Here is a 288,358-nt window from a genome sequence, read left to right as displayed (position 1 = left end):
CACTGCTATTAGACAAGATATTAGCAGATTTGACTTTCCGTATTATCTATATGCAAATGACACTCAATTAAACATTATTCTCTTGACACTATCTTCAAACTGCTACAAAACACCAGTGATTATCTTTTGTCCCTAACATCATGCTTGTTCTCTCTCTGAAAATAAATCTTTCCAAAACTGAACTTTTTGCTTTTACTCCCTCTACTAAACTAACTAAAGTAGATATTTCAATTTCCGGGTGTAGTGTTTCCATAACCTCTGATCGGCATACCTGCTATATTAGGGTTATTTTTTACTCAGATTTCTCCATCACTCACTATATACAATCATTTGCTCATGTCACTTTAACTCAAAAATATATTCAAATCCAACCTTTTCCTACATTTGAAATCTTTTACATCTTTTCTGAATTCAGCAGCCAGGCTCATATTTCTGTCCAGCCACTACACAGATGCCTCCACTGTGTGCCTGTCTTTGCACTGGTTGTCTACCTTATTTATTAAAAGCATATGTTGGACCATACAATACTAGGTCATTTTGGGTATTTCCTACCTCCCTGTAGCATGTAAGCAGGACCCTGACTCCTGTTATTTGAATTGTTTAATTACTGTATATACTCGTGTATAAGTAGACCTGAGTATAAGCCGAGGCACCTGATTTTGCCTTGAAAAACTGGGAAAACATATTGACTTAAGTATAAGTTGGGTATGCATTGTCCCCTAATCCCTATTCTGGTATGTATGGTTCCTCATCCCCATCCATTTCAGCATGGCTCCTTATTCTCATCCTTGTCTGCATGGCTTCTTATGCCCATCTTTGTCTGAATAGCTTCTTATCCCCATACTTGCATGCATGCTCCTTATTCCCTCCTTGATTGCATGGCTCCTTATTCCCATCCTTGTCTGCATGGCTCCTTATCCCCATCCTTGTACGCATGGCTCCTTATTTCCATCTTTGTAATCATGGCTCCTTATTCCTATCCTTGTCTGCTTGGTTCTTCATCCCCATCCTTGTATGTATGACCCCCATGAGAAAAGCATAGAACAAAAAAATAAACATCCTACTTACCTTCCCTGTGCGCCCTCGCAGCATCTCGTTCAGGTGCCAGTAGCTCCTGCGGCCAGGCGATCATGTGTCCCCGCTCATTAAGTAATGAATATTCACCTCTCTCCATGCCTATGGGAGTGCAGAGAGGTGAGTCTTTATTACCTTAATGAGCGGGCACCTGTGAGAGCCCGGCAGCTGCGGCAGTAACTGTGCATGCCCTATAAAAGAAATGAATATTCATTGCCAGTGCAGTGAATATTCATTTATCTTTATCAGCAGCACAGGCTTTAGCCGCAGCCGCCAGCTCCTGCCTCCTGTGACCTGCTGCTCCGCCACTCCCCCTCCGCCGCTGGGACAATGACTCATGTATAAGCTGAGGGGGGCATTTTCAGAACAAAAAAAGTGCTGAAAAACTTGGCTTATATACGAGTAAATACAGTATGTGTTATTCTTTACAGTCTGATACTTTTTGTATATGTACCCTTTTTTAAATGTAAAGTGTTTCTGAATATGTTGACACTATATCAATAACATTATTATTATTATTATTAGGAGATCCAGCCAATATACATGTTAAACTTACTTACACAATGGCTGTAAATCAGCAAATCTTATTCTCTGAAAAATAGAGCAAATCAATGCCAAAAAGAGTTGTTAGTAGGCAAGCTTCAGTAAGAGTCAACTTCTAGACAGTGCTTGAACCATGATTTCCATGTTCTTATTGTACTGGAATATGCTGTACTTTACAACCATAACAGACTCATTTTTTTAAATAAATGGGATTTTGCATTACCACAAAAATGTGAAGCATGAAAGTTCAGAAAGTTCACAGAATCATGAACTCTTGCTACAAACAAAATGCCGTTTTTTCCTCTCATTTTTCCGCTTGCTACAATAAAGGGTTTTAGAAGGGCATGTGATGTCATGCTTTAAAGTCAAATGGCTGACTACTTTATTTTGCCTTAAACACATTTATTGTAAAGTTTTGTCCCATTACAAACATTAATGTCATTGCAATATGAAAAGTTGAAAGTAAATACAACTATGGATTCATGTGATATGTCAAATGTATCATATTATATTTATGCCATATAATTATACCAGACATATTTATCCTGTATAAATCTCGCCAATTGGGACTTTCAGCCGCTGTCCCCGAATCTCATAAGGCACTGTGGCAGTGTCACACAGTGACATACAGGGTGTCCAGCGGTTGCTGGCTGGTGCCGTGGGTGTCTCCAGTGCCCAGTGGTCTGCATGAGGGTCTGGTGCTGCCCGAGGCTCTGGCCTGTAGCAAAATGTCAGCAAAATAGGGCTGCCACCAGCGCATGCGCAGATGGTGATCTCAGTGCTGAAATCTCATCTCTTGAGATCTTGGTCCCGAGATCACCATCTGCGTATGGTATTCCCAGAGACCACGGCACATGGAACCGTGGAAGTACTGGGGCTCTGGCCTGTCGCAAAATGTCGGCAAAGCTCCGGGCAGGACCAGACACCCACGCAGCACACAGTCCAGTTGGGACATCCGGCCGCTGTCTCCGAATCCCATAAGGCATCACAGCAGTGTCACACAGTGACATATAGGATGTCTGGCGGTTGCTGGCTGGTGCTGCTGGTGTCTCTGGTGCCCAGCGGTACTGCGTGGGTGTCCGCCACTGCCTGGGGCTCTGGCCTGTAGCAAAAGGTCAGCAAAATAGGGCCCTTGCCGGCGCATGTGCAGATGGTGATCTCAGTGCTGAAATCTCATCTTTTGAGATCTTGGTCACGAGATCACCATCTGTGCATGCGCCGCACCTGGCGGTGGCCATATTCCTGGAGACCACCGCACATGGAACCGTGGAAGTACTGGGGCTCTGGCCTGTTGCAAAATGTTGGCAGAGCTCTGAGCAGCACCAGACACCCACGCAGCACGCAGTCCAGTTGGGACTTCCGGCTGCTGTCCCCGAATCACATAAGGCACCGCGGCAGTGTCACTTGCACAGGCGCAAGTCACATACACATCTCCGCTATTCCCACGCAGGCACAATAACAGCCACAACTGCGCACACTACGCACTCTACCCACGCATGCGCGGTAGCAATGCAGCTGTTACTGCGCCTGCATGGGGAATAGCGGTGACGTCTATGTTTTACTTGTGCAGCGGATGTTAATTTCACCGACTATTTCTAGTTAGTCTATAAATGTCTGTACTGGTATATCAACATAATCACTGTTTTTCTTCTTTTGGACACTTATTATGTGGGTAAAATAATGTTCCAGCTTGATACATCAGACTTTAACAAATGTGACAATAACAAATATGCTTATTTTTAATTTTATTTTATCTTCTCTATGAAAAACAGGAGTTATTATAAACTCAGATTTTTATTTTTGTGAATTTTTCATTATCTTTTATAATTGCTTTTCACTTATTTTTCAGTTTTTCAATTGATTGCTTGCTCTATATACCGCAATATGCTAGTATGCGAACATATCAATCTTTTTTAAAGTCTATGGCAATTCATGGGTATCCCGCAATTGCATTGTAAGGCTAGGTGCAGACTGAGGATTGATAAGAGTCTGATCGTAGTGTGATCCGATTTCCTTGGATGGAGAATTTTTTTCCCTTTTCTCCATTTTATCAGTCCTTGGAAATCAGGCTGCACTCGGATGTCATCCGAGGGCATTCCAACGGTTTCTACAGACTCATTCACTTGCATGACAGAGTGTGGCACAATATCGGATAAAACTCAGGCATGCAGCTATTTTGCTCATAGGAAAATATCTAGAGTGAACGGCCCTAATGACTAATATTGGTCCGAGTGTGATTTGATGCTTTGTTGGATCGCACTTGTTAAAAATAAATACAGTGGTCTGCACCTTACCTATGGGTGAGGATGGTTGTAAGAATGAGCAACTCTAATCGCAACAATTAAATTCTGTTGTTAAAAGTTCAACACAACCGACACCTACCATTTATGAATATTAAATATATTTTGCACATATCTTCTATATACAGTTGACCCTTCACTACTAGAGATGAGTGAACGTGCTCGGTAATACTTAGATATCACTCAAGTATCTGGGATGTGTTTGGCACTTGGCGAGAATTAGGCAATGCTCAAATTTCAAACTAAATTCCTGCCCCGCATGTTTGACACCTGTTACACAGCCAATAAGCATGCAGGATTACCTGCGAGTCACTGTACTGCTGTAGTCATTTTAATAGCTGCATTACTGTGATTGGCTGGCTGTATGTATGTATGGCTGTAGGGGTTATAAAAGGACAGGTGTTGTCAGGCTCGACACACTAACACCAGGGACAGTTCTTATTGAAGGGAGAGAGTGCTTGTTCAGGCCTGTGTGTGAACAATTTAGAAAATCAGAGTCCTCTAGTGTTGATACTGATGCTGATGCTGAACCATCACACTAACGATTCTTCTAAGGGCTAATCTTCTTTGATGTTTCTATCAGATACATTCTGCATTTATCCTAGGGAAGGACAGTTGCAGGAGCAGAGAGAGAGGCTGAATACAGTCTCTAGGCAGGGCTTAGGGCTTTGCAGTCCTTTGCCAAATGTATAGCTGCCGCAGTTGACCACATTCTTTTTTTTGGGGGGTGAAAAAATTGACTATATTGTCAGGCTGCGAGTATTATGTGCTTTATGGAACATTTTGTTGTTGTGTAACACTCCCAAAAAGCAATGACATTTTGTTTCTGGATTCAATTACTCTTCCAGAGAGTAGTATGTGCTTTGTGCTACATTTCTGTGGTAAAGTACACTCTAAAAAATATTGAAATATTTTTCTGGATTCATTCACTCATTCATAGAGTATTGCATGCTTTGTGCTACATTTCTGTGGTGTACAACACTCCAAAAAAGAGTTGAAATCATTTTCTATATTCAGTTACTCATCCACAAAGTATTACATGCTCTGTGTATATTTCTGTGATATATAACATTCTAAAAAAGCATTGAAAAATAAATGTTTCTGGATTCAATTACTCATCCATAGAGTATTACGTACTTAGTCCTACATTTTTGTGGTATATAACTAGTAATTGTCAAATTCATGGATGTTCTGGTCCGACTGAACATTTTAAATAGTTCGGTTCAGGTACCAGAATGGTACCCGAACTCGAACTTTAACCCGGACTACATTCAAATGAATGGATATTGGCCCTCCCAAGCTTTAAAATAGCAGCTCACAGCCACCCCAGAAAAGGTGCTTTGCCTGGCATTTCCCCACTTGCCCTGGTACTGTGGAAAGTGAAGTAATATTTGTGGGATTGATGTCAGTTTTGTAATGCAAGCTAACATTAAGCCCACAGGTTAGTAATGGAGAGGCATCTAAAAGATGCGACTATTACTAACCCCATAGTCATGTTGTAATGAAGAAAACACAGCTAGAATAAAGTCCTTAATTTTAAATAAAACTCCAAATCCTCTTTTACTCATTTATTTTCAACATTTTAAAAATCAAAAAAACACTGTATTCCTTACTTTTGCGATGATAATCCATATGTCCTACAGTGTGCTCCAACTCTGCTACATCTGGGTTTCATGACTGAGCAGTGGCATGATGCAAATGCTCAGTTGTGAATCTACTGAGCTGAGCCTAAGAACTTAGCTTCAACACTGAGCGTTGACATCAATAAGTTGAGCAGAGTTCATGGTCGACCAACTCTGGTGACCTCAATGACATCAGCGTTGGCCCATGTGCTCAACTTGGTAGTTCAGTGATTTTTGAAAACCTACCCAGATTTGCCAGAGCTTCTTGTCAAAGTATGCAGCATCTGAGGTCATTTCCTCAAGTCAACTACAGCTGTGGCTGTGCTGCAGCAGTGCATGCAAGTACCAGCTCAATGACTGATGTGTGATGTGACCTCGCACTGGAACTCTCCACTGCACATGCTTGCAAGGCTTGATGATCAGCAGAGTCCAGTTGTTTAATACCAGTTCCAACACGACCATCGGTATTCTGGTCAGCCAAGGCACATAACAACTGAACAGTGGGCATGGATGTCTGACATTTGTGCGATTCTCCAAGACTTTGAAGACTCCACAAAAAATAGTGAGTGGCAATGACGCCATCAATAGCGCAACATTCCCGCTTCTGTGCCTATTTAAACAGTTACAGCTGACAATTAAACATGAAACTATGCATGGAGACCAGGTAGATATGGAGAAAGACATAAGAGAGGGAGATACTACCCAGCCTCATCTCATCTGCTCAGTAGAGATTGGGTAACAATGAGAAGATGGAGACTGAGAAAGAGGAGGAGAAACAGGAGTGCAACAAAGGTTTGTGCGTACAAAAGGTTCATCTTATCACTCCTATGTGGTTGGGTTGAGGAGGGGAATGAGGAGGAGATATGGAGTAGTCATCATAGTGGAGCCAGGGAAGTGTTGGCTGTAGGGACCTTGGCACATATGATATACTTTATGTACCACATCTTTTCCCGTGACCCTCGCTATACATTCATCTTGACAAAAAAAAGAGTACTGGTTGTTCACCCTGCTAGACCCATACTACAAGAAGAACCTTGCATCTCTCCTTGCTGTGGTGGAAAGGTCTGTTAAAATGGACTTAAAACCAAATGGACAATGTGGAAAAAAATGTTGAAAAAACACTTATCAGATAATACTAGTAGCAGGGGTCAAGCTTCCTTGTTCAACCAAGGAGGAAAAGTGAGGGAGACACACATGGAGGTATAGCAGAGGCAGGGGTACACTATCAAAGGCCTTGTCCAATTTCATGACACCCTCCTAGTGTCCATGCTCTGATGACCAGGTATTTTTTACAAGGATGGAAATTATTTCAAAGATGGACAAGCAATACCTGGTGGCTAACAAAACCAACATCCTCCTTAATTCCTCTGTAAACTTCAGCTATTGGGTCTCAAAGCTCGACACCTGGCATGAGAGGTCCCTCTATGCCTTGGAAGTGTTGTGCTGCTCTGCCACTAATGTCTTGTCGGAGTGTGTTTTTAGTGCCATCGAGGGTGTTATAACAGATAGGCACTTAAGCCTGTCAATCAAAAGTGCTGACAAGATCACTGATAAAAATGAACAACGACTGGATTAGTTCTTACTTTTCCACACCACCATATGACAGCAGCACATAAGTTGTTTTTAATCTTCAATACTTGAATGAGATCTGCCAGCAGTTGCCTTCAAAAGTCTATGGATGACAAGATGACCCTCCTTATCATTTTACTGTCTTTTTACTTTGGGCAAAGCCTTTATGAGTGTAAGAGTACATCAACTAAACTTTCAAAATATTTTAATGATGCCCACTAGTTGTTGCCTTCAAGGGTCTATGCATGACTGGATGGCCCTCCTTGTAATTTTATCCTGGATTTGCATTATGTGCAAAGTCATTATGCATTTATAAGTACCACAAATACATTTTCTTAAATATTTATGAGGCACTCCAGTAGGTGCCTAGAAGGGCGTATGGGTGACACTGCCTGTAATTTTTGGTGGGCTTTTCACTGTGCACAAAGCCTTTATGAATGTAGAAGTACCACAACTACACTTTCTTAATATTTGAATGAGGTATTGCAGTTGATGCATTGAAGAGTGTATGGATGACCATGCATGTAATTTTTAGCAGGCTTTGCATTTAGGAGTACCACTACATAATAATTTGGACAAAATGTGCATGGGGTGCTTCTTTATGTCTAATATAGGGTGTATCTGAGTCTTTCTAAGTCCTTAATTTTAAGCATTTCTTGCGTCCGTCATAAATTACATTGACTTTTTAAAATAAAAAATTCAATTTCAGTTTACTTAAATTCTTACTTTTTTAAAATCCTTTTTAAATGTTGCCTACTGTACAATGAATTATACAGGAAAAAATGTTTAACATTTTTTTCCTGTAAGCGCCATATTCTGTTCAATTTTGAACGTTTTATTGTCAGTCATTAAAGTGAAGTAAAATATTTTAGGTGAAAATATGTGTAAGTGGGTTGAGAGCTGGCTCAGGGATAGGAAACAAAGTGTGTTTATTAATGGAGCACACTCGGACTGGGTCGCGGTTAGCAGTGGGGTACCACAGGGGTCAGTATTGGGCCCTCTTCTTTTTAACATATTTATTAATGACCTTGTAGGGGGCATTCAGAGTAGAATTTCAATATTTGCAGATGACACTAAACTCTGCAGGGTAATCAATACAGGGGAGGACAATTTTATATTACAGGATGATTTATGTAAACTAGAAGCTTGGGCTGATAAATGGCAAATGAGCTTTAATGGGGATAAATGTTAGGTCATGCACTTGGGTAGAAGTAATAAGATGTATCATCATCATCATCTCTCGCCTTGACTACTGCAACCTCCTGCTCTGTGGCCTCCCCTCAAACACTCTCGCACCCCTCCTATCTATTCTAAACTCTGCTGCCCGACTAATCCACCTGTCCCCCCGCTATTCTCCGGCCTCTCCCCTCTGTCAATCCCTTCACTGGCTCCCCATTGCCCAGAGACTCCAGTACAAAACCCTAACCATGACGTACAAAGCCATCCACAACCTGTCTCCTCCTTACATCTGTGACCTCATCTCCCGGTACTTTCCTACACGCAACCTCCCATCCTCACAAGATCTCCTTCTCTACTCCCCTCTTATCTCCTCTTCCCACAATCGTATACAAGATTTCTCTCGCGTATCACCCCTACTCTGGAACCCTCTACCACAACACATCAGACTCTCGCCCACCATCGAAACCTTCAAAAAGAATCTGAAGACCCACCTCTTCCGACAAGCCTACAACCTGCAGTAACCACCGATCAACCAACTGCTGCACGATCAGCTCTATCCTCACCTACTGTATTCTCACCCATCCCTTGTAGATTGTGAGCCTTCGCGGGCAGGGTCCTCTCTCCTACTGTACCAGTTATGACTTGTATTGTTCAAGATTATTGTACTTATTTTTATTATGTATACCCCTCCTCACTTGTAAAGCGCCATGGAATAAATGGCGCCATAACAATAAATAATAATAATAATGTATAACTATGTGCTTAATTCTAAAACTCTGGGCAATACCGTCAATGAAAAAGACCTGGGTGTATGGGTGGATGACAAACTCATATTCAGTGGCCAGTGTCAGGCAGCTGCTACAAAGGCAAATAAAATAATGGGATGTATTAAAAGAGGCATAGATGCTCATGAGGAGAACATAATTTTACCTCTATACAAGTCACTAGTTCGACCACACTTAGAATACTGTGCACAGTTCGGGTCTCCGGTGTATAAGAAAGACATAGCTGAACTAGAGTGGGTGCAGAGAAGAGTGACCAAGGTTATTAGAGGACTGGGGGGTCTGCAATACCAAGATAGGTTATTACACTTGGGGCTGTTTAGTTTGGAAAAACGAAGACTAAGGGGTGATCTTATTTTAATGTATAAATATATGAGACCTTTCTGATGATCTTTTTAATCATAGACCTGAGACGGGGACAAGGGGGCATCCTCTACGTCTGGAGGAAAGAAGGTTTAAGCATAATAATAGACGCGGATTCTTTACTGTAAGAGCAGTGAGACTATGGAACTCTCTGCCGGATGATGTTCTAATGAGTGATTCGTTACTTAAATTTAAGAGGGGACTGGATGCCTTTCTTGAAAAGTATAATGTTACAGGGTATATACACTAGATTCCTTGATAGGGTGTAGTGTTGAGCATTCCGATACCGCAAGTATCGGGTATCGGCCGATACTTGCGGTATCGGAATTCCGATACCGAGATCCGATACTTTTTTGGTATTGGGAATCGGAATCGGAAGTTCCCAGTGTATGGTTCCCAGGGTCTGAAGGAGAGGAAACTCTCCTTCAGGCCCTGGGATCCATATCCATGTAAAAAATAAAGAATTAAAATAAAAAATATTGATATACTCACCTCTCCGGAGGCCCCTGGACATCACCGCTGGTAACCAGCAGCCTGCTTTGCTTAAAATGAGCGCGTTCAGCACCTTCCATGACGTCACGGCTTCTGATTGGTCGCGTGCCGCTCATGTGACCGCCACCGACCAATCACAAGCCGTGACGTAATTTTCATGTCCTAAATTCCTAGAATTCGGAATTTAGGACCTGAGAATGACGTCACGGCTTGTGATTGGTCGCGTGGCGGTCACATGAGCGCACGCAACCAATCAGAAGCCGTGACGTCATGGAAGGCCCTAAACGCGCTCATTTTAAGCAAAGAAGGCTGCCGGTTACCAGCGGTGATGTCCAGGGGCCTCCAGAGAGGTGAGTATGGGAACCGTCAGGATACCTTCCGATACTTGGTGTCCCATTGACTTGTATTGGTATCGGGTATCGGTATCGGCGATATCCGATACTTTTCGGGTATCGGCCGATACTATCCGATACCGATACTTTCAAGTATAACACTAATAGGGTGTTGATCCAGGGAACTAGTCTGATTGCCGTAGGTGGAGTCGGGAAGGAATTTTTTTTCCCAATGTGGAGCTTACTCTTTGCCACATGGTTTTTTTTTGCCTTCCTCTGGATCAACATGTTAGGGCATGTTAGGTTAGGCTATGGGTTGAACTAGATGGACTTAAAGTCTTCCTTCAACCTTAAAAACTATGTAAAAAAAGTGTGACACCATTGCTCTCAGCAGTGATCCGGAAGTCAGAGATGCTTTCTGGGTTCTTCCCCATGCTGTTCTCCTTTCATCCAGCACTTTTTCCATCCATTTCAACATTTTCACTGATCCCAAGGACCTACTTGTAGGGTCTGCTGGAAAAATTCTTCGATTTCCCATTATACTCATTACTAGAAATGAGCATCCGAGCATTAGGAATTGCTTGCTTCGAGTAACAAGCCTTTTAGCGCTCGGTCATCTCTGTTCACTACAATGGTGACGCATTGATTCCCTGTGATCACATTGTCAGCAGTAGACATGGTTACTGGAATGAACTGCCCCAATCACAATGATTTAACACAACTATCAGAGACTGCAAGTGACATTTTAATGGTTAAATGGTGGTTAATACATTCGGCACTTGTCATGTGTAAATGGTATAATTATACAATCTGTATGTATCTTAAGAAACCAGGCAAGCTACTTTCCGTGCCCACAATTCATTTCATATTCTAGTGAACCATAGTTTTCTCTGTTATATGGTCACTGTAACTTACACTCCATGGAGTTAATTTGGTTGATGCTATGGTGCCAAGAGAGACGGTGGCACATTTTTTAAAATATACTTTATGGTCTTGCTATGATACTTTTGATGCTTTATAATAGGGGTGGGGAATCTTTTTTCTGCCAAGGGCCATTTAGATATTTATACCATCCTTCAGGGGCCATACAAACTCTTCCCAAAAAGTACATCTTGACTAGTTTCATGTGTGTGCTAGCAGAAAAAAAAAAAATTAATGAGCTGTGGCAATCAAAATACAGCTCCTTGCCCAAGAATGTGGTCCCTAAGAATTTGCTCGGGGTGCCTAATAAAAGGTCATTGAGGGCCATAAATGGCCCTGGAGCCTGATGTTCCATACCCCTGCTTTATAACATTAATAAATATATGATACCTTGCAACATGTTCTAAAGAAATATATAGTCCCACATACAGGACCAATTGAATAACCAATTAAATGCAGATATATTGAACTAAATTTATAATGTAAAAATATGTTATTTAATCCAAACATTATAAGGCAAAAAGCATATCAAAACATGAACAAATGTAAGCTCTTACAGACAAAAAAGTGTGAACATCACATGAGAATCACAGCACAGGCCTACGTATAACCTCATATGAATGAAAATATAATTAACACTAAGCAAAAGACACAGTTATTTATTTTACTCTCTCATATAGCTCCATTAGTTCTACACCACTTTACAGACATTATCATCACTTCCCCATTAGGGTTCATAATCTAATTTCCCTATTAGCAAATCTTTGAAGTGTGGGATGAAACTGAAAAACCTGGAGGAAATTCACACAAACATGTGGAGAACATACAACGTACTTACAGATGTTGTCCTTGATAGGATGTGAAAACAGGACCCCAGTGCTGCAAAGCAACAGTGCTAACTACTGATCCACCATGCTGCCCAATTAGAGATGGAACAGAAACACATGCAGCACAGTAGCGCTATCTAGAAAATCAAAGATACCGAGTAAGCAGAAAAAATAGGGAGAAATCATAACCTTTATTCCATCCTTAAAAATCACATAGTGAAATACAATTAAGGTAGACAAGTGAAGCAACATTTGGGCCAAAATGACTTTTAAGGAAGGAATAAAGGTTATGTTTCATTCCTATTTTCTCTAGTGCCTTGAAATCTTGGATTTTCTATGTCTTTGGATCTTGTGGGGGGGGGGGTCTAACCGAGTCAGCATGGAGCTATCATTGATGGAAGAGAAATACTCTTGGACTTAGGCCTCTTTCACACTTCCGTCTTTGTAGCCCCGTCGAGATATGTCATTTTTTGAGAAAACAGGATCCTGCAAAAAATTTGCAATATCCTGCATTTTCTCTTAGACTTGTATTAGTGACGTATCGCTACGGATGGCCACACATTTCGTCCGTTGTGCACTGGATCCTGCGGAATTTGACGGACCGTCTTTTCCAAAAAACATTCCATGAAACGTTTTTTGTCTGCAGTGGAAAAACGTTCCCCGATGCCTACTGAGGCATACGTCGTTGCACAGAATGGGAGTCTATGGACACTAGAGAGCAAAACAAGAAAAAAATCCAGCTTCCAAAAATATTCCAATTTATTAAGAGTAAAATGCAAAGTCCAAAAAATGTGGTGAACAAGAGAGTGAGTAGCAGCAGGCTACGCGTTTCGAACAGTGTGTTCTTTTTCAAAGCTTTGCCTGCTGCTACTCACTCTCTTGTTCACCACGTTTTTTGGACTTTGCATTTTACTCTTAATAAATTGGATTATGTTTGGAAGCTGGATTTTTTTCTTGTTTTGCTCTACTATTTACGTGATGACTGGTATCCGAGCTTCCCCACAGCACATGCCTAGCAGGTGAGCTGGTTTCATTTTTTTTTCCTCTAATTTTGCAACGTCCGTCGATATGTCGGTTCACTGCACTCTGACGCAGGACAACCGACAGAAGTGTGAAAGAAGCCTTAGGCCTCTTTCACACTTCCGTCTTTTTCCTTCCGTCGAAATTTGTCGACTTTTGAAAAAAACAGGATCCTGCAAATTTTTCTGCAGGATCCTGTTTTTCACAATAGACTTGTATTAGCAACAGATTGTGATGGATGGCCATCCTTTTCATCCGTTGTGCACTGGATCCGTCAGAAAATAGAGGTCCGTCGTGCGGAGAAAACGTTCCTCTGAACGTTTTTTCTGCATGTCGGAAAATCACTCAGCGATGGGTCCTGCGCTGTCCGTCGTTGGCTATAATGGAAGCCTATAGACGCAGGATCCGTCACTGACCGTTAAACACAGGAATCCAGCGACGTAGCCCTTATTTTCATTCTAAGCATGCCTGGAAGGATTTTCTAGTTAGGGAAGAATATCTCTCTCTCTCTCTAGAGGAATTTTTTGCATTGAAATTCAGGTACTACCAAATTCGAAGCATCCGTCAGGTTACTGGATGCGTTACATCCGCTTGCCAATCTTTTTACAATGTCCGTCGATACGTCACGCTGATGCATTATGATGGCCATCTCATGACGGAAGTGTGAAAGAAGCCTATGACTTCATTCAGAACTCAGTGTGTCAGTCACGTGTGGTGACAGTTTTCATATGTACCGGAAACATTTACACACGTAGACCCGTTCAAGTGAATAGGTCTGTGCACATGTCAGTGTGCTTCCACGGACCATGTGTCAGTGGGCAAAATACATTGTCATGTCCATTTTTTAATATCAGCATGGGCCGCAAAATGTAAAACAAACGTGCAGAATGATGATACATGGATGTCATCAGTGTGACATGCATGTTGTGAATTCTGCTCTTGGGCTCCCTCCGGTGGTTGTTGGTGGTAGTGCAGTTGTCTTGGGGTTGTAATCCCGGCAGGTGTTTCTGCTGATTGCAGCTCTATTAGGTATTTAGGGTTGCAGGATCCATGAGTCCATGCCAGTTGCCCATTGTACTTGGAGGGATTGCATCTCTCTCTGGCTCATCATGCCCTGCTGCCAATTCATTTAAGATAAGTGTCTGTTTTTTGTCTCTGTGCACACATTCAGTGTGCTTGGCAATTCAATGCAATTTATTGTGTTTATGTCCAGCTTAGACTTTGCTTGGATTTTTCAGTCATGCTGGATTCTCAGGAGATGCAGATATACTTTCTATGTCTTTAGTTAGATGTAGTTTATTTGTATTATCTGCTGTGGATATTTTTAGGATTTTAATACTGACCGCTTAGAATTCTGTCCTATCCTTTTCTGTTTAGCTAGAAGTGCCTCTTGTGCTAAATCCTGTTTTTCTGCCTGCGTGTGTTTTTCCTCTTATACTCACAGTCAATATTTGTGGGGGGCTGCCTATCCTCTGGGGTTTTGCTCTGAGGCAAGATAGAATTCCCATTTCTATCTATAGGGGTATTTAGTCCTCCGGCTATGTCGAGGGGTCTAGGACGTGTTAGGTACATCCCACGGCTACTTCTAGTTGCGGTGTTAGTTTAGGGTTGCGGTCAGTAGGTACCACCTACTCCTGAGAATGTCTCTCATGCTGCTCCAAGGTCACCGGATCATAACAGTACAACTGGCCAACAATGAGTTAAATGCATCTCAGAAGAAGGGAAGAAAGAGCCATTTTTTTTCTGTAGCCTGCTTTGTCTTTTCTTCCCTCTTTTCCTCTGGGTGACTGAGGAGTCTTGTGCTAGCATGGATGTTCAGGGATTAGTTTCTCGAATAGACCAGCTTGCGGCTAGGGTACAGGGTATTTTTGATCATATTGTTCAGACTCCGCTTTTAGAGCCTAGGATTCCTATTCCTGATTTGTTTTTTGGGGACAGGTCCAAATTTTTGAGTTTTAAAAACAACTGTAAACTGTTTTTTGCTCTAAAGCCTCATTCCTCTGGTGATCCCATTCAGCAGGTTAAAATTGTCATCTCCCTGCTGCGTGGCGACCCTCAGGATTGGGCATTTTCCCTGGAATCTGGGAATCCGGCCTTGCATAATGTAGATGTCTTTTTTCAGGCTCTAGGATTATTATATGATGAACCAAATTCTGTGGATCAAGCGGAGAAGACCTTGTTGGTCCTGTCTCAGGGTCAAGAAGCGGCAGAATTGTTTTGTCAGAAATTTAGAAGATGGTCTGTGCTGACTAAATGGAATGAGGATGCTTTGGCGGCAATTTTCAAAAAGGGTCTTTCTGAATCTGTTAAAGATGTTATGGTGGGGTTTCCCACGCCTGTTGGTCTAAGTGATTCTATGTCTCTGGCCATTCAGATTGATCGGCGCTTGCGGGAGCGCAGAACTGTGCGCGCTGTGGCGTTGTCCTCAGAGCAGATGCCTGAGCCTATGCAGTGTGATAGGATTCTGTCTAGAACGGAACAACAAGGATTCAGACGTCAGAATAGGTTGTATTTTTATTGTGGCGATGCTTCTCATGTCATTTCAGTCTGCCAAAAGCGTACAAAGAGAATCGCTAGTTCTGTTACCATCGGAACTGTACAACCTAAATTTCTGTTATCTGTGACCTTGATCTGCTCATTGTCGTCATTTTCTGTCATGGTGTTTGTGGACTCAGGCACCGCTTTGAACTTAATGGACTTTGAATTTGCCAGGCGTTGTGGTTTCCCCTTGCAGTCTTTGCAGAACCCTATTCCTTTAAGGGGCATTGATGCTACACCTTTGGCTAAAAATAAACCCCAGTTTTGGACAGAGGTGACCATGTGTATGGTGCCAGCCCATCAGGAAGATTGTCGTTTTCTGGTGTTGCATAATTTGCATGATGCTATTGTGCTGGGTTTTCCATGGTTGCAGATACATAATCCTGTGTTGGATTGGAAGTCTATGTCTGTGACTAGTTGGGGTTGTCAGGGGGTTCATAATGACGTTCCTGTGATGTCAATCTCCTCTTCCTCCTCTTCTGAAGTTCCAGAGATTTTGTCTGATTTTCAGGATGTATTCGATGAGCCCAAGTCCTGTTCTCTTCCACCGCACAGGGACTGTGATTGTGCTATTGACTTGATTCCAGGCTGTAAGTTTCCTAAGGGCCGACTTTTCAACCTGTCTGTGCCGGAACATACAGCCATGCGGAGTTATGTTAAGGAGTATTTGGAGAAAAGGCATATTCGGCCATCTTCTTCACCGTTGGGAGCGGGATTTTTTTTGTTGTTGCTAAGAAGGATGGCTCCTTGAGACCCTGTATTGATTATCGCCTCTTGAATAAGATCACGGTCAAGTTTCAATACCCTTTAGCTTTGCTTTCCGATTTGTTTGCCAGGATTAAGGGGGCTAGTTTGTTTACTAAAATTGACCTTCGGGGGGCATATAAGCTTGTTCGTATTAAGCAGGGTGACGAATGGAAAACTGCGTTTAATATGACCGAGGGCCATTTTGAATACCTTGTGATGCCATTCGGGCTCTCTAATGCTCCATCTGTTTTTCAGTCCTTCATGAATGATATCTTCCGGAATTATCTTGATAAATTCATGATTGTATATTTGGATGACATCTTAATTTTTTCCGATGATTGGGAGTCTCATGTGAAACAGGTCAAGATGGTATTTCAGATCCTTCATGATAATGCTTTGTTTGTGAAGGGGTCTAAGTGTCTCTTTGGAGTGCAGAAGGTTTCTTTTTTGGGCTTCATTTTTTCTCCCTCATCTATAGAGATGGATCCGGTTAAGGTTCAGGCCATTCATGATTGGATTCAGCCCACATCTGTGAAGAGCCTTCAGAAATTTTTGGGCTTTGCTAATTTTTATCGCCGTTTCATTGCTAACTTCTCCAGTGTGGTTAAACCCCTGACCGATTTGACGAAGAAAGGCGCTGATGTAACGAATTGGTCCCCTGTGGCTGTCTCTGCCTTTCAGGAGCTTAAACGCCAATTTACTTCTGCCCCGGTGTTGCGTCAGCCAGATGTTTCTCTTCCGTTTCAGGTTGAGGTTGACGCTTCTGAGATTGGGGCAGGGGCCGCTTTGTCTCAGAGGAATTCTGATGGTTCCTTCATGAAACCGTGTGCCTTCTTTTCCCGTAAGTTTTCGCCTGCTGAACGCAATTATGATGTCGGCAATCGGGAGTTGTTGGCTATGAAGTGGGCGTTTGAGGAATTTCGGCATTGGCTTGAGGGAGCCAAGCACCGTATTGTGGTCTTGACCGATCATAAAAATCTGATTTACCTCGAACCTGCCAAACGGCTGAATCCTACACAGGCTCGATGGTCCCTGTTTTTCTCCCGTTTTGATTTTGTGGTCTCGTATCTTCCGGGTTCTAAGAATGTTAAGGCTGATGCCCTCTCTAGGAGTTTTTTGCCTGATTCACCTGAGGTATTGGAGCCGGTTGGCATTCTGAAGGAAGGGGTGGTCCTTTCTGCCATTTCCCCTTATTTGCGATGGGTTCTGCAGGAATTTCAGGCAGACAATCCTGACCGCTGTCCAGTGGGGAAACTGTTTGTTCCTGATAGATGGACTAGTATAGTGATTTCTGAGGTTCATTGTTCTGTGTTGGCTGGCCATCCTGGGATTTTTGGTACCAGAGATTTGGTTGGTAGGTCCTTTTGGTGGTCTTCTTTGTCGCGTGATGTGCGTTCTTTTGTGCAGTCCTGTGGGACTTGTGCGCGGGCCAAGCCTTGTTGTTCCCGTGCTAGTGGGTTGCTTTTGCCTTTGCCGGTCCCTGAGAGGCCCTGGACGCATATTTCTATGGATTTTATTTCAGATCTTCCAGTTTCCCAGAGGATGTCGGTTATCTGAGTGGTTTGTGACTGGTTTTCTAAGATGGTTCATTTGGTGCCTTTGCCTAAATTGCCTTCCTCTTCTGATTTGGTTCCATTGTTTTTTCAGCATGTGGTTCGTTTGCATGGTATTCCGGAGAATATTGTGTCCGACAGAGGTTCCCAGCTTGTTTCTAGGTTTTGGCGGGCCTTTTGTGCTAGGCTGGGCATTGATTTGTCTTTTTCTTCCGCATTTCATCCTCAGACAAATGGCCAGACCGAGCGAACTAATCAGACTTTGGAAACTTATTTGAAATGCTTTGTGTCTGCTGATCAGGATGATTGGGTGGCTTTCTTGCCATTGGCCGAGTTTGCCCTTAATTATCGGGCTAGTTTGGCTACCTTGGTTTCGCCCTTCGTTTGTAATTTTGGTTTTCATCCTCATTTTTCTTCGGGGCAAGTTGAGCCTTCTGATTGTCCTGGTGTGGATTCTGTGGTTGACAGGTTGCAGCAGATTTGGGCTCATGTGGTGGACAATTTGGTGTTGTCTCAGGAAGAGGCTCAGCGTTTTGCTAACCGTCGTCGGTGTGTTGGTTCCCAGCTTCGGGTTGGGGATTTGGTCTGGTTGTCTTCCCATCATGTTCCTATGAAGGTTTCTTCCCCTAAGTTTAAGCCTTGGTTTATTGGTCCTTATAGGATTTCTGAGATTATCAATCTGGTGTCTTTTCGTTTGGCCCTTCCGGCCTCTTTTGCCATCCATAATGTTTTCCATAGATCTTTATTGCGGAAATATGTGGTGCCTGTTGTTCCCTCGGTTGATCCTCCTGCTCCTGTGTTGGTTGATGGGGAGTTGGAGTATGTGGTTGAGAAGATTTTGGATTCTCGCTTTTCGAGGCGGAGGCTTCAGTACCTTGTCAATTGGAAGGGTTATGGCCAGGAGGATAATTCTTGGGTTTTTGCCTCTGATGTCCATGCTGCTGATTTGGTCCGTGCCTTTCATCTGGCTCGTCCTGATCGGCCTGGGGGCTCTGGTGAGGGTTCGGTGACCCCTCTTCAAGGGGGGGTACTGTTGTGAATTCTGCTCTTGGGCTCCCTCCGGTGGTTGTTGGTGGTAGTGCAGTTGTCTTGGGGTTGTAATCCAGGCAGGTGTTTCTGCTGATTGCAGCTCTATTAGGTATTTAGGGTTGCAGGATCCATGAGTCCATGCCAGTTGCCCATTGTACTTGGAGGGATTGCATCTCTCTCTGGCTCCTCATGCCCTGCTGCCAATTCATTTAAGACAAATGTCTGGTTTTTTGTCTCTGTGCACACATTCAGTTTGCTTGGCAATTCAGTGCAATTTATTGTGGTTATGTCCAGCTTAGACTTTGCTTGAATTTTTCAGTCATGCTGGATTCTCAGGAGATGCAGATGTACTTTCTATGTCTTTAGTTAGATGTAGTTTATTTGTATTATCTGCTGTGGATATTTTTAGGATTTTAATACTGACCGCTTAGAATTCTGTCCTATCCTTTTCTGTTTAGCTAGAAGTGCCTCTTGTGCTAAATCCTGTTTTTCTGCCTGCGTGTGTTTTTCCTCTTATACTCACAGTCAATATTTGTGGGGGGCTGCCTATCCTCTTGGGTTCTGCTCTGAGGCAAAATAGAATTCCCATTTCTATCTATAGGGGTATTTAGTCCTCCGGCTGTGTCGAGGTGTCTAGGACGTGTTAGGTACATCCCACGGCTACTTCTAGTTGCGGTGTTAGTTTAGGGTTGCGGTCAGTACAGGTACCACCTACTCCTGAGAAAGTCTCTCATGCTGCTCCAAGGTCACCGGATCATAACACATGCACCAGCGGCTGAGAAGCCATAATGTAGTTAACGCAGTTCCCCGGCGCCAGGTGCTGAAGACCACTTGCAGCATTCTCCCCTGTTGCGCTGGTGATCAGCACAAACAGTTTACAATGATAACAGATATATTCCAATGATAACAGTGAAAGCAGGTTGCGGCTAATGGGACTAATACTCCCATCAGCCTACACCTGCTACGGCTAATTACAGTGAGAGCAAGCAGTGGATGATGGGAGTATTCATCAGCCACCACCTGCAGTAGAAATAAATAAAGTTAAAAAATGGGCTCCCCTGTATTTCTGATAACCAGCTAGGCAAAACTCACAGCTGAGGTCTGCAACCCTCAGCTGTGAGCTTCAGCAAAGCAGGTTATCAAGAATAGAGGGGTCCCCACATTTTTCTTAAATAATTTAAATAAATAATAATAAAAAAACTATTGACATTGCTCAACTTCTAAGACAAAATGAAGCAGTGCAAGACAAACCTTTTAAGATTCTACAGGTATAAAAAAAACAGATGTAGAAATTATTTTTATGTATTTAGCAATACATGAACTAATCTGCTAGGGGCTTAAAAACAGTAACTAAAAAGACAAAATAAGGGACATAAACTAAGCAGTATTATCAGATTTTTTCAAGACAACAATCTTGATATATTGTATTTCAAGATTATTATTTGAGATTAGTAATGGTATACATGCTCAGCTTGCTTTTATTCCATATCTCGTGGGAAAGGGCAAAATATAATTATAGCGATTGATTTGCTAAAGACACCTTTATCAGTTCCCAAAGAAAAGCATTGGGAAAAATAATTTTGCTTACAGGAGCTTTTGGAATTAATTCAGAAATGATAAAGATGTTGGATCTTACATCTGCTTTTATTGTTCAAGTTATTTGACCACTTGATGTCAGGAATGAACTAAAGGGAAGTATTTGGATTTAAAGGAAAATATATTCCTTAACCCCTTAACAACCGCCGATACACCTTTTACCGGCAGCAGATAAAGGGCCTTATTCCTCAGCGCCACTTCTTGAAAATAAGTGTATAGCACTCCCAGTGTCTGAAAATCTCCGGAGTCTCGGCTACAGGGGATATTTGAGACCCTGGATATATGATTCAGATCGGGTTTTACCATGCCCTGTCACATGATCATCGTTTTTCACTGAATAACAGCGATTACAGTGAAAAAAAGTCAGAATTTCCATGATGTAGCATACCAGAGGAAAGAGAAATCGGGCCCCGGGTAACTCTGCCATCCCTGGATCCTCCTGCTCTGTCATCCCCTGGCCCTCCACATCATCTTCCTGGAAGAAAATGGCGGGCGCATGCGCAGTGCACCGGCCAAGATCTGCAGGCAAGATAGACCATATCACAGTGATCAAAATGAAAAAAGAAAATAGTAAATCAGTGTGTTGGGGTTAGGGTTGAGTTTATGGCTGTGTTAGGGTTGGATTTAGATTTTTTTTAACTATTTAGGCACATCAGGGTGTCTCCAAATGCAATTTTGCTTTCTAACAATCAGTGCTCCCTCCCTTCTGAGCCCTGCCATGCACCTAAACAGTGGATTTCCCCCACATACTAGGTATCGGGGTACTCAAGAGAAATTGCACAACAAATTTTGTGGTCCATTTTCTCCTGGTACCATTGTGAAAATAAAGTTTGGGTCTAAAGTATTTTTTTTCTGAAAAAGTTAAATATTAATTTTTTCCTTCCATATTGCTTTAGTTCTCGTGAAGCACTTGAAAGGTGTTAGGGCTAGCGGAATGCACCGAGTAAATAGATGAGGTTATTGGTGTGTTCGCAGCCCGGGGTCCACCGTGCAGGAGGAACCTGCTGCTAGCAAAAGGCACTATATGAAGGCATAAGCAAACTCTGTTACTTCACAGAGTCGCCGACAAAAGAAAGCACTGTGCCCTGTTAGACTCACAGGAGTACACAGCTAACTGCTCAGCTGATAGCAGTCAGTGGTCTTGCACACACAGAAACTCCCCCCTGGAGGTGCCAGTATTCTAGGGCTTATTTCAGTCAGGACCCTGAATACATACACACAAGACCATACTGGTGCAAAGCACATAACATAGATTGATACTAGTGCATAGCCATGCAGTCATGTGAACCTTTTATAGCTGCAGCAACTACAGGACCATCCCAGAGGGACCAATGGGAGGCTGCCACAGAACTTGAGCAACTTCAGGACCTTCCTAGTGGACTAATGGGAGTTGCTGCAGTACCTGAGCATGTGACCCTTGATCACCAATGAGAGATCTTACCCTGGCCATGCTCAGAAGGGGAAAAGTAGGACTTAGTCCCAAAGATGTCTGTTCGCCACTGACCAGTACTGGCTACAATGGCAGAAGCTGGAGAGGCACAGTAACCCTTTGCACAGTGTCAGACTGAGCGAGATGCTGGGGCCAACGCCTCTGCTGAGCAGGCTTCACTGCGGCAGGAGAAGAATGAGAGACTACAGCGGAGATGGCTCGAGATTCGAAAAGGTTAATAACTTCTTGAATGTGGTTTTGAGCACCTTGAGGGGTTTAATTTTTATAATATTGTAATTTTTGAGTATTTTCTCTCATATTGATCCTTCAAAGTCACTTCAAATGTGATGTGGTCCAAAAAAAATGGTTTTGTAAATTTTGTTGGAAAAATGAGAAGTCACTGTTCAACTTTTAAACCTTATAACTTCCTAACAAAAAAATTATGTTTCAAAATTGTGCTGATGTAAAGTAGACACATGGGAAATGTTATTTATTAACTATTTTGTGTGACACGACTCTCTGATTTAACCCTAGAACGCATACCCATAGAAATCTACACAGTCACGCACCTGGGGCCTTTTAGGCCTGTTTACAATTATCATGGAATAACTCAAATAAAAATACTTTTCAAAGTTTATTGCAAAGTAAGGATGCATTCTCACTAGCACAGGGATATGCCAGGATGGGATTCCGTAATGGATCTGACCTCCTGGTGACCCCAGCTAAGGCTGGCGAACGCATACCTGGGGCCTCGCAGGCCTGCCAGGTTACTTGTTTTCTATTTTCTGTAAAATTACTTTAGTTAGAATTTTGAAACTCTAGGTATTCCTCAGGTATATAGTTGTTAGTAATTTCCAGTTGTTCATATATTTTTATGTTATAGGCATTTCGGTATAACAACCTTTTTTTGGGACTACCCCATATTCACGCACCTGGGGCCTTTTAGGCCTGTGTGCAAATAACACGGAATAACTCAAATAAAAATACTTTTCAAAATTTATTTTACAATTGCAAGGTAAGGATGCATTCCATCTAGCGCTGGGATCCGCCAGGAGGGGATCCATAATGGATCTGACCTCCTGGTGACCCTAGCTAAGGCTGGCAGAATCCCGCCATTCCGGCAGCCTTAGCTGAAGTTACCAGGAGGTCAGATCCATTATGGATCCCCTTCTGGCGAACCCCAGCGCTACTGGGAACACAGCCTAAGATGTGTATATTTCAAAACATAATTATGTGCATAAAACAACAAAAAGTAAGTAAACGGGCATGCCAAATATAGGCATTCTATGTGCAATTTTTTTATGAAAACATTTTTTGGTTGTAGCAAACTTGGTGCAGGAATATTTATTTGTAACTTTACATATTCCCCCGATGATTTTTTCGGCTGAATGTTCCTTGCATACATTTTGTCCACAAGTAGAACAGAAACGCTCCGATTTTCTTTCCTTCTTTGCTGGACAAATATAGCAGCGCTGTCATGCAGAATCCACACTCTTCCCAGCAATAGCAGAGTCATAAAAATTCTTCCCCAGCAACAATACAGACAAAAAGACTGAGTATCACATGTAAACCTAGTACAGACCTAAAAGGCCCCAGGTGCATGAATATGGGGTAGTCTGTTATGATCCTTAGTGGCTGAGGATCACGAATAGACCAGCAAGTGAATAAACTAAGGACAAGCTCTAGGGAGATGGTAACTGGACTGATCACAAATCTGAACCTATCCAACACAACTAGAGGTAGCCGGTGAACGTGCCTAAAAAATTCCTAGACGTTTCGAGCCAGCCTGAGGAACTAGCTACCCCTAAAGAGAAAGAAAGACCTCGCTTGCCTCCAGAGAAATAATCCCCAAAGATATAGAAGCCCCCAACAAATATTAACGGTGAAGTAAGAAGAAGGCACATACGTAGGGATGAAATCAGATTCAGCAAAAGAGGCCCACTAGTACTAGAAAGCAGAAAATAGAGCAGGGGTCTATGCGATCAATATAAAACCCTTACAAAATATCCATCCTGAGATTTCAAGAACCCACGCACCAACTAATGGTGTGTGGGGAGAAACTCAGTCCACTAGAGCATCCAGCAAGCGAGGGAATCACATTTTAGCAAGCTGGACAAGAAAACATGATAAACACTGCTGATCAAAAAATGAGCAAACAAAACTTAGCTTGTCCTGGATGGACTGGGAGCGAGGTAGTCAGAAGGAATCTGAGTAGCACTGATTACATCGACAGCCGGCAACAAGTGGAAGTAAAACAGAGCTATATAGGAACCTCCCAGAGGATAACGAACCAGCTGATAGCCAGAGACCAGCAGGATAACAAACAAAGCCACCAGGGGGAGCCCAAAGCAAAAGTCACACCATACCACCAGTGACCACAAGAAGGAGCCTGAAAACAGAGTTCACAACAGTAGTCCCAAAAAAAGGTTGTTATACCGAAATGTCTGTAACATAAGAATATATGAATAACTGTAAATTACTAACAACTATATACCTGAGGATTACCTAGATTTTCAAAATTCTAACTAAAGTACTTTTACAGAAAATAGAAAGCAAGTAACCTGGCAGGCCTGCGAGGCCCCAGGTATGCGCTCTAGGGTTAAGGACACAAAAATTAAAAGTTTGAAAATTGCCAAGTTTTAAAATTTTTTGCCATGCCAAATTTCATTTTTTTCATAAAAAAACTCAAGTCACATTGAAGAAATTTTATCACTACCATGAAGAACAATATTTTGCAAAAAAAAATTCTCAGAATCAGTTGGATACGTTGAAGCATTACAGAGCTATAACCTCATAAATTGACTGGTCAGAATTGTAAAAATTGACTTGGTCCATAAGTTCAAAATTGGCTTGGTCACTAAGGGGTTAATGCAGATCATATCTATAATTGTATTTTTAAATTATTTTGTAACCAATAGACTCTACTATCAGAGTAGGCAATCTTATCAAGGGCTCATGTAGAGTTCAAATCGACCCTAGTACAGACAACTAATGCATGTATTGGCCATGAGCCTGACAACCTCAGAGAAATATATGAAACTGTGCCACTTAGGTCAAAAGAGACTTGGCCAGACCTGGCATTGTGGTCAGAGATCGGACCAATTGGAAAAGACGTCTGCGTAAGCCCTTATATGAAAAATGTATTTAATCCAGCATCATAAATATTCAGCTGCTTTAGGGTAAATGCCCCTCATCAGTTAAATACTCCACACTCAAATGGTCACCATAATGAGACCCTCACCTCCTCCAAGCTGCAATAATGGCAGATTGTAGATTGAAACTCAGCTTTGTTTCTTTGAGGAAACCAAGAGGCAGCAGCAGACGTCACTAGGCCCAAACCAAGAACCAGGCCAAATGCAGTTTCATATTGTTGATAGAGGCCGAAAGCCTGTAGATTGAAACTCAGCTTTGTTTCTTTGAGGAAACCAAGAGGCAGCAGCAGACGTCACTAGGCCCAAACCAAGAACAAGGCCAAATGCAGTTTCATATTATTGATAGAGGCCAAAAGCCTGTATATTGAAACTCAGCTTTGTTTAGTAGAGGTAGAGTGGGCGCACCCACCTGTCCAGGCAAACGGCACTTGCACGGGTGCTTGCGCCAAGTGGTGACCACGGTCCTGTGGGGGGAGTCAGCCCATTTAGGGAGGTATAAAAATGGCCTATGGTGGACATTCAGCAGCTGCAAATGGAGGAATTGGCAATGTCAGTAAGAGGAGGGCAAAAGCGAGTCATTTATCACCCAAGCTACGTGTCAGCAGGGGAAGGTGGGGCAAAAGAATTGGCAATCCATGATTGGTTCATTTTAATGAAGGTTAGATCATCTACATTTTGGGCAGCTAGACGTGTCCTTTTTTCAGTCAGTATTGAACCAGCAGCACTGAAGACTCTTTCTGAAAGCACACTGGCAGCAGGGCAAGCGAGCTCCTGTAATGCATATTCTGCCAATTCGGGCCAGGTGTCTATTTTAGATGCCCAGTAATCAAAGGGGAATGATCTGTGAGGGAGAACATCGATAAGGGATGAAAAATAGTTTGTAACCATACTGGACAAATGCTGTATCCTGTCACTTTGAATAGATGCAGCAGTCCCTGTTATGTCAGCGGTCACTGAAAAATCACTCCACAACCTTGTCAGAAAACCCCTCTGTCCAATGCCACTTCGGATTTTGGCACCTCTAGCACCTCTGTCATGTAGCCCCCTACGGCAAGTGTGAGGACCATCACCGCCTCTGTGTGCTGGGAATGCCTGAACCAAACGGTCTACAAGAGTTGCTTGTTTGGTAGCCAATATTTGCTCAAGGTACTCATGTGGCATGATGTTTTGCATTTTCCCATTATAGCGTGGATCCAGGAGTCAGGCCAACCAGTAATCGTCATCGGTCATCATTTTAACAATGCGGGGGTCACTTTTTAGAATACGCAAGGCATACTCAGCCATGTGGGCCAATGTTCCTGGTGTCAATTTACTGGTCCTGCTGGGTTGAGGAGCACTTTCTTGGAAATCCACATCACAAGTGTCCCGCAAGAAACCTGTACCTGACCTTGCAACGCCACCAGTTTCAAGTGGCCCCTGAGAAGCATCCTCCTCCCATACATAGTCATCGCCATCATCCTCCTCCTCATCCTCTTCGACCGCCACCTCGTCCTGGACAGTTCCCTGACCAGACAATGGCTGACTGTCATCAAGGATTCCCTCCTCCTCGGCTGCAGACACCAGCTCCTTGATGTGCGTCAAACTTTGCATCAGCAGACGCATAAGTGGGATGCTCATGCTTATGATGGCGTCGTCTGCACTTGCCAGCCTTGTGCATTCCTCGAAACACTGAAGGACTTGACAGAGGTCTTGTAGCTTGGACCACTGCACACCAGACAACTCCATGTCTGCCATCCAACTGCCTGCCCGTGTATGCATATCCTCCCACAAATACATGACAGCACGCCTCTGTTCACACAGCCTCTGAACCATGTGCAGTGTGGAGTTCCACCTTGTTGCAACGTCGATAATTAGGCGGTGCTGTGGAAGATTGAGCGATCGCTGATGGTTCAGCATACGGCTGGAGTGTACGGGCGACCGGCGGATGTGCGAGCAAAGTCTTCGCACCTTCAGGAGCAGGGCTGGTAACTTTTAACAAAGCACTGCACCACCAGGTTCAAAGTGTGAGCCAGGCAAGGTATGTGTTTGAGTTGCAAAAGGGCTATGGCAGCCATAAAAGTCCTTCCATTATCACTGCCTACCTTGCCTGCCTCAAGATGTACACTGCCCAGCCATGACTGAGTTTCTTGCTGCAAGAACTCGGCCAGAACTTCCGCGGTGTGTCTGTTGTCACCCAAACACTTCATTTCAAACACGGCCTGCTGACGCTTCCCACTAGCTGTTCCGTAATGGGACACCTCGTGTTCAACACTGGCAGCTGCGGATGGAGTGGTCGTGCGACAGCGCTCTGTGGATGAGCTTTCGCTTCTGGAGGAGGAGGAGGTGGGGTGGCGAACGTCTACAGCCAACTGTTTCCTAGATCGTGGGCTAGGCAGAACTGTCCCACTATTGCTGTCCCCTGTGGACCCTGCATCCACGACATTAACCCAGTGCGCCGTGATGGACACGTAAAGTCCCTGGCCATGCCTACTGGTCCATACATCTGTTGTGAGGTGCACCTTCCCATTGACAGACTGCCTCAGTGCATGGACAATGCGGTCTTTGACATGCTGGTGGAGGGATGGGATGGCTTTTCTCGCAAAGAAGTGGCGAATGGGTAGGTCATAGCGTGATACTGCGTAGGCCATCAGGGCTTTGAAAGCTTCGCTTTCAACCAACCGGTAGGGCATCATCTCTAACGAGATAAGTCTGGCAATGTGGGCGTTCAAACCCTGTGTACGCGGATGACAGGATGAGTACTTTCGTTTCCTAACAAAAGTCTCTTCTAGGGTGAGCTGGACTGGAGAGATGCCTATGGTGGAACTAGCGGTGGTGGTGGTTGTGGACATGGCAGATTGAGAGTGAGTTGGTGATTTTGGCCTACATACAGTGCTTCCTACCAATAACCTTCTGACTCCCTGACTGCTTTGGCCTAGCAACGATCCCTCCACATTTGCTGCTGGTGTCCTAACCGGTGGGCTTACAGTGAGGGAATCAATGTTGCGGTGGTGACTACCTTCATTCAGACCTGGTGCACCAATGGTATGGGACGTTAGGTAGTTAGTCCAGGCTTGCAAGTGCATGCTGTTTAAATGTCTACGCATGCACGTTGTATTTAAATTGTTAAGAATCTTCCCTCTGCTAAAGGTCTTTGAGCATTTTTTACAGATCACATTTGACTGATCATTGGGATCTTGGTAAAAAAAATGCCACACTGCACTCTTCCTACTATGGAATTCCTTTTCAGGCATTGCATGCTGTGCAACTTTCACAGGATGGTCACGCTGTCCTAAAACTGGTTTTGTCAAACGTTTTTTGCCTGATACGGGCCTGCCAGATGACAGCTGTTGCGATGTAGATTGGTGCTGCTGTGGATAACTGTTGTGAATTCTGCTCTTGGGCTCCCTCTGGTGGTTTTAAGTGGTAGCGCTGCTGTCTCTGAATCGCAGCATTTATCAGGTGTGTTCACTTTTTGCAATTTTGACTGGGCTATTTAGTCTTGCTTCACCCTTTAGTCATTGCCAGTTGTCCATTGTTCCTGGAGGATTCACATCCCTGCCTGGTCTCTTCTGCTTTGCAGTTCATTTCAACAAAGATAAGTTCTGCCTTGATTTTTGCTGTCCACATGCTGTGGCCTTATTGTTCAGTTCTTTTCCATGTTTTTGTCTTGTCCAGCTTGGTCTGTATAAGGATTTGTTTAGCCAAGCTGGTATCTCTGGAGATGCAGATATACCCTCCATATCTTTAATTAGCTGTGGAGATTTTGTATTTTCTGTGGTGGATATTTTCTAGTGTTTTAATACTGACCGCATAGTACTCTGTCCTATCCTTTCTATTTAGCTAGAAGGGGCCTCCTTTGCTAAATTCTCATTTCAGTCTGTGTATGTTTTTTCCCTCTCCTCTCACAGTCAATATTTGTGGGGGGCTGTCTATCCATTGGGGATTTTCTCTGAGGCAAGATAGTTTTCCTTTTTCTATCTCTAGGGGTAATTAGTCCTCCGGCTGTGTCGAGATGTCTAGGGAGCGCTAGGTACATTCCACGGCTACTTCTAGTTGCGGTGTTAAGTTCAGGGTCTGCGGTCAGTACAGGTACCACCTTCTCCAGAGTACGTCTCATGCTGCTCTTAGGCCACCAGATCATAACAGTACAACTGGCCAACAATGAGTTAACCGCATCTCAGAAGCAGGGAAGGGAAGTGCTGAGCCATTTTTTTTTCTGTAGTCTGTTGTGTTTTTTTTTTTTTTGCCAAAAAAGATGGCTCCTTGAGACCCTCTATTGATTATTGCCTCTTGAATAAGATCACGGTCAAATTCCAATACCCTTTGCCTTTGCTTTCTGATCTGTTTGCTAGGATTAAGGGGGCTAGTTGGTTTACTAAGATTGACCTTCGAGGGTCATATAATCTTGTTCGTATTAAGCAGGGTGACGAATGGAAAATACACCCGAAGGCCATTTTGAATATCTTGTGATGCCATTCGGACTCTCTAATGCTCCATCTGTGTTTCAGTCCTTCATGCATGATATATTTCGGAATTATCTTGATAAATTCATGATTGTATATTTGGATGATATTTTGACTTTTTCAGATGATTGGGAGTCTCATGTGAAACAAGTCAGGATGGTATTTCAGATCCTTCGTGATAATGCCTTGTTTGTGAAGGGGTCTGTGCCTCTTTGGAGTACAGAAGATTTCTTTTTTGGGCTTCATTTTTTCTCCCTCATCTATAGAAATGGATCCGGTTAAGGTTCAGGCCATTCATGATTGGATCCAGCCCACATCCGTGAAGAGCCTTCAGAAATTTTTGGACTTTGCTAATTTTTATCGCCATTTCATTGCCAACTTCTCCAGTGTGGTTAAACCCCTGACCGATTTGACGAAGAAAGGCGCTGATGTGACGAATTGGTCCTCTGCGGCTGTTTCTGCCTTTCAGGAGCTTAAACGCCGATTTACTTCTGCCCCTGTGTTGCGTCAGCCGGATGTTTCTCTTCCTTTTCAGAATGAGGTTGACGCTTCTGAGATTGGGGCAGGGGCCTTTTTGTCTCAGAGGAATTCTGATGGTTCCTTGATGAAACCGTGTGCCTTCTTTTCTCAAAAGTTTTTGCCTGCTGAATGCAATTATGATGTCGGAAATCGTGAGTTGTTGGCTATGAAGTGGGCATTTGAGGAGTGGTGACATTGGCTTGAGGGGGCCAAGCACCGTATTGTGGTCTTGACCCATCATAAGAATCTGATTTATCTCGAGTCTGCCAAACGGCTGAATCCTAGACAGGCCCGATGGTCCCTGTTTTTCTCCCGTTTTGATTTTGTGGTCTCGTATCTTCCGATTTCTAAGAATGTTAAAGCTGATGCCCTCTCTAGGAGCTTTTTGCCTGATTTTCCTAGGGTTCTTGAGCCGGTCGGTATTCTGAAGGAAGGGGTGATTCTTTCTGTCATCTCCCCTGATTTACGACGGGTTCTTCAGTAATTTCAGGCTGATAAACCTGACCGCTGTCCAGCGGGGAAATTGTTTGTTCCTGACAGATGGACTAGTAAAGTGATTTCGGAGGTTCATTGTTCTGTGTTGGCTGGCCATCCTGGGATTTTTGGTACCAGAGATTTGGTTGGTAGGTCCTTTTGGTGGCCTTCTTTGTCACGGGATGTGCGTTCTTTTGTGCAGTCCTGTGGGACTTGTGCGCGGGCCAAGCCTTGCTGTTTCCATGCTAGTGGGTTGCTTTTGCCTTTGCCGGTCCCTGAGAGGCCTTGGACGCATATTTCTATGGATTTTATTTCGGATCTTCCGGTTTCCCAGAGGATGTCGGTTATCTGGGTGGTTTGTGACTGGTTTTCTAAGATGGTTCATTTGGTACCTTTGCCTAAGTTGCCTTCCTCTTCTGATTTGGTTCCATTGTTTCTTCAGCATGTGGTTCGTTTGCATGGCATTCCGGAGAATATTGTGTCCGATAGAGGTTCCCAGTTTGTTTCTAGGTTTTGGCGGGCCTTTTGTGCTAGGCTGGGCATTGATTTGTCTTTTTCTTCCGCATTTCTTCCTCAGACAAATGGCCAAACCGAGCGAACTAATCAGACTTTGTAAACTTATTTGAGATGCTTTGTGTCTGCTGATCAGGATGATTGGGTGGCTTTCTTGCCATTGGCCGAGTTTGCCCTTAATAATCGGGCTAGTTCTGCTACCTTGGTTTCACCCTTCTTTTGTAACTCTGGTTTTCATCCTTGTTTTTTTTCGGGGCAGGTTGAGCCTTCTGATTGTCCTGGGGTGGACTCTGTGGTTGACAGGTTGCAGTAAATTTGGGCTCATGTTGTTGACAATTTGGTGTTGTCTCAGGAGGAGGCTCAGCGTTTTGCTAACCGTCGTCGGTGTGTTGGTTCCTGGCTTCGGGTTGGGGATTTGGTCTGGTTGTCTTCCCGTCATGTCCCTATGAAGGTTTCTTCCCCTAAGTTTAAGCCTCGGTTTATAGGCCCTTATAGGATTTCTGAGATTATCAATCCAGCGTCTTTTTGTTTGGCCCTTCCAGCCTCTTTTTCCATCCATAATGTTTTTCATAGATCTTTGTTGCGGAAATATGTGGTGCCCGTTGTTCCCTCTGTTGATCCTCCTGCCCCGGTGTTGATTGAAGGGGAGTTGGAGTATGTGGTTGAGAAGATTTTGGATTCTCATTTTTCGAGGCGGAAGCTTCAGTATCTTGTCAAATGGAAGGGTTATGGCCAGGAGGATAATTCTTGGGTTGTTGCCTCCGATGTTCATGCTGATGATTTGGTTCGTGCCTTTCATTTGGCTCGTCCGGATCGGCCTGGGGGCTCTGGTGAGGGTTCAGTGACCCCTCCTCAAGGGGGGGGTACTGTTGTGAATTCTGCTCTTGGGCTCCCTCTGGTGGTTGTAAGTGGTAGCGCTGTTGTCTCTGAATCGCAGCATTTATCAGGTGTGTTCACTTTTTTCAATTTTGACTGGGCTATTTAGTCTTGCTTCACCCTTTAGTCATTGCCAGTTGTCCATTGTTCCTGGAGGATTCACATCCCTGCCTGGTCTCTTCTGCTTTGCAGTTCATTTCAACAAAGATAAGTTCTGCCTTGATTTTTGCTGTCCACATGCTGTGGCCTTATTGTTCAGTTCTTTTCCATGTTTTTGTCTTGTCCAGCTTGGTCGGTATAAGGATTTGTTTAGCCAAGGTGGTATCTCTGGAGATGCAGATATACCCTCCATATCTTTAGTTAGCTGTGGAGATTTTGTATTTTCTGTGGTGGATATTTTCTAGTGTTTTAATACTGACCGCATAGTACTCTGTCATATCCTTTCTATTTAGCTAGAAGTGGCCTCCTTTGTTAAATTCTCATTTCAGTCTGTGTATGTTTTTTCCCTCTCCTTTCACAGTCAATATTTGTGGGGGGCTGTCTATCCTTTGGGGATTTTCTCTGAGGCAAGATAGTTTTCCCTTTTCTATCTCTAGGGGTAATTAGTCCTCCGGCTGTGTCGAGATGTCTAGGGAGCGCTAGGTACATTCCACGGCTACTTCTAGTTGCGGTGTTAAGTTCAGGGTCTGCGGTCAGTACAGGTACCACCTTCTCCAGAGTACGTCTCATGCTGCTCTTAGGCCACCAGATCATAACAGATAACCCTCCTCCGCTTCTAAGCTACTGGCAGCGCCACCCTCTTCCCCCAATGGCTGCCAATCTGGGTCAACAACTGGGTTATCTATCACCTCCTCCTCCTCAATGTCATGTGTACCTTCCTCAGTGTCACCGTATAAGGTGCTATAGCGTTCGGGACAGGGCACTATAGTCTCATCAGGGTCAGATTCTGGCTCAGCAAACTGCGAGGGCAATGTAGTGATCTGACTCAATGGAACAGCATCATAATCTAGCTGTGGCTGTGCATCAGTGCACTCCATGTCCGATTCTTCTAGTAATGGGTAGGGTACAATTTCCCTTTCTAACCCAGGCACGGTATGTGTAAAGAGCTCCATGTAGTAACCTGTTGTGTCGCCTGACGCATCCTACACTTTTGGTTTGGGAGAAGGACACAAGGAAACGTCTTGTTCCTGACTGGGAGCATCCACTGACGACTGGCTGCTGTGATATTTTGAACTTTAGGAAGAGGAGGCCAAAGAGCTAGAGGCTGAGTCAGCAAGGAAAGCCAAAACTTTTTCCTGCTGCTCCGGCTTTAAAAGCTGTTTTCCTACTCCCAGGTAAGGGAGCCTTCGAGGCCTTGTGTAGCCAGACGATGACGCAGGCTCAACACCTCCAGCCTTAGGTGCTACTGTGCTTTTGCCACTACCACCAGATGCAGCACCACCATCAGTACCAGGTGACAACCCCCACCCACGGCCTCTTCCACCAGACTTCCTCATTTTAGGGGGAAGACACAGAACCACAACTCTGGCCCTGTGGTATAACGGTAAACTATGAGCGTGGCAGAAAGTGGCTGCCTGATATATACGACACACTAGCAGTACAGCAGAATATACACTGTGTGCAAATTTTAATCTCCCTTTTTTTTGGGTGGAGACACAGAACCACAACTCTGGCCCAGTGGTAAAACAGTAAACTATGAATGTGGCAGAAAGTGGCTGCCTGATATATACGACACACTAGCAGTACAGCAGAATATACACTGTGTGCGAATTTTAATCTCCCTTTTTTTTGGGTGGAGACACAGAACCACAACTCTGGCCCAGTGGTATAACAGTAAACTATGAATGTGGCAGAAAATGGCTGCCTGATATATACGACACACTAGCAGTACAGCAGAATATACACTGTGTGCAAATTTTATTCTCCCTTTTTTTTGGGGGGAGACACAGAACCACAACTCTGGCCCAGTGGTATAACACAACACCATGAACGTGCCAGAAAGTGGCTGGAATTATTATTTAAAAAATAAAAAAAAAAAAATAACAAGCTCCCTACAATGAGCTCAGGACAAGTATGGCAGCAATAAAAAAGGACTGCTGAACACAAAAATGTGGACAAATAAACAAGATAGGTAACTGTGCAGAAAGGAGCAACAGGAATTTTGCTTTTAAAAAAGCAGTTGGTTTGCACAGCACCGCGCACACAGCTATGCAGATCCTGCACTAAAATACGACCTCCACTGTCCCTGCACAAAAAGGTGGTGTGGGACAGTGAAAATCGCTCCAGCACAAGCGGTTTGGGGGTTTATATTTCCTCCCTAACTCTGTCCCTGCTTCTGACTAACTGCAGCAACACCTCTCCCTATGCTCAGATCGGCAGAAGTAAGATGGCGGTCGGCGTGCATGCCCCTTTATAGCCCCTGTGACGCAGCAGACAGCAAGCCAATCACTGCCATGCCCTTCTCTAAGATGGTGGGGACCGAGACCTATGTCATCACACTGCCCACACTCTGCGTCCTCCTTCATTGGACTTTGGCGCTCTGATCGTGTACCGCATGGCCGATCCCACACTAGGATCGGTTCGGGTTTCATGAAACCCGACTTTGCCTTAAAGTCACCGATTTATGAAAATGACCGATCCGTTTCGCTCAACCCTAATGGTACAGAAAGAACACATACAACCTGTTAACACTAAAGCAAGATACTAGACCAAAGGCTTTGTCAGTTCATTCTGAAAAGTTACTTGAAGCAAAGGGGACATTTTAGCAATTACTTACTGGAGCTTTAGTAGTCCACATCACATCTGTTCTCTGCAGCCAATCATTCACTAAAGCTTTAGCATGTATGTCACATGAATGCTGAGGCCAGTGATTGGCTGCAATAGTTAGGTGACTCAACACTGGGGTGTCTTCTTTGCAGGACAATTCGGGAATAGTGGACTAGTGTCATTGGAGCAGCAGAGGTGTGAAGTCATAATAATGGATTTTCTATGTTCTATACCTTTCAAATATACTCTGGAAATTACAGAAGGTATCATTAATGTGTCCTAGTGAATTGGACAGATGCATGGTATCTGCTGATCATTGTGACACAACGTTACCGCTCACCTCCTGAGGCAAAAGGGGGCAGTGCCGGACAACCCTTGAACGTTTTTACAGGTATAAAATAAAAAACATATGCAGAAAATATTTGTATGTGTTTAACAATACATGAACTGATCTGCTAGAGGCTTATAAAGCAGTAATTAAAAGAAAAAATTAGGGACTTAGACTAAGCAGCAAAAACAGATTTTTTTTCAAGACAATAATCTTGAGATATTTTATTTCAAGATTATTATTTGAGATTAGTAATACTAATAACATACCTGCTCAGCTTGCTTTTATTCTAAATCTCCTGGGAAAGGGCAAAATATAATTATAGCGATTGATCTGCTAAGCACATCTTTATTAGTTCTAAAAGAAAACCATTGAGAAAAATAATTGGGCTTACAAGAGTTTTAGTATTATATCAGAAATGATAAAGATGTGGAATCTTACATCTGCTTTTATTACCCGTGTTATTTGACCACTTGAAGTCAGGAATGAAATAAAGGGCAATATTTGGATTTAAAGAAAAATATATTCCTTAAAGCAGATCATATCTATAATTGTCTTTTTACATGATTTTTGATTCAAAGGACTTTACTACCACAATAGACAATTTCATAATAAAACAAAAACTATGTGATTAAAGCTCATGCAGACATCTGTGCAAACTTGTCTGAGTATGGACCGCTAATTCACGGACTGCTAATTCATGGTCTCTTGCTTCAGTGAAATCTATGAATCTGTGACGCACCGGTCTTGAGAGCCACAGCTAGTCCAGGTATTGTTGCCTGAGAGCAACCAATTTGGATATCTGCGTGCGCTCTTATATAAAATATTTCTTCACCCACCTTCACGACATATGACGTACATTTAGGGTATGTGTCCACGTTCAGAATTGAATCAGGATTTGGTCAGGATTTTTCATCAGTATTTGTAAGCCAAAACCAGGAGTGGGTGATAAATACAGAAGTGATGCATATGTTTCTATTATACTTTTCCTCTAATTGTTCCACTCCTGGTTTTGGCTTACAAATACTGATGAAAAGTCCTGACCAAATCCTGATGCAATCCTGAACGTGGACACATACCCTTACATCATAAGTTATGTTCCTGATTTTGATGCAGGCTCGCAATCATCTTTCCCAGTTGGTCATGGCTGATTTAATTAGCCTTCATCTGCTTCTGACAGCAGCGGGTGGATCGGAGCTGTGCCCGTGGCTGTTAACTTGTTAAATATCGCTGTCAATCTCTGACAGCAGCATTTAACACTCGCTGGCTAGTTGGCACATCATTCGTCTGCACCATCATGATCTAATCGCGGGACACAAATGGGTTGCCATGATAAATAGGGCTCCTTTTCATGATAGCCAGCTTCGAGTCGGTGTTCCTATTAGACTGTGATTTTCGCTATACATAGCAATGCTAAGTACAAGGGATCTGATGATTCCAACTTTAAGTCCTCTAATTGGACTAACAAATACAGTTAAAAGTGGCAAAATATGATTTTAAAAATGGGAACAACATAAAATAAATACTAAAGTTCAAATCACCCCATTTTGCTCTACTAAACATAAAGCAATTTTAAAAAAAAATACTCATTTGGTATTGTTGCATGAAAAAGTCTAATGTATCAATTTACAAAATAAATTATTCAGATCAGTATACAGCTTAAAGGGGAAAAAATTAAAATTACATAATTATGGTTTTTGGCTGCAGCAACATTGTAAGGGAATGCAATAAGAGGCAATCATACCATCGTATCTATCCAAAAAAGATATAGGTAAATACGCCCACCCAGGTTACAAAGAACAAGCCTTCGCACAGTCCCAGATCCAAAAAATTGAACATGTTGTGGGTCTTGAAAAATGGTGACCAAAGTAACAATTTTTGTTTACAAATATCCACATTTTTTTCACCACTTAAATGAAAAAAACTATACATGTTTGTTATCTGCGTAATCATACTGACCAGAAAAATCATATTTCCAAGTCAGTTTTACCATAAAGTGAACATGATAAATAAAAAAAAAAAATAAGAAAACTGTTGAGAAGTTGTACTTTTTTTTCAATTTCAACACACTTGGAATTTTTTCCCACTTTGCTGTGTATCAGATGATAAAATGAATGGTGTCATTCAAAAATACATTTCATACCACAAATAAGCAAGCCCTCATATAGTTACATAAATGGAACAATAAAAATGTAGTGGCTCTTAGAAGAAGGGAAGGATAAAATGAAAAAAATGGAAACTGGCATTGGGGTGAAGAGGTTAATCTAGCACTATTAAAATACAGCTGTTTTAGGGTAATTTTCTCTCATCAGTTCAATATTCCATGCTTAAATGGTCACCATAATGAGACTCTGATCTCCTCCAAGCCACAATAATATCAAGCCCTGCTCTGCACTGAAGATGAGTGAATTTGCCATAAGCATGGCATATTTGCTCAAATTCCACCAGGAAATTCTATTTACATAAAATGTATTAATTATTTGCAAATCGAATGAGCCCTGATTACCCTTAAAACGGTTACTTATTTTGCTCTTAGACCTTCTGACTCTAAAGCATAATCAATGGATGGACTAAAATGGGGTTAAAAACATTATTATATTATAATTATCATGTTGTGCCTCACCTATCTCTATAGCTTCTATCTGGTCCTTTTTTGGTTTCACAAGAGCCCCATTTTTCTCCTGCATCAGTCTACTTCTTTAATATTTTCATGTGCTTCATCACTAACTAGGATTATACAAATGTTCTGATGCTGCATTGAAATAAATTTTGAGACTGCAAATTGTTTTCAATTTAAATGCTATCAGCACTAAAAAATACTCGGAGGACTCTGGAGCGTGCTCGGGAAATCTCGAGTAACGAGTATATTCGCTCATCACTACAAAAGACCTAATGATCTTAAGATTGAATGAAGCAAGTCGAAGACCAAATAAGTTATATAAAATTTTAATATTATTTAACTCCTTGACTCTGATTACTATTCTTTGAGATTTGGAGACAACCCAGTGCATAATAAATGTTTTATGTTCTGGGCACTATCAAATCAAAAAGCATATTATTTTAATCAAAGAAAGTTGCCTGAAGTTTCAAATGACTATGATTAAAACAAATTTTTCAGAGATTAACTCATCCCTATTTATTAGATTGCTTTTTACAATTACTGAAGTTTTTTATATTAGATATATCAAAATGAATAAAAAGATTATTATTATTATTATTATTTATTTGCATAGCACCATTGTTTCCAAATACCAAATATTCTTTATCTTGAACAAGTCCTAAAAGTTATGTGTATCATGATAACTTTGCAGTTGTCAATTGAAAGTATCTAACGATATCTTGTCAGGTCAGCTTGTCAAAAAAGTTCCATTGACTAAATTTTTTTTTTTGTGTGTGAAATCAACAAATAACATTGTGTTCTATTTTGAAAAAATAAATCCAGCTCAATTTGTGCAGTCTTACAAACTGAAATGTCATTACCGTGACACTGCAAACAACTAGGATAGGAAACTAGTAAATTATGTAAGTGGCTTGCAACTTACAAATGAGAGTCTGCCTTTGTTCTATTAGCTGTAATGCTGGGCTTCTGCAAAGGGGTTAATGTAATGTCACTGCTAAAAACACTTAAATGGATTACTTTACTAACAAAAAAATTGAAAAAAACCAGTAAAACTCAATAATTGTTTCACGTCTGTTTATAGAATTTTATATATTCTGTTAAAAGGATGAGGAAATTGTTTTGGGGAAATATATCAGTATACTTTATAAACTCTGTTATGGCCATGTCTGAAACTTTTCCTATTAACTCTGCCTCTACAGAGGTAGATGTTGCCACTCTTTCAATGTTGACTGTTATGATCCAGTGACCTTGGAGCTGCATGAAACTATCTCTGGAGTAGGTGGAAACTATACTGACCGCAGATCCTGAACTAACACCGCAACTAGAAGTAGCCGTGGGGTGTGCCTAACAAACCCTAGACACCTCTACACAGCCGGAGGACTAAATACCCCTATAGATGGAAATAGGAATACTACCTTGCCTCAGAGCAGAACCTCAAAGGATAGGCAGCCCCCATGAATATTGACTGTGAGTAGGAGAAGAAAAGACACACGCAGGCAGAAAACAAGATTTAGCAAAAGAGGCCACTCTAGCTAAATAGGAAAGGATAGGACAGAATACTAGGCGGTCAGTATTAAAACCCTTCAAAAAATATCCACAGCAGATAATACAAAAAATTCCACAATCTAACTAAAGACGTGGAATGAATATCTGCAACCCCAGAGAATCCAACAAGACTGAGAAAATACTGACACAATCTAAGCTGGACAAGAAAACACAAAATAATAGCACTGAATCATGAAGCACACAGCATGTGTGCCACAGAAAAAAACAGACACTTATCTTTGCTGATTTGGTAGAAAGGCAGGAGGAACCAGGCAGAGGTCCAACACCTCCCAACAACAATTGACAACTGGCAAGGACTAATGAATCCTGCACACCTAAATACCCCAGTCAGAACTGCAATCAGCAGAAACACCTGACCAGGACTGCAACTCAGGGACAACTGCATTACCACCTACCACCACCGGAGGGAAACCAAAAGCAGAATTCACAACAGTACCCCCCTTTGAGGAGGGGTCACCGAACCCTCACCAGCACCCCCAGGCCGATAAGGACGAGCCAGATGAAAGGCACGGACCAAATCAGCAGCATGGACATCAGAAGCAAAAACCCAAGAATTATCCTCCTGGCCATAACCCTTCCATTTGACAAGGTACTGAAGCCTCCGCCTCGAAAAACGAGAATTCAAAATCTTCTCAACCACATACTCCAACTCCCCATCAACCAACACAGGGGTTGAGGATCAACAGAGGGAACAACGGGCACCACATATTTCCGCAATAAAGATCTATGGAAGACATTATGGATAGCAAAAGAGGACGGAAGCGCCAATCGAAAAGACACCGGATTAATAATCCCAGAAATCCTATAAGGACCAATAAACCGAGGCTTAAACTTAGGGGAAGAAACCTTCATAGGAACATGACGGGAAGACAACCAAACCAGATCCCCAACCCAAAGCCGGGAACCAACACACCGACGATGGTTAGCAAAACGTTGAGGCTCCTCCTGAGACAGCACCAAATTGTCCACCACATGAGCCCAAATCTGCTGCAACCTGACAACCACAGAATCCACACCAGGACAGTCAGAAGGCTCAACCTGCCCAGAAGAAAAACGAGGATGAAAACCAAAATTACAAAAGAAAGGCGAAACCAAGGTAGCAGAACTAGCCCGATTATTAAGGGCAAACTCGGCCAATGGCAAAAAGGCCACCCAATCATCCTGATCACCAGACACAAAGCATCTCAAATAGGTCTCCAAGGTCTGATTAGTTTGCTCGGTCTGGCCATTTGTCTGAGGATGAAATGCAGAAGAAAAAGACAAATCAATGCCCAGCCTAGCACAAAAGGCCCGCCAAAACCTAGAAACAAACTGGGAACCTCTGACGGACACAATATTCTCCGGAATACCATGCAAACAAACCACATGCTGAAAAAACAACGGAACCAAATCTGAAGAGGAAGGCAATTTAGGCAAAGGCACCAAATGAACCATCTTAGAAAACCGGTCACAAACAACCCAGATGACCGACATCCTCTGGAAAACCGGAAGATCAGAAATTAAATCCATAGAAATATGCGCCCAGGGCCTCTCAGGGACTGGCAATGGCAAAAGCAACCCACTAGCACGGGAACAACAAGGCTTGGCCCGTGCACAAGTCCCACAGGACTGCACAAAAGAACGCACATCACGCGACAAGGAAGGCCACCAAAAGGACCTACCAACCAAATCTCTGGTACCAAAATTACCAGGATGACCAGCCAACACGGAACAGTGAACCTCAGAAATCACTCTACTAGTCCATCTGTCAGGAACAAAAAATTTCCCCACAGGACAGCGGTCAGGTCTGTCAGCCTGAAATTCCTGAAGAACCCGCCGTAAATCAGGGGAAATGGAAGAAAGGACCACCCCTTCTTTCAGAATGCCGACTGGTTCAAGGACCTCAGGAGAATCAGGCAAAAAACTCCTAGAAAGGGCATCAGCCTTAATATTCCTAGAACCCGGAAGATACGAAACCACAAAATCAAAACGGGAAAAAAACAAGGACCATCGAGCCTGTCTAGGATTCAGCCGTTTGGCAGACTCGAGGTAAATCAAATTCTTATGATCAGTCAGGACCACAATACGATGCTTAGCTCCCTCAAGCCAATGTCGCCACTCCTCAAATGCCCACTTCACAGCCAACAACTCCCGATTGCCGACATCATAATTGCGTTCAGCAGGCGAAAACTTGCGGGAGAAGAAGGCACACGGTTTCATCAAGGAACCCACAGAATCCCTCTGAGACAAAACGGCCCCTGCCCCAATCTCAGAGGCGTCAATCTCAACCTGAAATGGAAGAGAAACATCCGGTTGGCGCAACACCGGAGCAGAAGTAAATCGGCGTTTAAGCTCCTGAAAGGCAGAGACAGCCGCAGAGGACCAATTCGCCACATGGGCGCCTTTCTTCTTCAAATCGGTCAAGGGTTTAACCACGCTGGAGAAATTAGCAATGAAACGATGATAAAAATTTGCAAAACCCAAAAATTTCAGAAGGCTCTTCACGGATGAGTGTTGAATCCAATCATAAATGGCCTGAACCTTAACCGGATCCATCTCCATAGATGAGGGAGAAAAAATTAAGCCCAAAAAAGAAACCTTCTGCACCCCAAAGAGGCACTTAGACCCCTTCACAAACAAAGCATTGTCACGAAGGATCTGAAATACCATCCTGACCTGTTCCACATGAGACTCCCAATCATCGGAAAAAATCAAAATATCGTCCAAATATACAATCAAGAATTTATCAATATAGGTCCGGAAGATATCATGCATGAAGGATTGAAAAACCGATGGAGCATTAGTGAGCCCGAATGGCATCACAAGGTATTCAAAATGGCCTTCGGGCATATTAAACGCAGTTTTCCATTCATCACCCTGTTTAATACGAACAAGATTATATGCCCCCCAAAGGTCAAACCAACTAGCCCCCTTAATCCTAGCAAACAAATCAGAAAGCAAAGGTAAAGGGTATTGAAACTTGACCGTGATCTTATTCAAGAGGCGATAATCAATACAAGGTCTCAAGGAGCCATCCTTCTTAGCAACAAAAAAAAATCCCGCTCCCAATGGTGAAGAAGATGGCCGAATATGCCCTTTCTCCAAAGACTCCTTAACATAACTCCGCATGGCGGTATGTTCAGGCACAGACAGGTTGAAAAGTCGGCCCTTAGGAAACTTACCGCCTGGAATCAAATCAATCGCACAATCACAGTCCCTGTGCGGTGGAAGGGAACTGGACTTGGGCTCATCGAATACATCCTGAAAATCAGACAAAAACTCTGGAATTTCAGAAGAGGAAGAAGAGGAGATTGACATCAAAGGAACATCATTATAAACCCCCTGACAACCCCAACTAGTCACAGACATAGACTTCCAATCCAACACAGGATTATGTACCTGCAACCACGGAAAACCCAGCACGATAACATCATGCAAATTATGCAACACCAGAAATTGACAATCTTCCTGATGGGCTGGCGCCATGTGCATGGTCACCTGTGTCCAAAACTGAGGCTTATTTTTAGCCAAAGGTGTAGCATCAATCCCCCTTAAAGGAATAGGGTTCTGCAAAGGCTGCAAGGGAAAACCACAATGCCTGGCAAACTCAAAATCCATTAAGTTCAAGGCGGCGCCTGAATCCACAGACGCCATGACAGAAAATGATGACAATGAGCAGATCAAGGACACCGATAACAGAAATTTAGGTTGTACAGTACTGATGGTAAATGAACTAGCGATCCTTTTTGTCCGCTTAGGGCAGACTGAAATGACATGAGAAGCGTCGCCACAATAATAACACAACCTATTCTGACGTCTGAGTCCTTGTCGTTCTCTCCTAGACAGAATCCTATCACACTGCATTGGCTCAGGAATTAGCTCTGAGGACGACGCCGCAGCGCGCACAGTTCTACGCTCCCGCAAGCGCCGATCAATCTGAATGGCCAGAGACATAGAATCACTCAGACCGGAAGGCGTGGGAAACACCACCCACCATAACATCTTTAACAGATTCAGAAAGACCCTTTCTGAAAATTGCCGCCAAAGCATCATCATTCCATTTAGTCAACACAGACCATTTTCTGAATTTCTGACAATACAATTCTGCCGCCTCTTGACCCTGAGACAGGGCCAACAAGGTCTTCTCCGCTTGATCCACAGAATTCGATTCATCATATAATAATCCTAAAGCCTGAAAAAAGGAGTCTACATTAAGCAAAACAGGATTCCCAGATTCCAGGGAAAATGCCCAATCCTGTGGATCACCACGCAGCAGGGAGATGACGATTTTAACCTGCTGAATGGAATCACCGGAGGATCGAGGTCTCAAAGCAAAAAACAGTTTACAATTGTTTTTAAAACTCAAAAATTTGGACCTGTCACCAAAAAACAAATCAGGAGTAGGAATCTTCGGTTCTAAAACAGGAGTCTGAACAATATAATCAGAAATACCCTGTACCCTAGCAGCAAGCTGGTCTACACGAGAAGCTAATTCCTGAACATCCATGCTAGCACAAGACTCCTCAGCCACCCATAGATAAAGAGGGAAAAAAAGACAAAACAGACTGCAGAAAAAAAATGGCTCAACACCTTTCTTCCCTTCTTCTGAGATGCATTTAACTCATTATGGGCCAGTTGTACTGTTATGATCCGGTGACCTTGGAGCCGCATGAAACTTTCTCTGGAGTAGGTGGAAACTATACTGACCGCAGATCCTGAACTAACACCGCAACTAGAAGTAGCCGTGGGGTGTTCCTAACAAACCCTAGACACCTCGACAAAGCCGGAGGACTAAATACTCCTATAGATGGAAATAGGAATACTACCTTGCCTCAGAGCAGAACCCCAAAGGATAGGCAGCCCCCACAAATATTGACTGTGAGTAGGAGAAGAAAAGATACACGCAGGCAGAAAACAAGATTTAGCAAAAGAGGCCACTCTAGCTAAATAGGAAAGGATAGGACAGAATACTAGGTGGTCAATATTAAAACCCTTAAAAAAATATCCAGAGCAGATAATACAAAAAATTCCACAATCTAACTAAAGACGTGGAATGAATATCTGCAACCCCAGAGAATCCAACAAGACTGAGAAAATACTGACACAATCTAAGCTGGACAAGAAAACACAAAAGAATAGCACTGAATCATGAAGCACACAGCATGTGTGCCACAGAAAAAAAACAGACACTTATCTTTGCTGATTTGGCAGAAAGGCAGGAGGAACCAGGCAGAGGTCCAACACCTCCCAACAACAATTGACAACTGGCAAGGACTAATGAATCCTGCACACCTAAATACCCCAGTCAGAACTGAAATCAGCAGAAACACCTGACCAGGACTGCAATTCAGGGACAACTGCATTACCACCTACCACCACCGGAGGGAACCCAAAAGCAGAATTCACAACAGTTGACACCATTGGATTATTCAGGCATAGTCCTGTTACATATTGTTCTTGCTGGGACTTATCGTCTTGCCAAGACAGGGTTACTATGTCTTGCTGCGCAGTTCTTATTACGAATTGTAATCAGTCCCAACTTCTTGCTGCAAGTTACTGTGTTTAACTACCTTGGTGTGTTGCTTGTTTACTCCTAGGATCCTATATTTTCTGGTGTTTCCTGATCTCAACTTGCATTTTGATTGTCAAACGGTTTCTTGGTAAAGTCATGGATATATTTATACATCCAGATCCATATAGGGGGTTAAAGGTGTAAAAGTGAATGAACCGGGTTCCCATGGGATATGCTAAATTGAGTGTCAAGCGAAAAGCCTTCCCATGAAAGATCTATTAAGAACTGCCATACTACCAAAATGATGCAGATTTATTAAGGCTCATACGCCAGTCTAAGAAAATAAAATTTCTAGAGTAAATAGTGCTTAATTTACTAAAACGGCAAAACCACTGAAGGAGCTGGGGTTTGTTTGGTGAAACATGTTTGGGGCACTTTGATCTTTTAACCCCTTCCCGACCCATGACGCCTATGTGGCGTCATGGAATGATCGCGTCGCTGCAGAGCGGGTGAAAGGGTTAACTCCGATTTCACCCGTTCTGCAGGGACAGGGGGAGTGGTACTTCAGCCCAGGGGGGGTGGCTTCACCCCCCCGTGGCTACGATCGCTCTGATTGGCTGTTGAAAGTGAAACTGCCAATCAGAGCGATATGTAATATTTCACCTAAAAAACTGGTGAAATATTACAATCCAGCCATGGCCGATGCTGCAATATCATCGGCCATGGCTGGAAAACCTGAAGTGACCCCCCCACCCCACCGATCGCCCCCCCAGTGCTCCGTTATGGGGTCCGGTCCCCTCCTTCCTGTGCTCCGCTCCCCCGTCCTCCTGCCCGCTCCCCCCCCTGCTCCTATGTCTCCCCCCCGTGCTCCGACGCCCCCCCCGTGCCCCGATCTCCCCCCCCTTATACTTACCAAGGCTCCCGGTCCCCGTCTGCCTCCATCATGGGCGTCGCCATCTTCCAAAATGGCGGGCGCATGCTCAGTGCGCCCACCGAATCTGCCGGCCGGCAGATTCATTACAAAGTACATTTTGATCGCTGTGGTAGGTTCTATCACAGCGATCAAAATAAAAAAAATAATAAATAAACCCCCCCCTTTATCACCCCCATAGGTAGGGACAATAATAAAATAAAGAAAATATTTTTTTTTCTTTTTCCACTAGGGTTAGGGTTAGAACGAGGGTTAGAACTAGGGGTAGGGTTAGGGTTAGGGGTAGGGTTAGGGTTACGGGTAGGGTTAGGGTTAGGGGTAGGGTTAGGGTTATGGCATGTGCACACAGTGTGGATTTGGCTGCGGATCCGCAGTGGATTGGCCGCGGATCCGCAGCGGATTGGCCGCGGATCTGCAGCGGATTGGCCGCGGATAGGATAGGATAGGGTTAGGGGTGCATTGGGGTTACAGTTGTGGTTAGGGTTGGGATTAGGGTTAGGGTTGGGATTAGGGTTAGGATTAGGGTTGGAATTAGGGTTACGGGTGTGTTGCGGATAGGGTTGTGGTTAGGGGTGTGTTGGGGTTAGGTTTGTGATTAGGGTTATGGCTACAGTTGGGATTAGGATTAGGGGTGTGTTGGGGTTAGTGTTGAAGTTAGAATTGAGGGGTTTCCACTGTTTAGGCACATCAGGGGTCTCCAAACGCAACATGGCGCCACCATTGATTCCAGCCAATCTTGCGTTCAAAAAGTCAAATGGTGCTCCCTCCCTTCCAAGCCCCGACATGCGCCCAAACAGTGGTTTACCCCCACATTTGGGGTACCAGCGTACTCAGGACAAACTGGGCAATAACTGTTGCGGTCCAATTTCTCCTGTTACCCTTGCAAAAATAAAAAATTACTTGCTAAAACATAATTTTTGAGGAAAGAACAATTATTTTTTATTTTCACGGCTCTGCGTTATAAACTTCTGTGAAGCACTTTGGGGTTGAAAGTGGTCACCACACATCTAGATAAGTTCCTTCGGGGGTCTAGTTTCCAAAATGGGGTCACTTGTGGGGTGTTTCTACTGTTTAGGCACATCAGGGGCTCTGCAAATGCAACGTGATGCCCGCAGACCATTCCATCAAAGTCTGCATTTCAAATGTCACTACTTCCCTTCCGAGCCCTGACGTGTGCCCAAACAGTGGTTTACCCCCACATATGGGGTACCAGCACACTCACAACAAACTGGGCAACAAATATTGGGGCCCAATTTCTCCTGTTACCCTTGTGAAAATAAAAAATTGCTTGCTAAAACATCTTTTTTGAGGAAAGAAAAATGATTTTTATTTTCACTGCTCTGCGTTGTAAACTTCTGTGAAGCACTTGTGGGTTGAACGTGCTCACCACACATCTAGATAAGTTCCTTGGGGGGTCTTGTTTCCAAAATGGGGTCACTTGTGGGGGGTTTCTACTGTTTAGGCATATCAGGGGCTCTGCAAACGTAACATGATGCCCGCAGACCATTCCATCAAAGTCTGCATTCCAAAACGTCACTACTTCCCTTCCGACCCCCGGCATGTGCCCAAACAGTGGTTTACCCCCATATATGGGGTATCAGCATACTCAGGAGAAACTGGACAACAACTTTTGAGTCCAATTTCTCCTGTTACTCTTGCAAAAATAAAAAATTCTGGGCTAAAAAAATATTTTTGAGGAAAGGAAACACATTTATTATTTTCACGGCTCTGAGTTATAAACTTCTGTGAAGCACTTGGGGGTTCAAAGTGCTCACCACACATCTAGATAAGTTCCCTTGGGGGTCTAGTTTCCAAAATGGAGTCACTTGTGGGGAGTTCCTACTGTTTAGGCACATCAGGGACTCTGCAAAAGCAACCTGATGCCCGCAGAGCATTCCATCAAAGTCTGCATTTCAAAACGTCACTACTTCCCTTCCGAACCCCGACGTGTGCCAAAACAGTGGTTTACCCCCACATATGGGGTATCAGCGTACTCAGGAGAAACTGGACAACAACTTTTGGGGTCCAATTTCTCCTGTTACCCTTGGGAAAATAACAAATTGTGGGCTAAAAAATCATTTTTGAGAAAAGAAAAATTATTTTTTATTTTCATGGCTCTGCGTTATAAACTTCTGTGAAGCACTTGGGGGTTCAAAGTGCTCACCACACATCTAGGTTAGTTCCTTGGGAGGTCTAGTTTCCAAAATGGGGTCACTTGTGCGGGAGCTCCAATGTTTAGGCACACAGGGGCTCTCCAAACGCGACATGGTGTCCGCTAACGATTGGAGCTAATTTTCCATTCAAAAAGTCAAATGGCACGCCTCCCCTTCCGAGCCTTGCCGTGCACCCAAACAGTGGTTTACCCCCACATATAAGGTATCAGCGTACTCAGGAGAAATTGCCCAACAAATTTTAGGATCCATTTTATCCTTTTGCCCATGTGAAAATGAAAGAATTGAGGCTAAAAGAAATTTTGTGTGAAAAAAAAGTACTTTTTCATTTTTGCGGATCAATTTGTGAAGCACCTGGGGGTTTAAAGTGCTCACTATGCCTCTAGATAAGTTCCTTGGGGGGTCTAGTTTCCAAAATGGGGTCACTTGTGGAGGAGCTCCAATGTTTAGGCACACAGGGGCATTCCAAAAGCGACATGGTGTCCGCTAACGATGGAGATAATTTTTCATTCAAAAAGTCAAATGGCGATCCTTCCCTTCCGAGCCTTACCATGTGCCCAAACAGTGGTTTACCCCCACATGTGAGGTATCGGTGTACTCAGGAGAAATTGCCCAACAAAATTTAGGATCCATTTTATCCTGTTGCCCATGTGAAAATGAAAAAATTGAGGCTAAAATAATTTTTTGGGGAAAAAAAAGTACTTTTTCATTTTTACGGATCAATTTGTGAAGCACCTGGGGGTTTAAAGTGCTCATTATGCTTCTAGATAAGTTCCTTGGGGGGTCTAGTTTCCAAAATGGGGTCACTTGTGGGGGAGCTCCAATGTTTAGGCACACGGGGGCTCTCCAAACGCGACATGGTGTGTTGTGAATTTGCTTTTTGCTCCCTCTAGTGGTTACTAGTTTTTTGACTCTGGTTTTTCTGTCATTCCTTTTATCCGCACCTGGGTCGTTAGTTAGGGGTGTCGCTATATAAGCTCCCTGGACCTTCAGTTCTATGCCTGGCAACGTAGTTATCAGAGCTAGTCTGCTGTGCTCTTGTCTACTGATCCTGGTTCCAGTTATATCAGCTAAGTCTGCCTTTTGCTTTTTGCTATTTGTTTTGGTTTTGTATTTTTGTCCAGCTTGTTCCAAAACTATATCCTGACCTTTGCTGGAAGCTCTAGGGGGGCTGGTGTTCTCCCCCCGGACCGTTAGACGGTTCGGGGGTTCTTGAATTTCCAGTGTGGATTTTGATAGGGTTTTTGTTGACCATATAAGTTACCTTTCTTTATTCTGCTATCAGTAAGCGGGCCTCTCTGTGCTAAACCTGGTTCATTTCTGTGTTTGTCATTTCCTCTTACCTCACCGTTATTATTTGTGGGGGGCTTCTATCCAGCTTTGGGGTCCCCTTCTCTGGAGGCAAGAAAGGTCTTTGTTTTCCTCTACTAGGGGTAGGTAGATTCTCCGGCTGGCGCGTGTCATCTAGAATCAACGTAGGTATGATCCCCGGCTACTGCTAGTGTTGGCGTTAGGAGTAGATATATGGTGAACCCAGTTACCACTGCCCTATGAGCTGGATTTTTGTATTCTGCAGACTTCCACGTTCCTCTGAGACCCTCGCCATTGGGGTCATAACAGTTTGCCAGGCCAGTATTAAATGTTTAATGCATTGCAGAAGAGGGATTATAAGAAAGAAGATTCTGAGTTTTTTTTTTCTTCTTCCCCTTTACCTCAGAGTGGCTATGCTTGCTGCAGACATGAATGTCCAGACCTTGATTACAAGTGTGGACCAGCTGGCTACTCGTGTGCAGGGCATACAAGACTATGTTATCAGATATCCTAGGTCAGAACCTAAAATACCGATTCCTGAACTGTTTTCCGGAGACAGGTTTAAGTTTAGGAATTTCATGAATAATTGTAAATTGTTTCTGTCCCTGAGACCCTGTTCATCTGGAGACTCTGTTCAGCAAGTAAAAATTGTTATTTCGTTCTTACGGGGCGACCCTCAGGATTGGGCTTTTTCGCTAGCGCCAGGAGATCCGGCATTGGCTGATATTGATGCGTTTTTTCTGGCGCTCGGTTTACTTTATGAGGAACCCAATCTTGAGATTCAGGCAGAAAAGGCCTTGCTGGCTATGTCTCAGGGGCAGGACGAGGCTGAAGTGTATTGCCAAAAATTTCGGAAATGGTCCGTGCTGACACATTGGAACGAGTGTGCACTGGCCGCTAATTTTAGAAATGGCCTTTCTGAAGCCATTAAGAATGTTATGGTGGGTTTTCCCATTCCCACAGGTCTGAATGATACTATGGCACTGGCTATTCAAATTGACCGGCGGTTGCGGGAGCGCAAAACCGCAAATTCCCTCATGGTGTTGTCTGAACAGACACCTAATTCGGTGCAATGTGATAGAAAAACCGCAAATTCCCTCATGGTGTTGTCTGAACAGACACCTGATTTAATGCAATGTGATAGAATCCTGACTAGAAATGAGCGGAAAATTCATAGACGCCGGAATGGCTTGTGCTACTACTGTGGTGATTCTACACATGTTATCTCAGCATGCTCTAAACGTATAGCTAAGGTTGTTAGTCCTGTCACCGTTGGTAATTTGCAACCTAAATTTATTCTGTCTGTAACTTTGATTTGCTCACTGTCGTCTTATCCTGTCATGGCGTTTGTAGACTCAGGTGCTGCCCTGAGTCTTATGGATCTGTCATTTGCTAAGCGCTGTGGTTTTACTCTTGAACCATTAGTAAATCCTATTCCTCATAGGGGTATTGATGCTACGCCATTGGCAGCAAATAAACCGCAGTATTGGACACAGGTTACCATGTGCATGACTCCTGAACACCGCGAGGTGATACGTTTCCTGGTTTTACATAAAATGCATGATTTGGTTGTTTTAGGGCTGCCATGGTTACAGACCCATAATCCAGTCCTGGACTGGAAGGCTATGTCAGTCTCAAGTTGGGGCTGTCGTGGTATTCATGGGGATTCCCTGCCTGTGTCTATTGCTTCTTCTACGCCTTCGGAAGTTCCTGAGTATTTGTCTGATTATCAGGATGTCTTCAGTGAGTCTGAGTCCAGTGCACTGCCTCCTCATAGGGACTGTGACTGTGCTATAGATTTGATCCCAGGCAGTAAATTTCCTAAGGGAAGACTGTTTAATCTGTCGGTACCTGAACATACCGCTATGCGTTCATATATCAAGGAGTCTCTGGAGAAAGGACATATTCGTCCGTCTTCTTCCCCTCTTGGTGCGGGATTCTTTTTTGTGGCAAAAAAGGACGGATCTTTGAGGCCTTGTATTGATTATCGGCTTTTAAATAAGATCACTGTCAAATTTCAGTATCCTTTACCGCTGTTGTCTGACTTGTTTGCCCGGATTAAAGGTGCCAAGTGGTTCACCAAGATAGACCTTCGTGGTGCGTACAACCTTGTGCGCATTAAGCAAGGTGATGAATGGAAAACTGCATTCAATACGCCCGAAGGTCATTTTGAGTACTTGGTGATGCCTTTTGGGCTCTCCAATGCGCCTTCAGTTTTTCAGTCCTTTATGCATGACATTTTCCGGAAGTATCTGGATAAATTTTTGATTGTTTATCTGGATGATATTTTGGTTTTTTCTGAGAATTGGGATTCGCATGTGGAGCAGGTCAGGTTGGTCTTTAAAATTTTGCGTGAAAATTCGTTATTTGTCAAGAGCTCAAAATGTCTCTTTGGTGTACAGAAGGTTCCCTTTTTGGGGTTCATTTTTTCCCCTTCTGCTGTGGAGATGGACCCAGTCAAGGTCCGAGCTATTCTTGATTGGACTCAGCCCTCGTCAGTTAAGAGTCTTCAGAAGTTCTTGGGTTTCGCTAACTTCTACCGTCGTTTTATCGCTAATTTTTCTAGCATTGTGAAACCTTTGACGGATATGACCAAGAAGGGCTCCGATGTAGCTAACTGGGCTCCTGCTGCCGTGGAGGCTTTCCAGGAGTTGAAACGCCGGTTTACTTCGGCGCCTGTTTTGTGCCAGCCCGATGTCTCACTTCCCTTTCAGGTTGAGGTGGATGCTTCAGAGATTGGAGCAGGGGCCGTTTTGTCGCAGAGAGGCCCTGGTTGCTCTGTTATGAAACCTTGTGCCTTTTTCTCTAGGAAGTTTTCGCCTGCCGAGCGAAATTATGATGTGGGCAATCGGGAGTTGTTGGCCATGAAATGGGCATTTGAGGAGTGGCGTCATTGGCTCGAGGGTGCTAAGCATCGTGTGGTGGTCTTGACTGATCACAAAAATCTGATGTATCTCGAGTCTGCTAAACGCCTTAATCCGAGACAGGCCCGCTGGTCATTGTTTTTCTCCCGCTTTGATTTTGTTGTCTCGTATTTACCAGGTTCAAAGAATGTGAAGGCCGATGCTCTTTCTAGGAGCTTTGTGCCTGATGCTCCTGAAGTCGCTGATCCTGTTGGTATTCTTAAAGATGGAGTTATCTTGTCAGCTATTTCTCCGGATCTGCGACGTGTGTTGCAGAGATTTCAGGCTGATAGGCCTGAGTCTTGTCCACCTGACAGACTGTTTGTCCCGGATAGGTGGACTAGCAGAGTCATTTCCGAGGTTCATTCCTCGGTGTTGGCAGGTCACCCGGGAATTTTTGGCACCAGAGATCTGGTGGCCAGGTCCTTTTGGTGGCCTTCCTTGTCAAGGGATGTGCGGTCATTTGTGCAGTCCTGTGGGACTTGTGCTCGAGCCAAGCCTTGCTGTTCTCGTGCCAGCGGTTTGCTCTTGCCCTTGCCTGTCCCGAAGAGACCTTGGACACATATCTCCATGGATTTCATTTCTGATCTTCCGCTATCTCAGGGCATGTCCGTTATCTGGGTGATATGTGATCGCTTCTCCAAGATGGTCCATTTGGTTCCTTTGCCTAAGCTGCCTTCCTCTTCCGATCTGGTTCCTGTGTTTTTCCAGAACGTGGTTCGTTTGCACGGCATCCCTGAGAATATTGTGTCAGACAGAGGATCCCAGTTCGTTTCCAGGTTCTGGCGATCCTTTTGTAGTAGGATGGGCATTGATTTGTCGTTTTCGTCTGCTTTCCATCCTCAGACTAATGGACAGACGGAGCGAACCAATCAGACTTTGGAGGCTTATTTGAGGTGTTTTGTCTCTGCTGATCAGGACGATTGGGTGACATTCTTGCCGTTGGCTGAGTTTGCCCTTAATAATCGGGCTAGTTCTGCCACCTTGGTTTCGCCTTTTTTCTGCAACTCTGGTTTCCATCCTCGCTTTTCTTCGGGTCATGTGGAGCCTTCTGACTGTCCTGGGGTGGATTCTGTGGTGGATAGGTTGCAGCGGATCTGGAATCATGTGGTGGACAACTTGAAGTTGTCACAGGAGAGGGCTCAGCGCTTTGCCAACCGCCGCCGCGGTGTGGGTCCCCGACTACGCGTTGGGGATTTGGTATGGCTTTCTTCCCGCTTTGTTCCTATGAAGGTCTCCTCTCCCAAATTTAAACCTCGTTTTATTGGGCCTTACAAGATATTGGAAATCCTTAATCCTGTATCTTTTCGTCTGGATCTTCCTGTGTCGTTTGCTATTCACAATGTATTTCATAGGTCCTTGTTGCGGCGGTACATTGTGCCTGTAGTTCCTTCTGCTGAGCCTCCTGCTCCGGTGTTGGTTGAGGGCGAGTTGGAGTACGTGGTGGAGAAGATCTTGGATTCTCGCCTCTCCAGGCGGAGGCTTCAGTACCTGGTCAAGTGGAAGGGCTATGGTCAGGAGGATAATTCCTGGGTGGTCGCCTCTGATGTTCATGCGACCGATTTAGTTCGTGCCTTTCATGCCGCTCATCCTGATCGCCCTGGTGGTCGTGGTGAGGGTTCGGTGACCCCTCACTAAGGGGGGGGTACTGTTGTGAATTTGCTTTTTGCTCCCTCTAGTGGTTACTAGTTTTTTGACTCTGGTTTTTCTGTCATTCCTTTTATCCGCACCTGGGTCGTTAGTTAGGGGTGTCGCTATATAAGCTCCCTGGACCTTCAGTTCTATGCCTGGCAACGTAGTTATCAGAGCTAGTCTGCTGTGCTCTTGTCTACTGATCCTGGTTCCAGTTATATCAGCTAAGTCTGCCTTTTGCTTTTTGCTATTTGTTTTGGTTTTGTATTTTTGTCCAGCTTGTTCCAAAACTATATCCTGACCTTTGCTGGAAGCTCTAGGGGGGCTGGTGTTCTCCCCCCGGACCGTTAGACGGTTCGGGGGTTCTTGAATTTCCAGTGTGGATTTTGATAGGGTTTTTGTTGACCATATAAGTTACCTTTCTTTATTCTGCTATCAGTAAGCGGGCCTCTCTGTGCTAAACCTGGTTCATTTCTGTGTTTGTCATTTCCTCTTACCTCACCGTTATTATTTGTGGGGGGCTTCTATCCAGCTTTGGGGTCCCCTTCTCTGGAGGCAAGAAAGGTCTTTGTTTTCCTCTACTAGGGGTAGCTAGATTCTCCGGCTGGCGCGTGTCATCTAGAATCAACGTAGGTATGATCCCCGGCTACTGCTAGTGTTGGCGTTAGGAGTAGATATATGGTGAACCCAGTTACCACTGCCCTATGAGTTGGATTTTTGTATTCTGCAGACTTCCACGTTCCTCTGAGACCCTCGCCATTGGGGTCATAACAATGGTGTCCGCTAAAGATTGGAGCCAATTTTTCATTGAAAAAGTCAAATGGCGCTCCTTCCCTTCCGAGCCCTCCCGTGCGCCCAAACAGTGGTTTACCCCCACATATGAGGTATCAGCGTACTCAGGACAAATTGGACAACAACGTCCGTGGTCCAGTTTCTCCTTTTACTCTTGGGAAAATAAAAAATTGTTGCTAAAAGTTCATTTTTGTGACTAAAAAGTTCAATGTTCATTTTTTACTTCCATGTTGCTTCTGCTGCTGTGAAACACCTGAAGGGTTAATAAACTTCTTGAATGTGGTTTTGAGCACCTTGAGGGGTGCAGTTTTTAGAATGGTGTCACTTTTGGGTATATAGAACGCTCAAAATGACTTCAAATGTGAGGTGGTCCCTAAAAAAAATGGTTTTGTAAATTTTGTTGTAACACTGAGAAATCACTGGTCAAATTTTAACCCTTATAACTTCCTAGCAAAAAAAAAAATTGTTTCCAAAATTGTGCTGATGTAAAGTAGACATGTGGGAAACGTTATTTATTAACTATTTTGTGCCACATAACTCTCTGGTTTAACAGAATAAAAATTTAAAATGTGAAAATTGCGAAATTTTCAAAATTTTCGCCAAATTTCCGTTTTTTTCACAAATAAACTCAGAAATTATCAACCTACAAGCCTAATATGTCATGAAAAAACAATCTCAGAACCGCTAGGATCCGTTGAAGCGTTCCTGAGTTATTATCTCATAAAGGGACACTGGTCAGAATTGCAAAAAACGGCAAGGTCATTAAGGCCAAAATAGGCTGGGTCATGAAGGGGTTAAACATATTGAGACATGGTATTTTTGTGTTTAACTGTTCAATAAGTGCACCGCAGGTGCTAACTGAAAACATAACAGGATACATATGGTAAATGGAAGCATTTCCCTCACAATACCAGATTAGATATATTTATTCTACGTATAGAATTTGACCTAAGGATCTCAATAAAGTAGAGTAAACATAATACAAATTATTTTGCCTTTTTGGCAAAATTGTACATAATAAAACACTATATGGTAAAATTAATGATGATATTCAAAATTACAACTCGGCGTGCAAAAAAAAGCACTCATAAAAAGCCATATTGATGGAAATATAAAAAAATTATGGTTCTTGGGAGAAGGGGAGGAAAAAACTAAGACGAAAAAATGGAAAATGGCCCAAGTGTGAGAGGGTTAATCTTTTTTGGACAAACCTTAAGTCAGAAAATGAAATTTAACCCAGCTATGTGCAGGTGCAGATTTGCTCTAGAATTCTCTCCATTTTTTTGGTTTTATTTTTAATAAATCTGTGTAAAGCATTCTATACATGTTCATTTTTTTATGCCCGTATGCAGTGAGTTTACTAAGGACCGCCAATACGGACACACACACACATTTTCTTTAATGGTAATGTGCACATGTCAGGTTTTTCACATGGACAGTGTGTCCATGAAAAACAGCAGACATATCCCTTGTCATGATCTGCATGCTTTGGTGAGCAGTCACATCAGTGATGCATCCGCTCACCACGCCAGGCAGAATTCACTGGGCTGATTGTGACATGTCCCTTGTCATGATCTGGATGGTTTGATGAGCAGTCACATCAGTGATGCAACCGCTCATCATTATAGATGGGCGAACAGTAAAATCTGGCATCCAAACCAAACACCTACTGTTTGGCACAGTCACTGAACATTGACTTTACCAGTAAGTCCATGTTACTCCTTAAGTTTGGCCCCCCGAGCACCGGGTGTTTGTTACCCTGTCATGTGCAAGACAGCGCGGCAAACACCACTTCTGGCAGGTGGTAAAATTATCACCGCTGGTCAGACAGCAGTGGTTCCCATGCTGTCAAATGGCAACATGAGCCTGCAGCTGTGATCGGAGGTATAAAGTTTACCTCCCATCACTGACGCAGGCTGATGGGACTATTGCTCCCATCAGCCGACGCCTGCTGCCGCTTATAACAGTGAGAGCAGGAGCTGCTAATGGAAGTATATTAATATATATTTTTTAATGGCGTGGATTAAATAGTATTTTTGATAACCAGCCAGGCAAAACTCACAGCTGGGGGCTGCAACCATCAGTTGTCAGCTCAGCTTCAGCAAGGCTAGTTATCAAGAATAGAGCGGTCCTCATGCTGAATCTTTTAATTATTTAAATAAATAATTTTAAAAATGATGCTGGGTCCACCCTATTTTTGACAACCAGCCTTGCTAAAGCAGACAACTGGGAGCTGGTATTCTCAGGCTGGTAAATGGCTATGGATATTGATCCCTGGTCTAGAAATAGCAGCCCTTAGCCACCCAGAAAAGGGCATCTATTGGATGTGCTAATTCTGGTGCTTTGCCTGACTCTTCCTACTTGCCCTGCAGTGGTGGCAAGTGGGGTTTATATTTGTGAGGTTGATGTCACCTTTGTATTGTCATGTTACTATGGCTTAGTAATGGAGAGGCATCTATAATCCTATAGTTATATGATAAATAAGACACAGCCAGAATAAAGTCTTTCATTTAAAATGAATCAAAACTTTTTTTTACTTTTTTATTTGAAAATAGCAAAAACAGTTATACCCACCTAATGTCTAATTCCACAGAATCACTCATCTTCTGTAATAAAACAAAAATAAAAAAACAATATCCCTCACCTGTCCATTGTTCTGTTCCACTACATAATAAATGTCTGGGGGAAAAACAGTTTTCAACCTGGATGATGCCAAGATGCGACTGTCCAGACTAAGAGCGACTGGTGAATGAGCTGCTGCAAGCATACCATCAGTGACTAGCGGTCACATTCATCAAAATTACTGCTGGTCACTAAAGCTGCGTTCCCAGCCAAGCTTAAGTGCAAAGACCTCGTGAGATCCCTGCTAGCACCATGAGAAAATCTCATGGTGCAGAGGCGAATTCACCACAGTTCAAATTCACTGCAAAGAACTTCTCCAGGTGATATGATTAGTAATGGATAGGGGTCATATAGATGTCTCTCCATTAGTAATCCGTGGACTTGATGTCACCTAACAATACAAAGGTGACATCAACCCCACAGCCATAAACCTCACTTGCCACTGCTACAGGGCAAGTGGAAAGAGTCTGGCAAAGCCTCTGAATTAGCGCATCTAATAATTGCGTGTTTTCTAGGTGGCTTCAGCCTGATATTTTTAGGTAGGGGGGGCAATATCCATAGCCAATAACCAGCCTGAGAATAACAGCCTCCAGCTGTGTGCTTTAGCTTGGCTGGTTGGCAAAAATGGTGGTGTCCCCACACTTTTTTAAAATTATTTATTTAAATAATTAAAAAATATGGCATGAGGACCCCTCTATTCTTGATAACCGGCCTTGCTGAAGCTGACAATTGAGAGTTGCAGCCCCCAGCTGTGAGTTTTGCCTGGACGGTTATGAAAAATACAAGGGAACCCACGTGATTTTTCTTTAAATTATTTATTTACAGCTCAGGCACCAGCTGATGAATGCTCCCATTGGCCACTCCTACTCTCACTGTTGTTAGCGGCAGCAGGTGTTGGCTGATGGGAGCAGTAGCCCCATCAGCTGACACCAGTGACCGAAGATAAACTTTATACCTCTGATCACAGCTGTGTGCTCATTTTTACAGCATAGGAACCGCAGCTCACTGACTGGCGGGGATGATTTCACGGTCTATCTGAAGCAGTGTTTGCCACATTGTCATGTGCATGTCAGCATAGCAAACATTGGATGTTTGGGCCCCCATTCAGGTCAATGGGGTCCCGTTTCAAGTCCGGGTACTGTTCTTGCATCTGAACCTGAACTTTTTGTAACTGTTCAGCCTAATCTGCCAGACTTGAACATCCAGGTGTCCGCTCATCTCTACTCACCACGCCAGCCGGAACTCATTGAACTGATGAGAACTGCTGCCTGTGACAGGTGGTAACAGTAATGATGTCACCACTGGTCACACGCAGCTCCGATCTCATTCTCAGCTCAGTGTGTATCAGCTGGCATGGTGAGCTGTCTCATCATTGTTGTGACCTCTCACCAAATCATCCAAGTCATCATGAGACATAAGTATTAATGGATAGGTAAAAGAGGGTCAAAGAGTACTTAGTTGATTTTTATTAACTTTACTCTGTGTCTTTATTAAATTTGACTATGGGGTTAGTAATGGGGGTGTCTTACAGAGACCTCTCTATTACAAACCTCTAGGCTTTATGTCAGTGGACATAAAACAGCTGACATTAGCCTCACAACTATTACCCCACTTGCCACCGAACTAAAGCAAGTGGGAAGAGTAGAGGCTAATGGATGCACCATTTGTGGGTCAGCTAAAGACTGAAGTTCTTAATCTGGGAGGGGGACCAATATCCATGGCCCACCACAGTCTATTAATATCAGGCCATAGCATTCTGTTTAGTCTTTTACTGGTTAGTATATATAGGGGACACCACATAATTTTTTCGGTCCCCCTTATAATAAACAGTAAGCAAATAAAGTGATCTGTTATTAGTACACTTTGAACCTTTGCGCTACTGGCCCCTTCCTAGAGTATTAATACCAGCCCCCAGCTGTCGGCTTTCCCTCAGTTGCTTATGAAAATTAGAGAGGACCCCATGTCATTTTATTTATTTAAACAATAAACACATGTACAGAAAAATAAGTATGCAAAGCACTGATTATAAATCACACTGACATATCTATCTATCTATCTATCTATCTATCTATCTATTTTTCATCATCTATCTTGTTCCTCATCGCTATCTACATCTATCTTTGAAAATCTTTACAACATAAAACTCATTAATTTTTATGCTGCATATCATTCCATATGTGTCATACTGACAGCACACGGACACAGACAGCACACATACACACATGGCACATTCACATAGACCTCAGAGCTCTCCAGTACTGTTTTTTCCAGTACCCGGAATCACCAGGACCTGTGAAGGAGGCTAAAGGTTGTTGTCAATGCCCTTTTCTGTTAATCAGTTATTATATATATACTATATATATATATATATATATATATATATATATATATATACACATCAATAGTTACTGTAGCTTTATAGGTTTTTAGCTTTATACTTTCTGAGTTTTACATGGATTAGATGGATGAATAAGTTTCTGTTATTTAATTTTTGTGGAATCAGAGGCATTGTGTATATAAAAATTTTCTGTTCTTCAGGCTAAAAGAATATGGTTTTATTTTGTAAATAGAAACAGAAATTAAACAGTTTTCTTGGCTGTTTCCATGTGGACTCTCTTATACTTAGTTCAACAACAAAATTATCCATTTTAGTTTAAAATGTTACTTCACTGTTTTGCTAGTACATTGAGGCCAAAGTTCACAAGATGCAGCATTTCAGACTAGACATACAAAGAAATGAACGTTGCTTGATAGTAATTTTTGAATGAGGCTTCCTTGTACTTGTTCAATAGAGAACTGCTCCACTACAATCTTTGTTGTGCACATCGATTTAAACCACTGAAATAAGTATTTTTCAAACACATTCTTTTTTCATATTTGACTATGAGCAGCTCTGTGTCTGCTCACTTAGTGCCGATCAAGTGACCCTCGGCTGTAGCAGCTGCTGATATCTGGTGATGCCATGTCAACTTCCGGACTCTGTAAGTTGAGGTTGCATCACTTGCGCCGACATATGCGATATGCATATTCCCAGCCAGAACCTGTCTAGTGGGCATGGTTTCACTCCACATACTTGTATAGAGAGAGGCTGCTCACACTAGATGAGTTCTGGCCTAAAGTATGCATATCGTATATGTACCTGCTGGTCCTGGCTCAGAAACTGGCAAATCTTTGCAGCGCACTCTGCGTGCATTGGAGGGATTCATGAGTCACACAGAGTGACAGCAAACTTAATATTTTAGACAGCACAACCCCTTTAAATCTGCCTTAGGTCTCATTCAGACATTCTTACTAGCAGGGCCAGACTGGCCATCGGGCATTTCTGGCAAATGCCAGAATGGCATGTGCCTGCAGTGGGCCGCTCGATCTGTCACCCCTTCACGCTGTCAGCCGGCGTTCTGTTTTCTGCAGCCAGCACACTAGGCTGCATCAGCTTGCCTTGTGCACAGGATCGTGCTGCACTTCCAAAATCACCGCGGCCACCACGCTAGATGGGATGAAGTTGATGGCCATGGTCTGATGTTCTGAACATCAGCTGTGATGCGGTAACATAGACACAGGGCAGGGGCAGGGGGAGGGGGAGAGGCAAGCTCTGCTCTTCTGTGCTGCTGGGACCCTGTCACTTACTGCAGCCTGGGGTCAGGAGTCAGGACATCAGACCACCCACTTCCTCCTGTCCAGTGAGGCGGCAGGGACAGAAAGGATTTACGAGCTGCTGATAACCACCCTGAGTGCATGGAGCAGATTAGAAGCACAGAAAGCCTGGAGTTGTACCTGGAACTAGCTAAGAGGCAAGCTCTAATAGAATTAAGAAAAAATTCCACTCTTCTTCCCTCAAAAAATCACCAATCCTGTGGTGAACTATACTCCCAGCATGCCATAGGAGCTGCTGTACATGCTGGGAGTTATAGTTCTCAAAAGCAGGGAAAAGGCTATGTGCACACGTAGTTTTGATGGCTGCGGATTTTTCTGCAGCGGATTTCAGAAATCCGCAGTTAAAAGGCACTATTGGGGTGTGTGGTGTACTTCTTACCAATGGCTATTTAAAGCACAGCAAGCAGTACTGTCTTCCTATTATGTGCTATACTATGGTTTTGTATTGACAGCCTGTCACATTATTGTTATATCTTGTTATCATACTATGTGGAATTATTGGCACACCCCTTTAGCTACACAAGTCACGGTTTTTACAAGCTACCACATTGTTAACTTTATAGGCATATTGATTGTTTTCATTTATATATTATACCTATTTAGTGGCCATGCTGTCTATATAGGCACCCTATTATAGGGTATTTGTCCATTGTACCTTTGAGTCGAGTGCAGGTTCTAGCCTTATGAAGGACTGTATGTATAGGGCATTAATATGTTCCCCTTTTTAATGTTTTTAAATGTTTGTGCTTTGCCTATTTTTCGGTACATTTTTCATATAAATAAAGCGGTTTCAGATTGTTTTGCTGTATCCAAATGTGTGGTGATCCCTGTTTCTATGACCTATACTGTTTCTCTGTGTTTTTTATTGGTTATGATTTATAGGTCTTGGTGTGTATCCCACTGACTGTGGTGTCCACTTACTCTTTATATATAACTTTTCATCTTATTTTTCATCCACCTCCTCTGTTGAGCTACTCAGGGGTGTGCCTCTGGATTCACATCAAATTGGATCTACAATCTCATCATTATCCTCTATGTTCTCCCACTCCTAGCCCTGAGAGTCACCCTTGCTCATCTCTAATAGGGATAAATTTTACATAGCAATGTATTTCTATGTGTCTGTATTTTACAGGTGAAGATAAAGCCAGTTTTTATGTTCCTATAAAACTACTAAAAATAATGAAAACCAATTACTAAAATGTCCTTTTCTTTTTTTGTGAGTTTTCCCGAACTCTAACTCACATCTTCTATCATTGCATGCAGGCGATAAAGCTATTGAGCCACCAGCTCCAGTAATGTCAGTGGGAGAATTTTGTACACTTGAGCTGTATTGCAGGCAGTAACCCACTGGCATATTATACTGATACACAGAGATACATTGTATGTAACTCATTTTACTAACTCTCTATATTCTACAGGGAAAATGAGATTTTTTTTCTTACTAAAAAATACTGAAAAATAGTAAAAAACAATAAAAATAATATAGCATTTAGTATGCTTTTTTTAAAAAAAGAATAAACATCATCATTCAGCAAATAACATGGACATATGTGTTGTCCTTGTAACAATAACAACCCACACGACACAGCAATCATAATTTTTACTGAGATCGGTAAATATCGTAAAAATTGGCATGAGGTTTTTTTTTCTGTATTGAACTCATAAAAATGTAATTAAAATGTAACAGTGAGGCCATGTTCACATATAGCATAAATGTTGCTTCTTTTCTGCATTGCGTGACTGCATATTGCAATAACAATGTTTTCTGATTATTGTGTGTTCCTTTTCTGTGTTTTCCCCCATATTTAATGTAGCTTTGGTGCTGATATGAATCCTCATTTTTAATGCTTTTTTATTAGTACAAGAAAACTTTGTTACTGCTCTTAAAAATTCAATGGCATTTTTGTTCCTTTGAATTTTTTTGAGGCTGCACATAGAAGCCTATTGAGGAAAAATGGCACCAAAACTGCAAAGTTCAGCTGCGTCTGTAGGAACACAGAGGGGTGAGTTTTCATAAACTCACATCCACTTTGCTTGAACATTTATCCATGTTTACATGTAGCGTTCGAGAAAAATGCTTGTAAATGCTGCTTTTTTCTGCTTTTTTGCACAGAAATTCTCCTGTGTTTAATTGTTCAAGCAAAGTGGATGTGATTTCAAGAGAACTGTGCTTTCAGTGCATCTAAAGATGCTGCTGAACTGTGCAATTTGGGTGCTTTTATGTGGAGCCTAAAAAATGCATGCAAAAAAACTAAAGTTACTTTTTTAAGTGCAGAATCAAAGCTTTTCTGTACTATAAAGAACACATTAAAATGTGGCTTCACATCTGCAACCAAAAATGCATCAATTAGGGGGAAAGGCATAAAAAATGCAGCCAAAATGCAGTCAAAGAAGATTGTTTTTGCCACATTCTATGTATTTCAAAGTGCTTTACTACTTCCTCGGGATATCGTTTTTGTCCTGAAGAAGAAAGGCACTTCGAAATGCGTAGATTTTAATATATCTGCACTTATACCGCAGATTCTTGGGTGTAAAAAAATAAAGACGAGGCAAACACCAATGTCCAAGTTATAAAAGGTATAATCGTTATTGAAAAAATATATGTTAAAGCATGTTTAAAATGAATAAAGGAAAGCACAAAAATGCATTTGCAAAAAAGATCACCACATGGATTAATGAGTTAATGACCTGTAGTGGTCAATCAGAATAAGGTAGGAAATATAATGCTAAAAGAGCTGAATAACACTAAGAACAAGTCTATTCGAGTGCCAGTGCAAAATAAAACTTGTTTGAGACACAAAAGATTATGCACATAATAAAGTTTCCACTGCATAAAAATAAAGTGCTGGTGCACTAGTGATATGACGCATATGTGAAAAAGTTATCATTGTCAAGCAAAGAAACTTGCCTCCAAAAAATAATATGGTATTCACAAGACTTAAACAGTAGCTGAATCAGCAACAGTGGTTACAGGACATAGAGAGTATTACCTTAGTGGGAAGAAGCTCTATAGCAAAACATATGTCGGGTTCCTGTGTTCTGTGTGCTTAATCCCACTAAGGTGATACTCTAAGTCCTGTCACCGCCATTGCTGATTCAACTACTTTTTAACCCCTTAACGATTGCCTATACGCCTTTTAACTGTGGCAGCTAAGGGTACTTATTCCCCAGCGCCGCTTTTTAACGACGCTGAGAAATAAGGGTATTGGGCCTCACAGTGTCAGAAATCTCTGGGGTATTGAGACCCCGGAAAACATGATTCGGGTAGGTTTTTACTGTTCTCGGTCTTGGGATAGCAATTATTCATCGAATACCGGCGATTAAAAAAAAGTCAGATTTCCCATTCATTTCTCTCTCCTCTGATAAGATCTAGCTTTCCAGAGGAGAGAGAAATGGAGCCCCCGTGGTACCTTTGCCTTCCCCGGACCCTCCGACTCCATATCCCGGCCCTCCATGTCCTCCATTTGTAAGAAAATGGTGGGAGCATGTGGAGTGCTCCTGCCGAGATCGGCCGGTACCCAGCAACAATGGGAAATTTTTCCTATTGGTTCATTTTAATCACCGTGATAGACCATATCACAGTGATAGAAATAAAAAAAAATAGTACATCAAACCGCCATTTATCACCTCCTTAGTTAAGTAAAAATAATAAGTTAAAAAATGTATTTTTTCCATTAGAGTTAGGGTTGGGGCTAGAGTTAGGGATAGATCTAGGGTTAGGGATGGGCTAGGGTTTTGTTAAGGTTAGAGTTACTATTGTGTTGTTCGGGGTATGGTTGTGATGTTGGGGTTATGGTTGTGGTGCTTGAGTTGCAGTTGTGGTGTTGAGGTTAGGGTTATTTTGGGGTTAGGGTTGTGTTGGGGTTATGGTTGAGGTGCTGGGGTTAGGGTCATGTTGGGGATGGGGTTACAGTTGTGATTAGGGTTGGAATTATGGTCAGGGGTAGGGCTGTGTTAGGGTTAGAATTTGAATTGGTGGGTTTCCACTGTGTAGGTACATAAGGGGTCTCCAAATGTGACATGGCGCCCGCCATTGATTCCAGCCAATTTTGCATTCTAAAAGTCAAATGGTGCTCCTTCCCATCTGATCCCTGCCATGCTGCAAAACAATGGCTTTCCCCACATATGTGGTATCAGCGTACTCTGGAGAAATTCACAACAAATGTTGTGGTCCATGTAATTTTGGTACCCTTGTAAAAATAAAAAAGTTTGGGTCTAAAGTACATTTTTTTGTGAAAAAAGTAAAATGTTCATTTTTTTCTTCCACACTGCTTTAGTTCTCGTGAAGTACCTGAAGGATTAATAAACTTCTTGAATGTGGTTTTGAGCATGTTGAGGAGTGCAGTTTTAGAATGGTGTCACTTTTGGGTATTTTCTGTCATATTGACCCCCCAAACTCACTTCAAATGTGAGGTGGTCCCTAAAAAAATGGTTTTGAAAATTTTGTTGGAAAATTGAGAAATTGCTGGTCAACTTTTAACCGTTATAAGTTCCTAACAAAAAAATATTTTTCAAAATTGTGCTGATGTAAAGTAAACATGTGGGAAATGTTATTTATTAACTATTTTGTGTGACATAACTCTCTGATTTAAGGGCACAAAAATGAAAAGTTTGAAAATTGCAACATTTTTGCATAATTTCCATTTTTTTCATAAACAAAAGTCATAACAAATAAATTTTACCACTAGCATAAAGAATAATATGTCAAGAAAAAAACATTATCAGAATCAGTAAGATACATTGAAGCGTTCCAGAGCTATAACCTTATAAAGTGACAGTGGTCAAAATTGTAAGAATTGGCTTAGTCATTAAGGACAAAATTGGCTATGTCACGAAGGGGGGTTAAGTCTTTTGAATACCGTATTATTTTCTTGAATGCACATGTCTCTGTTTGACAGTGATAATTTTTCCATGTATGCTTCATATCTCTAATGCATCAGCACTTTATATTTATATATATATGCAGTGAAAACTTTATGTGCATAATCTTTTTTGTCTCAAACAAATTCTCTGATTTTTTAGCATTAAAATAGCTTCCTCATTCTGTTTGACCACTAAAGGTTGGTAATCCATGTGGTGATCTTTGTTGCACAGACACTTCTGCACTTTCCTTCATCCATTTTAGCATGTTTTAATATATTTTTTTCAATGGAGATTATACCTTTTATTGGTGTTTCCCTCTTTTTTGTTTTTTTTTACGTATCAAAGAAACTGCCCACTATTCATTTTTATTTATGTATAGGTTGATACTTTCTTGTTTGTATCTGGAGTTACCTTCTTTCAGAAGTTGAGCAGATTCTATACAAAACTTTCTTTTATATGACTAGGAGAGCCCATGAGGTGCCAGAACAGCAAAACCACCAATAGGTGACCTTATTTTACAAACTATACCTCTCAGTCAATTCATCGTAGGGTGCAATAATCATATTGACACCAAGGGTGTGTCACACAATTTATACCATTAACAGTGAAGAAAAATAATTACTTTTTCACCACAAAAATTTGTTTTAGCCTCAGATTGCATATTTTCACATTCAGTAATGTGTAAATATGGATCCAAGATTTGTTACACTATTTCTTCTGCTTGTGGCAATACCCCAATACTGCTTAGCCACACGTCGAGACAAGGGAGCAAAGGAGCACTAATAAATTCTCAGAGAATAAATTTATTGTAAAAAACATTTTCGGACTCCATACACGAAACCCCTAAGTGCCAGAAGAGCAGAATCCCCCCTCAAGTGTTTCCATTTTTTTAAAGTACTCCTCCTTGGTCATTTACCCAGGTGTTTATCTACATGGATGTTTTCCAAAAATAAGCAGGAGTGAATGTTACTAATTGAAAATTGGAAATTGTTGTGCCTGTACATTGTAATGCTCATACACTTTAGTGCCCATTTTGTGCTTCTGCAGTCATGTACCCAGAAAATTAAGCAGGCTATCATAGCTCCAAAAATGACAAACATGTCGATGCTTAATGTGGTTTATGCACAATACGGGGCTCTGGTGTGAGGGGTCATTTATATTTGGGAGCACAGAATTTGCTGGATTTCTGTTGGGGGAATGAAGATCCGTAGTGCCTTTCCAGAGCTGTTATTACACGATAACATGGAAGCCCCTTATATTTCCATTGACAGATGTCAGACCTGAGTGGGGACATGCTTGTTTTGCTGATTGAGTTGAAGCTTTTATTGGGAACATTTTGTATAATATTTTGGATCACATTTATCCTATGCTTTACTCTGAGTGCTTACATGAAGGTTTCCATCTAAATCTCCTAATGATGTGATTTAGATGAAACCTCGATTAGTCCGTTATCTATAAGGAGACAGCAGAGTTAGGGTACCGTCACACTCAGCAACTTTCCAACGATCATGACCAGCGATACGACCTGGCCGTGATCATTGGAAAGTCCTTGTGTGGTCGCTGGAGAGCTGTCACACAGACAGCTCTCCAGCGACCAACGATGCTGAAGTCCCCGGGTAACCAGGGTAAACATCGGGTTACTAAGCGCAGGGCCGCGCTTAGTAACCCGATATTTACCCTGGTTACCATTGTAAATGTAAAAAAAAAAAACTACATACTCACATTCCGGTGCCTGTCATGTCCCCGGGCGTCCGCTTCCCTGCACTCCTCCTGCATCCTGTGTATGAGTGGCCGTAAAGCAGAGTGGTGACGTCACCACTGTGCTCTGATGTACGGCTGGCCGGCGCTGACACAGGATGCAGGAGGAGTGCAGGGAAGCGGACGCCCGGGGATGTGACAGGCACCGGAATGTAAGTATGTAGTGTTTTTTTTTTACATTTACAATGGTAACCAGGGTAAACATCGGGTTACTAAGCGCGGCCCTGCGCTTAGTAACCCAATATTTACCCTGGTTACCAGTGAAGACATTGCTGCATCGGTGTCACACACACCGATCCAGCGATGTCAGGGGGTGATCCAGCGACGAAATAAAGTTTCAAAAGATCTGCTACGACGTACAATTCTCAGCGGGGTCCCTGATCGCAGTAGCGTGTCAGACACAGCGAGATCGTAACTATATCGCTGGAACATCATGGATCGTGCCGTCATAGCGACCAAAGTGCCATTGTGAGACGGTACCCTTACTCTTTGCTTTATCAGGCCTCTGGTCAGTGGAGTCCTTCTTTTCAGAAGTGTAGAAAACTGTGGCTTAATGTGCTTTTATGAATGCATAAAAAGACAGACACTGCCAGATCATAGGCCAGTTGACATCCAGAATGCTTCCATCTGCCTCATTATGGGGATTCTTGTGCTATAGGTTCCATCTGAATTACATATTTCAGAGATTAAAACTGAAATCCTTTTATTAGCACCGAGTGCAGGGCACAGGATAAATGTGAGCCAAGCCTTACTGTGATCTTTGGGAGGCAGAATGAACAAATCAACAGCATGTCAATAATTGGTTTTATTTATTATTTATGCCATATTCTGTGCAGTATAAATGATTAGATTACTTTATCCTTTGGGTTGTTGTGATTACAGCGATACCGCGTTTATGTATTTTTTTATGATTGGGTGATATTATACACTAAAATGTTTTTCTTTTTTGCAAATGCTTGCTTTTGGATCACCAAAAGTTTTTGTTTTGAGAGCTATAATATTTCTATATTTCTGCCGACAGAGTCATGTGAGGGCTTGTTTTTTCAGGACGAGTTGATGCTTTTATTGGTATCATTTTTAAGCACATGACATTTTTTGATCACTTTGTTTTCTGATATTTGGGAGGCAGAATCAACAAAAAACATTCAGTGTGTGGTAAAAGTGATAAGTGTCATGTCGGACGCTGTTCAGACCAGGTCGTCCGACAGACTGCGGTAATTCCGCTTTTGACCACTATTTGCTCATTGGCGTCTGCTAGATTTTATCTAGCTGTTCCGGGGTTAATTTACCTAATCCTCGGATTGGAAGCTGGGCCATGCCCATTGCCTTTAAATAGTTCTCCTGATCATTGGGCGTCGCCGATTATAGCTTCTGTCTTGTGCGTTGTTATTTGTGAAGGAGGTGGTCAGACTTCATGGGGTTCCATCTGACATCGTGTCTGATAGGGGGTCTCAGTTTGTGGCAAAATTTTGGAGAGCATTTTGCTCACGGCTGGGGATCAAGTTATCTCATTCTTTTGGCGTTTCATCCTCAGTCAAATGGTCAGACTGAGCGTATGAACCAAAATTTGGAACAGTACTTACGCTGCTTTGTCTCTGATAACCAGGAGGAGAGGTCTACCTTTCTTCCTTTGGCTGAGTTTGCCATCAATAATCACCGTCAGGAGTCATCTGGGGAGTCTCCTTTTTTTTGTGTTTATGGGCTACATCCTCAATTTTGTACCTTGAGTCAGAGGGGATCTTCCGGCGTTCCGGAGGAGGACCAGTTGGGGACACAATTGTCATCAATCTGGAGGAGAGTTAAACAGTGCCTGTTGAGTGTGGGTGCTAGGTACAAGCGTGTGGCTGACAGTAGGCGTGTGCCAGGTCCGGACCTGAGTGTGGATGACTGGGAGTGGTTATCCACAAAAACATAAGACTCAAAATACCGTCCCTTAAATTGGGTCCACGGTTTATTGGTCCATTTAGGGTCACCGCTGTCATTAACCCAGTAGCATACCGATTGGAGCTCCCTACGGTGTATAATATACACAACGTGTTCCACAGGTCTCTTCTTAAGAAGGTGGTGGGTTCTGTGGACTCAGTGCCTATGCCACCTCCAGTCTTGGTGGATGGTAATTTGGAGTTTAAAGTCTCCAAGGTGGTTGACTCTCGTGTAGTGCATCACACTTTACAGTACTTGGTACACTGGCGTGGTTATGGGCCTGAGGAGAGGTCCTGGGTACCAGCCTCGGACATTCATGTGGATCGGCTGGTCAGGTTTTTTCATCGTCGCCATCCAGACAAGCCGGGTCCTATAAGCCGTGAGGGCCCTGGGGTCCCTTGTAGAAGGCGGGGTACTGTCATGTCGGACGCTGTTCAGACCAGGTCATCCGACAGACAGCGGTAATTCCGCTTTTGACCACTATTTGCTCATTGGCGTCTGCTAGATTTTATCTAGCTGTTCCGGGGTTAATTTACCTAATCCTCGGATTGGAAGCTGGGCCATGCCCATTGCCTTTAAATAGTTCTCCTGATCATTGGGCGTCGCCGATTATAGCTTCTGTCTTGTGCGTTGTTATTTGTGCAGGAGGTGGTCAGACTTCACGGGGTTCCGTCTGACATCGTGTCTGATAGGGGGTCTCAGTTTGTGGCAAAATTTTGGAGAGCATTTTGCTCACGGCTGGGGATCAAGTTATCTCATTCTTTTGGCATTTCATCCTCAGTTAAATGGTCAGACTGAGCATATGAACCAAAATTTGGAACAGTACTTACGCTGCTTTGTCTCTGATAACCAGGAGGAGTGGTCTACCTTTCTTCCTTTGGCTGAGTTTGCCATCAATAATCACCATCAGGAGTCATCTGGGGAGTCTCCTTTTTTTTATGTTTATGGGCTACATCCTCAATTTTGTACCTTGAGTCAGAGGGGCTCTTCCGGCGTTCCGGAGGAGGACGAGTTGGGGACACAATTGTCATCTGTCTGGAGGAGAGTTAAACAGCGCCTGTTGAGTGTGGGTGCTAGGTACAAGCGTGTGGCTGACAGTAGGCGTGTGCCAGGTCCGGACCTGAGTGTGGATGACTGGGTGTGGTTATCCACAAAAACATAAGACTCAAAATACCGTCCCTTAAATTGGGTCCACGGTTTATTGGTCCATTTAGGGTCACCGCTGTCATTAACCCAGTAGCATACCGATTGGAGCTCCCTACGGTGTATAATATACACAACGTGTTCCACAGGTCTCTTCTTAAGAAGGTGGTGGGTTCTGTGGACTCAGTGCCTATGCCACCTCCAGTCTTGGTGGATGGTAATTTGGAGTTTAAAGTCTCCAAGGTGGTTGACTCTCGTGTAGTGCATCACACTTTACAGTACTTGGTACACTGGCGTGGTTATGGGCCTGAGGAGAGGTCCTGGGTACCAGCCTCGGACATTCATGTGGATCGGCTGGTCAGGTTTTTTCATCGTCGCCATCCAGACAAGCCGGGTCCTATAAGCCGTGAGGGCCCTGGGGTCCCTTGTAGAAGGCGGGGTACTGTCATGTCGGACACTGTTCAGACCAGGTCATCCGACAGACAGCGGTAATTCCGCTTTTGACCACTATTTGCTCATTGGCGTCTGCTAGATTTTATCTAGCTGTTCCGGGGTTAATTTACCTAATCCTCGGATTGGAAGCTGGGCCATGCCCATTGCCTTTAAATAGTTCTCCTGATCATTGGGCGTCGCCGATTATAGCTTCTGTCTTGTGCGTTGTTATCTCGGTCTGGAGTGGAGAGCTGGTTGTTGGAGATTCGTTTCTGGTGGTGTATTTTCCTCTGTCTTAATTACTCCTTCCTATATTTGTATTTATTTTGCCCTGCGCATTTATAGTGTATTCCTGAGTGACTGCGGCGTGGTGTATATTTTCCTTTATCCTTGTCTGTGCTTACTGTGGGTATTGGAATATTACCTCTTCACTGGGTGGAGGGCGAATGTTTCAGCCTAGGGTTAAAACAGGAGTTAGGGTGAGGTTCGAGGCCTGGACATGCACACCATCAGTGTAAACTCCAGGTAGAGGGTCAGTCAGGATTTCCCTAGTCTGAGGGAAACTGCAGGGGCCCGTGTTTTTTAGCTCTCGCTCACCTAGTCTCCCCGTGACATAAGGCAGCTTTCTTCTTCGGGTCAGTACAATTACAGCGATACCCCATTTATATATTTTTTATGTTTTGCTGCTTTTACACAAGGAAAACTATTTTATAGAAAAAATAATTTTTTTGCATCTCCAAATTCTAAGAGCTATAGCTTTTTTAGTTTTCTGCTAATGGTGCTGTATGATGGCTTGTTTTTTTGCGAGACAATGTTCCATTTTCAGAGATGCTATTTTTACTTCCCTTCAAATTTTTTCACACGTTTTATTCCACTCATTGTTTTGCAGTATGATGAAAAAGTATCACTTTCGTCACATTTTTTATTTATTTTTATGATGTTCACTAAAGGGGTTAACTAGTGTGACAGTTTTATAAGTCGGGCCGATTTGGACAACGCATTACAAAACGTGTACTTTTTGTTTATTTTTGTTTACATAAATATACTTATTTATTGGTATGATTTTTATTCATTTTTTTCTTTTAGTTTGTGATTTTTTTTAATATTTTTACAAATTAGTTTTCTATTTTACTTAATCCCTCTATGAGACTTTGACTTTTAATACTCTGGTCGCTGGTATAATGCATTACAATGTACCAGCACTGCAATGCATTACAGCTGTAAGTATTACACTAATGGAAGCCTCTTAGACCATGCTCCTGTCTAGTCTAAGCAGGTCACGCTCGCTGTCAGATACGGATGTCATCATGACGACCTCGGGTTACTGTTGCAATGATCAGGCCCTTGCGATGACTTTGAGAGGGAGCTGATCAGAAGGAAGAGGGGGCCTCCTCCCTCTCCTAGCCCCCCAAATGCTGCCATAGATATTGATCTTGACAGTTAGGGGATTAAACAGCCAGGCGGTGTGGGCTGTTACAGCCGGTGCTCGGTTATCAAGTAAGTCAAGCTCCTGGTGGCGATTGTGAGAACCGAGCTCCTGTGCCATGCATGATCACCATACCTATTTCTCAAGGTTCGTGAACCCCTGCCCAACCATGACGTATAGGTAGGTCAGAGGTCGTGAAGAGGTTAAATAGGCACATGGGATGAACATATATTTCAAACCTTTTAAAATAACAATGTTTCACCATGGTGACAAAATAGGTAAAGTTCATTAACCCCTTCGTGCCATGCGCCGTACTAGTACGGCGCTGCCGGCACTGCATTAGTGCTAGCCGCAGTACTAGTACGGCTCCCCGATCACCGCGGTCTCACGCTGAGCGCCGCGGTGATCGGGTGCGGGTGTCAGCTGTATATGACAGCTGACACCCCGCAGCAATGCCCACGATCGGCGCTGTCGCCGATCGCGGGCATTTAACCCCTCTGATGCCGCTGTCAATAGTGACAGCAGCATAGAGGGGGATCGCGCAGGGACGGGGGCTCCCTGCGCTCTCCCACCGGAGCAGCGCGATGAGATCGCACTGCTCCAGTGACCTGGAAGGAGTCCCCGGATCCAAGATGGCCGCAGGACTCCTTCCGGGTCATAAGATGACCCTGCTTGCCGGCGTCTGCTGAGAATTCCTCATAGCAGGCGCCGGCAAGCCTCTGCAATGTGCCTGTCAGATCGGTGATCTGACAGAGTGCTGTGCACACTATCAGATCACCGATCTGTGATGTCCCCCCTGGGACAAAGTAAAAAAGTAAAAAAAAAATGTTTACACATGTGTAAAAAAAAAAAAAAAAAATTCCTAAATAAAGAAAAAAAATATATATATATTCCCATAAATACATTTCTTTATCTAAATAAAAAAAACACCACACGATAAAAGTACACATATTTAGTATCGCCGCGTCCGTAACGACCCCACCTATAAAACTATATCACTAGTTAACCCCTTCAGTGAACACCGTAAAAAAAATAAAAAAAAACGAGGCAAAAAACAACGCTTTATTCTCATACCGCCAAACAAAAAGTGGAATAACACGCGATCAAAAAGACGGATATAAATAAACATGGTACCGCTGAAAACATCATCTTGTCCCGCAAAAAAAAGCCACCATACAGCATCATCAGCAGAAAAATAAAAAAGTTATAGCTCTCAGAATAAAGCGATGCAAAAACAATTATTTTTTTATATAAAATAGTTTTTATTGTGTAAAAGCGCCAAAACATAAAAAAATTACATAAATGAGGTATCGCTGTAATTGTACTGACCCGAAGAATAAAACTGCTTTATCCTTTTTACCAAACGCGGAACGGTATAAACGCCCCCCTAAAAGAATTTCAGGAATTGCTGGTTTTTGTTCATTCCGCCTCCCAAAAATCGGAATAAAAAGCGATCAAAAAATGTCATGTACCCGAAAATTGTACCAGTAAAAACGGCAACTCGTCCTGCAAAAAACAAGATCTCACATGACTCTGTGGACCAAAATATGGAAAAATTATAGCTCTCAAAATGTGGTGATGCAAAAACAATTTTTTGCAATAAAAAGCGTCTTTTAGTGTGTGATGGCTGCCAACCATAAAAATCCGCCCAAAAAACGCTATATAAGTAAATCAAATCCCCCTTCATCACCCCCTTAGTTAGGAAAAATAATAAAATTTTAAAAAATATATTTATTTCCATTTTCCCGTTAGGCTACTTTCACACTAGCGTCGGTACGGGGCCGTCGCGCTGCGTCGGCCCGACGTACCGACGCATGCTGTGAAAGCGCCGCACAACGGGGGCAGTGGATGCTGTTTTTCCACGCATCCGCTGCCCCATTGTGAGGTGCGGGGAGGTGGGGGCGGAGTTCCAGCCGCGCATGCGCGGTCGGAAATGGTGGACCGTCGGCACAAAAAAAGTTACATGTAACGTTTTTTGCTGCCGGCGGTCCGCCACAACACGACGCAACCGTCGCACGACGCTTGCGACGTGTGTCAATACGTCGCTAATGTTAGTCTATGGGGAAAAAACGCATCCTGCAGATGACTTTGCAGGATGCGTTTTTTCGCCAAAACGACACATTGCGACGTATGCAAAAAAACGCTAGTGTGAAAGTAGCGCTAGGGTTAGGACTAGGATTAGGGTTGGGGTTAGGGTTTCAGTTAGAATTGGGGAGTTTTCACTGTTTAGGCACATCAGGGGCTCTCCAAACGCGACATGGCGTCCGATCTCAACGCGTTTGCGTTAAAAACGCATGCGTTTTTATAGAAAAAAACCAGAACACACACTGAAAAGTCACCCACCACCATCAAGGTGATAAAGGGATCCAAACCCTAACCCTACCCCTAAACTCATCCCTAACCGTTTAATGAACATTTTCTGAGTCATAGTGCCACGTATTTCAGTGCCACGTATTTCAGTGCCACGTATTTCAGTGCCACGTATTTCAGTGCCACGTATTTCAGTGCCACGTATTTCAGTGCCACGTCTTTCAGTGCCACGATATTTCAGTGCCACGTATTTAAGTGCCACGATATTTCAGTGAAATACGTGGCACTGAAATACGTGGCACTTATATACATGGCACTTATATACGTGGCACTTATATACGTGGCACTTATATACGTGGCACTTATATACGTGGCCACTGAAATATCGTGGCACTTATATACGTATATACGTATATACGTATATAAACGTATTTCAGTGCCACGTATTTCAGTGCCACGTATTTCAGGTTAGGGTTAGGGGTAGGGTTAGGGTTTTTTGTTTTTTTCTTGTTTTCTTGTGTTTTTCTATAAAAACGTATGCGTCTAAAAAACGCAAGCGTTTTACCGCGTTTACATGCGTTTTTTCACACATGCGTTTTTAAAAAAATCATGCAGATAAAAACGCAAGTGTGAAACCAGCCTTACCCTTGGGAAAATAAAAACATGGGGGCTAAAATATAATTTTCGTGGAAAAAAATATATTTTTTATTTTCGCGGCTCTGCGTTATAAACTGTAGTGAAGCACTTGGGGGTTCAAAGTTCTCACAACACATCTAGATAAGTTCCGTGGGGGGTCTAGTTTCCAATATGGGGTCACTTGTGGGGGGTTTCTACTGTTTAGGTACATCAGGGGCTCTGCAAATGCAACATGACACCTGCAGACCAATCCATCTAAGTCTGCATTTCAAACGGCGCTCCTTCCCTTCCGAGCTCTGCCGTGCGCCCAAACAGTGGTTCCCCCCCATATACAGTGCCTACAAGTAGTATTCAACCCCCTGCAGATTTAGCAGGTTTACACATTTGGAATTAACTTGGCATTGTGACATTTGGACTGTAGATCAGCCTGGAAGTGTGAAATGCACTGCAGCATTTCTTTGTTTATTTTTTTTTTAAATTGGGAAAAGTTTTTTCAGAGGGTCATTTATTATTCAACCCCTCAACCCACCAGAATTCTGTTTGGTTCCCCTAAAGTATTAAGAAGTAGTTCAGGCACAAAGAACAATGAGCTGCACATGTTTGGATTAATTATCTCTTTTTCCAGCCTTTTCTGACTATTTAAGACCCTCCCCCAAACTTGTGAACAGCACTCAAACATGGTCAACATGGGAAAGACAAAGGAGCATTCCAAGGCCATCAGAGACAAGATCGTGGAGGGTCACAAGGCTGGCAAGGGGTACAAAACCCTTTCCAAGGAGTTGGGCCTACCTGTCTCCACTGTTGGGAGCATCATCCGGAAGTGGAAGGCTTATGGAACTACTCTTAGCCGTCCACGGCCTGGACAGCCTTTGAAAGTTTCCTCCCGTGCCGAGGCCAGGCTTGTCCGAAGAGTCAAGGCTAACCCGAGGACAACAAGGAAGGAGCTCCGGGAAGATCTCATGGCAGTGGGGACATTGGTTTCAGTCAATACCATAAGTAACGTACTCCACCGCAATGGTTTCCGTTCCAGACGAGCCCGTAAGGTACCTTTACTTTCAAAGCGTCATGTCAAGGCTCGTCTACAGTTTGCTCATGATCACTTGGAGGACTCTGAGACTGACTGGTTCAAGGTTCTCTGGTCTGATGAGACCAAGATCGAGATCTTTGGTGCCAACCACACACGTGACGTTTGGAGACTGGATGGCACTGCATACGACCCCAAGAATACCATCCCTACAGTCAAGCATGGTGGTGGCAGCATCATGCTGTGGGGCTGTTTTTCAGCCAAGGGGCCTGGCCATCTGGTCCGCATCCATGGGAAGATGGATAGCACGGCCTACCTGGAGATTTTGGCCAAGAACCTCCGCTCCTCTATCAAGGATCTTAAGATGGGTCGTCATTTCATCTTCCAACAAGACAACGACCCAAAGCACACAGCCAAGAAAACCAAAGCCTGGTTCAGGAGGCAAAAAATCAAGGTGTTGCAGTGGCCTAGACAGTCTCCTGACCTTAACCCAATTGAAAACTTGTGGAAGGAGCTCAAGATTAAAGTCCACATGAGACACCCAAAGAACCTAGATAACTTGGAGAAGATCTGCATGGAGGAGTGGGCCAAGATAACTCCAGAGACCTGTGCCGGCCTGATCAGGTCTTATAAAAGACGATTATTAGCTGTAATTGCAAACAAAGGTTATTCCACAAAATATTAAACCTAGGGGTTGAATAATAATTGACCAACACTTTTATGTTTAAAATTTATAAAAATTTAACTGAGCAACAAAACTTTTTGGTTTGTAAGATTTATGCATCAGTTAATAAATCCTGCTCTTGTTTGAAGTTTGAAGACTCTAACTTATTTGCATCTTATTAAACCTGCTAAATCTGCAGGGGGTTGAATACTACTTGTAGGCACTGTATGGGGTATCAGCGTACTCAGGACAAATTGGACAACAACTTTTGTTGTCCAATTTCTCCTGTTACCCTTGGAAAAATAAAAATGTGGGAGCTAAAATATAATTTTCGTGGAAAAAAAAAAATTTTTTATTTTCACGGCTCTGCGTGATAAACTGTAGTGAAACACTTGTTGGTTCAAAGTTCTCACAACACATCTAGATAAGTTCCGTGGGGGGTCTAGTTTCCAATATGGGGTCACTTGTGGGGGGTTTCTACTGTTTAGGTACATCAGGGGCTCTGCAAATGCAACATGACACCTGCAGACCAATCCATCTAAGTCTGCATTTCAAACGGCGCTCCTTCCCTTCCGAGCTCTGCCGTGCGCCCAAACAGTGGTTCCCCCTAATGTATGTGGTATCAGCGTACTCAGGACAAATTGGACAATAACTTTTGTGGAAGCAAAAAAAGAGAGAAGCCAGCACTGCTGAAGGCCAAAACGCAATATCTAAAGTGCACATGCACATAATAAATTCTGACTGTATTTCAAATATGAGATATTTAGCAAATAATTGATCAATTCTTTGAGCTACCCCGCCACTTCACGGCAATCTCAAAATGGGGCAGTCCTAACTGCCTTAACTAGAGCCTGAGGCAGGGCAGGGCTGCCATTCTATCTGGGTTCACTATGATTGATAGGCTGCTGTGCACACACACACAGCAGCCCTGCTCTGCCTCAGGCTCTAGTTAATTAGGCAGCTGTGCCTCAGCCAGTTTCATCCTTTAACTTTGGTATTGGTTTGGCAGTGTGGAGGCCAGATCTGACATGTACGCACAGGACCTGATCGGCCTCTATCCGCGCTCGCCTTCCTGGCACTAAGGGAGTGATTCTGTCAATGCTCCAGGTACAGTTTGTCATGTAATGTTATATAATGTGGTCTGTCCTTTTTTTTTTTCTCACTCTCTATACATTTAGGAGGCCGTAATGGCACAATGTAAATAAAAAACGTAGAGTTAGGACTGCCCCATTATGAGATTGCCGTGAAGTGGCGGGGTAGCTCAAAGAATTGATCAATTATTTGCTAAATATCTCATATTTGAAATACAGTCAGAATTTATTATGTGCATGTGCACTTTAGATATTGCGTTTGGACCTTCAGCAGTGCTGGCTTCTCTTCTTTTTTTGCTTCAATAACTTTTGTGGTCCAATTTCTCCTGTTACCCTTGGGGGGAAAAAAATTGCGGGCTAAAACATCATTTTGTGGAAAGAAAAAATTATTTTTTAATTTTCACAGTGCTACATTCTAAACTTTAGTGAAACAACTGGGGGTTAAAAGTGCTCACCACACATCTAAATAAGTTCCTTAGGGGGTCTTCTTTCCAAAATGGTGTCACTTGTGGGGGTTTCCACTGTTTAGGCACGTCAGGGGCTCTCCAAACATGGGTTCCGATCTCAATTCCAGCCAATTTTGCATTGAAAAGTCAAATGGCGCTCCTTCCCTTCCGAGCTCTGCCATGCGCCCAAACAGTGGTTTATCCCCATATATGAAGTATCAGCGTACTCAGGACAAATTGCACAACAACTTTTGGGGTCCAATTTATCCTGCTACCCTTGGGAAAATAAAAAATTTGGGGAAAAAAGATCATTTTTTGTGAAAATTAATATTAATTTTTTTTACGGCTCTACATTATAAACTTCTGTGAAGCACTTGGAGGTTCAAAGTGCTCACCACACATCTAGATTAGTTCCTTAGAGGGTCTACTTTCCAAAATGGTGTCACTTGTAGGGGTTTCCACTGTTTAGGTACGTCAGGGGCTCTCCAAACACGACATGGGTTCCGATCTCAATTCCAGCCAATTTTGCATTGAAAAGTCAAATGGCGCTCCTTCCCTTCCGAGCTCTGCCATGCGCCCAAACAGTGGTTTATCCCCATATATGAAGTATCAGCATACTCAGGACAAATTGCACAACAACTTTTGGGGTCCAATTTATCCTGCTACCCTTGGGAAAATAAAAAATTTGGGGCAAAAAAATCATTTTTTGTGAAAGTTAATATTAATTTTTTTTTACGGCTCTACATTATAAACTTCTGTTAAGCACTTGGAGGTTCAAAGTGCTCACCACACATCTAGATTAGTTCCTTAGAGGGTCTACTTTCCAAAATGGTGTCACTTGTGGGGGTTTCCACTGTTTAGGCACGTCAGGGGCTCTCCAAACACGACATGGGTTCCGATCTCAATTCCAGCCAATTTTGCATTGAAAAGTCAAATGGCGCTCCTTCCCTTCCGAGCTCTGCCATGTGCCCAATCAATGGTTTACCCCAACATGTGGGGTATCGGCGTACTCAGGACAAATTGTACAACGACTTTTTTGGTCCAATTTCTCCTGTTACCCTTGGTAAAATAAAACAAATTGGATCTGAAGTAAAAATTTTGTGAAAAAAAAGTTAAATGTTCAATTTTTTTTAAACATTCCAAAAATTCCTGTGAAGCACCTGAAGGGTTAATAAACTTTTTGAATGTGGTTTAGAGTACCTTGAGGGGTGCAGTTTTTAGAATGGTGTCACTTTTGGACATTTTCTGTCATATAGACCCCTCAAAGTCACTTCAAGTGTGAGGTGGTCCGTAAAAAAAATGGTTTTGCAAATTTTGTTGCAAAAATGAGAAATCGCTGGTCAACTTTTAACCCTTATAACTCCCTAATAAAAAAAAATTATGTTTCCAAAATTGTGCTGATGTAAAGCAGACATGTGGGAAATGTTGTTTATTAACTATATTATGTGATATGACTCTCTAATTTAAGGGCATAAAAACGAAAAATTTGAAAATTGCTAAATTTTCATAATTTTCAACAAATTTCTGTTTTTTTCACAAATATATGCAAGTCATATCGAAGAAGTTTTACCACTATCATAAAGTACAATATGTCTCGAGAAAACCATCTCAGAATCACCAGGATCCGTTGAAGCATTTCAGAGTTATGACCTCATAAAGTGACAGTGGTCAGAATTGTAAAAATTGGCCGTGTCACTTAGGTGAAAACAGGCTTTGGGGTGAAGGGGTTAAAAGTATGATAAAGCTATGTAGAAGGCATAAGTTGCATTTTGTGTACATAGATGAAAATATTTAATGGAACTGTTTGAGGCAATAATTCGTGCAGTTTATAATAATCATTTTCTGATTGTCACATTATAAACAGTAAATATAGTAAACTGATATTCAGCAAAAGGCAAAGTGCAAACCAGCCAAGGCTCATCAGGTTACCAGCAGGGTAATAGCAATGTCTAATCAGTATGAAATAGAAAAGAGAGTTGCGCCACAAGGGAGGACATCTCTATTTTCATATGTTTGAGACATTAGTAAGGGAAAATGGCTAAAAAGGAAAGAAAGGCAAAATTCTCCTCTGCTTACACATTTTCTATATGTCTTTTTTTTTGCTCCAAAAATGAAAACATGTCTGATCTATTAATTTGGCTCGCATAAGGTAATTTGGCATCAATTAGGTTTCCATCATTTTAATGTAAACGTAGCACTGCATGCTACACTATTTTTATACTGCGAACATATACACAATCTAACTGGTCGGCCTCTTAGGAACAAAGAGGTTGAAGATACTTGTCTATAAGGAGACTGCATTAAACATGCAAATAGAAGAGCCTAACATTGGAGAGATTTAAAATCTCTGACATAATTTATAGAATTTTCTCTGGATATTCAATATAAAGAAGTGCACACGGTGAGAATTCATAAACACTTTCTTGTCTCTAAGCATAGTCAACATACACACATATATATATAAAGTGAGCACTGTTAGAGCCATAATCTGAGGGTGGAAAGAACATAATTTCACCATAAAACGGCCTCGACCAGATGCTCTCTGCACGGTTTCAGACAGGGCAGTGAAAATAATTATCGGAAGAGATGTCTAAAGGCCAAGAACCATCTGTGGAGAGCTACAGAAAGACCTGGATGTATATTTAATTTTTTCTTTCATTTGTGAAAGAGGGCTAAAAACATTTTAGGCTTTTGATAAGGCTATTCAATGACTTGCTTCTAGAGACTATTGAAATTAGAGATTTACAATTGTATTGAAATGTAATTGGATTCTACTCAAATTTAGCAAAAATCCATATCCTTCAGATTACATGTTTGTCTGTCTGTTCCTCGGGGCCTCTTCTTACTGCTACCACGCACTGACACTCCAGACCTCCGAATGCTAAGCTAGGACTTTAGTGCCTGACTAGGCGTAAGAAGTCACTGCATAATAACAGACTTTCAATTTGTAGAGAATAAATACACTGTAAATTGAATTTCCCGGTAAAATCACCGCAATTTGGTGAATTCAAAACATAGCCATTTTGATAATCTCTAATTGAAATGTTTCACACTTTCAATAATGTATTTGTAATAAAACAATTATGAACAGAAATGGTCACTTTACATTTTTCACTGAAGGACTGACATTGAGTATAGCTTTAATTGCCACAGTTTTCATTGCCACTCTTTTGTCCATTTTGGTAAATACAGGTTAAGTACAAGGTTTTTATGTGATTTGCTTGTAATTGCTACTTATTTGAAACCACGATTAAAATATAACCAGAAAACATGTTGCCAGCAGAAACGGCAAAAGAGGGGCAAATTAACACATAATAGTGTCAAGTAACCCCAGGCCTACAAAAAAGGCCACCCACTCCATATAAATATAGCCACAAAGAGAAAAAAGGGAGTATTTTAGGTATCAAAATTTATTATATATATACTGTGGAAGTACAAACATTAATCACATAGATACAATGCCTTAATTAGAAACGACGTATAAAGTGCATGCAGGATGTGGACAGAAAGTCCCACTGGTGAATGGGGCCCAAATAATCCGATACGCTGCACAGAGGTGCAGCGAAAGAGTAATTGCGGACACAGCTAAGCCGATCAGCTACATAAGTACAATACGGTGACCAAAGTCACCAACCATAAGTACCGCAGGCATGCTTACCGCTGGGTAGTATGGGCACAAGACACCAGAGTGGGACCTGGAAGGAGAGACGACCCCCGACGCGCGTTTCGCTTACGCGGTATACAGCTTTCTCAAGGGGATCCCCTTGAGAAAGCTGTATACCGCGTAAGCGAAACGCGCGTCGGGGGTCGTCTCTCCTTCCAGGTCCCACTCTGGTGTCTTGTGCCCATACTACCCAGCGGTAAGCATGCCTGCGGTACTTATGGTTGGTGACTTTGGTCACCGTATTGTACTTATGTAGCTGATCGGCTTAGCTGTGTCCGCAATTACTCTTTCGCTGCACCTCTGTGCAGCGTATCGGATTATTTGGGCCCCATTCACCAGTGGGACTTTCTGTCCACATCCTGCATGCACTTTATACGTCGTTTCTAATTAAGGCATTGTATCTATGTGATTAATGTTTGTACTTCCACAGTATATATATAATAAATTTTGATACCTAAAATACTCCCTTTTTTCTCTTTGTGGCTTTATTTGAAACCACATCTCAAAACTCCAGCGATTAGCTTTAAAAACAACTTTACCTTTTACCGCACAGTTTGTAATCGTGTGGTGCACATAAACTACACACAATGGATTTAAAAAGTCTACAAAATTTTTGAATTTGCATAAATATGCACACTCTTAGACTTATACTTTTGTTTCAATACATAAAAGTATTCAGATATTTTGGGTGGGAGTCTATAAGCATAGCACATTTAGAATTGGCAACTTTTGCCCCCTCTTCCTTGCAGCAGTGCTAGAAATCCTAGAAATCTGTCACATTGCAAGGGCATTTCATGTGCACAGTACTTTTAAGGGCATCCCACCGATTTTATTAAAATTTGGAACGTCATCCCAAAACTTTGAATGTCCTCCAGGGTAAGATATTGTTTTGCTCATTTAGAGGTATGCTTAGGCACGTTGTTGTGCTGAAAGGTGAAATTCCTCTTAGGCTGCGGTCACACTATCAGTATTTGGTCAGTATTTTACATCAGTATTTGTTAGCCAAATTCAGGAGTGGGTGATAATACAGAAGTTGTGCATATGTTTCTATTATATTTTTCCAATAATTGTTCCACTCCTGGTTTTAGCTTACAAATACTGATGTAAAATACTGACCAAATACTGAGAGTGTGACGGCAGCCTCAATCTTCTTTATAGCTGAGGTCTGAAGGTTTATTTTGTAAAATTGGCTCATATTTGGAATGTTAGATACTTCCCTCCACCTTGACTAAAGCCCCAGTTCAGGTCCCAGTTCAGGCCCCAAGAGCATAATACTGCCTCCAAAATACTTTACTGGAGAAAGGAAGTTTTTTAGTGATGAAAAACAGAAGTGTATCTAGATTTTCCGGCACCAGGGGCAAGAATTCAGTTTTGACACCCCCCCCCCCAAAGCACATAGGCAATTTGCACACTTGCAGTCACGTGCCACCCAGCTGCTCTTCCTAATTCTCTCAATGTTCAGTGAAAAACTGAGATTGTCAGAAGAAAAGCTAGTTGTCATGCGACAGTAAGTGAGAAAATTGTATGAGTGAGGTGGCTATGTGATCACTGATGGAACCCACAAGCAGTGCTGATTTCTGACAGTAAGTATATTGCACACTGATAGGGTTTGCATGCTACAGGGCTTCATTATTTTTATTATTATACATTTTTATAGTGCCATTCCATGGCGCTTTACATGTGAATACGGGGCAAATATAGACAAATACATTAAACATGAGCAAAAAACAAGTCACACAGGTACATAAGGAGGGAGGACCCTGTCCGCGAGGGCTCACAGTCTGCAGGGGATGGGTGAGGATACACTAGGAGAGGGTAGAGCTGGTTGTGCGGCGGTTCTGTATGTTGAGGATCACCGCAGGCTGTCGGCTTGTCGGAAGAGGTGAGTCTTCCGGTTCTTTTTGAAGGTTTCTATGGTAGGCGAGAGTCTGATGTGTTGGGGTAGAGAGTTCCAGAGTATGGGGGAAGCATGGGAGAAGTCTTGGATGCAAATGTGGGAAGAAGAGATGAGAGGGGAGTAGAGAAGGAGGTCTTGAGAGGATCGGAGGTTGCGTGTAGTTAGGTACCAGGAGACCATGTCACAGATGTATGGAGGAGATAGGTTGTGGATGGCTTTATATGTCATTGTGAGGGTTTTGAACTGGAGTTTCTGGGCGATAGGAAGCCAGTGAAGGGCTTGGCATAGGGGAGAGGCTGGGGAATATCGGGGAGACAGGTAGATTAGTCGGGCAGCAGAGTGTAGGATGGATTGGAATGGTGCCAGAGTCCAGAGAGTAGGAGGTTGCAGTAGTCAAGGCAGGAGATGATAAGGGCATGCACAAGTGTATTTGAGGTGTCACATCAAGGAATGCTTCATTTGATAATTAATGGGCTTGGAAGTCCATGAAAGTCTGCAGTCATGCTATGCGACTAGAGACTTCTGAATTCTCACAGCGCATTTACTGTACACTTTTAGAATTTTCCCTTGCACAAATATGGGATTTGTATACTTCTGGTCACATTCCAACTAGACATGTCCCTTCCTCACTCAATTCATTTTCATTGAGTGAGGCCATGCATGTCTAGTCGGCGTGTGACTGCTTGTTTTCAAATCGCTATCAAATCGCTATCACAAGAGAATCCTGACAGTGTGCAGTGCACACTGCGAGAATTCAGAAGTCTGCAGTCACATAGAAAGACCGCAAACTCGCCACAAAATTGGACAACCCGTTTAATGTTTCAAACATAAATAAAAATTACATCCAAGTAACTCAAACATGACGTTGTGTCTGATTGGAGTCATTTGTTTTTTTTTCTTCATTTTGTTCAGACTTCATGATGAGTTTTTTCATCCACAGCTTGTCACCGTAAGCTTCAATCTTCTTCCGTCACCTTCATCTTCCATACATCCTCACAAGATGTCCTTAAAAAATAGCAGTGTCGTTATAACGCTCCTGAATAAGTAATAATAATTGTATTTATAAGTAATTGCCTCTCATTATATTCCCTGCATAAATTACCACCCACACTGTCCCTCTTATAGTATATGCTCTCCACTCTGCTCTCTCCTTTCCATACTGGGCCCCCTTTTCACACTGTACTGTCCTGACACTATGTCTCTCCAATAGGGCCCAGACTCTATTCTGCGTCCCCTCATCATACTCACCCTCTTTGGTTTACTGTCCCTTCCTGGATGTGACCTTAAACTGTCACCGCATGCTACCTCCCCTAACTACTCAGTCGCTATTCTGTGGCCTCTCACGCTTTTCTCCAGTCATACTGTGTGCTCACAATGTACCCCTCTATAGTCTCCTCATGTATTTCCCCCTTCTTATACTGTCTCCTCTCACGTGCCACAACTAACAATACTGTCTGCTAATATATTTACTCCCTCACTCTCCGCATTATCTCCCGGATGCCTCTGGGAACAATTTTCTTCTTATCTTTGCATCAATATTTATGGGCTGACCAATTCTAGTTAATGTCACTGCCAAATTAAAGCCACTTCTTGATAATCCTTTAACAGGACTCCATGGTATATCTAAGGGTGCGTTCACATTGTTTATGCACAGATTCAATGGCCCGTTGGGGCTTATGTTCAAACCCCATTACAAACCAGGATTCGGAATTTTTCCAGAAAGGAGCCATAGACTGTAATGGAGCCGATAGAGCGAATGTGCGCTCTGATTGCCTCCAGAAGGGGTATATGCCAAAAATGAGGCACAACACCGACGCAGTCCTAATGCCTTGGATTGGTTTGTGTACCCTTCTCCTGATTGCTTTTTGCTGTTTATAGGCCACGGATTTTGCAGTAAAATGTCAAGAAATATCTACTAGAACAACTAACATATATATGGAGCTAATCATAATCACTTTAAATGATGGCAGCTACTGTATGTACTCACAACTATTTAACATTAGTTTAAATTTCTGACTCATTCTGAGCACAGCCACATAGCCAATTATTAGAATGTGTTCACATTTAAGCAACCACAATATTTTAGTTTGGTTATTTTTATTTTTCACCCCAAAATGATATCATTTTGTTTCTCAACCAATCTGTACAGAGTATAGGTCACATTAAAGGTGGGAAAAGTCCTGACATTATTCCTTTTGGTATGATTTTTTTTTCACACGACAAAAACCTTATAGGGGTGTGTATACTTTTCCTATCCATTGTTTACAGTCATGTTCCCTTAACCCCTTCATGATATCTGCCATACATGTAAAGCGCAAATTGGAAGCAAATGTATGGAGCAGGCATGCCCTACATCTGGCAGGTGATGGCTGTTTATTACAGCCAAGACCTGCCATTAGCAATCGCGAGTGGAGTGATGCTCTGCATGAGATTGTTAACTGTGCATCTCTGACAGCAGCATTTAAAACATGCTGAAATGTGTGTGTGTCATTCGCTCCACCCATCGCTGAACCTGTGATATGATCATGAGTTGCCAATGGGTTTGAAGGAGACTGTGATCTTTGTTATATGCAGCGATGTTGTGGCATTGCTGAGTATAGCACAAGCGATCTGATGATCATATCTTCAAGTCCCTTAAAGGGTCTAACAATAACAATGAAAAGTATAAAAAAGTTTTAAAAACATGAAAAATAATTTATAACTTTCTAATCACTCCCCTTTTCCCTGTTAAAAATAAAGATGTCAAAAAAATGAAAAAATACTCATGTGGTATTGCCACGTTAAGAAAAGTCCAATCTATCAATATACAGTATAAAAACAACTCAATCAGTAAACGCCGTAAAAGAACAAAATTCAAGAACGTCTTTTTGGTCACTGCGATTCCACAAAAAAATACTGTAACAAGCAATCAAAAAGTCGAATCTATCCCAAAATGATATTGATAAAAACATCTTGCCCCTCAAAAAGTAAGCTATCACACCACTCCATGGGCCAAAAAGTAAAAATGTTATGGGTTTTGGAAAATGGTGATACAACCCCAATACATTTTTTTGCAAACTTCTGCTTTTTATTGATATTAAAATAATAAAAAGGGCATATTGGATACTACCATAATTGTATTAATGAGGGTAATCATATTACAAGGTATTTTTTACGACAAAATGTACACAGTAAAAACAATTCCCAAAATACAATGTTAGAATTTCATTTTTTTTTCACAATTTGAAAACACTTGGAATTTTTTTCCCATCCCATTTTTAGAACACTATGTGGTAAAATGAATGATACCATTCAAAAGTACAACTTGTCCCATAAAAAACAAGCCCCCACATGTCAATATGGACAGAAAAATAAAAGAGTTATGGTTCTGGGAAGAAATGAAATGCAAAAATGGAAATTGGCCCTGTCATGAAGGGACTAAGAATGAGAAAAAATAGGATTCAATGGATAGTAAAAGTTTATAGTATGCAAACCATGGTGTATAACATACCAAAATAAGTGCAAAAGTGCATAGAGAGACAGTAAAAAGAATGTACAAAAAGTGGCTTATGTGGTAATTTATTCGTATACAAGCCATAATAAAATGTGGAGTATCTCGATATTAAGGTTAGTAACCCCAAAGATAACTCTGATCATAGTATTTAATAGAAAGTTATACTGAAGATCCAATTCTGTTCAAATTAGGCAATATGTGAAACAGTATATTCATAAGATGGGGGGTACCACTAGTGTTGCGGAACACAGTAAAAGTAATCAGATAACCAACCATAGGCAACTATATACTTTGCTGTGAGCAATGAAGCCCAATCGCTCTGACACATCAAAAAATGCTATGTCATAAAAACATACCAGTGACACATTCACACAAATCAAGGAAAGTGACAATGAGGTTTATCAGCAAGTTAACATTCTAGGGTGCATAAGTTGGCAGTACAGACTGTAGGAAATTAATCATACTCATCTTATAATGATATCATCTATATCCGTTGCCTTGTAAAGACAATCTATTGGCATTATAAAGAGTGATTAGAGGAATAAGGAACAATGTCACCCAATTTTTAGGAAAATGTCATCACCTTCCTCTGGGACTTCTCGCTTTTCTCATGGTGGATGATCCCCATTAAATAGACTACCGATGCATTTCCTCATTCGTGATTCATCAGGGAAATTTGCCATAAATGTCACTGCACCTTGCGATTAAGAAATATTGCTGCCATTAGGTACTTACTAATGTGTGTCCTTTTATGCATGTAGCACCTTTGCAGCGCCCCAGAGTCCTGGTCGTTGATGTTATTCTTCCACCATGGGGAGTGATATTATGTCTGATGGAAATAACGGAGATCTTCCTACCAGGTATCACAAACCATACACCACACTTCACACTCCAGCCCACCAGGGGGAGCCTTGCTCCTATCTACTAGGGCACTCCTCACAATTAGGTAAAACTGGTAGGCTGGATAGAAAGTTAGACAGAAGCTGACTGGGCTTCGCCCAGGTAACATCAAGTCAGAAGCTGACTGGGCTTCTCCCAGGCAGCATCCTGTCAGGCAGACAGAGGGGAAGGAGGAACATCAGAGCTGCAGACAGAGAGGTCCCTGACAGGGGTGGGATCCTGTCAGAGGCCTAGACAGAAGGCCATGGAGCTGCGCCTGCTCCACGTGTGGCAGCATCCTAAGAAAGGACACGAAGAGAATTGTATTGTAGCGGGTGAGAAACAAAGTCTTAGCACAAGGAGATAAAACCAGAAGGAGTTCTGCCCTGTAAAAGGCTGCCTCCTTCTGAGGTGCAGAAGCTGGTAGCCAGAATTCCGAGGGAGTAATAGTCTCTACGCTTTACTTCAGAGACTAGCAGGACAATTAATTCCACATTGGCTGCTCAACCATATACCCAGGAGGCACGGTGGCAACTTGTGGGGGCCGGGGCGTCTCAGGAGTCCCAGTAGAAAAGCCTCAGGCCACCAGTCATACGGGTTTTTCCTATCCATACCATCTGGGGGACAGAAAGGAAGACATAACATCTAGAACATCTACAACAGTTGTGAGGACCTTACCGAGAAGCTCAGCAGGGAGGTACTACAACACACAGGCGCTAGAGGAAGGCTACTGATTACCACCTGGATAAGGGGACTCTGGATTTGCCTTCAGACTGGCCAGACTCTGCTTGCCCTGTGATCCGTTGCTGTGGACTGTGGATGCTCAAGCCTTCAGTAAAAGGTAAAGAGACTGCAACCTTGTGTCCTTGTTATTCACTGCGCTTCACATCATCCACCATCACCATCTACACTTCTGGGAAGCCCTGGGGATACACTTCACCTGTGGGAAGGTATACCATCTTGCTGCCATAACATCACCCCAGCGGACACCTAAGCAGCGTCGGTCACCCTGACCAAATACCACTGGTGGCGTCACGAACTACCCCTTTAAAGACCTTTCCCAAAAACCATAAAAACTCTTTTCTTTATTGGACGTCTCTCAAAGGGCCACGGACCGGGTCAGGCCACCGTGACATCCCCCGAAACCGAAGGACCCGGTACCGAGTACCCCATTACCCTTACGTGGGGGCACTCCACCTTCACTCGGTCAGCAGAGCATGACATATTTCCAGTTGGTGGAACGCAAACCGAAAGACATGCCACCGGCTTTCAGTTAGTGGAACACAGAGTTGGTGGTGACATGCATATGTCACACCCGACATCCATGTCCCCAGCTACGGCTCAGCGGTGAGGCACAGATGTTGGTCCTCATATAAAAGTCCACAAGTTAAAGTGAGAATCACATCTCATAGGCACCCATCTCACTTAATAAAGAGGTAAGGAGGTGATTCTCTGTAGGACCAATAATGTGGATAATAGATTTCCAAATTATTGGTCCAATCCAAACAATATTTTTGACAAGGCTAATGCCAAGCGTATTTTTTCCATCCAAGGATGGAGAGGCAACCCATGGACTGAAAAATCTCACAGAAATGAACCACTTGAGTGACAAAAAAGGCTATTTTTTCAAATTTACAGAAAAGAGGAAGAAGGGGGAAAGAAGGGGGGAACGACCAATATCAAAATTTATAGGATTATACCGGGAGCGTGAAAAGGCAGACCCTGGAGAGAAAGTTGGGGGAGGTGGGGCTGGGATAGAGGAAGGAGGGGTGGGAAACTATTATATTTCTCATTTAGCTACTACACTAGTATATGCTTTACCTAACATGGAGGATTGCAACCTAGGGACCTGTGTAAATGGCGCCCCCACTCATCAACATCTTAACCTTATATAACTGACTCTTCATGTCTCCTGAATTAAATGAATATGGCAAAAGAAAGCTGCTTGTTCAGACCATTGGGATGATTCATTTTTAAATTGAAAATTTGTTTATTTGTGGAGTATCATACATCCCCGTCACCACGTCTCTCGTAAGGGGGTTAATCTTATCTATCCCCATAAATTTCAGCTTATTGATGATACCTTGGTGGCATTGGCTTAAATGTTTTGCAATAGGTGTATCCCTTTTGCTAATGTTATCGTGAATGTGTTCATACACTCTCCTTCGAAGTTCAGGCCTGTCTACCATATGTATTCAAGGTTGCATTCACATGTGGCTTTGTAAATTATGCCCGTGTGTGGCAAATGATGAAATGTCTGATAGAGTAAGTATTCCCTGTGCTGTTGCTTGAAAATTCCTTTCCGGGTGTAATTGCTCTGCACGCCTAACTATACTTAATAAAAGTTACATTTTAATTTTGCTATATGAAAAACTAAGTGAAAATAACCACATTCTTGTGCCAACATATACAGTAGTATACATATGCATTAGCAGTACATTGGGAATCTTTTGTCCAATTTGGGAAACTAAAGTTAAGTTTATACTAATGATAACTATGTCATTAGAGATGAGTGAGCCGTCTTCATTGAGTGTTGCCAAAAAATGATGCTTGCTTGCTATCTGATGCTTCAAGAAATGGTGAGAGGCAAGTTGTTTTCTTGTGAACCACAAATCGATTCTCAAAATGTTTGAATTTACATTAAGCTGCAAATTTCAGGAAATTCAACTCCGACTTAATCACACAAATCAATCTGCCCTTCTCTCTCTGTCACTAATTGAGATTTGGTACAGTCCTGCTCACCATTATAGGCACCCCTTCATTTTTTTCAGAGACTGTGCAAAATCTTCAGAAATAAATGGAAATGTACCAAAGTTATATCCTCAGGATATTTTAATTAGTGCTGCAAACTTATTTCAACATTCAAATATTGTTTTTCAACTTACATGTTGAATTTCAAATAAGAACCAGAATAAACAGCAAGTGCATCAAAAGGCACCACTAATTAATACTTGGTTGCACACCTTTTAGCATTTATGACAGCCTCCAAACATTTCTTGTAGTCATCTATAAGCTTATGGCACTTCTCAGCTGGTAATTTCTCCCACTCTTCCTTGGCAGTTTGTTCAAGCTCTTAAATGTTTGAAGGGTTTTTTCTCCCAATGACAGATTTCTGCTCACCCCAAAGATGTTCAATGTGACTGAGTTCATGACTCATCGCTGGCCATTTTAAAACAGTCCATTTCTTTTTCAACCATTCCTCTGTACTTTTGGATGTGTGCTTTGGGTCACTGTCTTGCTGGAGGACCCATAGTCTTCGGCTCAAACCAAATTTTCTTACACTGGGTAGGACATTTCACTCTAACATCTCTTGATAATTATCCAATTTCATGGTACCTGTGATACGGTCAAGGCCTTGAGTACCAGACACGCAAAACAACCAAACGGCATTATGGATCCTTCACCATCCTTAACTGTTGGTACAGTGTTTTCCTTATGAGCTGCATTGCACCATCCGTAAACAAACTGTTACATTGTTTTGTCAAAAAGCTATATTTTTGTTTCATCTGTCTACAGAACATTTTCATAGAAGGATTTTGCTTTATCAAGGTACTCTTTGGCAAACATCAGTTGTGCATTTTTACGTCTTTTCTTAAGCAATGGTTTCTTCTTTGGCCTTCGCCCATAAAACTCTACTTGGTTTAGTGTGCAGCATATGGTACTTTTTGAAACCATGACCCAAGACTGTTCCAGGTTGGCTTTCAGGTCTTTGGATGTTTGATATGGTGTTTTTTCCAACATTCGCACCAACATTTAAAGACATACAGGTGCATCTCACAAACTTAGAATATCATCAAAAAGTTAATTTCAGTTCTTCAATACAAAGTGAAATTCATATATTATATAGAATCATTACAAATAGAGTGATGTATTTCAAGTGTTTATTTCTATTAATGTTGATGATTATGGCTTACAGCCAGTGAAAGCCCCAAAATCATTATCTCAGTAAATTAGAATACTTTATAACACCGACTTGAAAAAATGATTTTAACATAAGAAATGTTGGCCTACTGAAATGTATGTTCAGTAAATGCACTCCGTACTTGGTTGGGGTTCCTTTTGCATCAATTACTGCATCAATGTGGTGTGGCATGGAGGTGATTGGCCTGTGGTACTGCTAAGGTGTTATGGAAGCCCAGGTTGCTTTGATAGCAGCCTTCAGCTCATCTGCATTGTTGGGTCTGGTGTCTCTCATTTTCCTCTTGACAATACCCCATCGATTCTGTATAGGGTTAAGGTCAGGCGAGTTTGCTGGTCAATCAAACACAGTGATACTGTTGTTTTCGAACCAGGTATCGGTACTTTTGTCAGTGTGGACAGGTGCCAAGTCCTACTGGAGAATTAAATTTCCACCTCCAAAAAGCTTGTTGGCATAGGGAAGCATGAAGTGCTCTAAAATTTCCTGGTAGATGGCTGTGCTGACTTTGATCTTGATAAAACATAGCGTACCTATACCAGTAGATGAGATGGCTCCCCAAACCATCACTGATTGTGGAAACTTCACACTAGACCTCAATCAGCTTGGATTGTTTGTCTCTCCACTCTTCCTCCAGACTCTGGGACCTTGATTTCCAAGGTCTAGTGTGTTAGGGCTGGTGGAGTACACAAGTAAATATAGAGATAGTATATGCGTTCGCAGCCCGGGGTCCATCGTGCAGGAGTGGAAGCTGCTGCTAGTAAATGGTGGCACTATATGGTGGTACTACGCCTGAATGGACACGGGTTCTGTCACCCAGTCTGTATAGGAGTGAACTCTGTTGCTTCACAGAGTATCCGGGATGAAAGGTAACGCTGTGGTCTGTTAACCTCACAGAGGATCAAAGCTCTCTAACGGAGCAGGTAGTAAACAGTGGTCATACAGTCAGCAACAGCACACAAAACAACTCCTCTCCGGAGGTGCTGGAATTCTAGGGGCTATACTCCAGCCCTAAATTCACACAAACAAACCTCTCTCCGGAGGTGCTGGAATTCTAGTGGCTATACATCAGCCCTTAATTCACACAAACAAACTCCCCTCCAGAGGTGCTGGAATTCTAGTGGCTTACAGCCGACCCTGAGCACATGCTGACACAGACCACAAAGTAGCTAAGCTCAAACACTCATGAACATAAGCTGATACTAGCACATGGCCATGCGGCCATGCAAACCTTTTATAGCGAAAGCTCTCCAGGACCTTCCTAGTGGTCCAATAGGAACTGCTTCAGGACCTGAGCATGTGAACCCGACCTCCAATGAGAGGTCATCCCTTGGGCATGCTCAGAAGAGGAAAAGCAGGACTTAGTCCCAGGAGCGTCTGCTCACTGCTGAACAGTGCTGGTTGCAATGGCTGAGCCTGGAAGATCAGCAGTAACCAAGCGCACAGTATCTAACTGAGCCAGATGCTGGGACTGACGTCTCAGCTGAGCAGGCTCCACTGCGGCTGAAGAAGAATGGGAGACCGCAGCGGAGGTGGCTCGAGATTCCCCCTGTTCAGCGGCAGGAACTCGACACCTAACATAGTGTGAAGTTTCCAGAATCAATGATGGTTTCAGGAGCCATGTCATCTGCTGGCGTAGGTCCACTGTGTTTTAGTAAGATCAAAGTCAGCGCAGCCATCTACCAGGAAATTTTAGAGCACTTCATGCTTCTTTTTGCCGACAAGCATTTTGGAGGTGGAAATTTAATTCTCCAGCAGGACTTGGCACCTGTCCAGACTGACAAAAGTACCAATACCTGGTTTAAAAACAATAATATCACTGTGCTTGATTGGCCAGTAAACTCATCTGACCTTAACCCCATACATACTCTATGGGGTATTGTCAAGAGGAAGATGAGAGACACCAGACCCAACAATGCAGAGGAGCTGAAGGCTGCTATCAAAGCAAACTGGGCTTCCATAACACGTCAGCAGTGCCACAGGCTGATCGCCTCCATGCCACACCACATTGATGCAGTAATTGATGCAAAATGAGTATTGAGTGTATTTACTGAACATACATTTGAGTAGGCCAACATTTTGGATGTTAAAATCATTTTTTCAAGCTGGTGTTATAAAATATTCTAATTTACTGAGATAACGACTTTTTGGTTTTCATTGTCTGTAAGCCATAATCATCAAAATTAACAGAATAAGCACTTGAAATAGATCACTCTGTTTGTAATTACTCTATATGAGTTTCACTTTTTGTATTGAAGAACTGAAATAAATTACCTTTTTGATGATATTCTAATTTTGTGAGATGCACCCGTATCTTGTCCAGTTTCCTTTTTTCCCCATGTCCAGGGAGGTTCCTCACAGTACCATATTTGTCAAACGTCTTATTAACATTGCACACTGTTGAACCTAAGATACCAAGGTCTTTGGAGATGGCCTTATGCCCTTTGGAAGTCTTGTGTCTGCTAATAAAAGAATTGCTGATTTCCTCAGACAGCTCCTTTGTTTTCACCATTGAGACAAAAGGAACAGGGCCTACCATGTCGCTTTTTAAAACATTGAAGTCATCATTTATTGGCTAAGTCAAGTCACATGGGTACTGACAATTAATCACAGTTAATTCTCATTTGTGATTTACTGCGGTCAAAATGTATTTCCATGCTAATTCAATGCAATGGGTATAGCATCACAGCAAGGTTTGGGTTTTTCTATTTTTCCCTTCCATTGTTTTTTGTTTTAAACTATTATCTATCATTTACTCTTTTGTATTTAACTTGAGAGCTCTATACAAAAAAACTGTTTAGTTGATTCTTTTTTTTAACATTATGTAGTTAAACTTCATGGGTGCCAATAACGATGAGCAAGACTGTATAATGAATATTCTGTAACAAAGATTAAAAATAATCAGCAATAGAAATAACATTGCCTTTCACTGGGAAGTAAATGTATTGTTTTATTTTATTTTGACCTAGATCTACAGAGCTTAAAGCCACATCATTTTGTGCATTTCAATAATTGCATTGTAAAGTTTAGGCTAAGAAGTAGTTCATTTTTAACGAATCATAGTAAGAAATATGAAAATCTTTATTTTTTTTAGTTGTGGTCAGAGAGCTAATACATTTCAGAATAATTGGGAGCACTAATTACATGAAATGCCAAAGTCTTTTGAAGCTTTCTGCCATGGGATGTAGCTCAGAGTAAAAAGGGCAATGACCTCTCAACCCATCACAATAAAACCACGTTTTGTGCTTTCTGGCAGAAATCTTGTGTAGCATGGGAAACTATTTTTTATTTTGTTTCTAATTAGACACATTTAGTCAATACAAATAAGGATTTTTCTTCTCTTGTCATCAATGTACATATCACGGTCTTTATAAGAGAGACATATAACCACAACAGATATGTATTGAGATTTAAATTGGTAAATGTAAATATGAGATTATTTTTAATGATATTCTCTTTTGCATAGTTGGAAAATGACTTAATGATACTTACGAAACTCTTGATCAAACATGGAGAGCTTAAAGGGTTTGTCCAGGACCTTAACATTGATGGCCTATCTCTAGGATAGGTCATCAATGTCTGATTGGTGATGGTACGACACCTGACACCCATGCTGATCAGCTGTTCCCTGTGCTGATGGTTGGAAATGCTCAGTTACTGAGCTGCACAGGTAATAAGAGAAATGTACATCCGCCAGCTACTCAAATCAACAAGGGTTGAATGTGCAGTACCTAGCAGTGGCCACTTTTTAGTTGACAAATCTGTGCAACTTCATAAGTGAGCAGTTCCAGCAGCCTCCAAAACTGGGAACAGTTGATCGGTGGAGTTGCAGGGTGTCGCACCGCTATGCAGGCTCAGACTGGCCCATAGGGTAACAGAGATTCCTCCAGTGGGCTCCTGTCAAGATCTGGGCTCCTAACCCCACTGTATGGGCAGTACTTGGCATAATTCACTATACAGAAAAAAGCAGCAACTCATCATTCATTAACCAAACTACCCAGTTTATTATTATATAGAGATATAGGTACATTTTTCTCTTCTCTTCTTCCCAGAGCCATAACTTTTTTAATTTTCCATCAATATAGCGATGTTAGGGCTTATTTTTTGTGGTACTTTTGAATGATACCATTGGTTTTACCATGTCATGAAACAGAAAGCGGGAAAAAAATTCCAAGTGCGGTGAAATTGCAAAAAAAGTGCAATACCTTACTTGTTTTTTGTTTGGCTTTTTGCTAGGTTCACTAAATGCTAAAGCTGTCCTGCCATTATGATTGTCCAGGTGATTGCGAGTTTATAGACACCAAATATGTCTAGGTTCTATTTTATCTAAGTGGTGAAAAAAAATTCCAAAGTTTGCTTAAAAAAAAAAAAAAATTGCGCCATTTTCCAAGACCCGTAGCCTCTACATTTTTCGTGATCTCGGGTTGGATGAGGGCTTATTTTTTGTGTGCTGAGCTGACATTTTTAATGATATCATTTTTGTGCAGATACAAACTTTTAGTCGCCCATTATTGCATTTTAATGCATTGTCGCGGCGACCAAACAAATGTACCGTATTTTTATGACCATAAGACGCACTTTTTTCCTCCAAATTTGGGAGGAAAGTGTGGGTGCGTCTTATGGTAGGGATGTAGCATGTGGGGAGGGGGGCAGCAGCGAGTGGGATCGCAATGATATCCCACTTCAGGAGGCAGAAGAATGTCCCCACTGCCGGGAATCAGCTGCTGGGGAAACCACGTGGTCCCGATGATTAAGTGCAGTGAATATTCATTAGCTACTCCCCGCCCACCTATCAGCTGAGCAGTGAGCGGGGAGCAGCAAATGAATACTGCACTTAAGCAGCGACACACATGGATTCCTCAGCGCTGATTCCTGCAGCAGCTGGGGAGATCTGTGTGTCCGGGGGAGGAGGCAGCAGCAGCAGGGGCCAGGGGAGAGGAGATCGCTGCCTACCTTCCTGGGCTGGAGCTGAGTGCTGTGCAGTGTGCAGGAGGACCTGTGATGATGTCAGAAGTGGGTGGGCTGGAGCATCACATGGCAGCACAGAGCCCTCCCTCTTCTTGACATCATCACAGGTCCTTCAGACTCCAACACTAGAATCTGCTGGCTTCCATTACCTGTGCTGTGGAAAGGCAACAAGAGGGAGGGCTCTGTGTGCAGTAATGGGATGCTTTTACCTCACCACAGTGTGGCTGGCTGCCACAATTAAGAGGTTAGTCTTTCCAAAACACAATAAAGCACTCTGCCACTCCTTTAGTGAACTATAACTACCATCATGTCATAGGATCTGCAGGACATGCTGGGAGTTATAGTTCTCCCATGGGATTTTAAATCAGCACTCCTGTGTTATTTTGCAGTGCTGGAGTGGTGCTTTCAATATAAGCCCTGTGCCCCCATCCTTATACTCACCCTCCAGCATCTTCATATAGTACTTCACAGACACCACACTGGTCCCGCAGCTTCCAACATAATAACATACTATTATATATAATAACACCACATATAATAGTATGTTATTAAATATTTTACCACATTTTTTTGCTTCTAATATATTTTTCCCTATTTTCCACCTCTAAAACCTGGGTGCGCCTTATAGTCCGGTGCATCTTATAGTCCGAAAAATACGGTAATTCTGGTGTTTTGATCTTTTTTCTCTCTACGCTGTTTAGTGATCAGGTTAATCCTTTTTTAATTGATAGATTGGGCGATTCTGAATGTGGCAATACCAAATATGTCTGGTTGATTTTATTTTTATTGTTTTATTTTGAATGGGGCGAAAGGGGGGTGATTTTAACTTTCATGTTTTTGGAGTTTTTTTTCATATTTTTAAACACTTTTTTTACTTTTGCCATGCTTCAATAGTCTCCATGAGAGGCTAGAAGCTTTACATATAAAAATTTAGGGGGCACCATGGAAAAGTTACTACTGGGATCCAACCTTGACCAATGAAAAAGGGAATATGCAACACAAGAGAAAAAGCAAAGGCCATACAAACGGGGATCACCAGACAGTAGGATGTTTATACAAAAAGGTCACACAACTTTATTAAGGTATAGCATAGATAACATTAAAAACATTTAAAAACAGTAAAAAAAGACTATTGCCCAGAATAAGGCACATACCTGGAAATAAATTTATAGGGGACAATGGAAAATGCAAAAATATATGCACATGTACCTGGTACCAAGAATCCTAAATGGACAGCATATTACACAAAAAAAATGGAGTATCAAAATTAAACCATAAAAGCCCTAATTAGTTTCAGTGTAAACAAATTACTGCAAAGACTGAGGATAGAACCATGATGAAATTAACAGTCACAGACAATATATACACTGCTACAAAAATTGAGAATAGATCTATAATAAGACCTTAGAATAAGCAGTCACAGTTTATATATGGTAATAGTTGAAAACACTCAGTAATATAAATATCCTCAACATATGAAAATGAGACAGATATAATTATCCCAAAATGTCCTGCAGAAACTCAAATAAGACCAAAGTGTAGCGTATTAAATAAGCTGATTATCCATAGAAAGAATAAGATAAAACCAGAGCAGGCACATGTAAAAATTTCCCCATAAGGCAAACAGAATAAATACCCCTCAAGTTACACCAGGCATGAAAAAAGAGCAAAAACCCGACGCGTGTCGCCACTAGAGTGGCTTCATCAGGGGTATATCCTGATGAAGCCACTCTAGTGGCGACACGCGTTTGCCTTATGGGGAAATTTTTACATGTGCCTGCTCTGGTTTTATCTTATTCTTTCTATGGATAATCAGCTTATTTAATACGCTACACTTTGGTCTTATTTGAGTTTCTGCAGGACATTTTGGGATAATTATATCTGTCTCATTTTCATATGTTGAGGATATTTATATTACTGAGTGTTTTCAACTATTACCATATATAAACTGTGACTGCTTATTCTAAGGTCTTATTATAGATCTATTCTCAATTTTTGTAGCAGTGTATATATTGTCTGTGACTGTTAATTTCATCATGGTTCTATCCTCAGTCTTTGCAGTAATTTGTTTACACTGAAACTAATTAGGGCTTTTATGGTTTAATTTTGATACTCCATTTTTTTTGTGTAATATGCTGTCCATTTAGGATTCTTGGTACCAGGTACATGTGCATATATTTTTGCATTTTCCATTGTCCCCTATAAATTTATTTCCAGGTATGTGCCTTATTCTGGGCAATAGTCTTTTTTGACCGTTTTTAAATGTTTTTAATGTTATCTATGCTATACCTTAATAAAGTTGTGTGACCTTTTTGTATAAACATCCTGCTGTCTGGTGATCCCCATTTGTATGGCCTTTGCTTTTTCTCTTGTGTTGCAGAGAGGCTAGAAGCTGCCACAACTTGATTGGCTCAGCTATATAGAGGTGATGTTCAGATCTCCTCTTTGTAGCAGAATTACTGCATTGCCATGAGCACTGACCACAGGGTGGCGCTCACAGCAATTCGGCATCAACAACCATAGAGGTCTCAAGGAGACCTCTGGTTGTCACGCAGATGCACCAATGACCCCCGATCAACTGACAGGGGTCTGTGGCGCGTGTATTTCCAGCCCGATGGCTGGAAGCGTGTGTTAAATGCTGCTGTCAGAATTTGACATCGGCATTTAACTAGTTAATAGCCTCGGGCGGATCGCGATTCCACCCTCGCCTATTGAGGGTACATGTCAGCTGTTCAAATCAGCTGACAAGTGTCGACTTTGAGGTGGGCTCACCGCTGGAGCTCACCTCAAAGCGGGTGATACTGACGTCAGACGTACTATCCCGTCCGACGTCAGAAAGGAGTCAAACACCTTCACTGGTGAAGGCATCTACAATGGGGAATTTTTTTAATTTCAATCCTTTCAGATCATTCTATTGCTAGATATAACTGTACCCATACCTTAAGCTAGCATTATTTAACCATGATTGAACAAACATACCAATTATCAACATGCACATATGCCCTGGCAATAAAGATATTAGATTGCATGCTCATCTTTTGAAGACATTTCTAGACACCATTATAATGAATATTTACAAATGCAGAACTTTCTTATGATTAATAAAATTGTGACCTATCTGTTCTATTACAGCTCATCTGAGTACATACAGATGATAGCTTTCTACTTCCTCCTTGTTCATGTTTTTATTGCTTTACACTGATTAGACATTTTTTTCTCTGTTGATTACACAGTAATTCAATTACACTTTTTCTACAATTATGTCAGAGGCCATAACCCGGCTTCTTCCTATGCCTTTTTCCCTGCTGGGGATGGCTAAGTGCTAATCACATTGCACAGCTCACATCACACTGTGTGAGGTTATTAGTACAATCTGTTCAAATCCTCCAATAAAGAAACCGAGAGCAAACAATTTCACATTTGCTTAAAACAAGTTAAATAATTGCCCATAAAGCATGATTTTGTTTCCAGAATACATTATGTTCAACATTCATTCAATTCTAAAGTCAGCTAGGAGACATGGTTTCCTGAGAAATCAGTATCCTGTTCTTATCGAATTAATTCATTGTAAATTTTGCCCACTTTTAATGAAGTAGTAGATGTTGTCTCATCCGATTGCCAAGTTGCTTTCAGGACTTGTTAATGAAAAATATTTGGGTGTCTACACATAACCTTAATCTTATTACATTTTTTGCAGACATTTTGAAAACTATTCTATTCATCTGAATGGTGATTGAAGTAAATGGATTTTCAATTGCCAAAATTTCTACAATTCACAGCTGTGTGTGACCTTAAAGAAGTGTGGGTAATAACAAATGAAATCCTGTCTAAAGAGGTGATTGCACACAATAATTCTACTTTAGAGCTAGGTGGATTTATATAAGGATTCCTGGAGAGGACTTAGAGATTTCCACACTCGTAAAAAAGTGTAACGACTGAATATTTCACCTTAGCTCTACCAGTAATGATGGAGATGGAGAACATCTTAAAAACTCTTAAGGTTTGTATTTGTTATTTTTTTGTTTCAAGGACCAAAGTTTTGTTTCCATATTTGCATCTTGAACTGTAGAACTTATTGACATTTCCAAGATTAACTTAGACTTTGTCTGTTTTATTTTAATTCACACCTTCTTAACCTTCTTAGGGTTTGCTGGTATATTGCATATTTGTTGTGTAGTTTTGCACTTGAAGAATACAGGGCAAGCTAAATACATTTTTAAATTCACATTATGATGATTCTTTGTTTAACATTGCATGTTCACAGCAAGATTCACAACAAAATGTTCATGTTACACTTTTAGAAGATTGTGCCATGGATTTTGTAGCAGGTACGCTATACATATGAAACAGTGTATAACAAAATTTAAGGTGCCTACCTGGCAATATAGTCCAGAATTCCACAGATGGTTCCCAATTTGTTGAAGTGCCAGGAATCTGCAAACTGGTAGGATGTCACAAAATGTATTTAAAAAATCTGCAGCACAATCCAGTGCTTTCTAAATAACACCACAAGTCTTTTTAGAAATAAAGATGTTCTTGGTTTTTAAGAAAGTACTGGATTGCATTATGTTACTTTTGAACTAATAGTTCTTACTCAAAAGTATGAATTGTCAGTTCGAAACAAGTAGGTGTTATCCCACCCTATCTTTGTGTCTGAATGACATTTTATTGGTTATGAAATGAAATACTGTGGAAAAATTCTAACCAAATTTTTTCATTGTTGACTTGGAATACACAATGAATATTTAAAATATAGTTTATTATTCTCCCTGGGATGAAAATATCTAAGAGTGTTTTATATATTTTTTATTTCATTAAATCATACATTTTATTAAGAACTATATTTTTCTACATTATTTTGTATTAAGATTTTATTTTTTTAAATTCTACATTACACATAGTAACTATATAATATGAAAGAATACACCTACTGGAATGGTTTGTTGGTGATGTATTAATGGTTACCAAGTTGCCAACAATGCAGATTTTGACTGCAAGGATCACTGTTTTCTACAATCCTAACATTCGTCATCACAGCAGGGATGTGCACTACCAAGGAACATTGTACATGGGCCGTTTACCGCCCTCAATTACTTTTTATCTGGCTCCCATGCAGATTCCTGGGACCACAGTATTTGGGCCGGCAGCTATATTTTGATATCCGCCGGCCCATTAATTTCAGACTCTTTTCTAATATTTCAACATTTTCATTTTAACATGATCATTAAATGTTGCCAGGACTTACTGAGAAAGTCAGTAAGTGTTAGGGTATGTGCACACGTCCGGATTTCTTGCAGAAATTTCCTGAAGAAAACCGGAAATTTTCTGCAAGAAATCCGCATTTTTTTTTTGCGTTTTTTTTTCCGTTTTTTCCGCGGTTTTTTTAGCATTCTGCAAGCGTAATTAGCTTGCAGAATGCTAAAGTTTTCCAAGCGATCTGTAGCATCGTTTGGAAAACTGACTGACAAGTTGGTCACACTTGTCAAACATACTGTTTGACAAGTGTGACCAACTTTTTACTATAGATGCTGCTTATGCAGCATCTATAGTAAAAGATAGAATTTTTAAAAATAATAAAAAAAATAAAAAAATGGTTATACTCACCCTCTGCAGAAAGCCAATCTCCTCAGCGGCGTCCGTTCCTATAGATGCCGGTGTGGTTCAGGACCTTCGATGACGTCGCGGCTTGTGATTGGTCGCGTGAGTCACATGAGCGGTCACGTGACCAATCACAAGACAGTGATGTCATCACAGGTCCTGAACCACACCATCTTTAGGAACGGAAGAGAGAGCATGCACCGGAGAGGCGGAAACACTTCGGAGGCCATCAGAGGGTGAGTATATCACTATTTTTTATTTTAATTCTTTTTTTTAGACCAATTATATGGTGCCCAGTCCGTGGAGGAGAGTCTCCTCTCCTCCACCCTGGGTACCAACCGCACATAATCTGCTTACTTCCCGCATGGTGGGCACAGCCCCGTGCGGGAAGTAAGCAGATCAATGCACTCCTAGGTGTGCGGAATCCCCGCAATTCCGCATTTTTAATGAACATGTTGCTTTTTTTTCAGCAATGCGATTTTTTAGCGGAAAAAAATGCAACATTTGCACAAAAAATGCGGAATACCCTGTAAATAATAGGAGGCATATGTAAGTGTTTTTTCGCGTTTTTATAGGGAAAAAACGCGAAAAAAACGCGAAAAATCTTGAACGTGTGCACATGGCCTTACTGTCCCTTCCCTTGGAGATGACTTCAAAGCTTTTCTCATATGAGTCTACATGCAAGAAAATTTGTCAATCACTTACTAGTTTGGATGGTGGACAAGGTAATTTGTGACTATTATCTAATGTAAATAGAAGATCCTGTATTATCTCTACATAAGTGATACCTCTCACTGTCAAGTTTGTGGGTAATGATAATGAAATAACCACAAAAAATGACCAGCACAAAACAGGGAGGGTCAGCTTATTATCAGGCTCAGCGATCATCCTGAAAACTGCAAGATTTCAGCAAATTCTAAATATAAATTCCCTTTAACAAATCTATTAGCTTCTTGGCTTATTTTGTGCAGGTCTAAAAAGTGGAAGTATCTAAGTGATGCTTTATCTAGAAAGTCAAGCAAAGTACTTGACTTTTTCCAACAGTCCCATAGAAAATGAATGCAGCACAAGTCAAGAAAGTACACCACTGCTCTATTCGAGATGGGGCTCCACAAAATCTGGTTCATGGGCCAAACGTCCTCATCCCAGGATCAATGGGGCTACTAGTAGTCAGACCTTCAGCTATCAGTAGGTTATCCTATAGATTGAGGATAGCCTAATATTTTGAGAATTACCATTTAAAACAAGGAGTACTTGTGATTGGTTTAGGTAAAAGTGGTTGGATCCTTTCCAATCCAGTAGTTATCAACTACATTGTGGAAAGGAATAAAAGAACAATTTACATTTTACGCAAAAATATACCTATAAAGAGAAAAATCAGACAAACTGAAAATTTTGAAGTGGTCTCTTAATTTTTGCCAGAGCTGTATACACTCACTGGCCACTTTATTAGGTACACCTGTCCAACTTCTTGTTAACACTTAATTTCTAATCAGCCAATCACATGGCGGCAACTCAGTGCATTTAGGCATGTAGACATGGTCAAGACAATCTCCTGCAGTTCAAACCGAGCATCAGTATGGGGAAGAAAGGTGATTTGAGTGCCTTTGAACGTGGCATGGTTGTTGGTGCCAGAAGGGCTGGTCTGAATATTTCAGAAACTGCTGATCTACTGGGATTTTCACGCACAACCATCTCTAGGGTTTACAGAGAATGGTCCGAAAAAGAAAAAAAATCCAGTGAGCGGCAGTTCTGTGGGCGGAAATGCCTTGTTGATGCCAGAGGTCAGAGGAGAATGGGCAGACTGGTTCGAGCTGATAGAAAGGCAACAGTGACTCAAATCGCCACCCGTTACAACCAAGGTAGGCCTAAGAGCATCTCTGAACGCACAGTGCGTCGAACTTTCAGGCAGATGGGCTACAGCAGCAGAAGACCACACCGGGTACCACTCCTTTCAGCTAAGAACAGGAAACTGAGGCTACAATTTGTACAAGCTCATCGAAATTGGACAGTAGAAGATTGGAAAAATGTTGCTTGGTCTGATGAGTCTCGATTTCTGCTGCGACATTCGGATGGTAGGGTCAGAATTTGGCGTAAACAACATGAAAGCATGGATCCATCCTGCCTTGTATGGAGCATCTTTGGGATGTGCAGCCGACAAATCTGCGGCAACTGTGTGATGCCATCATGTCAATATGGACCAAAATCTCTGAGGAATGCTTCCAGCACCTTGTTGAATCTATGCCACGAAGAATTGAGGCAGTTCTGAAGGCAAAAGGGGGTCCAACCCGTTACTAGCATGGTGTACCTAATAAAGTGGCCGGTGAGTGTATATGGGTGCATATTTATGATTTTGGTCTTTTATATATTCATCTACATATTTGTACTCTTATGTGCATATATACATTAGGGTCGACTACTAGTTTTGGTCTCCAGTAGCTAACCACCTATCAGTATCCATTACCTTCCATTTTACAAGGGGATGTTATGTATGTCACTTTTTTGAGTGATTTTTATGTGGTTTTAATAGTCTGTCTTTAGGTGTAATAAAGTTATATATCATTTAAACTTGAATATTCCAGGTGTGCGCGCCATATTGCATGGTCTCTTTTTTTCTTATCCTTAAACAATATGAGGGAGAAAACTACTGTTTGGATGCCCGTCAGGGCTCTGAAGGAAAGGAGCATCATTTGACTTTTTGAATGTAAAATTTCCTGGAATTATTAGCGGATGTCATGTCCCATTTGGAGAGCCTCTGATGTGCCTAAACAGTGGAAATCCCTAACAAGTCACATGGAATGTATTTCTATGTGTGGTGAGCACCTTGAACCCCCAGGTGCTTCACAGAAGTTGTAATGTTGAGCCTTGAAAATAAAAATATCACATTTGCCCCACAAAAATGTTATTTTGGCCCCAAATTTTGTATTTTCATAAGTGTAAGAGGAAACATTGCACCATACAATTTGTTGTGCAATTTCTCCTGAGTATGCTGATACCCCATATGAGAAAGAAAACTACTGTTTGTGTGCACGGCAGAGCTCAGAATGGTGCCATTTGAGTTATTGAATGTAAAATTTCCTGGAATCATTAGAGGTGGTCATGTCACATTTGGAAAACCCCTGATGTGCCTAAACAGTGGAAACCCCCCCACAAGTGACTCCATTATGGAAACTAGACCCCTCATGGAATGTATTTAAATGTGTGGTGAGCACCTTGACCCCCCAGGTGCTTCACAGAAGTTTGTAATATTGTGCCGCAAAAATAAAAAAAAATCACATTTTATCCACAAGAATGTTATTTTGGCCCAAAAGTTTGCATTTTCATAAAGGAAACAGGAAATATTGCACCATACAATTTGTTGTGCAATTTCTCCTGAGTACGCCGATACTCCATATGTGGGGGAATACTACACAGTGCAAAGCTCAGAAGGGAAAAGGTGCCATATTGTAGTTCAGATTTTACTGTAATGGTATGAGGGTGCCATGTCACATTGGCAGAGCCCCTGAGGTGCTAGAACAAGAGAAACCCCCTATATGTGAGCTCATTTTACAAACTACATCTCAATGAATTCATCTAGGGGTGCGGTGATCATATTGACGTCACATATGCATCACAGAATTTTATACCATTGAGCGGTGAAGAAAGAATAAATTACATTTTTTACCACTAAAATGTTGTTTTAGCCCCAAGTTGTTTTTTAATCAAATATTTTTTATTATTAAAATTCCTTTTTGCAACACAACAGTAAAGACACAACAACTCAACCATGAAAGGGACACAGTCCCTCTTCTGTCGCCCCCATAACATGTCACCCTTTTAAATATAACATCTTGAGATAGATGTTTCACAGTTGTCCACAGCAGATTAGAAACCTTACAATATGAATAATCACTATCATAACAGTATTAATGGGGAGTCTAAATCTTGATTTGGAACAGTTATATACGTATCAAAAGCTGCCCAATGTGGAATATAGCACCTATCATGACTTGAAATTGAGTCTACTGTACATATGACTACGGATTAGTGTTGAGCGATACCGTCCGATACTTGAAAGTATCGGTATCGGAAAGTATCGGCCGATACCGGCAAAGTATCGGATCTAATCCGATACCGATACCCGATACCAATACAAGTCAATGGGACTCAAGTATCGGACGGTATTCCTGATGGTTCCCAGGGTCTGAAGGAGAGGAAACTCTCCTTCAGGCCCTGGGATCCATATTAATGTGTAAAATAAAGAATTAAAATAAAAAATATTGCTATACTCACCTCTCTGACGCAGCCTGGACCTCACCGAGGGAACCGGCAGCGTTCTTTGCTTAAAATGCGCCCTTTTACTTCCTTCCGTGACGTCACGGCTTGTGATTGGTCGCGTGCCGCCCATGTGGCCGCGACGCGACCAATCACAGCAAGCTGTGACGTAATTTTCAGGTCCTCAATGCCTAATTCTAGGCATTCAGGAATTTAAAATTACGTTCCGGCTTGTGATTGGTCGCGTCGCGGTCACATGGGCGACGCGACCAATCACAAGCCGTGACGTCACGGGAGGCAGGAGACGCGCGCATTTTTAAAATTACGTCACGGCTTGTGATTGGTTGCGTGCCGCCCATGTGACCGCGACGCGACCAATCACAGCAAGCCGTGACGTAATTTCAGGTCCTGATGCCTATTTCTGCATTGAGCAGAAATAGTAGTAGTGATACTACTACTGATAAAACATGCCGTATCACTTGTTGGCAGGTTAGATCACTTCTCTATTGGTCGTCTCTGGTACTCTGGGACTTCTATCCTAGTCTTTGCTTTATTAAAGGCTTTACACAACTACCTAACAACTGCAACTAACCCACCACATCTGACTTTTACTGTGGGAGGCTGTTCAGCTTTCTCTCTCTGCCTATTGTCCTCAGCAGTTTTGCCCATTGCTTCCCTTTCTTTACTACTGGCATATATCTGTAGCATGGGTCTGACATGAACCTGCACTAACAATGCACATTGTATCTGAGGTTCTTTTGAATCTGCCTTGTGGCACACAGCCTAACCATCAATCCACCAAAACGCTGCACAGCCAGCTCTGCCCTCACTTACTGTATCCTCATCCATCCCTTGTAGATTGTGAGCCTTTGCATTCAGGATCCTTTCTCCTCCTGTGCCAATCGTGACTTTCATTGTGTAAGACTAGATGAAAGCCTGATGCTATCGCATCGGGAGGGCGGTAATGTCACGATGGGGGCAGGCATGCAGAGCTGTTGTTGCCTAATGGCATCTGTGATAATTTAATGACTTTTGCATCAGGGGACTCATGTGCTTGACACCTACACTAATATACATTGTTTTTGTCCCAGCGATGCTGTTGCTCTTCAAGAGTCTCATTTACCCTTTGTTGTCTACGACGTTGTGCCTTTGCTGCTTTCCTTTCATTGTCATTGGCGTAATTTTTATGAGGAGCCATGTTGGTGTTGATATTTGCTTTTTAAAGGGGTTTTCCCACGAGCAAAAGTTCATTTTAAAAATTGTCTGTGTCTGACCTTGTACCAAACATACCACAGCTCCAGGGCAGGGGAGGAAGCAAAATACAATACTGACATTACAGCAGGAGATTGCAGAGGATACATTTTGTGAGGTAAAATATTTTTTAAAAACAGTCAGTGAAATATTGTACCTCACAAAATGAATCTACTGTGATCCCCTGCTGTAATGTCAGTATTATCTTTTGCTTCCTCCCCAGCCCAGGAGATGTGGTGTGCTCCATACACGATCAGACACAGTCAATTTTTAAAATAAACTTTTGGTAGTAGGAAAACCCCTTTAATGTGACCAGCTTCCTCTGCCTGTAGACAAGTCGCCCATCTGCCTCTGAGATCAGCTGAATCATTCACTGCACCTGTGCGCAATTCACGCAGGCGCAGTAAATCAGACCGCCACCATCTTTGTGCAGACAGATAGTGGTGGTCACATTAACACTGCGAATGTGCTCCTCCGGTACAAGGATGATGGCAGTCAGTGAATCATTTGGCTGATCCCAGCGGCAGCGTGTTCGTGACGGTGTTCCGCTGGTGGTACAGTCCAAGAGGCTGCGTGAGTGTGTGAATGTGTGAGTGTGTGAGTATGAGTGTGAGAGTGTGAGTTTGTGAGTGTAATTGTGAGTTTGAGAGTGTGAGTGTGAATATGACTGAGAGTGTGCATGTGAGTGTGAGAGTGTGAGTGTGAATTTGAGTGTGAGAGTGTGTGAGTGGATGAATGTTACTGTGAGTGTGTGTGATTGTGTGTGAGTGTGTGAGTGTGTGTGTGTGTGAGAGTGTGTGTGAGTGTGTGAGTGTGAGAGTGTGGGAGTGTGTGTGAGTGAGTGTGTGTGTGGGAGTGTGTGAGTGTGTGTTGTGCGTACGGCGTATAGAGTGTGAATGTGTGTGTGTGGTGTGACGGTGTTCCACTGGTGGTACCACGCAAAAGGTTGGTGCCAGCAGCAGTTTCCATATTGAGACACCCATCACTTGGGTGTCCCAATATGGCGGTCGGTGAACTTCCTCAGCTTGGAATTGTGGGATACGGTGACATCTGGACAGAACAGGAAATAAAAACATTACAAGGCAATTATATAAATAGATTACTGTGCTCATTTTTATTATGTATACCCCTTTTCACATGTAAAGCACCATGGAATCATCTTTACAATGACAGCATCTAACTACAACTGGGCACAAAGCTCAAGACCATAAGACACAGAAATCCTAAGGCAGTTAAGTGCAATACAAGGATGGCATCATTACTGCTGGAGCACTAAGTATGCCACTTTTACCATCTGAGACGTGTATGTAGCACAGATACTGTATGATCAGTACATGGGTCACTCATTAGTCAATTGTACTGAAACTAGGATGGGACTTTTTTCTGCCTGACTGGATCATGATTTATATGATATACCATAGCTGTCAGAGTCACAATGTGGAGATTTATTAACTATAACTTTCTGAAGCACTATATGGGTCACTGTTATAATCTGATTAGAGATGAGTGGATTGATCTACAGAGACTCAAGTTGAATTTCCTAAAAAATCTCAGTTTTATGCAAATTCGAATAATTTGAGATTTGATTTGTAGTTTGCAAGAAAAAAACTTGCAAAGTACAATTTCCCACAATGATAAAGGTTCAGTGAGTCTGAGTCTCTTCATAATGCCTGCAGCTAGGACATCTAGTGAATTATCATACCTTGTACAGTGGTGGTCAGTACCTGTAGAACACAGTTTGTATACCAGAGTCTTTTTATATCTCCAAAGTCACTGTCAATCAGCAGGGTCCTTTCTCATTCTTTCTCCTGTAAAGTGTAAGCTCTATGATCTGCAGGGTCCTCTCTCTCCCTCCTGTAGAATATAAGCTCTTATGGCCAAAGGGGTCCTCTCTATCCTGTAGAGTGTAAGCTCTTAAGGTGAGCAGGGTTCTCTCTCTCCTGTAAAGTGTAAGCTGTTATTGTCAGCATGGTCCTCTCTCTCCTGTAGAGTATAAGCTCTTATGGTCAGCAGGGTCCTCTCTCACCTGTAGAGTGTAAGCTCTTATGGTCAGCAGGGTCCTCTCTCTCTCACCTGTAGAGTGTAAGCTGTTATGGTCAGCAGGGTTCTCTCTCTCTCTCCTGTAGAGTGTAATCTTTCATGGCCAAAGGTGTCCTCTCTCCCTCTCTCCTATAGACGGTAAACTCTCATGATCATCATGGCCCTCTCTCTCTCCTTTAAAGTGTAAGGTCTTATGGTCATCAGGGTCTATTCTCTTTCTCCTGTAGAGTGTAAGATTTTATAGTCAAAGGAGTCTTTCTCTCTCTACTAAGGAATGCAAGCTCTTATGGTCAGAAGAACTGTCTCTTCTCCTTCACATTTATAATTCAAACAATTACATGCTTTCCAATACTTTTCGCTTTATAAGACACATCTGATTATAAGACTCACCTAGATTTCAGAGAGGAAAATAAGAAAAAAAATATTTTGAGCCAAATGGTGTGCAAAAACCATTCATAAAATACAAAAACATCATCTGTGAATGACTCTCTGTTTCAGGGGATCTGTGAATTACAGTACAGTGCCTGCAGTACTCTATATTGGGACTACCACCCTCCTCATCCTCAGGAATACACCCACTTACTGTATTCATGGATGTATTCTGAAAGATGAGTGAGGTGGTAGTCACATTTGCCATAAACACTTTGGACACAACACTACAGTGTATATTTACATGAAATATGGCAAGAACCCCCATCATACTTCAGAATATACTCATTGATATGGTATATTCTGAAGGATGATGGGGGTTGTTTGCTCACCTTTCCTAAAAGGATCTCAGACTTGTGAGTACCATAGTTACAACATTAAACAGTGAAAAGGAACATACTGTATACTGTATGTGATTGGTGGAGGCAGCTCAGCAACAGTTCCCTCCTCCAATCACTATCCATTCCTGCAGAGGAGGAGTATTACTCTTCTCTGCCTCCTCAGCTTTAGGCCTCTTTCACCCATCCGTGTCTCCGGTATGTGTGGTGACAGTTTTCACACATACCAGAGACACTGATACATTTAGAACCAGTTAGGCTACTTTCACACTAGCGTTAACTGCATTACGTCTCAAAACGTCTTTTTTTCGAAAAAACGCATCCAGCAAAAGTTTATGCTGGATGCGTTTTTTCCCCATAGACTTGTATTGGCGACGTATTGCGACAGATTGACATACGTCGTGTACGTTTTACGACGTATGCGTCGAAATTTGGCAACACGTCGTCTCAAAAAAACGTTGATTGTAACGTTTTTTGTCTCCGCCTAAAAAACGTGTCGCGACGCATCCTGCGGCATACGTCGTTGGCTGCAATGGAAGCCTATGAGCGACGGATGCGTCGGGACACGTCGTACGACGCAATACAGTGCTGCAATACGTTTTTTTTACACTGAGCATGCTCAGAAGCAGGATTTTGTTGCCAATTGGCCAGACACCCCCAAATCCATATAAACCTGGCCTGGGCCTTCAACCCCACATATGCCAGCAAGACCCAGAGAGGAGAAGAGACTGCCACAAGACCCCAGCCAGCAACAGGACCCCAGCCATAAGACCCCAGCCACAAGACCCCAGCCTGCCACAGGAGCCAGCCACAGGAAGGAGCCAGCAACAGGACCCCAGCCATAAGACCCCAGCCTGACACAGGAGCCAACCACAGGAAGGAGCCAGCCACAAGAATCCAGCCACCATAGAGCCAGTGTGAGTATTGCAATTTTTGTGTGCATCTGTGTGCCTGTGCATTTCTGTGTGTATGAGGTACTACTGACTACAGCAAGAGCTTAAAACCTGAAGAGAACCTGAGGCCTGCCATCGTCCTGCACCAGCCAGTGCCATGCTAGAGTCCAGATGCACCCTGATGCTAGCCACTGTGAAGACCTGCAGCTCCAGCCAAAGGATTGTCAGCCTTTTGTATGTGTGTGTGTGTGTGTATGTGTCTTCTGATTGGGTTCACCTTTCTGCCTTTGTTGTACATATGTGTATTTGCATAAAGCTTATGTGCGTGCGTGCGTGTGCGTGTGTGTGTGTATTTTTGTATGGCTGTGTGCTTTTGTAAGTATGTCTTCATGTGCCTGCACCTTATTATGCCTTTGCCAATCTTATGGCTGTTCATGTGGGAGGGTATGTGTCCATGTTCAGGATTGCATCAGGATTTGGTCAGGATTTTCCATCAGTATTTGTAAGCCAAAACCAGGAGTGGGTGATAAAAGCAAAAGTGTGCCTGTTTTCCTATTAGGCCAGGGTCACACTAGACCGTAATACGGACGAGTGCTATGCGATAAAAAATCGCATAGCACTCGGCCCAATGTTAATCTATGGTGCAGCTCCCATCATCCGATATTTTCTCCACCGTATTTCGGATCCGAGGGAACTCACAGCAGGCTGCGATTGTCAGCGTATCTTGGCCGAGACTCGCCAATGCAAGTCTATGGGGGTGAGAAAAAATCGGATTACACACGGACCATGCGTGTGCATTGCGAGAAATACGCAGCGGTGTTCTATAGAAAAGCCGGTAATTCAATTGCCGGCTTTGCATTTCTCCTTCACAAACCCGACATGATATGAGACATGGTTTACATACAGTAAACCATCTCATATCCCCCTTTTTTTTTGCATATTCCACACTACTAATGTTAGTAGTGTGTATGTGCAAAATTTCAGCGCTGTAGCTGCTAAAATAAAGGGTTAAATGGCGGAAAAAATTGGCGTGGGCTCCCACGCAATTTTCTCCGCCAGAGTGGTAAAGCCAGTGACTGAGGGCAGATATTAATAGCCAGGAGAGGGTCCATGGTTATTGGCCCCCCCGTGGCTAAAAACATCTGCCCCCAGCCACCCCAGAAAAGGCACATCTGGAAGATGCGCCTATTCTGGCACTTGGCCACTCTCTTCCCACTCCCTGTAGCGGTGGGATATGGGGTAATGAAGGGTTAATGTCACCTTGCTATTGTAAGGTGACATTAAGCCAGATTAATAATGGAGAGGCGTCAATTATGACACCTATCCATTATTAATCCAATTGTATGAAAGGGTTAAAAAACACACACACACATGATTTAAAAGTATTTTAATGAAATAAACACAGCGGTTGTTTTAATAATTTATTGCTCTCTCAATCCATCAGCAACACCCTCGCTTGGAAAAATAATAAACGCACAAGATACATACCTTCTGATGTCCTATCACGTCCAACGAGGTAATCCATCTGAAGGGGTTAACTAATATTACAGGCACGAGCTGCGATAAACCACTCACTCGTGCCTGTAATCCCCGGGTGCTGAAAGGAAAGCAGTGATCTATACTTACATTGAGTCGCGGTGATGCGCCCCCTGCTGGATGTTCTCATGAACTTTTTCCCACGCTCCAGGTCATATGAGGACATCCACCAGGGGGCGCATCACCGCGACTGAAGGAAATGTAGGTCAATGACCTACATTTCATTCATTCGCCGGGGATTACAGGCACGGAGCACAGCTGCATTTGCAGGGCTCCTGCCTGTAAAATATTTTAACCCCTTCAGATCATGGATTACCTCGTGGGACGTGACGGTTCAGCTGAGGGTATGTATCTTGTGCGTTTATTATTTTTCCAAGCGAGGGTGTTGCTGATGGATTGAGAGAGCATTAAAATTCTGAAACAACCGCTGTGTTTATAATAATTTTTAATAATGTGTGTGTGTGTTTTTTAACCCTTTCATACAATTGGATTAATAATGGATAGGTGTCATAATTGACGCCTCTCCATTATTAATCTGGCTTAATGTCACCTTACAATAGCAAGGTGACATTAACCCTTCATTACCCCATATCCCACCGCTACAGGGAGTGGGAAGAGAGTGGCCAAGTGCCAGAATAGGCGCATCTTCCAGATGTGCCTTTTCTTGGGTGGCTGGGGGCAGATGTTTGTAGCCACGGGGGGGCCAATAACCATGGACCCTCTCCTGGCTATTAATATCTGCCCTCAGTCACTGGCTTTACCACTCTGGCGGAGAAAATTGCGCGGGAGCCCACGCCAATTTTTTCCGCCATTTAACCCTTTATTTTAGCAGCTACAGCGCTGAAATTTTGCACATACACACTACTAACATTAGTAGTGTGGAATATGCAAAAAAAAGGGGGATATGAGATGGTTTACTGTATGAAAACCATGTCTCATATCCTGTCGGGTTTAGGCAGGAGAAATGCAAAGCCGGCAATTGAATTACCGGCTGTTCACAGATATCGCGCTGAATGAAATCTAAATACAGAATATATATATATGTGTCTCAATGACATATCTCTCTATATTTATATATACTGTATATATGTTTTCCCGAACATTTGAGCACATAAATCCATTAGATGTCGGTTTTGCAAGCTTGCGAGAAAATCTCGGCATACGGATGCCATACGGATGTCACATGGATCATTTGATGCTAGGAAATCGCATCCTCGCACTGCACACGGATCACTGTTTTTGAAACATTTGTGCGATTCTCGGCCGTGAAAAACGGACCGTTTTTTTATACGTTAAGTGTGTCCCCGGCCTTATACTTTCCCTCCAATTGTTACACTCCTGGTTTTGGCTTACAAATACTGATGGAAAATCCTCATGCGATCCGGAATGTGAACACATACCATGCATGTTTGTGTGTGTCTTGTTGATTGCATGTGCATTTGTCCATGCTTTAATTGGTTAATTGCCTTTTTCTGATGTATTGACTGTATAGTGGTCTGTGCAGCATGTGGTTTAAATGTTTTTTTTTTTTTTTTTTTTTTTTTTTTTTTTAAATCTGATGTATTTTTTAAAAGTCTAGCGGTCTGCAGCTTGTGGTTTGAATGTGTGAGTGTGGGTTTTTTTTCTATTTAAAAGTGTTGATTTTATTTTACTGTTAAAACCATTTGCAGTTGATGTACTTGTATTTAAAATAAAGAGCATTTCAGCTCCTAATTGTGATTTAAAAAAAAAAGGAGTGAAAAAAAAAGAAAATAATAAAATGTTTGTTAAAAAAATGTCCGTAGTATCATTTCATAAAGGTAAATTTAAAACTGGTGTATGTACCAATGGTTATACTTGCAATACAGAGTTGGTTGAGGGCTTATTTTTTAATAAAGGTTATACTGTAAAATTTTTTTTTTGGGGGGAGGTGATTTTTTCAAATAAAATGTGGCAAATATATTTTTGCATGGTGGGTTCACATTTCAAAAAATTTTTTTTAGGGACATGGAAATTAATGGTATAACGTGCCTCTTTTTTGGGTTTTGGTGTTCACCTTTAATGAACATTTCTCACATCATTTTAGCAGGGTGTTTATCTTTAAACATTGCCTACTTCGGGGGGTGGTCTAACTATAAATCCATTATACTTATTACAGATACACCAGGGACCACATCCAGTGAGCAGCCCACCAGGACCACAGCCACAAATCTTTACAAGTAAGTTTTGAAGACCCCAAATCTGCTGCTTCAATGTGTAGAGCAGATTGCAAGTGTCTTTTAACTTACAGAGACACCAGGACCACAGCCGCTGCCGCCTGTCTTCCCCACCAGGACCAGCCCACCAGGACCACAGCCACACATCTTTAAAAGTAAGTTTTGAAGACCCCAAATCTGCTGCTTCAATGTGTAGAGCAGATTGCAAGTGTCTTTTAACTTACAGAGACACCAGGACCACAGCCGCTGCCGCCTGTCTTCCCCACCAGGACCAGCCCACCAGGACCAGCCCACCAGGACCACAGCCACACATCTTTAAAAGTAAGTTTTGAAGACCCCAAATCTGCTGCTTCAATGTGTAGAGCAGATTGCAAGTGTCTTTTAACTTACAGAGACACCAGGACCACAGCCGCTGCCGCCTGTCTTCCCCACCAGGACCAGCCCACCAGGACCAGCCCACCAGGACCACAGCCACACATCTTTAAAAGTAAGTTTTGAAGACCCCAAATCTGCTGCTTCAATGTGTAGAGCAGATTGCAAGTGTCTTTTAACTTACAGAGACAACAGGACCACAGCCGCCAGCCTTGCGACCGCAACAATGTCCTCTTCTGACAGCCCTCCTCCACAGCAACAGCGTGTATCGGTAAGTTAACACAAAAATTTTTTTTTTTTTAGTTTTTTTAAATTACATTTTTATGGATAACTACATGCATAAATTATGTTTCAACAGGAAGCTGAATCAGATGAGGAGCTGTCAGAAGGGGGCGAGACGGGTGGAGAGATGCAAGTGGAGGAGGAACCAAGTGTAAGTAGTGGTGAAACAGTTGCTTCGCACATCACACTGCACCATACACAAAACAGATTTTCATACATAACTAAACACAGAAAATATATGCCTACATTACTGAGAATTTGTTTCCTTTATTTCAGGCTGCTGCTGCTGCTGCTCCTGCTGCTGCCGCTGAAGGTTCTCCCAGACGCTCCCAGAGTCGGCGTCATCGTCGACGCGGTCGGCCATCAGTGAGTTTTTTTTGTTGGGAGGGGGATTCTATAGGTACTTTAGTGTTTCAGTGTACTAATTTTTTATTTTTGTTTCTTCTTTCTTTTTGGCACAGGTTTCACAGCGTGCTCCCGACGAAGACGACGACGATGATGAAATTGACATTGATTGTCTAATTGAGGAGGTTCGCGAGCGGGAGCCACTGTGGAACATGGCTGACCGCAAGCATTCCAATAGTAGTGTCACCCGCCGGCTCTGGGAAGATGTGTGTCACAACCTATTTCCAAGGTGGGAGAGCCTTCATCCTCAGCAGCTGAGCAAACTAGGTAAGTATTCACTTTCCAGTGATGTTTTGAGCTGGCTATAATGTATTGCATTTACCATTTTTTTTTTCTTTTGATTCTTGTCTTCACAGGTCAAAAGGTTAGGAAGCGGTGGCGGTCTCTGAGGGATCGCTTTAAGAGGGAATTCAACGCGGAGATGCAGGCCCCGAGTGGCACTGCAGGAAGGAAGAGGAGCAAATATAAACATGGCCAGGCCCTCTCCTTCCTGAGGCGAACAATGCTGAGCAGAGTGTAAGTGAGTGTTCTACAGCCCACTAATAACCATGTTAACCAGTCTACTTTGTTTGCTTTCAGTCAGGGCTTTTTCATATCAATGTATTAATTTCTTTTGTTTTTTCTTTCACAGCACCTTCTCCAGCCACCGTGCGCCTGCATCTTCCTCTGCGCCCTCTGGAGCGATCCCTCCTGAGTCTGCCACTGAGGGCCACGTCGGTAGGCCCCACACCACTGTCCCCTCCTCTGACCCCTCTGTCCCCTCCTCTGACCCCTCTGTCCCCTCCACTTCATCCGCCCCAAGCAGTGGAGCATTATTGCAGGCTTCATTGCTCGCATCTGATGCTGAACATTTAGCGTTCCCTTTACCCCACCCCTCTGATCCTGCCACCTCGAGACCACCATTAGGTTCGTGGCGTCAGCGACAGAGGGGTCAGGAAAGGAGCTATGCTCCTGAATTCTTACACCTGAATGCATCCTTCCAAGGCTCTTTCAAAATTTTGGGAGAGCAAGTGACTGCTGGTTTCAACATGGTGCAATCCCGCATCAGTGAAACAAGCCAGGAAACCAGCAGTCGCTTGGATAGGCTGCATTCAGCTGTAAGTCCCGATCCGGCCAATATTTTTTTTCAATCCATGCTCAGGAGCATGGAGAAGCTTTCTTTTGAGCAAAAGATGCGGGTAATGAATACCTGCCATAATGCTCTACTGCAGGCCATTAACGAGCCCCAATCGACCCACACACCTCCCCACACATCCACTACAATTCCACCCCAGGCCCCATTTCCACCCCAGGCCCCATTTCCACCCCAGGCCCCACCAAGGGCCCCATTTCCACACCATGCACAACCCCAGGCCCCATTTCCACACAATACCCCCCATTACCAAACCCAGCTCCAATACTCACACCAGCCCCAATACCAAACCCAGCCCCAATCCCCACACCAGCCCCATTACCCAACCCAGCCCCATTACCCAACCCAGTCCCAACACCCAACCCAGTCCCAATACCCAACCCAGTCCCAATACCCAACCCAGTCCCAATACCCAACCCAGTCCCCACACCCATCCCGGCCCCCAAACCAAATTCCTTCCCCAATGTTTTCTTCCTTACCCAGCTTTTCTTCCCCAGTAAGTCTTCCCCCTACCCCAACACCACCCCCCTCTGGTCAGCCTCTTGGTTTTACCCCCCCTTCCACTGCACCCCAAACAAGTAGGGTTTCCCCACCTATCGACGTGGTCCAACCTTCCAGCCCCTCCTCCCCTCGTATCTCCACCCCCCACTTTGAAGAGTTGTAAATTAATTTTAATGTACATGTTAAAAAATGTGCAAAGTTTAAAAAAAAAAAATTTGAAAATAAATTTTTTTTTTTTGGCAAAAAAAAATATAAAACAACAAAAAAAAAAGAGTTAAAATAAAATTCTGATTAAAATTCTACTCCTTGTGTGTGTGGATTTATTAATGTAATATGGCAACTAAATAAAAAAGGTAAAATAAAAACAAACACCAGACGTGTGAAAGGTATACCATATTGGTTTTACTCCCAAGAAAACCACTCTTTTGTTTTTGTTTGTTTTTTTCTGAAGAAACACATTTTTTACATAAACAAACACATGGAAAACAGGTTACACAATCATGTCTTGCCATGGGATCCGCCCGACAGGTGACACAAAATAATCGGCAAACTGGTCCCTCATCCTTGTAACAGAACCTGTAGAGCGAACTGAGCTGCTGCGGTAGTCCCACAAGGTGGTCTCCAACTCTTCATCATCCAAGGAAACGGGCTCCTTTGAAAGGACAAAGTTGTGGAGCACCACACAGGCTTTAACTACCTGATCTATAGTTGTTGTTTTCAGTTTGATAGCCGTCAGCAGAACTCGCCACTTCGCCGTCAATATGCCAAAGGAACACTCCACTACTCTTCGTGCTCTAGTAAGCCGGTAATTAAAGACCCACTTGGTATGGTTTAAGTTCCGGCTACTGTACGGTTTCAGTAGGTGCGGCGACAGTTGAAAGGCTTCATCACCTACAGAAACATATTCCATGGCTGGTTCACTTGTTCCTGGCAGTGGTCTGGCTGGCGGGAAATCGTAGGTCTCTCCATAAAGGCAACGACCCATTGGAGAGTTTTTAAGAACTTGCGAATCGTTGGACCGTCCATACGCTCCTATGTCCACGGCAAGGAACCTGCAGTTTGCATCTGCAATAGCCATAAGGACGATGGAGAAATACTTCTTATAATTATAATACTCCGATCCTGTTCCTGCCGGTTTCGCAATCCTTATATGTTTCCCGTCAACTGCACCCACACAATTAGGGAAATTGCAAATTTGCTGAAACTCTTCAGCACTTCGCAACCAGATTTCCATGGATGGTTGGGGGATATACTCTGGTTGCAAAGAGGTCCAAATAGCCCGACATGTGTCCTTCACTATTCCAGAGATAGTGGAAATGCCCAGCCTGAATTGGTAATGGAGCGAAGTCATAGATTCACCCGTAGCTAGGAAACTTTAAAAAAAAAAAAAAAAAAAAATGTTAGAAAAAATTGCACAGACCAACAAGTTTCAATATGGCACTGTTAATTTTTTTTTAAGGACGGGACACACAATAAAACCAGCATGAAACCGGTGTAAAAAAGCAGTGGAATGTTCGCCAAGAAAACCAAAATTACATGCTGCAGAAAATAGTGCGCAGTATGTCAGCGCAGTATTGTCTGCAGCATGTAATATAACATTAAAAATGACCAATGAAAGAAAAAAAAGCAGTTGCATGTCATCAAACCCAAAAAACTTTAAAAAAAAAACTGCAGAAAATGCAACGCAATATTTCAGCGCAGTATTTTCTGCAGTCTGTTATCTAACATTCAATATCAGCAATGACATTTAAATAAAGCAGTGGAATGGCCGCAAAGAAAACCAAAATTACATGCTGCAGAAAATAGTGCGCAGTATGCCAGCGCAGTATTGTCTGCAGCATGTAATATAACATTAAAAATGACCAATGAAAGAAAAAAAATGAGGCTTACCGCAGGGTCACCATCAGCCGCTCCGCCGGTGTAATGGCAAGCCTCATCCTTGTGTCCTGTCTTCGGATGACATCCTCCATTTTTGCAAGCAAAAAATCAAAATGTTCCATCCACATCCGCACGTAGTTGTTGAATTTGTGTGGATTGTGCCGCAACTCCAGGTACAGAGTGGACTGGACACCCCGGGTCATCCGTAGTTCATTAATCGGATGAATCCACTGTCGTCTCCGTCTCCATTGCTGCAGAAGCATCCTACGCCTTTCCGCTGCCGCCTCCTTCTCCCGCACTATGATATCCAGGCGATTCGTCTCAAAGATAACGTCGGTAACCAAACTAGCAATCCTCCCAAGAACACCTTCCATCGCTGCCACAAAACTAAAACCCTCAAAGATGGGCTGTAAAAACAGTAACTATATAGTTTTCCATATTTTCCAGTAACCAATCAAATTTGGGAGCCTCCCAGTTTAAAAACGGATCCGTCGGAAAAACGGATACAACGGATGGTAAAAACGGATGCAACGTATGCAACGCATCCAGTATTTTCGACGGAAACATTTAGCGGATTTGCGACGTATCCGTCAAAATGCTGGATGCGTGGCATACGTTTGTCACCGTTTTTCACTTTTTTGACGCATCCGTTTTTTCGGCAAAAAAGACGTTTTGAGACGTAATGCAGTTAACGCTAGTGTGAAAGTAGCCTTAAAGGAATGGGTCTGTGCACGTCAGTGTGTTTCCACAGACCCTGTGTCCATGTGCCCCACACATAGACATGTCCATTTTTTACAGTCAGCATGGGCGGCAAAACATCCCCCAAGTGTGCACATGGAGAACACACATGGATGTCATCCGTGTGACACGCATCGGCGCCGGGAAAGAAGCAGTACATTAAGTGCTGTTTCCCGGCGCTGGGTGCTGAAGTCGGCTCTCATCATTCACCACTGCTCTGCTGGCGACCGACACAAGCAGAGGAGAATGATGAGAGTTATATTCAAGTCAGAACAATGACAGCAGGTGGGGGCTTTTTGGACTATTACTACCACCAATCTGCACCTGCTGCTGATAATAACAGTGACAGCAGGAGCAGATGATGGAGGTATTCCTCACCCACCACCTGGGATATAACTAATTTAAGGATCACAAAAAGTGCATCTTATAATCACAAAAATATGGTATATTTGTGCAAAATTATTGGACACAAAAAAACACACCGGGAAAATTCGGCAAAGCCTGTGAATTCAAATTTCCAAAGTTCCACTCATCTCTATACCTGATGTACTGTTATCCTCTGTACTACAATGTGGACCACTGTTATTTTTTGAGGCACCAGATGAGTCACTATTTCTATCTTACAAGTGAGAGATATGGTGCAATGGATAAATAGACCATATAGGAGTTTTGCAAAGGAAAATATCAGATCAATTTCAAAATGCATTGCCTTCAATAAAGATATTTATTATTGGATTCCTCTCTCGTGTACATTTCTTCAGGCTCGGACTGGCCCATAGGGTAACAGGGGAATCCCCGGTGGGCCCCTGTGCAGATCTGGGCCAACAACCCCATTTTATGGGCAGTGCTTTGTATAATTCGCTTGATTCAGTCTGTACAGAAAAAAGCAGCATATCATTCATTAACCAAACTACCCAGTTTATTATTATATAGAGATATAGATCAATTTGTGAAAGAGGGTAGTGTAATATTTGTATGCAGGTGAAAAGTGGGCCCCCAAAGTCATTGTTACTGGTGGGCCCTTGGCACCCCAGTCCGACACTGCATTTCTTCATCAACATCTCAACTAACAGCACCCTAAACAAACCGTTTTTATTTACCCCTGTTTATGTGGCACTATATTATTTCTGATAGTGGCACTACAGTATATGTTTCATTATTACGAGTTGGAAATTTTACTGACTAAGGCATTCAATGATAGAGCACTAGTGTTGAGCATTCCGATACCGCAAGTATCGGGTATCGGCCGATACTTGCGGGTATCGGAATTCCGATACCGAGATCCGATACTTTTGTGGTATCGGGTATCGGTATCGAAACAACATTAATGTGTAAAATAAAGAATTAAAATAAAAAATATTGCTATACTCACCTCTCCGACGCAGCCTGGACCTCACCGAGGGAACCGGCAGTGTTCTTTGCTTAAAATGCGCGCGTTTACTTCCTTCCGTGACGTCACGGCTTGTGATTGGTCGCGTGCTGCCCATGTGGCCACGACGCGACCAATCACAGCAAGCCGTGACGTAATTTTCAGGTCCTCAATGCCTAATTCTAGGCATTAAGGATTTTAAAATTACTGTACGTTCTGGCTTGTGATTGGTCGCGTCGCGGTCACATGGGCGGCGCGACTAATCACAAGCCGTGACGTCACGGGAGGTAGGAAACGCGCGCATTTTAAAATTACGTCACGGCTTGTGTCATGATCTCTGCAGGCAGAGATCATAGCAAGCCTATAGAGGGACAAGCTCTCGGAAGATGGAACTATACTGACCATGAACTAAGCCTGCCGCGCAACTAGAAATAGCCAGGTAGCATTTCCTATTTACCGCTAGATGCCCAGCTCTGGCCTAAGACCTAAATAGCTAGCAGAGGGAAATATAAGACCTGGCTCACCTCTAGAGAAATATTCCAAAGAAGACAGTAGCCCCCCACATATAATGACGGTGAGTTCAGATGAAACTACAAACGCAGCAGGAAAATAGTCTTAGCAAATTTGAGGTCCGCTTACTAGATAGCAGAAGACAGATAGTATACTTTCATGGTCAGCAGAAAAACACTAACAAAACACCATCCAGAGATTACCTTAAACTCTGGCATTAACTCATAACGCCAGAGTAGCAATCCCTGATCAACGAGAGCTTTCCAGACACAGTAAAAAAACTTCAGCTGTGAACTGGAACAAATAGGCAAAACAAAACATGGACAAAAGTCCAACTTATCTAGTAGTTGTCTAGAAGCAGGAACAAGCACTGAGAGGCATCAGATAACATTGTTGACCGGCAAGAAACCACCAGAGAAATGAGCTTAAATAGCGACACCCACTACTGATGGAACCAGGTGAAACAGGAAAGAGGATGACAAGTCCAATTCCACAAGCGGCCACCGGGGGAGCCCAGAATCCAAATTCACAACAGTACCCCCCCCTCAAGGAGGGGGCACCGAACCCTCACCAGATCCACCAGGGCGACCAGGATGAGCCCTATGGAAGGCACGAACAAGATCAGAAGCATGAACATCAGATGCATTGACCCAAGAATTATCCTCCTGGCCGTAACCCTTCCAGTTGACCAGATACTGGAGTTTCCGTCTGGAAACACGAGAGTCCAAAATTTTCTCCACAACGTACTCCAACTCCCCCTCAACCAACACCGGAGCAGGAGGCTCAACTGAAGGTACAACAGGTACCTCATACCTGCGCAATAACGACCGATGAAAAACGTTATGAATGGAAAAGGACGCAGGGAGGTCCAAACGGAAAGAAACAGGATTAAGAATCTCCAATATTCTATAAGGGCCGATGAACCGAGGTTTAAACTTAGGAGAAGAGACCCTCATAGGGACAAAACGAGAAGACAACCACACTAAATCTCCAACACAAAGCCGAGAACCAACACGACGATGACGGTTGGCAAAACGCTGAGTCTTCTCCTGGGACAACTTCAAATTGTCCATAACCTGCCCCCAGATGTGATGCAATCTCTCCACCACCGCATCCACTCCAGGACAATCCGAGGATTCCACCTGACCGGAGGAAAATCGAGGGTGAAACCCCGAATTACAGAAAAACGGGGACACCAAGGTGGAAGAACTGGCCCGATTATTGAGGGCGAACTCTGCCAATGGCAAAAAAGCAACCCAATCATCCTGGTCAGCAGAGACAAAACACCTCAGATATGTCTCAAGGGTCTGATTAGTCCGCTCGGTCTGGCCATTAGTCTGAGGGTGAAAAGCAGATGAAAAAGACAAATCTATGCCCATCCTAGCACAGAATGCCCGCCAAAATCTAGACACAAATTGGGTACCTCTGTCAGAAACAATATTCTCAGGAATACCGTGCAATCGGACAACATTCTGAAAAAACAGAGGAACCAACTCAGAAGAAGAAGGCAACTTGGGCAGAGGAACCAAATGGACCATTTTAGAGAAACGGTCACAGACCACCCAGATGACAGACATCTTCTGGGAAACAGGCAGATCTGAAATAAAATCCATCGAGATGTGTGTCCAAGGCCTCTTAGGAATAGGCAAGGGCAACAGCAGTCCGCTAGCCCGAGAACTACAAGACTTGGCCCGAGCACAAACGTCACATGACTGCACAAAGACTCGCACATCTCGTGACAGGGAAGGCCACCAGAAGGATCTTGCCACCAAATCCCTGGTACCAAAAATTCCGGGATGACCTGCCAATGCAGAAGAATGTACCTCAGAGATGACTCTGCTGGTCCAATCATCCGGAACAAACAGTCTATCAGGCGGACAACGATCCGGTCTATCCGCCTGAAACTCTTGCAAGGACCGCCGCAGATCAGGAGAAACGGCCGACAAAATTACTCCCTCCCTAAGGATACCTGTGGGTTCAGAATTACCAGGAGAGTCCGGGTCAAAACTCCTAGAAAGGGCATCTGCCTTAACATTCTTAGAACCCGGTAGGTATGACACCACAAAATTAAAGCGAGAAAAAAATAAAGACCAGCGCGCCTGTCTAGGATTCAGGCGTCTGGCAGTCTCAAGATAAATCAAATTTTTGTGGTCAGTCAATACCACCACCTGATGCCTAGCCCCCTCGAGCCAATGGCGCCACTCCTCAAACGCCCACTTCATGGCCAAAAGCTCCCGATTCCCAACATCATAATTCCGCTCTGCGGGCGAAAATTTGCGAGAAAAGAAGGCACAAGGCCTAATGACGGAGCAGTCGGAACCTTTCTGCGACAACACTGCCCCAGCTCCGATCTCCGAAGCGTCAACCTCAACCTGAAAAGGCAGATTCACATCAGGCTGACGCAACACAGGGGCAGAGGCAAAACGGCGCTTAAGCTCCTGAAAGGCCTCTACAGCATGAGGGGACCAATTAGCAACATCAGCGCCTTGTCTGGTCAAATCAGTCAGTGGTTTAACGACATCCGAAAAACCAGCAATAAATCGGCGGTAAAAGTTGGCAAAGCCCAAAAATCTCTGAAGACCCTTAAGAGAGGAGGGCTGAGTCCAGTCACAAATAGCTTGCACCTTGACGGGATCCATCTCAATGGAAGAGGGAGAAAAAATATACCCCAAAAAGGAAATTTTCTGGACCCCAAAAACGCACTTAGACCCCTTCACACATAAAGAATTAGACCGCAGAACCTGAAAAACTCTCCTGACCTGCTGGACATGAGAGTCCCAGTCATCAGAAAAAATCAGAATATCATCCAGATATATTATCATAAATTTATCCAGAAAATCGCGGAAAATATCATGCATAAAAGACTGGAAAACTGAAGGGGCATTAGAAAGACCAAAAGGCATGACCAAATACTCAAAGTGGCCCTCGGGCGTATTAAATGCGGTCTTCCACTCATCCCCCTGCCTGATCCGCACCAAATTATACGCCCCACGAAGATCAATTTTAGAGAACCACTTAGCACCCTCTATACGAGCAAACAAATCAGTAAGCAATGGCAATGGGTATTGATACTTAACAGTGATCTTATTCAGAAGCCGATAATCAATACATGGTCTCAAAGAGCCGTCTTTTTTTTGAGACAAAGAAAAACCCAGCTCCCAAGGGAGAAGAAGATGGACGAATATGTCCCTTTTCCAAAGACTCCTTTATATATTCCCGCATAGCAGCATGTTCCGGCACAGACAAATTAAACAAACGACCCTTTGGATATTTACAACCCGGTATCAAATCTATGGCACAATCGCACTCACGGTGCGGAGGTAACGACCCAAGCTTGGGTTCGTCAAAGACGTCTTGATAATCAGAGAGGAACTCAGGGACTTCAGAGGGAATGGACGACGAAATAGAAACCAAAGGTACGTCCCCATGAATACCCTTACATCCCCAGCTCAACACAGACATTGCTCTCCAGTCCAAGACTGGGTTGTGAGACTGCAACCATGGCAATCCCAGTACCAAATCGTCATGTAAATTATACAGCACCAGGAAACGAATAATCTCCTGGTGATCCGGATTGATACGCATGGTTACTTGTGTCCAGTATTGTGGTTTATTATTAGCCAATGGGGTGGAGTCAATCCCCTTCAGAGGAATAAGAGTCTCCAAAGGCTCTAAATTAAAACCACAACGATTGGCAAAGGACCAATCCATAAGACTCAGAGCGGCGCCAGAGTCAACATAGGCGTCCGTGGCAATGGATGACAAAGAGCAAATCAGGGTTACAGACAAAATAAACTTAGACTGAATGGTGCCAATGGAAACAGACTTATCAAGCTTCTTTGTACGCCTAGAGCATGCTGATATAACATGAGTAGAATCCCCACAATAGAAACACAATCCATTCTTCCGTCTAAAATTCTGTCGCTCGCTCCTGGACAGAATTCTATCACACTGCATACCTTCTGGCGTCTTTTCCATAGACACCGCCAGATGGTGCACCGGTTTGCGCTCCCGCAGACGCCTATCAATCTGAATAGCCATTGTCATGGACTCATTCAGACCTGCAGGCAAAGGGAACCCCACCATAACATCCTTAACGGCATCAGAGAGACCTTCTCTGAAAGTTGCCGCCAAAGCGCACTCATTCCACTGAGTAAGCACAGACCATTTACGGAATTTTTGGCAGAAAACTTCAGCTTCGTCTTGCCCCTGAGATAGTGCCATCAAAGTTTTTTCTGCCTGAAGTTCCAAATGAGGTTCCTCATAAAGCAAGCCCAAGGCCAGAAAAAACGCATCCACATCGCGTAACGCAGGATCCCCTGCTGGCAATGAGAAGGCCCAATCTTGAGGGTCACCCCTGAGCAAGGAAATCACAATCCTAACCTGCTGAGCAGGGTCTCCAGCTGAACGAGACTTCAGGGACAAATAAAGCTTACAATTATTTCGGAAATTCTGGAAGCTAGCTCTATTCCCTGTGAAGAACTCCGGCAAAGGAATTCTCGGCTCAGATACCGGAGCATGTACCACAAAATCTTGTAAATTTTGTACTTTCGTGATGAGATTATTCAAACCCGCAGTTACACTCTGGAGATCCATTATTGTCAGGTGCACACAGAGCATACAGAGATTAGGAGGAGAGAGAGAAAAAAGACTGCAGCAAGGCAGACTGGAGGAAAAAAAAAAAAAAAAATTCCAGCAGACTTCTTATAACTCTCCTTTCTCAACCTGGGTCTTTAACACTTTATTGGCCGGTCAAACTGTCATGATCTCTGCAGGCAGAGATCATAGCAAGCCTATAGAGGGACAAGCTCTCGGAAGATGGAACTATACTGACCATGAACTAAGCCTGCCGCGCAACTAGAAATAGCCAGGTAGCATTTCCTATTTACCGCTAGATGCCCAGCTCTGGCCTAAGACCTAAATAGCTAGCAGAGGGAAATATAAGACCTGGCTCACCTCTAGAGAAATATTCCAAAGAAGACAGTAGCCCCCCACATATAATGACGGTGAGTTCAGATGAAACTACAAACGCAGCAGGAAAATAGTCTTAGCAAATTTGAGGTCCGCTTACTAGATAGCAGAAGACAGATAGTATACTTTCATGGTCAGCAGAAAAACACTAACAAAACACCATCCAGAGATTACCTTAAACTCTGGCATTAACTCATAACGCCAGAGTAGCAATCCCTGATCAACGAGAGCTTTCCAGACACAGTAAAAAAACTTCAGCTGTGAACTGGAACAAATAGGCAAAACAAAACATGGACAAAAGTCCAACTTATCTAGTAGTTGTCTAGAAGCAGGAACAAGCACTGAGAGGCATCAGATAACATTGTTGACCGGCAAGAAACCACCAGAGAAATGAGCTTAAATAGCGACACCCACTACTGATGGAACCAGGTGAAACAGGAAAGAGGATGACAAGTCCAATTCCACAAGCGGCCACCGGGGGAGCCCAGAATCCAAATTCACAACAGGCTTGTGATTGGTTGCGTGCCGCCCATGTGACCGCGATGCGACCAATCACAGCAAGCCGTGACGTAATTTCAGGTCCTGAATGCAGAATTAGGCATACAGGACCTGAAATTACGTCACGGCTTGCTGTGATTGGTCGCGTCGCGGTCACATGGGCGGCACGCAACCAATCACAAGCCGTGACGTAATTTTAAAATGCGCGCGTTTCCTGCCTCCCGTGACATCACGGCTTGTGATTGGTCGCGTCGCCCATGTGACCGCGACGCGACCAATCACAAGCCGGAACGTAATTTTAAAATCCTGAATGCCTAGAATTAGGCATTGAGGACCTGAAAATTACGTCACGGCTTGCTGTGATTGGTCGCGTCACGGCCACATGGGCGGCACGCGACCAATCACAAGCCGTGACATCACAGAAGGAATTTTTAAGAAAAGAATGCTGCCGGTTTCCTCGGTGAGGTCCAGGCTGCGTCAAAGAGGTGAGTATAGCAATATTTTTTATTTTAATTCTTTATTTTACACATTAATATGGATCCCAGGGCCTGAAGGAGAGTTTCCTCTCCTTCAGACCCTGGGAACCATCAGGGATACCGTCCGATACTTGAGTCCCATTGACTTGTATTGGTATTCAGTATCGGTATCGGATTAGATCCGATACTTTGCCGGTATCGGCCGATACTTTCCGATACCGATACTTTCAAGTATCGGACGGTATCGCTCAACACTATAGAGCACTCTTTAAAAGAAAAAAACAAACTGGCACGTACAAATTTAATTTACCGTATTTTTCGGACTATAGGACGCACCGGACTATAAGGCGCACCCAGGTTTTAGAGGTGGAAAATAGGGAAAAAAATATTTGAAGCAAAAAAAATGTGGTAAAATATTTAATAACATAAATAACATACTATTATATGTGGTGTTATTATATATAATAGTACGTTATTATGTTGAAAGCTGCAGGACCAGTGTGGTGTCTGTAAAGTACTATATGAAGATGCTGGAGGGTAAGTATAAGAATGGGGGCACAGGGCTTATAGTGAAAGCACCACTCCAGCACTGCAAAATAACACTGAAGTGCGGCTTTAAAATCCCATGGGAGAACTATAACTCCCAGCATGTCCTGCAGATCCTATGACATGCTGGGAGTTATAGTTCACCAAAGGAGTGGCAGAGTGCTTTATTGTGTTTTGTAAAGACTAACCTCTTAATTGTGGGAGCCAGCCTGTGGTGAGGTAAAAGCTGGAGCATCCCATGGCTGCACACACAGAGCCCTCTCACTTGTTGCCTTTCCACAGCGCATGCGCAGGACATAAGAGGAAGCCAGCAGATTCTAGGTGGGAGTCTGAAGGACCTATGATGATGTCAGAAGAGGGAGGGCTCTATGCTGCCATGTGATGCTCCAGCCCGCCCACTTCTGACATCACACAGGTCCTCCTTGTGCACCACAGACAGCTCAGCGTCCAGCACAGGCAGGTATGGAGCGATCTCCTGGCCCCTGCTGCTGCTGCCTCCTCCCCCGGACACACAGATTCTCCCCAGAATCAGTGCTGGGGAAACTGTGTGTCGCTGCTTAAGTGCAGTATTCATTTGCTGCTCCCCCCGCTCAGCTGATCGGTGGGCGGGGAGCCGCTAATGAATATTCACTGCACTTAATCAGCGGGGCCATGTGGTTTCCCCAGCAGCTGATTCAGGCAGCAGGGACATCCTGAAGTGGGATATCATTGCGATCCCACTCGCTGCTGCCCCCCTCCCCACATGCTATATCCGTACTATAAGACGCACCCACACTTTCCTCCCAAATTTGGAGGAAAAAAAGTGCGTCTTACAGTCGGAAAAATACGGTATCTTCTTTTACTCACAACAGTATCTTAACACGCATGCACTGAAATTCTAAGGCAATAGTGGTTTTACATACTCCTATACTTCTAAAGGCCGTCACAAGTCATCACAATGTCATCTGATCATCATCTACCAACACTACACAAGCAAAAATTATACCAAATAGTATAGCATTTATAAAAATATGCTAAATCTAATTAAGATCATTTAAACCTCTACCCCCACAAGGCATTTGTTCCAAATATCCATTTTGCTTCCTTTCCTAACAGTAATTCATGTCGATTTACACCTTTCTGGGGATTTTCTTTTACTCCATCAAAACAATACAATGAACATGACATTCACATCAACATTGAGTAGCATAAACATTGAAGTTCAATATGTAGTTAAAAAAATTGGATCAATAACATCAGGTTTTAGGAAATCCATCAGAACAAACGTGCTTTTTCATTATGAAGGCCATAATTCTCAGCTTATTAAGAAGGCAATACCTTATGTCAATTTACAAAGTTGAGAAATAATATTGATGAGTTCATATTTCAGGATCATTTTAAATCAGTGAATCGGGAGTGAGTTCACTACGCTTTATTGCACATTTCAGACAAGCATATAAGGGCAATCTCAATGTACTGAATTTTGTGGGAATAGAAGCCTAAAAAAGCTTTAAAATGGTGAAAATAGTCATGAACGTCTGTTAAGAATGGATGCAAAATGAATATTGGGGACAAATGGTTTGGGACCGTCAGTTTAAATTATTGTAATGATTAAAGCTTATTTCTTTAAATCCTTGCTTACAGTCTATTTTTATAGATATGTTTTAATTAACCAGATATCAAGTGGGAGTTAGGTATGTAATTAGATGTTATGCTAAGTTGTATCACATTTGTTTACTGGTGCTAGGTGACTATCAGGGATAGGTACAAAAAGAAACTAATGATGTCCAAAGAAGCGTAGGAGTAATCAAAACCCCATTCCAGTACTGTCTTCTGCTACATTCTTGTTAAGTTGGCATTATGAACAAGAGAAGAGTAATGAAACCAGTGAGTGTTAGGAGTCGAGTTCCCGCCGCTGCACAGGGGGAATCTTGAACCATGTCTGCTGCGGTCTCCCATTCTGCATCAACCGCAGTGGAGCCTGCTCAGTGGAGATGTCGGTCCCAGCGTCTCACTGAATCTGATACTGTGCAAAGGGTTACTGCTGCCTCTCTAGGCTCTGCTATTGTACCCTGCACTGGTCTGCAGGGAGCATGCCCAGGGAAAGATCTCTCAGTGGAGATCAAGGGTCACATGCTCAGGTACTGCAGCAACTTCCATTGGTCCTCCACGAAGGTCATGTACCTGATCAAGTTCTGTGGCAGCCTTCCATTGGTCCTTCTGGGAAGGTCCTGAAGTTGTTGCAGCTATAAAAGGTTCTCATGACCACACGGCCATGTGCTAGTATCAAATGTGTATGAGCTCAGCGCCAGTGTGGTCATGTGTGTGGTCAGGGACCCGGCTGAAATAAGCCCATAGAATGTTGGCACCTCCGGCGAGGAGTTTTGTGTGTATGCAGTCAGGGACCCGGCTGAAATAAGCCCCTAGAATGCTGGCACCTCCGGCGAGGAGTTTCTTTGAGTGAATTCAGGGCTGACTAATAGCCATTAGAATTCCGGCTCCACCGGAGAGGAGATGCGTGTTTGGTTCAGACTGCATAACCACTATCGGCTCTACTCAGTAGCTGTGTCCCCTCTGAGCTAAACAGGGCACAGCGTTCTCTTTTCTATGGGCTCTGTGAAGTAACAGAGTTTGTTTATATTAATTTACTTCACCGCCATACTTAGCAGCAGGTTCTTTCCTGCATGGTGGATCCCGGGTTGCGAATGCACCTATCTCACCTAATAAATATATTCGGTGCGTTCCGCTCACCCTAACAGTGAGTGCCACTATTTTTTGCTTTTGAAGAATGTGTCTATGCTACACTATGGAAGTTGCGTACCACAGTTTTGAAACCTTTGGAGGATTGTGTATTTGTGGTTGCACTTTCTCTTTTATTAAAAGTTCCTGTCATCTTTGTAGGGCACCATTACTCTCCGAGCAATATGTATGAACCTCTAGGTGGCACCTTGTGTGTTAAACTTATTTTGTGGGGCAATATATAGGCACATTTATTGCCTAGGGTGCCAAATGGGCCACTTCTATGAGGCAATATCTGTCTGGGACTATTATTTTTGAAACCTTCTCTGGTACTGTTGTTATATTATTAGTGTAGGGATGATTCTTGTTACTGTAGCAGTACACAGTGGCAAGAACATTGTGTGTAGGTTTGATCTTAGTGTCATTGGTGGTAGCTTGCCCAGTACCTTGCACTCCTATGATGTGATGACCACACAGTAATGAATGTGCTTGGGTGATGTTGGTAATTACAGTTCATTCATTGCTTGATGGTTAATGGCTCACCCAACAGTGGAAATATAGAGATGAACTGGAGAGGCAGCAATGGTGCAAGCAAACTGGCTTTACTTTCAGAACAGTAGATGGAGGTACATTTCTTAATAAATACGAGGCCCATTTAATAAGGCATGTTTCAATAACGGCTACAGAGGAAAGCATAACTGGGAATTAATAGGGAGTACTAAGCAGTGTGTTCCAGGATAGTCCTTTCTAAAATAGTAAACTACATACTTCTCCAAGTCTTCCACTCTAAGCAGAGTGGCCAGGATTAACTAGGGTTCTTCTGGGCCTCTACAGATGGATTCAGCTGAAAACAAGGGCTAGTATTTCTTCTTGGAGAATAGCCATCCAGGTCTACAGTTTGCATTCTACTACCTCGTCAGCAATATTATGAGTCTGTTCTGAGCAGCACTTACACTCTCATATACTGATCTCGGTGTTCTTACCAGTCCTACTGCTTTCTAGCTCAGAAGCCAGTGATTGGTGTTTTGCAACAATTTCTACTCCCACCACTCTGGAACTGAACTATTTAAGAACTTAGGGCTGTGAAATCTATAGTGTTTGAAAGTCTGGGACAATCATGATCCTACGTGCATTACAATGGCATATTGTGCAACATTTAATCTAATAACACATGAAAACTAATCACATTTAATGAACTTTGGAGTATTGCTTTTATTGTATCATGCTGGCAAAAACTCAAGAGGCAACATTTTAACGCTCAACCACTGGGTGTCCACACAAAAACAGAAAGTATACATGTATTGTTATAGCATGTCATGAAGTTATGGTGTTTTCCAAAGCTGATAATCTTACACCACGCATCTTGGAATATGTTGTGTAAAGATGAGCGAATTCTTCAGTAGAGGAAAAAGTTCAAGTTGAATTTTCTGATATTCGTGGTTCATGCAAATTAAAATATTTCAAAATTAGACTCTCTGTTGCCCAGCACCATTATCCACACTGCTGAAGCCACAGAGGACTGGCTAACTTCATTTTGTGCTGCTACCGATGCTTCTCCTTAATGCCCTGCAGCTATGACATCTTCCAATTATCATATTTTGTACAGTGGTGGTCAGTATTTGAGCTGACACAGATCAGTGGTTTCCAGTGGAGCACTGGGTAAGTTTCTCTCTCCTGTGGAGTGTTAGCTCTTAGGGTACCGTCACACAGTACCATTTTAATCGCTACGACGGCACGATCCATGACGTCGCAGTGATCGTATGATTATCGCTCCAGCGTCGTAGACTGCGGTCACACGTTGCAATCACGGCGCTGGAGCGATGCCGAAGTCCCCGGGTAACCAGGGTAAACATCGGGTTACTAAGCGCAGGGCCGCGCTTAGTAACCCGATGTTTACCGTGGTTACCAGCGTAAAAGTAAAAAAAAAAAAACGTACATGCTCACCATCTGATGTCCGTCCGGTCCCTTGCCGTCCGCTTCCTGCTCTGACAGATCCGGCCGTACAGTGAGAGCAGAGTGCAGCGGTGACGTCACCGCTGTGATCTGCTCTCACTTTCCGGCCGGCAGACAGTCAGAGCGGGAAGCGGACGGCAAGGGACCGGACGGACATCAGATGGTGAGCATGTACGGTTTGGTTTTTTTACTTTTACGCTGGTAACCACGGTAAACATCGGGTTACTAAGCGCGGCCCTGCGCTTAGTTACCCGATGTTTACCCTGGTTACCAGCGAACGCATCGCTGGATCGATGTCACACACAACGATCCAGCGATGTCAGCGGGTGATCAAGCGATGAAAGAAAGTTCCAAACGATCTGCTACGACGTACGATTCTCAGCAGGATCCCTGATCGCTGCTGCGTGTCAGACACTGCGATATCGTAACGATATCGCTAGAACGTCACGAATCGTACCGTCGTAGCGATCAAAATTGCACTGTGCGACGGTACCCTTATGATCAGTGGGATCCTTTCTTTCTCACTCTCCTATAGTGTTTAATCTTTTATGGTTAAAGGGGGTATCCTCTCCCCCCACCCTCACATGTATTTTTCAAGTAATTACACGTTTCTAGTATTGAAATTCGCCCAAATCACATTTTGGGGGAAAATTTTGGAGAAGTTGGCAAATTTGAATTTCAAAAGATCCACTCATCTCTAATGTTGAGAAAAGGTAAAGAAAGGACGCTTCACAAAAGCAAAGCTGAACTAGAAACAGACTACAGACTGCATTGAAAACACTTTCCTTGTATCTTTAATGGATTCTACAAGGCTGGCAGCAACAGGTACAAACATCAGAAAGCAATCCTTTCAGATAAGCTTTAGCTATTCATCTTGACTTTTCACATAAAGCATAATATGCATCTATGCTGTAGGTCCAGCAGTTTGTTAGACAGCAAGCACTATACAGATTTATATTAAGTGAAACAGTTGCCAGAGGACCATGCTTATGACTTTTAAGCCATTAAGAGTTGGGATGGTGGGACTTCATAGGGACACAGTTGTAGAATGCATTGCATGTGGTATTTGCATAAAATTATGTTCTTAGATAGAATGCAGAACGTTTTTATACTTTCCTAAATGCTAAATCTGCAATATGTGTAATATGAATAGTGGCACTAAAGAGTGTTATAACCTTGTCAGTACATTACGCTGCACTCATCCCTAGGGAACAGCATGGAGTACTCTTGGCACTATGCAGATGATTATACTGCTTGCTCATAAATTTAAAGATAAATATTTTATAACTCAGAGCTATAAATTTACATTACGACTACAGGTGAGAGGCAACAGAATATTCTACCACATGGCTTCAATTCAAGTATTCCCTCTTGAGAATGCAACTTTGAAAGATGATATAATACTCCAGATCTATATTACCATCGTAGTATTGAAGGTTATAGCTAGGAGACAGGTTGGCTCTAAAAGGTATTCTAACAAGCAGTACAGAGCCACAAAACTCCTTCTGATGTGAATTATAGATCAACAACTCCTGAGATTGGTATGTAGAGCCAATGGATCTTTGAAGGTGCTCATATGCATCGGAATCATGGTGGTTTGGTGGTTAACACTGCAGACTTGCAATGTAGAGGTCCTGGGTTTAAATCCCAACAATATCAACATCAGACAGGAGTTTGTATGTTCTCCTTATGTTTGCATAGGTTTACTTAGGTTTCCTCTCGCACTCCTAAGACATACTGATTGGTAATTTAGGTTGTGAGACCCAGTGGTGAAAGTTATGATGAATGTAAAGTTCTGTGGAAATTAATGGTGCTATATGTTAGGTGTCGAGTTCCTGCCTCTGCACAGGGGGAATCTCAAACCATCTCCACTGCGGTCTCCCAATCTTCTCCAGCTGCAGTGGAGCCTGCTCAGTGGGGACGTCGGTCCCAGCATCTGACTCAGGCTGACACTGGGTGACTGGTTACTACTGTTTTTCCAGGCTCTGCATTTGTTACCAGCGCAGATCAGTAGCGAACAGATCTTTCTGGGAGTAAGTCCTGCTTTTCCCATACTGGGCATGCCCACGGGACAACCTCCCATTGGAGGTCGGAGGTCACATGCGCAGGTCCTGAAGTGGTTCCTGTTGGACCACTAGGAAGGTCCTTGAGTGCTAAAACTATAAAAGTTTTGCATGGCCGCACTGCCATGTGCGAGTATCAAACCAATGTTAAAGAGCTCAGCGCCAGTGTGGTCATGCTTGCATTTGGTCTGGGTTTGGCTGAAATAAGCCCCTAGAATACCAGCACCTCTGGTGAGGAATTTGTATGTTTGGATTCAGGGCCTTGGCTAAAATAAGCCCCTAGAATACCGGCACCTCTGGTGAGGAGTTGTTTGTCTGCTATTCTAACTGCATGACCACAGTTTGCTCTGTTTGGTAGCTGTGTTCCTCTGTGTGGTTAACAGGGCAAAGCATCTTGTTATTCTAGCGAATCTGTGAAGTAACAGAGTTCGATAATACCGCCATATAGTACCGCCTATTAGGGTTGAGCGACCTTTACTTTTATAGGATCGGGTCGGGTTTCACGAAACCCGACTTTTTCAAAAGTCGGGTCGAGTGAAATCGGCCGATCCTATAAAAAAGTCGGGGTCGGGGTCGGCCGAAACTCGAAACCCAATGCAGTGCATTGGGTTTCCAATAGTTCCCAGGGTCTGAAGGAGCGGAAACTCTCCTTCAGGCCCTGGGATCCATATTTAAGTGTAAAATAAAGAATTAAAATAAAAAATATCGCTATACTTACACTCTGACGGGCCCTGGTACTAACCGGGAACCTTCCTTCCTTAGAATCAGCCTTCCAAGACCTTGCGGTGACGTCGCGGCTTGTGATTGGTCGCGCGGCCCCCATGTGACCGCTCGCGCGACCAATCACAAGCCGCGACGTCACCATGACGTCACCAAAGGCCCTGGAAGGGCTGATTCTTAGGAAGGAAGGCTGCCGGAACGAAGCTGAGGGTGAGTATATTCCTATTAGGTATATACTCACCCTCGGACACGCCCTGCTTCTTTCCGGCAGCCTTCCTTCCTAAGTATCAGCCCTTCCAGGACCTTCGGTGACGTCACCGAAGGTCCTGGAAGGGCTGATTCTTAGGAAGGAAGGCTGCCGGAACGAAGCCGAGGGTGAGTATATTCCTATTAGGTATATACTCACCCTCGGACACACCCTGCTTCTTTCTGACAGCCTTCCTTCCTAAGAATCAGCCCTTCCAGGGCCTTCGGTGACGTCACGGTGACGTCGCGGCTTGTAAATGGTCGCGCGAGCGGTCACATGGGGGCCGCGCGACCAATCACAAGCCGCGACGTCACCGCGACGTCACCGCAAGGTCCTGGAAGGCTGATTCTAAGGAAGGAAGGTTCCCGGTTAGTACCAGGGCCCGTCAGAGGGTAAGTATGGCGATATTTTTTATTTTAATTCTTTATTTTACACTTAAATCTGAATTCCGATACCAATTCCCGATATCTTAAACATATCGGGAATCGGTATCGGAATTCCGATTCCAGATTCAGAAGATCGCCGACCTCATGGCCGACCCCACACAGGGGTCGGGTCGGGTTTCATGAAACCCGACTTTGCCAAAAGTCGACGACTTCTGAAAATTGCCGACCCGTTTCGCTCAACCCTACCGCCTATTACTAGCAGCAGGTTTCTCTCCTGCACGGTGGACCCCAGGTTGCGAACGCACCAACTGTCTCACATATATATATTTGGTGCGTTCTGCCAACCCTAACAGAATACTTGCGCCAGGGTCTGGCTAGTAAATGGCAGACAAACAGCAATCCTTGCGGTACATCAAGCAGCTGGAGGGTAGGTTGGTGGCTCTCGAGCGCACAACCTCAGCTGTGGATGTTACCACATTTGCTGTTCAGGCTGCTTGCGTGGCTGCAGCAACCTTTTCCACTGCCATCCCTGTTCCAACTCTATCTCGCCTCCCGCTGCCAGAAAAATTTTTGGTGATAGTAAATCTTTTAGGGATTTTGTGAGCCAGTGCTTTATACACCTCGAGCTCCAGGCCCCACGTTTCCCCACAGAGAGGGCAAAGGTGGGATTTATTGTGTCTCCTGTTGGACAGGGCATTGGAATGGGCTACGCCACTGTGGGAGCATGGCGATCATGTGGTTCAAAGTGCTCTGCTGTTCCTGAGCACTCTGAATCAGGTCTTTTAAAGACCTCGAGTCATCCATGATACGGTGCTCCAACTGTTGGCATTGACTCAGGACTCGTCCTTGATCAGCCATTTTGCAGTCCACTTCCGCACCCTAGCATCTGAGCTAGAGTGGTCAGACAAAGCCCTTATCCCTATATTTTGGAGGGGGCTGGCTGACCATGTGAAGGACGCTCTGGCCTCTAGGGAGATTCCCGCCACACTGGAGGAGCTAATAGCTGTGTCTACTCGTATTGACCTCCGTTTTCACGAGTGGAGGTTAGAGCGGGTCCAGTGTAGGCAGAGATTTTGGCTGGCTCCCACCTTCGCCAAACCTTTGGAATCTCCGGTCCAGGTCCCTGAGTCACATGAGGCCATGGAAGTGTCACGAGCGGGATCTAAGTCCCGGACCGCTAGTACACTCAAGGTCTGTCATGTTTGCCAGCAGTCAGGACATCTTGCCACCAGATGTTTCCAGTGGATGAAGAAATGTCAGCGTCTAGTGGTAGTAGGTGGAGGTACACTAGACACGGCGACATTTGCCTCCAAATTGTCCTTTAAGGGGAGAATTACAATAGGCTCATTCACTCACTCGGTAGAGCTCTGTGTGGATTCTGGGGCGGAGGGCAATTTTATGTCTTCTGCCTTCGCCCAACGTCACGCAATACCCCTGGTAATGCTAGCTCAACCAGTAACCGTATGAGTGGGGAATGGGTCGACATTTTCTTTGTATAGAAGAACGGGGAACTACGTCCATGCATAGACTACAGGGGTCTTAACGCCATCACCGTTAAGAATAAGTATCCCCTGCCCATGATATCTGAGCTTTTTGATAGGCTTCGGGGAGCAAGGGTATTTACTAAACTAGATCTGCAGGGTGCTTACAACCTGATTCGCATCCATGAGGGGGACAAATGGAAGACGGCTTTTAACACCAGGGATGGGCACTATGAATATCTAGTGATGCCTTTTGGGCTCTGTAATGCCCCAGCGATTTTCCAAGACTTTGTAAACGATATCTTCTGGGATATGCTTTCCACCTCGGTCGTAGTCTATCTGGATGATATTCTCATCTACTCTCCAGATATTGAGTCCCACCGGAGAGAAGTTTGCAGAGTCTTCAACCTCTTACAAACTAACTCCCTCTGCTCCAAGTTGGAGAAACGTGTGTTTCAGCAGGAGTCCTTACCTTTCCTGGGCTATATCATCTCTGCCCAGGGATTGGCTATGGATCCTGCCAAACTACAGGCTGTGATGGACTGGCAAGAACCCCATTCTCTTAAGCGGTGCAGCGCTTTATGGGGTTCATTAATTATTATCGCCAGTTCATTCCTCATTTCTCAACTTTGGTAGCTCCCTTGGTAGCCCTCACCAAGAAGGGAACAAATCTCAAACTGTGGTCTGAGGAGGTCTCCAAGGCCTTCACTTTTATTAAATCTCATTTTGCTAGCACTCCCATCCTACATCGCCCCAATGTAGATAAGCCATTTATAATGGAGGTGGATGCCTCATCCATTGGTGCTGGAGCAGTCCTCTTCCAAAAGAATGCTCAAGGTCGGAAGCATCCATGCTTTTTTCCAAGACCTTCACACCAGCGGAGAGGAATTATTCCATCGGGGACAGGGAGTTGCTAGCAATGAAGTTGGCCTTCTCTGAGTGGAGACTTCTTTGGAGGGGGCTTGCTTTCCCTTCCAAGTATTCACAGACCACAAGAATTTGGTCTATTTACAGACAGCCCGGCGGTTAAATTCTCGCTAGGCCAGATTGTCCTTGTTCTTCTCCCAGTTCCATTTCACCCTCCTTTTTCTTTCCGGGGAGAAGAACATTCGTGCCGTGCTCTCTCTCACTCCATTGTATCATCTGAGGAGGAAAAAAGAGCCTCGGCTTATTGTTCCTTCCGAGAGCCTTAGAACTGTGGCCCCGGTTTTGTTAAAGTCTGTGCCTCCGGGCAAGATTTTTGTACCATCAAGTTTTCATCTGGAGGTTCTCTCTTGGGCTCACTCGTTCAGGGTGGGTGGACATTTTGGGACCAAAAGGACATCTGAGCTACTGGCGAGGACATACTAGTGGCTGCATATGGCCCGTGACGTCGCAGACTATGTTCAGGCGTGTGTCTTCTGCACCAAGAACAAGTCCCCTCGTCAACGGCCAGGTGGGTTGCTTCACCCCCTGCCGGTGGTGGACAGGCCCTGGGAGATGGTTGGGATGGATTTTGTGATGGGTTTATCCAAGTCTCGTAGCTGCACCATTATTTGGGTGATCAGCGACCATTTTTCCAAAATGGTGCACTTGGTGCCTCTTCCACGGTCACCTTCTGCACGGGCGGTGTTGTTTATCAAACATATCTTTCACCTACACGGTATGCCGGACAAAATTTTCAGTGACCGAGGTCCCCAGTTTGCATCTCGATTCTAGAGAGAGCTTTGTCGTCTACTCAGCATTGAGTTGAATCTCTCCTCAGCTTATCATCCCAAGACGAATGGGTTGGTAAAGAGGGCCAACCATACCCTGGTCACATATCTACGACATTTTGTTTCTGCCAGGCAGGATGACTGGGCATCCCTGCTACCATGGGCAGAGTTTGCACTTAACAACGCTGTAGCAGACTCCACCGGTCAAACTCCTTTCCTCCTTAATTACGGCCAGCATCCTCAGGTTCCTGTGCCTATGCCCGTGTCTCTCGCCAACTCCAGGGTGGCAGACTGGGCTGTGGAGGCACGGGACATTTGGGACCACACTCAGGATGCCATCCGGGCCTCCAAGGAGAGAATGAGGTCCTCCGCTGATGCACATCTGTGCCTTGCTCCGACCTTTGCTCCTGGTGACTTAGTGTGGCTCTTCGCCCTTAACATCAGGCTGCGAGTTGAGTCCACTAAGTTTGCACCTCGCTACTTGGATCCCTTCAAGGTCCTCGAACAGGTTAACCCTGTGGTCTACAGTCTGGCCCTTCCTCCACAACTAGGTATCACTGACACCTTTCATGTGTCCCTCTTAAAGCCCGTACACATGTCCCGGTTTTCCGCATCATCTGACAGGACATCGGGTTTGTCTACAGACGATTACGAGGTGAATGCTATTTTGGGGTGCAAGTTGTACATGGCAAAAAATTTTATTTGGTGGACTGGAAGGATTATGGCCCAGAGGACAGGTCCTGGGAGCCTGCTGAGCACATTTGAGCTCCGTAGCTCATTGCTGCCTTCGAGCAAAGCAAGGTCCAAGGAGGGGGGCCCTAGGGGGGTAATGTTAGGTGTCAAGTTCCCGACTCTGCACAGTTGGAATCTCAAACCATCTCCACTGCGGTCTCCCAATCTTCTCCAGCTGCAGTGGAGCCTGCTCAGCGGAGACGTCGGTCCCAACGTCTGACTCAGGCTGATACTGGGCCACTGGTTACTACTTTTCTTCCAGGCTCTGCCTTTGTAGCCAGCGCTGATCAGCAGCGAGCAGATCTTTCTGGGACTAAGTCCTTCTTTTCCCATACTGGGCATGCTCATGGGACGACCTCCCATTGGAGGTCGGGGGTCACATGTGCAGCTCCTGAAGTGGTTCCTGTTGGACCACTAGGAAGTTCCTTGAGTGCTAAAACTATAAGAGGTTTGCATGGCCGCACGGCCATGCGCTAGTATCAAACCAATGTTAAAGAGCTCAGCGCCAGTGTGGTCATGCTTGTATGTGGTCAGGGTTTGGCTGAAATAAGCCCCTAGAATACCGGCACCTCCGGTGAGGAGTTGTTTGTCTGCTATTCTAACTGCATGACCACAGTTTGGCTCTGTTTGGTAGCTGAATTCCTCTGTGAGGTTAACAGGGCAGAGCATCTTGTTATGCTAGTAACAGAGTTCACTAATACCACCATATAGTACCGCCTAATCGCTTATTACTAGCAGCAGGTTTCTCTCCTGCACGGTGGACCCCGTGTTGCGAATGCACCAACTGTCTCATATTTATATATTCGGTGTGTTCCGCCAACCCTAACACTATATAAGTGAATAAAATAAATATGTACAAAATTATTCTGCAAACTGTATCCAATAATGTAAACATGACACTGAGAGAGCGATTCTTTTACAGTTAAGACAGGACAGGAGAGTTTTAAGACTCTTTCCATCATCCATACCACAGATGCCTCTTCAGTCTAACCACCTCCTGCTATATACACCATGTTCCAAATTATTATGCAAATGATATTTTTCTCTGATTTACCTAAATGGTCGGTGAAAATGACAGTCAGTCTAATAAAAGGCATCACCCGTTAGAGTATACATCAAATTTTATTGAAGAAACCTCCCAATGATAACAGTATAATCTCCAAAATGAATAAAAACTCAAAATGCACTGTTCCAAATTATTAGGCGCAGTAGAATTTCTAAACATTTGATATGTTTTAAAGAACTAAAAATGCTCATTTGTGGATTTTGCAGCATTAGGAGGACACATTCACTGAACGAGGAAGCTATTTAACTCCAAAACATCCTAACAGGCCAAGTTACATGTTAACATAGGACCCCTTCTTTCACAATTCTCGCATCCATTGAACTTGTGAGTTTTTGGAGTTTTTCTGCTTGTATTTCTTTGCATTAAGTCAGAATAGTCTCCCAGAGCTGCTGTTTTGATTTGAACGGCCTCCCACCCTCATAGATCTTTTGCTTGATGATACTCCAAAGGTTCTCTATAGGGTTGAGGTCAGGTTGAGTTTATCTCATTTTATGCCCATGGCAGCCAATGAGGTATTCTGTGCAGCATGAGATGGTGCATTGTCATGCATGAAGATGATTTTGCTCCTGAAGGCACATTTCTGCTTTTTATACCATGGAAGAAAGTTGTCAGTCAGAAACTCGATATACTTTGCAGAGGTCATTTTCACACCTTCAGGAACCTTAAAGGACCCTACCAGCTGTTTCCCCATGATTCAGGCCCAAAACATGACTCCTCCACCTCATTGCTGACGTCACAGCCTTGTTAGGACATGGTGGCCATCCAACAACCATGCACTACTCCATCCACCTGGACCATCCAGGGTTGCTCGACACTCATCAGTAAACAAGACTGTTTGAAAATTAATCTTCTTGTATGTCTGGGCCCACTGCAATCATTTCTGCTTGTGAACACTGTATAGGGATGGCTGAATAGTAGGTTTATGCACCACAGCAAGCTTTTGAAGGATCCTACACCTTGAGGTTCGAGAGACTCCAGAGCCACCAGCAGCTTCAAATAACTGTTTGCTGCTTTGTAATGGTATTTTGGAAGCTTCTCTCTTAATCCGATGAACTTCCCTGGCAGAAACCTTCCTCATTATGCCTTTATAAGCACGAACACATCTGTGCTCAGATTCAGCCACAAATCTCTTAACAGTATGATGATCACGCTTAAGTTTTCGGGAAATATCTAATGTTTTCATCCTTTGACCAAGACATTGCACTATTTGATGTTTTCGGCAGCAGAGAGATCCTTTTTCTTTCCCTTGTTACTTGAAAACTGTGGCCTGCTTAATAATGTGGAACATCATTTTTAAGTAGTTTTCCTTTGATTAGAATCACCTGGAAAACTAATTATCACATGTGTTTAACATTGATTTCAGTGAACCATTGAGCTCTGAGACATAATACCATCCATGAGTTTATTTGAAAAACAAAACAAATAAATCTTTATGACACTTAAATCCAATTTGCATAATTATTTGGAACACAGTGTAAACACTGAAATAACAAATGATGCAAAATCTTGGTCGAAAAGGCCGCAGCTACCCTTTTCTATTACTACAACAAAACGCTCACTATCATTATTCCTAAATTGTACATAAAAAATGGCACATAACAGTTCACTGTCAATCAGAGTACTTGGAGGCATAATGCACATCTCCATCTTAGGCTTACATTTAGGTAGTAATAATAAAACTCATAATAGAAGAGACTAGTGCAAAAGGCTGTATTATCAGGCACTGCCGAGTTCGGGAAACAAGGTGACCAGGAGATTGAAAACGGGAGACTTTATTGACAACATGTTTTGGAGATGTTCTAACTCTAACTCCTTCATTAGGTACCTGATCTCCTGGTCACCTTGTTTAACAAACTTGGAAGGCCCCAACAATATCTTATTTTCCACTTGTCTTATCTATAAAGATTAATGCCTGAACTATGTCAGGTTCAGCGGCTGTAGCAGAAACTAATATCCTCATTTTCTTCTAAGCTTCATGCAGTGTTGTACTTGAAATGTATACAATTGCATCTTTATTCCACCGATTTTACACATGGAGCCCCAAGCTTGTTTTCTTTTCACAATAAAGCTCAAACCAGTCATATTGTGGACTTGACTGGCTCTATTTTCAGCTCGGTGTTCATGTCTGGATGCAGGAATTGCCTGCCTGCTATTAATATGCACTATTTTGGGCCATAAATTGAACCAGCATATACCATGCTACAATATTATTCACATAAACCCAAGTACTGAAACCATCTCCATAACCTCGAAACTCCAGCTGTACCAGAAACAATTTATATTACAATACTTACTAGTGGTGATGTGAGAGCACTAAAATGCACTGGAATTCATTACTCGAGCCCAGCAAATCGTAATGCTCAGGCGCTCGATCCAAGTAATGAGTATAATGGAAGTCAATGGGAAATTTAGCATTTTTTCGGCAGTCCCCCAAAGGTCTGCAAGTGGTCTAAAAATTGCTAAAAACAAAGTAAACTGCACACAAATGGCATGGGAACAGCATGGGGGAGACCCCTGGAAGCATCTCTGAATCCCAGGTCGGTCAGTGCTAAAAACAATGTTGTCAGAGTATTATGCCACTTTTACCGACTGACATTAAAACAAACAAAACATGACTTAAAATGAATTTGACTGGATAAAAATGTTAAGAAACATTCTGAATCCCAGTATCTAATACTATGCCGCTGCCCCAACCCCTCCTAAAAAAAATCCTTTTCTAAAAAGAATAAAAACAAGTGAAAATGGGCTTCACTATGGAGGTTAATGATTTTATTACCATAGAAAAATATATTGTAGCCTCAGGTTTTCTCCATTATAAATAAATTGTAATAGTCTTCACTTGGCATGCCCTTAGGCAAAAAGATGCTCAATCCAAGAACCACAAGTTTGTAGGAAAAATGAAGCAGTGGTAAAGAAAACTATGATTTAGGGATTTTTCAGAGTGTATAATAAGTCGCTGTGCTATCTGTGTGCACAATGGACCACACACAGAAAGCAAAAGGACCCATTATAGCAAGTGTGCCAGTTCACAAAACCACATAGTCTGATGACCTGCATGAAAAAAATGGCAGCATTCATTATTTGGGTCTGTTTTACAGTCCAAAATAATGCATCTGATGTACGTAACTCCAACACGCATCTGCAATACAGATGAACACAATGACCTGTACACAGAGCCAGTCACATTTGCATTTTGCGGACAGGACTTACCCGTTTTTTAATACATCAGTATTAACCAGCCCTCCCTCTATGGATATAGCTTTTTCTTCCTTATCATGGCCACTGACTGTTTTTTAGACACATTTTTCATTAATTTGAAAAACAAATCTTTGTGCCTCTTTAAAACATCTGAGGCATATATAATATGATATATAATTGTGTGAAAAAGGGTTTGTCCCCTTCCTGATTTCCCATTCTTTTCCATGTTTGAAAACAGCATCACGAGTTTGAAACACAGTCAAAAATTATTATTTCTTTGCATACTCCATCTCAAAATATCAGAATATCAAAACACATCCATAAAATAGTCAATTTTTAGGGAAAAGAGGATCGATTGCAACACTAGAAGGGGCCTTCTGAGAAAGCATTAGCGAAACAGTGTCGTGAGGGATGGTGGCTTGCTGCATGAGATCTCAAAGGCACTTGGCACTTTGCAAGTAAGTTTAATTTGGCTTGACTATACTTACCTATAATTAGGTATTTACTTTAAATACCTATAGCACTTTGCAGACTTGTTAGCCTTACATTAAATACCTATAGCACTTTGCGGATTTGATTAGCCTTTAGAATGAGCACTTGCACTTTATATTAGGCTTTGAAGGGGCCTTCTGAGAAAGCATTAGCGAAATGGCATCGTCAGGGGTGATGGCTTGCTGCACAAGATCCCAAATGCACTTGGCACTTTGTAAGTAACTTTGTTTTGGCTTGACTATACTTACCTATAATTAGGTATTTACTTTAAATACCTATAGCACTTTTTTGGATTTGATTAGCCTTTAGAACGAGTACTTGCATTTTATATTAGGCTTTGAAATACTTTTGGTGTTTATGGTTAAATAGTCTAACTGAAGAAATTATGTGTAGGCAGCTGAGTCTATGCAACATTTAAATTTTCTTGCCTTATTGTGAATACGCTATATGTGATGCATTTACCGTACTTAATTGAATTGCAAGCAAGCCACTATTGTTCTATCTGCTTGGATTTTTTGAACATTATTATTTTAATATGATTTAATAAAATTAAAATCTTTTCCCTAAAAAATAACTATTTTAGTGATGTCTTTTGATGATCTTTTACATGTTTGTCATACTTAAATATTTCATATCACCAAACAAATTTAAATATAGGACAAAGATAACACAAGTAAACACAAAATGCAGTTTTTATAATGGAGTCAGGAGCATTGATCTTAACTGAGGCAAGTGGGGCTTGCAGTTCTTTGGATGTTGTTGTGGGGTCTTTTGTGACCTCATGGATGAGTAATCTATGTGGTCTTGGGGTACTTTTGGTCGACCTGCCACTCCTGGGAAGCCTCACCACTGTTCGATGTTTTTGCCGTTTTTGGATAATGGCACTCACTGTGGTTTGCTGGATTCCCAAAGCTTGAGAAATGGCTTTATAACCTTTTCCAGACTGATAAATCTGAATTACTTTGTTTCTCATTTGTTTTAGAATGTCTTTGGATTGTGGCATGATGTATAGCTTTTGAGTAGCTTTTAGTCTACTTCACCTTGTCAGGCAGGTCCTATTTAAGGGATTTCTTCATTGAGAACAGGGGTGGCAGTATTCAGGCCTGAATGTGGCTAGGGAATTTGAACTCAGCTTCCCAAAGATGAGAAAAACCACAGTTATTTTATGTTTTAAGGGGGCAATCACTTTTTCATACAGGGCCCTGTAGATTTGGATTTTTGTTTCCCTTAATAATAAAGACCTTTATCTAGAAACCACACTGTGGGTTTACTTGTGTTATCTTTATCAAATATTTAAATTTGTTTGGTGATCTGAAAGAAACATGCAAAAGAATAGAAAATCAGGAAGGGACAAACACTTTTTCACACAACTGTAGATCAATAATAGAAAAAAAAGCGAAACAAAGCTCACCACTCTTGCATATTAAATGACAGGCTGAGAAACCAAGAACCAATGGATGATCCTGCTGTTGAAACAGCCACAATATAGAGTAAGGCCCACTTCGCATGTTCTGGTGATTCCTGTGCTACAAACATAGTACTGGTGAGATTTGTGTCCCGTGTCTGTGTGACATCCGTGTGTACCTATGTGACATACGTGTGTCCATGTGCTGTAAGTGTGCTGTCTGTGTGACACATATGGAATGAAGCATAGCATAGAAATTAAAGACTTTCATGTATTAACCCCTTCCCGACCTGTGACACAGCGTATGCGTCATGAAAGTCGGTGCCAATCCGACCTGTGACGCATATGCTGTGTCACAGAATGATCGCGTCCCTGCAGATCGGGTGAAAGGGTTAACTCCTATTTCACCCGATCTGCAGGGAGAGGGGGAGTTGTACTTCAGCCCGGGGGGGTGGCTTTGCCCCCACGTGGCTACGATCGCTCTGATTGGCTGTTGAAAGTGCAACAGCCAATCAGAGCAATTTGCAATATTTCACCTATGAAAATGGTGAAATATTGCAATCCAGCCATGGCCGATGCTGCAATAGCATCTGCTATGGCTGGAAATCATGTTCTGCAGCCCCCACCGCCCCCGATCTCCTCCCCAGTCCTCCGTTCTGTCCGGTACCCCCCTCCGTCCCCCTGTCCGCTCCCCCGTGCTCCTGTCCGCTCCCCCCGTCCTTCGATCCACGCCCCTGTGCTCCGATCCACCCCCCCACCACCCCCTCATACTTACCGAGCCTCCCGAAGTCGGTCCGTCTTCTCCCTGGGCGCCGCCATCTTCCAAAATGGCGGGCGCATGCTCAGTGCGCCCGCCGAATCTGCCGGCCGGCAGATGCGTTCCATGTACATTTTGATCACTGTGGTAAACTTATCACAGTGATCAAAATAAAAAAAATAGTAAATGACCCCCCCCTTTATCACCCCCATAGGTAGGGACAATAATAAAATAAAGAAAATATATTTTTTTTCCACTAGGGTTAGAACTAGGGTTAGAGTTAGAACTAGGGTTAGGGTTAGGGTTAGGGGTAGGGTTAGGGTTAGGGGTAGGGTTAGGGTTAGGGTTAGAACTAGGGTTAGCGTTAGAATTAGGCTATGTGCACACTGTGCGGATTTGGCTGCGGATCCGCAGCGGAATGGCCGCTGCGGATTCATAGCAGTGTTCCATCAGGTTTACAGTACCATGTAAACCTATGGAAAACCAAATCCGCTGTGTCCATGGTGCGGAAAATACCGCGCGGAAATGCTGCGCTGTATTTTCCGCAGTATGTCAATTCTTTGTGCGGATTTCGCAGCGTTTTACAGCTGTTCCTCAATAGGAATCCGCAGGTGAAATCCGCATAAAAAACACTGGAAATCCGCGGTAAATCCGCAGGTAAAACGCAGTGCCTTTTACCTGCGGATTTTTCAAAAATGGTGCGGAAAAATCTCACACGAATCCGCAACGTGGGCACATAGCCTTAGGGTTAGGGTTGGAATTAGAGTTAGGGTTGGAATTAGGGCTAGGGTTGGAAATAGGATTAAGAATAGGCTTGTGGTTAGGGTTATGGTTAGGGTTATGGGTGTGTTGGGGTTAAAGTTGTGGTTGGGGTTGGGATTAGGGTTAGGGTTGGGATTAGGGTTAGGGTTGTGGTTAGGGGTGTGTTGGGGTTGGGTTTTGATTAGGGTTATGGCTAGAGTTGGGATTAGGGTTAAGGGTGTGTTGGGGTTAGGGTTGGGATTTGGGTTAGGGGTGTGTTGGGGTTAGTGTTGGAGTTAGAATTGAGGGGTTTCCACTGTTTAGGCACATCAGGGGTCTCCAAACGCAACGTGGCGCCACCATTGATTCCAGCCAATCTTGCGTTCAAAAAGTCAAATGGTGCTCCCTCCCTTCCGAGCCCCGACGTGTGCCCAAACAGTGGTTTACCCCCACATATGGGGTACCAGCATACTCAGGACAAACTGGGCAACAATTATTGGGGTCCAATTTCTCCTGTTACCCTTGCGAAAATAAAACATTGCTTGCTAAAACATAATTTTAGAGGAATGAAAAATGATTTTTTATTTTCACGGCTCTGCGTTATAAACTTCTGTGAAGCACTTGGGGGTTCAAACTGCTCACTATACATCTAGATAAGTTCCTTGGGGGGTCTAGTTTCCAAAATGGGGTCACTTGTGGGGGTTTCTACTGTTTAGGCACATCAGGGGCTCTGGAAATGGAATGTGATGCACGCAGACCACTCCATCAAAGCCTGCATTTCAAAACGTCACTACCTCCCTTCCGAGCCCCGACTTGTGCCCAAACAGTGGTTTACCCCCACATATGGGGTATCAGTGTACTCAGGACAAACTGGGCAACAACTATTGGGGTCCAATTTCTCCTGTTACACTTGTGAAAATAAAAAATTGCTTGCTAAAACATCATTTTTAAGGAAAGAAAAATGATTTTATTATTTTCACGGCTCTGCGTTGTAAATAGTGTTGAGCGATACCGTCCGATACTTGAAAGTATCGGTATCGGAAAGTATCGGCCGATACCGGCAAAGTATCGGATCCAATCCGATACCGATACCCGATACCAATACAAGTCAATGGGACTCAAGTATCGGACGGTATCCCTGATGGTTCCCAGGGTCTGAAGGAGAGGAAACTCTCCTTCAGGCCCTGGGATCCATATTAATGTGTAAAAGAAAGAATTAAAATAAAAAATATTGCTATACTCACCTCTCTGAGGGAACCGGCAGCGTTGTTTGCTTAAAATTTGCGCGTTTCCTTCCTTACGTGAAGTCCCGGCTTGTGATTGGTCGCGTGCCGCCCATGTGGCCGCGACGCGACCAATCACAGCAAGCCGTGACGTAATTTCAGGTCCTTCAGGATTTTAAAATTACGTTCCGGCATTGTGATTGGTCGCGTCGCGGTCACATGGGCGACGCGACCAATCACAAGCCGTGACGTCACGGGAGGCTGGACACGCGCGCCCATGTGACCGCGACGCGACCAATCACAATGCCGGAACGTAATTTTAAAATCCTGAAGGACCTAAAATTACGTCACGGCTTGCTGTGATTGGTCGCGTCGCGGCCACATGGGCGACGCGACCAATCACAAGCCGTGACGTCACGGGAGGCAGGACAAGCGCGCATTTTAAAATGCGCGCGTGTCCAGCCTCCCGTGACGTCACGGCTTGTGATTGGTCGCGTCGCCCATGTGACCGCGACGCGACCAATCACAACGCCGGAACGTAATTTTAAAATCCTGAAGGACCTGAAATTACGTCACGGCTTGCTGTGATTGGTCGCGTCGCGGCCAAATGGGCGGCACGCAACCAATCACAAGCCGGGACTTCACGTAAGGAAGGAAACGCGCGAATTTTAAGCAAACAACGCTGCCGGTTCCCTCGGTAAGGTGCAGGCTGCGTCGGAGAGGTGAGTATAGCAATATTTTTTATTTTAATTCTTTATTTTACACATTAATGTTGTTTCGATACCGATACCCGATACCACAAATATATCGGATCTCGGTATCGGAATTCCGATACAGCAAATATCGGCCGATACCCGATACTTGCGGTATCGGAATGCTCAACACTAGTTGTAAACTTCTGTGAAGCACTTGGGGGTTCAAAGTGCTCACCACATATCTAGATAAGTTTCTTGGGGGGTCTAGTTTCCAAAATGGGGTCACTTGTGGGGGGTTTCTACTGTTTAGGCACATCAGGGGCTCTGAAAATGGAATGTGACGCACGCAGACCACTCCATCAAAGCCTGCATTTCAAAACGTCACTACCTCCCTTCCGAGCCCCGACTTGTGCCCAAACTGTGGTTTACCCCCACATATGGGGTAACAGCATACTCAGGAGAAACTGGACAACAACTTTTGGGGTCCAATGTCTCCTGTTACCCTTGGGAAAATAGAAAATTGTGGGCTAAAAAATCATTTTTGAGAAAAGAAAAATTATTTTTTATTTTTATGGCTCTGCGTTATAAACTTCTGTGAAGCACTTGGGAGTTCAAAGTGCTCACCACATATCTAGGTAAGTTTCTTGGGGGGTCTAGTTTCCAAAATGGGGTCATTTGTGGGGGGTTTCTACTGTTTAGGCACATCAGGGGCTCTGCAAATGGAATGTGACGCACGCAGACCACTCCATCAAAGCCTGCATTTCAAAACGTCACTACCTCCCTTCTGAGCCTCGACTTGTGCCCAAACAGTTGTTTACCCCCACATATGGGGTATCAGCGTACTCAGGAGAAACTGGACAACAACTTTTGGGGTCCAATTTCTCCTGTTACCCTTGGGAAAATAAAAAATTCTGGGCTAAAAATCATTTTTGAGGAAAGAAAAATTATTTTTTATTTTCACGGCTCTGCGGTATAAACTTCTGTGAAGCACTTGGGGGTTCAAAGTGCTCACCACACATCTAGATTAGTTCCTTGGGAGGTCTAGTTTCCAAAATGGGGTCACTTGTGGGGAAGCTCCAATGTTTAGGCACACAGGGGCTCTCCAAACGCGACATGGTGTCCGCTAACGATTGGAGCTAATTTTCCATTCAAAAAGTCAAATGGCGCTCCTTCCATTCCGAGCCTTGCCGTACACCCAAACAGTGGTTTACCCCCACATATGAGGCATTGGCGTACTCAGGAGAAATTGCCCAACAAATTTTAGGATCCATTTTTATCCTGTTTCCCATGTGAAAATGAAAGAATTGAGGCTAAAAGAAATTTTGTGTGAAAAAAAAGTACTTTTTCATTTTTGCGGATCAATTTGTGAAGCACCTGAGGGTTTAAAGTGCTCACTATGCCTCTAGATAAATTCCTTGGGGGTCTAGTTTCCAAAATGGGGTCACTTGTGGAGGAGCTCTGTTGTGAACTCTGTTTTTAGGCTCCCTCTTGTGGTTACAAGTGGTACTGTGTGAGTGCTGTCTTTGGGCTCCCTCTGGTGGCTCTTTGTGTCATTCTGCAGGTCTGAGGCTGGTTCAGCTGTCTCGTTATCTGTTAGCTGGTTTCCTATTTAGCCCACCTGGACTTTCAGTGGTTGCCTGCTGTCGATGTATTCAGTGCTATTTTGATCTCTCCTGAATCCCTTCGTTATCAGTCTCGCCAAGAGAAGCTAAGTTTCTGTTTGTTTATTTTTTGCTCATCAGTGTTCAATATGCTTCTTGGTTATTTATTTGTTCTTGTCCAGCTTGCTAATATGTGATTTCCTTGCTTGCTGGTAGCTCTAGGGGGCTGAGTTTCTCCCCTCACACCGTTAGTTGGTGTGGGGGTTCTTGTATTCTTAGCGTGGATATTTTGTATAGGGTTTTTTACTGACCGCACAGTTCTCTGCCTGTCTTCTGCTATCTAGTATTAGTGGGCCTCATTTGCTGAATCTGTTTTCATTTCTACGTTTTGTATTTTCCCCTTACCTCACCGTTATTATTTGTTGGGGGCTTCCTATATCTTTGGGGTCATTTCTCTGAGGCAAGTGAGGTCTTACTTTCTCTATAGGGGTAGCAAGTTTCTCAGGCTGCGTCGAGACGTCCAGGAATTTAGGCACGTTCACCGGCTACCTTTAGTGTGTTTGTTAGTATCAGGTTTTGCGGTCAGTCCAGTTACCACCTCCCTAGAGCTCGTTCTATGTTCAGTAACTTAGTTAGTTCATTCTGTGATCCTCAGCCACTAAGGATCATAACAGTACAGCAGGCCAAAAGGGTGTTTAATGCATCGCAGAAGTGGGATAAGAGAAGTCCTGAGTACAATTTTTTTTTTCCTCTCCCTTTGCTGCAGTCTGTCCAGCTTCTCTCATCCCCTTAGTCTCTGGGTGGCTTTGAGTTCAGCTGCAGACATGGATATTCAGAGTCTGATTTCTAGTGTGGATCATCTTGCTGCAAGGGTGCAAAGCATTCAGGATTTTGTTGTTCACAGTCCTATGTCTGAGCCAAAACTACCTATTCCTGAGTTGTTTTCTGGAGATAGATCTCGGTTTCTGAATTTTAAGAATAATTGTAAATTATTTCTTTATTTGAGACCTCGTTCCTCTGGTGATTCCGCTCAGCAAGTTAGAATTGTTATCTCCCTGTTACGTGGCGACCCTCAAGATTGGGCTTTCTCCCTGGCGCCAGGAGATCCTGCATTGCTGAATGTGGATGCGTTTTTTCTGGCGCTTGGATTGCTTTATGAGGAACCTAATCTTGAGAACCAGGCAGAAAAGGCCTTGCTGGCTCTCTCTCAGGGCCAGGATGAAGCTGAGGTGTATTGTCAAAAATTTCGGAAATGGTCGGTGCTTACTCAATGGAATGAGTGTGCCCTGGCTGCAAATTTCAGAGAAGGTCTTTCTGAAGCCATTAAGAATGTTATGGTGGGGTTCCCCACGCCTGCAAGTCTGAATGACTCAATGGCTTTGGCCATTCAGATTGATCGGCGTTTGCGGGAGCGCAAATCTGCGCACCATCTGGCGGTGTTTTCTGAACAGAGACCTGAGTCTATGCAATGTGACCGAATTCTGACCAGAATTGAGCGGCAAGATCATAGACGTCAAAATGGGTTGTGCTTTTACTGTGGTGATTCAACTCATGTTATCTCAGCATGCTCTAAGCGCGTAAAAAAAATTGCTAAATCTGTCACCATTGGTACTATACAGCCTAAATTCAGTTTGTCTGTTACTTTAATTTGTTCTTTGTCTTCCTATTCGGTTATGGCTTTTGTGGATTCAGGTGCTGCCCTGAACCTGATGGATTTGTCATTTGCCAGGCGCTGTGGTTTGGTCCTGGAGCCTTTGAAATTCCCTATTCCACTGAGGGGAATTGATGCTACACCATTGGCTGAGAATAAGCCTCAGTATTGGACTCAAGTGACCATGTGCATGACTCCTGTACATCAGGAGGTGATTTGCTTTCTTGTGCTGCATAATTTGCATGATGTTGTCGTTTTGGCTGCAGGCTCATAATCCAGTTTTCGATTGGAAAGCTATGTCTGTTTCAAGTTGGGGTTGCCAGGGGATTCATGGTGATGCTCCTTTGGTGTCAATTGCTTTTTCCACTCCTTCTGAGGTCCCCGAGTTTTTGTCGGACTACCAGGATGTATTTGATGAGCCCAGATCCGGTGCCCTGCCTCTTCACAGGGATTGTGATTGTGCTATAAATTTAATTTCTGGTAGTAAGTTCCCTAAGGGACGACTTTTTAATTTGTCTGTACCAGAATATGCCGCGATGCGGAGTTATATAAAGGAGTCTTTAGAGAAGGGACATATTCGCCCGTCCTCCTCCCCTTTTGGTGCAGGATTCTTTTTGTGACCAAGAAGGATGGTTCTCTGAGACCTTGTATAGATTATCGTCTTCTAAATAAAATCACGGTTAAATTTCAGTATCCTTTGCCATTATTATCTGATCTGTTTGCTCGGATTAAGGGGTCCAGTTGGTTCACCAAGATAGATCTTCGTGGTGCGTATAACCTTGTGCGTATTAAGCAGGGGGATGAATGGAAAACAGCATTTAATACGCCCGAAGGCCATTTTGAGTACTTGGTGATGCCTTTTGGACTCTCTAATGCTCCTTCTGTGTTCCAGTCCTTCATGCATGACATCTTCCGAGAATATCTGGATAAATTTATGATTGTGTATCTGGATGACATTTTGGTCTTTTCTGAGGACTGGGAGTCCCATGTGAAGCAGGTCAGGATGGTATTTCAGGTCCTGCGTGCTAATGCCTTGTTTGTGAAGGGCTCAAAATGTCTCTTCGGAGTACAGAAGGTTTCCTTTTTGGGTTTTATTTTTTCTCCTTCTACTATTGAGATGGACCCAGTCAAGGTCCAGGCTATTCATGACTGGACTCAGCCTACATCTGTTAAGAGTCTTCAGAAGTTCTTGGGTTTTGCTAATTTTTACCGTCGCTTCATTGCTAATTTTTCTGGCGTGGTTAAACCTTTGACGGATTTGACCAAGAAGGGTTCTGATTAGTGTTGAGCGATACCGTCCGATACTTGAAAGTATCGGTATCGGAAAGTATCGGCCGATACCGGCAAAGTATCGGATCCAATCCGATACCGATACCCGATACCCGATACCAATACATGTCAATGGGACTCAAGTATCGGACGGTATCCCTGATGGTTCCCAGGGTCTGAAGGAGAGGAAACTGTCCTTCAGGCCCTGGGAACCATATTAATGTGTAAAAGAAAGAATTAAAATAAAAAATATTGCTATACTCACCTCTCCGACGCAGCCTGCACCTTACCTAGGGAAGCGGCAGCGTTCTTTGTTTAAAATTCGCGCATTTACTTGGTTACGTGAAGTCCCGGCTTGTGATTGGTCGCGGCGGCCATGTTGCCGGGACGCGGACCAATCACAGCAAGCCGTGACGTAATTTCAGGTCCTGCAGGATTTTAAAATTACGTCCCGGCGTTGTGATTGGTTGCGCCGCAGTCACATGGGCGACGCAACCAATCACAAGCCGTGACATCACGGGAGGCTGGACACGCGCGTATTTTAAAATGCGCGCTTGTCCAGCCTCCCGTGACGTCACGGCTTGTGATTGGTTGCATCGCAGTCAACCAATCACAAGCCGGGAGGCTGGACGCGCGCATTTTAAAATGTGCGCTTGTCCAGCCTCCCGTGACGTCCCGGCTTGTGATTGGTTGCATCGTGGTCAACCAATCACAAGCCGGGAGGCTGGACGCGCGCATTTTAAAATGTGCGCGTGTCCAGCCTCCCGTGACGTCACGGCTTGTGATTGGTCGCGGCGGCCATGTTGCCGGGACGCGGACCAATCACAGCAAGCCGTGACGTAATTTCAGGTCCTGCAGGATTTTAAAATTACGTTCCGGCGTTGTGATTGGTCCGCGTCCCGGCAACATGGCCGCCGCGACCAATCACAAGCCGGGATGTCACGGGAGGCTGGACACGCGCGCATTTTAAAATGTGCGCATGTCCAGCCTCCCGTGACGTCCCGGCTTGTGATTGGTTACGTCGCCCATGTGACCACGACGCGCCCAATCACAACGCCGGAACGTAATTTTAAAATCCTGCAAGGACCTGAAATTACGTCACGGCTTGCTGTGATTGGTCCGCGTCCCGGCAACATGGCCGCCGCGACCAATCACAAGCCGGGACTTCACGTAACCAAGTAAACGCGCAAATTTTAAACAAACAACGCTGCCGGTTCCCTCGCTGAGGTCCGGGCTGCGTCGGAGAGGTGAGTATAGCAATATTTTTTATTTTAATTCTCTCTTTTACACATTATTACATTAATGTTGTTTCGATACCCGATACCCGATACCACAAAAGTATCGGATCTCGGTATCGGAATTCCGATACAGCAAGTATCGGCCGATACCCGATACTTGCAGTATCGGAATGCTCAACACTAGTTCTGATGTGACTAATTTGTCTCCTGCGGCCGTGGAAGCTTTTCGGGAGCTGAAGCGCCGGTTTTCTTCGGCTCCAGTTTTGTGTCAGCCTGATGTCTCTCTTCCTTTTCAGGTCGAGGTTGATGCTTCTGAGATTGGAGCAGGGGCTGTTTTGTCGCAGAGAAGCTCTGATTGCTCTGTGATGAAACCTTGTGCTTTCTTTTCAAGAAAGTTTTCGCCTGCCGAGCGGAATTATGATGTTGGTAATTGGGAGTTGTTGGCTATGAAGTGGGCATTTGAGGAGTGGCGACATTGGCTCGAGGGAGCTAAGCATCGTGTGGTGGTCTTGACTGATCACAAAAATCTGATTTATCTTGAGTCTGCCAAGCGGCTGAATCCTAGACAGGCTCGTTGGTCGTTGTTTTTCTCCCGTTTCGATTTCATGGTCTCGTACCTGCCTGGTTTGAAGAACGTGAAGGCTGATGCTCTTTCTAGGAGTTTTGTGCCTGACTCTCCGGGAGTTTCAGAGCCGGCTGGTATCCTCAGAGAGGGAGTGATTTTGTCTGCCATTTCCCCAGATTTGCGACGAGTGCTGCAGAAATTTCAGGCGGATAGCCCTGACCGTTGCCCACCAGAGAGACTGTTTGTCCCAGATAGATGGACCAGCAGAGTTATTTCCGAGGTTCATTCTTCGGTGTTGGCAGGCCATCCTGGGATTTTTGGTACCAGAGATTTGGTGGCTAGGTCCTTTTGGTGGCCTTCCTTGTCACGGGATGTGCGTTCCTTTGTGCAGTCCTGTGGGATTTGTGCTCTGGCTAAGCCTTGCTGTTCTCGTGCCAGCGGTTTGCTTTTGCCTTTGCCTGTCCCGAAGAGGCCTTGGATGCACATTTCCATGGATTTTATTTCGGATCTTCCAGTCTCTCAGAGAATGTCTGTCATCTGGGTGGTGTGTGATCGTTTTTCCAAAATGGTCCATTTGGTGCCCTTGCCTAAGTTGCCTTCCTCCTCCGATTTGGTTCCTCTATTTTTTCAGAATGTGGTTCACTTGCATGGCATCCCTGAAAATATTGTGTCTGACAGAGGATCCCAGTTTGTGTCCAGATTTTGGCGGATTTTTTGTGCTAAGATGGGCATTGATTTGTCTTTTTCGTCGGCCTTCCATCCTCAGATGAATGGCCAAACTGAGCGAACTAATCAGACCTTGGAAACTTATTTAAGATGTTTTGTTTCTGCTGATCAGGATGATTGGGTGACTTTTTTGCCATTGGCCGAGTTTGCCCTTAATAATCGGGCTAGTTCTGCTACTTTGGTTTCGCCTTTTTTCTGCAATTCTGGTTTTCATCCTCGTTTCTCCTCGGGTCAGGTCGAGCCTTCTGACTGTCCTGGGGTGTATTCCGTGGTGGATAGGTTGCAGCAGATTTGGAACCATGTGGTGGACAATTTGAAGTTGTCACAGGAGAAGGCTCAGCGCTTTGCCAACCGCCGTCGCGGTGTGGGTCCCCGACTTCGTGTTGGGGATTTGGTATGGCTGTCTTCTCGGTATGTTCCTATGAAGGTCTCCTCTCCTAAATTCAAGCCTCGGTTTATCGGTCCTTATAAGATTTTGGAAATCCTTAACCCGGTGTCATTTCGTTTGGACCTCCCAGCGTCGTTTGCCATTCATAACGTGTTCCATAGGTTTTTGTTGCGGAGGTATGTGGTGCCTGTGGTTCCTTCTGTTGAGCCCCCTGCCCCGGTGCTGGTTGAGGGTGAATTGGAGTACGTGGTGGAGAAGATCTTGGATTCTCGTGTTTCTAGACGGAGGCTTCAGTATTTGGTTAAGTGGAAGGGCTATGGTCAGGAGGATAATTCCTGGGTTGTCGCCTCTGATGTTCATGCGGCCGATTTGGTTCGTGCCTTCCATGTGGCTCATCCTGATCACCCTGGGGGTTTTGATGAGGGTTCGGTGACCCCTCCTCAAGGGGGAGGTACTGTTGTGAACTCTGTTTTTGGGCTCCCTCTTGTGGTTACAAGTGGTACTGTGTGAGTGCTGTCTTTGGGCTCCCTCTGGTGGCTCTTTGTGTCATTCTGCAGGTCTGAGGCTGGTTCAGCTGTCTCGTTATCTGTTAGCTGGTTTCCTATTTAGCCCACCTGGACTTTCAGTGGTTGCCTGCTGTCGATGTATTCAGTGCTATTTTGATCTCTCCTGAATCCCTTCGTTATCAGTCTCGCCAAGAGAAGCTAAGTTTCTGTTTGTTTATTTTTTGCTCATCAGTGTTCAATATGCTTCTTGGTTATTTATTTGTTCTTGTCCAGCTTGCTAATATGTGATTTCCTTGCTTGCTGGTAGCTCTAGGGGGCTGAGTTTCTCCCCTCACACCGTTAGTTGGTGTGGGGGTTCTTGTATTCTTAGCGTGGATATTTTGTATAGGGTTTTTTACTGACCGCACAGTTCTCTGCCTGTCTTCTGCTATCTAGTATTAGTGGGCCTCATTTGCTGAATCTGTTTTCATTTCTACGTTTTGTATTTTCCCCTTACCTCACCGTTATTATTTGTTGGGGGCTTCCTATATCTTTGGGGTCATTTCTCTGAGGCAAGTGAGGTCTTACTTTCTCTATAGGGGTAGCAAGTTTCTCAGGGTGCGTCGAGACGTCCAGGAATTTAGGCACGTTCACCGGCTACCTTTAGTGTGTTTGTTAGGATCAGGTTTTGCGGTCAGTCCAGTTACCACCTCCCTAGAGCTCGTTCTATGTTCAGTAACTTAGCTAGTTCATTCTGTGATCCTCAGCCACTAAGGATCATAACAGAGCTCCAATGTTTAGGCACACAGGGGCTTTCCAAACGCGACATGGTGTCCACTAACAATGGAGATAATTTTTCATTCAAAAAGTCAAATAACGCTCCTTCCTTTCCGAGCCTTACCATGTGCCTAAACAGTGGTTTACCCCCACATGTGAGGTATCGGTGTACTCAGGAGAAATTGCGCAACAAATTTTAGGATCCATTTTATCCTGTTGCCCATGTGAAAATGAAAAAATTGAGGCTAAAATAATTTTTTTTTGAAAAAAAAAGTACTTTTTCATTTTTATGGATCAATTTGTGAAGCACCTGGGGGTTTAAAGTGCTCACTATGCTTCTAGATAAGTTCCTTGGGGGGTCTAGTTTCCAAAATGGGGTCACTTGTGGGGAAGCTCCAATGTTTAGGCACACGGGGGCTCTCCAAACACGACATGGTGTCCGCTAAAGATTGGAGCCAATTTTTCATTCAAAAAGTCAAATGGCGCTCCTTCCCTTCCGAGCCCTACCGTGCGCCCAAACAGTGGTTTACCCCCACATATGAGGTATCAGCGTACTCAGGACAAATTGGACAACAACGTCCATGGTCCAGTTTCTCCTTTTACCCTTGGGAAAATAAAGAAATTGTTGCTAAAAGATCATTTTTGTGACTAAAAAGTTAAAAGTTCATTTTTTACTTCCATGTTGCTTCTGCTGCTGTGAAACACCTGAAGGGTTAATAAACTTCTTGAATGTGGTTTTGAGCACCTTGAGGGGTGCAGTTTTTAGAATGGTGTCACTTTTGGGTATTTTCAGCCATATAGAACCCTCAAAATGACTTCAAATGTGAGGTGGTCCCTAAAAAAATGGTTTTGTAAATTTTGTTGTAAAAATGAGAAATCACTGGTCAAATTTGAACCCTTATAACTTCCTAGCAAAAAAAAAATTTGTTTCCAAAATTGTGCTGATGTAAAGTAGACATGTGGGAAACGTTATTTATTAACTACTTTGTGTCACATAACTCTCTGGTTTAACAGAATAAAAATTCAAAATGTGAAAATTGCGAAATTTTCAAAATTTTTGCCAAATTTCCGTTTTTTTCACAAATAAACTCAGAAATTATCAACCTAAATTTACCACTAACATGAAGCCCAATATGTCACGAAAAAACAATCTCAGAATCGCTAGGATCCGTTGAAGCGTTCCTGAGTTATTACCTCATAAAGTGACACTGGTCAGAATTGCAAAAAACTGCAAGGTCATTAAGGCCAAAATAGGCTGGATCATGAAGGGGTTAAAGATGTTCAAAGATAGAGATAGAGATGAGGAACATGATAGATAGATTGAAATAAGTCTGTGTGATTTGTAATTAGCACTTTTCAAGTTTTTATTTCTGTACTTGTATCTATTGTTTAAAAAAATAGCATGGGGTCCCCCTTAATTTTCATAACCAGCTGAGGGAAAGCTGATAGCTGTGGGTTAATGATATTATTCTGGGAAGTCGCCGATAGCCATAAAGGTTCCCAGGCTTTTATTATCAGCTCACAGCTGCTTGCTAAGCCTTTACTGGTTATTATACGGGAGGCTCCCAAAAAATGACTTGCGGTCCCCCCTATATTTACTAGCCAGGAAAGGCAAAACAGACAGCTGCAGGCTGATAATAATAGCTTATGAAGTGGCAATGGATATTGGCCCCCTCCCAGACTAAGAGCATCACACCTCTCCCACCCCCAGAAAAGGCGCATATCTTGCTCTTAGCCTCCGCTCTTTCCACTTGCCCTGATGTGGTGGCATATATGATAATAGTTGTGGGGTTGATGTCAGCTGTTTTATGTCCACTGACATCAAGTCCAGGGGTTAACAATGAAGAGGCATCTATAAGACAGCCCCATTGCTAACCCTATAGTCATATTTAATAAAGACACAAAGTAAAGTCCCTTAAGTAAAATAAACAAACAGTGTAAAGTCCCTTACTTGAAATAATCACTCCCCACCCTCTTTTACCCATTTATTTAACGTAAATAAAAATAAAAAAGCTAAGTTATACTCACCATTCCTTCAATAATTTGTTAATGACCATATCGCATGATGAACCGGATGGTTTGGTGAACATTGACATAATTGATGCAACTACTCGCCATGCCAGCTGGAACACACTGAGCTCAGCGTGATACTATGGGTGTGTTTGACCGGCAGTGATGTCATTAAGGTTACCATCAGTCACAGGCAGCGGTTCTCATGCTCAGCTAAGTATGTTCCAGTTGGGATGGTGAGCAGTTGCTCACCAAACCATCTGGATCATTGTTTGACATAGGCATTAATGGATTTTTGGCAGATACGTGAGTATAACTTTCCTTTTTTATTTTTATTTTTTGGTGAATAAGTGGGTAAAAGAGAGTTGGGGAGTGATTTTAATTAAAGGTCTTTTCTATTTGTGTTTATTTCAATTAAAAGACTTTACTCTGTGTCTTTATTAAATATGACTATGGGGTTAGTAATGGGGGTGTCATATAGGCGCCTCTCTATTACTAACCCCATGGCTTGATGTCAGCAGACATAAAACAGCTGACATCAACTCCACAACTATTACCCCACTTGCCAACCTGCCAGGGCAAGTAGGAAGAGCAGAGGCTAAGAGCCAGATTTGGCACATCTATTGGATGCTCTGTTTCTGGGGTGGCTGAGGGCTGATGCTCTTCATCTGGAAGAGGGCCAATATTCATCGCCCCTTCCTAAGCCATTAATTTTAGCCTGCAGCTGTTTGTTTTGCATTTGCTGGTTAGAAAATACAGGGGGACCTCATGTCATTTTTTTCGGGTCCCCAAAAATAACCAGTAAAGGTGGAGCAAACAGCTGTGAGTTGATATTAATAGCCTGGGAAACTTTATGGCTATTGGTCCCTTCCCAGAATATTAACATCAGCCCCCACCTGTCAGCTTTGCCTCAGCTGGTTAGAAAATAAAGGTGTGACCCCAAGCCATTTTTTATCTATTTAATTTAATATGCGCTACACAGTGGGTGCTGACTTCAAGTCTCATCAGCATCGCCAGGTGACAATGATGAGTTTAATATAGCACCCAGCACCTGGAAACAGCAATAACTGCACTGCTTTTCCCAGATCCCGAAGCGTGCCACCAGAGCTTTTCATTCTGGTACATGTCATCCGTGTGTCATCAGTGTGCACATGTGTGGCATGCATTTCGACCAAGGTGCATTAAAAAAAGGGGTAAAGTCTTCAGGTTTTTCACATGAGCATATTGCCCATGTGAAAAACCTGTAATGTGCACACAACCATTGAATACAATGGTTGTGCATGTGTTCCATATTTGCAGTCCTTAAAAATTGGACTGCATAGGGACATAAAAAATGGACGTGTGAAGAAGGACTAGGACTATATTCCCATGTTGCATTTTTGCAGTGTTTTTATTTTGCAGAATTTTTTTAATGCAAATTTTCAGCTGCATTTTACAGTACCAGCAGTCTATAAGATTTCAGACATTTTATGGACACACCTTTTTTCTGACTATTTTGTCAAAGAGCTGTGTTTTTGCAATTACAGCATGTCACTTCTTTCAGTGTTTTTTCAGCGTTTTTCACCCATTGAAAGCAACGGATAGTGCAAAAAATGCTGCAAAAAAACTGCAAAAAATTCAGGTATAAGGTTTTGCTGCATTTTTGGTGCCAAAACTTGAGGAAGTTGAATCAGGTTATACTTCTATGCACTGAACTATATCAGCATGTACAAGAAACAAATATACCCTGACAAAAATGCAGCAATAAACACACAGCAAAAACTAAGAAAAAATGCAGCAAAAACTCAAAAACTAACAAAATTTGCTTTTCGTAAGCACCTTAAACACAGCTTAAACTTTGCGAAAAAAAAAAAAAGCAGCACAAACGCAACGTGTGAACATAGCCTAAAAGAGGAAGTGTTCAGCACGGCCATCTGGTAAAGTGAAGAATCCTTTCTTCAAAATCCATTAAATCCAAGTGGATCCATTTAGGAAATGTTAAAAACGGAAGCATTTGTGGAGCAACACACAGCCTTAATTATAGTATTCCGAAAATAATCATGAGAGTCTTATTTTAAACACTCGGGAGCTAATCACATGAATGAATGAATGAATGAATGAATAATTGACCAATAAAAAAGGCAACATGAGTGTATTGATTAAAGAAAATTGATTGATTGTCTTTAATCAATACACATATGTAGCTTTTTTTATTGGTCCTTTATTCATTCATTCATGTAATCATCTCCAACATGTTTAAAAGGAGACTCCAATCATTATTTTTTTGTCCCTACTATGATCAAGGGCATTTGCTGCTACAGAAATGTGTCAGTTTTTTAACATTTCATTAAGGATCCACTTGCTTTTAATGGATTTTTGATGGTCTATGTGCCGAATCACACAAATCTGCAATTAGAGGTGAGAAAATCAATTTGAGATTTGATTTGCATGAATCTAGTAAAATTGAAGCCATTCAGATGTAGGAAAGGGTTAAAATAAAGATAAACTAATGTTCATACTCATCTTTCCTCATCTGTTCTCATTCATCCTCCACTACCTAACTCCGCTGCCGCTGCCACTTTTTGTCCTCTTTGACACTCTTTGTTTTCTACCATCTCTCCATTCTGATCTGAGGCCTGTGATTGACCTTAGCACCAAAATGGAACAGCTGAAAAATTGAACACGTGTATGCAAGATTGGCACTGGGGACTAGAACTTGGGTGAAAGTGGCAACACAGGAAAGGAAAAGTGACAACACTGGAGATAAAAAGTGATCAGAAAGATTTATTTTTTGAACCCCTTTCTCTACAATTATTGTCTTGAAATGAAATTTTGGGGATCAAATCCAATTTGCTGTTTGCATTCGAACTAACCTACCAGAATCAAATTTTGATAGACTTGTCCATTTACTTCCAGAGTATTGAAATGTGTGTGAGCTCCAAAGAACATTTGACCCTCATCCATGCCATAGAGAAGCAAGGGGTCAAGAAAAAAATAGCACACTTCCAAGGGAAAGGGGATAGCAAAAGAAAAACAAGATAATTGACTTTAGTAAAGCCCATATTCTATACTATTTACACATGTCAGAGTCTGGGTATTCCCACATATAGCAGTCTGAGGTCACATTCACACGTTCAGTATGTGGTCAGTATTTTACATCAGATTTGTAAGAGGAGTTGAGTGAGTTTGTTCGGATTTGATTGCCGAAACTGAATTTGCCATATTCGTGCTATATTGGTACCCTATTCGTGCCGAATTTGTTTCATGATCGGTTCTGAACATATTCTGTAATTTCTACTCCCATAGAGTTTAATGATATTCTGCAGTATTTGCCGAATATTGCAAAAACAATATTTGCTGCCGATTGTATTCAGACCCGAGTCCGAACAAATTCGCTCAACTCTATTTGTAAGTCAAAACCAGGAGTTGATGAAAAATGCAGAAGAAGTGACATATTTCTATTATACTTTTCCTCAGATTGTCCCAGTTTTTGGCTTACAAATACTGATGTAAAATACTTATCAAATACTGAACGTGTGAACGTGGCATAACAGGTAATAGGAAGTATGCTCTTTGTAGTGATTGTCAGAATATGGATTACTGCCCATCCTCCATTATCCTCGCCTGTGCAATTTTATGAGCTAGTTCCCTTTGGGACGAGGATATAGGAATGCAATGTTCCCAGCACCAGTGTACAGTAATGTGCTCAGAGGGAAAGCTGCATTCTCATCAGAAGAAGTAACATAATACAAAGGCTTTGATCTTTTCGTGGTCCCATTTGTTTGAAACCATACATACTTATTTCATAAACTATAATAGATATAAATGTTGGCAACTCAACTAAAGCTTAAAGGCAAATGTTTGGATGGCCAGGCTTGTGGTAGAATTTGTTTGGTTTGTTATGTGCATTTGCTTGCACAGTTTTAAAGTGCAATAGAAAAAAATACCCATCTCCAGCCATCTGTCTATTACGCCACCATCATTATAATCTTTTCTATATTACTTCAATATTGCATTATAAAGATTCTTATGTCCCCATAACAATAAGATTGGATGATATGAGTTATATTTTAAAATTCCAGCTGTCAATCATAGATACATACAGCCAAAAGAAATTCTGGTCCTGTGCCTACAGTCAATAACAAAGTAAAATAACCGTTTCTGGTTGAGTGGGCTGGTATACACTAGCCTCATAGCTTCTGGTAATAATGGAAGCAATTTTATTGTAAGAAATCCATTTTCAAAGGATCCAACTGGAAATTGAATGGTTTTATTGAATTTTATGGGGTCAAACAGGGCTACAGATATAGTGGGTGTAGATGTAGGAGCAACATCTAGCTCTGGTGCTTGAGGGATTCAAAGGTTTCTCTGCCAAATTAGATAAAACTAGGCACTTAAATGGCACATATTAGGGGGTTTCTACAGATTTTATATTTGGACATGAAGCTTAAAGTTATGTCTCTTCATCAGAGCGCTTGTATTTCTGCTTGCAAAAGTACTGTAGTCTGTTCTAGGCTTGCTGAAAAAATACTGAAAAGGGTGACAATTCCAAGGTATGCCATTATCTAACTAGTTTTAACTGCAAGGCACCTGTATAGCATTCATGGAATAGCTGCTGGCTGGTAGAGCAAGTTGGAAGTAGAATTTTCAACAAGCTGGGTCAGTCCAAGTTAGGCAAGGACAATGGCAAAATTATAGCAATGATCAATTTTATTTAAGTGGAATTAAATTGTTTTCTAATTTTTAAAAATGTTATATTATCCAACATAAGGTTGTTTTTTATACTTCGTTACTCACGAATTCAGCAAAATGGCAGCCAAGCCAGGCAAAAGGTTAAAATAAATAAATAATGCTCACCTTTCTGCTCATCTGTCTAACCATCAGGTGCTAAAAGCCTGTTCATTTTCCCTTTACCCAACAAACACATCCTTCTTGGACTCTTCACTCAAGGCTCTGGCTTCCAGCTCAACAATTCCCTAACATCACATTGTTACAGTGCACATCACCCAAGTTATGACATGGAGTTCAGTAAAATCTGAGGCCTACTCAAGCTTAAAGCCAGAATCTGGAGTAAAGAGGCTGAAAAGGATGAGCTTAATTGGAAAAGGGGAAAAGAAGATGTATGGAAGACCAGACGGCAGACAACGGGGATGGTGGTACAGATGAGCAATGAAGTGAGTATTTTTTATTATTTTTAGCTAACGTCCTTTGTTTATTATGCTATGGGGACTTTAAAGGCCCAGAGCAGAACACATTTTTCATCAGTTTCCCTGTTTTACTGCAAAATCTGCACAATTTAGCAAATTTGAATATTGTCAAATAGTTCAGGGTAAAATCCAACAAAGTGTCCAAGGGTTGGTTCGAAACAAGTAGTTGGATTAAAAGCTGTGTCAGAATTCAGAAGATCAGGTATAAAAGGAAAGATTAGATTGATTTTTAGCCATATTAGCTGCTAATCTTGTCCTGACATTGATTTCCTAACGAGAGATTAGCGAACATTTCAAGGTTTAGTTCGGATCGTCGAACGTCCTGATGTTTGCCGAACGGATCGATGAACATACCCGAACCCCAATGACTTCAATGGGTGGCAAAACCAACGCATAGACAACACCTTCAGGGGGGGCAAAAAATTGCCAAAACCTCTAAAATTTGTGTCAGACACAAGGAAAATTGGCATAAATTGACTCATCAATTGCTCTATAAATAAATAATTTAAATAATCGAGAAGGATTCCCTTGTATTTTTGATAACCAGTCAGGCAAAACTGACACCTGCAGGCTGCAACGCTCATCAGTCAGTTTCAGCAAGGCTGGTTATCAAGAATAGAGGGGTCCCCATGCAGTATTTTTAATTATTTGGATAAATAACTTAAAAAAATGGCATGGGGTCCACCCCATTTTTGACAACCAGTCAAGCTAAAGCTGACAGCTGGGGGATGCTATTCTCAGGCAAGTAAGGGGCCATTGATATTTCTCCCTCCAGCCTACAAAATAGCAGCCGGCAGCTGCAACAGAAAAGGCGCATCTATTAGAGGCACCAATTATGGCCCTTTACCTGGCTCTTCCCACTTGCCCTGTGGTGATTGCTTGTGGGCTTGATGTCATATTTGTATTGTCAGGTGACATCAAGCCCACGGCTTAGCAACGGGGAAGCATCTATAAGATGCCTATCCAATACTAATCCTATAGTTATATTGTAATTGTAAATAAACACACAGCCAGAATAAAGTCCTTAAATTGAAAGAATGGCATAGACTTCTTTATTAAATCTAAATTAAATCATACTGACATCATCACCCACTCCACTGAAGCCATGGTCTCCTGTAATAAAACAAAAATAAAAAAATAACCATATCCCTCACCTGTCCGTCGTTCTGCCCCACACAGTAATCCATGTCTGGGGATAAACAATTCAACCTGGATGATGCCAAGGTGCGACTGTCAAGCCTGAGGACCAGTAAGGAATGAGCTGCTGCGAGCGCAGCATCAGTGATTAGCGGTGACAACATCAAGGTTTCTGGCGGTAACTGAGGCTGCATTCCCATCTGCACCGCTTAACTGCAGTGATCTCAGTGAGAACACCACTAGCACAGGCAGAAAAATACAATAAAATATAAAAGTTGCCTCAACCCTACAAATATGAACCCCACTTGCCACCGCCACAAGATAAGTGGGAAGAGACGGGCAAAGCACTATAACTGGTGCATCTATTATATGCGCTTTCTCTGGGACAGCTGCAGGCTGCTATTTTTAGGCTGGGGAGGGCCAATATCTATGGCCCCATACCAGCCTGAGAATACCAGTCCCCAGCTGACTGTTTTAGCTTGGCTGTTTGTCAAATATGGGGGAATCCCACACCGTTTTTTAAAATAATTTATTTAAATAATTAACAAATATGGTGTGGGGACCGCTTTTTTCTTGATAACCAGCCTTGTTAACACTGACAGATGAGGATTGTAGCCCGCAGCTATCAGCTTTGCCTGGTTGGTTATCAAAAAAAAATACAGGGGAACCCCATGCCATTTTTTTTTACATTTATTTATTTATAGCATAGGTGGCGGTTGATGTATACTCACATCAGTCACCACCTGCTCTCACTGATAGCAGTTCACTGCAACTTTCAACATTGTCTCTTGCTAGCGCTGATAGCAGCTTGAGCAGGGGACATTAATGTGAGCTGTCTTCTTCTGCATCCTGCACTGAGGAACAGCATGAACAGCACTGCTGATTTCCAGGCACCGGTATATCACACTAATAACACAGGGATGTGATTCGTGTGTTATCAGTGTGCACTTTTGTATCCCGTGCTGCTGCCGGAAACACTGACGTCTGAAAGAGCCTATAAAGAACTTGGTCATTTATCGAACTTTGGCCGACTTTTGCTAATTTTGGGGAAAAAAGCTCAGGAATCCAAACACAAATCCGAATGTTCAACATCTGTTCCGAATTTGAGATTGGCAAACATTTTCTAAACAAGTTCGCTCACCACTACTCCTGACTGCCTACAGATATTTGTAAGTCTGCAAGACATATTTTACATGTCGAAAACATGTAACTAATTGACTGGGGCACGATCACACTACTAAGTAGGAGGAAACTCTACAAGGTGCTTTAACTGGTAGCATATGTGGATCTAAGATCACTCTCAAATAAGCACTAATGAGATGGGCTGTGAGGGTGCTAGGCAGCACAGATTTTACCTCTACTTCCCCCACTGTCAGTTACTGCACTCATGGTCAGAGTGGACCATCTGAGAGTGGAGGCAGACAGGTCTAGAACAGGGTCAGTTACATTACAATTAATATATTGATTGTTTCCTACAATGCAGCAATAAGATGAGGGTTCTCTGATACAATATAAAGCACTATTATACATTAGAGATGAGCAATTTCTTTAAAATCCAAATTCACCAGCTTTATTTTTTGTTTAAATCTGATATGTGTCAAATTGCTTTGTGCAAAATTGCAAGTACTTCAATTATGCTGAAAACACGTGTCTTACACTCTGAGGTCTCACAGGACTGTAGCCAACTCAATTTTAAGCTCTTCAAATCAACACAGCTTTAGTAATTTCAAAATGTATCTCAATATATATGGCTATGGGTTAATGGATGGCAACTGCTCTTCACTGCTGTACTGCTACACATCATCTGTAATATCTCTTCATTATTTTATGACTTTCTCTTCCTACTTCTATTGCGAAGTTGTGAACTGTGACATCCTCTCACAATTGACAATTCATATTCAACACTAAATAGCTGCTGCATTTCATGCCTCTGCTTTTAATCGGCCTTTAAAAGCTCCTCTTGATTGGCTATGCAATACAATGTGATAGAATAGCTGTAAGTTATAGGAAAGTTTGACCTGTCAAACCCAAGGTCAATTGAGCCTTCTCTAGAGAAATCAAGCTTCTGCAATGTGTAGAATGAATGTTGCATGTCTATATAAAAAAGTGGAATGACAAAAAGCATAATAGGGTCTTATCCGAAATACTAAGAAAAGAGTAAAATGGGATTTGTTCATCTGGTGAGGTTGTGAAAGTCACAACTCCATTGCTTGCTTTTAAGCAAAGATGGCTGCTACAGATCGACCAAAACAGATAGTATTCAAACTTGGAACTGGAAGTGGATAAGCAATCCGCACTGCTGAGGATCCAAAATACAATAGTAGACAAGATGCAATATGGATGCAGTTTTATTTGTCAACTTATTTTGAGGTGATCATACCTCATCAGCACAAACGAGAGGTGGGATCACTTCGAAATGCGCTGACAAATAAAACTGCATCAATACCACATCTGGTCTACTATTGTATTTTGGATCCTCAGCAACACAGGTTTTACATCCACTTCCATCTCCATGTTTAAAATGAATGCTATTTTCATGTCCTCCCTCTATCTGAAACTGAACCTGTGAAGAATTGAACTCCTCTTGTTCTCTCCCTGTACTAACATACCTTTGCCTGACATTGCCATCTCCATGTGTGGTTCCACCATTACTCCCAAACAACATGCCCGCTGCCTTGGGGTCATCCTTGATTCCGAGCTTTCATTCACCCCCCACATCCGATCATTGGCTCGCTCTTCATATCTGCATCACAAAAACATTTCTAGAATTCACCCTTTTCTTACTTTCGACACTGCAAAAACTACTGTTTCACTCATTCATTCTCGTCTTGACTATTATAACTCTCTCTTAATCGGCCTCCCTCTTACCAAACTCTCCCCGCTCCCATCTGTCCTGAATGCTGCTGCCAGGATTATATTCCTCACCAACCATTACACTGATGCCTCTACCTTGTGCCAGTCATTACACTGGTTACCCATCCACTCCAGAATCCAGTACAAAATTATTACCCTCATCCACAAAGCACTCCATGGCTCAGCACCACCCTACATCTCCTCTCTGGTCTCAGTCTACCACCCTACCCATGCCCTCCGCTCCACTAATGACCTCAGGTTAGCATCCTCAATAATCAGAACCTCCCACTCCCATCTCCAAGACTTTACACGTGCTGTGCCGACTCTTTGGAATGCACTACCTAGGTTAATATGATTAATCCCCACAGTTTTAAGCGTGGCCTAAAAACGCATTTGTTCAGACTGGCCTACCGCCTCAATGCATTAACCTAACTATCCCTGTGTGGCCCATTCAAAAAAAACAAAACAAAAAAAAAAAAAAACATAATCAGGTTCCTCACATCATGTTCTCATATACTTCATGCAGTTAATAGCCCTCTGTGTCTGTACTGTTACATACTTAGGCTGTTAGCCGGTTCATGCAGCTTTACATGAACACCCGATTCTTACACTATGGCTGGTCCGAACAACGAAAGCAATTGTTACCATCCACCTCTCATGTCTCCCTTTTTCCTATATGTATTATTGAAATCCACCGCACTCCCTGTGTGGAATATCTTAGAAACAAAAGGATTTTTTGAAACTTGCTAATTTATTCAAGTGAAAAACAGAAAATCAAATGTGACAGATCAAATAGTAGGCAGTACAAGCGACTCAGTGATCAAGGGGCAGGTACAGTCTTTTTGATACCAAGTATGACCTAATAGTTGATTTTTCTCTGAGTATGACCTTGCTGAGGAATAGCAGCCGTGTATCAGCGTCTTGCTGTTGTTTGCATATGCGATTCAAATAGAAAGTTGGTATGTCACTGGAGACAACCTTTTTTGCAGGTGCCAATGTATCAGCCTGAAATTGCTGGTAAGTTGTATGTGGTTTAATGGATTTGCCAGTTCTGGATAAAGCCTTGTAGAGGGGTAACAGCGGCGCCTCTGCGTCTTGCTGGTGGACATGTAGGCTTAATACCCTTAGTGGATGGGGGATAGCGCTCCTGCGTCCTGTGTGAAGGCATGCCTGTACCTGCCCCTTGACACTACAGGGACAACATCCTCGTTACCATAAGAGCCACTCATAAATCCTGGATTAAGTGCGACTTTAGAGTAAGACCCGGGAGGGTCGAAACATCAAATCACTGAGTCGCTTGTACTGCCTACTATTTGATCTGTCACATTTGATTTTCTGTTTTTCACTTGAATAAATTAGCAAGTTTCAAAAAATCCTTTTGTTTCTAAGATATTCCGCACAGGGAGTGCGGTGGATTTCAATAATACTGATACTAGACCTTACGGTCTGTCTCACCAGCACCCCGATCTAAATTTAGAGTGCAGGCCAAATTATATTTATATTTATCCCTTTTTCCTATAGATTGTAAGCTTGCGAGCAGGGATTGTTACGCTGTAATGTCTATTGTCTGTACAAATCCCCTCTATAATTTGTAAAGCACTGCGGAATATGTTGGTGCTATATAAATTAAAATGATTATTATTATTAAATTCTAAATATATGAAATTAATTTAGCAGAAAATCAATTCACTCTATTATCCATGCATTTTAAATAACAGTAGATACTCTTTCACTAGATTATGGGTGGTCAATCTCATTTTGCTATGAGACCTTGTGAATTCTAGTTTTGCCCCTGAATGAATGCTTCAGGACAGGTTTAAGCAAAACTTTACTAGAAGCCATTATGAAACTCAGGCATTTTGTGAACACTGTATTGACATTGACCTGAAGAAACTGAAATGTGTGGGAGTCCTGGTACAGAAAGCATAGATGAACATATCTGGGACAGTTGTGACTGACAGTTTTGGCAGATTCTGAGTTCTTAAAACCATACTCTAATAAAAAGTGGATAATTTTAATATGACAATACTATTGATAAAAATTACACTGTGCTAAATTCACATAAGACCAAACTTTTTTTTACGCAGTATCGAGAGGTTGTTTAATTATTTTAAAATAGATGCATAAATGTGTAACTTTTGATATTAACCTCTTTCCGACATTGGGTGTAAGAGTATGCCGATGTCGGATTCCCCCTTTTTGGTGCAAGGTCCGGCGCTGAGCTGCACCTTACAGAGCACATGTCAGCTGATATATACAGCTGACATGTGCCCACAAAAGCCGTGGGTGGAATCGCGATCCACCCGCAGCTGTTAACTAGTTAAATGCCTCTGTCAATCTCTGACAGCGTCATTCAGCTCGCGTTTCTGGGAGGTACATCGGAAATCCTGCCCAATGGTGACCCGGTCAAGTGATCGCGGGTCACCAATGGGTTGGAATGACAACCAGAGGTCTCCAGCAGACCTCTATAGTTGTCATACCCAGATTGCTATGAGCTCCGCCCAGTGGATGGTGCTCATAGCAAGTGAGAATTTCTGCTACATACAAGCGATCTAATCATCGCCTATATGTAGCAGAGCTGATTAAAGTACTGCAGCTTCTCGTCTCCTATGAAGACTATTGAAGCATGCAAAAGAAGTTTGTAAAAATATTATAAAAAATTAAAAAAATAAGTTTAAATCACCCCATTCAAAATAAAATGAGAAAAAAAAATATACACATATTTGATAACGCTGCATTCAGAATCATCTGAGCTATCAATTTAAAAAAAGAATTAACTTGATCGTTAAACGGCATAACGAGAAAAAAAGTCAAAACGCCAGAATTATATTTTTTTGGTCGCCACAACATTGCATTAAAATGCAGTAATGGGCGATCAAAAGATCGTATCTGCACCAATATATTATAATTAAAAATGTTAGCTCGGCGCGCAAAGAATAAGCCCTCACTTAACCCCATATCACGAAAAATGGAGACGCTACGGGTATCGGAAAATGGAGCAATTTTTTTTTTTTATAACAAACTTTATAAAAAAAATTCACCACTTAGATAAAAAATAACATAGGCATATTTGGTGTCTATGGACTTGTAATGACCTGGAGAATCATAATGGCAGGTCAATTTTGGAATTTAATGAACATGGGAAAAAAAAAACTGTGGGATTTCACTATTTTTGCAATTTCACCGGATTTGGAATTTTTTTTCTCTTTTTTCAGTACACAATATGTTAAAACCAATGGTGTAGTTCAAAAGTACAACTCGTCCCGCAAAAAGCAAGCCCTCACATGGCTATTTTGACCAAAAAATAATAAAAAAAAGTTATGGCTCTAGGAAAAAGGGGAGCAAAAAATAAAACTGCAAAAACAAATATACATCTGGCCATTAAGGGGTTAATTAGAATAGAGGTATAGGTTTTTATACTTAAGAGGCTGGACAAGTGATTGTCATCAATGTATAAAAAAAATATATAGCAGTCTTATATGAGGGACCTTCGGTAAAGGAAACACAGACATTAAGGTTTGCCTTCTTACAAGCAGCTGAAGCTTAGTGCCTGAGTGCAGCTTCCTGTGATTCAATAGCAACATTCTCTGACAGGGACTCACATTATCAATGAGTGGGCTGTGGGCTGGAGCACACAATTCTGCCTCAATCCTGCAGCAAGCTCCATTAAAAATAAACCTATGGCATGCAAAGGTATATTGCTGGCAAATAAATACATCCTAGTGGCTTGCACACCCAATTAGAAATAGCAGGTGGGTGGCCGAATCAGGTCTAATTCTGGTAGGGATAACATTTGCAACTCGCTCCCCCCTCCTGTCCTATCTGCCTTCACTGAAAGCCTGGTGCAGAATGTGCTTCAGTTATAAGCTGGGGAAAAAGGCGAGTTGTACAAATCTGCAACATCTAAAAAAAAACGCTTTGCAATGAGATCTTCATTTAAATGTCTGATCCGAAAGTTAGAACTATAAATAAATGAAAGTGATATTTGCATTCCTGGTAATTGCATTGAGCAGGATACAGTCGTGTTTGTCCTTCTATGGCTGATAAATGAATGTCACCCAGAGATATAGAGAGAGTAAATTTTTACATTCTTTATCTCGGATGCCAAACACCCCTGCAAATGTCATCCTGTATTTCTCTCCACCACCCACAGTCCATCCGGCCAGGAAACAATCAGTTCACTGATCACCACTTTGTGTGAAAGCGGTTGAGAGAGTTAAGCCAGGCAAGGCTACATTAATGCAGCAAGGGTTTGTGCATTGGCGCCAACATCAAGAAAACCTGCATTCTTCGCCTCGCTTTATAAATAATGCTTTCTTTCATACCCGCTAAGACAACCTTTGCGATATCCACTTATCGATGTTTGGAGTTTCCTTTCCCTTTGTTTCATTATGCAGACCACTGTTTATCAATATAGGTTTCTTCCTATATTACATAGTCAACCTTTGGAAATCTATTTCCCTCACTGTTTCGCCAATCTTGTAGTCTAAATATGTTATGTATGTAGATTTAGCAGCTTCCACATTCTCGTAAGATCATTGAATCTCCTGCTGGTAAACTAGCTTTCTGCAACTAATGGCTAGGGGATAAAGGGTTACTGAGGTTTGTGCACTGAGTGATAGGTTTCAAAGGGTTACTGGGGGTTAAAGCACGGTAGGCTTCCAACAAGGGAAGGTTTTATGAGTCTTTAGTAACTGGAGTTAATGAGCTTCTAGCCACAGATCGGTTAATAGAAGCATCACTGACACCACAGAGAGTAATTGCTGTAATAATGATCCAAATACTCTACAGTCCAAGACACAGATGATGATATTGTGCGGTCTACAAATAATTACATATAGACTATGGGACCTAACTCACAATTCCTCCCTGTGGTCCCATTAGAGGATAAAATCATGTTTGAGGATGAAAAGCTGTCCATCAATTGTTCTCTCCCTCTCTGCCCATTCTCATTACTAGTTGCCGAAGGTCACTAGGGCACCCAGATGAAAGCACATGGGTCGGCGAGAGCGGAGATACCTTAACTCGTTTGTCACTGTAGATAAATAGACACCACGTACACTAACAAAAAATCATACTGATGGGTCAATTTGGAATGTAGATTGTGAGTCTCAATGGGGAAAGGGAATGATGTGAGCAATGACAATATCTTTACATTAATTGGGAATGAGATTGTAAGTCTCAATGGGGAGAAGGAATGGTATGAGTGATGACAATATATTTACATCAATTGGGAATTGAGATTATGAGTCACAATGGGAAGGAGGAATGGTGTGAGTGATGACAATATCTTTACATTAATTGGAAATGGAGATTGTGAGTCACAATGGGGAGAGGGAATGGTGTGAGTGATGACAATATCTTTACATCAATTGGGAATGGAGATTGTGAGTCTCAATGGGGAGAAGGAATGGTGTGAGTGATGGCAATATATTTACATTAATTCAGAGTGGAAATTGTGAGTCTCAATGAGGAGGAGGAATGGTGTGAGTGATGACAATATCTTTACATTAATTGGAAATGGAGATTGTGAGTCACAATGGGGAGAGGGAATGGTGTGAGTGATGACAATATCTTTACATCAATTGGGAATGGAGATTGTGAGTCTCAATGGGGAGAAGGAATGGTGTGAGTGATGGCAATATATTTACATTAATTCAGAGTGGAAATTGTGAGTCTCAATGAGGAGGAGGAATGGTGTGAGTGATGACAATATCTTTACATTAATTGGAAATGGAGATTGTGAGTCACAATGGGGAGAGGGAATGGTGTGAGTGATGACAATATCTTTACATTAATTGGAAATGGAGATTGTGAGTCACAATGGGGAGAGGGAATGGTGTGAGTGATGACAATGTCTTTACATCAATTTGGAATGGAGATTGTGAGTCACAATGGGGAGAGGGAATGGTGTGAGTGATGACAATATCTTTACATCAATTTGGAATGGAGATTGTGAGTCACAATGGGGAGAGGGAATGGTGTGAGTGATGACAATGTCTTTACATCAATTTGGAATGGAGATTGTGAGTCACAATGGGGAGAGGGAATGGTGTGAGTGATGACAATATCTTTACATCAATTTGGAATGGAGATTGTGAGTCACAATGGGGAGAGGGAATGGTGTGAGTGATGACAATGTCTTTACATCAATTTGGAATGGAGATTGTGAGTCTCAATGGGGAAAGGGATTGATGTGAGTGATGACAATATGTTTACATCAATTGAGAATGGATATTGTGAATCTCAATGGGGAGAGGGAATGGTGTGAGTGATGACAATATTGTTACATCAATTGGGAATGGAGATTGTGAGTCATATTGGGGAAAGGGATTGATGTAAGTGATGACAATATCTTTACATCAATTGGGAATGGAGATTATGAGTCTCAACGAGGAGGAGGAATGGTGTGAGTGATGACAATATCTTTACATCAATTTGAAAAGGAAGTTGTGAGTCACAATGGGGAGAGGGAATGGTGTTATTAATGACAATATGTTTACATCAATTTGGAATGGAGATTGTGAGTCATATTGGGGAAAGGGATTGATGTAAGTGATGACAATATCTTTACATCAATTGGGAATGGAGATTGTGAGTCACATTGGGGAGAAGGAATGGTGTGAGCCATGTCAATATCTTTACATCAATTGGGAATGGAAATTGTGAGTCACAATGGGGAGGAGGAATGGTGTGAGTGATGACAATATCTTTACATCAATTTGGAATGGAGATTGTGAGTCTCAATGGGGAAAGGGATTGATGTGAGTGATGACAATATGTTTACATCAATTGAGAATGGATATTGTGAATCTCAATGGGGAGAGGGAATGGTGTGAGTGATGACAATATTGTTACATCAATTGGGAATGGAGATTGTGAGTCATATTGGGGAAAGGGATTGATGTAAGTGATGACAATATCTTTACATCAATTGGGAATGGAGATTATGAGTCTCAACGAGGAGGAGGAATGGTGTGAGTGATGACAATATCTTTACATCAATTTGAAAAGGAAGTTGTGAGTCACAATGGGGAGAGGGAATGGTGTTATTAATGACAATATGTTTACATCAATTTGGAATGGAGATTGTGAGTCATATTGGGGAAAGGGATTGATGTAAGTGATGACAATATCTTTACATCAATTGGGAATGGAGATTGTGAGTCACATTGGGGAGAAGGAATGGTGTGAGCCATGTCAATATCTTTACATCAATTGGGAATGGAAATTGTGAGTCACAATGGGGAGGAGGAATGGTGTGAGTGATGACAATATCTTTACATCAATTGGGAATAGAGATAGTGAGTCTCAATGGGGAGAGGGCATGGTGTGAATGATGACAATATCTTTACATCAATTGAGAATGAAGATTGTGAGTCTCAATGGGGAGAGGGCATGGTGTGAGTGATGACAATATCTTTACAGTGCTGCAGAACATTCTGACAATATAGAAAAGAATAAAATAAAAACAAATAAATAAATACATAAACACGTGAAAAATAAATGCATAAACAAATAAACAAATACAAGAAAAGCATCAATTTTTTTAACATAAAAACGAGTCAATATCCAAAACATATAGCAGTCAACAATGGTACGCAAGCAGTAAAATGTAATCATCTCCTATGAACATTAGTTTCAGCAGGTCAGACATGCACGGTAATTAATACAGACAGGCGTATCACTCCTAATTACAAAGATTTTGAATGCATATGCTGCACAGATGTATATACCAGACAGGCGCAAGCAGATGACAAGCTTATACAGTAATCTTTTATAGACATCTATAGATAAACAGATAAATAGGGGAAAAAAAGAAACTTACAGCATTGTCCTCCAATATAGTGCAGCCTAAACTGATGATCAGTAGTATTTAAGAAGAAGGGAGGGGGCTGAGAGGATGCTGTCCTCATACAGACAGGCAGCATCCAAGGATCACAATGAGTTTCACACTGCCTTTTCCTATAATGAAAGGGACGGATCACATTTGAGCTTTACAAGAGAACACAATAGATAGGCACAATGTGTTTGCAGTGCTCCCCCAGCAACAAATTTTCGGAGCGTGACGTCACCCTCTCTCGGTCCTGCAGTGCAGAAGCCCAATCATAGGAAGCAGAGAAGGGAAGGCGTCCACGGCAGCAACTACTCCCAGTCACGGCAGTCTCCCACTCAGATAACTTCTACCCACATTTCCCCAGAGATCATGGATAGGGACAAATGAGCCGAGCTTGGAACCACATGCTTTGATATGCAAACCTGCATAGGACTTGCAAGGAAGAAAAGCCTCACGCTTTCCTGATGTGTGAGTACACAGTTAATATTTCTGCACGTTTTCAAAGAATATGCTGGGAATCACTGGGAAGCTGTGTGATCGGTCTGGGAAGAGAGAAAGTGGGGGCTTCCAATTCATTAGGCAGCTCTAGAAACCGAGATTTGGATAGTCTTTCTGCACTTTGACATTTGTTCGCTGCTTTTCATTGTGTGATACAAATCTTTTTTTTTTGTTTGTTTTTTTCTGTTTTCTCGTTTTCCTTAAAGGTTTTACAATAGGCACCAGATCTTGGATCTGTGGATTATAAAGATGCTGAACAGCATTTTGCTGCTGAGTATTATGTCAGTGACTGCAATCTTAAAGACAGAGAGTCGTAAAACTGCCAAAGATATATGCAAGATCCGCTGTCTGTGTGAAGAAAAGGAGAATGTACTAAATATTAATTGTGAAAATAAAGGATTCACCAGCGTCAGTTTGCTGCTGCCTCCCCAGTCCAGAATATATCAGCTTTTCCTTAATGGCAACTTACTGAGCAGGCTGTATCCCAATGAGTTTGTCAATTACTCGAATGCAGTCACTCTACATTTGGGGAACAATGAGCTTCAAGAAATCAGAACTGGTGCTTTCAATGGGCTTAAGACACTGAAAAGATTACATATGAATAATAACAAATTAGAAGTGCTGAGAGAGGAAACTTTCCAGGGCCTTGAGAGTCTGGAATATCTGCAAGCAGATTACAATTTCATCAGTGTTATTGAAGCTGGTGCTTTCAGCAAACTGAATAAATTAAAAGTCTTGATTCTTAATGACAATCTCCTGCTCTCTCTCCCGAACAACGTCTTTCGCTTTGTACTTTTAACTCATTTGGATCTGAGGGGCAATAGGCTGAAAATGTTGCCTTTTGCCGGTGTCCTTGAGCACATTGGAGGCATTATGGAGATTCAACTCGAGGAGAACCCTTGGAATTGTACCTGTGATTTAATTCCCCTCAAAGCATGGTTAGATACCATCACTGTGTTTGTTGGCGAGATTGTGTGTGAGACTCCTTTTAGACTGCATGGAAAAGATGTTACACAGCTCACTAGGCAAGATCTGTGTCCCAGGAAAAGTGCAAGTGATACAAGTCAGAGATCTGTACATCCAGCATTTCCAGATACTCGCATACAACGGATACCTCCAACCTTTAACCCTGCATTGAGCCCAACCAGAGCTCCAAAGGCTAGCCGGCCACCCAAAACCCGGAACCGACCCACGCCTAGAGTCACAGTTTCTAAAGATCGGCAGATTTTTGGGCCTATCATGGTGTATCAGACTAAATCTCCAGTTCCTCTAAGCTGCCCAGAAAGTTGTGTTTGCACATCTCAGACCTCTGACAGTGGCTTAACTGTCAATTGTCAAGAGAGAAAAATTAGCAACATTTCTGATCTTCAACCCAAGCCCAGCAATCCAAGAAAGATGTATCTGACGGGTAACTATCTTCAAATTGTTTATAAGACTGATCTTCTAGAATTTTATTCTTTGGATTTGTTACATTTAGGAAATAATCGAATAGCAGTCATACAAGAAGGTGCCTTTTCAAACCTGACAAGCTTACGGAGACTTTATCTTAATGGTAACTATCTTGAAATACTACATCCAGCCATGTTTGAAGGCTTGCACAGTTTGCAATATCTTTATTTAGAATACAATGTTATAAAGGACATTTTTCCACGTACATTCGATGCTCTGAGCAACCTACAGCTCTTATTCCTGAACAACAATTTACTGAGATCACTGCCTGATAACGTGTTTGGTGGTACTGCCCTTACAAGACTAAATTTAAGGAACAACCATTTCTCATATCTGCCTGTAAAGGGAGTTCTTGATCAGCTCACTGCCTTCATACAGATAGATCTCCAGGAAAACCCTTGGGATTGCACGTGTGATATTTTAGGTCTGAAAAACTGGATTGAGCAATCAAGCTCCACTGTGGTCGTTCAGGAAGTAACATGTGAGTCACCACTTAAACATGTCGGAGAGCATCTAAGGATTGTGTCTAAAGAAGCAATCTGTCCAGAGAACCCCCATTTGGCTGATGCAACTGTGTTATCTTTCAATCATAAAACCTACACGCAACATCCATTGGGTTTATCACCCAGTCCTTATCCAGAAATTCACACTGAGGTTCCTCTGTCAGTCCTCATTTTGGGATTACTAGTGGTTTTCATTCTTTCAGTATGTTTTGGGGCAGGCCTGTTTGTCTTTGTGTTGAAAAGGCGAAAGGGGGTACAGAGTGTTCCAAACAGCAGTGCCAACAATCTAGATATCAATTCTTTCCAGCTGCAGTATGGGTCATACAACACCAACTCCAGCGATAAAACTGAGGCCCATGTGTACAATTACATCCCGCCACCTGTTGGGCAAATGTGCCAAAACCCAATCTACATGCAAAAAGAAGGAGACCCTGTTGCCTATTATAGAAACCTTCAAGAGTTTAGTTACAGCAAACTGGACCACAAAAAAGAGGACCCATCTGCATACACAATAAGCACAACTGACCTGCTGGAAAAGTCCTCTGCTACAGCAGAGCCAGAACTTTTGTACCAGAATATTACAGAAAGGGTGAAGGAATTGCCCAGTGGAGGGGTAGTTCATTATAACTTTTGCACCTTACCTAAAAGGCAGCTCATGCCTGCATATGAATCGAGGCGCCAGAACCAGGACAGGATAAATAAAACTGTTTTATATGGCACCCCCAGAAAATACTTTGCAGAACAGTCTAAACAGGAGCATCTTCTCCTTCAAGGAAAAATGCAATCAGAGCCAGATTACCTTGAGGTTTTGGAAAAGCAAACTGCAATAAGTCAGCTGTAGGCAACATTTCTAGAAAAAAAATACATTGCTTCACGCTTGTTGTTTATATGGAATGTCAGAAGCAATTGTGCATACACGGTATGCCTTTTATTAAGCTACACAGGTACAGATACATTGTAAAACCATTGGCATTGGGGACAATGTATCCTTATTTCCTTTTCTTTAAATTATTTCTACATTATAGTTATAAAAACAGTTTTCTTTAAATGAATGTTTTTTTTATTACTACGTTTTTTTTTTCTTTTTGGGTTTGTTTTTGTTGTTTTTTTCTGAGAGTGAATCTTCAATCTAATTTTCTAAACAGTAACTAGAAGATCTCCGGAGGTCTCAGTGAAATGAACTTTTTTTTTTCTTTCTTTCTTATGTAAATAACATGTTACTGTTACAAATCAATTACCTACTGCAGCCACTGGGCGTCACTTTTTTTTGTGTTAAAGTGCCTTTGCACTTTAAATAACCTAAATGTTGCTTTTAGCTTTTATACCATGAATATATTTTAATGTGCAGTATTTCAGAAGAAAATATATATTGTATATCCCATAAAGATAAAGAACGATCTTTTTTGTATTTTACAAAAAAAGAAAAATAATAATAATAATGTCCAAATTTGTCGGACGCTGAAATAATTTAAAAAGGGATTGTTTAGATTGTACATCTCTCCTTAAGATTTCCTTAAAGATGTAAATTTTCAAGTATAGAGTTCTAGAAATTTAGAAATGCTTATTTGAAAAAGGGATGTACATGTGTGTATGTATGTCTATCTGTCTATCTATCTATTTATCTGTAGGTATATGTACATATATATATATATATATATATATATATATATATATATATGTGTGTATCTATATATATATAGACATATATGTACATATATATATATATATATATATATATATATATATATATATATATATATATATATATATATATGTAGTAGGTATATAATGTATATATATATATATATGTATATGTATATATAGATGGATATGTATAGGTATATGTACATAGATAGATATATCATATATAGGTATCTAGATGTATATATACACACAAATACATCGTATATAGTTCTTGCTTACTTTTTTCAGCACTACTGATAATGCTAATTCATTGTTTTAAGACTATTTTCCTAATTAAACGAGAGTTAAATGATATGAAATATTTGCTTTGCTGTTTTTTTTTTTTAACAATGTATGGCTTTTGTAACATTTGTTTGACAGATAGTGGCAGTTTGGAGGGATTTGCTAGACTTTTTATTGCACTATGAATGCTCAAGATGGCAATTTAGAGAAGCTATAGCATTAATTGCAGTTCATGTATATTTTAAGCAAATGATTGCACAATTAAAATGATCAAAGTGCAATATCTACATCCTAAATAGTCAGCAAACATTTCCTATGCAGGCATAATTGTGGGAATTAAACAAACACCCATTATTTAAAACAAAAACAGTTTTGTTTTTGTCTATTGTAAATCCTTATGCAACTGGGATGGTGATCTGCATATAAAGTAGGCCAAGCTTTTCAAATCTTTACTAAAGCAATTGATGGAGTCTGAAAGAAGCACACTGTTTCCTTTTTCATAAATAGGTTACTGCACATAATAATCCGTTATTATCATGCAGAGATTGAAGTGGTCACTGATGACTTTTATTTTTTTTATTTTTTTTTTAGAATTTCTATAAATTAGAAGATATTCAAAGTCATTCTGGAAAAAAAATGTATGTTTAACATTGTTTAATTGCTGTCTCATTCTAATTATAGGAATCCCAGTGTAAGATAGGTTTGTGCCTTCCTTAACATTCATATCAATCACTAAGTCTGCAGTGAGCTGCTATAGCAAAATGGAAATGCAAGCATATTAGAAAATCTTCAAGGATTATATGAGAAAGCAGTTTCCAGACACCATTGCATGGAACACATATCTTTTTATATATCTCTTTTCTGAAGATTTCTACTAGATGCAATAATATTTCCAAGTTATCACATAAGAAAATGGTAGTGAGATATTTACATGTACATGTTGTTAGCCGCTAATTTTTGCTGAAGTAGATAGTAGTTTTATAACTATTTTTTTTTTCTGGGCTCTACAGTATGTACATCTATAACACCTATAATAAGCTTTATATTGAGGGGGGCTGACAAATATTATGACATGCATTTGCCCTGATAGAAACTTATAGTTGGTGCCATTTGGCCACATGGTCATGGTGAAGAAGATTAAAATTAAATTTGCAATTTTGATTTTGATATGTATTCTTCCCCTCAAGTTACTGGTTGGGGGAGGGAAGAGTAAAGTAATATTACAATATAAAGCATTGAGCATGCCCTACCATGGGAAATTTAGAATTCTGGGTGGTAATATAAGATGCACCTTGTGGGGATCTGCCACTAAATGGCCACACATACTTATTCTAGTCTCAGGTTGGACATCACTGCATTAAGCTTACAAGACCTGGCTAATTGATTTTTTCTTACCCACTTTAGCAGCTATTGGGGATCATTTTTATGTATTTGAAGGCTTTTTCAATAATTACCAGAGGACTTAAATTTATTATTTACCTATCACTTTGAAATTCTATATTGTATTTTTTTTTCTTAAAAATGTGGCACGTAGAAACATGTTTGGCTTCCCTAGAAAACAGAGAGATCCAAATGATGGGTCTGTTAAGGCAAAGGTGCCAAACCGTCTTCGATAGCTGAAGACCAAGTGGTCTTTCATCCAACAACTAAAAGTAAATGTTGAAGCCTAGCTTATTCTTATGTAAATGTGTTTTCAATGGGGATAAGAGAAGACATTACTTTTTGTCCTATGAGAATAAAAGTATTGGATATTTTGATTTCCAACATGCCAAATTTTTATTTCCCCAATATCTGCCATAAGGGAAAAATCAGGACATTAATATACAAGTTAGAGTTCCGTGGCTAGCCACTTCTGCCAAATTCAGCAGATCTGCCCAAAGTTGTCAAATTTGTAGGAGAACCTCAACTCTTGGCCAGATCAGTCAGTTGAAATAAAAGAACATTTTCCCAAGGGCATTTTGTTTATACAGTGGAATACCAGAATTATATATCATAGATTATTTAATACATATGTTTGATACACAAGTGTGTATTTCAAAGGGAGAAATTTTTTTTTCTTAAATGGGTTGTCTCCAGAAAACCATTATTTTCATATGACTCCTTTAAAGGCTTATGGAATGGTGGGGAGAGAATCCTTTACTTGTGTCCCCTTCTGTTAGAAAAAGGGAAGACCATGTAAGGCCTCTTTCACACGTCCATGTCTCCAGTACGTGTGGTGACATTTTTCATACATACCGGAGACACGTACACATATAGACCCATTCAAATAAATGGGTCTGTGCACATGTCAGTGTGTTTCCATGGACCGTGTGTCCATGGGCAAAACATGCTGACATGTCCATTTTTTATCATCAGCACAGATGGCAAAATGTCCCGCACTTGTGCACATGGAGAACACACATTGATGTTCTCCATGAGACACGCATTGGCACCAGGGAAGAAGCGCTACAGTAAGCGCTGTACCTCAGCGGCAGGTGCTGAAACCGGCCCTCATCATTCTCCCTTGCTCTGCCGGTGAGCAGAGGAGAATGATGAGCATTATATTAAAATCCAAATGACAGCAGGTGGGGGCCTTTGGGACTCTTACCCCATCATCCGACTCCTGCTGCCGCTTAATAACTGGGACAGTAGGTGCGGATGATCGGGGGTATTCCACAGCCATCGGCTGGGATCTAAGGAAATAAATTAATGAAAAACCCAATGTGGGTTTCCCCCTATTTTCTTGAACCAACCAGACAGAACTTACAGCTGGAGGCTGCAACCCTCAGCTGTCAGCTTCTGCAAGGCTGGTTATCAAGAATAGAGAGGTCCCCGTGCTGTTTTTTTAATTATTTAAATAAATAATTAGAAAAATCGGCGTGGGATCCCCCCAATTTTGTCAACCAGCCATGCTAAAGCTGGGGGCTGCTATTCTTAGGCTGGTAAGGGGCCATTGATAGCCCCCCCAGCCTAAAAACAGCAGCCCACAGCTGCCCAGAAAAGGTGCATCTATTAGATGCGCCTTTTCTGATGCTTTGCCTTGCTCTTCCCAATTGCTCTGTAGTGGTGGCAAGTAGGGTAATATTTGTGAGGTTGATGTCACCTGAAAGGTGAAATCAAGGACACGGCTTAGTAATGGAGAGGCGTCTATAAGACACCTATCCATTACTAATCAGTCCAAATACAAGAGAAAAAGGAATGGCACTGAGATAAATGTAATGAGTTACTTACTGGTATAGTGGGATACACTCTGAATCATTGGCACATTATGGGAGTAAAGTCACTTGGTGGAGGGTGCTTGCCAGGAAGAAACATGTAGATAAATCCAAACGAAGAGGAAAGCAGCAACACTTCCGTTTTGTGACGAAGAAACCTTAGTCCTTTATTTCCAATATAAATTCATGGACAAGGTAAACAGGGCAGGGACAGTGCAAGTAAAAAGGACGACGGCCGTTTCGATGGACCCGTGGAAGCGTTGTTAAGGACTAAGGTTTCTTTGTCACAAAACGGAAGTGTTGCTGCTTTCCTCTTCGTTTGGATCTATCCATTACTAATCCTATAGTTATTCTATAAAGACACACAGACATGGATATTTCTGGTACCTTTTTTTTCCAGGACCGGAAATAAACGGACGTGTGAAATAAAGAGGATCTATCACAATGGTATACCTAATCTGAGTTACTGGGTTAGTTATTCATTGCTGGGATGTAATCCTATATTTTTCCTATAAATTGAATATCCAATGCTTAAGAATTATACTCTTCTATGTCCACAACTGAAAATGTATTGTCAGTCATTGTGTCCCGCCATGATAACTCAAAATAGTGGAGGTGTCTGAATCCATAGAGTTGGTTATGAATTGATAATGGAGCTGACTTCATTTTAGAAAATCATTTGTCTTGTCCCACTTTGTGTCTGAACCAGAAACTAAAATATACCTTAACACTGGTGGATACACAGAAAATGTCCATTATACAAGAACAATATATAGGCCTTTTAGGGGTCCTTCATAATATAAAATTCCACATGTTATGGAGCTGAAATTAATATGTCTGTCCTCGCACCCAGGGACTTCTATAGATTGATGTATTACACCTTATTAATTGTCCACACTATGAACATATCACCTAGATCCCTCATGTCTCTCTTGAAAAATACTTATTTTGCCATAGAATCTAATGGTGATGAAAATTTTGCTAAGAACTGTGCAAAGACCAGATGTTGCAGACACAAAGTGGGTCCTAAATGTGACAATATAGTGTTATGGCCACATAATTGGTCTAAAGATAGTTAATGAGGGTTTCCTACTTGTGATAATTGCCATGTTCTAATTAATTTAGGACCTGCTTTGCACAGTAAGATAAACTAATCACTAGGCAACAGTTTTCATAAAGTATTCTTTTACCTGAATTATATAAAATAAATAATAATAGTAATCTGTTTCCTTGATCTTAAGGACACTCTTGACTACCAGGGAATTAAATAATTGCTGTTTAAAAAGTAAAATGCAGGTCCTTGACAAATATTGTCCTTAACTGAAGTCATTAAATGCTACTAAGCAACCGGAGATTGTGTAGAAAATATTTAAATTAATGTTTAAATTGTGTACTTATCGAAAAGAAACCAGACAGGCTTACCAGCACTATAGCTTTCTGTCCCAGAGCAAAGAACTCCACCCAGCATGGCAGATAACACTTGTGAAGAGAAACAAAGAAAAGGTTTTTATTAAATGCTACAATCTTTAAGCATACAACTTTACAAGAGAAAGTCTGCTGCCGCGTTTCAACCGCGAGTAACGTCCTTATTAGTGATGAGCGAGTGTACTCATTGCTCGGGTTTTCCCGAGCATGCTCGGGTGGTCTCCAAGTATTTGTAACTGCTCAGAGATTTAGTTTTTGTTGATGCAGCTGCATGATTTACATCTGCTAGCCAGCCTGAGTACATGTGGGGGTTTCTTGGTTGCTAGGGAATCCCCACATATATTCAAGATGTCCATCACCTGTAAATCATGCAGCTGAGGCAACAAAAACGAAATCCCTGAGCAGTTACAAATACTGGGAAATCACCCGAGCGTGCTCGAGAAAACCCGAGCAATGAGTATACTCGCTCGTCACTAGTACTTATGGTCCGCTTAACCTTTACCGATTGTGAAATAGCCTGTTTAGAAAGGCAGGCCACAGTAATCGATGCACAGTGTGCAATCTGTAGTAGATCATTCAGTGCAAATAGGCTGCCAGGGTTCTCGGTGGTGCAAGCCCTGGTTACAAGACCGCAAAGAAAGATGATCTTTAGTGTTGTGCAAACGATCATTTATCCCTATGATTGGGCGTTTTTCTCATTCTTCTTTTGATCATTAGCCTTAAGAACACATAGTCACAATTATCTTTCAGTGTAAATGCAGCTTTAATTATAACAAGAATAAGATTAATACTCGGGCCTGAAATGCGTCGACTAACTTTCTCCACCCAAGTTGTATATTGTAACTTTGAGGAACACAGATTGAAGCTTTTACTTAATACTTGTGTTGGACACATGGACAATGGTAAATATATATAGATAAAATATTGAGTTCTTGTTGTAGAATTTGTGAATGAAATGTGAATATACAGAACTATGCATTTGTTAAAGGGGTATTATGGAACATATAGGATTTTCTTTGTGTAATGCAAAGTTTGCACTAATCTTTTGTGCATCAATACCTTATGGTTTTCAAAATCTGTGCTCACTTTCAGACAATAGGAGCCTTCATTGTTTACACTGTGAAAATAGAAATCTGTCCTGCTCATCCCATACACACAGGTGCTCAGGCTATACACCTGCAATGTAGGCTTCTTTCTTAATCTCTAATCTAGATTATGCCAAAAATAATGGCAAAAATAGTGCCTTGCTGTTTTGTCCATTAAAATATTGGAAAGCTTGAGAAAAATTCCATGGGTCGCATTATATTTAATGGGTTCCATTGGATTTTGTTGGTGTTGTGCATGCATGTGGTCATTATACTCAATGGAGTCCTTCTGAGTTTGATACTGTTGGGCATGCATGTGGTCCAGCGCTGCTGTTAAATTTATTGCTCCCCACCTATGTCGCAGCAGAATATTTGATTTTAAAAAATGCAAATATAAACAAAGCCTTAGAGCTGATTTACGTGGACCGAACGGCAGCTTAATACGGCCATGGATCAGTAAATTTTTACCAACCAGCAATATGCAAATTGCCTCTGCTGAAGAAAGAGGACTTAACTCTATAGCGCCACCTATTGGAAGTAGCGATCCTACAAGTCACAATCAACCCTTTAACGAGTCGTGCAATATGACTTAGGATAAAAGCCAAATCAGTATCTCAATTCGCAGACACGGTGTTTCGGGCTGTTGGCCCTCGTCAGTGCGAAGCATGAGATCTGATTTGGCTAGGTGAGAGGCTCTGGAGTGGGGTCTAAGGGGTAACGTTTCTCCTTATGGAGAGTGACATACCAGCTGGCTTGTCAAGGTAAGGAGGCTTATTCGCCGTGCAATGCTCCTCTGGGAATTTAAATATGCAAATTGCCTCTGCTGAAAAAAGAGGACTTAACTCTATAGCGCCACCTATTGGAAGTAGCGATCCTACAAGTCGTGTCTGCGAATTGAGATACTGATTTGGCTTTTATCCTAAGTCATATTGCACGACTCGTTAAAGGGTTGATTGTGACTTGTAGGATCGCTACTTCCAATAGGTGGCGCTATAGAGTTAAGTCCTCTTTTTTCAGCAGAGGCAATTTGCATATTTAAATTCCCAGAGGAGCATTGCACGGCGAATAAGCCTCCTTACCTTGACAAGCCAGCTGGTATGTCACTCTCCATAAGGAGAAACGTTACCTGTTGTGAATTTGCTTTTTGCTCCCTCTAGTGGTTACTAGTTTTTTGACTCTGGTTTTTCTGTCATTCCTTTTATCCGCACCTGGGTCGTTGGTTAGGGGTGTTGCTATATAAGCTCCCTGGACCTTCAGTTCAATGCCTGGCAACGTAGTTATCAGAGCTAGTCTGCTGTGCTCTTGTCTACTGATCCTGGTTCCAGTTATATCAGCTAAGTCTGCCTTTTGCTTTTTGCTATTTGTTTTGGTTTTGTATTTTTGTCCAGCTTGTTCCAAATCTATATTCTGACCTTTGCTGGAAGCTCTAGGGGGCTGGTGTTCTCCCCCCGGACCGTTAGACGGTTCGGGGGTTCTTGAATTTCCAGTGTGGATTTTGATAGGGTTTTTGTTGACCATATAAGTTACCTTTCTTTATTCTGCTATCAGTAAGCGGGCCTCTCTGTGCTAAACCTGGTTCATTTCTGTGTTTGTCATTTCCTCTTACCTCACCGTCATTATTTGTGGGGGGCTTCTATCCAGCTTTGGGGTCCCCTTCTCTGGAGGCAAGAAAGGTCTTTGTTTTCCTCTACTAGGGGTAGCTAGATTCTCCGGCTGGCGCGTGTCATCTAGAATCAACGTAGGAATGATCCCCGGCTACTTCTAGTGTTGGCGTTAGGAGTAGATATATGGTCAACCCAGTTACCACTGCCCTATGAGCTGGATTTTTGTATTCTGCAGACTTCCACGTTCCTCTGAGACCCTCGCCATTGGGGTCATAACAGTTTGCCAGGCCCGTATTAAATGTTTAATGCATTGCAGAAGAGGGATTATAAGAAAGAAGATTCTGAGTTTTTTTTTTTTTTTCTTCTTCCCCTTTACCTCAGAGTGGCTATGCTTGCTGCAGACATGAATGTCCAGACCTTGATTACAAGTGTGGACCAGCTGGCTACTCGTGTGCAGGGCATACAAGACTATGTTATCAGAAATCCTAGGTCAGAACCTAAAATACCGATTCCTGAACTGTTTTCCGGAGACAGGTTTAAGTTTAGGAATTTCGTGAATAATTGTAAATTGTTTTTGTCCCTGAGACCCTGTTCTTCTGGAGATTCTGCTCAGCAAGTAAAAATTGTTATTTCGTTCTTACGGGGCGACCCTCAGGATTGGGCTTTTTCGCTGGCGCCAGGAGATCCGGCATTGGCTGATCTTGATGCGTTTTTTCTGGCGCTCGGTTTACTTTATGAGGAACCCAATCTTGAGATTCAGGCAGAAAAGGCCTTGCTGGCTATGTCTCAGGGGCAGGACGAGGCTGAAGTGTATTGCCAAAAATTTCGGAAATGGTCGGTGCTGACACATTGGAACGAGTGTGCACTGGCCGCTAATTTTAGAAATGGCCTTTCTGAAGCCATTAAGAATGTTATGGTGGGTTTTCCCATTCCCACAGGTCTGAATGATACTATGGCACTGGCTATTCAAATTGACCGGCGGTTGCGGGAGCGCAAAACCGCAAATTCCCTCATGGTGTTGTCTGAACAGACACCTAATTCGGTGCAATGTGATAGAAAAACCGCAAATTCCCTCATGGTGTTGTCTGAACAGACACCTGATTTAATGCAATGTGATAGAATCCTGACTAGAAATGAGCGGAAAATTCATAGACGCCGGAATGGCTTGTGCTACTACTGTGGTGATTCTACACATGTTATCTCAGCATGCTCTAAACGTATAGCTAAGGTTGTTAGTCCTGTCACCGTTGGTAATTTGCAACCTAAATTTATTCTGTCTGTAACTTTGATTTGCTCACTGTCATCTTATCCTGTCATGGCGTTTGTAGATTCAGGTGCTGCCCTGAGTCTCATGGATCTCTCATTTGCTAAGCGCTGTGGTTTTACTCTTGAACCATTAGAAAATCCTATTCCTCTTAGGGGTATTGATGCTACACCATTGGCAGCAAATAAACCGCAGTATTGGACACAGGTTACCATGTGCATGACTCATGAACACCGCGAGGTGATACGTTTCCTGGTTTTACATAAAATGCATGATTTGGTTGTTTTAGGGCTGCCATGGTTACAGACCCATAATCCAGTCCTGGACTGGAAGGCTATGTCAGTCTCAAGTTGGGGCTGTCGTGGTATTCATGGGGATTCCCTGCCTGTGTCTATTGCTTCTTCTACGCCTTCGGAAGTTCCGGAGTATTTGTCTGATTATCAGGATGTCTTCAGTGAGTCTGAGTCCAGTGCACTGCCTCCTCATAGGGACTGTGACTGTGCTATAGATTTGATCCCAGGCAGTAAATTTCCTAAGGGAAGACTGTTTAATCTGTCGGTACCTGAACATACCGCTATGCGTTCATATATCAAGGAGTCTCTGGAGAAAGGACATATTCGTCCGTCTTCTTCCCCTCTTGGTGCGGGATTCTTTTTTGTGGCAAAAAAGGACGGATCTTTGAGACCTTGTATTGATTATCGGCTTTTAAATAAGATCACTGTCAAATTTCAGTATCCTTTACCGCTGTTGTCTGACTTGTTTGCCCGGATTAAGGGTGCCAAGTGGTTCACCAAGATAGACCTTCGTGGTGCGTACAACCTTGTGCGCATTAAGCAAGGTGATGAATGGAAAACCGCATTCAATACGCCCGAAGGTCATTTTGAGTACTTGGTGATGCCTTTTGGGCTCTCCAATGCGCCTTCAGTTTTTCAGTCCTTTATGCATGACATTTTCCGGAAGTATCTGGATAAATTTTTGATTGTTTATCTGGATGATATTTTGGTTTTTTCTGATAATTGGGATTCGCATGTGGAGCAGGTCAGGTTGGTCTTTAAAATTTTGCGTGAAAATTCTTTGTTTGTCAAGGGCTCAAAGTGTCTCTTTGGTGTACAGAAGGTTCCCTTTTTGGGGTTCATTTATTCCCCTTCTGCTGTGGAGATGGACCCAGTCAAGGTCCGAGCTATTCTTGATTGGACTCAGCCCTCGTCAGTTAAGAGTCTTCAGAAGTTCTTGGGCTTCGCTAACTTCTACCGTCGTTTTATCGCTAATTTTTCTAGCATTGTGAAACCTTTGACGGATATGACCAAGAAGGGCTCCGATGTAGCTAACTGGGCTCCTGCTGCCGTGGAGGCTTTCCAGGAGTTGAAACGCCGGTTTACTTCGGCGCCTGTTTTGTGCCAGCCTGACGTCTCACTTCCCTTTCAGGTTGAGGTGGATGCTTCGGAGATTGGGGCAGGGGCCGTTTTGTCGCAGAGAGGCCCTGGTTGCTCTGTTATGAAGCCTTGTGCCTTTTTCTCTAGGAAGTTTTCGCCTGCCGAGCGAAATTATGATGTGGGCAATCGGGAGTTGTTGGCCATGAAATGGGCATTTGAGGAGTGGCGTCATTGGCTCGAGGGTGCTAAGCATCGTGTGGTGGTCTTGACTGATCACAAAAATCTGATGTATCTCGAGTCTGCTAAACGCCTTAATCCGAGACAGGCCCGCTGGTCATTGTTTTTCTCCCGCTTTGATTTTGTTGTCTCGTATTTACCAGGTTCAAAGAATGTGAAGGCCGATGCTCTTTCTAGGAGCTTTGTGCCTGATGCTCCTGGAGTCGCTGATCCTGTTGGTATTCTTAAAGATGGAGTTATCTTGTCAGCTATTTCTCCGGATCTGCGACGTGTGTTGCAGAGATTTCAGGCTGATAGGCCTGAGTCTTGTCCACCTGACAGACTGTTTGTCCCGGATAAGTGGACCAGCAGAGTCATTTCCGAGGTTCATTCCTCGGTGTTGGCAGGTCACCCGGGAATTTTTGGCACCAGAGATCTGGTGGCCAGGTCCTTTTGGTGGCCTTCCTTGTCAAGGGATGTGCGGTCATTTGTGCAGTCCTGTGGGACTTGTGCTCGAGCTAAGCCTTGCTGTTCTCGTGCCAGCGGTTTGCTCTTGCCCTTGCCTGTCCCGAAGAGACCTTGGACACATATCTCCATGGATTTCATTTCTGATCTTCCGCTATCTCAGGGCATGTCCGTTATCTGGGTGATATGTGATCGCTTCTCCAAGATGGTCCATTTGGTTCCTTTGCCTAAGCTGCCTTCCTCTTCCGATCTGGTTCCTGTGTTTTTCCAGAACGTGGTTCGTTTGCACGGCATCCCTGAGAATATTGTGTCAGACAGAGGATCCCAGTTCGTTTCCAGGTTCTGGCGATCCTTTTGTAGTAGGATGGGCATTGATTTGTCGTTTTCGTCTGCTTTCCATCCTCAGACTAATGGACAGACGGAGCGAACCAATCAGACTTTGGAGGCTTATTTGAGGTGTTTTGTCTCTGCTGATCAGGACGATTGGGTGACATTCTTGCCGTTGGCTGAGTTTGCCCTTAATAATCGGGCTAGTTCCGCCACCTTGGTTTCGCCTTTTTTCTGCAACTCTGGTTTCCATCCTCGCTTTTCTTCGGGTCATGTGGAGCCTTCTGACTGTCCTGGGGTGGATTCTGTGGTGGATAGGTTGCAGCAGATCTGGAATCATGTGGTGGACAACTTGAAGTTGTCACAGGAGAAGGCTCAGCGCTTTGCCAACCGCCGCCGCGGTGTGGGTCCCCGACTACGCGTTGGGGATTTGGTATGGCTTTCTTCCCGCTTTGTTCCTATGAAGGTCTCCTCTCCCAAATTTAAACCTCGTTTTATTGGGCCTTACAAGATATTGGAAATCCTTAATCCTGTATCTTTTCGTCTGGATCTTCCTGTGTCGTTTGCTATTCACAATGTATTTCATAGGTCCTTGTTGCGGCGGTACATTGTGCCTGTAGTTCCTTCTGCTGAGCCTCCTGCTCCGGTGTTGGTTGAGGGCGAGTTGGAGTACGTGGTGGAGAAGATCTTGGATTCTCGCCTCTCCAGGCGGAGGCTTCAGTACCTGGTCAAGTGGAAGGGCTATGGTCAGGAGGATAATTCCTGGGTGGTCGCCTCTGATGTTCATGCGGCCGATTTAGTTCGTGCCTTTCATGCCGCTCATCCTGATCGCCCTGGTGGTCGTGGTGAGGGTTCGGTGACCCCTCACTAAGGGGGGGGGTACTGTTGTGAATTTGCTTTTTGCTCCCTCTAGTGGTTACTAGTTTTTTGACTCTGGTTTTTCTGTCATTCCTTTTATCCGCACCTGGGTCGTTGGTTAGGGGTGTTGCTATATAAGCTCCCTGGACCTTCAGTTCAATGCCTGGCAACGTAGTTATCAGAGCTAGTCTGCTGTGCTCTTGTCTACTGATCCTGGTTCCAGTTATATCAGCTAAGTCTGCCTTTTGCTTTTTGCTATTTGTTTTGGTTTTGTATTTTTGTCCAGCTTGTTCCAAATCTATATTCTGACCTTTGCTGGAAGCTCTAGGGGGCTGGTGTTCTCCCCCCGAACCGTTAGACGGTTCGGGGGTTCTTGAATTTCCAGTGTGGATTTTGATAGGGTTTTTGTTGACCATATAAGTTACCTTTCTTTATTCTGCTATCAGTAAGCGGGCCTCTCTGTGCTAAACCTGGTTCATTTCTGTGTTTGTCATTTCCTCTTACCTCACCGTCATTATTTGTGGGGGGCTTCTATCCAGCTTTGGGGTCCCCTTCTCTGGAGGCAAGAAAGGTCTTTGTTTTCCTCTACTAGGGGTAGCTAGATTCTCCGGCTGGCGCGTGTCATCTAGAATCAACGTAGGAATGATCCCCGGCTACTTCTAGTGTTGGCGTTAGGAGTAGATATATGGTCAACCCAGTTACCACTGCCCTATGAGCTGGATTTTTGTATTCTGCAGACTTCCACGTTCTTCTGAGACCCTCGCCATTGGGGTCATAACAGTTACCCCTACCAACCGGCAGTCATTTAAATGCCTGTTTGTGCAGGCAGACCAAAGTAAACAATGCAAACTGAGCGATCTAGATCACTTAGTGCACGGAAGCAGCCATGGGTCTTGGCAGCACAATTTCTGTTTACACATCGCCAAGAGCGATAGTTTGTTGCCTTGTGCAAAAGATTACCTTTCCCAATGAACAAGCATTTTGCACATTTATCGGTTGATCGGCAGTCTGATCACACAGCAAAGTAATCGTGAAACATGGTGTTATAGTCCAAATGGAAAAGAGAAAAATTAAAAGGTAGAAGGGCAAAATGAGTAATTGTAAGTACAAAGTGCCATATAATATGATGATTGAAAAACTTTGATGGAAGTGCTTTTTTAAGTGACTGAAAGTGAAGAATTAACATAAATGAGAAAAATAATGATTACAAATAAAAGACAATGGCAACCTTTTCCTGCAACCGTAATAAACCTCAAAGAAAAAAGAAAAACAGATAATAAGATACGTCTGAGAGATAAATAGAATTGTTTCATATAAAACTGTAACTATGATCTACATAGCTCACACTGCTATATATCATTTGTGAAAGGACTATATTCATTAAAGAAAAAAATAAAGTAGATTTATTATGCATTAAAGCCTGAATGACAATTTACAGCATGTCACTTTCTGAAATGAAATAATATTTAACACTGAAGTTTTACTTGTCTCTTAGTGAATTACTATTCTCCTTATAACTTATTGCTGCGTACAATGCTGTGATTTATACGATTGCTGTAATGAAAAAGGTATTGCATTTGCTAAATAACCTTGCGTATACATCATGCTTGCTCTCATGTTCATAAGGTTTTATTACTGTGTTAAACTTTCCTTTGTCTAAATGTAACATTGATAGTAAAAAGCCTACATCTGAATGTGCTAAACTTCCCCCATGCGGTGAAGATTCTACTTATATATATGCAAATACAACAGGATGTTTTGCATATTTTAATAATTTATTGGAGATATGAACTATACCAACATTTCCACTAAGATTTTCACCCATTCTTCAGTTTGTACTGTAAGGAAATGCCCACCTGGAATCCACCTGAAAAAGTGTTAAAAAATGCTACAAAGAATGAGCATATTCACAGCAATGTAAAAAATAACTTGCTGTGCATATTTTCCATGTTTTGTCACTTCTTTTAGCTGCTTCCAACTTCAAAGCTGGGAAGTGGTTAAAAGATGAAGGATGTTTTATCTTTGGGCTATTTAAAGTTAAAATTAGAAAAAGAAAGACATCGGCAGTGAAGCCTATGCAGAAATGACAGAAAAGACAAAAAAGAATTTTCAGGAAAGACATAGCCGGCATTTTTCTTGAAATGTTTTCACCTTGAAATACTCTAACTGTAAAGAACCATTTCCTATTTAGTGCTAGAATCACCTTTCCTCCACACACCTGGAAGGATTTTAGCGTTGCTCACAGCTGAGACCGCTGGCGTGTGGATAGCAAGGCGCTTATCTCCACATCCTCTATGAACCTGCCTGCCTTCGCTTGGGTCTTCCTCCCCATTCTGCAGTTTGCAGACTGGTAGGATGCAGGCTCCATGTTCTTGATGATCCTTCATCATGTTAACTTGGAAAGTCTTTTGCCTACCCTGAGCATGGTCATAAGTGACTGGGTTGAGCTGTTGGTGTATGACATACGGGCCCTCCCAGGCCGCCAGAAGCTTGTCTTTTGGTATGGGGACCAGCACCTCCACCTTCTGACCAACCTGGTAGGTCTGTTCTCGGGCGTTCTGGTCATACCAATGCTTCTGGTCAGCCTGGGCCTGCTTTCTTCCACCTGTAATTAATGCTCTGGCATCCTTTATGAGAATCTTGGAAATAATAAATAAGAGCCAATCCTTTGTATTGACCCCAGATATATTTCTACATGAGTCATCTTTTTTCTAAGGTAAACAAGCTCAACTTTTCTAACCTAATTTTGTAAATGAGACCTACCATCCCATTTTCAAGGAACCTATCCTATTCAAAAATGTTATTTACCTGAGGATATAGGGTAAATCTGCAAGTAAGTAATGTTAAACTCCTGCCTGGTTGCCCTATTGGAAGGGCAGCTACAGGGAGAAAATGAACTTATATCCTCTCTGTACCCGCTCGCCTTCAGCCATACAGATGTTCAGAAAGCGGTCACAATCATTTCTCACTTTACAGTTAGCCAAACTTTAGTCACTCCATGACACTCTATTTAACAGCATGTTCAGTCTTCACATGTACACTGCAGAGCAGGCTGCCAATTAAAGTGCAGGGGAGTGATTACAGCTGTCCCACACAGAATAGTAAGTGGTGACTATTGCAGCTCCCTTCAGTGCCCCCATGACTGAAAGCTAACAGCTACAAGGAGGAAGCAAGCTCATTTTCTCCATGCAGCTGCTCTTCCTGTAAAGTAAGCAGGATGGATTTTAATGTTTTTATCTCCAGATTAACCCTACACCTGCAGGTAAAAAGCATTTTTGGACATGACAGGTTCCCTTTAATTATGCCTGCTTTTGTACTCACTCTGAATTTCCAGTATCCTTTTTGGAATATGAAGCACAAAACTGGATCCAATATTGAAGATATGTCCTCGTTGAAGTTCTAGACTTTATTCATTTTGATGATAAGCTGGAAAGAAAGTCTCCTTCCTGGAAATGTTGCATTATTATTATTATTATTATTATTATTATTTATTTATATAGCGCCATTAATTTCATGGTGCTGTACATGAGAAGGGGTTACATCAAAATACAGATATCACTTACAGTAAACAAACTAACAATGACAGACTGATACAGAGGGAAGGAGACCCCGCCCTTGCGGGCTTACATTCTACAGGATTATGGGGAAGGAGACAGTAGGTCAGGGGTTGCAGTAGCTCTGATGGTGATAAGGTGGCCTTGTGGCCATTGCAGGTTGTAAGCTTTCTTGAAGAGGTGGGTTTTCAGGTTTCTTTTGAAGGAACCAAATGTGGTCGATAACCGGATGTGTTGGGGCACAGAATTCCAGAGGATGAGGGATATTCAGGAGAAGTCTTGGAGGCGATTGGGTGAGGAGCGAATAAGGGTGGAGGAGAGAAGGAGGTCTTGGGAGGACCGGAGATTAAATGAGGGAAGATATTGGGAGATTAGTTTGGAAATATACGGAGGAGAAAGGTTATGGATGGCTTTGTGGGTCAGTGTTGGTAGTTTAAACTAGATACGCTGGGAAATTGGGAGCCAATGAAGGGATTTGCAAAGAGGGGAAGCAGGAGTATAGCGAGAAGAGAGATTAATTAGTCGGGCAGCAGAGTTAAGGATGGACTGGAGGGGTGTGAGTGTGTTAGAGTGTAGGCCACAAAAGAGGATGTTGCAGTAGTCGAGGCGGGAGATGATTAGGGCATGCACAAGCATTTTGGTACAGTGAGGGTTAAAGGGAACCTGTCACCCCCAAAATCGAAATTGAGCTAAGCCCACCAGCATCAGGGGCTTATGTACTGCCTTCTGTAATGCTGCAGATAAGCCCCCGATGTATCCTGAAAGATGAGAAAAAGAGGTTAGATTATTCTCACCCAGGGGTGGTCCCAGTCCAGTTCTGGTCCGATGGGCATCGCGGTCCGGTCCGGGGCCTCCCATCTTCTTATGATGACGTCCTCTTCTTGTATTCACGCTGCGGCTCCGGCGTGGCGTACTTTGCCTGCCAGTTGAGGGCAGAACAAAGTACTGCAGTACGCAAGCGCTGAGAAAGTTCAGATTAGAGAGAATTGTCTGTTGGCTTTGTCTGTAAGTAAGTCTTTAGTAATTTTGGTCAGGGCAGTCTTGGAATGGTGAGGATGGAAGCCAGATTGTAGGTTGTCGAAGAGAGAGTTAGATGAAAAGTGAGAGGAAAGTTGAGCATGGACATGCTGCTCAAGGATTTTGGAAGCAAATGGGAGCAAAGATATGGGGCAATAGCTGGACATAGCGCTTTGGTCAAGGGATGGCTTTTTGAGGATAGGTGTGACTCTGGCACATTTGAAAGCAGAGGGGAAGGTACCAGAAGTTAGTGATAGGTTGAAGAGATGGGTTAGCGATGTGATTAGTGTGGTGGTGAGGTTGGGGAGGAGGAGGGATGGGGTCAAGCGCATAAGTGGTGAGTTGTGATTTGGAGAGAAGATGAGCAAGCTCCCCTTCAGTGATTTTGGAGAGGGAAGTTATGGGGTTAGGGCAATGGTCTGGTATACAAAGGCGTTGTGGTGGTTTGACAACAAAGACTTGCCTTGTTTGGTCTATCTTATTTTTTAAGTGCGTGGCAAAGTCCTGTTGTATAGACATCATGGTATAGAGCAAGAGGAACTGAGCACATAAGTTTGTGGTAAAATAGTCAGTATCAGGCTAAGGTCATACAACTATTTTTTTCTCATCAGAAAACAAAAAAAAAAAAATTGGTCCGATTATGCTATTCACACTCACACAGCGTCTGATCACAGTGTGTTCCAATTTTCTTGGATGTAGAGAAAATAAATGTTTTTTTTTATCTTCTCCATGCAGTGTGTCAATGAAAATCAGACCACACTTGGATGTCATCTGAACTTGGTCTGATGTGTTCCAGGGACTCATAGACATGAATGGTTGAGTGCCATAAGTTTGGAGGCAACTTGTTCATGCTACAATTTTGTCCTTTGGTGAAAGTTGGACATATGCACTCCTCACTGATTAATATGAAGACAAGTGCTATCTTTCAAAATAGATATAACTAGTCCGACCTTTATTGTAATGTTCATGAACCCTAACTTGTATTTGGTTCTAAATCAATGATTGACTGCACATTTATACAAGAGAAGATGACAGTCACTGATTAGGACCACCCCCTTCAACTTTCAGTCCAAAATGAACAAAGGAATTCAGTAAATTACAAGCTATAATGACTATTTTCCCCAAAACCTATTAATCAATCTATTCAACTTCTCCTGATCTACAAAATTGCACAGCATTTTGGCTGATAGGTTCCTTTTAAATAGTCATATGTTCTTATTTCTCAGTTGTCTGCTAGGCAAAGCACGGTTATTTTATAGTGAATCATACCTCACTCAGCTTGAATCATCTGTTATATAATTTACAGCCGATGGGTAGAATTAGTTTCTTGGATCAGTCCTGTTCAGATTCTGGCCATTTGATTTGGCACAGAACAAACAAATGCTTACATTGCCTGTCATGTATTTCCAGCATGTGGCATTGTGCTAAATAATATAACTCAGTGCTTCCTAGCAAGACAATGTCTGTGATCTGCTGGCACTGTTAGAAGGTTCTGGTTGACAATCTGTCCCCTCTAAAGAAAAAATAAAAACACAAAGGAAAACTCTGCTCTTTGAAACTATTTTGTAATATTTTATGGCATGAGTCTACCTTTAACATGACTATGTAATTTTTTTGCTCTTTCTATATTATGCAACTTATACAATGCTTTAGTGGTTGATGGAAGAGAAAAGTAAAATAAAATATGTCCTGGGCTTCTGATATCACAGTGCAGTGCCTTATGGGTGACCTGGTTATAATTTCACATAGAGAACAAAGCCTTAGGTAACCTTAGCCTGAAAATTTGGATGTGAATTGCTCACCGTACTATGTAAAAGAAGCCCTTGGCTTGTGCAAGCATGTTCTGTTCTGTAAATCTATACGTAAGGTTTTTTTTTATTAATCTCACACTTTTAATAGGAAAAAAAAATGTTAGATAAATATTGTCCAACCCATTGTGCTGGAAACAGCCCAACAAAAACAGGTGACTGGGAAAGAAGGTCCATGAGGACTGGGCGCCAGCACCAATGAAAAATTTTTTTTAAAACATTACTTTTACTGTGGAATTAAAACATGGTGAGAAATAAAGCAAAAAGATAAAAATGATTAAGGATCCATAAGCTTATGCGTTTCGGGTTAGCAATAGTGTTGAGCGATACCGTCCGATACTTGAAAGTATCGGTATCGGATAGTATCGGCCGATACCCGAAAAATATCGGATATCGCTGATACCGATACCCGATACCAATGCATTTCAATGGGACGCAAAGTATCGGAATGGTTCCCAGGGTCTTAAGGAGAGGAAACTCTCCTTCAGGCCCTGGGATCCATATTCATGTGTAAAATAAACAATTAAAATAAAAAATATGGATATACTCACCTCTCCGGTGGCCCCTGGATCTTACCGCTGTAACCGGGAGCCTTTGTTCCTAAGAATGAGCGCGTGAAGGGCCTTCGATGACGTCGCGGCTTCTGATTGGTCGCGTGACCGCTCATGTGACCGCTCACGCAACCAATCAGAAGCCGCGACGTCAGCCGCAACATCATCAAAGGTCCTTCACAGGCTCATTCTTAGGAACGGAGGCTCCAGGTTACAGCGGTAAGATCCAGGGGCCACCGGAGAGGTGAGTATATCCATATATATCTATATACTAAGTAGAAAGGTAAACCACCTTCCCAAAACACTGACAGGCTAAAACAGGTTTTTCTCAATAATATCATTATATTTTGCATTATCTGTCTTTCCCTCTACTAGGACCAGTTTCCCTGTCCCTACTGCTGAAAAACCTCCCCAGAGCATGATGCTGCCACAACCATGTTTCCCTGTGGGGATGGTATTCTTGGGGTGATGAGCTGTGTTGTTTTGTCAGCAAATTTAGCATTTACCATCGCAGCCAAAAAGTTCAATTTTGGTCTCATCTGGCCACAGCACCTTCTTCCATATATTTAGGGAGTCTCCCACATGTTCTTTGGCAAACACAAAATGAGCCTTATAACTTTTGTGTGTAGGTAAAGTTTTTTTCTGCCCACTCTTCTATAAAGGCCACTTCTATGGAATATATGGCTTACTGTGGTCGTATAGATAGATACTCCAGTCTCTACTTGGGAACTCTGTAGCTCCTTCAGGGTTATCGTTGATCTCTGGGCTGCCTCTCTGATTAATGCTCTCCTTGCCTGGGTTGAAAGTTTTGGTGGGCGGCCCTATCTCAGGTTTGCTGTGGTACCATGACTAGAGTTGAGCGACTTTCATTTTTTTAAGATCGAGTCGGGTTTTGTGAAACCCGATTTTGTCCAGAGTCGAGTCGAGTGCAGTCGGCCGATTATCGCTAAAAGTCGGGGATCGACCGAAACACGAAACCCAATGCAAGTCAATGGGGAAGCATAGTCGGCAGTGAGTGGAGGCCAGGAAAACACCTACAGTGCCCATTTTAATGCCAAAAACATCCATTCTTGTTTCTGAAGCTTGTCAATCTTAATTAACTTTATAATAATAGTTGGGCATAGGGAATTGGGGGTCATTTGGCAAAAGTTGTGGGGGGAGTAGGGCCGGCTCAAGTTTTTCGTGGGCCCAGGAAATGCGGACTACGTCACGGTGGTGTTGCAGGGAAAGGTAAGTATTTCAACGTTGCAAGTGCTGTGATCCTGAGCAAGCAGGGGGGGCCCACTCGTTCGCATTGGCACTGGCACAGGGCCCCTCAAAGTACAGTGGTGTGTTTGCATGGCGGGGGCGCCTCCCACCAGCAGCGACACTTTTGCGTACTCTGAGGGGCCCTGTGCCAGTGACGTCGCCAACGAGTATGCCCCCCCACCTGATGAAGGAACCTGTACTTTCATCTGCACCTTCCTCTCTGTCCCTGTGTAAGGTGGTATAACATGCGGGAAGGGGAACCTTACTTTCAGCAGGGTCAGATTCTGGCTGTGTAGAGTATAAGGGGAATGTAGTGGTCTAGGTCAATGTACCAGCAGACTCATCTAGCAGTGGCTGGGCAATGGGCAGGATGAGGAGGAAACAGATATAGGGCCAAAGAATAAAGTAGGCTAAATGCAGTTCAAAATTGGTAACAGGACTAAACAGGCGGCATTGCTTTGTTCAGTGGAGTAGCAAACCCAAGAGCAGCAGACACTGTTTCAAGGGCCTAACCACACTACTAGGCCAAATGCAGTTTAATATCTGATAGTATAGGGCGAAAGCCAGAATGTGGAAGCTCAGCTTTGTTCAGTTGAGGACAACACCAGGCAGGGGCAGACATTCACCTTTAGTAGGCCGGAACAGCCAATTGCATTTTTAAAAATGGTAATTTGGAACTGAAGGTTGAAGGTCAGCTTTATTCAGTTGAGGACAACACCAGGCAGGGGCAGACAGACACCTTTAGTAGGCCGGAACAGCCAATGGCATTTTTAAAAATGGTAATTTGGAACAGAAGGTTGAAGCACAGCTTTATTCAGTTGCAGCTTCTTGGCAATAATATAAAGAAGACGCGACAGGACAACACTCGGTGTATGCCATATCTGTGTTTTCAATGGAAAAAAACCTTTCAGTTAACTACTTGCAGGAGAAAGTTTTTGTAGCTGGTGGACAATTTTTTTTTAAAAAAAGCAGTTAATAAGAGGCAGAAGGTAGAAGCTCAGCTTTATTCAGTTGCAGCTTCTTGGCAATAATATAAAGAAGACGCGACAGGACAACACTCGGTGGATGCCATATCTGTGTTTTCAATGGAAAAAAACCTTTCAGTTAACTACTTGCAGGAGAAAGTTTTTGTAGCTGGTGGCCAATTTTTGTACTGTACCAGTTTTTTGTTGTATGTGTTTTTGTTTTTAATGTTAAAATGTCTGCATTTGATATCTCTCCAGTATTTTCTTTTTTATAAGCAAAATACTGCAGTTTTACATCGGTTACATGGATACACAGGCAGCTTGGTGGTCAGTGGAGGAGTATTTAAAGTAGGGACCGCAGACAGGCTATCAAAGGCCTAAAATAACAAACAATAGGCTCATGGCAGTTTTACATCGGTTACATGGATACACGGGCAGGCAGCTTGGTGGTCAGTGGAGGAGTATTTAAAGTAGGGACCGCAGACAGGCTATCAAAGGCCTAAAAATAACAAACAATAGGCTTATGGCAGTTTTACATCGGTTACATGGATACACGGGCAGGCAGCTTGGTGGTCAGTGGAGGAGTATTTAAAGTAGGGACTGCAGACAGGCTATCAAGGGCCTAAAATAACAAACAATAGGCTCATGGCAGTTTTACATCAGTTACATGGATACACGGGCAGGCAGCTTGGTGGTCAGTGGAGGAGTATTTAAAGTAGGGACCGCAGACAGGCTATCAAAGGCCTAAAATAACAAACAATAGGCTCATGGCTGTTTTACATCGGTTACATGGATACACAGGCAGGCAGCTTGGTGGTCAGTGGAGGAGTATTTAAAGTAGGGACCGCAGACAGGCTATCAAAGGCCTAAAATAACAAACAATAGGCTCATGGCTGTTTTACATCGGTTACATGGATACACGGGCAGGCAGCTTGGTGGTCAGTGGAGGAGTATTTAAAGTAGGGACCGCAGACAGGCTATCAAAGGCCTAAAATAACAAACAATAGGCTCATGGCTGTTTTACATCGGTTACATGGATACACGGGCAGGCAGCTTGGTGGTCAGTGGAGGAGTATTTAAAGTAGGGACCGCAGACAGGCTATCAAAGGCCTAAAATAACAAACAATAGGCTCATGGCTGTTTTACATCGGTTACATGGATACACGGGCAGGCAGCTTGGTGGTCAGTGGAGGAGTATTTAAAGTAGGGACCGCAGACAGGCTATCAAAGGCCTAAAAATAACAAACAATAGGCTTATGGCAGTTTTACATCGGTTACATGGATACACGGGCAGGCAGCTTGGTGGTCAGTGGAGGAGTATTTAAAGTAGGGACCGCAGACAGGCTATCAAGGGCCTAAAATAACAAACAATAGGCTCATGGCAGTTTTACATCGGTTACATGGATACACGGGCAGGCAGCTTGGTGGTCAGTGGAGGAGTATTTAAAGTAGGGACCGCAGACAGGCTATCAAAGGCCTAAAATAACAAACAATAGGCTCATGGCTGTTTTACATCGGTTACATGGATACACGGGCAGGCAGCTTGGTGGTCAGTGGAGGAGTATTTAAAGTAGGGACCGCAGACAGGCTATCAAAGGCCTAAAATAACAAACAATAGGCTCATGGCTGTTTTACATCGGTTACATGGATACACGGGCAGGCAGCTTGGTGGTCAGTGGAGGAGTATTTAAAGTAGGGACCGCAGACAGGCTATCAAAGGCCTAAAATAACAAACAATAGGCTTATGGCTGTTTTACATCGGTTACATGGATACACGGGCAGGCATCTTGGTGGTCAGTGGAGGAGTATTTAAAGTAGGGACCGCAGACAGGCTATCAAAGGCCTAAAATAACAAACAATAGGCTCATGGCTGTTTTACATCGGTTACATGGATACACGGGCAGGCAGCTTGGTGGTCAGTGGAGGAGTATTGCAAGGAGTGTCTGTCCCAGTACTCCCAAAATATAAATAGATGTTAATGTCTCGCAAAACAACCAAAAAAAAAAAAAGGTGGCATACTTAGGTACAGGGGTGGGCTCATCTGCTGAGTTTCTGACATAGTAATTTGGCAGTAACTATTTAATGGTGCCAATATAGGACACAGACACAGACTACTTTAAGTTGCATCATAGATGTCTACAAATTTGTATTGTCAGTGCCAGACATTGAATGATGTCAGCGAATAGACTAAAGATTGGTGGAGCTGTGCGACATAATTTTGCACGTGGTAGAGAACAGTTTGAGCTGGGGGAGGGGGGAACTCTCTTGAGGCCGGTGGGACCGCCCCAGGGCCCCTCATGTTACAACGGTGTGTCTGACGTTGGGTGCGCACCACCACCGCCAGAGACACTACATTGTACTATGAGGGACCCAGTAGCAATGCCGTCAACCAAAAGCGAGCACACCCACCTCTTCAGACAAACAGCAGTCTCACGGGTGCTTGCGCCAAGTCGTGATACCACGGCTCCGTGTGGGGAGTTTGGCCATTTAGGGAGGTGTAAACATGTCGTATGCTGTACAATCAGCTGCAGCAAATTAGACATTAGAAAAGTAATTCACAGGCAAGAGCTTTTCATAGGAAAGCTAGGTGTCGGCCGGGCAAGGTGGGGCAAAAGATTTCGAAATCCAGTTGTGGTTCATTTTAATGAATGTTAGATCGTCAACATTTTGGGTAGCCAGACGAGTCCTTTTTTCGGTTAATATTGAACCTGCAGCACTGAATACTCTTTCTGATAGGACACTTGCTGCCGGGCAAGCAAGCTCCTGCAATGCATATTCTGCCAATTCTGGCCAGGTGTCTAATTTTGATGCCCAGTAATCAAATGGGAATGACGGTTGAGGGAGAACATCGATAAGGGATGAAAAATAGTTAGTAACCATACTGGACAAATGTTGTCTCCTGTCACTTTCAATTGATGCAGCAGTACCTGTCCTGTCTGCGGTCATAGCAAAATCACTCCACAACCTGGTCAGAAAACCCCTCTGTCCAACGCCACTTCTGATGTGTGCACCCCTAACACTCCTAGTCTGTTGCCCCCTTGAGCTCGTGTGAGAACGATCACGTGCGCTGTGTGCTGGGAATGCCTGAAGCAAACGGTCAACAAGAGTTGATTGTTTGGTTGCTAATATTAGTTCCAAGTTCTCATGCGGCATAATATTTTGCAATTTGCCTTTATAGCGTGGATCAAGGAGGCAGGCCAACCAGTAATCGTCATCGTTCATCATTTTCGTTATGCGTGTGTCCCTTTTTAGGATACGTAAGGCATAATCCGCCATGTGGGCCAAAGTTCCAGTTGTCAAATCTCCGGTTGTGATTGGGTGAGGGGCAGTTGCAGGCAAATCTACATCACTTGTGTCCCTCAAAAAACCAGAACCCGGCCTTGACACGCAACCAATTTCCAGTGCCCCCGGGAAAGGTTCCGCATTAAAAATATACTCATCCCCATCATCCTCCTCGTCCTCCACCTCCTCTTCGCCCGCTACCTCGTCCTGTACACTGCCCTGACCAGACAATGGCTGACTGTCATCAAGGCTTTCCTCTTCCTCTGGTGCAGACGCCTGCTCCTTTATGTGCGTCAAACTTTGCATCAGCAGACGCATTAGGGGGATGCTCATGCTTATTATGGCGTTGTCTGCACTAACCAGCCGTGTGCATTCCTCAAAACACTGAAGGACTTGACACATGTCTTGTATCTTCGACCACTGCACACCTGACAACTCCATGTCTGCCATCCTACTGCCTGCCCGTGTATGTGTATCCTCCCACAAAAACATAACAGCCCGCCTCTGTTGGCACAGTCTCTGAAGCATGTGCAGTGTTGAGTTCCACCTTGTTGCAACGTCTATGATTAGGCGATGCTGGGGAAGGTTCAAAGACCGCTGATAGGTCTGCATACGGCTGGCGTGTACAGGCGAACGTCGGATATGTGAGCAAAGTCCACGCACTTTGAGGAGCAGGTCGGAGAACCCAGGATAAGTTTTCAATAAGCACTGCACCACCAGGTTTAAGGTGTGAGCCAGGCAAGGAATGTGTTTCAGTTGGGAAAGGGAGATGGCAGCCATGAAATTCCTTCCGTTATCACTAACTACCTTGCCTGCCTCAAGATCTACTGTGCCCAGCCACGACTGCGTTTCTTGTTGCAAGAACTCGGACAGAACTTCCGCGGTGTGTCTGTTGTCGCCCAAACACTTCATAGCCAATACAGCCTGCTGACGCTTGCCAGTAGCTGGCCCATAATGGGACAACTGGTGTGTAACAGTGTCATCTGCCGATGGAGTGGTTGGCCGACTGCGGTCTGTGGAAGAGCTGTAGCTTCTGCAGGAGGACGAGGAGGAGGAGGAGGAGGGGGTGCGAACGCCTACAGCCAACTGTTTCCTAGACCGTGGGCTAGGCACAACTGTCCCGAAATTGATGTCCCCTGTGGACCCTGCATCCACCACATTCACCCAGTGTGCCGTGATGGAAACATAATGTCCCTGGCCATGCCTACTGGTCCATGCATCTGTAGTCAGGTGCACCTTTGTACTCACAGATTGCCTGAGTGCATGGACGATGCGCTGTTTAACATGCTGGTGCAGGGCTGGGATGGCTTTTCTGGAAAAAAAGTGTCGACTGGGTAGCTCGTATCGGGGTTCAGCGTACTCCATCAGGGCTTTGAAAGCTTCGCTTTCAACTAACCGGTAGGGCATCATCTCTAACGAGATTAGTCTAGCTATGTGGGCGTTAAAACCCTGTGTACGCGGATGCGAGGATAAGTACTTCCTTTTTCTAACCAGAGTCTCATGTAGTGTGAGCTGAACTGGAGAGATGGAGATCGTGGAACTTGCGGGTGTGCCGGTGGACATGGCAGACTGAGAGACGGTTGGAGACGGTATTGTTTCCGCCAGTGCCCTAGATGCAATATTTCCGCCTACAAAACTGGTGATTCCCTGACCCTGACTGCTTTTGGCTGGCAAAGAAACCTGCACAGATACTGCCGGTGGTGCGGAAAATGGTGGCCTTACAGTGACGGAAGGGATGTTGCGTTGATGACTAGCTTCATTGGCCGAGGGTGCTACAACCTTAAGGGACATTTGGTAGTTAGTCCAGGCTTGAAAATGCATGGTGGTTAAGTGTCTATGCATGCAACTAGTATTGAGACTTTTCAGATTCTGACCTCTGCTTAGCTAGTAGAACATTTTTGACAGATGACTTTGCGCTGATCAATTGGATGTTGTTTAAAAAAATGCCAGACTGCACTCTTCCTAGCATCGGATCCCTTTTCAGGGATTGCAGACTGAGCTTTAACCGGATGGCAACGCTGTGCTCCAACAGGTTTTGGCTTTGACACGCGTTTTGGGCCAGATAGGGGCCCGGCAGATGGAACCTGTTGCGATGTTGATGCCTGCTGCGGCCCCTCCTCCACCTCTGCTTCTGAACTACTGCTGCCTGCACCCTGTTCCCTCAATGGCTGCCAATCGGGGTCAACAACCGGGTCATCTATTACCTCCTCTTTGAGCTCGTGTGCAACTTCGTCTGTGTCACTGTGTCGGTCTGTGGTATAGCGTTCGTGGCGGGGCAACATAGTCTCATCAGGGTCTGATTGTGGATCTGTACCCTGAGAGGGCAATGTGGTGGTCTGAGTCAAAGGAGCAGCATAGTACTCTGGCTGTGGCTGTGCATCAGTGCACTCCATGTCAGAATCTACTTGTAATGAGCATGGCCTGTTAAGTGTTTCACTTTCTAAGCCAGGGACGGTATGTGTAAAGAGCTCCATGGAGTGACCCGTTGTGTTGCCTGCTGCATCCTTCTCTCTTGTTGTAGTTTTTGCTGAGGAGGACAAGGAAGCGACTTGTCCCTGACCGTGAACATCCACAAGCGACGCGCTGCTTTTACATTTACCAGTTTCAGAAGAGGAGGCAAAAGAGCTAGAGGCTGAGTCTGCAATGTAAGCCAAAACTTGCTGTTGCTGCTCCGGCTTTAATAGTGTTTTTCCTACTCCCAGAAAAGAGAGCGTTCGAGGCCTTGTGTAGCCAGACGACGAAACTGGCTCCACAGCTCCAGACTTAGGTGGAATATTTTTATCCCCACGACCACCTGATGCTCCACTACCACTACCATCATTACCAGCTGACAATGAACGCCCACGGCCATGACCTCTTGCACCAGACTTCCTCATTGTTTTAAAAAATTAACCAAAGTAACTTTATTTGTTGCTGTCAAACAACTTACACGGTGAGCTATAACTTCAGTATGATTTCTATATCCCTTAACAGGTTGGTGAGACCACAAGGAAAATCAGGCACAATGTTACACACTCTGTTTTCTGTGGCACAAAATCACAGAGATGACACACACGCAGGACTGTCACTCAAGCACTAATGTCAATATTATTCTCCCACCTAATTTTTTTTTTTTTTCTCAGGGAGACTTTAGAAACCAAATAAGATAAAATGTTTTTTTCAGGGACAACTTAGAAACCAAATACTAATAAAAAAAAATAAATAAATAAAATAGCCTTTCTATGGCCCACAATTAGAGAGAGAGAGGTGGCACACCCAGGAGTCAAGACTGGCACACAAGCTGAAAGGGCAATATTACTCTCCCACTGTTTTTTTATGTATTTTTTTTTTCAGGGAGACTTTAGAAACAAAATAATATTAAACAAAGCAAAAAAATAAATAGGCTTTCTATGGCCCACAATTAGAGAGAGAGAGGTGGCACACCCAGGAGTCAAGACTGGCACACAAGCTGAAAGGGCAATATTACTCTCCCACTGTTTTTTTATGTATTTTTTTTTTCAGGGAGACTTTAGAAACCAAATAATATTAAACAAAGCAAAAAAATAAATAGGCTTTCTATGGCCCACAATTAGAGAGAGAGAGGTGGCACACCCAGGAGTCAAGACTGGCACACAAGCTGAAAGGGCAATATTACTCTCCCACTGTTTTTTTATGTATTTTTTTTTTCAGGGAGACTTTAGAAACCAAATAATATTAAAAAAAGCAAAAAAATAAATAGGCTTTCTATGGCCCACAATTAGAGAGAGGTGGCACACCCAGGAGTCAAGACTGGCACACAAGCTGAAAGGGCAATATTACTCTCCCACTGTTTTTTTATGTATTTTTTTTTTTTCAGGGAGACTTTAGAAACCAAATAATATTAAACAAAGCAAAAAAATAAATAGGCTTTCTATTGCCCACAATTAGAGAGAGAGAGGTGGCACACCCAGGAGTCAAGACTGGCACACAAGCTGAAAGGGCAATATTACTCTCCCACTGTTTTTTTATGTATTTTTTTTTTCAGGGAGACTTTAGAAACCAAATAATATTAAAAAAAGCAAAAAAATAAATAGGCTTTCTATGGCCCACAATTAGAGAGAGAGAGGTGGCACACCCAGGAGTCAAGACTGGCACACAAGCTGAAAGGGCAATATTACTATCCCACTGTTTTTTTATGTATTTTTTTTTTCAGGGAGACTTTAGAAACCAAATAATATTAAACAAAGCAAAAAAATAAATAGGCTTTCTATGGCCCACAATTAGAGAGAGAGAGGTGGCACACCCAGGAGTCAAGACTGGCACACAAGCTGAAAGGGCAATATTACTCTCCCACTGTTTTTTTATGTATTTTTTTTTTCAGGGAGACTTTAGAAACCAAATAATATTAAAAAAAGCAAAAAAATAAATAGGCTTTCTATGGTCCACAATTAGAGAGAGGTGGCACACCCAGGAGTCAAGACTGGCACACAAGCTGAAAGGGCAATATTACTCTCCCACTGTTTTTTTATGTATTTTTTTTTTTCAGGGAGACTTTAGAAACCAAATAATATTAAACAAAGCAAAAAAATAAATAGGCTTTCTATGGCCCACAATTAGAGAGAGAGAGGTGGCACACCCAGGAGTCAAGACTGGCACACAAGCTGAAAGGGCAATATTACTCTCCCACTGTTTTTTTATGTATTTTTTTTTTCAGGGAGACTTTAGAAACCAAATAATATTAAAAAAAGCAAAAAAATAAATAGGCTTTCTATGGCCCACAATTAGAGAGAGAGAGGTGGCACACCCAGGAGTCAAGACTGGCACACAAGCTGAAAGGGCAATATTACTCTCCCACTGTTTTTTTATGTATTTTTTTTTTTCAGGGAGACTTTAGAAACCAAATAATATTAAACAAAGCAAAAAAATAAATAGGCTTTCTATGGCCCACAATTAGAGAGAGAGAGGTGGCACACCCAGGAGTCAAGACTGGCACACAAGCTGAAAGGGCAATATTACTCTCCCACTGTTTTTTTATGTATTTTTTTTTTTCAGGGAGACTTTAGAAACCAAATAATATTAAACAAAGCAAAAAAATAAATAGGCTTTGTATGGCCCACTGAATGAGAGATGGCACACACAGGAGTGGCACACAAGCCCTGACTGAGGCCAATATTTTTCTCCCACTGATTGATGTAGTGTTTTTGTGTTGAGGTAGATTTTAGAACACAAATCAAGAAAAAAAATAAATAGGCTTTCTATGGCCCACTCAGTGAGAGATGGCACACACAGGGATGGCACTGTAGCAGAAATGCCAATCTTAATCTTCCACAAAAAAAAAAAAACAGGGACTGTCCTACAATTACTATCTCCCTGCAGTAATGTAAGCCAGGTATGGCAGGCAGCAATAGGAGTGGACTGATGCACAAATTAAATAAAAAGTGTGGACAAACAAAAAAGATAGCTGTGCAGAAAGGAAGGAACAAGAGGATATGTGCTTTGAAAAAAGCAGTTGGTTTGCACAGTGGCGTACACACAGCAATACAGCTATCACGGAGCCTTCTAGGGCAGCCCAATGAGCTACAGCGCTGAGAGAAAAAAAAATGTAGCTTCCAGTGTCCCTGCACACCGAAGGTGGTGTTGGACAGTGGAAATCGCTACAGCACAAGCGGTTTGGTGGTTAGTGGACCCTGCCTAACGCTCTCCCTGCTTCTGACGAAGCGGCAGCAACCTCTCCCTAAGCTCAGATCAGCAGCAGTAAGATGGCGGTCGGCGGGAACGCCCCTTTATAGCCCCTGTGACGCCGCAGACAGCAAGCCAATCACTGCAATGCCCTTCTCTAAGATGGTGGGGACCAGGACCTATGTCATCACGCTGCCCACACTCTGCGTTCACCTTCATTGGCTGAGAAATGGCGCTTTTCGCATCATTGAAACGCGACTTTGGCGCGAAAGTCGCGTACCGCATGGCCGACAAGCACAGGGGTCGGATCGGGTTTCATGAGACGCCGACTTAGCCAAAAGTCGGCGACTTTTGAAAATGAACGACCCGTTTCGCTCAACCCTAACCATGACCATATTCTTTCCATTTGATGATAATGGATTTGATGGTGTGCCGGGGGGTCATCAGAGATTGGGATATTTTTTTTTAAATCAAACCCTGACTTGAACTTCTACACAACTTTATCCCTGACTTGTTTGGAGATCTCCTTGGTTATCATGGTGTTGTTTAGTTAGTGGTGCCTCTTACTTAATTGTGTTTCAGCCTTTGTGGCCTTTCGGAAAGGTGTATTTATACTGACAAACCATGTAACACTTAGATTGCACACAGGTGAACTTCATTTCACTAAACATGTGCCTTATGAAGGTATTTGCTTGAACCAGAAATTTTTAGGGGCTGTATGTCAAAAGGGGTGAATGCATATGTACATGCCAATTTTCAGTTGTTTGGTGTTTTCCGGCCACTCTGCAATGATGACACTTGTTAAACAAACCTTTCAGACTGGCCATCCTCAGATGTTGTCCGTATTAAAATCTGTGGCCTCTCTCCTCCTACTTCTGTGGGGAATGTGATAATATGTGTACTTAATGAGTTTGCCAAATATGACAATATGTGATTCTGCTACACTAGCCAGTGTATTATCACCCCGTATATGAGTACTGCTACACCTAGAGTGTATTACTTTTTATATGTACATGTCTGATTAGTTGCACATTTACTGTTTGATAGGGAAAGTAAGAACACCGGGTTATTATGTTTAGTGTTAGGGGAGCAGTACCCCAAGTTGGCCACTAGATGGGGCATTACAGAGATAGTGAAGTTAATGCAAAAACATAGTTAACTGTAGGAGGGGCACGGTGGGATAAGTAAGATAGGTCTTCCCAGTTTGAGTCAGTAGGGCCCGGTGCACATGTGTGGAACACAGGGCTGGGTAGCGCAGGACAACACCATGCCCCACAACATTTGTCAGAAGAGTGGGCCCAGCAGTTAGTATCCAGGGGGCCAGAGTATAGAATGAAGCACCGTGACACCAGATATAGCAGTGCAGTTTAAGTGGGACTGCAGTGCTATGGGAAGAAGGCTAAGCAGAACTGGAGCAAGGTATCCAAGATGTTGGAGATTTTTGTGTGGGCCACTATTCTAAGGACCGGTGCGAAATGGCAGAGAATACCTCCATGAGAAGCAGGAATTCTGGGCATTGAGGACACTGAGGGACCGGAGGAAAAGAACCGTCCCAGGGAAAGGCTTAGCAGCAGAGAGAAGAGGCAAGGGAAAGCGTTGCCAAGTGTTATGAATGACTGTGCCCTGGATAATGCTGAGTTAAGTAAGGAAGTTGAAGTTAAAGTGAAGCCGGACTGTGACTCTTTAATTGCAAAGCCATCTGTAGGGAATAAACTCTCCTGTCGGGAGATGACACAGAGAAGCAGCACCGAGGTACTCAGAGAATAAAACATGATCTTGTGCTTGGAGGGAACAGCAGCCCTGGCCCCGGCTTCCTACACTTCAGTAATCAGCCATCAGGGTGTCAGGATCTTCTCGCTTATGAGCAAACTTCTCCAGCTTTGCACCTATCCTGCGCTTTTTCCCATCGGCTCTGGGAATAATATTACCCAACCTTGGATATCTATGTTGCCTCTTTTTGGCCTATTTTCACTGCCTGGGGTATGTGATCAGTTGCAGGAATGCTTGGGATGCCTCTCGGTGTCAGTTTCGAACCACGTTAGTAGGTATAGCAGAAGATATATCGGATAATTGGCAGTAGGGTGCACACAAATCTTACTGCATGTCAATTAGGCCATGCCTTTCACCGTATTTTTAATTGCACAGTAAAAGTTATGTGTTAATATTTTATATTAGTGCTGGAGCCCAGTGCTCATGGACCTTTTCTCCCATTTCTGACCCGGATACCAGTCTTTTGTGTTTCTACACTTCCTGCACCTCACCCTGACCAAACAAGGTGTAGCAGGTTTCCTATGTGAATTTAAGTGGTTTTCCTACTGGATTGTCCTCACTGGAAGTTATTATTATTATTTTTATAGCGCCATTTATTCCATGGCGCTTTACATGTGAGGAGGCGTTTACATAATAAAAACAAGTACAATAATCTTGAACAATACAAGTCACAGCTGATACAGGAGGAGAGAGGACCCTGCCCGCAAGGGCTCACAATCTACAAGGGATGGGTGAGGATACAGTAGATGAGAATAGAGCTGGTCGTGCAGTGGTTTGGTCAATCGGTGGTTACTGCAGCTTGTAGGCTTGCCGGAAGAGGTAGGCCTTCAGGTTCCTTTTGAAGATTTAGATGGTAAGTGAAAGTCTGATATGTTGTGGTAGAGAATTCCAGAGTAGGGGTGATGCGCTAGAGAAATCTTGTATGCGATTGTGGGAAGAGGAGATAAGAGGTGAGTAGAGAAGGAGATCTTGTGAGGATCAGAGTTTGCGTGCAGGAAAATACCGGGAGACGAGGTCACCGATGTATGGAGGAGACAGGTTGTGGATGGCTTTGTATGTCATGGTTAGACTTTTGTACTGGAGTCTCTGGGTAATGGGGAGCCAGTAAAGTGATTGACAGAGGGGAGAGGCTGGGGAATAGCGGGGGATAGGTGGATTAGTCGGGCAGCTGAGTTTAGAATAGATTGGATGGGTGTGAGAGTGTTGGAGGGGAAGCCACAGAGCAGGAGGTTACAGTAGTCAAGGCAGGAGATGATGAGGGCATGGACTAGGGTTTTTGCAGATTCTTGGTTTAGGAATGTACGGATCCGTGAAATATTTTTGAGTTGAACGCGGCAGGAAATGGAAAGGGCTTAAATATGCAGTTTGAAGGAGAGCTCAGTGTCAAGGATTACTCCAAGGCAGCGAGCTTGTGGGACTGGGGAGAGTGGGCAGCCGTTTACTGTAATGGATAGGTTCGTTGGGGGGGTCGCGTGAGATGGGGGAAAGACAATGAATTCTGTTTTGTCCATGTTAAGTTTTAGAAATCTAGCAGAGAAGAAGGTTGAAATAGCGGATAGACATTGAGGGATTCTGGTTAGTAGGGAGGTGATATCTGGTCCAGAGATGTAGATCTGTGTGTCATCAGCATAGAGATGATACTGAAAACCGTGAGATTCTATGAGTTTTCCCAGGCCAAAAGTGTAAATGGAGAAGAGCAGGGGCCCTAGAACTGAACCTTGCGGGACTCCAACAGATAGGGGGCGAGGTGAGGAGGTGGTGCGTGAATGGGAGATGCTGAATGTTCGGTCAGTTAGGTATGATGAGATCCAGGATAGGGCCAAGTCTGTGATGCCAAGGGATGAGAGGGTCTGTAGTAATAGGGAATGGTCCACTGTGTCAAAGGCAGAGGACAGGTCCAGGAGGAGGAGGATAGAGTAGTGTTGTTTGCTCTTTGCTGTTAATAGGTCACCTTAGTTAGGGCAGTTTCAGTGGAGTGGTGTGACTGGAAGCCTGATTGTAAGTGGTCGAAGAGGGAGCAGTTAGATAGATGGGAGGACAGTTTAAGATGGACATGTTGTTCCAATAGTTTTGAGGCATAGAGGAGAAGTGATATAGGGCGATAGCTAGATACAGAGGATGGGTCAAGAGAGGGCTTTTTGAGGATGGGTGTGATTGAGGCATGTTTAAAGCTTGAGGGGAAAACACCAGTTGTTAGTGATAGGTTGAAGAGATGGGTTAGGGTTGGGATAAAGACTGTGGCGAGGTTTGGGATGAAGTGGGAAAGGATCGGGTCAAGTGCACAGGTGGTGAGAAGCGATCTTGAGAGTAGAGTGGAGAGTCGATCTTCTGTAATGATGGAGAAGTTGGTTTTGGAGGTGGAGGGCTGTGTTATGATCCCAGTGGCTGGGGATCACAGGAAATACTAGCTAAGTAACTAAACATAGACACGGGCTCTAGGGAGGTGGTAACTGGACTGACCGCAAAACCTGATCCTAACCAACACACTAAAGGAAGCCGGTGAACGTGCCTAAAATCCTGGACGTCTCGACGCAGCCTACGAAACTGACTACCCCTAAAGAGAAAGCAAGACCTCACTTGCCTCAAGAGAAATAACCCCAAAGATATAGGAAGCCCCCAACAAATAACGGTGAGGTAAGGAGAAAAGACACACGTAGGAATGAAAACAGATTCAGCAAATGAGGCCCGCTAATTCTAGATAGCAGAAGACAGATAGCGAACTGTGCGGTCAGTAAAAAACCCTACCAAAATATCCACGCTGAGAATTCAAGAACCCCCACACCAACTAACGGTGTGGGGGGAGAAACTCAGCCCCCCAGAGCTACCAGCAAGATGGGAAATCACATATTAGCAAGCTGGACAAGAAATATATAGAACACTGATGATCAAAAAATGAACAAAACGGAAACTTAGCTTCTCTTGAAGAGACTGGGAGCAAGGTAGTCAGAAGGAATCAGAATAGCACTGAATACATTGACAGCAGGCATAGACTGAGAGTCCAAGTGAGCTTAAATAGAAAACCAGCCCACAGATAACGAGACAGCTGATGCCAGTCACAAACTTGCAGAAAGACAGCACTCACACAGTACCACTTGTGACCACAAGAGGGAGCCCAGAAATAGAGTTCACAACAGGGCTGGGTAGTTGGGAGGAAGGGCTCTGGGGGTTGTCGACTAAAACTGTCTCTGATGTTCTCAATCTTCTGCTTGAAAAATGAGGCAAAGTCTTCAGCTAAGATGAGTGGGGAGGGAGGAGGTGCTGGGGGATGGAGGAGAGAGTTGAATGTGTTGAATAACTGTTTAGGATTGTGAGACAGGGAGGATATGAGAGATGAGAAGTAGGTTTGTTTTGCTGTGGCGAGTGTGGTCTTGAAAGTAGTGAGGAATTGTTTGATTGCAATGAAGTGCTCGTTGTAGTGGGATCTTTCCATCTCCGCTCAGCAGCCCTGGAAGCTCGCCTCAGTTTTTTGGTCAGGATGGTGTGCCAGGGCTGTCTGTTGATTTTGCGAGCTTTGGCATGTGTGAGAGGGGCAAGAGATTCCAAAGCTGCAGCTATTATGGTGTTATATAGAGCAGCAGCGTCATCCGCATTGTGTAGGGAACTTATGTCTGTGAGAGGGAGGAGGGATTCAGAGAGTGAGTGTAGATCAAGGTGTTTAAGATTTCTGCGAGTGTGTGCAAGTTTGTGGGATGGGGATTGTAGGGAAGGAGTGGAGAGGGAAGAGAATGTGAGTAGATTGTGGTCAGAAAGAGGAAGAGGTGAGTTATAGAGGTTAGATAGGAAGCAGAGGCGGGTGAAGATGAGGTCTAGTGTGTGACCATCTTTGTGAGTGGCTGCAGAAGACCATTGAGTGAGGCCGAAGGAGGAAGTGAGAGATAGAAGTTTAGTGGCAGCTGAGAGGGAAGTGTCAATGGGGATGTTGAAGTCACCCATGATGATAGTGGGGATGTCCGCAGAAAGGAAATGAAGTAGCCAGGTGGTGAAGTGGTCAAAAAAGGTGGTGGCTGGCCCTGGGAGGTGGTAAATAACAGCCAGTTGGCGGTTGGAGGGGGAGTAGATGCGCACAGAGTGCACCTCAAAGGAAGGGAGGGTAACAGAGGGTGGCAATTGGATTGCGGTGAAGGAGCAGTTATCTGACAGGTGAAAACCAACTCCTCTGCCATGCTTGCTGCTGGGGCGGAGTGTGTGAGAAAGGTGGATGCCACCATACGAGAGTGCAGCAGGAGAGGCTGTGTCAGAAGGGGTGAGCCAGGTTTTGGTGATGGCAAGGAAGGAAAGTTTGTGAGTAATAAAAATATCATGGATGTAAGAAAGCTTGTTGCAGACAGAGCGAGCGTTCCACAGAGCTTCTGTTAGTGGGACTAGGGAAGCGGGGGCCGTGCGAATGGGTATAAGGTTAGAGAGGTTATGTGATAGATCGTGGATGGGAGGTTGAACTGACTGTGGGGATGTGGTGAGGAGGAACAGGATTTGGAGAGATATCACCAGCAGTGAGAAGGAGCAGAGAAAGTGTTTGAAGGTGGGAGCAGAAGAGGGCATGAGGTGGCTGCCTGTGCTTTGAGACAGAGGATTGTATGTTGAGGAACTGTTCTGAGGAGGAGGTGAGTTGGATAGGGAGGATTGAAGAAGAGATGAACAGTTCCTTACTAGGTGTAGGGATTAGGGGAGTTAGCAGAAAGTGAAGGATTTTAGGGGTGAAAGTGAAAACAAACAGAAACATTGTTTACAGTGACTTGCCAGTTACCTTCAGTTCCCTTCTGGTTCAATTCTGGTTTTAATTCTAAATTAATTTTCACACTTATAGGAATCACACTGCAGACTAAAGTCATTGCAGACTTGTGCTATGCAATATATGTACAACTAAGTGCATTCAGGTGTGAAGCAGAGAGGAGGGGTCTCTGCTCATCTTGGTCAGAGAATTAAGGGTGGACGAGATGCATACAATCAAGCCAAAATAAACAAGGTCATAAATAACACTGGGGTAAGCTGGGAAGTTGAGCTGATTACCATTTTTGTCTACTTTTCGAAAAACAGATAACTGCCTTAGAGGTAAAAAAAGTGTCTTTGTTGAATATCACATACCTGGATATTGAAATGTTGGATTACCCAATCTGAGAGTACACATTTGTAAGGGAGAAAGTTGTCAATAAAATCAGATAAATTACTATTTTTATGGGAAATATGGCTCCCTAATAAGAATATTTTCCAAAAAGTCATTAATGAAAATATTTTGTTATTCGTTATTAGGTCAGAATTTTCAATTACATTTTGAAGCCTAGAAATTACTATGTAGCATATTATCATTGGGCTCATTGGTTGCTAATTGACAAAATATTTTATTTTTTGTGGAAATGCCTATAATATTACTGTCTCAGTATGTCGGTAATCATAAGTATTACTCACAAATATGATATCAGTAAATATAACTCGTGCATAAACCTTTACTTTTGAAGACCCAAAGCCAAGTTTTTATTTCCACCATAGATAATACAAGCTTCAAAGGTTGAACAGAAAAAGTAATTTAAGGGTATGTGCACACGTTGCGGATTTCTTGCAGAAATTTCCTGAAGAAAACCGGAAATTTTCTGCAAGAAATCCGCATTTTTTTTTTTGCGTTTTTTTTCCGTTTTTTTTTTGCGTTTTTTTAGCATTCTGCAAGCGTAATTAGCTTGCAGAATGCTAAAGTTTTCCAAGCGATCTGTAGCATCGCTTGGAAAACTGACTGACAAGTTGGTCACACTTGTCAAACATAGCGTTTGACAAGTGTGACCAACTTGTTACTATAGATGCTGCTTTTGCAGCATCTATAGTAAAAGATAGAACGTTTAAAAATAATAAAAAAAATAAAAAAAATGCTTATACTCACCCGCAGACATCAGATCTCCTCACCGGCGTCCGTTCCTATAGCTGATGTGTGCGTGCAGGGCCTTCCATGACGTCACGGTCACGTGAGCGGTCTCGGCCAATCACAGGACAGTGACGTCATTCAGCAAGGTCCTTCACCGCACACCAGCTACAGTAACCGAAGCCAGCGTGCAGCACAGAGGCGGGAACACTTCGGGGGGCCATCAGAGGGTGAGTATAGGACTATTTTTTATTTTAATTCTTATTTTTTTACCAATTATATGGTGCCCAGTGCGTGGAGGAGAGTCTCCTCTCCTCCACCCTGGGTACCAACCGCACATAATCTGCTTACTTCCCGCATCGTGGGCACAGCCCCGTGCGGGAAGTAAGCAGATCAATGGACCCCTAGGTGTGCGGAATTCCGCATTTTAATGAACATGTTGCTTTTTTTTCCGCGATGCGATTTTTTCGCGGAAAAAAAGGCTACATTTGCACAAAAAATGCGGAATACACTGAAAATAATGGGAGGCATATGTTAGCATTTTTTTCGCGTTTTTATCACGTTTTTATAGCGAAAAAACGCGAAAAAAACTCGAAAAATACTGAACGTGTGCACATGGCCTAAGAGTTAAAATGCATTGTAAAGTACATGCTATGTGCACATTTCCAAGAGGACAAAGGAATCCTATACAAATAAAGGAACACTTGCCGACCCCTCTGACACTTTGGCATACTAAAGTGTTCATATTGTGACGTCCTGTGGGCCCATACATATTAGTGTATATATATACAGTGCCTACAAGTAGTATTCAACCCCCTGCAGATTTAGCAGGTTTAATAAGATGCAAATAAGTTAGAGCCTTCAAACTTCAAACAAGAGCAGGATTTATTAACAGATGCATAAATCTTACAAACCAAAAAGTTTTGTTGCTCAGTTACATTTTTATAAATTTTAAACATAAAAGTGTGGGTCAATTATTATTCAACCCCTAGGTTTAATATTTTGTGGAATAACCTTTGTTTGCAATTACAGCTAATAATCGTCTTTTATAAGACCTGATTAGGCCGGCACAGGTCTCTGGAGTTATCTTGGCCCACTCCTCCATGCAGATCTTCTCCAAGTTATCTAGATTCTTTGGGTGTCTCATGTGGACTTTAATCTTGAGCTCCTTCCACAAGTTTTCAATTGGGTTAAGGTCAGGAGACTGACTAGGCCACTGCAACACCTTGATTTTTTGCCTCTTGAACCAGGCCTTGGTTTTCTTGGCTGTGTGCTTTGGGTCGTTGAATTGTTGGAAGATGAAATGACGACCCATCTTAAGATCCTTGATGGAGGAGCGGAGGTTCTTGGCCAAAATCTCCAGGTAGGCCGTGCTATCCATCTTCCCATGGATGCGGACCAGATGGCCAGGCCCCTTGGCTGAGAAACAGCCTCACAGCATGATGCTGCCACCACCATGCTTGACTGTAGGGATGGTATTCTTGGGGTCGTATGCAGTGCCATCCAGTCTCCAAACGTCAAGTGTGTGGTTGGCACCAAAGATCTCGATCTTGGTCTCATCAGACCAGAGAACCTTGAACCAGTCAGTCTCAGAGTCCTCCAAGTAATCATGAGCAAACTGTAGACGAGCCTTGACATGACGCTTTGAAAGTAAAGGTACCTTACGGGCTCGCCTGGAACGGAGACCATTGCGGTGGAGTACGTTACTTATGGTATTGACTGAAACCAATGTCCCCACTGCCATGAGATCTTCCCGGAGCTCCTTCCTTGTTGTCCTTGGGTTAGCCTTGACTCTTCGGACAAGCCTGGCCTCGGCACGGGAGGAAACTTTCAAAGTCTGTCCAGGCCGTGGAAGGCAAACAGTAGTTCCATAAGCCTTCCACTTCCAGATGATGCTCCCAACAGTGGAGACAGGTAGGCCCAACTCCTTGGAAAGGGTTTTGTACCCCTTGCCAGCCTTGTGACCCTCCACGATCTTGTCTCTGATGGCCTTGGAATGCTCCTTTGTCTTTCCCATGTTGACCATGCATGAGTGCTGTTCACAAGTTTGGGGAGGGTCTTAAATAGTCAGAAAAGGCTGGAAAAAGAGATAATTAATCCAAACATGTGAAGCTCATTGTTCTTTGTGCCTGAACTACTTCTTAATACTTTAGGGGAACCAAACAGAATTCTGGTGGGTTGAGGGGTTGAATAATAAATGACCCTCTGAAAAGACTTTTCACAATTTAAAAAAAAAATAAACAAAGAAATAACATTCTTTTTTGCTGCAGTGCATTTCACACTTCCAGGCTGATCTACAGTCCAAATGTCACAATGCCAAGTTAATTCCAAATGTGTAAATCTGCTAAATCTGCAGGGGGTTGAATACTACTTGTAGGCACTGTATATATATATATGTATATATATATATATATGTATATATATATATATATATATATATATATATATATATATATATATATATATATATATATATATATATATATAATGTATCAATGACAATTAGAAAAAAGTGCAGATATTCTAGCCCTGTGGTGCTGGAGTATGGAATGAATATGAAACTGCAAATGCTTTGGACAAAGGAACTAAATGCCTAAAACGCTACACAATCCTAATCTCATTTACAAAGACAATACATTTTAACTTTCAAATATGTAAAGTAATTTCCTGGGAGCTATTACATTTTCTTTGAGTCCAGGCATCCTTTCTGCTCAGGTACAAAATTGGATGTCTCTTACTTGGCAGGAGGATTTAGCAGCTGCTCTTTTTTTGGTGAGAACAAAACTTACGTATAAGCAGGAAGGTCTAGCCAAAGGTTTAGTGAAGACACTTGGCTGGCTGTAAATATGTTTAAACTATATACTGTAATGGTCTAAGAATGGAGAGGTCTGTAATTTTTATCTTAGGTACACTTTAACTGTGAGAGACAGAATCTAAAAATAAGAACCAGAAAATCACATCGTATGATTTTTAAATAATTAAATTTCATCTTATTGCATCTAGTTTGGCTATCATCCTAAGTCATGCGACAAGGCTCGTTAAAGGGTCGACATTGACTTGTAGGATTGCTACCTACCAATAGGTGGCACTAGAGTTCTAGCTCTCTTCCTCTCTGAAGAGACAATTTGTATAATTAGCATATTTCCCAGAGGAGCATTGTGGCTTTAGGTCTCTTCATCTCGGCATGCTTAGCATGTCAATCTCCGCAAGGAGAAGCAATACTTCTTGGATATCTTATTGCATTAAAATCAATGCTGCAATGCGTGCAAAACTTGATCAAGAACTACAGGAAACCTCTGACCTACTGTATTAAATACTTATTTCATGCAATAAAATGCTAAATTAATTATACAATGTGATTTTCTGGATTTTTTAAAAGATTTTGTCTCTCACAGTTGAAGTGTACATGCAATAAAAATTACAGACCTCTCCATTGTTTGTAGGTAGGAAAACTTGCAAAATTGGCAGTGTATCAAATGTTTATTTTTCCCCACTGTAGATCTTATCAGATAAATTTGCTCCTTTCTTTACTAGGACTGATCATTTATTCTCAATGTTATCAATTCACAGGTAAAATCTGTATTCATTGATGACAGAATGTTAAGCTGGAGTCACACTAAACGACTTACCAATGATCACGACCAGCAATACAACCTGGCCGTGATCGTTGGTAAGTCGTTGTGTGGTTGCTGGGGAGCTGTCACACAGACAGCTCTCTCCAGCAACCAACGATCAGGGGAACGACTGCCGAAGTCCCCCTGCAGCACCCGGGTAACCAGGGTAAACATCGGGTTACTAAGTGCAGGGCCGCGCTTAGTAACCCGATATTTACCCTGGTTACCATTGTAAAAGTAAAAGAAAACCAAACACTTCATACTCACATTCTGATGTCTGTCATGTCCCCCGCCGGCGTCCACAGGGTTAAAACTGCTTTCGGCAAGAGCGCTGCTAATGCACACGCTGCTGCCGAGAGCTTCCCTGCACTGAATGTGTCAGCGCCGGCAGTAACAGCGGTGACGTCACCACTGTGCTCTGCTTTACGGCTGGCTCTGACACAGTCAGTGCAGGAAGCTCTTGGCAGCAGTGCGTGCATGAGCAGCGTTCCTGCCGAAAGCAGTTTCAACCCTGTGGACGCCGGGGGATGTGACAGACATCAGAATGTGAGTATGTACTGTTTTTTTTTTTACTTTTACAATGGTAACCAGGGTAAATATTGGGTTACTAAGTGCGGCCCTGCGCTTAGTAACCCAATATTTACCCTGGTTACAAGTGAACACATCGCTGGATCGGCGTCACACACGCCGATCCAGCGATGACAGCGGGTGATCAGCGACCAAAAAAATGGTCCTGATCATTCCCATCGACCAACGATCTCCCAGCAGGGGCCTGATCGTTGGTCACTGTCACACATAACGAGATCGTTAGCGGGATCGTTGCTACATCACCAAAAGCGTGACGTTGCAACGATATTGTTAACGATATCGTTATGTGTGACTCAGCCTTTACATTGCTGAGATAGGAGATGAGAGTTACTACTGATAACAAACTTATGTAGAAGGAAGAGGGGAGAAAAAGAGAAAATCCCTGCCTCTAGTTCCTCCCTCCTTCCACTGAAAACAGATTTTACCCAGGAATTATTCAGATTTTTGATAAGATATATTGCAAAGTTTCTTATTTTCATTTGTACTGTTGAGATACATATAAAACTAAAATGTACTAAATTTTAATTAAAATGTATTAAAATTAATATGTATAAAAAAATAAATTAAAATGATGGTTAGTCATCAAAGTCTTTTTCCATAATATTGCAAAAAAAAAGTTAAAAAGTTCTTCCATTGTTCTCTCTCAAAGTTTCAATACAAGGCTAAGTTCCAACATTCAGTATTTGGTCAGCATTTTAAATCAGTATTTTAATCCAAAACCAGGAGTGAAACAATCAAAGGAAAAGTATAATAGAAACACGTCACCACTTCTGTATTTATCACCCGCTCCTGATTTTGACTTACAAAAACTGATGTAAAATACTGACCAAATAATGAAATTGGGAACGTTGCCTAAAAGTATTTTTTTTTTTTTTAATTAATACTTAATTTTATGGATTCTCCAGCTTTTTGGATTGGGGCTTTGCCAGCATGTTGTTCCCAGGCTCGGCAGTAGAAATCTATGCCAAAAAAATGCAACTATAGCTAAATTTATATTTAACTTTTGAGTCAAGTCCTTTCTAACGCTCATCGAGTTGAAACGAGAATGTGTGGTTGTTGTGGGCGGACGTAAAGGGTTAAGTTATTATTCATCACCTATATAGTTTTTAGGTGACAAATGTTGTGAGAAAAGCCCTTTTCATTTTCTTTGACATTATTTTGCATTGCTGCTACCATTGCTGGATTGTTATGTAGGTTAAGGTCAGTGACTAGTGCAGAATTGTGTATCTAATTAACAGTCTTATTTCATTCATCCATTTTTTATGAATTTTAATTAAAAATGGTTATCATTAAAAGTTCATAGGTGTATGTGGAAGAATATGCAAAAAGCCTCATCGAAAGGTCAGAGTTTGCAATTTATTACACATACCTTATGATGTGGTTGTGAAAGTAAACAGCTCACTAATGAATATGCAAAAGCAGCTGCAGCTCCTTCCTTTCCACAGTGTTCGGAAATAGAGGTACTGGCAAGTGATGCCAATGGATGCTGGTGCAAGACCAAAAATAAAGGAATCTTCAACAATGCAGCTAGGAAAAAAGATTGACAGGCAGGTGCAACATTTTCAATTAAAGAAAAAATATTAGACAATTGACTGCATGTTTTCCGAGCATGAAGCATTTAATGACCTTGCATGACGACGGCGAGTATCCGCCACTAAATTATAAATTGTCACTAATAATTTTTTTTTTATCCTGAATTGATAACACCAGGCTATGATTTTGTTTCTACTATTAAGAGTAAATCTAATTAAAATTGATTTATTACTTGTCGGGTCAGTGATGATGTGATGTAGTCATTTTTAGCTTACTAGTGGAACAGCTATGTTTCCGGACACCATGGTTGTATATTGAATTGATTTATGTGCAGATGGTTAATATCTTACAATGCAAAATAAACCTGAGGTTTCCTATGGACCATGTAGGAAAAAAACAAACTTATTATGCTTCTGTAGAAAATTCGAAGACATATATAGGTACTGTATGGAAACATAGATTTCTTTAGGCATATTATTACAGATGCATAAGTGCGCAGAGCCCTAATGTGAACATGGCCTTAGATATAGTTATCTTATAACTAGTGTTGAGCATTCCGATACCGCAAGTATTGGGTATCGGCCGATACTTGCGGTATCGGAATTCTGATACCGAGATCCGATACTTTTGTGGTATCGGGAATCGGAATCGGAAGTTTCCAGTGTATGGTTCCCAGGGTCTGGAGGAGAGGAAACTATCCTTCAGGCCCTGGGATCCATATGAATGTGTAAAATAAAGAATTAAAATAAAAAATATTGATATACTCACCTGTCCGGAGGCCCCTGGACATCATCGCTGGTAACCGGCAGCCTTCTTTGTTTAAAATGAGCGCGTTCAGCACCTTCCATGACATCACGGCTTCTGATTGGTCGCGTGGCGTCACAAGCCGTGACGTCATCCCTCAGGTCCTAAATTCCCTTCTAGGAATTTAGGACCTGAGGGATGACGTCACGGCTTCTGATTGGTCGCGTGGCGGTCACATGAGCGGCACGCGACCAATCAGAAGCCGTGACGTCATGGAAGGTGCTGAACGCGCTCATTTTAAGCAAAGAAGGCTGCTGGTTCACAGCGGTAAGGTCCAGGCTGCGTCGGAGAGGTGAGTATATCAATATTTTTTATTTTAATTCTTTATTTTACACATTAATATGGATCCCAGGGCCTGAAGGAGAGTTTCCTCTCCTTCAGACCCTGGGAACCATCAGGGATACCTTCCGATACTTGAGTCCCATTGACTTGTATTGGTATCGGGTATCGGTATCGGATCAGATCCGATACTTTGCCGGTATCAGCCGATACTTTCCGATACCGATACTTTCAAGTATCGGACGGTATCGCTCAACACTACTTATAACTTAAATGCTAAATTTATATTATATCCATGTGGGTTATCTCCATTAAGTGGTATAGTGTTTATAGCAAGTTTTCACCTCTTTACAGAACAAATGATTATTGCTTAATCAGTGTGCATCTGACATCTAGAATTCCAGGAGATTGCCCCAACGTAGCAATTGGTCGTTCATGTCTTCTGTTGCTCCATTCACTTTCTATTGAGCAGCTGGAGGGAAATGAAAGTTAGGCTGCTATCAGTATTTGGTCAGTATTTTACATCAGTATTTGTGAGCCAAAACCAGGAGTGGAACAATTAGAGGAAAAGTATAATAGAAACATATGCACCACTTCTGCATTTATCACCCACTCCTCGTTTCGGCTTTCAAATACTGATATAAAATACTGACCAAATAGTGTGACGGCAGTCTTATAGAAACTTGATTCCAGCTCACCCAGTTGATTTATGCTCATCCACCTGGGGCTCAGACACCTGCCTCGCCCTGGCATCACATCAAGGAAAATAGAAAAAATTGGGGTCCGGCTCAACAGGACTGGAATTTCCTTTTCTTTTTACTTTTTCAAAAGAAAATATAGTGCATACAAAAGAAAAAATTACATGCCTACCATGTAAATTTTCCTTTTGTATGAGCTATATTTTATTTTGAAAAGGAAAAAGAAAAGGAAAATCCAGTCCTGTTGAGCCAGACTCCAATTTTTCCAATTTTCCTTGGAGAGAAATGAACACTGTACTTGTCTATCCCTGTCAGCCTCGTAGGCTTTGATTAGAATTTCAGTGCACATGCATGACTGCCACTTTGTTCACACTCAGAGAAGTTGCATGTTCCTTTTTTGGCAATGACCGCTGAGTAGTGTTGAGCATTCTGATACCACAAGTATCGGGTATCGGACGAAATTTGCTGTATCGGAATTCCGATACCGAGTTCCGATATTTTTGTGATATCGGAAATCAGAATCGGAAGTTCCCAGTGTATGGTTCCCAGGGTCTGGAGGAGAGGAGACTCTCCTTCAGGCCCTGGGATCCATATTCATGTAAAAAATAAAGAATTAAAATAAAAAATATGGATATACTCACCCCTCCGGCGGCCCCTGGACCTTACCGATGTAACCGGGAGCCTCTGTTCCTAAGAATGAGGAGTTTAGGACCTGCAATGACGTCGCGGCTTGTGATTGGTCGCGTGAGCGGTCACATGAGCGGTCACGCGACCAATCACAAGCCGTGACGTCATCGAAGGTCCTAAACTCCTCATTCTTAGGAACGGAGGCTGCCGGTTAACACCGCTAGGTCCAGGGGCCGCTGGAGGGGTGAGTATATCCATATTTTTTATTTTAATTCTTTATTTTTTACATGAATATGGATCCCAGGGCCTGAAGGAGAGTTTCCTCTCCTTCAGACCCTGGGAACCATCCAGGATACCTTCCGATACTTGTGTCCCATTGACTTGTATTGGTATCGGGTATCGGTATCGGCGATATCAGATATTTTTCGGATATCGGCCGATACTATCCGATACCGATACTTTCAAGTATCGGAAGGTATCGCTCAACACTACCGCTGAGACCACCACTGTTCTAGTAGTTATCACATATCCTGTGTATAGGAGCTAATTTTCTATTACCAGAATACCACCTTGAGAAAAACACACATGGAAACCAACATATCTTTATAAATCTCTGAATACATCTCTGAAATAGTTGGCTAGCCAAAGGTTTCCATCATGGTTATTAACTTACTCAACTCTTCACTCAGTGCTCTATCCAGTTTCCATAGTAATCTTCATGAAGAATGATCTGTCCATATTATGTTAGATTTTTAGTACCTGGATGTTTTGATATTTTTTTTTAACAATGCGTCAAATGTTTTCTATTGGTGAAAGATATTGACTTCAGGCTGCCAGTTCATCACCTGTACTCTTCTTCCGTGAAACCATGCTGTGATAGATGCAGTATGTGGTATAGCATAGTATTCAAGGCCCTCCGTGAAATAGATGTAGTCTTAATGGGAACATATGTTTTAAAAACCTCTATATAATGCTGAACACTGATAGTGCCTTTCAAGATCTGTAAGCTATCCGTGCTATAGGCACTAATCTAACTCCATACCATCAGAAATGCAGGAACTATGTACTAATAACAGGCTGGATGATCCCTCATCTCTTGCATATACAACTGTTTTTCATTAGAACCACTTTTTTTTCCAGCCTTTTGCTATCCCAACTCTTTTGAGATGTGTTGCTGCCATCAATTTCTAAATAAGTTAATTTTTTTCAAACGAAATGGAAAATGTCTTTCACCTTCTGATCTGTGATATACGTTCTGTTGTGAAAAACATGGCTATTGGAGATTTCCAAATCATTGCATTGTTATTTTCTTTACATTTTACACAGTGGCCCAACATTTTTGAAATGGAGGTTCTAGATAATGGTATGAGTTATTTCGAGATTTAATACTAGGGATGATTTTGTTTGAAAATTGTGAATTATATCAGCGTTCTTAGGTTTAGAGTTTTAAAGAAATCCTATAAGATGATTCATGGTGCGTAAACCATCAACATCACAGATGATGTGCAGGATCACTTATTTTGTTTTACTTTGAAGTGTCATAGTTATCTTATGAATGTTAGCTACAAATATGTAGCAGGAACTACTATGGAGCTTACACCCATGTACTGTAAATGAGATTTAACCCCTTCATGACCCAGCCTATTTTGACCTTAATGAAATGGCCAATTTTTGCAATTCTGACCAGTGTCCCTTTATGAGGTAATAACTCAGGAACGCTTCAACGGATCCGAGCAATTCTGAGATTGTTTTTTCGAGACACATTGGGCTTCATGTTAGTGGTAAATTTAGGTCGATAATTTTTGCGTTCATTTGTGAAAAAATTTAGAATTTTTATTCTGTTAAACCAGAGAGTTATGTGACACAAACTAGTTAATAAATTACATTTCCCACATGTCTACTTTACATAAGCAGAATTTTGGAAACAATGTTTTTTTTTGCTAGGAAGTTATAAGGGTTAAAATTTGACCAGCGATTTCACATTTTTACAAAGCCATTTTTTTAGGGACCACATCACATTTAAAGTCAGTTTGAGGGTCTATGTTAGCCGCTGCACAGAGGGAATATCGAACCATGTCTGCTGCGGTCTCGCATTCTACATCAGCCGCAGTGGAGCCTGCTCAGCGGAGACGTCGGTCCCAGCATCTCGCTCAGCCTGATACTGTGCAAAGGGTTACTGCTGCCTTTCCAGGCTCTGCTTTTGTAGCCAGCACTGGTCAGCGGCGAGCAAGCTTTTCTGGGACTAAGTCCTGCTTTGTACACACTGAGCATGCCCACGAGAGGACCTCTCATTGGAGGTCGGGGGTCACATGCTCAGGTCCTTTGGCAGCTCCAATTGGACCACTAGGAAGGTCCTTGTCTGCTGCAGCTATATAAGGTTCGCATGACTGCACGGCCATGCGCTAGTATCAACCTACGTTATGAGCTTTGCTACTTGGTGGTCATGTCTGCATGTGGTCAGGGTTGGCTGAAATAAGCCCGGCACCTCTGGTGAGGAGTTTTGCATGCTTGGATTCAGGAACCCGGCTGAAATAAACCCCTAGAATACGGGCACCTCCGGTGAGGAGTTGTTTGTGTGCTATGCTGTCTGCATGACCACTCTTTGCTTTGCTCAGTTAGGTAGCTGTAATCCTGTGAGGTTAACAGGGCACAGTGTTTTCATATCTTTGCAATTCTGTGAAGTTAACAGAGTTCGCTTATACCGCCATATATTGCTGCCAATTAGTTTGCAGCACAGAGCTCTGCATGGTTGACCCCAGGCTACGAACACACCTTGTTGTTTCCTTCCTATACTTGGTGCGTTCTGCTAGCCCTTAGAGTATACTAGCACCAGTGTCTGGCTAAGTAATGGCGGACAAACAGCGATTGCAGGGGTTCATCCAGCAGCTGGAGGGCAGGTTGGCGACTCTCGAGCGTGCAACCTCAGCTGTGGATGTAACCGCAATAGCTGTTCAGGCTGCTAGCACGGCTGCAGCAACTTTGTCCACTGCCACCTCTGTTCCGACTTTATCCCATCTCCCGCTGCCAGAGAAATTTTCTGGTGACAGTAAAACCTGTAGGGGTTTCGTGAGCCAGTGCGGTATACACCTTGAGCTTCTGGCTGCACGTTTTCCTACAGAGTGGGTAAGGGTGGGATTTATAATCTCTCTTCTGTCGGACAGGGCGTTGGAGTGGGCTACGCCGCTGTGGGAGCGCGATGATCATGTGGTGCAGAGTGCTTCTCGGTTCTTGAGCACTTTGAAGCAGGTCTTTTTAGGACCTCGAGTCACTCATGATACGGCGCTTCAACTGCTGGCATTGACTCAGGGGTCATCCATGGTCAGCCATTTTGCTGTCCATTTCCAGACTCTAGCCTCTGAGCTGAAGTGGCCGGATAAAGCTCTCATCCCGGTGTTTTGGAGGGGGCTGGCTGACCATGTAAAGGATGCTTTGGTCACTAGGGAGATTCCCGCCACACTGGAGGAGCTCATAGCTATATCAACTTGCATCAACCTTCATTTTCACAAGCAAAGGTTGAAGCGAGCCCAGTGTAGGCAGAGGTTTTGGCTGGCTCCCACCTTTGCCAAACCTCTGGAACTTCCGGTCTAGGCGCCCGAGTCACATGAGGCCTTAGAGGTGTCACGAGCAGTATCCGAGTCCCGGTCCGCTCGTGCACTTAAGGTCTGTCAAATTTGCTGGCAGTCAGGACATCTTGCCCTCAGGTGTTCTCAGCGGTCGGGGGAATGTCGGCGTCTAGTGGTAGTTGGAGGAGGTACACTAGACACGGAGACATTTTCCTCTAAATTGTCCTTCAAGGGGACAATTACCATAGGCCCATCAACTGTTATGATAGAGCTTTGCATGGACTCCAGGACGGAAGGCAACTTTATGTCATCTGCTTTGGACCAGCGAACGCACTTTGTTGTTTCCTTCCTATACTCGGTGCGTTCCGCTAGCCCTAACAGTCTATGTAGCTGAAAATACCCAAAAGTGACACCATTCTAAAAATTGCACCCCTCAAGGTGCTCAAAACCACATTCAATAAGTTTATTAACCCTTCAGGTGTTTCACAGCAGCAGAAGCAACATGGAAGAAAAAAATGAACATTTAACTTTTTAGTCACAAAAATGATCTTTGAGCAGCTCTTTCCCAAGGGTAAAAGGAGAAACTGAACCCCAAACCTTGTTGTCAATTTATCCTGAGTATAACAATACCCCATATGTGGGGAGGAACCACTGTTTGGGCACATTGCAAGGCTCGGAAGGGAAGGCGCGGCATTAGACTTTTTGAATGAAAAATTAGTTCCAATCGTTAGCGGACACCATGTCGTGTTTGGAGAGCCCCTGTGTGCCTAAACATTGGAGCTCCTCCACAAGTCACAAGTGATCCCATTTTGGAAACTAGACCACCCAAGGAACTTATCTAGATGCATAGTGAGCACTTTCAACCCCCAGGTGCTTCACAAATTGATCTGTAAAAATGAAAAAGTACTTTTTTTCCAAAAAAGTTATTTCAGCCTCAATTTTTTCATTTTTACATGGGCAACAGGATAAAATGGATCCTAAATTTGTTGGGAAATTTCTCCTGAGTACAACAATACCTCATATATGGGGGTAAACCACTGTTTGGGCGCACGGCAAGGCTCGGAAGGGAAGGAGCGCCATTTGACTTTTTAAATGGAAAATTAGCTCCAATCGTTAGCGGACACCATGTCACGTTTGGAGAGCCCCTGTGTGCCTAAACATTGGCGGTCCCCCACAAGTGACCCTATTTTGGAAACTACACACCCCAGAGAATTAATCTAGATGTGCGGTGACCACTTTGAACCCCCAAGTGCTTCATAAAAGTTTATAACGCAGAGCCGTGAAAATAAAAAAGTAATTTTTCTTTCCTCAAAAATGAATTTTTAGCCCGCAATTTTTTATTTTCACAAGGGTAACAGGAGAAATTCGACACCAAAAGTTGTTGTCCAGTTTGTCCTGAGTATGCTGATACCCAATATGTGGGGGCAAACCACTGTTTGGGCACACGTCAGGGTTCAGAAGGGAAGTAGTGACGTTTTAAAATGCAGACTTTGATGGAATGGTCTGTGGGCGTCACGTTGCATTTGTAGAGCCGCTGATGTGCCTAAACAGTAGAAACACCCCAAAAGTGACCCTATTTTGGAAACTAGATGCCCCAAGGAACTTTTCTAGATGTGTGGTGAGCACTTTGAACCCCCAAGTGCTTCACAGAAGTTTATAACGCAGAGCCGTGAAAATAAAAAATCATTTTTCTTTCCTCAAAAACGAGATTTAGCCCGCAATTATTTATTTTCACACAGGTAACAGGAGAAATTCGACCCCAAAAGTTGTTGTCCAGTTTGTCCTGAGTATGCTGGTACCCCATATGTGGGTGTAGACCACTGTTTGTGCACACGTCGGGGCTCGGAAAGGAGGGAGCACCATTTGACTTTTTGAACGCAAGATTGGCTGGAATCAATGGTGGCACCATGTCGCGTTTGGAGACCCCCCTGATGTGCCTAAACAGTGGAAACCCCTCAAGTCTAACTCCAACACTAACCCCAACACACTTCTAACCCTAATCCCAAGTCTAACCTTGACCCTACTCACAACCCTAACCCCAACACACTCCTGACCACAACCCTAACCCCAAACAAACCCCTATTCCCAACCCTAACCACAACCCTAACCCCAACACACCCCTAACCCTAATCCCAACCATAACCCTAACCACAAGCCTAACGCTAACCCCAACACACCAATAACCCTAATCTTAACCCTAATTCCAACCCTAACCCTAATCCCAACCATAACACTAATTCCAACCCTAACCCTAAGGCTATTTGCCCACGTTGTGGATTTGTGTGCTGATTTTTCCGTACCATTTTTTAAAAATCCGGAGGTAAAATGCACTGTGTTTTACCTGTGGATTTACTGTGGATTTCCAGTGTTTTTTTGTGCGGATTTTACCTGCGGATTCCTATACAGGAACAGGTGTAAAACGCTGCGGAATCTGTACAAAGAATTGACATGCTATGGAAAATGCAATGCAGCCTTTCTGCATGGTACTTTCCGCACTATGGGCACAGCGGATTTGGTTTTCCATAGGTTTACATGGTACTGTAAACGTGATGGAAAACTGCTATGAATCCACAGAGGCCAATCCGCTGCGGATCCGCAGCCAAATGCACACCATGTGCATATAGCCTAATTCCATCCCTAATTCTAACCCTAATTGCAGCCCTAAGCCTAATTTTAACCCTAACCCTAATTGCAACCCTAACCCTAACCCTAGTTCTAACCCTAACCCTAGTGGAAAAATAAAAGTAAATATATTTTCTTTATTTTATTATATTCCCTACCTATGGGGGTGATAAAGGGGGGCTTATTTACTTTTTTTATTTTTATCTCTGTGATAGGTTCTATCACAGTGATCAAAATATACCTGGAATGAATCTGCCGGCTGGCAGATTCAGTGGGCGCACTGTGCATGAGCCCGCCATTTTGGAAGATGGCGGCTCCCATGGAGAAGATGGAAGGACACCGGGAGGGACAACGGGACTCGTTAAGTATGGGGGGGTGAGATCAGACCACGGGGGGTGATATAGGGTGGCGGGTGGAGTGGATGGGAGAGGAGGGGAGGACGGAGGGGAGAGGAGGGCAGTGGAGGATGGAGGGGAGGAGATCGGTGGCAGTGGCTGGGCAGATCGGGGTTTCCAGCCATGGCCGATGATATTGCAGCATCGGCCATGGCTGGATTGTAATATTTCACCAATTTTCATTGGTGAAATATTGCAATTGCTCTGATTGACTGTTTCACTTTCAACAGCCAATCAGAGCGATCGTAGCCACCGTATTAGTGGCTTCCCCCCCCCCCCCGGGCTCCAGCACCACTCCCCCTGTCCCTCCAGGTTGGGTGAAATTACAGTTAACCCTTTCACCTGACCTGCCATGACGCCACATAGGAGTCACAGGTCGGATTGGCCCCGACTTTCATGACGCCTAAGTGGCGTCACAGGTCAGGAAGGGGTTAAATACTGTAGGTTTGCCACCCACAGCAAAAACTTTTCAAACAAGATTCTATGGTCATTTTTTTTTACTTTGGATTAAAATCCAAAGTATTCCAAAACTCTCACTTATAGCCCAGCGGAGGATCTGCATTAAATGTGATTTTGCCTATGGGAATTTGACTGCAAATAATGAATTTTGTAATGTAAAAAAAATATTGCTTCCTTGTGTGGTACCACAGAGAGAGACCCACAATAGAGGTACAGTTTACAGGTAGATCAGTTGTGATGTAGGCAACACCAAACATACACCAAATGCCAACAAAGGAGTTCTTTTACGTTTCTGCTGCCAATTCCAGGGATTCCCACAATGAGATCGATAATTTTAAAATGGGAGAGCCAATGCCAGATGGAACTGCGAAGGCTCACGGAACAATCACCGGGATGCTCTACTAATCTCTCCACTAGGGGAAACAATGTAGCAAAGGGGTTCGTAAACCATAATTAACACGTGGGATTTATTGATGCAAGACCAATAATTTGTACTTAAATTAGAGATCATGAGCCATAAAAACATACCCCTGAAATATGCTAATTAATTAATGAGTGATAAATAATGAAAAAGACAGGGACATAAATAATAACACTATACGAAAAACAGAAAAAAATGGTAAGTCTGAACTAATTCATTCCCATTAGGATCCTCCCATGAGGATCTGGGTTCAGAGCCCACAAAGAACAATATCTACAAGAAGGTTTAATGGCTTGCAATATGGAGAAATTAGAGTGATTACCATAGGATGTAGTATTGGCTTAAGGCTAACTAAAATGAAAAGATGAGCTGAGCTTGTCAGATTTTGATATCCATATACCCCAATAGAGTGTATGGAAATTGGAAGAACAACTCTTTAATAACACTATATTGTGAAATTATTATTATTGAAAATGTTTCTAGAATTCTCATACCACCCTTATAAAAGCATTCTTTAATAATATTAAACGAATCTACATAAGAAGTTAAAGGACACAGTTGAGTTCGATGAAATGTCAATGCTGCTGTAGTTCTGAGCAGTGAAAGCCAGGTTTTAGTACAAATAGTCCTTTGTTAATACAGAATCTATACACCACAGTACAATAAACAATAGATGCATAAACTACATTTTGTGTGAGAGAAAAATCATATTTCGGTTAACTCTTCCGTCCCTGTACAAATTATTCTCTCTGTACACTTGAGTACAATTTCAGAAACTATGACACAATGTATGGATGCATTACATGATGGACACCCCACAACTCCATTGCCTCAACAATCTATTTCATTTAAAAAAATAAATAAACTTTACTTTTTTTGTTCAAACAATTTTATCAAGCATGGAAAGATATAAAACTTTTCAAACCATTAATTTAGGGTATTTGTCTTCATGCCTTTAAAATAATTGTATGCAAGTTGGTTCCATGGTCTGTCACTTCCATCTTGCTCTATCTCTGATGTTCCGATATATGCTAATCTTCAAAGGAGACAGCAATTTTCAATATACACTGCAACACTATTGTATTTCAGTAAATAGTATAAGTGATGAGATAATAGCAGGCTCAAGTAAAAGCAGTAAAAAATAAAATGAAAAAAAGTAAAAAATAAAAATATAAAAATTTGAATTAACTCCCCATTAAAATTAAAACATAAACATATTTGTAATCACCGAGTCAAAAAAAGTCTTGTCTATAAACATATAAACTGAATGAAAGCAAATGGTAATTTGAGAAGAAAATTTGTCAAAAAAAGCTATAATAATTGCTTTAAAAGATACAATAAAAAGCAATAAAAATATTGTATATACCCCAAGAAGATATACCCTTGAAAATGTCAGCAAGCCGCGCATAAAATAAACCTTTACACAGCTCGATTAATGGAAATGTTAAAACATTTATTTACAACAATCAGAATCTTTTTTCACCATTTAAATAATACAAAAAAGATAATTCAGTATAGTATAGCCATATATGAACTCATCTAATCCCAGAACACAGTGTTGGAGTTGCAGATTTTTCATAGTCTTACCACAATTAAAAAAAAAATCCTATAATTCAGTACATGATATGGTAAAAAGATTGGTGTTATTTAAAAGTACAACTTATCCTTCAAAAAAACAAATCTGTAACTCTTTGGCCATACACAATGGACATCCTTGTTATTATGCCATGCTCTATTGTCACAAAAGGAGCTCTTGCTTGCATTTTAATTAGGAATCTCACTTCTCTTTGTCTCCAATCTATACGTCACAGTCATAAGGTACCGTCACACTCAGCAACTTTGCAAAGAGAATGACAACAATCCGTGACGTTGCAGCGTCCTGGATAGCGATCTCATTGTGTTTGACATGCAGCAGCGATCTGGATCCCGCTGTGCCATCGCTGGTTGGAGCTAGAAGTTCAGAACTTTACTTCGTCACCAGGTCGGCGTGTATCGTCATGTTTGACATCAAAAGCAACGACGCCAGCAATGAGCATAGGGGGCGTTGCAGCCTCTCCTTCTAGCCAGTCTGTACACTCTGGCTGTTTGACATGGAGCTAACAACCAGCGAGAACGAGAAGTGAGTCGCCAATACGTCACTGGATCGCTCCTGCATCGTTCCGGAGTTGCTGTGTTTGACGTCTCTACAGCGACCTAAACAGCGACGCTCCAGCGATCTAGTTTAGGTCAGCTCGTTGTCTATATCGCCGCAGCGTCGCTGAGTGTGACGGTACCTATACTTATTTCTCATGTGTTAAACTGTGTAAATCACATAAAGGAATCTTAGATTGCTAGCTCTTGTCTTACTGCAAAAAGAGAAAGGGGAGGAGGGGAAGGGCAGGAGTGTCCCTTCACTACAGAGATTTTTAATATTTTTTATACCATGGGGGTGAGTCTTACAGTGTGTATTTACTATGGCTGACCAGGGAGGCGACGGCAGAGTGGGTCCACAGAAGGCAGGGTCCCTGCAGCAGGATGCTAGCAGTGGCTTAAGTTGAGCGATGCTGCGGACCCTGGGTGTGAGGAGCAGGTGTCCCAGTGGTGCAATGCTGTGGGCCCTGGGCTGGAAGGAGGGGTGTAGGCAGTGAGGCAGAGTGGAGTGCATTGATTTCCAAATGGTGGGCTTCAGGAAGATGGCCCCTACCAGCAGCGCATGCGCAGATTGAGATCTTGGCTGAGTCGAGACTTCAATCTGTGCATGCGCTGCTTTTGGTGACCACTTTCCTTAGGCCCACCACCAGAAAACTGGGACTCCACTATTGCCTGATCGCCAACAACCCCCCTTCCAGCCCAGGGCACATATCATCGCTCCACATCTGCCATCACTGGCTTCCTGCTGCAGGGACAATGCCTCCTGTTACCCCGCTCTACCACAGCCGTCCCCTGTTAAGCTACATTCAAACTATAACATGCACCACCATTTTCCTCCCAAATTTTTTGGGGAAAAAGTACTTTTAATAGTATGAAAAATATGGTAGTTAAAAAGTTTTTCCAAAAAATAGAAGATTCTTGTGCACCATTAGCGTGTCTCCATTCTTCCTTGGTATGACCTCCCATCAAGTCAGACAACTGGATAATCTTCAAAATGAACTGAGGCATTAGATAAATATTGTTTTGTTAAAAAAAACCATTCCATTCTTATCCAAGAAGTATAATTTCTCCTTGCGGAGATTGACATGCTAAGCATGCCGAGATGAGAAGACTTAAAGCCGTAATGCTCCTCTGGGAAATATGATAATTACGCAAATTGTCTTTTCAGAGAGGAAGAGGACTAGAACTCTAGTGCCATCTATTGGAAGGTAGCAATCCTACAATTCAAAGTCGACCCTTTAATGAGCCTTGTCACATGACTTAGGATAATAGCCAAACCAGAATCTCAGTTTGCAGACACTGTGTTTCAGTGTACTGCAAATTGAGATTTTGGTTTAGCTATTATCCTAAGTCATTTGACAAGGCTCGTTAAAGGGTCGACATTGACTTGTAGGAATGCTACCTTCCAATAGGGGGCACTAGAGTTCTAGTTCTCTTCCTTTCTGAAGAGACAATTTTCCATGTCAAAAATTTTGAGAGAGATTACACTGTTAAAACATTTGTCTGGTTACATTGTGTTTTTTGTCATTTTTGCAAGGTTTGTCCATGAACAATCTAAACGTAGCTCATCATAGTGAGAGCACCGTCTTACACATCTTCACACAAACCGTATGTGTGCATTGTAGAAGAAAATATTTCAGTTACAGTGTAATAATGCAAAAGTGATTCTAAAACATCTTAACTAAATGTCATTATTTAGTATATAATAGACTTGCAGCATGTTTTAATCCATATGTAAGGCAATAACATGCCATGTGTTTGTTACTAGTTTTATGATGTCACGTACTCATAACAATTTCTGTTGCTTACACAAACATAAGCATAAAAAGAAAATTTGTGTAGATAGTTATTGAACATATGTTTGTCTTTTTTTCCTCCTAATATATGTAGCATAAGATAATCTTGGTTGGTAAAAACTTACTACAATTTTGATACCAATCGTAGATAGAGATTGAGGTTTTTACTATGCAATGTGTGTTAGAGAAGCAGAAGTCTTAGCTCCTAGTTTAATTTCAATTCGGACGCTTTATAGCCTACACACTGAACAAATATATAAATAAGAGCAAATAATTTGAAACTTTCATTTGCATTCTTTGATAATTTTTTTTAATAAATATTACAGTTTTGGTGAATAGATTCCCTCTAAATCTGATATATTCTAATTTCCCTTAATAGTTTTGCATGACACTCTGAGGTCTTAGTGATGTGAAAATGACCTCAACATATTTGGATAAAGAGCTGTTACTTGTTCCTCGCTGCTGTGCTGTCACACTTGTGTATTTGGTGCTTTGTGACTGTCTATTCCTATCTCTATTTTTAAGCTGAGAGCTATAATGTCAGCTCTCTGTCTAGTTTAATCCCAAATTGGCTGCTGCATTCAATTCCTCAGCTTTTATACAGGCAATAAATGTCCCTCTTGATTGACTGAGCCACAACTTGATGTGATCACTGCAAAGCTTTATACGGCAGCCTACCTGGTCTCACTAGAAGTCATCGTTATTGGCAAGTAACGCAAAAGGAATAACAAATTATTCAAATTTGTTGGGTTAAGTGAATTCCTAAAAAAAGGACACAATCAATTTATGCTGAAACAATTCAATTATCTTTAGTAAAACATGTACGTTACACCTTGGACATCAAAGATAAGCAAGTACAGTGGTGACAATGATAACCTTCTTTGAGTTTTTAGGTGTAAATTGTGTCACATATATCTGGATATAGTTTGTATGACACAGCTGGAACTGTATAGATTCCTTTTCAGTTTTCTGTTTTAACTCAAAATGTCAATATCATCCCTATAGGTTCATTTAATTCCTATTAAACTGGTCCCAATAAAGGAAGAAAACTGGATGTGTTACTTGCAAGTTTTACAAGTGTTGGGGACTGAAGTGAACTGTGTGAGTCCAAAAAAGCTATCATTAACTATAGTGATTTGAATGGTTATTGGCCACTGGAGACTTCATTTAGAGGATGTCATCATGGATGTCATCAATAAAGTGTGTCTCTCATTCTTAGAGGGAACCTGTCACCCCCTGGCGTTTTTAACTAAAAGCCACCTTGTGCAGCACTAATTTAGTTGGGGTCCCTTCCAATGCTGCAATATTCATTTTTTTAATTAGCCCACCATACCTGTAGTCTGTTCGGGGGGCATGTTTTTTCCCCCGGACACAAACGCCTCCCAGCCATCCCTCAGCCCCTCCGTGCGCCGCCTCCTGTGCCTTCATTAACATCCCCAGTGCCTATGCTGTAAGTTCTCATTATGTGATGGGAGTCGAAGGGCAGCGCAAACTGTGCATGCCCGAAAGAAACTTACTACGCAGGTGCCGGGGTCGTTAATGAAGATGGCTGGGAGGCGTTTGTGTCCGGGGGGAAAATACATGCCCCCTGGACAGACTACAGATAGCCCAACTAAAAGAGCCACCTTGGCAGAATGCAGCATTAGTGCTGCACAAGTTGGCTCTTTTAGTTAAAAATGCCAGGGGGTGACAGGTTCCCTTTAAAAGAAAAAAAGGGTTTGGTATCGTGTTAGCCAGTTGAAAAAATAATGCTCTCCGTGTGAAAAACAAGATAATCTCGTAGTTATGATGCCTTTTAATGGCTAACACAAATTTTAAAAATTATGTTACAAAGCAAGCTTTCAAGACTTCTTAGGTCCCTTCCTCAGGCATGGTTTTCTTCAGAAAGTTTGTTATACCATGTCTGAGTAAGAGACCTAAGAAGTCTCAAAAGCCTATGTAGACACAGGGGTCAGCGGATGCCCTAGTCCGCTAGCCGAACCCGCATGAACCAAGGATCATCCCACCGAATGCCGACTCTAAATAGTTACGTTGGTTGGAAAAAGACCTAAGTCCATCCAGTACAACCTTTCTCCACCAATTGTACATTTTGTCACTAATTTAGCAACAACCCGCAATGTTATGTGTATCAAGGAAATCGTCCAGCCCTTTTTTAAAAGCTGTTATAGTGTCTGCCTTTACTACCTCTTCTGATAGGGCATTCCACAGTCTGAGTGCTCTAACTGTAAACAACCCTTTCCTGTTTAGCTGCCAGAATCACCTTTCTTCCACCTATAATGAGTGCCCCCTATTCTTTGGTATGGTCTTTGGAAGGACCATGTGCCTGTGTTCTGTACTGGCCACACATATATTTATACATGTAAATGAGATCTCCTCTGAGGCGTTTTTTTCTAAGCTATACAAGCTCAACTTTTCCAACCTTTCATCATATAAGAGGCCTTCCATCCCTTGTAATAATTTAGTTGCCCATCTTTGAACTGACTAACATCTGAATATCCTTTTTAAAATGTGGAGCCCAAAACTGGATCCCAAATTCTAAATGTGGCCTCACCAGTAATTTATAGAGGGCTAATAATATTTTGGGATCGCATGATTTTATCTCTCTTTTTATACATCCTAAAATCTTGTTTGCTTTTGTCTGCTCAGCTTACTTTTAACAAGAATACCCAAGTCATTCTCCTGTTCTGTAGTCCCAAGTATACTCCCTTTTAATGCATATGCAGCAAAAGGATTACTCCATCCTTGGTTCATTACTTTACATTTTTCTACATTAAATCTCATTTGCCAAGTGTTTGCCCATTCGGTCTTCTTATTCAGATCGTTTTGCAATATTGTAATGTCAAGGTCAGATTTTAATATCTATCTATCTATTTACTATCGATACCGAGTACCGATACTTTCAGTATATCGGATACTGGAATTGGAAGTTCCTATAATTCAAAGAGCCAGAATTCAGCCAATAAGGAATCATTAGAAGTGTGGGCACATCCTGTTCTGCATGTTAGGCATGTAACTACTGGCATGGCTGTGATTGGCTGCTGAAATTATGTCATGATGCACTATAAAAGTTGCCGCTGCCATTTTAGGTTCACTGTGTTCTGACTGAGGGACAGTTTTGACATAGCAATTTGCTTCATTGAGCTTTACCCAGGCTAATTTAGCAACCGCTGTGTGAGAACCTTGTTTTGGCCTTGCAGTGCTGTTCACAGCTGTCTGCAAAGTCTGTGTTTGAGTGCAGCTCACTCTGTAGTCTGGTCTGCAGCCACAGCTGGTTGTAGTCAGCTCAGGGTGCATCACTGCCTCATACCGTTCCATTGTCCTTTTTCAATTAGTGCTGCCTGCTGCACGTTTTTTGAAATTTATCCTATTAGTGGCTTTCCATCCATATCCTGCTAGATTGTGGAAAAACACTATATAAGGGTATATAGAGGAGCTTTTTTTGGCCTTGCAGTGCCGTTCACGGCTGTCTGCACGGTCTCTGTGTCTCCGTATGCCTTTAATGTCTCCTCCACCAATACATCCTACATTATTCTTAGTTGTTTCCTTCATGTAGAATTAACCTACAAGGAAAGAAAGGGTTTATTTTAATTCCAATATTTTTGTCCCATTGACTTGCATTGGTATCAGGTATCAGTATCGGCGATACCCAATATTTTTTGAATATCGGCCGATCCAATCCGATACCAATACTTCTGGATATCGGGAGGTATCGCTTAACACTATCTACAATATATTTCTGTAGGTCATCTCTTATAATGCCCTCAAAAATTTTGAACACTACTGTTGTAAGCCTTACCTGACAGTAGTTGCCTGGATCCACCTTCTTACATTTCTTAAATATTGGTACCACGTGAGCCATCCTCCAACCCTGTGGCATCATGCCTGTTAAAAGAGAGTCTAAGAATATGATATACAGTTGCCTGTCAATTACTGACCTCAATTCTCTTAGTATCCATGGATGAATTCCACCTGGGTCGGGGGTCAGATGTACCGTAGATGTACTTTTTTGTGTGTTTAATTAGTTATATCAGGCTGTGAATTTTGATTTTTGCCTTGATGAATGATCCCTGTAACAGACAGTTTATTGGTGAACATCGATGATAAGTGCCTGTTTAATATCCCAACCTTTTCTTTATCCTCTGTAATTATTTTGCTAGTGTGATCTTTTAAGGGGCCAATATCATCTATTTTTGTCTTTTTTGCATGGTTGTATTTATAACAAATTTTGGGATTCATTTTAATGATGTTAGCAATTTGTTTCTCTGTAGATAACATTGCTAGTTTGATTTCTTTTTTACATTTCTTATTTAGATCTTATTTAGAACTTTATACTCCTGAAATTCTCTCCTTTTACTGTGGGACTTTTAATACTTAGACAACACAGGGCGAGGGTAAAACAGTGCGACAATACTTTATTGAACCGCAAAACAGGCAAATAACACATAGAAAGTCCCAGCAAAATACCCAAGATGTTGCAAAATTGCAGAGTCTAACCCTTCTCCTGACTTGCCGGAATAAGAGCAGCTGTGGCTTCAGAGCTTTCAGGGTTGACTACTCCACCTATGGCTTGCACAGAGAGGAGGTATCAACAAGCTTACAAAGCTGACAGGCCACTGAGGTACAAGGCCAGGTGACTGGAGGGTCACATTCTGGCTTCTCTGAACATCTCCATGGAGCCAAGTGAACGGTGGGTCCTATTCCTGGCTTTCCCAAACATATCCATGGGGCTCAATTGACCAGTGGGTCCAAATCCTGACTACCCCTAACATGGTCAGTGGAGGAGATCTGTATTCTTTCTGCCGAGGCTATTGTCTCCAAAGCTGTCATCCTGTAGAACTTCAGTCAGGATAACAGCACAATATGTTACAACAAATGTCAACTTAAAAGAAGTCAACATTGCAGGTTTATAAGAACAAAAGTTTGTTTTCTTGACCAACCAGAAATAAACACATAAATTCAGAAGTCAATGACTCCTAGCTTACTGAAAATAGATGCCTGGTTAGTTAAGATAAAATGCTGTCTTTACATTGCCCCCCCATCTTAATTAGCCAGACATGACAGGATTCCAATTGTCCTTCTTGACTTATCGGTGACAGTTCTCAGCATGTCGTCAAGCACAGACACAAATGTAAGAGGTCTCACCTGCATGAGAACAAAACTTTGTATCATCCAGTTTCCTCAGAGTATATTCAATATCTTACTTGCAAACAAAACTCCACACGTAATTGACAAGAACTATCTAGCACACATTGTGTCCACACAGGTGTCCTCCAGATCCCATGTTTCCTGGATTAAATTAGATCGAGTGGTGTGGCCTGGCATTCAATCCATCGAAGCTGGCACAGCTCCTGTGGTTGCCAATCTTTGCTGTGGTCATACATCTACTCTTGTCCTTTTTCCAAGGCAGAGTAGGTGGGGTTGGACATAGTGGCATCCAAAACTTGCTGTGCATGCTTCATCAATGGTCTCTTGGGTCTGTCTGTATACCTCCCTGGTTGTGGAACCCTGGACGGTGTCTGAGAACACCAGTCCCCTACAGCACCCCTTGATCCACCGGGCTGAGTAGCATCCTACTGCTGCCACCATAATGTGGAGACACGGGGGTCAGCGGGTGTCCTAGTTCACTAGTCAAAAACACATGGACCATGGATCATCCCACTGAGTGTCCACTCTCCTTTTACTGTGGGTGTAATACTAGTCAGACAACACAGGATGAGGGTAAAACAGTGTGGCAATATATTATTGAACCACAAACAGGCAAATAACATATAGAGATGAATATGACAAAAAAACATGGTAATTATAACAACCTAAGATTTAAATAATAAATATATAATATAGCAATATACCATGTTACCAATAATAGGACTAAAAGCCTATCACCAACTATCACATAGAACCCCAAAGAAACGATGATCAGAAGGCCAAATTATGTTAAAAAAATCACAAAGTTTATTAAGAGCTAAAATTACAAGCATATAACCATGGTGCACAAAAAGGGGGCAAAAACATACCCACTACATACTATCACCCATACAGGTGCACAGCCTCGGGATTTATATGGCAACAGATGAAGAGTATATATGTATATTACCAGGGTATATCCAGGGGTGGATACAAATAATTGACAGAATTACTACAAATCACTCAGGTAATATTACCACCCTGGATAAACGCCAAATGTATCACATTTTAACCTCACACTCAGCATCCAGCTCGGCTGAAGAACTGTTGTGAATTTACTTTTTGCTCCCTCTAGTGGTTACTAGTTTTTTGACTCTGGTTTTTCTGTCATTCCTTTTATCCGCACCTGGGTCGTTAGTTAAGGGTGTTGCTATTTAAGCTCCCTGGACCTTCAGTTCAATGCCTGGCAACGTAGTTATCAGAGCTAGTCTGCTGTGCTCTTGTCTACTGATCCTGGTTCCAGTTATATCAGCTAAGTCCGCTTTTTGCTTTTTGCTATTTTGTTTTGGTTTTGTATTTTTGTCCAGCTTGTTCCAAATATATATCCTGACCTTTGCTGGAAGCTCTAGGGGGCTGGTGTTCTCCCCCCGGACCGTTAGACGGTTCGGGGGTTCTTGAATTTCCAGTGTGGATTTTGATAGGGTTTTTGTTGACCATATAAGTTACCTTTCTTTATTCTGCTATCAGTAAGCGGGCCTCTCTGTGCTAAACCTGGTTCATTTCTGTGTTTGTCATTTCCTCTTACCTCACCGTTATTATTTGTGGGGGGCTTCTATCCAGCTTTGGGGTCCCCTTCTCTGGAGGCAAGAAAGGTCTTTTGTTTTCCTCTACTAGGAGTAGCTAGATTCTCCGGCTGGAGCGTGTCATCTAGAATCAACGTAGGAATGATCCCCGGCTACTTCTAGTGTTGGCGTTAGGAGTAGATATATGGTCAACCCAGCTACCACTGCCCTATGAGCTGGATTTTTGTATTCTGCAGACTTCCACGTTCCTCTGAGACCCTCGCCATTGGGGTCATAACAGTTTGCCAGGCCAGTATTAAATGTTTAATGCATTGCAGAAGAGGGATTATAAGAAAGAAGATTCTGAGTTTTTTTTTTTTTTTTTTTCTTCTTCCCCTTTACCTCAGAGTGGCTATGCTTGCTGCAGACATGAATGTCCAGACCTTGATTACAAGTGTGGACCAGCTGGCTACTCGTGTGCAGGGCATACAAGACTATGTTATCAGTAATCCTAGGTCAGAACCTAAAATACCGATTCCTGAACTGTTTTCCGGAGACAGGTTTAAGTTTAGGAATTTTGTGAATAATTGTAAATTGTTTTTGTCCCTGAGACCCTGTTCATCTGGAGACTCTGCTCAGCAAGTAAAAATGGTTATTTCGTTCTTACGGGGCGACCCTCAGGATTGGGCTTTTTCGCTGGCGCCAGGAGATCCGGCATTGGCTGATATTAATGCGTTTTTTCTGGCGCTCGGTTTACTTTATGAGGAACCCAATCTTGAGATTCAGGCAGAAAAGGCCTTGCTGGCTATGTCTCAGGGGCAGGACGAGGCTGAAGTGTACTGCCAAAAATTTCGGAAATGGTCCGTGCTGACACATTGGAACGAGTGTGCACTGGCCGCTAATTTTAGAAATGGCCTTTCTGAAGCCATTAAGAATGTTATGGTGGGTTTTCCCATTCCCACAGGTCTGAATGATACTATGGCACTGGCTATTCAAATTGACCGGCGGTTGCGGGAGCGCAAAACCGCAAATTCCCTCATGGTATTGTCTGAACAGACACCTAATTCGGTGCAATGTGATAGAAAAATCGCAAATTCCCTCATGGTGTTGTCTGAACAGACACCTGATTTAATGCAATGTGATAGAATCCTGACTAGAAATGAGCGGAAAATTCATAGACGCCGGAATGGCTTGTGCTACTACTGTGGTGATTCTACACATATTATCTCAGCATGCTCTAAACGTATAGCTAAGGTTGTTAGTCCTGTCACCGTTGGTAATTTGCAACCTAAATTTATTCTGTCTGTAACTTTGATTTGCTCACTGTCGTCTTTTCCTGTCATGGCGTTTGTAGATTCAGGTGCTGCCCTGAGTCTTATGGATCTGTCATTTGCTAAGCACTGTGGTTTTACTCTTGAACCATTAGAAAATCCTATTCCTCTTAGGGGTATTGATGCTACGCCATTGGCAGCAAATAAACCGCAGTATTGGACACAGGTTACCATGTGCATGACTCCTGAACACCGCGAGGTGATACGTTTCCTGGTTTTACATAAAATGCATGATTTGGTTGTTTTAGGGCTGCCATGGTTACAGACCCATAATCCAGTCCTGGACTGGAAGGCTATGTCAGTCTCAAGTTGGGGCTGTCGTGGTATTCATGGGGATTCCCTGCCTGTGTCTATTGCTTCTTCTACGCCTTCGGAAGTTCCGGAGTATTTGTCTGATTATCAGGATGTCTTCAGTGAGTCTGAGTCCAGTGTACTGCCTCCTCATAGGGACTGTGACTGTGCTATAGATTTGATCCCAGGCAGTAAATTTCCTAAGGGAAGACTGTTTAATCTGTCGGTACCTGAACATACCGCTATGCGTTCATATATCAAGGAGTCTCTAGAGAAAGGACATATTCGTCCGTCTTCTTCCCCTCTTGGTGCGGGATTCTTTTTTGTGGCAAAAAAGGACGGATCTTTGAGACCTTGTATTGATTATCGGCTTTTAAATAAGATCACTGTCAAATTTCAGTATCCTTTACCGCTGTTGTCTGACTTGTTTGCCCGGATTAAAGGTGCCAAGTGGTTCACCAAGATAGATCTTCGTGGTGCGTACAACCTTGTGCGCATTAAGCAAGGTGATGAATGGAAAACCGCATTCAATACGCCCGAAGGTCATTTTGAGTACTTGGTGATGCCTTTTGGGCTCTCCAATGCGCCTTCAGTTTTTCAGTCCTTTATGCATGACATTTTCCGGAAGTATCTGGATAAATTTTTGATTGTTTATCTGGATGATATTTTGGTTTTTTCTGATAATTGGGATTCGCATGTGGAGCAGGTCAGGTTGGTCTTTAAAATTTTGCGTGAAAATTCTTTGTTTGTCAAGGGCTCAAAGTGTCTCTTTGGTGTACAGAAGGTTCCCTTTTTGGGGTTCATTTTTTCCCCTTCTGCTGTGGAGATGGACCCAGTCAAGGTCCGAGCTATTCTTGATTGGACTCAGCCCTCGTCAGTTAAGAGTCTACAGAAGTTCTTGGGTTTCGCTAACTTCTACCGTCGTTTTATCGCTAATTTTTCTAGCATTGTGAAACCTTTGATGGATATGACCAAGAAGGGCTCCGATGTAGCTAACTGGGCTCCTGCTGCCGTGGAGGCTTTCCAGGAGTTGAAACGCCGGTTTACTTCGGCGCCTGTTTTGTGCCAGCCCGATGTCTCACTTCCCTTTCAGGTTGAGGTGGATGCTTCAGAGATTGGAGCAGGGGCCGTTTTGTCGCAGAGAGGCCCTGGTTGCTCTGTTATGAAACCTTGTGCCTTTTTCTCTAGGAAGTTTTCGCCTGCCGAGCGAAATTATGATGTGGGCAATCGGGAGTTGTTGGCCATGAAATGGGCATTTGAGGAGTGGCGTCATTGGCTCGAGGGTGCTAAGCATCGTGTGGTGGTCTTGACTGATCACAAAAATCTGATGTATCTCGAGTCTGCTAAACGCCTTAATCCGAGACAGGCCCGCTGGTCATTGTTTTTCTCCCGCTTTGATTTTGTTGTCTCGTATTTACCAGGTTCAAAGAATGTGAAGGCCGATGCTCTTTCTAGGAGCTTTGTGCCTGATGCTCCTGGAGTCGCTGATCCTGTTGGTATTCTTAAAGATGGAGTTATCTTGTCAGCTATTTCTCCGGATCTGCGACGTGTGTTGCAGAGATTTCAGGCTGATAGGCCTGAGTCTTGTCCACCTGACAGACTGTTTGTCCCGGATAAGTGGACCAGCAGAGTCATTTCCGAGGTTCATTCCTCGGTGTTGGCAGGTCACCCGGGAATTTTTGGCACCAGAGATCTGGTGGCCAGGTCCTTTTGGTGGCCTTCCTTGTCAAGGGATGTGCGGTCATTTGTGCAGTCCTGTGGGACTTGTGCTCGAGCTAAGCCTTGCTGTTCTCGTGCCAGCGGTTTGCTCTTGCCCTTGCCTGTCCCGAAGAGACCTTGGACACATATCTCCATGGATTTCATTTCTGATCTTCCGCTATCCCAGGGCATGTCCGTTATCTGGGTGATATGTGATCGCTTCTCAAAGATGGTCCATTTGGTTCCTTTGCCTAAGCTGCCTTCCTCTTCCGATCTGGTTCCTGTGTTTTTCCAGAACGTGGTTCGTTTGCACGGCATCCCTGAGAATATTGTGTCAGACAGAGGATCCCAGTTCGTTTCCAGATTCTGGCGATCCTTTTGTAGTAGGATGGGCATTGATTTGTCGTTTTCGTCTGCTTTCCATCCTCAGACTAATGGACAGACGGAGCGAACCAATCAGACTTTGGAGGCTTATTTGAGGTGTTTTGTCTCTGCTGATCAGGACGATTGGGTGACATTCTTGCCGTTGGCTGAGTTTGCCCTTAATAATCGGGCTAGTTCCGCCACCTTGGTTTCGCCTTTTTTCTGCAACTCTGGTTTCCATCCTCGCTTTTCTTCGGGTCATGTGGAGCCTTCTGACTGTCCTGGGGTGGATTCTGTGGTGGATAGGTTGCAGCGGATCTGGAATCATGTGGTGGACAACTTGAAGTTGTCACAGGAGAGGGCTCAGCGCTTTGCCAACCGCCGCCGCGGTGTGGGTCCCCGACTACGCGTTGGGGATTTGGTATGGCTTTCTTCCCGCTTTGTTCCTATGAAGGTCTCCTCTCCCAAATTTAAACCTCGTTTTATTGGGCCTTACAAGATATTGGAAATCCTTAATCCTGTATCTTTTCGTCTGGATCTTCCTGTGTCGTTTGCTATTCACAATGTATTTCATAGGTCCTTGTTGCGGCGGTACATTGTGCCTATAGTTCCTTCTGCTGAGCCTCCTGCTCCGGTGTTGGTTGAGGGCGAGTTGGAGTACGTGGTGGAGAAGATCTTGGATTCTCGCCTCTCCAGGCGGAGGCTTCAGTACCTGGTCAAGTGGAAGGGCTATGGTCAGGAGGATAATTCCTGGGTGGTCGCCTCTGATGTTCATGCGGCCGATTTAGTTCGTGCCTTTCATGCCGCTCATCCTGATCGCCCTGGTGGTCGTGGTGAGGGTTCGGTGACCCCTCACTAAGGGGGGGGTACTGTTGTGAATTTACTTTTTGCTCCCTCTAGTGGTTACTAGTTTTTTGACTCTGGTTTTTCTGTCATTCCTTTTATCCGCACCTGGGTCGTTAGTTAAGGGTGTTGCTATTTAAGCTCCCTGGACCTTCAGTTCAATGCCTGGCAATGTAGTTATCAGAGCTAGTCTGCTGTGCTCTTGTCTACTGATCCTGGTTCCAGTTATATCAGCTAAGTCCGCTTTTTGCTTTTTGCTATTTTGTTTTGGTTTTGTATTTTTGTCCAGCTTGTTCCAAATATATATCCTGACCTTTGCTGGAAGCTCTAGGGGGCTGGTGTTCTCCCCCCGGACCGTTAGACGGTTCGGGGGTTCTTGAATTTCCAGTGTGGATTTTGATAGGGTTTTTGTTGACCATATAAGTTACCTTTCTTTATTCTGCTATCAGTAAGCGGGCCTCTCTGTGCTAAACCTGGTTCATTTCTGTGTTTGTCATTTCCTCTTACCTCACCGTTATTATTTGTGGGGGGCTTCTATCCAGCTTTGGGGTCCCCTTCTCTGGAGGCAAGAAAGGTCTTTTGTTTTCCTCTACTAGGGGTAGCTAGATTCTCCGGCTGGAGCGTGTCATCTAGAATCAACGTAGGAATGATCCCCGGCTACTTCTAGTGTTGGCGTTAGGAGTAGATATATGGTCAACCCAGCTACCACTGCCCTATGAGCTGGATTTTTGTATTCTGCAGACTTCCACGTTCCTCTGAGACCCTCGCCATTGGGGTCATAACAAAGAACCCCATAATATATTGCAAATGCCCGGTAAATTACCTATAGAAGGTGCGGTGGAGGTATCACCAATACCCGTGGTGCCACGTGCGCCCCGACGCGCGTTTCGGTCTCCTTTTTCAAGGGGCCGCACCATACATACAATGTTCTCAGATTTTATAGTTACCGGCTGCTGCGGATAGACCGCGCAACCGGAAGTGACGTTCCAAACCCCCGGATGTGATTCGTGCGGTTGCCCAGTCAACGGCAACGCTAGCAGGCATCGGCGTCAACACGAGGGCGGGGCCAAGGCTCTGTCTCGCTACAGACGCCGAGAGCATGCAGGCGTGGCAGCAAGTGGACACCGCACACGTCAGGGGCAGGAACTGAGAGGCAATCCGTACACATAAACGCCCCTGACACTAATAACATATAACATATAACAATACGGCAAGTGTGGTGTATATATAAATCGAAAAAACTGCAACTTCCCAAAATTAAGATATCGCAGATGCAACAACAAAGCAATACAAAGTATAATACAAGCTTTTCATCATAAAGGCTGTTTGAGATGACATATCTTCCAGAACACATGTTCAATCCTTTGTTATTCCACACACTTGCCAGACAGGACACCATATACATGAGACGAGAAATACTAAAAGGTAAAAAACAATTAATTAGACACAAACACACTTAAAATACAGCACAGGGCAATAGTAACAAATGGGATTAAATATTGGGCGGCAATTATAAAAAGGGGGCATAACTGATGTATTCATTGAGTCCAGATGGATGGACTGTGCCCAACGTCCATATCCACCTGGACTCTAATTGGGCCAACCTCTTAGTCATATTCCCCCCACGGATGTCCATATCCAGCATATCAATCCCCCTACATCTGAGGAGATCCCCATTACAGCCGTGGTATTGTCTAAAGTGACGTGGAATCGTTTTTAATGCCATGACATCTTCTGCTGTTGCTGCCGCCATAATACCTAAAATATGCTCACGGATCCTAATTTTTAACGGTCTGGTGGTCATGCCCACATAAATCTTCCGGCATGGACGTACCGCATAATAAATCACGTACTTGCTATTGCACGTAATCCGTTTTTTAATCGAAAATGTACGTGACCCTTCTTGATTTTCAAACATATCGATCCGATCGATATTAGTACATGCCACACAACGGTTGCATGGAAAACAACCACTTGGCGGTTTAACCTGGTCCAAAAATGTGCTACCAGGCACACCGGTGTAATGGCTTCGGACCAAGTGATCTCTTAAATTTCTAGATCTCCTAGCAGCAATGGCTGCTTTATCTGGTAGAAATCTCGAGATCACCGGGTCCGCTTTGAGGATATGCCATGATTTATTTAATATCCCTCTCATTAGACCAAACTGAGAATGGTAGTCCGTCACAAATCTCACCAAATCCTGACTTTTTTCTTTTGTTTGTTTTGGGCCATACAAAAGGGCATCACGAGATGCATATTTGGCCCTATTGAATGCTCTCTTAATCCTGTGGTTACTGAAACCGCGTTCTCGAAGTCTCTGCTTCAGGTCATCCGCTTGTACATAGAATTCCTCATCATTTGAACATAATCTGCGCAAACGGAGGAATTGTCCGGTGGGGACAGATTGAATCATGTGGTCCGGGTGGGAGGAGGTCGCATGCAACAGCATGTTCGTAGAGGTGGGCTTATGATAAATGTTTGTTTGTACCTCCCCCTTCTCATCTTTCTGAAGTAGTACATCCAAAAATTCAATGGTTGTTGAATCGTATTTATATGTAACAAATATATTTAATTGATTGTCATTAAGGGACGACATGAATGTTTCAAGGTCGTCCCTTGTTCCCTGCCAGATCAGCAATATGTCGTTGATGTACCGCGTCCAAGAGAGGACATGGCACACTGGCGACGGCTGATCCGCCTGGCATTCAATCCATCGAAGCTGGCACAGCTCCTGTGGTTGCCAATCTTTGCTGTGGTCATACATCTACTCTTGTCCTTTTTCCAAGGCAGAGTAGGTGGGGTTGGACATAGTGGCATCCAAAACTTGCTGTGCATGCTTCATCAATGGTCTCTTGGGTCTGTCTGTATACCTCCCTGGTTGTGGAACCCTGGACGGTGTCTGAGAACACCAGTCCCCTACAGCACCCCTTGATCCACCAGGCTGAGTAGCATCCTACTGCTGCCACCATAATGTGGAGACACGGGGGTCAGCGGGTGTCCTAGTTCACTAGTCAAAAACACATGGACCATGGATCATCCCACTGAGTGTCCACTCTCCTTTTACTGTGGGTGTAATACTAGTCAGACAACACAGGATGAGGGTAAAACAGTGTGGCAATATATTATTGAACCACAAACAGGCAAATAACATATAGGACAGTCCCAGCAAAATACCCAAGATGGTGCAAAATTACAGAGTCACATCCTCACTGGAAGAGGAGCAGCTGTGAATTCAGAGCTTCCAGAGTTGATTACCCCACCTATGACTTGCAAAGAGAGGAGGTATCAACAAGCTTAGGAAGCCAACAGTCCATTGATGTACAAGGCCAGGTTATCAGAGGGTCACATCCTGGCTTCTCTGAATGCCTTCATGGAGCCAGGTGATGGGTGGTCCCATTTCTTACTACCCCAAACGTATCCATAGTTCAGTGATGGTCAAAGGAGCATATCTGTATTCTATCAGCCTAGTCCATTGTCTCCAAAGTAGACATCCTGTATCATGTCAAATATGTGTACTTCGTGATGGAGCCATGATGTCTTGGCTGCTGTCTTGTAAAGAGTCTCTGGTTCTTTGGATCTCTTTGGATGTTTCTATTGTTACAGAGACCTATATCCTCTTTTCATAGTTAACAACTGTACTTCAAGCCAGCATCCAGAGGTCAAGAGAAAGATATGATGATGTTGACTTGCCTTGTTTGACTTTCTAATCAATTTGCATAGTTTTTACTCCTCTGTTTTGCAAGCCAACAAGCTAGCTAGCCTCAACAATGTGTAATCAACAAATCAGCAACATTATTCTTCTATTGCCCTGCATTTCTGTTATCCAAGATAACAATGCAATGTGTTTCAACAAATGCTAACTTAAAAGTCAATACTACAGGCTTAGGCCGCCGTCACACATGCGAGTTTTATGGACGTAAGAGCGCAGAAAATACGTCCGTAAAACTCGCATAACATACGGCACAATGCTTCTCAATGGGTCTCGTCCTATCAGCCGTATATTACGGATCCGTAATATGCGGCGTTCTACGGCCGTACAAAATCGCAGCATGCTGCGTTTGTCAGCGTATTGCGCAAAAAAATTGCCAATGAAAGTCTATGGGGCGAGAAAAATACGGATTCCACACGGACCAGCAGTGTGACTTGCGAGAAATACGTAGCGGTGTTAGTGAAAAGTCGGTAATTCAATTGCCGGCTTTTCATTTCTCCTGCATAAACCCAACAGGATATGAGACATGGTTTACATACAGTAAACCATCTCATATCCCCATTTTTTTTGCATATTCCACACTACTAATGTTAGTAGTGTGTGTATGCAAAATTTGGGCGCTGTAGCTGCTAAAATAAAGGGTTAAATGGCGGACAAAATTGGCGTGGGCTCCCGCGCAATTTTCTCCGCCAGAGTGGTAAAGCCAGTGACTGACGGCAGATATTAATAGCCAGGAGAGGGTCCATGGTTATTGGCCCCCCCCCATGGCTAAAAACTTCTGCCCCCAGCCACCCCAGAAAAGGCACATCTGGAAGATGCGCCTATTCTGGCAATTGGCCACTCTCTTCCCACTCCCGTGTAGCGGTGGGATATGGGGTAATGAAGGGTTAATGCCACCTTGCTATTGTAAGGTGACATTAAGCCAGATTAATAATGGAGAGGCGTCAATTATGACACCTATCCATTATTAATCCAATTGTATGAAAGGGTTAAAAAACACACACACATGATTTAAAAGTATTTTAATGAAATAAACACAGCGGTTGTTGTAATATTTTATTGCTCTCTCAATCCATTTGCAGACCCTCGCTTGGCAAAACAATAAACGCACAATATACATACCTTCTGCTGACCCGTCACGTCCCACGAAGTAATCCATCTGGGGTTAAAATAATTTACAAGCAGGAGCCCTGCAAATGCAGCTGTGCTCGTGCTTGTAATTCCCCGGCGAATGAATGAAATGTAGGTCATTGACCTACATTTCCTTCAGTTGTGGTGATGCGCCCCTGCTGGATGTTCTCATGAACTGCAGCCTGGGAACTTTTTCCCACGCTCCAGGTCATATGAGGACATCCACCAGGGGGCGCATCACCGCGACTGAAGGAAATGTAGGTCAATGACCTACATTTCTTTCATTCGCCAGGGAATTACAAGCACGAGCACAGCTGCATTTGCAGGGCTCCTGCTTGTATATTATTTTAACCCCTTCAGATGGATTACTTCGTGGGACGTGACGGGTCAGCAGAAGGTATGTATGTTGTACGTTTATTGTTTTGCCAAGCGAGGGTCTGCAAATGGATTGAGAGAGCAATAAAATATTACAACAACTGCTGTGTTTATTTCATTAAAATACTTTTAAATCATGTGTGTGTGTGTTTTTTAACCCTTTCATACAATTGGATTAATAATAAAAAGGTGTCATAATTGACGCCTCTCCATTATATGGCTTAATGTCACCTTACAATAGCAAGGTGGCATAATCCCTTCATTACCCCATATCCCACCGCTACACGGGAGTGGGAAGAGAGTGGCCAAGTGCCAGAATAGGCACATCTTCCAGATGTACCTTTTCTGGGGTGGCTGGGGGCAGATGTTTTTAGCCACGGGGGGGCCAATAACCATGGACCCTCTCCTGGCTATTAATATCTCCCGTCAGTCACTGGCTTTACCACTCTGGCGGAGAAAATTACGCGGGAGCCCACGCCAATTTTTTCCGCCATTTAACCCTTTATTTTAGCAGCTACAGCACCCAAATTTTGCATGCACACACTACTAACATTAGTAGTGTGGAATATGCAAAAAAAATGGGGATATGAGATGGTTTACTGTATGTAAACTGTTGTGAATTAGACTTTTTGGCTCCCTCTTGTGGTTACTAGTGATATGGCTCTGGGATTTTCTTCCCTCAGTTTGCACCCACCTGGGTCGTTAGTCCAGGGGTGTTGCTATTTAAACCTCCTGGATCCTTAGTCCAGTGCCTGGCATCGTTGTAATCAGATCCTTTCTGTTTGCTCCTATCTGCTGGTCCTGGTTCGTGCAAAATTAAGCTAAGTCCTGCTTCTTTGTTTTTTGGGTTATTTGCTTGCTCTCATTTTTTGTCCAGCTTGTACTAAATGTGATTCCTGACCTTGCTGGAAGCTCTAGGGGGCTGGTGTTCTCCCCCCGGGCCGTTAGACGGTTCGGGGGTTCTTGAATTTCCAGCGTGGATATTTTTGATAAGGTTTTTGCTGACCATATAAGTTATCTTACTATATTCTGCTATTAGCTAGTGGGCCTCTCTTTGCTAAATACCTAGCTCATTCTTACGTTTGTCTTTTCCTCTTACCTCACCGTTATTATTTGTTGGGGGCTTGTATCCAACTTTTGGGGTCTTTTCTCTGGAGGCAAGAAAGGTCTTTCTTTTCCCTTCTAGGGTTAGTTAGTTCTCCGGCTGGCGCGAGACGTCTAGAATCAACGTAGGCACGTTCCCCGGCTGCTGGTATTTGTGGTGCTAGGATTAGATATATGGTCAGCCCAGTTACCACTGCCCTATGAGCTGGTTTTTGTGTTTACAGACTTAGTAATTATTTTTGAGACCCTCTGCCATTGGGGTCATAACAGTATGCCAGGCCAACATTGAATGTTTAATGCATTGCAGAAGTGGGATAATAAGAAAGGAAATTCTGAGTTTTTTTTTTTTTTTCCTCTCTTCCTCCCCTTTACCTTTGAGTGGCTTGTGCTTGCTGCAGACATGAATGTCCAGACCTTGATTACAAGTGTAGAGCAGCTTGCTGCTCGTGTGCAGGGCATACAAGATTTTGTTACCAGTAGTCCTATGTCTGAACCTAAAATACCTATTCCTGAACTGTTTTCTGGAGACCGATTTAGGTTTAGGAATTTCAAGAATAATTGTAAATTGTTTCTTTCTCTGAGACCCCGTTCATCTGGAGATTCAGCTCAGCAAGTTAAAATTGTTATTTCTTTTTTACGGGGCGACCCTCAGGATTGGGCTTTCTCGCTAGCGCCAGGAGATCCGGCATTGGCAAATATTGATGCGTTTTTTCTGGCGCTCAGATTGCTTTACGAGGAACCCAATCTTGAAGTTCAGGCAGAAAAAGCCTTGCTGGCTATTTTTCAGGGCCAGGATGAAGCTGAAGTGTATTGCCAAAAATTTTGGAAATGGTCCATGCTTACTCAGTGGAATGAGTGTGCTCTGGCCGCAAATTTCAGAAATGGCCTTTCTGAAGCCATTAAGAATGTGATGGTGGGTTTCCCTATTCCTACAAGTCTGAATGATTCCATGGCGCTGGCTATTCAAATTGACCGGCGTTTGCGGGAGCGCAAAACCGCTAATCCTCTGGTGGTGTTGTCTGAACAAACGCCTGATTTGATGCAATGTGATAGAATTCAGACTAGAAATGAGCGGAAAAATCATAGACGTCAGAATGGGTTGTGTTTTTACTGTGGTGATTCTACACATGTTATATCAGCATGCTCTAAACGCCTGACCATGGTTGTTAGTCCTGTCGCCATTGGTAGTTTGCAACCTAAATTTATTTTGTCTGTGACTTTAATTTGCTCATTGTCTTCTTGCCCTGTTATGGCGTTTGTGGATTCAGGTGCTGCCCTGAGTCTTATGGATCTGTCATTTGCCAAGCGCTGTGGTTTTGTTCTTGAACCGTTGGTAAATCCTATTCCTCTTAGAGGTATTGATGCTACGCCATTGGCGGAAAATAAACTGCAGTTTTGGACGCAGGTAACCATGTGTATGACTCCTGAACATCGGGAGGTGATTCGTTTTCTTGTTCTGCATAAAATGCATGATTTGGTCGTTTTGGGTCTGCCATGGTTACAGACCCACAATCCAGTCTTGGATTGGAAGGCAATGTCTGTGTCAAGTTGGGGCTGTCAGGGAATTCATGCTGATTCCCCGCCGGTGCCTATTGCTTCCTCTACTCCTTCGGAAGTTCCTGAGTATTTGTCTGATTATCAGGATGTATTCAGCGAGTCCAGATCCAGTGCTCTGCCTCCTCATAGGGACTGTGACTGCGCCATAGATTTGATTGCAGGTAGTAAATTTCCTAAGGGAAGATTATTTAATCTGTCTGTACCTGAGCATGCCGCAATGCGTTCGTATATCAAGGAGTCTCTGGAGAAGGGGCATATCCGTCCATCCTCTTCCCCTCTTGGTGCGGGATTCTTTTTTGTGGCCAAGAAGGACGGATCTTTGAGACCTTGTATTGACTATCGGCTTCTGAATAAAATCACTGTTAAATTTCAGTATCCTTTGCCTCTGTTGTCGGACTTGTTTGCCCGGATTAAAGGTGCCAAGTGGTTCACCAAGATAGATCTTCGTGGTGCGTACAACCTTGTGCGCATTAAGCAAGGAGATGAATGGAAGACTGCATTTAATACGCCCGAAGGTCATTTTGAGTACTTGGTGATGCCTTTTGGGCTCTCTAATGCTCCCTCAGTGTTTCAGTCCTTTATGCATGATATTTTCCGGAAGTATCTGGATAAATTTATGATTGTTTATCTGGATGATATTCTGGTTTTCTCTGAAGATTGGGACTCACATGTGGAGCAGGTCAGGATGGTGTTTCAGGTTTTGCGTGAGAATGCTTTGTTTGTTAAGGGCTCAAAGTGTCTCTTTGGAGTACAGAAGGTTCCGTTTTTGGGGTTTATTTTTTCCCCTTCTGCTGTGGAGATGGACCCAGTCAAGGTCCGAGCTATTCATGAGTGGACTCAACCCACGTCAGTTAAGAGTCTTCAGAAGTTCTTGGGTTTTGCTAACTTCTACCGTCGTTTTATCGCTAATTTTTCTAGCGTTGTTAAACCTTTGACGGATATGACCAAGAAAGGTTCTGATGTTGCTAACTGGGCTCCTGCAGCCGTGGAGGCATTCCAGGAGTTGAAGCGCCGGTTTACTTCGGCGCCTGTTTTGTGCCAGCCTGATGTCTCACTTCCCTTTCAGGTCGAAGTGGATGCTTCTGAGATTGGGGCAGGGGCCGTTTTGTCACAGAGAGGCCCTGGTTGCTTGGTAATGAGACCATGTGCTTTCTTCTCTAGGAAGTTTTTGCCTGCTGAGCGGAATTATGATGTTGGCAATCGGGAGTTGCTGGCCATGAAGTGGGCATTTGAGGAGTGGCGTCATTGGCTCGAGGGTGCTAAGCATCGTGTGGTGGTCTTGACTGATCACAAAAATCTGATGTATCTCGAGTCTGCTAAACGCCTGAATCCTAGACAGGCCCGCTGGTCATTGTTTTTCTCCCGTTTTGACTTTGTGGTCTCGTATTTACCAGGTTCAAAGAATGTGAAGGCTGATGCTATTTCAAGGAGCTTTGTGCCTGACTCTCCTGGAGTCGCAGAACCAGTTGGTATTCTTAAAGAGGGAGTTATCTTGTCAGCCATTTCTCCTGATTTGCGATGCGTGTTGCAGAGATTTCAAGCTGGTAAACCTGACTCTTGTCCACCTGACAGACTGTTTGTTCCTGATAAGGGGACCAGCAGAGTCATTTCCGAGGTTCATTCCTCGGTGTTGGCAGGTCATCCGGGAATTTTTGGCACCAGAGATCTGGTGGCTAGGTCCTTTTGGTGGCCTTCCTTGTCACGGGATGTGCGGTCATTTGTGCAGTCCTGTGGGACTTGTGCTCGAGCTAAGCCTTGCTGTTCTCGTGCCAGCAGGTTGCTCTTGCCCTTGCCTGTCCCGAGGAGGCCTTGGACACACATTTCCATGGATTTCATTTCTGATCTCCCGGTGTCTCAGGGTATGTCTGTCATCTGGGTGGTATGTGATCGCTTTTCGAAAATGGTCCATTTGGTGCCTTTGCCTAAGCTGCCTTCTTCTTCCGATCTGGTTCCTGTGTTCTTTCAGAATGTGGTTCATTTACACGGCATTCCTGAGAATATTGTGTCTGACAGAGGATCCCAGTTTGTTTCTAGGTTCTGGCGATCCTTTTGTGCTAGGATGGGCATTGATTTGTCGTTCTCGTCTGCCTTTCATCCTCAGACTAATGGACAAACGGAGCGAACTAATCAGACTCTGGAGGCTTATTTGAGGTGTTTTGTTTCAGCAGATCAGGATGATTGGGTGACCTTCTTGCTGTTGGCTGAGTTTGCCCTTAATAATCGGGCTAGTTCCGCTACTTTGGTTTCGCCATTTTTCTGCAACTCTGGTTTCCATCCTCGTTTTTCCTCGGGACATGTGGAGCCTTGTGACTGTCCTGGGGTAGATTCTGTGGTGGATAGGTTGCAGCATATCTGGAATCATGTGGTGGACAACTTAAAATTGTCACAGGAGAAGGCTCAGCGTTTTGCCAACCGCCGCCGCGGTGTGGGTCCCCGACTTCGTGTTGGGGATTTGGTGTGGCTGTCTTCTCGATTTGTTCCTATGAAGGTCTCCTCTCCTAAATTTAAGCCTCGCTTCATCGGTCCTTACAAGATATTGGAAATCCTTAATCCAGTGTCCTTTCGCTTGGATCTTCCGGTTTCGTTTGCCATTCACAACGTGTTCCATAGGTCTTTGTTGCGACGCTACGTTGTGCCTGTGGTTCCTTCTGCTGAGCCTCCTGCTCCGGTGTTGGTTGAGGGCGAGTTGGAGTACGTGGTGGAGAAGATCTTGGATTCTCGTCTCTCCAGACGGAGGCTTCAGTATCTGGTCAAGTGGAAGGGCTATGGTCAGGAGGATAATTCCTGGGTGGTTGCCTCTGATGTGCATGCGGCCGATTTAGTTTGTGCCTTTCACGCTGCTCATCCTGATCGCCCTGGTGGTCTTGGTGAGGGTTCGGTGACCCCTCCTTAAGGGGGGGGTACTGTTGTGAATTAGACTTTTTGGCTCCCTCTTGTGGTTACTAGTGATATGACTCTGGGATTTTCTTCCCTCAGTTTGCACCCACCTGGGTCGTTAGTCCAGGGGTGTTGCTATTTAAACCTCCTGGATCCTTAGTCCAGTGCCTGGCATCGTTGTAATCAGATCCTTTCTGTTTGCTCCTATCTGCTGGTCCTGGTTCGTGCAAAATTAAGCTAAGTCCTGCTTCTTTGTTTTTTGGGTTATTTGCTTGCTCTCATTTTTTGTCCAGCTTGTACTAAATGTGATTCCTGACCTTGCTGGAAGCTCTAGGGGGCTGGTGTTCTCCCCCCGGGCCGTTAGACGGTTCGGGGGTTCTTGAATTTCCAGCGTGGATATTTTTGATAGGGTTTTTGCTGACCATATAAGTTATCTTACTATATTCTGCTATTAGCTAGTGGGCCTCTCTTTGCTAAATACCTAGCTCATTCTTACATTTGTCTTTTCCTCTTACCTCACCGTTATTATTTGTTGGGGGCTTGTATCCAACTTTTGGGGTCTTTTCTCTGGAGGCAAGAAAGGTCTTTCTTTTCCCTTCTAGGGTTAGTTAGTTCTCCGGCTGGCGCGAGACGTCTAGAATCAACGTAGGCACGTTCCCCGGCTGCTGGTATTTGTGGTGCTAGGATTAGATATATGGTCAGCCCAGTTACCACTGCCCTATGAGCTGGTTTTTGTGTTTGCAGACTTAGTAATTATTTTTGAGACCCTCTGCCATTGGGGTCATAACAGTAAACCATGTCTCATATCCTGTCGGGTTTAGGCAGGAGAAATGAAAAGCCGGCAATTGAATTACCGGCTTTTCACAGATATCACGCTGAAGTAAATATAAATACAGACTATATATATATATGTGTCTCAATGACATATATATATATATATACATATACTGTATATATGTTTTACCGAACATTTGAGCACATAAATCCATTAGATGTCGGTTTTGCAAGCCTGCGAGAAAATATCGCAGTACGGATGCCATACGGATTACATACGGAGGATGCCATGAGCAAAATACGCTGACACACCCTGCCTATGGATCACTATTTTGGGAACATTTCTCCGTATTACGGCCGTATTACGGCCGTAAAATACGGGCCGTATTGTCTTACGCCAAGTGTGACGCCGGCCTTATACAAACAAAAGTCTGTATTTTTTGACCTATCAGAAAGAAACATAAATTCAAAAGTCAACATATAGATTCAGTGAATGACATCTGACTTACTGAAAATAGAGTATGGTTTATTAAGATAAAATGCTGTGTCATCACAATGACCTTTTACTATTATTATTGGTTTTCGGATAAAAACCTTTTTGATCTTTCCTGTTTTACAGTCACTCATCCATAGGTGTAAATCATGTCACAGACACACATGGAAAGACCTAGCTTGAATTTTGTAAATTCTTTCTCTGTTCTCAAAATGCATTGTCAGCTTTCCACACTCCACTGTGAGAATGGGCAAGAGATTGCCTGATGACGTCTTTAAAATGTTGAGATTTGTACATTCAGATGGTGTATTTGTAATGATAATGTAAATACAAGTGTCAATTCCTGATTCTTTTTATTAGTGTTAGTTTTCACTGTGCAGATTTACTTTATGTGTTCATTTTAAATGTAACATTACTGCAAGAATTTCTATAACATACTGCATGCTTCATGCTGGATTTATTTTACCTTTCGGGTCTATAGGCTCGGAAGATAATATACGTTCTTTTTTGCTGATGCAATCATTGCTTTCAATATCTTTCTATTTCTTCCTACACATCAAATACACGGTAGAAAGCATGAGGGATGCTGTATTCTGTGTTATTAGTAGTCTGTGCCAGAAATTTCTATAGATGTGATGGTTTGTGATGTGCACAGTGATGTAGAATTCATGAAAGCATTTTAAAATAAAGGCAGATATCAGCAGATATAACAGTAACAAACCTGGAAGCCCAAGGTGTTTCATTCTGTATAAAATCTGTTTGAAGATCAACTAGGGCTTAAGCTGAAGGAAATAATCCAAATAAAAAGCAGCCAATTTTACAGTAAAATCCCCTATTCTGCTTTCAGAAAGTCCAAAATTTGTGTTACTGATTTAGATATTTTGGGACACAACATAAGGAGAAAGACATATTATTATTATTATTTTTATTTATTAATATAGCGCCATTTATTCCATAGCGCTTTACATGTGAGAAGGGGTATGCATAAAAAACAAGTACAATAATCTTAATCAATTATAAGTCAGGACTGGTATATGAGGAAAGAGGACCCTGCCCGAGAGGGCTCACAGTCTACAAGGGATGGGTGAGAATACAGTAGGTGAGGGTAGAGCTTGTTGTGCAGCGGTTTGGTCTATCGGTGGTTACTGCAGGTTGTAGGCTTGTCGGAAGAGGTAGGTCTTCAGGTCATCTGTATCAACTTTAGTAACCTTCTATATTTATTTGGTGATTGTTAGATGACTTCACAAAACTGGAATCAAACTAGTGTTATAAAAAATGTTGACCATGGGTGTTATATGGAACAATTTAAAAGAATGTAGAACTGGAAGAACAATAAGTCAACCATGCCCACAGGATGGCCTCATCACTAGTCAGGGCGTGGCCTTTCTCCATGCAAGTGTATGGAGCAAGGCAGTGGCCATTGGATGGGCTCTGGCCAGGAGTATGTATAACGCATACATACCCATTGGTCCCGGCTCAGAAACCGGCGAAACCTTGCAGTGCACAATGCATGTGTTGGGGTGATTCATGAGTCTGCAGTCACACAGAATGACTGCAGACTTATCGATGTGGACCGGACAACTCCTTTAATTCATCACACAGTTTTTACCAGAATTCTAGAGCGAAACTTTGTGAAATTTGGCAAAATGTTGCTCAAACATTCTGCAATTTTTGACATTTTTTAGCCAGTCCTGGCCAGTTTCATCAGTGTTTAGAAAATCATGCAGTGTTTAGCAGTGAGGTCTGCTGCCAAGGGTGGGCAACAAATTCAGTACAACTTATTTTACAAACCTGGCATAAGGTATAATAGACATGTGACTGTAGTAGATATCCTGCGATGGCACCGGACAGTTAAAAGAACACGTGTCTCAATGAATTTGGTGCATCTTACTTCAGCACAGCCTTCATCAAGGCAGGTGTACAAAGCACTAGTCTCATCTAATCTACTGGTTTATCAGGAGTCCTTGCTGCTTATCAATTGTTAACCTTTTCCCAAAATCTGCCATACACACTGTGCAAATTGGATGGAGGTGTAAGGAGCAGGCTTAGAAGCTGAGCTAGGTCCATTCTCAGCAGATGAGGGCTGTCTTATAAAGCAATGATTTGTCTATAAATATTCAAGAAGGTATCATTTTACTTTCTCTGTTAGCTCAATAAGACTCATCTACTGTAAAAAAAAATATAAATAAGGATGGACATCATCCCTTAAAGGGGTTTTCCATTTGGTTTCAATGTCTACAAATAAAAATAAAATTACTATTACCTGTGTTGCTTAATGAATATAAAGTGAGGTTTTTTTTTTCATTTCTATGTAGTCGCTGGCTGTCAACTTGCAGTTCTGCTTTTTTACATCTTAACTCTACAGGGATGGGGCATGTCACTAGATTAGGGGGCTGCCCAACCTCCCCACCTCCTGCACCTTTCCCTCTCCCCTCTCCTTACTCATTAAATCCTCCTCTAACCCTTCTGCAGGCTCTAGCTCTCTCTTGTCTGTGTTTCTTCATCTGCAAAATGGTACAAATAATTTGTGCTATGCCCTTTTTTATTCCATCCCTTCCTTATTTGTTACAAATTGATTTCTCAATTCTCCTGTTTAGATGTTTATTCACCAACCTCACAGTTTGAACTGCTGCTCTCCCATTCATTACTGTGCAGTGACAAATCCGTATGCACAGTCGTCAGCTCTGCCACACCTGACCCAACACAAGAGAACATAGTTAGCTCTGCTACACAAGACACAACACAACACAGTCAGCTCTGCTACACATCAGATATAACAAACACACAGCTAACGTTGGATTGGAGAATACCTTTTCTGGCTGCCGGTAAATTCGGTACTAAATAAAAGTTGTTGGTGGTGAGGTACTGATTAAATAGAGAAGTACTGCTGAAGTATTGAGCTGTCCTTCCATCTACTTTCTCGCCCTGTCAGACTTCATGCATAGAATAAGCAGCTACTGTTTGATCAGTGTATTCCATGAAAAGTCTGTGCGATGTTTCCCCTACCCCCTGCAACTGATGACTCACATCCATGAGGCATGATGAAAGCAGGAATAAGACAGAGACCCATGTGATTGGTTGACATGATGTTATCATAGCCAGATCACAACAGGTAAGTGTTGGGCACATTATAGCACTCCAGAAGAATGAGAAGGAGACACAAATGGAAGTGCATTACAAAGCGGAAGGGGGGAGGATGAGGAATAATAGAGATGAGAAGTTTGAAAACAAAAAAAACTTTTTAGCGCTAATATAACTCATGGAGTTTAATGAAAGCACATTTAGGGTAAGTTCACACTAGGCATTTGTTCAGCATTTTCTGTCTGCACAAAACTTGATCTCTTGGAAGAAAAGAAGCTGCAGAAAAAAAGCATGTTTTCCTTGTTTTTTCTTGCTGCTTTTTTTATGTGTCTTTTGTGCATTTATTGCTGCAGTTTTGGCATGCTAAGTTTGTCTCTGCTGTCTTTTTGCATGCTGATAAAGTTCTATTCCATAGAATCAGGTTTTGGCACAAAAAACGCAGCATTTTTGGTGCATTTTTTTTCAACGCCCATTCATTTCAATGGGTGGTAAACGCTGAAAGAATGGACTTGCTCCATGGTGCAAAAGATCATGCAAAGCACAAAATCCTGATGACAAAAAAAATGTGTGCGAGAGATTTCTGAAATCTCACAGACTTTCCTGGGACTGTAAAACGCTGGTGAACGTTTGCATAAAAAAATGCATTAAAAAACATTGCAAAAAACGCCGAGTGTGAACTTATCCTTACTGGAAAATATAACTATTCATTAGACGCTCAGTCAAAACAGCAAACTTTACATTGCACTTGGAGAACTATACTACAGCTCTGGCAAAAATTAAGAGGCCATTGCAAAATGTTCAGTTTGTCTGATTTTTGAGTAAAATGTAAATTGTTCTTTGATTCTATAAACTTCTGAAAACATGTCTCCAAATTTCCAAGCAATAAATTTTGTATTTTTTTTCTGACAAAAAAATGGTCAATTTTTTTTTAAAAAAACTCAGTGCTTTCAGGCCTCAAATAATGCAAAGAAAACAAGTTCATAATCATTTAGAAACAACAATACTAATGTTTTAACTCAGGAAGAGTTCAGAAATCAATATTTTGTGGAATAACCATGATTTTTAATCACAGCTTTCATGCGTCTTGGCATGTTTTCCACCAGTCTTTCACACTGCTTCTGGCGCAAAAATGTAAGCAGTTCTTCTGTGTTTGATGGCTTGTGACTATCCATCATCCTCTTGATTACATTCCAGAGGTTTTCAATGGGGTTCCGGTCTGGAGATCAGGCTGCCCATGACAGGGTTTTGATGTAGTGGTCTCTTAATTTTTGCCAGAGCTGTAAATGATGAAAAATCACTTTTTCTACATTTGGAAGAAGCTTTGATAAGAGATAGTAATTCTTTTATTGCATATAGCTCCTACCAAATATCATTTTCAGCTGAATGGCAAAAAAAAATATGTTTCCCCTCATTCTTTTTTGTAAGTGAGCAATAAAGTGGGAACTCTCTTGGAGCCCGCTAGTGTAGCCCATTAATGGTATGTTAGAGATGCCCATGACTAATGTGACTTTGTTTTAAAGTCATGTGAAAGTTACACGATGATCTTTTGAAAAAAAAATGAAACTTTTGCAGAAGAATCATTATGCCTGATGAGAGTATTGAGTTAAAAACAAGGAATGCAGCCAATCATTTGATTTTTTTTCTCCCTCCAGTTCCAACTAATGAGTTGAACTGATATGTTTGCCTTTTTGATCTATTTTCTTGCAGAGGAAAATGTACTTTGATTTTACAGTTCAAGGAAAAAATAGACTTTACAGTCAATAGATGAAAAAATCACTACCAATTGTTTGTCACATTCTAGGAATAGGTATTGCATTTGCATGACTGAAGATATATTTGGTTCAATTGTGTTAGACAGGAGATTGATGGAATTAGATGTGTATATTTATTATCAGAACTTTCAATGGAATTACTTCATGACTTTCAATCATAGCCATGTTACCCAACAGAATATCACTCAACACAGCCAGAGTTCTGAGCTCACATATCGGGAGACTAATAATTTATATTTTCAGAACATAATTTTCATTCCGGGAGAGGAATATTCTGTAATTAAAAAAGAAACAATATTTGTGTCATGATTCGAAAGACAATTAGGCTAAATGAGCTGAATGTTCTTTTTATTCTAAGGTAATTTTTCAATTGGGTTCATCTTAAAGAAAAAATGTATAAAATTCGAGACTTATAGGCAAAATGTAATTTACAAAACTATTTTCAATTTGTAGAGATAAGCAAATCTTTTTCAGTTTGAATTCACAAGATTAGTGGAATTTTCTCAGAAAATTTGATTCCCACTAAATCAATGTGTTTTGATTGAAGATGACTCCAAAGCCTCCAATTGCTCTGAAAAACTGTGTATAAATCTATTCTTTATTTTCCCTATCCAAATCAAAAGGGGGTGAATGTGCAGGATCCAGCTGCGGCCACTATACGGTTCACAGAGCTCCACAAATTAGCACTCACGCTCATTGCTGGCACTCGGAATACCTTATCGCCGAGGTGTCATCCCCTCGCTGACCAGATATTGATGACTCATCTTAAGGGCTTGTTCACATAGTCGTATTTTCAATACAACATTGGATCCCACTTGGACCAATGTTATTCTATGGGGAATTGGGTATACGCACATATTTGATTTTTTGCTAATCGAATATCTGGGGAAAAAAATGCAGCATGCCCAAGTTGACTCCAATATTCGGATTGCACTCAGCCATGCAAGTCAATGAGTCTGTTGAAATCATCAGACTTTACCGGGTAGGATGACATCTGATTGCAGTATAAATTCCACAAGCTGGCAGTATGGAATAGATGGAGAATATTAGTTTTTTCCATTTTCTTCTCATTTGAGAAAATTGGATCACACTAGCATCACAGTCTGATCAAGAGTGTGATCAGGGTAAGTTTATCATAGTCTCTCAGATGAAAGAATATATAGGCTGATGTGACCTTGTCATAAGGGTAGGCTATTAAAGTAAAAGTCCTAGATAACACTTTTAACAGTTAAAAAGCAGTCCTGGACATATGTTTAGTTCAGTTAGGCAAGTAACTTGCAATCAATCTATGACATGTGTTAAGTCACCAAATAACAATTCTGTGCTGGAATTTCACATTACAACATAGAAGCATTAAGAGTATGTTCACTGATCTGCTGATGACTTGACTACATCCCAGTGGACATTATTCCCTCTAAATTGGCGGCAGTGGTCACATGACTTCCCTCTCATATGCTGATACCTGCAGATTGGCGGTGACATATCGTTGACTGCACATGAGCGGTGCTGGTCGGGGTGACAAATAACAATTCTTTTTCTTCCCTCTTTGGTGATCTTTTTTAAGAAATCTCCAGAAAAAAATAGTTTCAAAGCACAGAAGATTGAAACAAGACCCTGGTGTATTAAGTCTAAGCTATAATCCTTCTGTATTTTACTACAGATACATTATGCAATGGAGTACTGTTCCCGCAGAAAATGTATTTTCCATTGAATGCAGAATTATACTGCAAGATTCTAGAATTGAAAATTAGTGGACACCACATTTCATTGTCACATAATCATTGAATTAAAAATATGAATTATTATCTGAAGAGTTGCTTGACATCCTATAAGTGATACAAGGGTCCTGTTATCTATTGCCAAGTAGCTATTACAGTGCCGATTCTTTTATTTTAGGCCAGTGTTCTTTTAAGTAGGTGAAGACATATTTTCTCTCTAACTTTTATGATTAACTTGTATCTCTTGAAACTGTAGCCAACAAGAGTGCTTTGAAATACCTTTTTATCCCTGTATCCAGTAATGTAACTGTTCCTAAGACTAGGCATATTATCTCACCTCTGCACTTTAGAAAGTAATACTCTACTATTGTAGGTACAGTAATCTTTCAAATCCTGGACATATCTTGGAGAATTGCAACAATTCTTTTAAAGAAATGTCATTCTTTATGTTTTAGAGTATAATTGTTCAGTTTTTCTAGTTTGTTTCTTAACCTCTTACTAACCACTATATCATCATTTTAAGACTGTGTTTTAGGGGGACATCTGAAGAAATACTTTTTTTATTTCGGCAATGCAGAAGATGATGGAAAGGCTAGGCATTGAACAATCTCCACACCTAGGTTTCAGAATTGGTCGCTGATAATTTATCCCCTGAGATGCCGCCGTCTATACTGATCCCAGCATCTAAGATGTTTTACAGAGAAATGTGTTTCCATACGTCAGCTCATTAGCCCACTATCGTCTGCCATAAGCATCTGCTATGAGCGTCTGACTATTAGGCCATGCCCGGGGCCTGTCATTAGGGCCATAACTTCAGTGGGTGTGAGAATTGAAATTGCTTCCTGGACTTGAAACCTAATGAGACCCAAAAAAGTTCTATTAAAGACCCAGAATAATTCAGGGCCCTATTTTTAGAATTTTTGGAGCCCATGAACATCAAGTTACACCACTGTCTGTAAGTGCAAAAAGAAAATCTCTTTTTTGTTAATAGTTTACTATAAAACTATAATTGGTTCCTCTTTGAAGGTCACAGTATTTATTTTTTTAAACTAAGCATCACTAAGAAAAAATGGATTATTCTTGTGTTCTACTATTAAGGGTTCCAACATTAATGACAGCAAGGACTGCCTATGATGAGGGAGGATTTTTGTTGTCAAAGACACTACTCGAAGGTAACCTGACTGATCCAATTAAAGTTTGTGGAATCAGAATTCTTTTTAATTCATTTGAAAACCGATCCATTCTAACTCTTTAACGAAATTAAAAAATATAAGCCATAAAAGTAGGGTGAACAGAGCCTAAGTTATTTGCTTTTTATCCTCAAAATTCATTTTGCAAGGACAAGTAACTGTGTGTTCTGACATTTTTAGGTAAGGCAATGTATTTGTTGTCAGAGCCACCAATAAGAAAATTCCAGTATATCTGTATATATATCTATATACACGCACAAAGTATATTTTGATATTTTACTTTGTTTTTCCATTTGCTCTGTAACATAAAAACTTCAATGCTCGTGAAATTCTATAACAGAGAATTTATAGGCATATAACAGCTCTATCTCTTTTGAGTCAAAATGTATTTGTGCAAGCAGAAAAAAAGAAAGGTTCACAAACAGAAGCATGCTGAATATCTGAAAATATCCCTTATACACACTTAACTGTCATGTGGAAAATACATTCTTCTCTTTATAGGTTTATAGACTGCATATTCATCAACTATGCAATGTAAGAGAATACAGAGCAGAATAGATGACTGCTTATATAAGTGCAGCAAAAGGAATAATAGAGTAGATAAAATGGTTCATCAAAGCAAATGTGTAAGTGATAGCTAATTGTCATGCAAATAGACCTATAATGTACAAAAAGTGCACAATTTTTTTATTTTATGCTATATTATGCAGGCTTTCTGCTCTAGAAGCAAGTGTCACTGTATGACAGCAATAGTTATTATAACTGTATAATATGAATCCATGTGGACTGAGTGTGAATCTGTACAGGATCTGTGCACAGTGGCATTTTGTGAGCACAATATTCTAGTGATGAGCACATCAATCCACAGATTGAGTTTGAGTCAAATGTCCTAAAATTTGCAGTTTCACATGAATACAAACATTTTGAGTTTTTATTAACAGTTCACGAGAAAAACCTTGCATGGCATTATTTATCACACTGCTGAGGCGTAAGAGAATGCTCTAATGTTTTTTTGTATGGCATCGTGACTTTCCAAAAATACCCTAAAACCATGACACCTTGCAAATTATCATACCTTGTATAGTGGTGGTCAGTACCTTGGTCATTTGAGAGCAGCTCTTCTCAGTGGAGCACAGTTTGTACGGTAGAGCCGTTTTCCATTTCCATAATCATTGGGTAAGACTTTCTCTAATTTTTGGATAGCGTATAAGCTCTTAGGATCAGCAGAGTCAGTCCTTACTCTCCTGTATAGTGTATGGTCTTATGATCAGCAGTGTCCTCTCTCTCTTTTTCTTCTGTAGTGTGTAAGCTCTTATGGTCAGCAGGGTCCATTCTCATCTGTAGAGTGTAAGGTCTTATGATTAGCAGTGTCCTCTCTCTCTTTTTCTTCTGTAGTATGTAAGCTCTTATGGTCAGCGGGGTCCTCTACCTCTCCTGTAGAGTGTAATTATGGTTCTCTCTCTCTTTTTCTCTCTCCTGTATAGTGTAAGCTCTTGTGATCATCAGGGTCCACTCTTTGTCTCCTGTAGAGTATAAGCTTTTATGGTCAGCAGGGTCCACTGTTTGTCTCCTGTAGAGTGTAATCTCTTGTGATCAGCAGGGTCCACTCTTTGTCTCCTGCAGAGTGTAAGCTTTTGTGATGAGCGGGGTCCACTCTTTGTCTCCTGTAGAGTGTAAGCTTTTGTGATCAGAAGGGTTCACTCTTTGTCTCCTGCAGAGTGTAAGTTCTTGTGATCAGCAGGATTCACTCTTTGTCTCCTATAGAGTATAAGCTGTTATGGTCAGCAAAGTTCTCTCTTTTTTCTCCCCTACGTGATCTGTACAAGCAATTACAAGCATTCAAGTATTGAATTTTATTTTATGTAAAAAAAATTGCCGCAAATCAAATTCTTGAAGAAAATTTGGTGAATCCAGTGAATTCAAATTTCAAGACATTTACACATATCTATTATATACTACCAATTTATTAGGTTGCTAATTCACAAAATAGCATTATGAGTGAGCAAGAAGTCACTCATGGATCCTAAAAGAAAAAAGGCCACATTTTTGTAGAGAAAAAAAATTTAATAGTTAATAATAGTGTTGAGCGATACCGTCCGATACTTGAAAGTATCGGTATCGGAAAGTATCGGCCGATACCGGCAAAGTATCGGATCTAATCCGATACCGATACCCGATACCAATACAAGTCAATGGGACTCAAGTATCGGACAGTATCCCTGATGGTTCCCAGGGTCTGAAGGAGAGGAAACTCTCCTTCAGGCCCTGGGAACCATATTAATGTGTAAAATAAAGAATTAAAATAAAAAAATATTGCTATACTCACCTCTCCGATGCAGCCTGCACCTTACCGAGGGAACCGGCAGCGTTGTTTGCTTAAAATTCGCGCTTTAACTTCCTTACGCGAAGTCCCGGCTTGTGATTGGTCACGCGCCGCCCATGTGGCCGGGACGCAACCAATCACAGCAAGCCGTGACGTAATTTCAGGTCCTTCAGGATTTTAAAATTACGTTCCGGCGTTGTGATTGGTTGCGTCGCGGTCACATGGGCGACGCAACCAATCACAAGCCGTGACGTCACGAGAGGCTGGACACGCGCGCATTTTAAAATGTGCGCGTCTCCTGCCTCCTGTGATGTCACGGCTTGTGATTGGTTGCGTCGCCCATGTGACCGCGACGCAACCAATCACAACGCCGGAACGTAATTTTAAAATCCTGAAGGACCTGAAATTACGTCACGGCTTGCTGTGATTGGTTGCGTCCCGGCCACATGGGCGGCGCGCGACCAATCACAAGCCGGGACTTCGCGTAAGGAAGTTAAAGCGCGAATTTTAAGCAAACAACGCTGCCGGTTCCCTCGGTAAGGTGCAGGCTGCGTCGGAGAGGTGAGTATAGCAATATTTTTTATTTTAATTCTTTATTTTACACATTAATGTTGTTTCGATACCGATACCCGATACCACAAAAGTATCGGATCTCGGTATCGGAATTCCGATACAGCAAATATCGGCCGATACCCGATACTTGCGGTATCGGAATGCTCAACACTAGTTATTAAATCTTGCTAAAAACATATGTCAATACGTAAAAAAAATAAATGTCAGCACAATAATAAGCAGATGTCAGGGGTCTTGGGAGCGGAATACTGATAGTATGAATATAATGAAAATGGAATCCAAATCAAATAAGTAACCATCACATAAATACAATCAAAAAGTCATAATCATATTTTATATACATAGGGTGAAAGTGCATTGCTATATTTATGCATAATGCTATGCGTACTTATTGCAATAAATTGTAGTAGTATTGATCCTATAAAAAAGGCCATACTTTTGCAGAGATCTACCTTGAGGATGCTGTGTTCGAAATGCCCATCGGGCAGAGAGTTCCTGGAGACTGGTATGGGTCATTTGTAGCAATTTATGTTTATATCTATTTGACTTATTATTGTTATACATTTATCTATGTCATGAATTATATTTTTCATGCTTAAATATAACAATGCACTTGCACTTTATGTATATAATATCTATGATTATGAATTTTTGATTGTATTTATGTGATGGTTACTTAGGTAATTTGGATGCCATTTTCATTATATTCATACTATCAGTAGTACGCTCCCTTGAGATCTGCTTGTTGTGCTGACATTCTTTTTTTACATAATGACATATGTTTTTAGAAAGATTTAGTAAACATCACATTTTATTCTCTTCAAAAGCATGGCCATTTATTCTACTATTCAACTACTACTACAAATTTATTGCAATAATTACTCATAGCATCATGATGCCAACTGGAAAGAAGTCTTTAGACCTCTAGTACTTCTGCTCAAGTTCAAGAAGAAGGTGAATGCTTTTTAAGTGCGTAAATGATGTTGATATGCTTGCAAATTCTGATTGTACATTAAAATACGTTTGCATCAAATCTTGAACATGGTCAAAAAGCCATTTCAAGATCTTAAACAAGTTTTGCACTTTATGCTTAAAAATTATCCAATGTGGCTCAATTATTAAATTTTTGCAAAACACTGTATGTCAGAATTCTTCCACAGTGATGTAGAAGACTGGTCTTTAGTTATCTAAATTATTATGTTACAGTTGTTCCTATGAAATGGTCTTTTAATTTCACCCAACTTTGCATAAATTTATTGTACAGCCGGATAAAAGAAACCTTGTAATACATCTTAACAGAAAAATATGCTTTTTTCTCCACTCATGAACCATGTCTTCCCATCTCTCCTTGCCTTTTTAACTGATCGGTCACTTCAAAGATATGTTAAAATCCATTTTGGTCAAAGGAAATCATACTACCAGCTTACTCAAGTATCTGGTAGCAGCCTCTATTAATGTATATGGAGAAGGGAGAAGAAAGGAAGAGGAGGAGCAAGGACAGGAACTAACACAGACACATGCACACAGATCCTGCTGTATCTTCTAGTAAGTGATTTGATCTCAAACTAATGCTGGAATCACAGTTACACTGCTCATAACTGCTGTATGATAGTTTCCATTTACTGCCCTTCTGAACACATGTTGCCCAAAGAAGAGCAGGAATATTTGTCTGTACACACTTGCTTAGGAAGAGCTAAAAATCAGAGAAAAAGCATGCAGTGGGGATAACTGTTAAAAAGCCCTTAATTTACATTTTATTGGATGATTTGAAACAATGCAGTCTGTATAGCTGCACAGTCTGTACGTGACACCAAGAACAACAATATTAAAGTCTCCTGTGTAAATGAAGTGTTAGTAAGCCTCTGGGACCAGTGCTTTATTAAAGGGATTTTCCAGGATTATGCAGCTCTACTTACAGTGTTACGGCAATTTTAAAGATGGTTAGATGAAAGCAATCTGATGCCTCTGCTAATCCTCATATGGTTACCTAAGAGGTAATAACACACATCATGATGTGCATCATTCCCCAATGTGAGTACGTGAGTCCAAACATAGGCCTAAGATTGACCTCTCATGGTCACATGGAAATAATCTGTGGCAGATGTGGTGTAGGTAGCTTAAAGAGAACTTGTCAGCAAGATTTTGCCCTGTAAACTAAAGGCATGTCCATAATGGCACGTTGAATCTGATCAATCTCATACCTGATGTAAAAGGATCTGCCAAATGGTTGATGAATACTCACCTTGTTAAGCTTTCATAAAATGATGTCTTGTGTTCTTTGGAGTGGGACGTAGGGCAGGGTCTACTTCTGGTTCTCTGCCCCCCACCAGCATCCTCTGCTTCTTGTACCTGCCTCCTTTTTAAAATTCTGTGCAGCTGCCATCATTGTGTGGGCAGCATGTGCAAAGTAAGTCAGCGTCTGATGTGCAGGACTTCAATAAAATGAAGCTGGATGCAACGCATGCGCAGATCGAGATTTCTGCTTAGTGAAAAAGTTACTGAGCCGAAACCTAGATCTGTGCATGAGACACTTCCGGAGCTATTTTATTGAAGTTCTGCACGCAGGACGCCAAGTCACACTGCGCACGTGCTGCCCTCAGAATGATGGTGGTGCCACTGAATTTTGAAAAGGAGGCAGGATACTGAATAATAATTGACCTGTATAAGAAGCAGAGGAGGCTGGTGGGGGGTGGAGATCCAGAAGAAGATCCTGAAACCACGTCCTGCCCCAAAGCATGCAAAAGCACATAAGATGTAATTTTATGAAAACTTCACAAGATGAGTATTCATCAACCACTGAGTGGATCCCTTTACATCAGGTACCAGATTAATCACCATCACAGTGCCATAATGACCATGCCTTTAGTTTATAGGGCTAAATCCTGCTGACAGATTCTCTTTAAGAACAAGTGAGCTGAGGAAAGGAGCAAAGGTAAGTATAATGTTGTCTTTCTTTTTAAAAACACCTTCCGGACCCTCACAAAATACAACAAAATGGCTGCTGTTTATCCTCTACTTTGGTGGATTTGAGCAGATTGCATATAAAGAAATCAGATTCTGGAATAGTTACAAATTGATTCACTCATCTTTATTCAGTATTTTATTGTTACATTTCTAATCCAATACATGGCGTTATCGCATTGAAAATAACCAGTCCCAAATTGAAATTTTTGCATATTGTTCCTGCAGCTGTCTGCTTAAACTAACAGAACCATAAAGCCATGTCATCATCACAATTCCCTAGCAGCTCTTTCATCTCTTTGCTTACATTTAGCTGGCGAACATATTTCTTTTGCATGTATCTTAGCATGCCATGTAAAAAACTTTAATCATGTTTTGCTTTGTGCAAATGTCATCCTCATTTTGTACAAATGAAAATAAGGCAAGGTTTATACATTTCAACATTTCATATGGAGAAAATTCTACATTTCAATGTTTCAATCTGGTTTCCATGGTAATCCTCGGAAAGGAAAGTAACATCATTGCTAGCTGTGCTACATTTTTGTATAGTTAGGATATTGTATTTCAAAAGGTTATATCAGAAATCCAAAGAGCACACATACAAAAAATAACATTTTGACCATGGTTCCTTTTTAAACGTCAAGATATAGTGCGTGCTTTCCCGGACTTAATTCCCCATAAAGCAATAGAGTGGTTAAAGGCAAATTCTGTTAGCGCTTCTCTTTGAAGGTATTATTCACAAGTGGAAAGGGATACATAATAGGATAATATAGCAGCACTAAGAAATGAATTATACCATGCACCAATAGCATGCTTTAATGTATTGAAAAAGAAGTTTGACTGACAGGGGGTAATTTCTCAGTGTTGTTATCATGCATGACTGAATACTTTATACAACAATAGGTTTCAGACAATTATTCAGCTTTGTTATTTTATCAGAAATTTTTTTTCTAGAACATCATATGCAAATGAGCTATTTTCTAGGAAAAAAACTGGCTTATTTTAGGTACCTACCTCATAAGACAAAGCTGAACTTTTAAAGCATCACTGTCATTTTTTTTTTTCATAGCGTTGGAGTGGTGCTACTAATCTAACGTCCCTGCACCTATACTTTTAACTTAGGCCTCTTTCACACTTCCGTTGTTTGGCCTCCATCGCAATTCGTCGTTCTGTGCAAAAAGCGCATCATGCAAAGATGCACGCATGATGCGTTTTTTTGCCCATAGACTTGTACTGCCGTATGGCTATACGTCGCCGCATCCGTCGAGCACTGGATGCGTCTTGTTTTGGCGGACCATTGTATAAAAAAAAACATTCAAGGGAACGTTTTTTCGTACGTCGGATCCTGCATTTCCTACTGTGCATGCGGGGCCAGAGCTCCGCCCCCTCCTCCCCGGCACTTTACAATGGGCAGCGGATGCGTTGAAAAACTGCATCCGCTGCCCACGTTGTGCAGATTTTTCACAACATCCGTCGGTACGTCGCGCCGATGCGTAGCGACGGCCCCGTACCGACGGAAGTGTGAAAGAAGCCTTACTCACCACTGCCTTCACCTTTTATTGGCACCACTCCAATCCTGCACTGCCATCTTGACCCCAACATCTGTCTGACTAGAAGTCAGAAACAACAGTCACAAACAATCAACTTAAGCCTCTGAGGGCCAAAACAAAACTCTCATAGACTAACTTTGAAAAGTAGGCTTCTTCTCACTGAAGCAAACAGTGGAGTGATCCAGCAGGTCACAACCTACTGAAGATTGATTGGGGTTGCACTGATAAAGGGTGAAGATAGGGGAGGGTAAGTGTGAGACTAGATGCAGAGACTTCTGATTAGAAGCGCCACTCTAGTGCTGCAATATATAAAAAAACCTGGAGTTGTGCTTTAATGAGCCTAGCCATATGAAACAGTACTCCATATACTTGTATTATACAGGGTTGGCCATTTATATGGATACACCTGGGTTGGCCATGTATTTGTATGCACCTAAATAAAATGGGAATGGTTGGTAATATCAACTTCCTGTTTGTGGCATATTAGTATATGGGAGGGTGAAAACTTTTCTAGATGGGTGGTGACCATGGCAGCTATTTTCAAGTTGGCCATTTTAATGCAACTTTATAAATGGTTGACCCAGGTGTATCCATATAAATGGCTCACCCTGTAGAACATATATTGATCCATTTTAATAACTATTAATGCAAGTTACAATAAATGAGGTATTCCTTCATTGTCACACTGATTTGAGAATTCTTCCTGTTCTGAGCCACTCTTTGTTTTGAGGATGCCAATTTAAGAAGCATGGTTCACTGGCCACTACTTAATGCCTTACAACAAGGAGTTCTGTTTTCAGTAATTCAATTTAGTTCTTTAGTTCTGGAACTAGATAAAGAATTCAACAGCAGCAGTCAATTGACATGTACATGACATTTATTATATTTTTTTTATCTTGAAAAAGGTGTCAGTCCTTTTTATTATTGACACTCCTTCATCCTTATAAGTGCAGCCCATGTACCATGAGATCTCAACTGAAGTGAATTCCTATCTGGAAGAATTACTACTCCTGCCACTGGGCTGCAGTCATGGCTTCTAAGGCTGTTATAGGTGTTGTGCACTTACACAACAACCCCAGGTGAGCACTATCAGTATTCTTAACCTCTTTGATAAATTTTGCCACATTGCCCTATTGTGCGTTTCTGTTCCAACCAGAACTGTGTAATCTAAGAATTATTGCTCACTTGCCATTGCTCAAAGACTTATAACATAAATTCCTATTGCCATTAATTCAAATTAGTTCATTAATTCTGTGACTAGACACAGAAATCAAGAGCAACATCCATTTGACATGTGCGTGACAGTTACATGCTATTTTCATGTAGCCTTCTGTAGTATGACAATCACTTGAAAGTAATATTATTGAAGATCATTTGCAAAAATCAATGCATTCCTATTGATTTTAACTGTCTTCTAGACTGCCTACTGTAAAAATACACAACTTAAATATTATTTTCTTGGGGCAGTCATTTAGAAAATTAGAAGATTTTCTTCCAGGCTCCCAAATGGATTACAGCTGATAACTACAGGTCCCCATAGCAGGAAACACTGTGATACGCATATTGTTCAATGACGTTTAGAACAAAAATGGATTGTCCAAAAAGAAGATCTCTTTTGCAGCAGTGCAAGCATGTTGAAGCTACAAATATCAATACATGGCATAGTATGAGGCTAAAATACTGAGCAAATCTGCTGAAATTCAAATTTGGAAGTGCATTTGAACAGCAAGGTGGCTTGTTGTTGAAGGGAAATAGAGAGAAAAAAAAAATCTATAAATCTTCAGCATAGCGAGTGTGAGCGAGCTGAGTGTGACCTGAGCGTAAGTGTGGACGGCGGTAAGTGTGACTTGTGATTCAGTGACTTTGGAATCAGGGAGTTTCCAAGGGAGAAATTGCTGTCTGTTTTTAATCAATACTTGTATTTATTTATTATTTAACGTTTCTGTGTGGTGCAATCTCCATTAGGAAATGTGCTCCACTATTGTTAATGCCATCCAGTGCACATCTTGCCACATGTATGCAGTCCTTGATCAGCCGGTCGAGGGTGCATACTGTTGTGCGAGATGTGAGCATGTTGTGCATTTGGAATCCCAGATTCTGGATCCAAATGTGCAGCTGGCAACACTGAGATCCATAGACAATATGGAGAGGAGTCTTCTGCTCACAGAGCAGACGCTCAATGGGATAGATGAGGAGGGGGATGGTAGGATGGAGCTGCAGGACAGTGAAGTAGGTAGCTGGGTGACATTCAGAAAGCAGGGTAGAGGGAAGAGTGCCAGGGAGGCTAGTCCTGATCTGGCTCACCCCAATAAGTTTTCTAAGTTGGCAGATGAGGGGGGTACCAGTACAGGGGTAGCACTGCTACAGCCAGGCATGTCCTCTGAAAGCCGGAGGAGTGACTGCTCCAGTAAGGAGGGAAATAGGAGAGCAGGGCAGGCCAGACAGGTACTGGTAGTGGGGGACTCAATGCTTAGGGGAACAGATAGGGCAATCTGTCACAAAGACAGGGATCGTCGAACGGTGTGCTGCCTACCTGGCGCTCGAGTCCGACACATCGCTGATCGGGTGGACAGATTACTGGGAGGGGCTGGTGAGGACCCAGCGGTCATGGTGCACATTGGCACAAATGACAAAGTTAGAGGTAGGTGGAAGGTCCTTAAAGAGGATTTCAGTGAATTAGGCTGAAAGCAAGGACCTCCAACATGGTATTTTCCTAAATACTGCCTGTACCACGTGCCACGCCAGAGAGGCAACGGGAGATTAGGGAGGTTTAATAAGTGGCTCAAGAATTGTTGTAGGAAGGAGGGGTTTGGGTTCCTGCAGAACTGGGCCGACTTCTCAGTTGGCTACAGGCTCTACGCTAGGGACGGGCTGCACCTCAATAGGGAAGGTGCAGCTGTGCTGGGGGAGAAAATGGCTAGAAGGTTGGAGGAGTGTTTAAACTAGGGATTGGGGGGGAGGGTATTCATTTTATAGGAGGGGAAGATAGTGCAGATAGAGACCTGGGCACAAATAAGGAAGTTGGGGGTGGCGGTGGCATGGGGGGTGGGGTTAGAACAGTTAGTAATTTAAGAAAGAATAGAGGTACAGAGAGGAACATCAAGTGCATGTATACTAATGCCAGAAGCCTCGCCAACAAAATGGATGAATTAGAACTAATGTTGCTGGAACATAATTATGACATGGTGGGGATATCTGAAACATGGCTGGATGAGAGCCATAACTGGGCTGTTAACTTGCAGGGCTATAGCCTTTTCAGAAATGACCATACAGATAAGCGAGGGAGTGGGGTGTGTCTGTATGTAAAATCGACCTTATAACCCATCCTGCGTGATAATATAGGTGAATCTAATGAAAATGTAGAGTCCCTGTGGGTGGAGATAAGGGGAGGGGGAAAAAATAATAAATTACTGATAGGGGTTTGTTATAAATCTCCAAAAATAATGGAAGCAACGGAGAATATCCTTGTAAAGCAAATAGATGAAGCTGCGACTGAAGGAGAAGTCATTATTATGGGGGACTTCAACTACCCTGAAATAGATTGGGGAACAGAAACCTGCAGTTCTAGTAAAGGTAATCGGTTTTTGACAACTATGAGAGACAATTACCTTTCACAACTGGTTCAGGACCCAACAAGAAGGGGGGCACTGCTAGACCTAATATTAACCAACAGGCCAGACCACATATCAAATATAAGGGTTGGGGGTCACTTGGGGAATAGTGATCACAAACTAATAAGTTTTCATGTCTCCTTTAATAAGATGTGTAGTAGAGGGGTGACAAGGACACTAAACTTCAGGAGGTCAAATTTCCATCGGATGAGAGAGGATCTTGGTGCAATTAACTGGGACGATATCCTGAGACATAAAAGTACACAAAGAAAATGGGAGACGTTTATTAGCATCCTGGATAGGACCTGTGCACAGTATAAACCGTATGGGAATAAACATACTAGAAATAGGAGGAAACCAATATGGCTAAATAAAGCTGTAAGGGGCGCAATAAGTGACAAAAAGAAAGCATTTAGAGAATTAAAGGAAGTAGATAGTGAGGAGGCATTAAATAAATACAAAAAATTAAATAAATTCTGTAAAAAGCAAATCAAGGCAGCAAAGATTGAGACAGAGAGACTCATTGCTAGAGAGAGCAAAAATAACCCCAAAATATTCTTTAACTACATAAATAGTAAGAAACTAAAAAATAATAGTGTTGGCCCCCTTAAAAATAGTCTGGGTGAAATGGTGGATGAGGATGAGGAAAAAGCCAATATGCTAAATGACTTTTTTTCATCAGTATTTACAAAAGAAAATCCCATGGCAGCCAATATGACTAGTGATAAAAATTCCCAATTAAAGGTTACCTGCTTAATCCAGCAGGAAGTACGGCAGCGTCTAAAAATCACAAAAATTTACAAATCTCCGGGCCCGGATGGGATACACCCCCGAGTACTGCAGGAATTAAGTACAGTCATTGATAGACCATTATTTTTAATCTTTAAAGAGTCCATAATAACAGGGTCTGTACCACAGGACTGGCGTATAGCAAATGTGGTGCCAATATTCAAAAAGGGGACAAAAACTGAACTCGGAAATTATAGGCCAGTAAGCTTAACCTCTACTGTGGGTAAAATCCTGGAGGGCATTCTAAGGGATGCTATACTGGAGTATCTGAAGAGGAATAACCTCATGACCCAGTATCAGCACGGGTTTACTAGGGACCGATCATGTCAGACTAATTTGATCAGCTTCTATGAAGAGGTAAGTTCCGGACTGGACCAAGGGAACCCAGTAGATGTAGTGTATATGGACTTTTCAAAAGCTTTTGATATGGTGCCACACAAAAGGTTGATACATAAAATGAGAATAATGGGGATAGGGGAAAATATGTGCAAGTGGGTTGAGAGTTGGCTCAGGGATAGGAAACAAAGGGTGATTATTAATGGAGCACACTCGGACTGGGTCGCAGTTAGTAGTGGGTACCACGGGGGTCAGTATTGGGCCCTCTTCTTTTTAACATATTTATTAATGACCTTGTAGGGGGCATTCAGAGTAGAATTTCAATATTTGCAGATGACACTAAACTCTGCAGGGTAATCAATACAGAGGAGGACAATTTTATATTACAGGATGATTTATGTAAACTAGAAGCTTGGGCTGATAAATGGCAAATGAGCTTTAATGGGGATAAATGTAAGGTCATGCACTTGGGTAGAAGTAATAAGATGTATAACTATGTGCTTAATTCTAAAACTCTGGGCAAAACCGTCAATGAAAAAGACCTGGGTGTATGGGTGGATGACAAACTCATATTCAGTGGCCAGTGTCAGGCAGCTGCTACAAAGGCAAATAAAATAATGGGATGCCATTAAAAGAGGCATAGATGCTCATGAGGAGAACATAATTTTACCTCTATACAAGTCACTAGTGCGACCACACTTAGAATACTGTGCACAGTTCTGGTCTCCGGTGTATAAGAAAGACGTAGCTGAACTGGAGTGGGTGCAGAGAAGAGCCACCAAGGTTATTAGAGGACTGGGGGGTCTGCCATACCAAGATAGGTTATTACAGTTGGGGCTATTTTGTTTGGAAAAATGAAGGCTAAGGGGTGATCTTATGTTAATGTATAAATATATGAGGAGACAGTACAAAGACCTTTCTGATGATCTTTTTAATCATAGACCGGTGACAGGGACAAGGGGGCATCCTCTGGAGGAAAGAAGGTTTAACCCCTTAATCCCATATGACGTACTATACCGTCGAGGTGGGGTGGGCCTTAATTCCCGGTGACGGTATAGTACGTCATACGCGATCGGCCGTGCTCACGGGGGGAGCGCGGCTGATCGCGGCCGGGTGTCGGCTGCATATCGCAGCTGACATCCGGCACTATGTGCCAGGAGCGGTCACGGACCGCCCCCGGCACATTAACCCCCGGCACACCGCGATCAAACATGATCGCGGTGTACCGGCGGTACAGGGAAGCATCGCGCAGGGAGGGGGCTCCCTGCGTGCTTCCCTGAGACGATCGGTACAAGGTGATGTACTCCCCTCGTACCGAACGTCTTCTCCCTGCAGGCCCCGGATCCAAAATGGCCGAGGGGCTGTATCCGGGTCCTGCAGGGAGCACTTCCGGGTCGGAGCAGGCTGCAGGTGAAAGCTGCAGCCTGCTCCGATGAAAGTATGATCGCAGATCTGATAGAGTGCTGTGCACACTATCAGATCTGCGATCTGTGATGTCCCCCCCTGGGACAAAGTAAAAAAGTAAAAAAAAAAATTTCCACATGTGTAAAAAAAAAAAAAAATAATTCCTAAATAAATAATAATAAAAAAAAAAATATTATTCCCATAAATACATTTCTTTATCTAAAAAAAACAAACAAAAACAATAAAAGTACACATATTTAGTATCGCCGCTTCCGTAACGACCCAACCTATAAAACTGGCCCACTAGTTAACCCCTTCAGTAAACACCGTAAGAAAAAAAAAAAAAAAACGAGGCAAAAAACAACGCTTTATTACCATACCGCCGAACAAAAAGTGGAATAACACGCGATCAAAAAGACGGATATAAATAACCATGTTACCGCTGAAAACGTCATCTTGTCCCGCAAAAAACGAGCCGCCATACAGCATCATCAGCAAAAAAATAAAAAAGTTATAGTCCTCAGAATAAAGCGATGCCAAAATAATTATTTTTTCTATAAAATAGTTTTTATCGTATAAAAGCGTCAAAACATAAAAAAATGATATAAATGAGGTATCGCTGTAATCGTACTGACCCGACGAATAAAACTGCTTTATCAATTTTACCAAACGTGGAACGGTATAAACGCCTCTCCCAAAAGAAATTCATGAATAGCTGGTTTTTGGTTATTCTGCCTCACAAAAATCGGAATAAAAAGTGATAAAAAATGGTCACGTGTCCGAAAATGTTACCAATAAAAACGTCAACTCGTCCCACAAAAAACAAGACCTCACATGACTCTGTGGACCAAAATGTGGAAAAATTATAGGTCTCAAAATGTGGAGACGCAAAAACTTTTTTGCTATAAAAAGCGTCTTTTAGTCTGGTTTCACACTTGCGTTTTTATCTGCATGCGTTTTTTAAAAAAACCACATGTGTGAAAAAATGCATGTAAACGCGGTAAAACGCATGCGTTTTTATAGAAAAACACAAGAAAACAAGAAAAAAACAAAAAACCCTTACCCTACCCCTAACCCTACCCCTAACCTGAAATACGTGGCACTGAAATACGTGGCACTGAAATATACGTTTATATACGTATATACGTATATAAGTGCCACGATATTTCAGTGGCCACGTATATAAGTGCCACGTATTTAAGTGCCACGTATTTAAGTGCCACGTATTTAAGTGCCACGTATTTAAGTGCCACGTATTTAAGTGCCACGTATTTAAGTGTCACGTATTTAAGTGCCACGTATTTAAGTGCCACGTATTTACGTGCCACGTATTTTTCAGTGCCTGAAATACGTGGCACTGAAATACGTGGCACTGAAATATCGTGGCACTGAAATATCGTGGCACTTAAATACGTGGCACTTAAATACGTGGCACTTAAATACGTGGCACTTAAATACGTGGCACTTATATACGTGGCACTTATATACGTGGCACTTATATACGTGGCACTTATATACGTGGCACTTATATACGTGGCACTTATGACTGTCAGAAAATGTTCAGTAAACGGTTAGGGGTAGGGTTTCAGGTAGAATTGGGGAGTTTCCACTGTTCAGGCACATCAGGGGCTCTCCAAACGCGACATGGCGTCCAATCTCAATTCCAGCCAATTCTGCGTTGAAAAAGTAAAACAGTGCTCCTTCCCTTCCGAGCTCTCCCGTGCGTCCAAAAAGGGGTTTACCCCAACATATGGGGTATCAGCGTACTAGGGACAAATTGAACAACAACTTCTGGGGTCCAAGTTCTCTTGTTATCCTTGGGAAAATAAAAATTTGGGGGGCTAAAAATCATTTTTGTGGGAAAAAAAATGTTTTATTTTCACGGCTCTGCGTTGTAAACTGTAGTGAAACACTTGGGGGTTCAAAGTTCTCACAACACATCTAGATAAGTTCCTTGGGAGGTCTAGTTTCCAATATGGGGTCACTTGTGGGGGGTTTGTACTATTTGGGTACATCAGGGGCTCTGCAAATGCAACGTGACGCCTGCAGACCAATCCATTTAAGTCTGCATTCCAAATGGCGCTCCTTCCCTTCCGAGCTCTGTCATGCGCCCAAACAGTGGTTCCCCCCCACGTAGGGGGTATCAGCGTACTCAGGACAAATTGGACAACAACTTTTAGGGTCCAATTTATCCTGATACCCTTGTGAAAATACAAAACTGGGGGCTAAAAAATCATTTTTGTGAAAAAGAAAAATAATTTTTATTTTCACGGCTCTGCATTATAAACTGTAGTGAAACACTTGGGGGTTCAAAGTTCTCACAACACATCTAGATAAGTTCCTTGGGGGGTCTAGTTTCCAATATGGGGTCACTTGTGGGGGGTTTGTACTGTTTGGGTACATCAGGGGCTCTGCAAATGCAACGTGACGCCTGCAGACCAATCCATTTAAGTCTGAATTCCAAATGGCGCTCCTTCCCTTCCGAGCTCTGTCATGCGCCCAAACAGTGGTTCCCCCCCACATAGGGGGTATCAGCGTACTCAGGACAAATTGGACAACAACTTTTAGGGTCCAATTTATCCTGATACCCTTGTGAAAATACAAAACTGGGGGCTAAAAAATCATTTTTGTGAAAAAGAAAAATAATTTTTATTTTCACGGCTCTGCATTATAAACTGTAGTGAAACACTTGGGGGTTCAAAGTTCTCACAACACATCTAGATAAGTTCCTTGGGGGGTCTAGTTTCCAATATGGGGTCACTTGTGGGGGGTTTGTACTGTTTGGGTACATCAGGGGCTCTGCAAATGCAACGTGACGCCTGCAGACCAATCCATTTAAGTCTGAATTCCAAATGGCGCTCCTTCCCTTCCGAGCTCTGTCATGCGCCCAAACAGTGGTTCCCCCCCACATAGGGGGTATCAGCGTACTCAGGACAAATTGGACAACAACTTTTGGGGTCAAATTTATCCTGATACCCTTGTGAAAATACAAAACTGGGGGCTAAAAAATCATTTTTGTGAAAAAAAAAATAATTTTTATTTTCACGGCTCTGCGTTATAAACTGTAGTGAAACACTTGGGGGTTCAAAGCTCTCAAAACACATCTAGATAAGTTCCTTAGGGGGTCTACTTTCCAAAATGGTGTCACTTGTGGGGGGTTTAATGTTTAGGCACATCAGGGGCTCTCCAAACGCAACATGGCATCCCATCTTAATTCCAGTCAATTTTGCATTGAAAAGTAAAATAGCGCTTCTTCCCTTCTGAGCTCTGCTATGCGCCCAAACAATGGTTTACACCCACATATGGGGTATCGTCGTACTCAGGACAAATTGCACAACAACTTTTGTGGTCTAATTTCTTCTCTTACCCTTGGGGAAATAAAAAAATGGGGGTGAAAAGATCATTTTTGTGAAAAAATATGATTTTTTATTTTTACGGCTCTGCATTATAAACTTCTGTGAAGCACTTGTTGGGTCAAAGTGCTCAACACACATCTAGATAAGTTCCTTAAGGGGTCTACTTTCCAAAATGGTGTCACTTGTGGGGGGTTTCAATGTTTAGGCACATTAGGGGCTCTCCAAACGCAACATGGCGTCCCATCTCAATTCCAGTCAATTTTGCATTGAAAAGTCAAATGGCGCTCCTTCCCTTCTGAGCTCTGCCCTGTGCCCAAACAATGGTTTACACCCACATATGGGGTATCAGTG

General features: G+C 42.5%; 1 protein-coding gene and 1 long non-coding RNA gene across 2 annotated transcripts; one reads left to right on the top strand and one right to left on the bottom strand.

Moving 5' to 3' along the window:
* Nucleotides 1-83,664: 83,664 nt before the first annotated feature.
* LOC143805699 (uncharacterized) lies at nt 83,665-178,843 on the bottom strand. The gene is made up of 2 exons (XR_013221307.1): nt 178,710-178,843; nt 83,665-84,961 (listed from the first exon to the last, which is right to left on the bottom strand). It is a non-coding gene; the product is annotated as an uncharacterized LOC143805699 (long non-coding RNA).
* A 183-nt stretch (nt 178,844-179,026) lies between these two features.
* SLITRK2 (SLIT and NTRK like family member 2) lies at nt 179,027-182,582 on the top strand. Its single transcript, XM_077285251.1, has 2 exons — nt 179,027-179,186; nt 179,423-182,582. The coding sequence occupies exon 2, from the start codon at nt 179,466-179,468 to the stop codon at nt 182,007-182,009; it is 2,544 nt and encodes an 847-aa protein (XP_077141366.1). The 5' UTR covers nt 179,027-179,186; nt 179,423-179,465; the 3' UTR covers nt 182,010-182,582.
* The last annotated feature ends 105,776 nt before the right edge of the window (nt 182,583-288,358 follow it).

The sequence above is a fragment of the Ranitomeya variabilis genome, chromosome 2 (genome assembly GCF_051348905.1).
Source record: "Ranitomeya variabilis isolate aRanVar5 chromosome 2, aRanVar5.hap1, whole genome shotgun sequence".
Classification (NCBI taxonomy): Eukaryota; Metazoa; Chordata; class Amphibia; order Anura; family Dendrobatidae; genus Ranitomeya; species Ranitomeya variabilis.
This window is presented reverse-complemented; position numbering and strand designations above follow the sequence as displayed.

What these genes read in the sequence shown, in the direction of transcription:
- SLITRK2 (XM_077285251.1), top strand. Translation starts at nt 179,466, where the DNA reads ATGCTGAACAGCATTTTGCTGCTGAGTATTATGTCAGTGACTGCAATC.